The sequence below is a fragment of the Sphaerodactylus townsendi genome, linkage group LG02 (assembly GCF_021028975.2).
Source record: "Sphaerodactylus townsendi isolate TG3544 linkage group LG02, MPM_Stown_v2.3, whole genome shotgun sequence".
Classification (NCBI taxonomy): Eukaryota; Metazoa; Chordata; class Lepidosauria; order Squamata; family Sphaerodactylidae; genus Sphaerodactylus; species Sphaerodactylus townsendi.
The window spans coordinates 19,449,994-19,709,149 of NC_059426.1; the positions used below are offsets into that span (position 1 = coordinate 19,449,994).

Below are 259,156 nucleotides of genomic sequence, written 5' to 3' on the forward strand. Positions count from 1 at the left end.
CTCTCTCGGGTCATACAGGAGCAGTCTCATCTGTACTCTGGTCAGATACAGACGAAATCTGCAGCGCTTCTTGGGACCACACAATCAAGGTGTGGGATGTTGAAACGGGAGGCCTCAAGTCAACTTTGGTGAGAATATTTGTCATCTTGCTTTGCTTTTTGCCAGAGTGGTAGTTAAATAGCTTCTACAAGCAACTTCTGTTAACAGCTAAATAGAAGTTAATTCCTTCTAATTCCCTTGTTTCTTATGTAGACTGGAAGCAAAGTGTTCAATTCGGTTTCTTACTCACCTCTCTGTCGGCGTCTAGTCTCTGGAAGCACAGACCGACATATCAGGTTGTGGGATCCTCGCACCAAAGGTGAGTGAAAACAAGAGAACTTTACAACATGTGTGAAAATACATTTTGGTGGTTGGTTTTCATTAACTATTTAATACTCATGCTTTGGCATATTTTTGGATAGATTTTTCCGACCAAGATTAAGTTTTATAATCTTTATTGTTACTCTCCTCTGAGCACAGTCACTACAAATACAAGATAAAATCCAAAGCAGCAAACATTAAAATAAATGGTATTTGTGACTTCCATGCTTCTAAGCAATCTCTTCTTGCTCCTTTCAGATGGTTCGCTGGTGCTGCTTTCACTTACTTCTCATACTGGCTGGGTGACGTCAGTCAAGTGGTCACCTACACATGAACAGCAGCTTATCTCTGGTTCTCTAGACAACCTAGTTAAAATCTGGGACACAAGGAGGTAAATTTGAATGGGGGTTCAAGTAAGAATGAAGTAACAACTTCCTAGGTCAATAAGGAAACATGTGGCCTGTTATTTTTTATTTATTTATTTATTATTTCATTTTTATACCGCCCTCCCCCGAAGGGCTCAGGGCGGTGTACAACATCAACAAACCATAAAAACAAAATACAAAGTTAAATTAAGACTTAAAATGCAGCATTCAATTATCAAAACTAATTCAGATTTAAAATAGATGGCATCCAGCTATTAAAACTCTTCTTAGAAAGAGGGACAGTGGGTCTCAGAGTGTTTCTCAGAATGTTTTGGGCACCCAAATCAGCAGCTGGTCTCCGCAAAGGCCCAGTGGAATAGCTCAGTCTTACAGGCCCTGCGGAACTCATTAAGGTCCCGCAGGGCCCGGACAGCTGGAGGGAGAGCATTCCACCAGGCAGGGGCCAGGGCCGTAAAAGCCCTGGCCCTGGTGGAGGCCAGCCGCATCATAGAGGGGGCGGGGATGACCAGCAGATTGGCCTCCGCAGAGCGCAGGGACCGACGGACATATGGGGCCAGACGGTCTCGTAGGTACAAGGGTCCCAGGCCACGCAAGGCCTTAAAGGTTAAAACCAATACCTTGAAGACGATCCGGAATTATAGTAATATTTTAGTAATATTTCCTCATTGAGACAATAATGGCCTCATCCAGAGGGGGAGGGGCAAAAGGGCTTGGGGAGCGGTGTGGCCTCGCACTAGCACATTTTGCCCCCCTCTACTCCACTGGGGCAGCCTCACTAGCACAAGGAGCAAACACACTGGCATTTGGCTGCCGCTCAGCTCCACAGCGGTGAAACCTGGAAGTCCAGGCCGCTGCAGAGCAATGCTGGTATCCCTTTTGGTGATGTAAGTCCATTTAACCTTACGGAGGGCTTTCCAGCAGTAGGGATTGTTTTGGGCTTTTTCAGCCTCCCCACACCACCGGAAAGTTCTGGAACTGGCAGGGCAACACAGGATTGCTGCCATCCCTGCCCACCTCGGGCTTTGGATATGCCTTGAAGTTCAGTTGAAGAACAGTACTTTATCATCTGCACAAAACACAGAAAAAAATCCCTTTTTCTTATTAGAGTTCATCATCATTTTTTTTTAAAAAATGCAAAGGTAGTTGTACATAATTAAAGTGAGGCTACAAAGTGTTCGATCTTTGGATCTCCCCCCTCCCCACCCCGCCATAGCTGGGCGAGCTTGAGCTAGTCACTCTCTCTGTTAGGCTTGCCTGCCTCCCAGGGTTGTTGGTGGGATACAGGAGAACCAATTTTGAAGTCACTTTTGAGTCCTCATTTGGCAGGAAAAGTAGGGTATAAATACCTAAGTGAAGATAGACTGATACTGTGTAGGAAAAAAAAGAGTTAGGAGGGGAGTGGCTTGTCCATAAGCAACACATTGTCTTATATTGAATCAGACCGTCAGTGTCAGTATTATCTACGCCGACTGGCAGTGGTTCCCCAGGGACACAGGCGGAGGTCTTTCGCATCACCGCCCACCTGGGTTTTTTTTAAACTAGAAATGCCAGGGATTGAACAAAGGACCTTTTGCATTCAAAGCAGAGGTTCTACCACTGAGCCCCACTGCCTGCCCACAAACCTTTGAGCCTATATGAGTAATCGGCCTTCAAGAAAACCAAGCAATAGAACTCTGTCAGGATGTCATTGTTGGGAGTACTGGGGATCGCTTTCGCTTTTTGCAGGTGCAGCTTTATCTATTTGTTCTGGCCTTGAAGGTCTGCGGCTGGGATGGGGCTCCAGGCTGGACTCTCCTGACTGTCTTGTTTCACATGTGGGGGCGGGGACCTGCTACACCATAGTGGTCCTTTTTTGCCAGAACTGACTGTCTACGATCCTTCCATGTCTTCAATAAAATCCTTGAAACCAGCAAGTGATTTATTGCCTGATCAGGGGAACTGACACCCTTCCCATCTGTGTCTCTGCAGCTGCAAGAGTCCCCTCTATGACTTGGCTGCTCATGAAGACAAGGTTTTGTGCGTGGAGTGGACAGAGGCAGGGGTAAGAACTTTCCTCTTTGAGCACAGGTTGAGTGACCACCAAGTGTAGTTGTGATGTTTGACTTGGGGTAGATGCTTAAAACGACTCAGGTACAACACATCTATACAGAACAGCACAAAGATGGTTTGGAGTTTAAACTGTTTCATACCACTGTTTAATTTATGACTGTTTCTGTCCTGTCTCTTCCCATATAATGAGACCAGGTTTTTTCCTTTGGCATTTTTGAAGGGCTTGCATCTTGATGCTGGAGGAAAATGTGAGCTTGTGCCAAAAAAAAATATTTTTGAGTCTTCAAAACGATGGCCCTGTTTGTAACACCGATTGATGGTTTGGCATTCCATGACCAATCTCGCATCTGCAGCTGCTCCCCTTTTCCTGTCCTCCTCTTCTCCCTTTCATCACAAAGCTATCGTTTATGCCTCTCCATCCAAATCAGAATTGGAAACTATTTGTAGACAGTTTGGTGTTGCTTCTGAACCAGCTGGTTGTGAGCAATGAGCAAAGAGTAACCCGGCAGTGGCAAATTTTGCTATGTGCACTGAGGTGTGGAAGAAGAGATCTTCAGGTAGCTCCTGCATTCAGAAAGCTGATCTGTATCCCCCCAAAACTGCAATTTCCTCTCCTATCTGCATCATCCACCAACTTATCTCACTAACTCTCTCCCCTGCGGTGCAGATTTCCATATGGAGTTTTCCCTACTAAGATGGATTTTTACTTCTCATCTTGTACATATTGAGACAGCATTATGTTTGCTAGCATTTAGGATCTTTAGACTGAAAAATGACTAGCAGTGAATGATGTTTCAACTAGATTGGTTTTTTCCCCTAGTTATTGCTGAGTGGCGGAGCCGACAACAAGCTGTATTCCTACAGATGTCAAGCAAGCACCTCCGATGTTGGCGCATGAAAACATCTCTGGTTTTCTGTCAGACTACATTTTCTTCTACAGTTTTGTTTGTTTTTGTAACCTGTTTTGAAATATCCATAGAAAAAGTGCTTAGTGTTAGTTTATAACTAAGTTCTGTTTCTTTGGTTGTCTTGCCCAGGGTGTGGGTGGGAGGGGTTGACAACAGCATGTTTTTGTACTTAAAGGCAGATGAGTAAAGTAACATGCTTAACTATTATCTGAACAACTTATATACGCTGTAGTGAGAGATTTACTTTATGTAACTATACAGTTGTTGTTTTTTTAAATTAAATTATGATATCGCCCTTCTGCCAGATTTCTATTAGGTTTAGTAGGAACATCAGGTGGCTGCAGATGAACTCACTACTCATTTGAGGTTCCAGTAAAAAGCACAGGAAATTCCTTAACACAGTTATTATAATGCAGCATGCTGAACACCTCATTCAACAAACTTCAAGAGGTTTCTTTGTGCTGGGGATGTTAAAGTTGACTGTTGAACTGGAAAGACTCCCACTCCTGCAAGGAGCCATTATATTTTAATTCATTCTCAAGTTGCTGCATCCTCTGCTGAAACAATCAAGTTTATCATTCTCACTTTGGTGATATATATTCTAAAACTGGAATGATACAGAAAAGATATTCAGTTGGTACCGCAAGGTAATTTCATCCGGTCTTATACATGAAAGCGGTAGCTAAATCTTTACAAAGACTTAACCTGAAGTTCTGTTCACTGTTTTCTGGGGGAGCTGTCAGTCAGGGATGCTTTAGCTTTGGACAGAGGCAGGTGGGGAAGTTAAAATGGCAAAGGATAAAGGCAAGCTGAGCAGACACGCCCCCCCCAGTCAACACAAGAAGGTTCACTTGGCTCAGATTCCGCTAGTGCAGGGGTAGGGAACCTGCGCCTCGAGAGCCACATGCGGCTCTTCTGCCCTTGCATTGCGGCTCCACGAGCCGAGCCGCCAGCCCCATCCTTGCCCGCCCTGCAGGCAGCAGGGCGGGCGCACCAACTGCTCGTGGTTGAATGGGCCGCACCGCGGGCTTCCCCTCTCGCCCGCCCTGTTGGAGCTGGGTAGGCACTTTCCCAGCAGCCAGCGAGGCAGAGCCACCGGCTTCATCCTTGCCCTTCTCAGAATGAGCGGAGTAAAAGGTTAAAAAAACCCAATATATACAGTGTTATCTTTATTTTAAATGTCAAAAATTATTTGTGGCTCCAAGTGTTTTCTTTTCCCGTGGAAAACAGGACCAAATGGCTCTTTGAGTGTTAAAGGTTCCCTACCCCTACCCTAGTGCAACCAACCATGGCAGTTGCAGGAGGAAGCAATTGCTGATATGGCAATAATCGTGGTTGCCACTGAAAGGTCCAAACCAGGTGTAGTCTGTAGTGACAGTAAAATCCCTGGGCCCCAGTGAGAGGTTCACAATCTAGTCCGCTCAGACACTAAATTTTAAGACCTTATTATGACATGGTTGAAGAATCCTTACTAACTGCAAAGTCACAAAGGATTCTTTTGAACCCCACCCTATAAATACATGTATTTATTCTTCATTTTACATCACTGTAACATTGTTTGGTTTGCATCACTAACATCGTATGGCATGGCAATACAAACGATGACCAGCCTGTCCCAGTTCTGGATTTCCTGCATTGAACAAAGACGGCTGATCCAGTCGCATTATCACTGTGTACCAAAATATACAAAGTGTGAGTGCAATAAACATTTGTTGCAAATATGTCTGTCGGACAGAAATACTCATTTGGATTAGGATGGGACAAACTGGGATGGCCCTTGTGAAAATGGAGAATGTAAAACAACTGAAGGCAAATTCAGCATTACCAAAATTTCCTCCACTAAGCTGGTGCCAGGAGTCTTGAGGAGGGCCTTTTGAATGCCAGGAAAAGCTGGGGACACTGGGGAAAAGAAGAATGATTGAATCATAGAATAATACAGTTGGAAGAGAGCGCAAGGGCCATCAAGTCCAACCCCCTGCCATGCAGGAACACACAATCAAAGCACTCCCGACATATGCTCATCCAGCCTCTATTTAAAAACCTCCAAAGGAGGAGATTCCACCACTCTCCTAGGCAGTGAATTCCACTGTTAAATAGCCCTGATGGTCAGAAAGAAAGCTGAGCCCCGCCTTTCTGCTAAAACCATCAGCAGGGCCAGGGACAGATCTACAGAAAATGGCTCCCAGGGCAATCAGTGAAATTGGACTCCCCTCCATAATTGACCCTTTGAAAGATGGTGAGGGCTGAGAGATTGACTGTGGGGCGGGGTGTTCATTCTTGGCATTAGTCGAGTCTTCCAGCCAGGCCTGACTGCCTTCAGTGGCTGCCCCCACTGGTGTGAAACCTGAAGGTTTCCCACTGGCCAGCAGAGTCCCAATAGTGCCATAAAAACATCAGAAGAGCCCTACTGGATCAGACCCCAGACCCATCTAGTCCAGCATTCTGCGTAGGAAGTCCATGAGCAGGGAGACTAGCTGTGTTAATGAAGGAAGACACACACTGAGAAGACTGGAAAGTCACATTGTGGGAAGGAAGGACTCACACACACAAACACAATGTGGGAAGGGACAGACATGAAGAAAAAAGGCAGACAGACAGAATGGCAGAAAGCCCCATCCTGTATAACCCTTGAAGCCCTGGTAGATGGCAGAGGCCAGCGCAGGCGGGCAGAACAGGGGCTGCAGGGGTCTCAAGACAGCAGTCCCCCCTCCCCTTCCTCAAGGATGCTGGCAGGAATGGAAAGCGCTGGGAGGCTAAGCAGGCCAGAGAGCTGGGGGGAGGAGGCGGGGAGAGGGAGGGAAAAGCTGACGCTTCTCCCCCCACCCCTGGCACGCTGCTGGGAGGCTTCCCAGCTCCAGTATGGCTGTTTCCCCAAATATGTGTGTGTGTGCGTGGGAGTTGCTGCTGTTGGAGATGGAGCAGCAGTGGTGTAATGGTTAAGAGAAGGTGTACTCTAATCTGGAGGAATCGGGTTGGATTCCCTGCTCTGCCGCCTGAGCTGTGGAGGCTTATCTGGGAAATCCAGATTAGCCTGTACACTCCAACACGTGCCAGCTGTGTGACCTTGGGCTAATCACAGCTCTATGGAGCTCTGTGTCCCACCTACCTCCCAGGGTGTTTGTTATGAGGGAGGAAGGGAAAGGAGATTGTCAGCCCCTTTGAGGAGAGGCACTGCAGGAAACCAGCAAGGCCTCATCTGCTCACAGGTCTGAAAAGTCAGCAGGCACCAGAATGAGAGGATTACCCCGAAGGGCTTTAGCAGAAGAGCCACGAGACTGAGCCAGGGAAGGATCCAGGATTGGGGAAAGGGTATAGAGGGGTTGAGGATCTGGATGGTGGAGCAGGATTGGCCCACAGAGCCTTGGACCAGCACAGGGCCTGTCAGCTGTGGGAAGAGCTCCCAGGGGCATGCCAGCCTCGAGAAGCCCGGTCTGAGGACAGAGGAAAGGCATCTCCACCCCCAGGGAATGGGGTTGCAAGCAGCGCCAGGGTGCTGGGTCAACACAAAGAGGCTGCAGAAAGCTCCAAAAGGATTCCTTCAAACTGAGGATTGGACATTAAAATGGCAAACGAGATTCAACCCAAGCAAGTGTACAGGAATGAGGATAGGGGCAAAAAAACAAATCCCCATTTCAAATATGCACTGACAACAACTAAGGGATCTTGGGGTATTAGTGGATAGGAATAAAATATCCACCCGGGGTAAAGCTGTTGTGAAAAAGGCAAACTCCATGCTGATCAAAATTAGAGTTGGAATACAGAATCAGGCGTAAGGGGGAGCGTGAGGATGCTGGAGCCCCCAGCACAGTTTTAATTTGTCACATGGGGGCTTGTCACCCGCCCCCTTCCTCCTCCCCCAGCGCAGATCACTGAATCAGAGCATGTTCCTGCCAGAATAGGAAGTTTTTGCTGCCCGACTGCTTCATGGAGCCAGCTGCATGGGACCCAGATATCCAGAGCCCTTGATAGCTGCAGGGACAGCTGGCTATGAGGCTCTCAGAGGCGCCCGTCCCATGTGGTCCTCTCTCTATGCACTCTGTGCTTACATGTGGCCTCCAGCAAGGGGGCCGCCAGCTCCAAGGTGGGTAAGGGTCTGTTGCTAGTAGGGAAGGGAGGGAAGTTAGGCAGCAATGAAACAGGAAGGGATGCCCACAGTCCCTGGCCCTTAGGAGGCATCCATAGAGCAAGCCTACCCTGCTTAGCCAAGGAGGCAAGTTGGTGTTTCACCCTTCACAGCTCCTTTCTCGATGGAGGAAACCAGTCAGGGGTTCCTCCCTCTTCCAGGTGAGGTGGTTTGAGGGGAGAGGCTGGGGACGCCCACAACCAAAAACAGGAGGGGTATTTTGCAGGGGTGCGGAGCTTTTGCTCGCCTCTTCCTGTGGAGCCCTTCTTTGTCTTCCTTTTCTCCTCAGTCTTTCTCTTTTTTTCTATTCCATCCTTCCCAAACTCGTTCTTTCTGCCTGTCTGCCTTACTTCCCACAGTAAATTTGTTCTTTCTTTCTGGAAGTGAATACACCCCACCTGTGAGAGCTGTGGTTCATTTTCAGGTGCCAGCCCACAATTTAAGACATCTGGGTCTAATGATACCTTGCAATTTATTGGATTTTATAACAGAATTATTCCTTCCCCGCACAATTCCCTCCAAATTATGTTGTGCCATTGATGGGTCAGTATGTTACTCTAAGCTTTGTGTTGCTTCCAGTCAGGCAGCTGCTTCATTCCTCAATGCACCAAAGTGTGTTTCACCAGGTGTACATGCACCAAAATGCACACACAACAAAAAATATCAGTTGCCCTAAGAACTTGGTCATGAGGCAGTTTCTCCATGCTCTGTCAGAATCACAACAGAAAACAAAAGCAAGGAAAGAACCTTGAACATACATGAAAACAATGAACTGACAGTATATGGAAGCAACCCATTTGTCTACCAAGGCCAGCATCTTCTGATTTACAATGACTCTACAGGGTTTCAGTTTGAGGTCTGTCTTAATTGGAGATTCCAAGGATTGAACATGGAATATCCTGCATACAAGTAAGTTCTCCAGAACAGAGCCTTGGCTCTCCTCACCTTTATATCATGTCATTTTTGAAACGTCAGATCTAAACATGAAGTAGCATCTATGGCCACTCCAGAAAATCCTGTACTTGCAACAGTTACAGAACAAAGACCGGCTAAGTTGGCAAGCAGAAAGTTTCGGGCCAGATTGCTAAATCTCTTTCCATATTCTGAGCACTCATTTTCTTCCGTGTGGTTCGTCTGATGCTGTTGAACAGCCCCTCTGACTGAATCTCCACATTCCAAGCATATATATGGGCTCTCTCTGTATTCTTTGGTGTTATTGAAGAGCACCACTCTAATTTTCTTTTCACTCTCAGATCATTCAAAAAGTCTCTCCGTGAGGTTGTTCGATGTCGCTGAAGAGTGCCACTATCACTGAATCGCTTCCCACATTCTGGGCATTCAAAAGGTTTCTCCTTTGTGTGAATTCTCTGATGCTGTTGAAGATGGCTACTCTGACTGAATTTTTTTCCACACTCAAAACATTCAAAAGGTCTCTCATTTGTGTGAGTTCTTTGATGCCGTTGAAGAGTGCTACTCCAACTGAATCTCTTTCCACACTCTGGGCATTCAAAAGGTCTCTCATTTGTGTGAGTTCTTCGATGCTGTTGAAGAGTGCTACTCTGACTGAATCTATTTCCACACTCGAAACATTCAAAAGGTCTTTCATTTGTGTGAGTTCTTTGATGCCGTTGAAGAGTGCTACTCCAATTGAATCTCTTTCCACACTCGAAACATTCAAAAGGTCTCTCATTTGTGTGAGTTCTTCGATGCTGTTGAAGATGGCTACTCCGACTGAATCTATTTCCACACTCGAAACATTCAAAAGGTCTTTCATTTGTGTGAGTTCTTTGATGGCATTGAAGATTGCTACTCCGACTGAATCTCTTTCCACACTCTGGGCATTCAAAAGGTCTCTCATTTGTGTGAGTTCTTTGATGCTGTAGAAGAGTGCTATTCTGACTGAATCTTTTTCCACACTCTGGACATTCAAAACGTCTCTCATTTGTGTGAGTTCTTTGATGCCGATGAAGATGGCTACTTTGACGGAATCTCTTTTCACACTCTGGACATTCAAAAGATCTCTCATTTGTGTGAGTTCTCTGATGCTGTTGAAAAATGTTACTCCGATTGAATCCCTTACCACACTCTGCGCGTTCAAAAGATTTCTCATTTGTGTGAGTTCTTTGATGCCGGTGAAGATGGCTACTTTGACTGAATCTCTTTCCACACTCCGGGCATTCAAAAGGTTTCTCTCTTGTGTGGGTTCTTTGGTGCACAAGGAGCTTTGATCTACAGCTGAAGAACTTTCCACACTGATAGCATTTTTGTGCTCTCATTATACTGTGTTTTGGAATATGAACATTACTCTTTTTTCTACCAGAAAATGTCCTTTTCCTCTTTAAGCAGATTAATGTCTTCTTTCCTGAATTAGTCCTCTGGTGTTGAAAGAAATCTGATTTTTGTGAGAAGTTCTTGCCACAGCTTGAGGAACTATAAGATTTCTCTCCTTGATGTGTTCTTTGATGCCTCAGGAGCTTTGCTCTGCAAAGGAAAGTCTTGCAACACTCCAAACACTGATGGGTCTTCTTTGCACTGTGTATTTGCAAATGGATTGCATACTGGCTGTGATCTGAGAAGTTAATTCTACATTCCAAGCACTCATATGTTTCTGCTAGTGTGTGGATTACTTCATGGCAATCCTGTCCTTGGCTGGGAATGGGTTCATCCCTCTTCTCAGTCATGTGACCTCCTGTCTGCTTTTCTGGTTTGCTTTGATTCCTGATTTTTCCTTTCAAATCTCCATTCTTCACTTTCTCTGGCAATAACTCATACACTTGCTCATTGCCCTCAGTCCACTGCTCATCTCTTGCTGGAATAAAAAGAGGGATCCTGTTAGCACCCACAAAAGGAAATCTGATCTTTCCTTAAAGTTCCATTTACAGACAAAACATTTCAGCTGCTTTTTTGCTGCTGTAAATTAAAGTATTCATTAATATACAATTGAAAAGGACATGAAAACCTGCTGCATCAGAATGGCTTGGTTTGCAAACTAACAATTTATACGCTTCCTCACCTGAGTGAATTCTTAAATGTGAAGAAAGGGATGATTTCTGAATGAAGGTCTTTCCACATTTCATGCAATCGTACAGTTTCTCTCCAGAGGGAATTTGCCTCTTGGAAATAAGACTGATGTTCTTACTGAAGGTCTTTCTAAAGGCCACATTTTCATTTTGCCTAGAGAGGTTTCTCTGGTTACCATGGATGCCTTCATTCTTTTTTGTTGTGGTTGATCTCACTTCTTGGGCTGGGACTTCACAAAAGCCTCCCCCTTGGGACAGAATGGGCTTGTCCCTTCTCTGGTCTGAATGGCTTCCCTCCTGACTCTGTGGCCTGTCTCCATCCTCAGACTTTCCTTTGGAATCTTGACTGTTGGCTTTTTCCTCAGGGAATCCCTGGAATCTTCCAACTATCTCTTCTACTTGTTCTGCTGGAAGAAAGAAAAAGGTCCAATCCGCACTAGGCAAGAAGACAACCCACCCATCAGGGACTGCTCGTTAATGAATGAATGTTTCCTTTATCAGAACTTCTTTCCTCACAACAGTGCTGCTGGACACACCTGATCCCAGAGGGCAAAGTGGCAAGGAATCCTTTCTCCACCATTCACATTTGACTTGCCACACAGCACTTTTGAATCTCTGTTATTGATGATTGAAGAAGACTAGAAGATTTTTATATTCTATTTTTCTCAACCCTAATAAGACTCAAAGCAGCTTACAAATCATATTCCTTTCCCTCCCCACAAGAGGCAGCTTGTGAGGTAGGTGGGGCTGAGAGAGTTCTGAGAGAACTGGGACTGGTCCAAGCTCACCCAGCTCATGTGACGAAGTTGGGAATTAGACCTTTTTCTCCACTCTCAGACCACAGTCAATCATGCTAATCCCACATGAAGAATAAGTGTTTTCTTATGGTTGTGCACTGAGAAATTAGGATGTGGCTCCTTTCAGAGTCTTCCCAAGGCCCTCAGAGTCCCCCATTGGCCTCTGATGGCCACAACACTGTCCTCAGTTGACCTGCACAAACCAGGTGGCTTGGGTCGCTCTAATTGGCCATGATAAATATCGCTTTTGCTGCCATCTCACCAACTTGAGGCCTCCAAAAGGGAGCACGTAATAGAACAGGCCTCAACTCAATGTATTGCTGTTCAGGATTTTGATTCATGCCTCATCCCAAAGGTAGAAATGTACATCTATGAAAGCTCCTTACCCAGAGAGGCCACGCTCTCGTAGTTGTCCAGCATGACGCCCTCGTAGAGAGCTCTTTGGTCTGGATCCAGCAATGCCCATTCTGTCTCTCTGAAATATATGGCCACCTCCCCAAAGGAAACCAGAGACTGAAAGAAAAAGCAGATTCCCTCATCAGAGGTCATGTCAGGCAGAGATGGGATGCTGAAAAGGGGTACTCTGGGAGGCTGCATTATGGAGAGCTCCTATTATGTATCAGGAGTGGCATTTACAGCCTCTTTCCCCCCAACACAAACTGCAGAAAAGCTTGCCTGAGAAAGGGAGGGGGAACCAGGCTGTCCCCAGAGAAAGGGAGGGGGAACCAAGCTCTCCTACCTGGACTGGAGATGTAGCAGATGTTTTCACACCTCCACAAGCAGAAGGGATCAATGCTCTCTCTTCACTGCCTGTGAGGGAGGGGAAAATGGAAGTATTAGTTTTCACTTCCTATTCTGTTTGCTGCATGAATCATTCTTCAAGCACCTCTGTTCCCAGGGCTGTGAAACCTGGCCCTATGTACACTCAAAAAGATCTGTAAAACTTTCTGGTAAGTTGTGGGAGGAGTTCTGCTTATTCACAAGACTGAAGAGCTTGTCTGACATCTTTCTGCTTTTTGTGCGTAGCCATCTGGAGTCCCTCTAATTAAAAAAGGAGCGATGTGAATATTGTAACCCATGTGTGGAACTGCTTCCACAAATGTGTCTAACCCCCTTTTATGGGCATCACAACTGCTGAACAATTAGTGTCACATGTTATGTGAAGAAGCATTTCACTTTTTTCCTAACCAGAACTCTCTACACATCAGATTCACTGGGTGTTCCAATCCCGTCCTGGAACAATCCTTACCGCGTGAGAGGGCATTTTGGGCAAGTTCCTGGTCATGGGCATGCTGCCCTTCCTCCAATGGAGCTCTTTCCCTCTCAGAGAACATAGTTTTGATCTTCAGGGATGGACCCCACCTCTGAAGGAACAGCAAGGGAGACAGGTCAGTGACAGAATGGAAGGCACTGAGAAATGCATCCCGCCCCTCTCCCAGACTATGCACCTATCTATTAACAGACCTAGTAGGGTTTTCCTTCAATCCTGGGAAATTATTTGGAGGGATGAGGAATTCCCTAGAAGCAGCAGAAAGAAAAGCCCTCACCTGTTCTGCCTGCCTCTTCTCCTCGGCTTGACTCAGGAAGAAGCCCTCTGCCAGGGCCACCGCTTGGGAACTGGTCTCCGGACCGCACCCTCTAACCCAGGGCTGCATTTCTGGGGGAAGGATGGTAAGGAACTGCTCCAAGATCACCAGGTCCAGGATCTGCTTCTTGGAGTGCCTCTTTGGCTTCAGCCAGAGGTTGCAAAGTCCATGCAGCTGGCTGCAAACTTCTCGGGGCACATCAGCGTCATGGTAGCCGAACTGCTGGAAGCGTTGGCAAAGTACTTCCATGTTCAGGGACTCTTGATTCCAGATCTCCGGCACAGCTCTCTCCCAGAATTCAACACCTCTTCCAGCTTGGATGGGACGGGGGCCTTTCCTTGCTGTTTCAGGGTGGGGGAGAATCCACCCCAAAATAGCACCACTTTCAATGTTGTTTAAACTGGGGACCCCAGATTCTCCCTATAAGATGGATTTAAAAGGAGAATCTGGGCTCCCTAGTTTAAACACGACTGAAAATAATGCTGTCTGGGGGTGGATTCCAGCATCACTTGTTTAAACTAGGGAGCCCAGATTCTCCTTTTACATCCACCTTAAAGGGAGAATCTGGGGTCCCCAGTTTAAATAACATTGAAAGTGATGCTGTTTCCCCCAATTGGGGGGACTGAATACAACAGCATAAAATGTTTTCATAGCAGTAATAATTTTGAAATTGTTTAAAAATATTTCTGCTGTGTGGCATGGCCCATTGCTGTGTTTAGATTTGTGAGTTGGCGCATGTTCTATAATGTGATGGTGACTTTGAAACAACAAAATCACTGTTTGGTCATGGTGGGAGAGGGTGGCAGCCCATGGGGGGCATCAAACTCAGGTTTGTCCCAGGGCTCCAGGTTGCCTAGGTACGCCACTGGCAGGAGGCTGATTCCAGGAGGTGTGGCCTCACCAGCATGCTCTGCCTCTCTCTTCCTGTCACAGGGGAGTAACTTGTGCGATGATTGGTGGGCGTCTGTCATGTTTCCGTGGATACTGGTGGTGCTGCTGGGCTGTATGAACCCTGGCAACATGTTTCAGACCATTTTCTTCTCCTGTGCTGGACAGGTCTTGGACCCCAGTTCATACCCCACAAGCATCAGGGTTTAGGGTGGGGATGTGGGTGACTCTAATGCAGGAAGAAGTTCCCTTCCCCCATGCCCATTCCCCATGCATCAAAGCAAAAAAAGGCTTGCTGCTTTTTCCAGAATTCAAATGACCAACAATGGAACGCCAGTTTCTTACATAGATGTTACAGTATTCCACCTCTGAAGCTACCGTTTTCTCCAGGGGAACTGATCTCTGGAGTCTGGAAATCAGCTGTAATTCCAGGAGAACTGCAAGCCCCACGTGGAACTCAGCAACCCTCTTACTGGACTTTCTTGGGGTCACCCCCAGAGTGGCAGGCTCAGCATCTAGGCTTGGCTGACTCCTCTGCCCTCAGAAGCTTTTGTGGATAAATAAAATGACTATTTTCAGGTTGGGGGTCTAAGAAAAGGTACCTTTGAAATCATTGATTATACCTGAAGATCAGAAGGTGGCATCTCCCATGTGGTATGGGTGTGTGTGTGAGAAATTGTGTCTCACCATGTTCAGCTCAAAAACTCTAAAGTCACTCCCAACAAAATGGAACTTCCATTTAATTCAAAGAGGGTACCAAGTAAATATTTTGAATTAAAAAAACTGAGGAAGTTCACGTCTTTGTGTGATTTCACCTTGCGACATGAGCATTAATGAAAATGGCACGCAAACTTTTTGTTGTTGTTCATAAAGGGCTACAGGTATGAAGTAGGAGAATCAAGAATTGACACATACCAGTTTGGGCCTGTTTTCTTTCCTTGTTTATTGTAGCTCTCGAATATCAATGTGCAGCTTGGTAAAAAGGTGGGAGTCCTTCAGAGGTAAGCAACCAGCAGCTTCAGGCCCTCCAATCACTGAGAAGGGTCATATAACAACCAATCACAACAGTCACAATACAGATTAATAGTCAACTAATAACATAAACACAATCCTTCTTTTCAATAACCGGTATAAGAAATCCTTATACCCATACCATTAATGTAAAGTTTTATAATAAAAATCAAATCAAATGAACAAATATAAATAAGTCAAAAGCTGAAGTGCTTCTGAGGTAAGCAACTGGCAGCTTCATGGTCTCCACTCACTCGAAAAGAGTGTGCCTTTTTTTCCTTCTATGGAGTACCCCAACCCTTTAGCCATCCCCCACCCCCTGCAGTGGCTCAGGGTCACTGAAGGACAGAAAGGGTCTCTGCCCTCTTTGCTACAAAGGATCCTTGCCGGGTGTGTTGGGTCGGGGAGAGTGGGGAGCCAGTCTTTTTAGGAGGAGATCCTAAAAAAAATTAATTTGGCAGAGCTGATTTGAAGACCAAGGGCCTGGAAAAGCTCATGAAGCCCTGGATTGGGGGAGGGCAGTTAGGGTCAGGTGGTGCCCACTGTCTCCACGTCCCTCCATATTTTTTCTTTTCTCTCTTCCCCTTAAATAATGCTCCACAGACTTGTATCTTCCATAGCTCCTGGAAGGTGGAAAGCATGCTCAGGCTCTACTGCTGGGGTGGTTTGGGGGTGGGGGGAGTTCCTTTTCTTCCCGTTCCCAACTCTTCTGCATACTTACGTGCCCTCCCCTCCTCCCACAACAGACAATTTAGGAGCCCTACATATTGGACCAAAAAAAAATTTACTAAAATGCTGTACCTTGGTTGAAGTTGGGTGCGAAAAGGGACTGGGTAAAAGTTGGATGAAGACGAATTTAAAGGGATCCTCGTGAAATCATATGATTTTTACAACAGAACACCACAAAAGAAAGCCATTGCTAGACTGTAGGTCATGCCTTAGTCTACAGGCAGCACCACAAAAACCATGCTTCATGGTGCTGCAATCGTACAAAAACATAATTCCAAAGCATGGGTGTTCATGAATCCTTATGATTTCTACGTGTCAGGGGGATGCTATCTAGCTGATTGAGAGGCATTCCTAACGCAATGTAACTGCTTGGAATTATACCAATGCTGCTACAAGATATATGTAACCAGCCTGCTTTATGTTATCACTGCCATCTGGGGAATTCTTTCCTTGAGCTTTACTTTATGGCTTCACACACTTTGCAGATAACTACACTTAACCCTGACACCCTGGTCTCATACAGATACAGTGTTGTTTCCGTTGATCCGTGGGGGGAGGATTCCAGGTGGCTTTCTATCAATACCTGTTGTCGACCTTGGGGCACCTCGGCTCCGTAAACTCTTTCTTTCAAACTTCTTGGGAAAACAGGAGGGAGGACTGACAACAGGTATAAAGGGGATGGCAAAGGCCAGGTTCGCCAGAACTGGTTTTGGCAAGGTTTGGTGCTTTGAGCTTATCGATACTGGCTTAAGGTTTGAGACCTAACACTGTGTTAGGTCACACTAAATCACAGGTCATGTTCACAACCAAAGAGTGCCCTGCAAAAATCCATAGCACTTCCAAACAATGGATCCTCATGGGTTTTACATTGAATGACCCCAAATTTGCCATCAATTCAATTACTGTGCAACCTCAGTTTTCATTGCCTTTGATTTTCATTGGTTTTTTCAGTGAAAAATTTGTCTCGGTTTTCATCGATTATCAGATTTGGTTTGTGGAGAAAAATCACCTGGACAAAGCTGTTGCAGGCTGTGTCTGCAGCCTGTTTAGTGATAATGTCTTGCCCCATTTCAGACAAATCTTAAAGAGGCGTCAGAAACAGACCTCTTGGGACAGCTTTCTGGTGTGACATTGATACATTGGCTGTGAAGCTGGTCCTAGTGTTATTGTTTGTTACTGTTTTCAGCATTAAACGCTATGTTTATTCACCAAAAATGTGTGTTATGTTTTTTGGAGTGCCTAGAACGGATTAATTGGATTTACATTGATTCCTATGGAAAAGTTTGTCTTGGCTTTCATCCATTCTTTTCAGACGGATTACCAACGAAAACTGAGATTCCACTATATTATATCCATGCCTAGAAACTACACCAATAAAATCATGAATCCACTGCTCTGTGATGCCATCATGATGCTAAAATTGAATTCCAGATCATGAATCCTCAATATTTTTTCCATTGGATCACTCCTGATTTACTATCAAATTATATATCATGTCATGCCCCCAGAAAAGTTCTTACTAATTTTTTTATTAAGTTTCAGTTGTCCCTTTAGTTACAACAGGTTTAGTTCCTTTTGTATACTGTTCTATGGGAGGGAACCCTGGTTAGATGTCAGGATGCCTGGTAGAAAGGGCTTTTGGGGGCTGCTTAATGCATTCTTCTTGAATGCTGTGGGTGGGGGCTGGGGTATCTTTCCTTGCTCACTGTTCCAGGTGCTGGCCAAGGCCAGCTCAGTGGGTATTGTTCCTTACTATCTGCATAGTTCTTCAGTACTGTTCTCAGATGGGGGGGGGGGGCGGGGGAATACTGGTTCATATCATCATGCATTGCACGGGAAAAGCGAGTCTTGGCTTTTCCAAGCTGTTCTCCAGATCTCTGTTCTTTTACATGGAGTTGCTTTTGTTTTTGGGTATCTGACATTAGACCCTGTCCCTTTAAGTAGCCCCTAGAGACAACAGCCTCCTTTTATGACCCAGTAGTGCTCCTGTTGTTATAGTCTAAGGTTCCAGTGCAGCGGGAAAACTGCAATATCTCTTACGTATAAGGTGTATAAAGTGTATAAAAGTGCAAGGTGTTACAGAAAGAGAGGTCCAAATACAGGACACTGAAGGAACCAAGAGAAAGCTCAGACAAAATGGACTTTCTTGGAAGAAGTCAAGAAAGGATCAAAGTCTCAAGCTTCAAGCTGTTCCAGTCAAGTAAGTACTTTGTTTTCGTCAAACCCTGGAAGGAGTTAAGGTCTTAATTCTTCTATGCAACAAAACCTCTCTCTTTTTAACTGTTACACCATTCTGTTCTGGCCGAGTACAGGGCACCTAGAATATTTTACTTGGGGAACAGAACACATCATATCCATAGCTGCACACTAAGAGCTAACAATTGGACTGCCTGGCTCAAGGGGGCAGGTGGGAGACTCCAACCCTGAAACTGCCAACTGCAAATATTCCTTTGCATCACAGAAGATTCCTTGCACATGGAAAGCTAGCACTGCAAGGAGAAGCTGTCTCTGGTGGTATGAATCAGGTCAGAGACTGATGTCTCCGAAGTGTGCCGAGTGGCAGGCTTCAATCTTTTCTTCCATTCAGCATCTGGCACTTTTGAACCAGAAGAGATCTTTCCACTCTGGTTCATAATGTTAGAGTGACCCCCACTTCACCCACACCCAGGGGAGTAAAAAAGCAACCTACAACTCTGAGGACCTGGATTTCACCAGGGAGAAGAAAAAAGGGGATCGGAGGGGGGCTCTCCCCCATTTTCCCAAAGAGCAAAGGAGACTATTGCATTGCTCTGCATCCTAAGCTGGGAGGAAGGAAAGGCCTGCTGGGACCAGGATGCCAACAAGCAGAGGAATCAAAAGAATGAGGTGGGCTCCCTTAAATCTCCTGTCCCTCCTCAGCCTTGATTCATCAGCCGTCTCTCCAGTCTAAAGCAGCTAAAATGTCCCTTTCCTGTTCATGTCTCTTGCAGGGCTTCATTACCGGGCTCTTCTTTCTTGGGGGACCTGGCCGCTTTGTAGAAAGTGGCTCTTTCTGAATCAAAAAGGATGGGGTTAAAGTGGGGGGGAGGGAGGGAAGAAGGCTCTTCTCCCCATTCATTGCATCCCCCATTCCTTTCTCTAAGCTTTGGGCCCTGCGGGGAAGATCCTGGCCTGATCCTGGCCTTCACTGTGAGGACTGCAGCCCCAAATGGAGACACACCCCCAGCTCTTTGCTCAGGGCTTTGCCCTCCTGAATGTAGGGATGTCCTCTGCAGACTCAGCCAGTCTGAAGGCGCCTCATTTGCATATGCATTGAATGCCCCAAAGAAAAGCCAGGACGGGGCTGGGTGGGTGGGTGTGTCCCCGTGGCTAATTTCCCTTCCTGGCGGTGAGGCAAGGGATCTTGCTGGGTGGTGGGGGAAAGGGAGCCCCAAAGCAGTGGTGGCAAGGCACAGCTGCCCAGAGGCAGGGGGGTGAAGTGAGCCCAAGAGGGCTTGCTGGGGGGTGTGGGGATCAGGGGGCTTGCTGGGCGGTGGGGGTGAAGGCAAGGGGGCTTCTGGAGCCCTGAAGAAGTGGTGGCAAGGCACCACTGCTCCGAGGCGGGGGGGGGGTTAGCCTGAGAGAGCTTGCTGGTGGGTGGGGGGAGGCAAGGGGACTTCTGGAGCCCCGGAGCAGCGGCAGGTGAGGCCGAGATGGCTTGTTGGGGGGGGGGGAGGCAAGGGGTCTTTCTGGGCTGTAGGAGGTGAGGCAAGGGGGCTTCTGGAGCCTTGGAACAGCGGTGTGTGTGGGGGGGGGGAGGGGGGTGAGCCCGAGAGGGCTTGCTGGGGAGTGAGGGGAACGCAAGGTACCTTGCAGTGAGTGTTGATGAGGCACGTGGGGTTGCTGGACGGGTGGGACGAGGCAAAGGGGCTTGTGCAGACCCCGGAGCAGTGCTGGCAAGGCGCCGCCCATGTTCATTCACCTATTTAAACACTTATATCCCGCCTTTCCTCGCGGTTCAAGGCAGCTTAAAATAAAGTCCCAAATGTAGAAGGTTTGCCTTGAAGATGCTACGAGGCTCGAGTTAATGTAGATTGGTTCGCGAAATAGAAAGGAGGGACAATTTAAACACACAACAGGCCCTACAAGAAAGAAAGAAAGAAAGAAAGAAAGAAAGAAAGAAAGAAAGAAAGAAAGAAACCCTCCGCCCTTGTATTTTCTGCCTCCTTACCTGGCTGAAGAGAAAACAGGGGTTCGCATGAGTCGGGAATGCGTATACGCCCCATTGGGCTCCGCCTCCCAATGAAAGCACCTGACTGAGGAAATCCCGCCCCCTATAACGGTTCTTGAGCAGGTGAGCCGGGTAGGCGGGCCGGGAGGGAAAAGGGGGCGTGGCTTTCAAGTTAGAGGAAAGTCTGCCGCCCGTTTGGTTTTGACCGTTGATCTAACGGACAGGGGAGGTGGATGAGAAGGCGAAGGGAGGAGGTCGCGCCCTGAGCAGTTGTAGCTCGCCCCCTGCCTTTCCCCTTCGGATTGGGCTGTCATCAGGCACGACCAGTTTAGGGTGCTGGTTCCAGAAATGGGGGTGCTGGTGGTGGTGGTGGGGGGGGTGTCTTCGTTTTCAGGCTTTTCATTCTGTATTTTTCCCCCCAGATTTTCATCAGTTATTGGGTGGGTTTGTTCCTGTCATTCTCTCAGTCGCCTCTAACTAAGACAGGATCTTTATATCTTAAAAAAACCAGCTAAAAAGTGAAAAGGAAGCTGAGTGGGCTGCAATCAAGGTATGATGAGACTGATGCTGCTGGGATCTATTCTAACCCATAACCGCATGTGGTGGGTTCTTTGTTTTCAGCCTTATTTATCTATTTGGTTTTCTTCACCTAGTGGGTTGGTTTGGGTTCCTGTCATTCTCTCAGCCCCTTCTAGCTGAGACAGGAGCCTCCATATCCTTACTGGGACCAGCTAAAAAGATAAGAGTTGGCTGCAATCAAGGTATGAGACTGATGCTGCTGGCACCTATTCTAACCGACAGCTACATGTGCATTTATTTATCCATGTTGCATCCCTGTAGTACTGGTAGTTTTTTCCTGCCTCTTGGTTGCATTTGTCACAGACAAGTTACCTAGGAAAGTGAAGAGGTTTGTTTTATTTCTAACAAGTTCAATTTAAAGGAAAGGCAGAGGTTGGGACTTAATATATGAAAACCCCAATCTTTATTGCTATGAACCCGTCTCTGTTTATAGCAAAATGTAAAGTTTGATGACGGCGCTTCGAAGTGGAAGGCTTAACTACGCAGCCTTTCGCTTTTCCTACTTCTGTAATGCACACTTCCAATTACTTGGTGAAAATTGGATACATGCATTTGTCAAAGAGGGGCTGCCGCGTGGTGATAGTTGCATGTAGCTTTTTCTAAGGGTTAACCTCCCCCCACCAAAAAAAGTCAGGGATATTATTCTGAAATACCTCTTCACTAATGTGATTTGCGATAGGATCATGGTAAATAATAGCATCCCCTTGAAATATAAAACGCACCCAGTCAGGCTAAACCAAGTCTGGATATCAAATTGCTGAGCTTTGCACCTCATGGCAATCCAGAACTGCAGTTTGCAAACCGTGTGTTTCCTTTCTGCCACTCTAAAAGAATATTCCATTTATGGTATTTTAACTTTGAGAAATTTACAGAAAAGTACATAGTATCAAAAGAGTTTTTTTCAAGCCTTTATTGGCATAGACAACAGTACAACAATAGTAAAAAACTGATTAAAAACATATACAGTACAGGAAGTAAATGTTAAGTGGAAGGAAATCTACTGGCATTTAGTAATTTCCAGAAGAAAGTCTGCCACTATCATACAGAGAGAAGGATCAGGATTGTCCAGCAAGTAGTGTAATCTAAATAAATCGGGGATCAAAAGACTTGTATCTGGTAGAGCACTGTAGTTTGGTGACACTATTTACAAGGAAACTACCTATTTTTATCAAATTATATAATTTATATAATATTTTTCTGTTGGACAAAGAGCCACTTAAGTGGGGAAAAGGCTCCTTAAGCTGGAGGAAGGCTATCCTGCCTCAAAGAGTTGTTGCATGGATAAAATGTGGGACCATGCATGCTACCGCACTTCCTTTTCAGGGTAACTGTCACTGTATGATGCGGTATATACTGTGACACTATCATTTATAATGTAGTCCCAGGACATTGTAATTATTTTTTTAAAAGCTGGAAAGCACATATTTGAAGAAACAATATTAATTTTCTACATCAGTCAAAGGCAAACAAGAAAGATTAATAATCAACATAGGTTTTCTCACAAAAAACTATGCACATAAAACAATAAACGATATAAAATATTGCTAAGGAAATCATGTAGCAGCAGAATACAACTCTAAGTATACTGTCATTATTTGAATTTAAATCATGAAAAATGCTTTTAACTCTAATGAATTCGTTGTAGTATTTGCTCCCCCCATCCTTCCAAAAAGTCAGTCTAACAATATAGTCTAACAATATAGTCTAACAAAAAGTCAGTCTAACAATATAGTCTAATTTTGAAGTCAGTCTAACAATATATAGCTTTCTGTGATGGACAGCTGCATTCTAAAGAATTGTTCCAGTCGCAGAATCCTCTTGATCAGGGGTCCCCAAACTATGGCCCGGGGGCCAAATGTGGCCCCCTGAAGGCATTTATCCGGCCCGCCAGGCATGGCAGCGATGGCTCCATTCATGTGCAGTGGGGGCTCGAGGGAGAGGAGGAACTGGCCCCAACGGCCGTTGATTGCAGTTACATGATGGCACCCCCAAATCTCCATGCATTTTCTGACCCAGAGTTGGAGAAACCTTACATGTGGCAACGCCTGCTCCGCCCTTCCCTCTCGGCTACTCCATGTGTTGCTTGCTCTCAGGCTTTCTGTTCCACCTCACTCCCATTGGCATCAGCCAGGCTGGCGAATCGCTTGCTGGCTGCTAGGGAGGAAAGAACCCAGGAAGATACCTGATCCTGGGTTAGATGGAATGCTTCATTGGGAAAGTTCTGCTTTTTTTTTTTTACAGGGGAAGGTATTCCACAGCCTCCCCAACAATATTTGGAGCCCACCCAGTACTTGACATACTTTGGTCACTGTTCTAAAAATAGACCATGACAGAAAGGCTGAAAGGTGAAATCAAACATTTGTGCATAGGAATTTGTTCATAGTTTTTTTTAGTCCGGCCCTCCAACAGTCTGAGGGACAGTGAACTGGCCCCCTGTTTAAAAAGTTTGGGGACCCCTGCTCTTGATCAATAGGAAGTCTGAATAAAATTCTGAGATCGATAGAACTCCCAACAGTAAAGAATGCACAGTTGACTGAGGGAGAAAAGTTAACTGACGGAACTTGGAAACAGGAGTGTGAGCTGTTCACTGTCTGGTGGAGGATTCTCCCTGGGGTGAAAAGAAACATGTTTCAGGTTTTTGGATCAAGACAAGGTCTGTGACCAGTTATTTAGGGAAACTAGCTCTAAGGTGTATAGATTGATTCTTAAGAGTTTAATGGGAAATATCTCTTGTGAATTGAATAATCCCAGGGTGGTTTAAGAGAGAAACTGGAAAAGTGTGTTAATGTTCCTAACTCCTACAGCTAAAGAACCACTGTGAAAAACAAAGAAGCTTAAGTTTAAGAAAGTGTAATAGAAACTTAAGTTTCAGAAACAAACCATTCTCAGTCAAAAATAAAGGTTTAAACACCTAGGTGTGAACTACCTTGACACAGTTAGAAGTTCAGTATAACACTTGAACTTTAATCTGAAATATCTGAGTTCTGTTACAATCTACATTTCTTGTTATTGAAGATTTGCTAATCTGACTTTTAAATCCCACAGAAAGAGGCAAATAAAACTATTTTAAGTTGTATTTTAAAAAGCCTCTTGATTGCCAAATATTTTTGACCATCTTATTATGCAAAAAATCCTCTCCATCATAGCTTCCTCGAACATCAACCTCTTTTCAATAAATCTCCAAATAATCTTTCGTGTTTCATAAATGAAATGCTAACTTTGTCATCAGTTCTTTACCTCACACTGTCTTGCCCCATGAGTCAACTGAAAGGCTTGTTTTTCATCGCAAAGCAGGCCAGTTTTATGCCCCTCACACATTACCTCATAACAGTGATGGGCTCTCTTGCAAAGAACAAGACTACATGTGATAAACTGAAATGGGTTGGGGATGTTTCACCATCTCCTTTTCTTTAAGTACAAAAAAAGAAAATGCAAACACTGGGGTTCAGGCACCATTCAGAGTACGGTCACCCTTACACCAAGCGATTGGGGATCAACGTTCCTGAAAGATTGAACTGCCCACATGATTTATTCCTTTCTGAGATCTTCCTCAGAGATCTCTTCTGGGTGGCCTCTTTTCAAAATAAAACATGGCCACTCTGTCACTGTTAAAGAAGAAGAGTTTGGATTTATATCCCCCCTTTCTCTCCTGCAGGAGACTCAAAGGGGCTTACAATCTCCTTGCCCTTCCCCCCTCACAACAAACACCCTGTGAGGTAGGTGGGGCTGAGAGAGCTCCAAGAAGCTGTGACTAGCCCAAGGTCACCCAGCTGGCGTGTGTGGGAGTGAACAGGCTAATCTGAATTCCCCAGAGAAGCCTCCACAGCTCAGGCGGCAGAGCGGGGAATCAAACCTGGTTCCTCCAGATTAGATACACGAGCTCTTAACCTCCTACGCCACTGCTGCTCCTAAAGTATTTCAGATGTCAAAATTTCAAACTTTGATGTTGCTTTCTGTTAAAGCAAATATGCCCAAGGCTACTTACAGCATTAAAAGAGAACATAAGTGGATTTTAACTGTTTTTATATAATTGATGGACACCGCCCTGAGCCCTTCGGGGAAGGGCGGTATAGAAATTTAATAAAATAAATAAATATAATAAGTGTAAAACTACAATGGCACCATCCTTAAGCAGAGCCATACCCTTTAAAACCTATTAACTTCAATGAACTTTGAAGGACTTACCTCATCCTAGGATGGCACTGGCAGTTACTTCTTTATTGAATTTAAAGTCACCTGATTCATTTTTTAATTTACTCCCCTATTTTAGTAGCTTCACGAACACCTACAAGCAATACAATCCAGGAGACCAGTCAGTAGTTACCAAAATGCAAAAGAAATACTGGAAAACCAAGCAAGTCTTAATTAAAGTTACCGGAAAGAAAGAAGATGAACATGTGGTAGCATCTGATGCAGAGTTAGATGCCAAACTCCAGGTAACCACAAACATATTTTAAATGAGTGCTGAGACAACTGATTTGCTGATTACAGTGTCTAAGTCGCAAAGAATTCACATTAAAACAGTATTAATATCTACCTGTATGGTATATTTGTAAATGTTTTTGATGAGGCTCACATAGAATTTCAGTCAGGATGCAGAACCTTGCCAATTCTTTTGTTGCAGATAATTTTGCAACTTGCTTCTGACTCCTAGGTTCCGGATGCTCCCTTTCCAAATTAGATCAGGTGGACCTGGTAATATTGTTCCTTCGTATTCTCCAATAAGAATACCTTGAGAAACTCCTTACATTTTGACAACTGCAACATGAACTATGTTTTCTGTCAAAAAAAAGTTTCCATTACATTAGCCGAAGCTGTGAAAAAAATCATGCACTATGTCTTTAATTCCCATGTGATTCTCATAGTGGCAGTTACTTTAATTTCTGAATGGATAAGCACCCCGTGGCACAGAGTGGTAAGCTGCAGTACTGCAGTCAAAACCCTGCTCATGATCTGCATTTGATCCCAATAGAAATCTGTTTCAGGGAGATGGCTCAAGGTTGACTCAGCCTTCCATCCTTCCGAGATTGGTCAAATGGGTACCAAGCTTCCTGAGGGTGAAGTGGAGATGACTGGGGGAGGCAATGGCAAACCACTGTGTAAACATTGCCTAGTAAACATGATGCGACATTGCCTCATGGATCAGTAACGACCAGTTCTTGCACATGGGACTACTTTTAAGTGCTATAGATGTATCAGGAGTGGAAACACCTGAACAAAATAAAACAGTGGAGTTACATAGCACCATGTTTCCCCAGAAATAAAACCTACCCTGAAAATACGCCCTAGCATGATTTTTTGGGATTTTTGGAGGATGCTTGAAATATAAACCCTACTCCAAAAATAAGCCCTAGTTACAGATTCCCTGGTGCAGCTGATCTGGTCACGCGGGGGGCGCAAAATCTTGGAAAAAATAAGACATCCCCTGAAAATAAGCCCTAACACATGTTTTGGAGCAAAAATTAATATAAGACCCTGTCTTATTTTCAGGGAAACAGGGTAGGTGATTTATGTGCATGCCATCAATTGTACAGATATATAAACTACAGCTAGAACAGTTCTGCTTTTCATTTGATTTGCTCCAAGTTTTGTGTGCAGATAGTATTGTAAGCAGTTTTGCATTTGCACAGTGTCACCATTCAACATGGTGGTCATGTAATGACAACACATGTTGACTACTGTGACCAAAGTCACCATGGGATATCTCTTTTAAAAGCAGGTGAGTTAGGTTGTACGTGCTGCTTTTGGCCAGTGTGGTATAGTGGTTAAAAGGGGTGGATTCTAATTTGGAGGACCAGGTTTGATTTCCCACTCCTCCACATGGAGTCTGCTGAATGGCCTTGGGCCAGACACAGTTCTCTCAGAATTCTCTCAATCTACACAGAGCCAGGCAACGGCAAACCATCTCCAGAAGTCTCTTGCCTTGAAAACCCCACCAGGGGTCGCCACTTTCCAATACCACGAGGGGACCACGGTTGGCAATATTCCTCCTTTTACACCTTCTTCACAGCCTTTCCTTTTGAAAATTTCTGAATATCCTGAAGATATTCCACTATGACTGGAAATGGCACCTGGATTTATAGTATATTCAATGTACATTTATGGCTTAAGAGAGTTTTTGACAATTTCTTTTCAAGTTATTGCTGTCAGGGTTGCATTTCTCCAAATTGCTTTAAAGTATTTACCCATTATCAAAGATACAATTGACCAAGACTTACAGTAGCTTAGAAAGCCTTCATCAGTATCAGTAAGTTACCTAATGTATTTGACCGTTTTTCAGTTAGGAGCCTAGGTACTTGAAATTAAAGTGCCTTAAAGGCTTTCTTGGCAACTAAAAGCCATGGCCAATTTCATCTTCACCATTAAAGGTGTGGTGTGTTCCAGGCAAAACAGATATGATGAACATCATGGAATGCCATCAGTCTGTAAAAAGTAAATTATATGCATCTCCAGTTCAAATGGGGGCTGCACAGGAAGGGAAGAAGTGATTTAGTTATTTAGGTACTTCTTGTGGTCCTCGGTCCAATCTATAGCATCTCCAGTGAAAAGAATCAGAATGGTAGGCAATAAGACAGACTATCACCAGGGACCCTGGATAGCTGCTGTCAATCAGAGTAATTAACCTCAACTACTCTGCTGTCAATCAGAATATTAACCTCAATAGACAAATGGTGTGCTTAAGAATAAGGTAGCTGTGTATGTTCGTTCTTTTTGATATTCTAGTCTTGGGAAGAGTGCTAAAGATACCATCTCCACTATGACTGGAAATGGCACCTGGATTTATAGTATATTCAATCTTAAATTAGATAGTGGGCCCTTTACTGACAGAAATGCCTTTGGAAAATTACTGTTAGATGCTGTGAATATACAGAATAGAGTTGGGTATAAAATAATCTAACTGGCCTGCTTGCACAGTAGTTAGCTATTTTAAAGGGGAAAAGACTTATTTTTTTAATCCTATGTCTTTCCCTCTCTAAAATGGTAAAAACATGGTGAACTTTGAATTCTTGAACTGAAGTGGGACTTGAGGTGTTGAATCTCCCCCTTTCTCAGATAGTGTAATTTGTGGCTGCATCTGCATTTACAATATGACGGAGATCTGCGGTCTTCCCCGTGCCCATCTTGGCTTTTTGCATTTTAGTTTGAAGGACCACCACTCTGAACCCAGGAGTCTCAAATGAAACTGACATGTCTTTCTCAGCCATTAAAATCCTGTCAATGTTATTTTCAGTACAATTTCTCTTCAGTATGGGCAGTTCATGGGAGTCATCCCCACTGAACTATGAGATACAACTTTAGGCATCTGGACTTGATGTGAAATTGACAACAGCTTTCTTAGCCACAGAGGTATGCATGTTCAGGAAATATAGAAAATGGTTATGGAGAGAGGACAATAAAAGCAAAGCACTTGCAAGAATGTACATGTACAAATTACTGTGGATCATAGCTATTCACCACTGTTTTCTATTAAATGAACACTGGGTAATATAGCTGAAAGGAACAGAGAGAGAAACCTTGTGTACATTGATCCCTCACTGTGAAGTGTAAATGTTTTATGTACTCTAAGAATGTGGCCAGTAGTAGGCAGGGAGAAGGAAGAGAATGCTTGCAGGAACACATGCATGGTAAGTTTTCTTGTATCAAAAACATATGCAGTGTTAGAATACAGTTTGTCAAACATTACACTGTATGAATGGCTTCGTGTGGCCATCTTGTGAACTGAATTGCTGGGTGATCAAGGACCTCTGATTTTAAGCTTGTACTTGAGATTTGCCAGTTCAGGTCATGACAATTGTCATAATTTTATTTGTATGCACTTGACCAAATTAATATACCAATAAACCCTTTTATTTTGAAGGTTTTTCATACTATTCAGGTGACCTGCACAGAACTTCTAAAGACAATTGAAAAATACCAGCAAAGACTTAATGGTAAAATTGTCAGAAATGTACCTCATTTAGTGTCGTTGTAAATATATATTTAAGTTTGTAGTATTCATATACTATTCCTTAATACATTTTAGATTAGATGAATACAAAATGTGTTCACATGTTGCATTTTTGTCAGATATTGTTAATTCTCTCTCTCTCTCTCTCTCTCTCTCTCTCTTCTATAAACCCCCACTGCCTGTGCCACTTGGTACTTGGTACCTATAGTATGTAGAACAAAAATAAAACAATTTAAAGTTTCAGGATCTTTCTTTCGTATATTTAACAAATCTTTGTATCAGGTCAGGAGACATGCAGTAAACTCTATGCAAATGCTTACCTCGGGGCTGTTCTCTGGTCACTGGGCTCACAGAGCCCTCTCCTCACATTTCTCTGTTTATATGCAAGGAGGCAGTCCACTGCCTGCCATGCTGGTTCTTCTGATTCTCTTCACTCTGCCCACCAACAGGTTTAAAGGCACAAATCTCATCACAAGAGCTGATATTTTCTCCCCATCCCATCCCTTCCCCTCCACTCTCTCTCGTGCTGCTGCTGCAAAGAGAGGCTTGTTTATTGGGGAGGGCAGAAGCAGAGTGGAGGAGGTGGGGTCGAACCAGAAACAGACCCTGCTTGTGCTGTTCCTTTGTAAAAGTCAACTATAACAATGTATCGATACAAGCCTTTGGTTGCCTCCAAGTGTATTTCTTCCTGCTCCCAGTCAGTCCCAGCAGCCAGTCTCTTCCTCTCCCAGTAAGTTGGTGCCTTTTGTCCCCTACTTGTTGTTGCCAAACACCACAGGCACGCTGTACCAGCTCTTTTGTACGTGTGTGGGTCCATTGGGAGGGGTGCCTGCTTCCCCTCCTCTGCTCCCCCCGACCTTTGGCATTTAGAAAAGTCACAGCAGCATGAAGGAGTGGGTGGGGGCAAGATTAGGCTGGCTGGCTATGGGCAGAAGGAAGAGGTCTGGGGCAAAACTGTGCTCACTGGCAAATGTGCCCGCTCTGGCTGTGAAGCAAAAAATAAATTCATGCTAGAAGTGATCTTGCTTGCCTCAGTGAGAATAGAAAGTGAAAGCAGGGTTGGAGGAAATACATTATTTGTACAAGAAATCTTGTGGCGATTCACATTTGCCCCCATCACACTGCAGATAGATAATTTTAATTGCAATTAAAAAAACCCAACAACTTTGTTGGGTTTTTGTGCAATCCGTCTTTATGAAAGCTTTTGATTTCCTGGCAACTACTTTTTTAATCTGGGGGGACTATGAGAGATATAAAGCCACTTATTTGTCTATTCTTTCTTTCATAGCAATTTCTGAGCAAGAAAATGAGCTAGGGCTCTTCTTTAAGGTTCAAGCAGACCGAGGCGAAGTTCAAATTGGCAGAATGATTGACGCAACGGGCAAAGCCCTCTGTTCATCTTCCCAACAAAGGTTTATGGTTTTTTTCATTATTCCATTTACTCAAAATGTAATTGGGTGCTATTGCCATAAAAATAATTCTTACTTGGTACTCCAGAGCATAAGGAGGCTGTAAAGAGACAGACTGCATCAGGATATTAAAAGGTGTTCACAAAAGTAAGTGAAACCACAAGTGTTCACTTCTTCGCTGCTTTACCATCTGTCTTGAGAAGTTAATCACTCTAACAGTGTATTCCCTAGCAGTTCTCCCCTAGGGCCCCTGACTTCAATAGGCTTAGAAAAGGTATAACTTTTAGGATTTCCCAGCTGTTAATAAATAATTGATGAGTCAATTTATGTTGACTTTGATCCAGTAAATCTGAAAGGGGGCATTAATCTTTGATCCCTCAACTAATGATTCATTAGTATTTCCCATTTTAAAAATATTTATTTATTTGTTCAGTTTCTTTCTATCCTGCCCTTCAAATGCATCCAGGGCAGGCTACAACAATCTAAAAATGCTTCCCACATTACAATAGAAACCGCGTGATGTACAGATAAAAATTCCTAAAAACATACCTAAAACTGAAACATACCTGAAAACATACTAAATCATGCCCACCCCCTCCCTAACCCTCCCAGGTGCAGATGGAGGATAAGTTCCCCAAAAGGCCAATCGACAGGATAGATGGCGTCTGTCATTCAAATGCCATGGTAAAAATCACGGTCTGAACCAGGTGTCGAGAGATATATAGCGTTGGGTATTCTATTTAGGAATAATATATATACATAGAGCCTTTGCATCATTATTAGTTTTATATTATTTTTTTACTTTTTTGCACATTATTTTTTCCAACTCTTGCTTTAACTGTTCAAACTTTTAGGCTTTTTATTTAAACACTTTCACAGCCAGTGCATATAGTGAAGGTGGTTAAGAGATTAGGTGTGGGCTATTGGATCATATGCTTTCTGCCCCTCATCTGTCCCTTCTTCTTCCTCCTGAAGGAAAAGGGAGAGAAAGAACTTTGCTAACCTACAATGGGATTAGTACAGTGGTGGCGAACCTACGGCACGGGTGCCAGAGGTGGCACTCAGAGCCCTCTCTGTGGGCACGCGCAAACAGAGTCCCCCCCCCCCTCATCTAGGCTGGCCTGGGCCGTTGGGCTCAATTATTTATTTATTTCATTATTATATTATTATATTATTAGCATTAAACCTAAGACCTACTTTTGGGGAAGCAGTGTAGGTAACCCTGTTAAGTGCTGTTAAACCCCACTGATTTTCATGCGAAGAACTAAAGCACGATCCTTTACCTGGGAGTAAGTTCGGTTGCTGGCAATAGGGCTTGCTTCTGAGTAAACCCTCCTAGGGTCATGATTCACCTGTTGGAAGAGTTGCACGGTTGCTTCAAAGCAAAGCCACCGACAACCACCAAGTTTACTCCTGAGTAACGCACGCCTCAGAGCCAACGGTTTTTTTCTAAATTAAAACCTCAGTATTCAGGTTCAATTGCCGTGTTGGCATCTTGCGATAAATAAGTGGGTTTTGGGTTGCAATTTGGGCACTCGGTCTCGAGAAGGTTCGCCTTCTCCTAGCCTGCATCGCTCCAAAATCTTTGAAGCTTGCTATCATGAAAGCAAGCCTGGGAGAGCCATGCTTGTTTCATTAAAACCTGGGTTCTTTTCTCCAATAACTCCAACCAGATGAGGTCTCAACGATTTTTATTGAAAAACAGAAATAAAAGAAATAAAACTTAGATTCAGTTAAGGGATTGCTTAGGTGGTCATAATATCCCCTTGCCTTGTCCCTCCAGGAACCCATGGCCCAGAGATGCTTCGACCAGGTCTCAAGATGGAATTCCAAAACCTTTATTTCCCTTCCCAGGAAAACTCTGTCTGAAGCCACGAGGTAACTCAGGCCTTGAAGCCATCCTAGCACCTCTGCATAAGCTCTCTGTCCCTCCCTCCAGAGATCAAAAGGCAAGATGTTTTCACAGTCATATGTGACTTACAGTTCACAGTACTATTCCATCACACACTTGCTATCATGAGAAAGCAAGCCTGGGAGAGCCACGCTTGTTTCATTAAAACCTGGGTTCTTTTCTCCAATAACTCCAACCAGATGAGGTCTCAACGATTTTTATTGAAAAACAGAAATAAAAGAAATAAAACTTAGATTCAGTTAAGGGATTGCTTAGGTGGTCATATCCCTTTTGGTTCTTTGTCCCCGCTCCAGGAACCCATGGCCCAGAGATGCTTCTCTGACCAGGTCTCAGATGGAATTCAAAACCTTTGTTTCCCCCTTCCCAGGAAAACTCTGTTCAGGCCACGAGGTAACTCAGGCCTTTGAAGTTTCATCCTAGCACCTCTGCATAGTTTCCTGTCCTCCCTCCAGGAGATCAAAAGGCAAAGATGCTTTTCACAGTCATATGTGACTTTGCTAGTTTCACAGTACTATTCCATCACACTTGCCAACAAGCATTATGAAGTGTGGGGGTGGAGAAAAGCCTCTGACAAAAGATGCAGAATGAGAGGAGTTGAGGAGAGGTGTGAAGAAGGACAAAGAACAGGCTAGGAGAAGATAGGACTCTCAAAGCTTGAGGTTGCTCTGAGGAGAAAGGCCAGGAGTTTGCTTGGAAACTGCACTCCCTGTCAAGGCAGGAAGAAAACCTGAAACTGGGCGACTCCCACCCAAGAGACAGGAAGTTGAAGAAATTGTTTCTGCCTCCCTGAGCAATTGGTGGTAATCACCCATTCCAAGATTCTCTCCTCCTCAGTGAGAACTGTTGATTTTCCTCTCTATACACCTGTGACACCTTATTAACAATCAGTCTTTTGCCTTACTGCCATTGTTGTTTTGATTCAATCCAGTAATCCACTGTATTTTTGTCTTCTTTTATCTTCAGGCTGGCTCTCTGCACCCCTTTATCTCGCCTTGGAAAAGAACTTGCCACGTTTCATCAGAGGGCTGTATCTGACACCTTATTAACAATCAATCGAATGGAGCAGGCGCGCACAGAATACAGAGGGGCTTTATTGTGGATGAAGGATGCTTCCCAGGAACTGGACCCAGACACTCACAAGCAAATGGAGAAGTTCAAAAAAGTATACATTCTCATGACAAAGTTGTTCCACATCTTGTTCAGATGTCCTTTTTCCTCTAGGGTTTATATCTGAGAAGAGATCAACTTGAGAATATGGCCTTGAGAATATGAGCTGCATCTTGCACCCATTCCCAGTCATTCATCCCAACAAGAAGGAATAGCTCAGTGGAGAGATCCTACAATTATATGAGTCTGTCTTGACGCCTCCAACTTCAAATATGAAAAGCAGTGGCCAATAAAATGTGGGTTTAGTTTCAGATGTAACACAAGCCCCATAAAAACCAGAGAGCAGAGGGGAAATGCAGTAGCTCTTAAATTAGCAATATAGGAAATTTCTTATGCTCTAGAAACGTTAAGAGAGCCCGTGTGGTTAAGTGGTTAAGAGTGTTGGCTCATATCTGGCAGAGCTGGGTTCAAGTCCCCACTGTTGCCATGGAAGCTCTCTGGATGAACTTCGGCCAGTCGTGCACTCTCAGCCTAGCTTACCCCACAAGAGTAGTTGTGAGGATAAAATGAAGGAGAGGAGAAGAGTGTAAGCAGCTTTGGGTCCCCACTAAGGAGAAAGGCAGGATATACATGAATTAAATAAAATAGTTGAAAAATGTTAATGAAAGCCATTTATTTATTTATTTATTTATTTGATTTAATATACCGCCCTATCCCCAAAGGGCTCTGGGCGGTGAACAACATAAGACATCATACATAAAATAATCAGAAAAACACAAATATAAGAGGAGCAAATAAATAACTAATCAATAAATACATCTACAGTTAATACTCAAGCTCCGTGGGCTATAAAATTAATTTCATTAAAACAGCGATTATTTCATAAGGTCAGCAACCCACAAAAAACCCTTGCTTAAAACCCTCACATAAAAGAGGGGGGGAATGGCGGGCCCCAATGATGTTGAGGGACCCATATGGGGCAGAGGGGGCCCACTCAGTGACTGGTCTCTCCAAAGGCCCAGTGGAACAACTCGGTCTTACAGGCCCTGTGGAAATCACCGAGGTCCTGCAGGGCCTGGACAGCCAGAGGAAGAGTGTTCCACCAGGCCGGAGCCAGGGCCATAAAGGCCCTGGCGTGAGTGGAGGCCAGCCACAAATTGGTCCTTGTGTGTAGAAACAAGCCACTCCATCAGAAATAGTTACTTCTTCCCCTCCTGAAAAATTCCTGCAGAAATAGCACATTTTAAAGCCTATGATTTTATGAATACAGACAAGAATTAGATATATCCAGTTCTTCAGAGTGAGTGCCATAAGCTATGATGCCGTTGGTGCTGGCTTGGGGTTCAGACACTGGTACAAAGATATCCACAATGTCCTTGGCCCAGTCTTGTAGGCTGATGTACTTTTGTAAATGATTATCTGGTCAGGCAAGAAAGTAATATAAATATTTTGTAGACACAATATGCAAAAGGTAGATTTTAAAAGACTTAAGCTGTTATATAATTTTCTGGTTTTATCGTCGCAGGTTCAGATACAAGTAAGAAGCGCCAAAACTGAGTTTGATAAACTGAAGATGGATGTTTGTCAGAAGGTCGACCTTCTTGGAGCCAGCCGCTGTAATATGCTATCACACTTCCTTGCGATCTACCAGGTATCTTTTCCAGTTTTAGGTCACATTGATACCCCTATAGCAGTGATGGCGAACCTTTTCGAGTGCCCAAATTGCAACCCAAAACCCACTTATTTATCGCAAAGTGCCAACATGGCAATTTAACCAGAATACTGAGGCTGTAGTTTAGAAAAAATGGCTGGCTCCGAGGCGTGTGTTACTCAGGAGTAAGCTTGGTGGTAGTCAGTGGCTTTGCTTTGAAGCAACTCTGCAACTCTTCCAACGGGTAAATCACGACCCTAGGAGGGTTTACTCAGAACCAAGCCCCATTGCCAGCAACTGAGCTTACTCCCAGGTAAAGGATTGCGCTTTAGTTCTTTGCATGAAAATCAGTGGGATTTAACAGTGCTTAACAGGGTTACCTACACTGCTTCCCCAAAACTAGGTGTAATGGGATGATTCTATCGCTACAGCAAAGGGAAATCACATATGACACTAGGTCTTAGGTTTAATGGTAATAATTGAGCCCAGCGGCCCAGGCCAGCCTAGATGTGTGTGTGTGGGGGGGGGGGGGCGACTCTGTTTGCTCGTGCCCACAGAGAGGGCTCTGAGTGCCACCTCTGTCACCCATGCCATAGGTTCACCACCACTGCCGTATAGGATACTCCTATACTAATGCATTTCTTTATATGATCTTCCTTAATATGATTTCCACCTCTTATTTTTTTCAGAGCGAGGGCAATTAATTACGTATACTGAGCTGAAGTACTGAAGTCAAAGATTTATATACTGAATATTTTAGGTGCTGTTTTGATATTCTATTGTTTGATGTTACCATTATTGATACTTATAGCAATAAACATCAGGACAGCGCACAAAATACTCAAGATATAAGTACAACAAAATGAAACTGCATGCACTCAAATTAGTACATGAACTAAAATATTAGTAAACAAACTAGCCCATCAAAAATAGAATGAAAATCAACATGATATAGAGGAAAGAAAAGAAATATAATACATGCCACAAGGCCATTGGAATAGGTCTGCCTTGTACAGTTTTCTAAATATGCCCAAAGGAACTCTATGTACTTCCTAAGATAGGCTGTTCCATAGAGGGCCACCACTAAAAAGGCCAGTTCTGTGGCAGAGTCCAAATACACCTCCTGAAATGAGGGAATCCCCAGCAGGAACCATTGGGTGGTTGACTGGTCTTATTTAGATTGAGGCAGTCCTTCAGATATGTGGAGCCCTGGTGATGAAATACTTTAAGGGTTAAAACTAGACTTTAGATCAGACCTGGGCATTATATGGCCCGCGGGTCACAACCGGCCCGCCAGATGACCCTGACTGGCCCATATGACAGATCTGGCCCTGGCCAAAGAGGACCTGTTTAGAACCGCGCTGCTCATTCTTCCGCTAACCCTCCCCCTTTCCCCCTCACCTTGCCACTGCGCCGGAAAGGGCCTCTGAGAAAGGCCACTCCCCTCGCGCAGTGGCTTCTGGGGCGTTCCCCTCCTTTGAAAGCCCCGCAGAAGCCGGGTTGTCTTTGGCTGCCCGGCTTCATGCGGGGACTTCAAAAGCGCCTTCTAGCACTCGCCCCCTGCCTTGTTGGAAGCCCGGCGGCTTTTGAAAGCCCCGCAGAAGCCGGCAACCAAGGCAACTGGCTTCTGTGGGGCTTTCAAAAGCACCAGTCGATGAAAAAAGTAGGTCAAGGGACTTTAGTCTCCCCACTTGCTTGATTGTCACAGTGGACAACTATGTAGGTAGGTTAAGCCTGTGATTCTTTGTGCCAAATAGTGTTGTATGCAGAACTGTTGCCACTGATTCCAAGTTGATCTGTGCACCTGTCTGTCACTTATCAGCCCCTATTATGCAGAATTGAGTTTAGCCTTTTGGCCCGGCCCTCCACAATATTTTCTGTTTCTTATGCGGCCCCATGGAAAAAATAATTGCCCACCCCTGCTTTAGATGGTGCCTGCATACAAACGGGAAGCCAGTGTAACTTGCAAAGTTGAGGTAACATGCTTCTGATGTCCAGCACTGCTAGATGGTCAGCAGTTGTTTTTTTCATTCGCTGAAGTTTGAGTCAATGGGCCAAGAAGCAGCCAAGAAATGCTTAATCCTTTCCCCTGCCTGTTCCTCTGCTCTGAAATTTGCTGTCTAAGCATAGAAATTATGTGCCAGAAAAGAATAATTGCACCTTCTTGTCACTACTTTGTTATTCAGAATTTTCTCATTTACTAATCCCTCTGCAAATGATATTGGGGTTGAATTACTTGCATGGGTGTATAATATTTAGCCCCCTTTCAGGACCATTTAAAAACCTGATTTCTAGCACTAATCACGGGAGTCTCACAAAGGTCTCTGAGAGCCAAATTGCGCCCGATAATGTTTCTGGCCAGTGTAGCTTGTTCACTACAGTACAGACATGTTGTAAAATATGTCAGGTAATATTGATATTTTACTTTGTTTGCTTTAGACAGCTTTTTTGCATTTCTGTGAAAAGTCTGCTGAAAAGATGTCTGAAATTTATGGATGCTTTGCTTGTTTTCACTCAAACTATTTTGAGGCGTCTGAGGTATGTTATAAAATCTGAAAAGGAACAGCACTAGAGAGAAAAGCACACTGAGGTTTGCGGTGTAGCTTGACAGTGTCAATGTGTCTTCTCTGTTTTTTATTCACTTTATTTTAAAACAGCTTGTTATCTAAAAGTACATAGTATAGAATTGTACTATAAATTATTTTCTATATGTAACCTCAGAAAGCTGGTATGTTTTGTGAAACATGAAATGAAAGATGTTAAATACATTTAACAATGGTTGCACACAAAGGCATGAGGAAGACAGAAAAGGCATTATGGGTAGTGAATGGTCACCAAGCCTCTTTCTTTTGATTTGATCTCATTGGTGCACAATAATATGCATATAGGTAAGGGTTGATTCACACACCGCATACAGTATTGCTACTGAGAAAACTCTTAGCAGGGCACCAAAATCAGCCATGAGGCCCTGTTGAACTTAAGTACAAGCTTTATGTTTTCAAATGCAACCTTGAAACTATAACCAGATGTAGGCCCCAACAGTACATTATAGAAGAGGAGAGTGCACGTATATCTTATTGGAGAGGGGGGAAAGTTTGAAAAATCAAACATGCAGTTAATAGATTCAGTTTGTCTATTCTATGAGTTCTTCAGTGATCCATTAATTGTAAGGAAAAGGAATCCTTCTTTGTCTACCCTTAAGATACAGGCTATAGTATAGGATTAAGAAATCAGGCATAATGTCTTCAGTATTCTGGATGTATGTTCTCCATAATTTGTTATTCTGCAATAGTGGTGTTCCAATTAAAAAAGATTTTTATTCACATCACCTAGTTACACAATAAATTTAAAAATGTCCTTACCTTGTGTAGAGTCACCTGATATGTGCAGAAAAGCTAACAAAATGATTAAGACTGCTAGTGTTAAAAGATCACTCAAGAACAGGATATATGTCTTTGTAGAGCAATCCCACTGGAGACAAAATGCTTACTGTTTTTTTTCAAAAACATGTTTCTGCAGTTGCAAGCACCTAACCAATCCACTACAGAAAATAAGGAAGATGCAACTTCTGCAGACCTTGAAAAGTAAGTGCAACAGGATATTATTTACATTGCAGGTACATCATGACACTGGCAAATTGGGGCTTCATACATGCTCAGTAAGGCAAATGAATATTAATGGTCCTCCTCCTTCTCATGGGCTTTGTATCCATATGGACACAGTATTGTCATTGTGCTCTGAGCAAGAGCTGTGTCATAGGCAGAATTCCAAGTTTTGGGTTTAGGAATATTGGTTGTATTATCTAGACTCCCTTGATAGCTAGACATCAAGAAATATATACTGAAATAGGCACTGTTACTAATGGGACTTGTTTGCAAACAAATGCATCTCTAGGATAATTTTCCAAAGAAATTAACTTGAAGATTGTTACAAATTCATGCAGATCAATTTACTATCAACTGTGGCCCTAAGTAAGATTCCCTAGTCGTATTATCAAAAATGGCTTTAGATAAAGAACTAGGAGTTCCTAACTCTGGATTTTAAATCCGGAGATTAGCAGCTTCTAATTTTTACAAGAGCAAGGATGTTAACAATAGGACATTGTGGATGACATGGATAGTGTCATCATAAGTTGGAAGCAACTTGATGGCACTTAATACGCACACAACCATATTGAAATAACGAGTAAACTTGTCAGAGTATTTTAAATGAAAAGTAGACTTCAGTGCTCCTACTATATTAGCATTTCTTATGCTACCAAAATCAATAGGATTTTATTTTTAATCTCAAGGCTGGTTTTACTGAATGATGAAGATGCTTCTCTTGCTGTGTCAGGTAAGATGCTGACTTCTGTTTTATTGGAGGTTACTCTAGAGGCAGTAAAAGTAGATCACTTGATATGTTAATTTTTCTTGTCCGGAGTTTAGAATTAAGGTCGTCCCTAGCCTTTTTTAAATAGAGCAGAAGTTGCATGGTGTGTGGGTGGCCAGATGCCTGATATCTATTGCACTTAGGGATATGCAGTTGGATAGTAACAATTGAAATCTTGAAAAAATAACTGTGTTCTTTAGTGCAGTTATACCGCCACGTTTGAACTCAAAATGTAACATTAATCCTTAGAATTCTGACACCTCATTGACGCCATTTCCATTTGACAAGGCAGAGGAAAAAGGGAATAAGCAAAGGAGCAGATAGCATAACATGGACCAACTAGCAGAGTGCATACTGACTTCACCACCAGTGAGGACTGTGCTGATTGGTTTCTTTGCACTGTATTTCTGCTAATCACTGCACTGTCTTACTGATCTGGGAAGGCTCTTGGATCCCATGTAACCAGAAGAAGTGTTGCACTTTTCATGCCCTTGTGGAATACCTTCCATGAGAGCCCATGCATTTCTCTGTCACTTGGTTTGCTATTTCACATATCGCTGTATGACACAGCCATGTTGGAATCTGTCTAAGCGACACCTCTGCCCCCTGTATAATGCTTCCTACTTTTGGAAGATGCCAAATTCAAGGTCTGTGATAGCTCCAGCATACCATCTTCATCTGCCGTTCTTGGGATACTGAAATTCTCCCTGTGCTCACTCTGCCCTTTTGGTTGCTATAATGTTGACAAATATCTCCCTTTTTGAAAGTTAGAATGTTAATTATCTTTAAAATTCACTGGGAAAAGTCTTTGCATCTGAGACTTGGCAAGAGATGGGTGTAACGGGGACACTTATATTCAAGGGCGAGGGAGAGATATGATCCCACCACTAGCCACCAATTGTAACGGGATGGGTGGCCGGCAATCAAGGTTCCCACTAAACTGACCCAGGCTTTACACCCAAAAAATATCCAAGGTTAGTGTTCAGGGATCTTCTTTTTACTCTGCTGCCACCATAAAAGAGTAGGAACTAGGAGTCCCAAAACTGGCCTCTGGCTGCCAGATATAATAAAGGATCCCACCACACATTCGCTCTTGGTCTGAGGGGAATGTCCTTCAGAGTCCCATATACAAAAATGGAGGGAACTCAAAATTGGCTGGGATTCTAGACTCTCAGACAGGCACTCTTCAACCTCTCACACACAAACACAGGCTGGCTTGAGGGTAACTTGAACACAACGAATTAAATTTATTTTAAAACCAAAAGAAAGGCTTGTTAAATGGCTCAGAGAGGTACTAAAGCTTGGCGGTTACAGAGAGCCTCTTTTCACTTAAAAGTTACAGAGCTTCAGATATTACTTCGGTTTCTCAGACTTAACCCACATTCAGACACACGCAGGTGTCTCTCAGAAACGACTTGGACTTAATATACTTTACTTTTCCTCACAGACACACCCTTGACCTTATTTCTTCCACTACCCACTGTTTCACATACCCTCAGTCCTGGCCCTGTGAGCTCTTAGGCATTACACAGCCTCCCTCACTCACACACACCAAACCCGCTCTACCTAGAGGTTTGGGGCTTCCCAGACTGGTATGGTACAGGGGCTAGACAGACTCCTAGGTCTGGTCAGTGTCTACTGACAAGCCTCTGGCCGGCGCTTCGCTCTGCACCAAAAAGCCAGTGCCTTCCTTCCTCTCACAACCTTCCTTCGTTTGAGGAGAGTCACTAGAATCCTGCCAGCTATCTGAGCTGCACCAGAATTCCTTTACACCAGAGACAGAGCGGGGAGACTTCACTTCACAGACTCTGCTCTCCACTGAACACAACCTGTTCTCTTCAGAACTCTCCACCAAGAACTGTCTGACAGGCTCTCTCTGTCTTTCTGTGTATCTAGCAGCGTTTTAGCGCCCCCTTACATTGGCCAGGGGCAACAGTGCCTTCCATCGACCAATCACCTTGCTTTTATTTAAATTAGGGCCTGCTGCCTTACTTTTACTGTCACCCAGGCCTCTTTAAGCAGGCCTGCTTCACACCAGCCCTTCAGGGTGGGGCAAGTCCGTTACAATGGGCATGACAATCAGTCATCTCAAACCAGTGGGGTAGATCAAGGCCTATCTCCCGTATCCTATGAAGTCCATCTTTTGTCTGCACCCAACCATTTCCACAGTCCACAAGGGCAGCCATTACATTAACTGCCTCCAATACTCATGCATCTCTTGAAGAAATATGTGAAGGTATCGCATGGATCTCAATCTCTTATTTCCTTTGGCACTACAAGACAGGCCAACAAGCATTAGTCTTTGGCTGGCGAATGTTCCAGTAAATCTTCTCTACATAAAAGAATGTGACAGCAATTTAGGCACCTACTTAGGATGCACATACATTACCTGCATTCAACATCTTGACTTGGATTCCCTCCCCCACCAACCAAGTACAGAATATTAGCATTTACCATGGTGTAGTCAGTAGAATCCACACTCATCTGGGATAGTTTGTTCTTTGATTTCAATTTCCTCTGGCATTTGGGGGACCTGAGCGTTACTATTATTGTTTTCATTCTTATTTTTGTGGTCAAGTGTACAGTTTTCCTTACTCCACTGTACTTCACTCATACTTCTTATACCTTGGGGAAATTGTCACCCCTCTTTGGCTAACTCATTCCCCAAACTGGGAGGATACTGTTCCTATTGGGTGTTAAAGATACACAAAGAAAGTGGAAGGAGCTAAAGGTTTTAACATCATGTTACAACGAGAAATGTGGTTTGCTTTTAATTGATTATAAAATAGATCATTTCTACTATCTACTTGATATGTCACAGGCAGGGATCTATGGGTGAGAATATAAGCCTGCACTTTTCATTTCATTTGGCTGGGAAAACAAAAAGGAAACAAATACAGTGTATTTTCAACTGAACCCCCCCAAAATGTTTAAATAATAGAATAGAGGGCAAACATGTAATAACAAAAACAAATAATGGCAATAAAAGTTTGATGTACAGTTGGTCCAGAAAGCTAGGACACAAGATCTTTCCCTGATGTTTGTCTACCTAAACCAGGGGTAGGGAACCTTTAACACTCAAAGAGCCATTTGGACCCGTTTTCCACAGGAAAAGAAAACACTTGGAGCCGCAAATAATTTTTGACATTTAAAATAAAGATAACACTATATATACAGGGTTTTTTTTACATTTTACTCCGCTCATTCTGAGAAGCGCATGGATGCGGCCGCCCTGCTGCCTGCAGGGCAGGCAGTGATGAATGTGGCTTGGCCTCAGCTGGAAGCACCTGCCCTCATCTAACGGGCAGGTGAGAGGGCCATCACGCCGCCCAGCCAACCGGGTGCTGGTGTGTCACCAGCTGCTCTGCAGGCAAGGATGGGGCCGGTGGCTCGGCTCGTGGAGCCACAGTGCAAGGGCAGAAGAGCCGCATGCGGCTCTCGAGCCGCAGGTTCCCTACCCCTGACCTAAACAATGCATATAAAACTCACACAAAATACTGGGAAAATCAGTGCATACTTTGTGTTAATAGCGTCAGAAGCATGAAGCACTTCCATTAGACACAGTGAAACAATGCTATCACAAGCAGACATGTATGCTTTTAAGTCCACAGGCTTAGAAGGATGCAATCTGTTTAGGAATGCACTATAAAAACAGTCATAGTTTCATGTTTTTAGCTAAATATGTTTTTCTGACTTCTGTAACCCATATGTGACAAAAAGAGAAAAGAGAATGGGACACCCATGTAAAGATATTTGACATTGTCTGTGCCAGGAAAGACATCAGTGCAAAGATTTTCTCCAATCCAACACAGCAGAATGAATAAAAATACAAAACATGTTCTTTGAATATTATGTTCACTCTTTGCTGGGCTATTATATGATTATATAACAGAGGCCAGTTTTCAATATTGTACTTTATTTACTGGGATACTGGGACAAATTAAGTATTATTCCTGTGGACAGAGTGGTGTAGTGATTGAGAGTGGTGGACTATAATATGGAAAACTGGGTTTGATTCCCCACTCTTCCACATGAGTAGTAGACTTTTATCTGGTGAACTGGATTTCCCCCCCCACTCCTAAGTATGAAGCCTCCTGGGTGATCTTAGTCCAGCACAGTTCTCTCCAAAGTATCTCAGTTCCACCTACCACACAGAGTAATTGTTGTGGAGAGAGGAAGGGAGGGAGTTTGTAAGCTGCTTTGAGGAAAGATATGTGGGGTATACAATTCAAACTCTTTTTCTTCTGCTGCTAAATGGATTCTTTGGAGAAAAAAATTCTTTGGAATTTACTGTTCATTTCTTCTATAGATCTGTCCTATGCTACATTTTGTTCTGGTATTACCAGAACAGAAGATGCAAAAGAGGATCCCTGGCAGAGTAGTAAGTTTGGAGATACCCAAGCATGCATCCCTGAGAAAGGTGAGAATTCAACAAATCTGCATCAGATTGTTTTATGCATTCTCACTCTTTATACTTTCCCCCCAAATACATACAAAATGCATATATACCGGAATACACGAAGGGCAGGATGAATGGATTTTCCCTGACATGAGTATTTCAGATGCAACATATAGCGATTTAGTCTTTGAGCACAATCCAAGTAGAACAAATAAGCCACGTTATATGTCTCGTTGTTTTAACAATTTGCTAACTCAACCATCAGCACCTATTTGTAATTCTTTCTAGCTTCAGTTGTCAGATTTCCATCTCCAATTCATTTGATCTTTGGTTAGTTATTCTCTTAGCATGCAGGCCATCTTCTACTTTTCCTCCTCCTGCGGACATTCCTCAACAATCTGTTCTAGGTCTCGCTGTCTTTTTTACTATTTATCTCACCTAAATTTACCAATTCCCATTGTTGTCTTTGTTTTTGTTTTACATCATGTCCAGAAGAATTACTGCCAACAGAGTCTGTTGAAGAATTTTTTTTGAGAGAGTTGTCTTTTCTGGAGAACTTATCAAGCTCCTATTCTTCAAGCACTGGAAATAGAGCACAGCAAAGCCAAAAAGTGGTTGACAGCCCTTGTATGGCTCCCCCTATTGAGGTACCTGTTACAGAAGTCGAATCCTTAACAAACTCATCTGGATTCCTCCCTTCCCAACTCCTTGAGCTAGGCCTTGATGCTGCTGGGGGATTAAATAGTAAGTACCAGGCTGACTTGTTTGAAATTTTTAAAAAATTAAAAGGCAAAAGATATTTTGAAGCATGGCTGAATTCCAGCATAAGAAAGTTGGATTTTGAAAATAAATAAATAAAATAAACAATTTTGAGAGTATGTATTATTTGCATTTATACCCGTCTTTGCACGTAACATATGGGGCAAGACTGTGTTAGTTTAAGCAGTACTTCATATGTTTACAACACTTTGCACCATATCTGCAATATGGTTTTATGTAGTTGTGTATGCTTTCTCATTAGTTCTTTGCTCCCTGTACAAATATGTTCCATGGGGTGTATAAGAATAATAAATACAACACTGTAGTGTGAAGATCTGGTCTAGCTGGTGGTTAGTTTTCAGTTCATAGAAAAAAGCTCTATTGAAATGTGATGAATTATCTTAGTAGTGTGTGGAATGAATGAACATTATAGAGTTATGCCACCATTAATCCTATTAAAGGTACACCATGCACTCCAGCAGCCACGTGTTTTAGTTTGGCTGTCGGGCCAAGAAGAGTGTTTTATTTATTGTTACTATAGTAGCACAAGCATTGTGTGAGTTTAAAGGAACAACCAAACAGATCTACTCAGCAGTTTAAATATATTCAATGGGGCTTATTTCCAGTATGCACTTTTAGGATTACAATTTAAATATCTTAGTCTAGAGTGCACACATTACAGTATAACAAAACAAGAATTCACTAGCACTTTAAAGACACGCAAACTGAATTCCAGCATAAGCTTTCATGGGATAATTTTAAAGAACCCTTTAAAGTGCTTCTAGTCTCCTATTTTATTTTCTTGCTACAGATTACACAGCAAACAATCTGGAATATTCCAGTTTTAAAAAATCATTCACTTGTTCTCCATATTTAACATATGAAACAGTGCAATAAACTTGTAAGCAGAAGATGCATCTCTAATTCTTCAACATGTCTTTGACACTGAGTTTACAGTTATTCCTCCTTCTAAAATGATTTAAAATCCAGCTGAATGTATTTTGTGAAAGCAGTAATCCTCTGACTGAGTTGGAATGCTTGGTTCAAAACCCATGAAATTATTTTAAGGGATGTTATTCCACTAAGGCACCAGAAAGAAGCTAAAAATGTTATTGCTAAAATGGTTTCTTTCTTTTAAAGGGCACATTATGTCAACCAATGAAATTATTTTTGTTTACCTGTGTTGCTACAGTGGAAGCTAGTAGCCGAGACATGTCAATGTGGTTCAGTGCTCTTGTGGACTTGGATCCTCTTTCAAATCTAGATGCCATTGGACGTTCAGACGATGAACTCCTCACCGCATGATTAAGAGTAAGTGTGCACAAGTTTTCTGTCAAAAGTGGCCTTCAAGCAGAGATCCCTTAAACTGCAAATAGGTCAATTCCATGGGTATTTAGCTATCCATTGCTACTGGTGAAATAGACATCAGAATTTATGTCTGAATGAAATGATACTCGTGATTTCATTCATAACTTCACAAAACGAAAGCCATGTAAGTGCAGGGGTACAAGTTAATTTCTTCACTGTTTTACACTATATATTCATTCATTTGGCTTGATTCAGAGCCCTTTGGGGGTGGGCGGTATAAAAGTGTAATAAATAATAATAACAACAAGAATAATAACAAGAACAATAATAAAGCAATTGCTCGAGAATGTCTTTTAAATTATTCTAGAATCCAAACTCTAGATTATTCACACAGAAAAAGAATGGAATCCTCTGTAGGAAGGGAAAAAATAAACTGCTTTTATCAAAGAGTAGTAAATAACTGGTCCTGCTTACCTGCTTTGATAAACTATACAGAACTAGAAAAACACATTCTGTTAGTCATAGGCATTTCTCCAGGCTTAAAAGATCTACAACTACTAATAATTTGTTTCTGGGCAACATGCACAGTGCTGGCTATTTCTTATTGTCTGGTTCGGAACTGGGCCCTGGAGTGTGACTTTTTTTAAAAATCCACACAACCGAGTCAAGAACAGAAAAAGAGCTTTACTACAAACCTGAACAATTCTTTAACTTTGTAGAAAAATCTAACATCTTTTTTAGAAGTACTTTGGGGGAGCAAATCCCCCCAAATAAAAGAAACAGCGAGAAGAGAGCACTGAAGCTATGTTCTGAGATTTCAGTGACCATGTTGGGGGTTTCTAGGCAACCACAATATAGCTGAAGTGGACAAGGCCAAAACAGCCTTGGAAAATGTCAGCCCCCCCTCCCTTGTCATTTGTCCCAACAGATGATGACTCATAGGCCCAACAACAGCCACCAGACTCCCACTCTTCATACTAGTCAGTTGGGCCTAGCAGCAGCAACTATCATATAACTCAGAAGACTCAGGGGAAGGGGCAGATAACTAATCATATAACTCAGGAGACTCAGGGGAAGGGGCAGATAAAGGCAGGGGTGGAAAGGAGAGAAGAAATCAGGAAAAGGAGAGGTTATGGGAGGGAAGGAAGAAATAGTTGGAGAGGGGGATATAGAAGAAATAAATGCTGTGCCTGCTAGTCTTTATGGATCCCCACATGTCATCCCTTAATGAATTGGGGCCAAGTTACCCAAGGTCCCCCTGCTTTCATGAAAGCCTGTTTGCCATTTGAATCACCTTCAGATTGTTCCCTGTTTCCCTATTTCCTGAAGTAAGACTGGTAGCCACAGAGAACATCAAAAAAGTTCTTGCTAGGAAAAGCTGCTAGTATTTCCTGTTTTTACATTTACAAGGAAATGATCTCATTTCAACCTCTTGAAGAGTTTTAATTTAAGTTTTCTTTAATATCAAAATTGGGGTATGACAAGTCCCATCTGTGTTCTGACATTTCTTCTCCGTATCTTCCTGAGGGCAGATGAGAAGTGGAAGAGTTTGCAGCAATCTTGGAAGATGACCAGGCATCCGTTGAACACCTAACCAGATGGACTGAAATATGTCATCTTACATCGTTCTGTCTTTTTAGCCTCAAGCACCTGATTGTGTAAAATAGCTCTCTCGTTCCTAGGAATTAAGTTTAAGGTTATAATCAGAATACCATTTTTGTTGCATTTAGTTTAATTTCACTATCGTTCCCCACTGTCCTGTTACTAATCTTCCCATCTTTGCTGTATACACATGGGTCTTTCTCATGGAGTCCTCTCAGCTTTTGGTCCTTAATAAAAGCAGAATTTGTATAGTTGCACCTTGGTAGCCATTATTCTTTTCTTATAAACTTGATTTCTTGTACAAGACTTCGGAAATGGAGCTCTTATCAAATTGTGGGGCCTAGATCACTGCCTGAAGCAGAGCCTATCTTGGCTGCTCGCTGTTATAATTTGCCTAGTCTACCATCTTCAACTTTGTGGCATTAAAGTCACCAAGGAACAAACCTGACAGAGGCTACCATTCCATCAGGTTTTCTAACAAGGCCCGAAAGCTGTTTTTGCGAAGGATGTAAATTGAGCAGCGGGTGAATGGCTAAGAAGCTATCCTAGCTGCCACAACTGCAGAGATAATCAACAGGTATAACAGTTTTCTGATATACATTGTAAGAAAAATAAATGGTAACCAACAATGGTGGGATCTAATACCATGACATATTTGCCACATATGGAGTCGTCCTTAACAGGATCGCTAGTAGGATTGTCTCAACTGGTGGACAGAATTACATATCTGGGTGTCTGTGAATGCATGACTCGAGTCCTCATTTTTGGTCACCTTTATTTCTTCAGAGCTGCTTGAGATGGTGTTAGTGTTACTAGCTGCACTTTGAACAGGTCCTGTTTTTCAGGTGGGAGTGCCTTCTGGCAGCCTCTCTGATGGCTGAGGTCCATGCCACTGCTTCTTTGCTACATCTCACTTTAGAGGATCCTCACACACAGTCTTCAGAAAACAAAATGCCTCTTTTCATATACTGTACATCTTTTTCAATCCACATACAAGGGCCTTCTTTCGTGTCCAGCCTTCTCTTACAAACCAAATAACAGCAGTGAAACATTTTGATTGGACAACTATCAAAGAGTTGATGGCTTTTAGCAAATGCAGTTTTGGAAGAAGTAGTGCCACCATGAGCGATAGAGCCGAAGAAAGGAGAGCCGGTCACACTGGGCAGCAATTTGTCTGGTAGCTGAAAGATACCAACAGTAAACTGGCCTCAGGAATCCACACAAAACTAATTTCCTTGAGCTCTCATTATTTAGCAAGTGCAGTCCAGTTAAACACGGAGATACTCTTAACACATCCTGATATTAGTGTCAGTACCACACCACTGTAGAAGAATCCAGATCCTTGGTTATATTGTACGACTCCAGCACATTACACAAATTCACGTCATTTTTAAAGTAGAAACAGTTTGAACCCCCTCCCCGCTTTTCAATCAATATTAAAATATCTAGGGGATTTTAGGAGAAGAGCATAATCACTCTGAGGACCAACTTTGTTTTTGCGAGCTGCTTGTTTGACTTCGAATTTTAGCAATCAACTCACCTTTTCAAAACAAAGATCTAGGGAGTACTCAAAAATCATAGATGTAGAAACCAATTTCTTAGATACAACAGACTACTTTCTATTTAAATAGGGTGTAATCATTTGTTTGTCAGATCCTGTCCACACTGAGACAGCAAAAGGATTAGAGAGGATTTGAAGAATTATGGAATAGGCATGTTGTTATAGTTGACTACTCTTAGTGCTGGGTTAAGCCTTCCCTCCTCTTAATCTATGATAGCATTATAGCAAATCTCTTCCGAGCAGACAGTAAACAAGCTGGCAATATGGCATCAGTCTCGCTTCTGTTGTTTTGGTGTCTGGCTTCTTTTTCTTCTTTTCTATATAAGTGCATTCCTGCAAAAAAAGGAAAGAATTGTATCCCAACCCTATATATCTTCAATAAAACCCATTGAAAGCCGGAGGCACTTTGCTCCAGGACCTGGGTTGAATAGTAAGGTCTCAAAGGACTAACATGGCAAAACTGACTCAAAATGAAACATGGCACTGTTACAAATTGTTCCCCTTAAGCACAGAAATCCAGAACCCAAGTAAAAGCGATGCTAAACCCAGACATGATCCCGCCAACATTGCACCAAGTGATTCACACCTAAAAAATGAAACCAAGAATTACAGTGAATAATTGATGGCAGAAATAGCCGTTTGTATCTTTTTTTCCCTTTCTCAGCTGTAAAGCTAAGAAAAGAGAAATCTGGAGCAGCTTGAGGACGGGTCTCAAGAGCAGTGCTGACTGATAGCCCATGGAGTCTGCATGGGAGCTTTGTGACTTGTGATATCGAGACAACAGCGTGGGACCAAGCAGGACTGATGCAGATATCTGAACAGTACGCTCAGGAAAACCAAGGCTCTTAAGTACATGTTATATGCGGGAAGTCAGTTACTCTTACAGACCTTCAGTGCTGTTTCGAGGTTTCTGAACTCTTCACCCAGATCACTGAACAGACGGCCAGTGGTTTATACCTGCCACAATTACAATCCTCACAGCTCTCCTCTAAAGTACTTTGGGGGGGGGGGGGATGTAAAACCGACTTCCCAGCGAGTGTGTGATGTGGACACAAACTCTGGAATCACTGTTGATCACCACAGAGTCTAGCATCATATTTTATCATCCTGGTCAACAGCAAAGAACTGACACAACAAGTCTAAACTTGAAATATTTATTGAAAGTGTACGAGTCCCATAAAGGTGAGTAAAACATTTTTGTAAAAAAATTCAATAAAATTTCTTGCAGTCTTACATCTGTCGTTAAAATAAAAACAATAGAAAAACAAGAAATGCCCAAACACACTGGTGTGTATTGAGGGGGAAAAGATTTTTAAAAATCTTACATAGTCAAACATCATTGGCCTGTGCAAATACAGTTGACCAAATGAGGTACAGATTTCACCATACCTTGAACTTTAGTACTGGCAGAAAACAGGATAGTCAGTCCTGAGCAAGAGAAGGTGAACCAGGGAGGAAAAATACATCATGTGCCACTGGCAGTGAGATGCTGTGATCAAGCTACACTACAATAACCGGACAGAGTAGGAAGGAAAGATACATCTTAAGAAACGGTATTTCCCCTGGAACGGGTCAAAATAGGGCAGATAGCCACACGTGATGGTGACACAAGAAGCCAAGGAAAAGATCCATGCGTAGCAGCTTATTCTTCACCGAGAATAAGTGTGGTGAGAGCCAGCATGTAGTGGTTAAGAGCAGGTGGACTCTAATATGGAGAACCGGGTTTGTTTCCCCACTCCTCCACATGAGAGGCAGACTCTTACCTGGTAAACCAGATTTGATTCCCCACTCCTACATTCCAGCTGGATGACCTTGGGTTAGTCAGTTTGTTCAGAAGTCTCTCAGCCCCACCTACCTCACAAGGTGTCTGTTGAGGGGAGAGGAAGGGAAAGGAATCAGTAAGTCCCTTTGAATCTCCTTACATGAGAGAAGGGGGAGGGGTGTAAATCCAAACTCTTCTTCAAGAATCAATTGCATTTTTGTTACCCTCCAAGACTTTCTGATATGTACTGCTTAAGGAAATGTGATGTCCTCAACTTGGTCTTCTGATGCTTCAAAAGCCTACAGAACAGTATTGTGGAACAGATTTTAGCACACATGATAGCCAACGATATTTTAAAACTTGCCCCAGGACAATGATGGAGCCACACGAACATCAAACTAAAACCATACGGACAACCCTTGCCCCAAATGATACAACTCGATCAATAACAGCTTACATCCAACTATAGAATAGTTTAGAGAATTTTCCTCATTTCTTGGTAATCTGTAAAACAGCAGATGGAAGAATAACGCTTAAGAATTCCTGTTTTCATTCACCATTCAATTTAAAAAGTAGCAACTTCCATGGGTCTGATGATTATCCCTGTAATTATACTTCAAGGATTTCAGGCCATTTACAATACCAGTTGCCTGACTTGACCTACCATTTAAATGACTTTTCCTCTAGATACTGTCAACACTCAGAGGAGCCATGCAAGGTCAGGAGAGGCCAATGTACCAGTTTGCCCAGGTTAAAACTGTCTGGTGCCATTAGCTTTAACAAGGGACTCAAACAAAAAAACTTTTGCTATTCAAAGATCCCTTCCTTATCAGCCAACTCTGCTTCACAAGCTGATTTCTAGATGAAGATGTATGCACCTTGTTGCACATGGAGGCTGCTCACCTGCCTTATATGTGTCACACTCCTCCCAGAATGCTCGTTCTGTTAGCAGGGAAAGGGTGGGTGCTGGCAGAAGCAATCTGATTTCTTCAGTTCTCCTGGAGGCATAGGCCATCTTGGATGGGTGATTTCGCATCCCAGTCTCGGAAGGCAGGAACTAGTTAGTTTAACTTCCTGTCTGGTCGTTACCCTCCAGTTTGAGCCAGTATTTCTCCTGCCTCAGAAGGGAGTGCAAGGACCTTTAGGAGCTCCTTGACAGAGTTCAAGTTGGTTCAGTTTCCCCTGTCTGGTCTGTTTGTTTTTGTGTTGTCCTCCTGTGTTCTGTTTGTCTTAAACCCTTCCCTCTTGGCTGTAGTTTTTTTTAAGAAGGAGGGAGGTGCGTAGGAGCAGGGGTGCCTTTTGGCGCCAAAAATCGCCCTCACCTCAATGGCCGCTCAATCTTTCTTTCCCCTGAGGGAAAGTTTCTCCAAATTGGCGGCAGAGGGAACGAGGTCAGCACGGAGCTGAAACCTTACATCCCACTCAGGCAGTTGGTCGGCTAGCTCTGAGTCGGGCACCGATTCCCGCCTCCACAACCAGTTGGTTGCCGAGAGGCGAGGCGAAGAACCGAGGGGGTACAGAAAACGTGCGCATCAGGAGTCCGCTCCCAACACGCTCGCAAACCAAACGACGATGCAAGTGGCGCTACTTTCCCGCTCTGGCAGTGGGCAGACAGAAAATTATTTGGCTGCCTCACCGAGCGCGTCACCGGTTCTCCCCGCAACCAGCCTGCTACAAACGGCTCCAGTCGCCACCGCAGTGGGAGACTCCGCTCTGGCTGACGTTCCACTGTCGACGCTCCCAGAGCTCAGGCAAGATCTTTCTATCATGGGGGAAATGGAAACCCAGACCCTGAACAGGGTGCAAAGGCCCGGAGATAGCACCTTGGGAGGCTAGCAAGGTTTTTCCCTACAGGATTTTGTACAACTCTTATCTAGAACTGTGCAGGCAGCTATGGAGGGAGCCAATAGTAGAAGCAGAAATCAGAATCCCCAGACAGCCACTGGGGGCCGCTCACAATTTCCCATTGGCAGTTCAGGCAATATTAGAGCTCGCTCAGTCTCTCCAATGGTAGCCCTGCCCTCCAGTGGAAAGTTCGCTGCCAGACATCCAATTTCTTTCCCAGGAGATGAGTCTCTCAGTGAGGAAGAAATCATGGAATATCAGGAGCACTTTTCAGACGCAGAGGACTCCAAGGCAGATGATGCCGAGCAGTCCCCCAGGTTATTCATATCAGAGGACCTACCACTGCTCCTGACCAAGGCAATAGAGGCCTTGGAACTACGGGACACAGAGGACGCCCAGGAACCACCTGGGTCAGAACCCTGTTCCAGCAAGACCATCAGGGACATCCAAAAGGCAGTACGGCTTATTTTCCAGCAGAACAGGAATGTGCCTGTTGCTTTCCCATACCTGAAATGTTTGAAACTAGAATTAAGAAAGACTGGTCAAACCCCCCCTTAAGCAAAGGCTTCCCGGCCGTAGCCAAAAGACTCTATGTGGTAAACGAGTACTTCAGTAATCTCATGCTGGTCCCTCTAGTCGACGCCACCATAGTTAACTTAAGTATGGGGGAGCTGTTTCTAAGGAAGGGGAGGGTTCGCCCAGGGATGCCCTAGATAAAAGATCAGACATGGCCTTGCACCGCGCGCATGAGTGGATGGCTCACTCAGTCAAGGATTCCGTACCCTCTTCTATTATGGCACACACATCACTGGTCTGGATCAAACGCCTCATCGACATGCTCCTTCCAGAACAGCTAGGAATCAAAGGAGGACTGGAACGCCTCCTAAAGGCGAATTCCTTCATGGCCAATGCCACCTTCGACGCAATGTCCTTCGCCTCAAACTCCATGGCGGCCATGGTAGTTGCCAGATGTAATGCCTGGCTGAGACCCTGGGTAGTAGACCCACACTCCAAGGTTGTGGTAGCAGGTTTTGATTCTCATGGCACTATGCTCTTCGGGAAAGATTTAGACAGGATTCTGATCGAAGGAAAGGACAAGAAGAAGTCTCTACCCAAAAGTGTCAGGTCAACTTCTCCTCAACAGCAAAACAGAACCACCTTTCGTTCCCAGCGTACCCTTCCTAGGTTCAACAGAGACACAAGACAGACGTCTTGGAATGACAAATGACAATGGCAAAACCAGCAACCATTTCGTGGGCGCTCGTCCTTTCGCCCATAAGGCAGAGGAGGAAAGTTCTCTTCCGACAAACCCGCCAGAACCTCACTATCCAAGCATTCCAGTCGGGGGGCGCCTTCAGCACTTCAGCAGAGTATGGACACCTGACCATGCGGACGACTGGACCCATGAGGTGGTGTCTCAGGGTTACTCAATCAAGTTCAAACTATTCCCAAAGCCCCGATTCCTCTTGTCTCCTCTCTCAAAACAAGCAGAGAAAGCACACAGAACAATGGAAGAATTCAACACCACATCAACATTCAAGCCATAGAAGAGGTGCCAGAGAACGAGAGGAAGATGGGAGTTTATTCTCATTTTTTCATTTTTCCCACGAGGAATGGAGACTGGCGTGCCATCCTGAATCTGTGCTACATCAATCGCCATGTCAGATTGCGCTAATTCAGGATGGAGATGTTGAGAACGATTGAAGAGGCCCTCAGACATCAAGATTTCCTTTTGTCCCTGGATCTCACGGAGGCATACCTCCACATCCCAATCCACCCAGCACACCGGAAATTCCTCCGCTTTGCCATCAACAGTTGCCACTTCCAGTACAGGGCTTTGCCATTTGGGCTGGCAACAGCACCCCGTGTGTTTTCCTGGCACCTGTCATCCTTCTCAAGCTTATCAGGTCCAGATCCAGTGCAGAAGTATTCCAGGACATCCAGACCATTATACAGGTTTTTCAGAACCATGGGTTTGTGATAAACATGGAGAAGAGCTCTTTGACCTCAGACACCAAGATGGAACACCTAGGAGCGGTGATATCAATGTCCAACAACCACCTGTATCTCACCAATGAGAAAGTTATCAAGATTCAGAGCGTGGTGAGTGCAGTTCGTCGCAGCAGAACCTACCAGCTTCTCCAATTGACCAGCCGACTCGGTCTCATGGTAGCAACCTTCGATCTCATCCAGTGGGGGAGATTCCATGCAAGAACACCACAGCAGTTGTTGAAGCCTTATCAAGCGGACATCATCCAGAAGCACAACCACACGTTGGTCCTCCCGAGACGTCTCAAATCAGACCTATCGTGGTGGACGTCGCGTCCACACCTGATGCAAGGCAAGGCGTACATTCTGCCAGATCGCCTCCAGATATTCACGGATGCCAGCCTCTCGGGCTGGGGGGCCACCCTGGAAGGGAATTTTGTCCAAGGTCAGTGGTCATCCCAGGAGTCCAGCCTTCCCATCAATCTTCTAGAGATCAGGGCAGTGTTCCTGGCGCTTCAGAAACTTCATCCGATCATTCACCAACGTCACGTCTTAATAAGAACAGACATCACCGCTAAGGCATATATAAATCACCAGGGCAGCACCAGATCGTCAAGACTATGCAAGGAGGTCCACAAGATCTTGACCTGGGCAGAAACGAACCTTTCATCCCTACAGGCGGAACACATCCAGGGAAAACTGAATGTGATGGCAGATTGGCTGAGCCATCAGCGGGTGTCATTCGCAGAATGGAGGCTAGACACAGAAGTATTCCAGGCAGTCGTACAGAGGTTCGGCCACCCGACCATAGACCTGTTCGCCACCAAGGACAACAGACAGGTACCGAAGTTCATCTCTTGGTTCTTCGACCAACAGCCTACGACACAGATGCGCTAACAGCCCAGTGGCCTCAGGGTCTATTGTATGCCTTCCCTCCCATTCCAGTTCTACTGAGGTTCCTCAGGAAGGTCATGCTATCACGGGCAGAAGTGATCTTAATCGCACCATTCTGGCCCAAACAGCCATGGTTCTCGGTGATCCAGGAGTTGGCAACCAAGCCCCCATTTCAGCTACCGCACAGACGTGACCTACTCCTCCAAGGTCCAGTATGTCACCCACGCGTCGAGTGGTTCAGACTGACTGCAAGGCGGTTGAAAGGGAATCCCTAAGATGAAAGGGTTATTCGGACCAAGTGACAAATACCTTGTTGGCTTCAAGGCGCCCAGCGACCACCAGAATTTATAATGCCACCTGGAGGACTTTTGTAGACTGGTCCAGGTCAAAGGAAGTTGACCCAACCAATCCTCGCTTATCCTCGATACTGGAATTTCTACAGCACAGTTTCGACAAGGGTCTGAAGTGTGCTACATTGAGAAGGCAAGTGGCAGCATTGTCCACTGTGTGGCCCATCTTCGAGGGACTTCCAGCCTCAAGACATCCAGACGTGATACGTTTCTTACGCGGAGTCCGTCAAATCCAGCCCATTATGGTCCACATATTTCCGTCCTGGCGTCTCCACACTGTCTTATCCACGCTCTCCAAGACTCCTTTCAAGCCAGTTCAAACAATTCATTTAAAATGGCTACAGATGAAAACTCTTTTCCTGGTAGCTATCACCTCAGCCAGACGAGTGTCGGAGCTAAGAGCCTTATCAATCAACGCAAATCTGTGTGTCTTTCATCCCAACTGGGTAGTTCTACGTACCGACCCCACGTTTAAATCTAAAGCCAGCTCCGTCCTCCACAACAGACAGGAGATAGTCATACCTAGTTTTTACCCCAAACCATCTAGACCAACAGAAAAGCTTTGGCACAATTTGGATGCAAGAAGGGCTTTTAAAGCCTTCATAATAAGAACTGACACCATACGCCGGACAGATTCTTTGTTCATAAATATTTCCAATCCCAACCTAGATCAGCAAATGTCAGTAGCCTCTATAAGTTCCACACTGAAAGCCCGCATCATCGAAGCCCACAAGGTGCTCAGTCTACCAATCCCATCTGGGATCACGGTCCACTCAGTGAGGGGCATGGCTAATGCAGACTTTAGGAAAAGTGTCTCAGTGAAGAATATATGCAAGGCAGCTATTTGGTCCAATCCATCCACGTTTGTCAAACATTATAAATTAAGTTCGTGGATGGCTGCCGAAACAGCGTTCGGCAGGAGAGTGCTGGAACACATTTTGGATGATAATGCCTAACCCTCCCATTTGGAGGACACTGCTTTAGGAGGTCCCATCCAAGATGGCCTACGACTCCAGGAGAACGGACCAGTCCTTCTCCTGGGGGATAGTAGGCCATCTTGGCCCTCCCATGGCATATGGTCAAAAATGTGTTCCCACTCTTATGCATACAACAACTTCCAGGTAACATCTGGTTCGGAACAAAACCAGTTAGATTAAGTTAGGGCTTAGATACCCATGTCTTTTTGTTGCCTTGTTATCCTAATGTTGATTGTGGTTTACTGTTTCAAGTTCTTCTTTGTGTTATAGCATTGTTAGTCAAAATACTGGCTCAAAATGGAGGGTAACGACCAGACAGGAAGTTAAATTAACTAGTTCCTGCCTCCTGAGACTGGGGTGCGAAATCACTGATCCAAGATGGCCTACTATCCCCCAGGAGAAGGACCCTTTCCGGTAAGTATCCAATGGTCCGTTCTCACATAATTACCACCCTCCCATTCTGAACCAACTAATCCCCTGACACCATTTGCATTCTCTGCTGCCTTCTCTTGACCTCCATACCAAAAAGGAACAATAGCGGAGTCAGAAGCACCTGGCGTGGCAGAGCAGGGAAACACCTCCTGGAGGTTTGCAGACACGCAGCCATGAATTTGCTCCCTTCCCTTTCTGACCGCGGCTCAGTGACCTTCTTTTCTCGGCTCCTCAGCTCCTGGCAGGTCAGATATTGAACATAAATCCCCTCCCTCCCTAGCCCAGGAGCTTTACTGGAAGAGAAAGGAAGGTGACAAGGCATCCATTTTGTTTCTTGCACATCTCAGCTTGGAAGCTGGGAAATTAGAGAGGATTTTGTTGTTACGCATTCAAGTGCAATTTGTATCTTGGGGACTGGGGAAGTCACTGCGTTCATCCAAGAAAAATACACACTCCTATTCTAGAAGGAGGAAAGGCAATGTGTGTTTGAGGTTTTTTTTTTTTCACCCTGACCCCCAACCCTCAATTGACAACTCAGTCATACTTAGGATAGCATAAATGCTGGCAAACCCAGGGAATGAGAGGGAATACTATCCTCATTTTTTTAACTAGCTAAGCTGGCTGCATTTTCATGCTTCTGGGAGATCTCTTGAATTTTGTCCTTACTCCCTAAAAGCCTCTGTTTCAGCTGCTGCAGTGTCAGCGAGGGGCAAAGCTGAACCAGGCAGCTCAGCACAAAGACCAGCTTAAGGAATCTTATCAACCATTTAAGCGCTGCGTATTGCCATGGGCTGCTACCCCAACCTTACGGGTGCATGCTGGATGAGCGACCTCACAGCTTCAAGTGGAAATGTACCAACCAGACAACACCTGCCTGGCATTCCTCAACACTCTCAAATTATTGTAACCAAGAGGACTACATATTGCTGGTTTAGTGAAAGATGGAATGTTACCTTTCTAAGAGGCACCTGTGGGCTGGCCTGAAAGACCTTGAAGGCCATGTGGTGCCCCGTCCTTTTTCTAGTGCAGTGGTCTCCAGCATTTATTCAGACTTTGACTACTCTGGGATGAGAAACGGTAGTGAAACAGAAATGCTGCCAATCATGAAATGTTGGAAAGTTGCCAGTCAAGCGTCCTTCAAAGGAGGATCTCCCAGAAGATGCAAAGGCATTGCCTCCTAGGCTCTTCTAAAGCATCTCCTGCACCAAAGGGGAGGAAAGCCAGGATCAGCCCTTTGCTTATAGCAAGAGATCCTGTTTGGTCTCAGTTGTCAAAGAGTGGGGAGAGTTTGCTCCCTGCACAACTGCAGGGAGAGGATTCTGAGCTGAAGATTTAAGAAATGCTGCATGTATGGCCAAGTCAAGAGCACATCAGCTTGTGACGTGTGCTTCTGGAACGAGCTCACTGCTTCCCAAGTCAGCTTAGTGATCCAAAGTGCCCTGGTTTCATGCAAAACCGATTGCATTTTATTGCCAAGGTTCAAGGAGCAGGAAGGCACCAGGAAAACACGCCAGACCTATTCCTGCATAAATGAAGCCAGGGACAATGAGAAGTCAAAGTTGTTTTGCATGGAAGATGCTATACTATTTCTTGAGGTGATTAATGAAAACAATGAATCTTAGGCTTTGAAGGGTTTTCTGAGATATACGTTGTAAATATGATTAAAAATAGTACTTTGGCTGGAAGGTACTCTTATGAAAAAATCTCCGGAGAACCATCCTACAATCTGCAACCAAGAATCTGTTTATCAAAGAAGTAAAACCGGGCTTAAGCGAAATACAAGCACCCTCCTTGGACAAAAGTAGTCCATCTTTCCAGACTTCACAAAGCCAAGTACGAGAACATTAAGTTTCATTAGAAAGCTGACATGCAATCACAGAAGTTAACTACATCCGATAACCCACAACAAGGTCTACCTGGTTTTTCTTACACTGTTTTCTCATGCAGATTATATTGTACTTTAAACTGAGTGCAAATTATAAGTGGGGAACCACTACTCTTAAAGAAATCTGTCCTCACAATTTTTTTTTTTTTGCAGCAAGGGATCCTGTAATTGGATGTGCCAGCAGGTCCATCCACAGACTAGGATGATCCACCTTGCTCTCCCAAAGTTAGCACCTGAAAACAGCCCCTCCCCCTCAAAATGTTTGGGAGTGGTGTTCAACACAGCTGCTTTTCAAGAAATGAATTCCACAGGAGAGGCACATGAAAATGTTGTTTAAGATATATGCACCCTGAGAACAGAAAGGGGTGGAAAGATTTCTACATAAAGTGAAGCCAAAAGACCAACCAGACAGGAGGAAGTGGCTGGTTTGCCACAGTACTGCAAGCGTAAAGTCCAATCTGGCTGGGCATGACTCAATTCCAACCAGTGGCAAAATGATACTTCCCCGTCATTCATCATGGCTGCTAATCCAGAACATGTCACAAACTCATGTTAGCCTTTAATGCACCTCAAGGCTCTTGCTTTTTAAAGATCACTTTTTCTCTTTTAAGTGCACAGTTGGCTCCAAATAATTTTAATCAATTGATCACATATGCTTTTTACACAACTGAGCCCTTCTCACAGGGGTTGCCTACTTTGGACAGATTTCAGAAATAGCAACTGGAACTGTGCTAGTTCAGGCTGGACTACTGAAATTTAGGAAAGTACAGTTTTGCATCCAGGAAAGTTCACTGCTGTTCACAGGCCAACTCAGCAACAGAAATTCCTTCCTGTTTCTTGACTAAGACACAATAACTAAAACACATACATAAAAGAAATGAAGTGGGAAATATCTGAAGACCACAAGGTTCTTAGCTCAACACTAACAATGTTGCTAGTCCAAAAGGAGACTATGTCCACTGACGATAAACTGCTTTAACACATATCATGCCTTGCAAACTATTACCCTCATCAGACCCACAAAACAGTACTTGGACAAGCAGGAAGAAACATGCACAGCCGATTTCAAGGTCATATGACTAGAGCCTATACTGTACAGTGGCAAGACATGATGAGCTCAGGTATGGGCCAAAGGTGAGGCAAGACTTTGACAACGACACAAGGAACCAAGACATCCCAAGAGGCACTGATGTGACGGTCAATTGGCATTTTGGGGGCGAGGGGGAGAGAAGGGTGAATTGCTCTGAAACACAACACGAGGAACAACCCGGTACACCATTGGCCCAAAGTGCTCTAAAACGCTATTCCCAGATAAACAGTTCTATGGCGAGTGCCAATCCGCTTCCCTCTGTCCCACCCACCACCCCCAAATGCACATTATGCGCCAATATTGCTTTCCTTTTTTAGTCTGAAGAATATTATACTTATTTGGGAGAAGGAATAAAAACATGGACACGTGACAAGACTGCTGAAAAGTTTCAATCCTTCGGTCCCAACAGCGGGAATGATGTGGCCATAAGTGAGGGAAAGGCCTGTTCTCTGTGTGCATCAGAAAACACAAGATTTGAAAATACATTGTTTTTTGTACAAACTCGTAGAGTGTCATTTGCTTGTTATCCCTTCGATATTTCACTGGGAACAACTGGAATGTCAGACTTCTTGATTTTAATTTTTTTTAGAAAAAAAAGGAAGAGTTCAAATTGGGACACAAAGCATCAGAAAAATTGGTCCTTCCAATTGTATAGAATGACGGTGTCTTCCTTCTTCATAGTACCAAAGCAGACCATGGTTGATCTTAAGCCTTCGCAAGTCAAATGTGGCCATCTTTCTTTCTGAGAGATCAGTGATGGAGATCCAAATACTAGCATGATCTGTTTAGCAGTTTATGGAATTGCCAGCAATTATGATGCAAACAGATGCGAATAGGAAGGCTTAAACATGATTAACGTTAAAAAGGTTTTCCCCAGAAGGTAACAATGGAAGTTATCCTTCAGCTTCTTCACTATGTCCTGACGGCTGGAACACAGACATCTGTGGTATAACTTTACTGGGGCCACGAGAAAGCCGGTCTTGGTCTGCACCTGCAGACAGGGAAGCCATGGCAATTGGCTGCAGCAAAGCGGGCGTCATTGCAGATGTGACGGTCAGATTGTGACTAGCACCCTTGAGAGTGAGATCTTGGGTGGGAAGAAGGGGCTTGAGGATGCTGACAAGGCAGAAAGCAGAACCACTTTTGGGAATGAAGTTTACTTTGTTCTTGTCAGGACAATAAAAAGGCGGAATTTCGTGTAAAGGTTTTGGCCTACGAATAGAAGAAAAAGCACAAAACAAAGTCAGTGTGTAACGAATGGCAACAGCAGCCATTTGTATTTCAAGGGTTAAACATGAAGTCCTCCAAGAATTTGGTGCATTGAAAATTACATAAGCACTCACAACCACATTACGCAAGGTAGCACCACAACTTTAAGCAGTCCTTTTTCACCATTATACAGTGAGTGCCTGGCTAAGGTTAAGGCATGTGAAATTGGTACCCTCATTATCTTACTGTTGTGTCAATATTTTTATTTTACAAGATTTATAGGAACACGCCAGTTTCACAGCCAGTACCAATGATCCTTCTCTGTACTCCAGAGAAGGACAAAGAATTTAACCACAATTTCAGTGAAGCTGCTTTTAGTTAGACTTAGTTCCATCCTTAATAATCTGGCAAAGCGTCCTGTCTAGCCTGAAAACTTAAACACAAGCACAACATAAGATTGTCTAAGACTCTAAGATACAGTTTTACAATTTTCTGCAGCATGTACATAAAGCACTAAAAGGCTGGATCCCTAGGAAGATTTCTTCAGAGAAATGATTTCCATCCATGGCGCATGACTTTGTCACCTCCCCCTCCCAGAGAAGCCCAAAATACTGCTTCTGGGGGACAAGAGAATCCTGGGAAACATCAAAGGAGGTAGAGGTCTACAGGATGCAAAGAGCAGCAAAATCGTTTACTCCTCTGCCTACCGAAATCCTTCACAGGACCCCAAGTTATAACGTCAACAGCACTTTGTAATTCCAGCAGAGATCAGCAATCTTGTGAAATGAATAATTATTTCATTTTCAAATATGGAGAATCTTCTTTAGTTCATACTTGAGTCACTAAGCTAGGATTTCATTCAATTTCTCAAGCTTTCAAGGCAATCACAAGGACATCTTCTCCTTGACCATTGTCATCTTATTAATTCTGACAAAATTTTATTCAGTTTTAGTGCCAAAAGCAATTGTGCTAGGTTTGGTTTTATGTCAAAGTCGGAATTTGATGTCATTTTTTAAACAGAATTCTTACTTTTGCTTATATTGAGGACAACAGGCAGCCCGCAGGCCAAGCTGAGCCCAGCTCACAAAGAAGGTTTCATCAATTTAGACATGTTTGCCAAGGAACAAACAGGAGGCACCCAATCACGTTTGAGGAAAGGTTTCCTTTAGAGAAAAGTGTTATCCCCAGTCCAACACTGAGCTTTGGAGACACTCCAGACGCTTTCTGAAGGATGAGGGGCCGCCACAGTCTCTTTCCACTTTCCAGGGTGGAACTGGTGAGAAGAGCTGAGGCCTCATCCTACAGGTGAGGTGGACTCTGGAGGCACTGAATAGAGGAGAAATGGTCCTGTGGCTCTTTAGCCAGAAAGTCATCACTATCCTATCAACAGTATGCACTGATAAAATTCTCCCCCTGCTTTCTGTAACAGTCTCTTATAAAGAGACTGCACTTGGCTTTCAATAAATGCTGAATTATAAGTTGTCAAAGCAGCAAAACAGCATGCTGGACTGCTTATCCCAGTGGTTCTCAACCTTCTTAATGCCGCAACCCTTTAATACAGTTCCTCATGTTGGAATGACGCCCAACCCTAACATTTATCCATTTTACAGATGGAGTACACTGATGCAGAGAGTCTTAGGCGACCCCTGTGAAAGGGTCATTCGACCCCCAAAGGGGTCGCGACCCACAGGTTGAGAACCGTTGGCTTATCCAAATGTTTGTTAACACTGAGGTATTAGATTTTTAGTTCTTTGAAGTGTCGAGCTACTTACAAGCTTTCCTCAAACACTTTCACCTTCTCACAGCCTTCAGGAGGTTCACGTTTGAACATGTAGCTGTTGTTGGGTTTTGGTGATGTGGCGTATTTGGGCAGTGGGGAGTTGTTTCCATTCTCTAAAGTGAGCAGAGCATCAATCAATTAAACATACCAAAACACCACAATAAATCACTTCCCTTGCTTCTCTCAGCTTTGATTACTTTACATACAAAGCTAAAGGAAGCCTTTTAAGTATAAAGCACCATCTTACTGGCATTCTGTGAACATCGCCATGCTATGCATGCAGACAGTCTCTTGTACCAGCATGTTAGATCTGTAAAAGATCTCTAGTTTATGTGGCTTAGGAGCATACCTGCTGCAGAGAGGCCACTGATCTTTAGAGACCACCTGGGAAAGCTGTTCAAACCTTTCTCCCCTTTTAGGAGAATATTTCAGTCCTTTCCTTGTCTAGTTAAGACTCCTCTGCCTAAAAATGCACACGTGTCCCATAAATGCCACTTCCCCAATTTAAGAAGTGTCAAATCAAGACCACCCAAGGTTTCTTGGACCAAAAGGTCGTTATGGGGCAAAAGGTCGTTATGGGGCAAAACTAGAAAAAGCACTGTCCCAGGCAATACCTTTATCTCTTGAATCCACGAGCAGGTCATCGGCAGAGCACGGGCTCTCCTCACTGCCCTCATTGGAGATGGCAAGAAAAGAGCTAGGGGATACGGACTGGGACCGGCTGCTGTTGTTACTGCCCTTCTCGGCTCCACCGGGAGTCTGAGTATCGATGCTTCGGGTACTGCTGCTGCGCTGCACCAGAGGAGGTGGAGCTCGATGCCCATCTGGAATATCCTGCGGCTGTTGGAAGGGAACATGTATTATATACCCTTTGCAATGTAGGAGACTACTAATCTTGTCTGGTTAGGAATTACTTTACACGTTAATAGTCTACTTGAGGTCTCCCCTTCAATAAAGCTCTTTAGCACAAGATTAGTTACTCTTCAAACTCCAACAACAACAGAGATGGAAGCCAAACTTAAGGAGATTTGGGGTCTGGTAAGGCATTCCAAGGAAGTGCAAAATGTATCTACTTAAGAGGATTTTGAAGGGATGATCTCACTCAAAAAAAGCTACTACATTGCCTGTAAGAAGGTGCCACAAAACCCCAGTTGAAGTGTCTTAGTTTCTCCTTTAAAAACAGTTCCCAGATACTCCCACTTACATCTAGTCTTGCAAATATTTAGCACACAGCTAGGTGGATACTTTCAGAAATAATGCCTACTGACCAGTCCAGTCTTCCCAGCACAGACCCCACGTCAAAACAGTACATATAATCCTTTGCCTTCACATTGCAATACTACTTTTCTAATTTGCTTGTCAGCTTCGCTTCTGTGCTCCACAATAAGTCTGCCCAATTAGTAGTTTGAGAGCATTAAATACCACACAGATACTGTGCATTGAAGGATATATATTCAACAGCCGGAGTGTACTCACAATTAACTGTTCTTCCTTCTCTCCTGTCTCCTTTATGATTATTTCAATCTCTTGATTAAGTCCCTCTATGCTGTTGCGGAAACGAGAGCCTGTTGACTTGGCGATTGGTATCACAGGGACTAGCACACTCTTTGGGACAGGAGCCTGAAAAATCCGAACAAGGACAACCAAGTTTACATCTCTGTTGCATGAAACTGGGGAACCAGAGCATAGCTAGTTCATGTTCTATTATGATGACACATCAAACCCTTGGCCATCACTTTCAGACCCTTGGTCCGTCAGGGTTACACTCTGTCCCACTGGAAGATGCAAGCAGAATTGTGAATTTATCCGCTCCCCCGTCTTCCCCCTCCAACCCTCACCCCGCATCAAACATCAAGCTGGGGCCGGCAGGGCAGCCCCAGCCCTCCCAAGCCCCCTCCAACCTTCCACCCAGCCCAAACACCAAGCCAGATTACCTAAACTGGACTAACATGGAGAGGCTGGTGAGTGGAGGGCAGTGCTGCTGAAAGGGCTCAGAGCGCCTTTTCCTCTGTCACCACTCACACAGTTCTTAATCCGAAAAGCCTTCATGATTCAAAAGCCATGGAAGATCGTTGCCTGCCAGACCTGTGCAACATCGAGCTCAAGCTGAGGCGTAAAGTCCCTATGAGCCTTGTGTGGTCCTTACAAGGGGACGAGCTGGTAACTGGCAACAGTGAGAAGGAGCGCAAGCAACCTGGCGGAGGACCTTGTCCTGCTCCCAATGGCTTCTCCGCCTCCTTGACCCCTAGAGCCACCGCCAGACTCTATCCTGCTTTATCTTTTAGTATGATACCAGAATGTTTTTGTACATATTAAAAACAGTCACATGACCTGTGATCCCAGAATCCTTTACAGGTCAAGAAAACGCAAATGATACCTGATCCGCCATATGTATCCTTTTGTCAGACATGCAGCTTCTCTAGCCCTCAAGCTGGGTGGGGTAGGGAGATGTGCTTTGCACTCCCAATGCCGCCACAAAGTAAAATGGCCACAATTCCTGCTCATTTCTTTCTGCAAAGTTTGATACATCCTTCTTTTAAAGGACTGCCAGTGAAGCAAAGAGACAAGTGAAGATCATCAAGTCCTCTAGAACCTGTGCCAGAACCAGACCCTATACACCTTCAGTGCCAAGTCACATCTTGATCCTATACTTGATCCTATTTATTAGCTCTCAGTTAAATTCCACGCCCAGTTCAAGCAAAAGATATTGGGATTAAATCAATGAATAGAGAAAATGACCAGTGAATGATGTTAAATTTTCTACTACCCTGTTTCTCTGAAAATAAGACATAGTAGAGGTTTTGCTGAAGTGCTAAATATAAAACATCCCCAGAAAGTAAGTTGTAGCAAAGTTTTTGTTTGGAAGCATGCCCGTCGAACAGAACATCAGAGAATGCAGCTGTGGAGTGGAAAAATAAGACATCCCCTGAAAATAAGACATAGCGCATCTTTGGGAGCAAAAATTAATATAAGACACTGTCTTATTTTTGGAGAAACACGGTATTTAGATACTTTCCAAGCACAAGCAAGCATCCATTTATTGCTATGATTGTAGTCCTCTATACAATCCAATCTGTAGGAATTGCACAGCTTTAAGGGTGACAGCATAGAAATTAAAATGATTCAAGATCTTCTGTTCCTTGGCTCCATCATCAACCAAAAGGGGACTGCAACCAAGAAATCAGAAAGAGATTGAAACTGAGAAGGGCGGCCATGAAGGAGCCGGAAAGGATTCTTAAGTGTAAGGCTGTGTCACTGGCAACCAAGATTAATTCAAGTCATAGTATATTCCTCATTACTATGTATGGGTGTGAAATTTGGACAATGAAGGAAACTGACAGGAAGAAAGTTGATTTGTTTGAAATGTGGTTCTATGTAGCGCTGTCAGAACCAATGAGAGACCAGGAACTGGGGAGAGGGGAAAAGCTGATTGGTTGCTGTCTGTTTTTGTAATTAGAATAAATACTGTTTTTGTAATTAGAATAAATACTGGAACTGAGGACAAGAATCCTCAGTTCCAGCACCCTGTAGCAAGGGCGACCCAAATCAATAAAGTTCTTCTTTTTATGTTGACTTTGAGTGGTGTTCAGCCTTACACTCTCAGACTAACCTACCTCACAGGGTAGTTGTAAAGATAAAATGCAGGAGGGGAAAACCAAGGTCATTGCCTTGGGACTGGAATAAAAGTCAAATGGATTTGGGTGAAGCATCAAGAAGTCTGCTCCAACTTGAGTAGTTCAATCTCATCAGATCTCAGAAGTAAGCAGGGTCAAGTCTGGTTAGTATTTGGGTGGGAGACTACCAGGGAATACCAGGATTGTGGCATGGAGGCAGGCAATGGCAAACCACCTCTGAACATCTCTCACCTTGCAAACCCTACAGTGTTACCATAAGTCAACTGCGACTGGACAGAGCTTCCTACCACCATTATCATCTGCAAGTCAAGGCTTAGAGTTGCTGCAAGATTTCTATCATTCTCTAAGAACTTACCCACTTCCTTAAAGATACTCCAAATGATGACAATATACAAATATTGCTCTCCAAGTGGTGCAACAAATCCAATCTGCTCAGGGTGAACTGGCATTTCATTTATTTTCTTACAAATTTTACCCTGCCTCTTCCACAAAGTTGATGGCTCCTGGATCTTAACTGGTTCAATTAATGGATCTGACAGGCTGAACGGTTTCTAGGATTCATGATATTTTGGGAGGATTTTTGAACAATGGGGAAATAGATGACCACATGATCTGGGGAGAGAGAATAGAATTCTATGGTGTAGCCTGAAGTCACTATCTCCTGGGTCCAGGGGTCCACTCTGCCAGACAGCCCCCTGCAATAAAGTTCTCCTGACACAAATCCTTAAAAACTTTATGTTTTAGGGTGATCTCACCTGGCATTGGTTAATGGCTGCATGATTGCCATGGAACGGAGACTGCCGCTCTTTCTCGCGATGGTGCCTGCTGCTGTGCTTGCTCCTCTGCAGCTGTTGCCGTAGCTTGGCAATCTGATGGGACAGTTAAGCAAGCATTTTAGATTTCCCGTATTTTATAGCATCAGCATTCTCCATACCTCTCTGTCAAAATGTACATTAAGTATGCTTATCCTGCCAGAATCTTTATTTTAAAACAGCAGCCAGCTTGCTAGAAATTCAGAGGTTTGTTCTCTTGCTCCTAGAACATGCTGGCAGCGAGACCATTCACATCCCACCCCACCCCTCACAAACTCCTGGTAGTAACTTCAGTGTGCATCCATCACTACGGGGGGAGGGGGGGGAAGCCCGGCTCAGCCATCCCACTCTTGTTCTAGAATTCTTACAAAGGCAGAGCATTATCACACACTTTCTCCCTCTCTTGAACAAAGGATGGAGAGCAGCAAGCTGAGAGATTCTCCCAGCTCCATGAGAACCCATGAGAACCTACTGAACCTATGTCACCAACATGCAACTTCCCACCAACTGGCAGCTGTTCCATAGGGCCTCTTCCCATTAGGTCAGTCCAAAGGGTAAACAAAGGTTGCCCCGTTGCTCACTGCTCACTCATATCAAGAATTCTTGTGTGCAAATATCGTAAGATGATGGTAACCAAACTGAAGAAAGCAGCAACTTTGTGTACATGACGGTGCTGATAACTGTAAAACCACTAAAAAGGTTACAGTAAGAGATTTTTTGGGTCCTGCTTTCCCACATTAATGATATGCTTAGTGGACTGCTGATATCCTGTCCTCTGTCAGATCTTTCTTTTCTGTACTGCTTCCTGTTCAAGAAAATGATCTTGTTTGTTCTTTTAAACTGCATTTCTCTTTTCAACTCTTATTTACAGGTAGCAAGGCAGTCATTCTGGGCACATGAAACAGAAAGTGTCTGTGTTGGGGCAAAGCTGAATACACAGTGTATTTCCCAACCTCTTTGAGTTGATCTGTGCTGCCCCAAGATGCTGAGCGCTTATGAGAACCTTTCTTCTTTTCCAAATACTCTTCAGCCCAAGCACTCTCAGTCTACCAAAAAACAAAAACAAAAATCATAAAGACATTTTTAAAAAGAATCATCACAGCAGAATGTTGGTAAACAAAAAGCAACAATTTAAATCAGAATCAGATTAAAACACTTCAAATGTCCTGATTTTTGATACGATGGTGTTAAAGTCGAGTCACACACTCATAAAACCAAGTCCATGACCTTCTATCATCATAGTAAAACTCATCTTTCTATGCATATAATGACAGGAAATGTAAACATGGAAATATGCTAATGATACCATGGGCTGTTTTGTATTTTTATTGAATTATTTTGCTTTTAAAATGTTTTTAAATTGTTTAAATGTTTTAATATTTTATGTGCATCACCGTCAGATCCTGACCAGGTGGAAAAGAGGCATAAAAATGTTTTAAAGAAATAAACTGGTCACATAATACTGTTTTCCTATAAATTCAGTCTTCCAGCCAAAAGGAATGGTCCTTTTCTTTCGACCTCCTGCACTATTCTAACCAACAGGAGTCCTGGCTTCAGGAATATTCTCTGTTCTTGCTCAGTGCCCCTACCAGAAATCATTACAAATTCTTGCCTCGAAATCCATAACACAAATCTAAGCAGGCTACATGAGCAAAGGTTCTGTGGGTTCCATATAATGGGTCTGCTTAGCTTACAAACTGGTATGTTTTACTGGCTACAACAAATTCCTAAACGTGCTTATCAGAAGGGTAACCAAAGCTGGCATCTTTGTTTGATGCAATAACAAACACCAACTTGATCTAAATCAACCCAACCATGATTACAGTATGCCACAGGAAAGCAAACTGTTAGCCAAGACAGTTGCAAATTCCTGAATTAAACATCTTATCCAAGTTCCACCTGCATAATTTTAAACTTAATATACATGGAATTGCACTTGTGGCACCCATCGCAATATGTTCTCCACACAAACAAATTTGGTCTCACAATTGGCTCAGTCTAAGTGGAAGGAAGATGTACGAGCCAGGCATACCAGATCTACTCATGGTGGTTGCAGCTGAATTTAAGTGTCAAAAAGTGCATTGGTGGAACTTGCAACTAGATGCAGCCAATGCACACATACTTCCACTGTGCAGCCAATGAACGGATAATTCCACTGTGCAAATAGCAAACCCATCCAGATGTCCATATGAGATGCCAATACATAGAGCTAGTTGTTGTGTTAGGATAGCCCCTTTACTCCTTTCATTGCACTCAAAGCTTCCTGGCTTGATCAGGCTCCAAGATGTTCTGACATCTGGAGCCACAAACTGGGATTAAACTGAAATTTAGAATGCCCATCTGCAGGGAGTAAACAAACGTAGGTGGGTTTAGGTGCCTACATTTGGACTTCACAGCAACTTGAAGGTTGATCAGATCAGACAATTCCGAATCTCTCGGTGTGCAAACAGAGGGAGGAGCAAAGGCTATTTGGTATCTGGCTATGTACAGCAATCTGGGGAAGAAACAAGCTTTTTCACCCAAAATATACTTTGCCTGTTTATACTACATTCTTCCTTAAGCTTTGCCTCAAATGAGCAGTCAGCATTTCCACAATTATGGGTTACAACAGTACACCTGTGCTGACTCTTAGGCCATGTCTCATGCACAGAATATGCAGTTTCACTTAAATCACTAACCAAATTGATGCATAAGATTGATATGCTGTGTGTGCATTCACAGACTTGTAATTCAATACTGGCAATATAATGTTATTCCTCATTCAACTCTTCTCAGCTAGACTTTTATATTTTTTTAAATCCTGGAAACAGCAAACATTCTCATTTGTGTTTTTAAGTTTAACTTCCTCAAAGTTTGCCTTTTGGGAATCAAATGCCTCAACTGCACTAGAACTATTAAAGTTGCCTCTGACAGTAGCAACATCTCTCACAAAGTCTAAAAATTCCCTAATTATTTGTGAGCAGGACCCTTCGGGGATTGGGCGGTATATAAGACTGATAAATAAATAAATAAATAAATAAATAAATAAATAAATAAATAAATAAATAAATAAATAAATAAATAAATAAATAAATAAATAAATAAATAAGTCGTTTTCCTTGCTTGGAACTTGCCCTGCCCATTCTTCTCTGATCTAGAAGTTACTGTCCCCAAATTTATGTGTGATATATCTCAGTCCCCAAACCCCATCTGTTGCAATGATGCAAATAACCTGGATGTAGGTCAACAATTTACACACAGAAGAAAGATGGCAGAGCTAGTAGTCACAGACACCCTTTTTAGAAATTGCTCGCAGAACTGAACTTCCAAACTACACTGCAAAAGAGACAGCAGCAGAGGGACAGCAGCATGCTTCCCGACTCCAACTGTTTTGCTAGGGATTAGCAGGTGCCAGAACCTCATAACACCCAGTTCGGAGTAGTGGAAACTCAGAAAACGAGGTGCTTCTCCTTCAATTGTTTATCTCATGAATGTCCCCACTGTAACCCACTTTCCCCTTGCCTGGACAGCCATCTGCTAGTCCTATGCCTCACTTTCCCTACTCTTTCACAGTGAGTAACCCCCATCCCCTTAATGCGCAGACAGTTAGCACATATGGCCCTGGCCCTCAATATGCAGGAACACTTTCAGCAGCTGAGGCTACAACACATCATGAAGACAGAAGGAGATGAATGCTCCAACACAGCCCTTGGCTGCTCTGCCCAAATCTGTTGTTTCAGAACCCAGTTTTTAAGCCTGGAACAAATCCAGCTGCAGCATTGCCTATTCATTCACTGTAAGAAATCCAGCATAGGCCACCACTCTGCCATACTGATCCAGGAACTGAACAGTCCCAAATGTCCATGAATTTATCTACCTAGCCACAACAGCAGCTCACTTGTGGACTTGGGTGGAGTGGGGAAGGGGAGCCCTGCATGGCTGATATTTATCAGCTTTGAAATCGTATACAAACAGCTTACTTGTGTCGCTTTGTCTCTCATGCAAGGTGCCGCTTGTCCGTGATTTTCACGAGGCCATTGTCCAGCAAGGTAAGGAGCAGCTAGTATGTCTAGAGAAGGCGTGCGACGAGAAACAGTGGAAGGGCTTGATGATGGCGGCCGTTGTTTGTCAACTGAAAGGAAAATGCATCTCTGTAAGTGAACATAAAACTCACGTACATATTCAGCTCTCTCATCGTAAGCCCTTGTCTGGCTTACAACCTGACCGGTAAACCCTCAAGTGTCACTTCTGCCAGCTTCTTCTAGTATGATTACTGACTAAATCAGCATTCTGTTAGCAAAACACAGACATTGCTATTCCCCGGTCATCAACTTTTTCTCCTTCATTTAACAGACTCAAAACTACCTTTCCCCCAACCTTTGTGTTCCCTGATGGAATCTGAAGATCCAGCAGGTTTTTCTGATGCAGAAGATGTTTACTTACAAATGGTTTGACACCCATGCAAATTTTGATTTAAGGTATAAGCAGTTAGAAACTGAATACTAAACAACCACGTTCAACTACAGATAGAAATGGAACAAAATATGCTCTCATAGAGCAATTACAAAGTTATTAATGAAATCCATGAAATGAACAATTGCTTAGCTAGCTGCAAGATCCTGCCATTTAAGGAACATAAAACTAACCACCAAAAACCAAGTGTAACTAATTACATTTAAGGGCAAGAACTATCAAATGCCAACATTTCTTCAGACACACGCTTAGATTCAAAGGTGTACCTCTGTGTACCTGGGAAGTATGTCTGCTTGTAGGAGGCAGCATGCATCCCCAAGTACCTCCTCAAGCTCTTGCAGTGCATCCCACACTGCTACAATGGCTCCTCCAACCCTAACAAGGAGCAGCAGCAAAAAGAGGGGCAGGAAAGACTCAGTGAGTTGAGCTTGCAGTTAAGTTTGCTAGATTCAACCCAGAGGAGGAATATGATAGAAGCTAATAAAATTATGCACAGGGTAGAGGAAAGGTTTCTCTTCCTAGAACATAATTCAAATACTAGAACTTGGATACCCGGTGTCATGAGCCAGCCCCTGGGTACCAGGATACAGAGCTCTGATACAGAATCTGACAACACAGTGCAGCAAGAGTTGGCTGCTCCTGAGGAAAACCAGGCAGCAGAGCCAACTCACAGCCCTTCCCTGCCTGATGACATGCAGGTGGAGGAGCATGCAGATCCTCCTAGGGAACTCAGTAATGAGTCAGCTGTGCTCAAGAGGCAGAAGCAGAGGCAGCTGCTGCAGTAGCAAAGGAGGAGTGCTTATATTGTAGCAAGATATGGGAAGATAGAAGTGTCTGTCTCTGATGAGGATTAACTCCTTGCAGAATCCCAACTCCTTGGACAAGGCTCTCTATATAAGCCTTGTTGTGAGCTTGCTTCTGCCTGGGTGCAACAAGTGTGTTACCTGTCACCATGGTGCCTGGTTAATCGCTGATCCCCAGCCTGTTTATTGGTTCTCCTGTACCATGACCTGAGGATTGTTACTGGACTATGCTTTTGCTTGCTGCCTGTTTGGCCCTGCAAGGCAGGACCCGACCATGCCCTGCCTGCTGACAGCACACCCTGAAAAGCTGACAGGCAACAGACTCAGAATAGACAGATATGCACTCTATCAGGCAAGGAGTTATTAGTTTATGGAACTCACTGCCATCTGATACATTAATTTTCATGGATTTAGTTAGCTTTAAGATATGTCTAGTCATGGCAACTAGCCACAATTACTACACAGAACAGAACTGGATGGCAACTGGGAAAGGCCTTGGCTTCTGTGCCTTGCCTGCAGACCTTCTGGAGGCATTGGTTGGCCATAGCAGGAATTAGGATTTCGGACTAGATCAGCTGATCCAGCCCAGCTCTTGCATTTAACCCACAATCAGAAAGTAGCTCAAGTCGGCTTTTCGAAGACTAACTGCTTCTGAATGTACCCCTTCGAAAGAAATCAGAAGGTACCACTTAGTCTATGATCATATTTCAAAACCACAGTCACAATTAGAATTTAGTAAAGCCAAAACAAGTAGGTGAAGGCTCAGTTGCTGACGCTTTTGCCTTTAGCAGGCGTCCCTCCCTTTTGGCTTCCTCTTCCTTTTTTTTATGGAGTCACATAGCTGGCAAGAAGAATATTTGGGGGGAAATAATTACCATGACCCAAGCAGTTGTCCAAAAGGCCAATGGACATTTCCAAGAACTAAGCATTTCAAGCTTCTCAACCACTTCTACCTAAGGAGGCTAAGATTCCAGTGGCAAAAATTCAGTACACTATTAGTGGAGATCTCTCTTTCCTCTTTGTCTATAAAACTTTAGGAGCACCTGAAATAATGTCCAGTACTAATAAATCTGCCCATTAATGCAGTGCGTATTTTACTGCAGTAGTGGATATATTCTTGCCAAATCTATCTGAGGTATAATATTTTAAAATGTGTCACTGCTCAGTGGGAAGGAAGACTAGGCAATCTGCAATACAGTTTTAATCAACATCAGCTGTTCTATGCGTGGGAAAGGTTATATTAACTAGGCTTCAACTGCTGAACTAAGTGGGGGGAAGTGTAAGAGCAACCAGCTGCAGACAAACAAAAAGCAGGCCATTATGCTCAGAAGCACCATTTGTCTGGTGTTCCATCCCCAACACTCATACCTGGTTATCATTTGATTTTGCACTGATTCTAAAAGATCTCTCCAAGCAAGGCAATTGTGTTCAAACCTTCTTTGCAGAAGGAATATATATGCTAACCAGTTATTTGGCACTACTCAAGCCAACTGTGTCAGGAGCACGTGATCACAGAGACTGTTCAAAACAAGTTTTCATCATGGCTATTCGCAATGCTGCTTGGCAGAACATCACACCATTAGCACTCAAGGGATGAGAACTCTTCCAATGTGGGTTTTTAATCTCAACACACACAGCACTATATGCAACACTGTTTTAATACACTGCTGCCGATAGTTGTTGGAAGAACCCAGTTTTTTAAAGGTAGATGCAGGATTATATTACATGGGAATCAAAAAGCATGACGTGGGAAACCTGACATTGCAATTGAAAGTGGAACTGTTAATTAATTTGTTTAATCATCTTTCAGCCAATCACCTGCTATTTTCATATGCATTAACATAACACACTTTAAGATTCTGAAGTATAAGATATAAGAATTTACATTCAGAAACAAAACCACCGTCAGAATAATTTAAGGCTGTTTAAAAGAGGCATCTTCCAATCAAAAATCATTTTTAAAAATTCTGTTTGTGAGGCTATTAGTTCAACTATGTAATGAGGAATGAAAAACAAAACCATTGAAAAATGGAAACCATCACCCTGTTCCATGCTTATAAGAGCTAGAGAGCTCACTGCCTATAATCCATCCACAAAATATATTGCACACATATGTAAGATCAATCAAATGATAGACAAATAGACACAATTTATTGGACTGATGCCAAGACTCATGTGAAAAGTTCACTGTACAAGAACTGCATGTAACCATTTAACTCTATCACTATTTTCAGACAATAACGTACAATCTAAACAGGCATTCTGTTATTCCCATGCTGCTTCAGAACCTTTTAAAAAAATATTGTGTGCACCCTCAACAGACTGTGTGGTCTTTTCATTGTTATATTTCTAGTCTCATGTTGCTACGTTCCCCCCCCCCACCACCACCACCACAACTGTTCAGCTGCTAGTTTCACATGATGTGACCTACATAACAAGAGATGCATTGGCTTCAAGATAGCAGTTACAACAGCTGGGCTTCTGAACAATAGAGCTATTTCAGCAGTCCCTTAATTTTATTAGACGTAATTACATTACAGCCAATGGTTGCAATACAATTTAGTTTTCCTGTACAATTACAGGCTACTATAGAAAACAGTACTTACTTTAAGATATACAAGTGCCAGGATGAAACATTAAGGGAACACTTTAATTCCTATTATAACATATGTACATATTAGATGGTAATAAAGGAACCAGTCACATACATCAGAGTTGTACTGTCTAATAAAGATTTTCAAAACTTTTGGTTGTTTTTCAGTTGGGGCAACTTTTTCAAAGTAAACACTTATGCACAAAGATATGGACATAGAATTTCATTCAATAATTCAAAATCACATGTTGTTATCCAACTGTCATCTCTCTCTCTCTCCCTGTCCTAAGATAGGTATAAATGTGATTTGAAAATATAATAAAATCAATCTGAGGAGGCCAATGTAGACACTCTATAGAAACAGTAAAGAATGTTATTTTTTGAATCATATATACATGCCATTCAAGAAAGTTAGTGCAAGAGAAATACAATTAAAGCCAAGCTTGGCATGCACTTTTTCTGGCAGGAAAGTATTGTGTCCAGATAACCAGAAAATGTTATAAAGAAATTGTTTGGTTTTACAGCTACAAATGACTACCATTTGTAATAACAAGTACATGAACAAAGGAAGCTACTTTATACCAACTCAAATCACTTAGTGCCATGTACTTACTGGCAGAGAGTCCCCAAGACCTCAGCCAGAAGAAATGCTTTCCCACCACCTGCTACCTGAGATTTAGTCCCTGGCATCTTCAAGTGAAAGAACGTAGGACCTTTTCTCTGGAAAACGTTCTATTATTCTAATATTCTATTATTGAGCTACTATCCTGTATAGAGCAGCTACTAAATGTTTGTATATGAAAAGCTTTTGCAAATGTCCTTGTAAGGATCCGTACATACAAAGGATACATACCTCATAACATTGACTAGACCAGTGGTGGCGAACCTTTGGCACTCCAGATGTTATGGACTACAATTCCCATCAGCCCCTGTCAGCATTGCCAGATGCTGGCAGGGGCTAATGGGAATTGTAGTCCATAACATCTGGAGTGCCAAAGGTTCGCCACCATGGGACTAGACTAAGCACCTCTTTCAAAAGCCTGTCAAATAAAAATATCCATGTTGCTTCTGAAAGGCTATGAAAGAACAAGCTTGAGAAGTGTCCCTGGGACACGGAGTTGTCCAGCAAGGGTGCCAACACAAAGCTGTGCTTTATTGAGCTATATCCTACATATCAGCTGAGAGGTCTGTAATAAGATGGACTTACTTGAGTTTTGCTGCTTCTAAGGAGCACAGCTTTAGCTGCCATCTTGGGCCAGTTACTGTCTTTCAGACTAGCTTATCTCAGAGGTGATGTGAGGATAAGATGAGTAAAGTTATATCAGTAGAAGTAGAATGAGATCGAAGGATAAGATGAGTTGAGGAGAACTATATAGACCCATTTAAAATTTGTTCCATTGGAAGCTTCAAATAGCTTTAATATGGAAAGTGTTTTTATTCGGCCATAAATGATTCCAGTACTTTTGGGGGGTCCCAGAATTTTTGGACTCCATACCCCAACTAGTGGATCTCTTCCTAGGTTACCACAAGGGAGCATTCTGAAATCTACAACAACAGGCTTTTACTACTTCCCCTGGCCAGAAATGGTGATACAGAACTCAGCTAACCTTAATCCGGCAACAGGACTCCATTTTCCCCATGCATCACACCCACTAACATTTTGCAGGCAACAATTCAAAAGCGGTTTCAATGAGACAAAGCGATGCCAGCCTCAAAGGGGCTGAAGCTGAGTCCTTTTTTCCTAGCCCGAAGAATGTTTGTGCAGGATGCAATCACACACTCTCAGGCTAGACCTTGGCAAGTATTTGGATGGGAGCCCTCCAGGGAATACCAGGGGCACAGCCCAGAGGCGGGCGATGGCAAATCACCTCCAAACATCTCTTGCCTTGAAAACCCTATGGGGTCGTCGTAAGTCAGTTCTGACTGGATGGTGAAACACACAAAGGATGCAAAGGTACACCCACCCATCTTCTATCTCAGATAAAAGGATTCAAATCTCCATTTCTACCAAGGAACCTTCAACTATCAAAAGCTTAACTCTTGCTCGTGTCTAAGATGCTACTGTTCTGGACTCGAATCTAACTGTCCCAGCTAAATGGTAAACCCAAGAGGAGCATTCTAAAACAAAGAGGATCCATCATGTGGCAGATGAAGTTAAAATTCCACTTAGATCTTTTGGTGGAAAAGAGTATGGAAGACTAGTCAGACCAATTCTTTGTGTCAAGTGCGGCTTCTTAGAACAGCACAAAGCACTAACCTGCTGGTGGTAACTTTGCAAATTCATCATTCGAGATGCTATTTTAATTACTTAACAATTACTTAACAATTATCAACTATGAAGGACGAGAGTCTGATTCAGTTTTAGTCTAGGCAAAGATCACTTTAAGTGATTTGGACATTGAAAGACAGACTTTCACAGACAGGAGAAACTATTTGCATGGCTCGAGGCAACCAAACCCTATAAGGCTGCCTGGGTTGCAAAACAAAGTTTTCATAGAAGACATTTATAGCACAATCCTCTGCAGATTTACGCTTGACCAACTGCACATAAATCAATGGGATTAGCGTGGAGTAGTTCTTCACAGGATTGCTCTATAGATTTGTGTTCTTCTCCAAACCTTCCTGCTAATTTAAAAGATAAAGTTGTAAAGCCTTTAAACAGGGCCATCTGGGCTCTCCTGAGCACCATTCTGCAATGTAGCACTGGCCCCCAGTTTCAGGACAGTGGCAAGGCCTTTGCATGGTGGGACTTGTGGTTGGCAGGGAAATGGCTGCCACCAAAGGAACAGGTAGGCTGAAAGCCTGAGATGGAAGTAAATGTGATTCTTTTGCTTAGTAATTGCAATTGTGGCGCTCTGCAAGCTGTGGAGTGAGTACCGCTGGTCTTGCAATATCTTAAACAGAGACTGTGCAGGCAAAATGGCAGTATTAAGGCATAGGCAGGGGAATGATACGGAGGTGCTAAAGCCTGGAGGCAGCAGATAGATTGGACTACTTTAGCTAATACAGGAGAAGGATCAAGTGGGATCCTATTTTGGAATTCTTCCTTGTGTTAAACATTTGATGCAAACAGGAAATCACCATCAGAGAGAAAGATTCATCCTGTTGTTTGGTGTACTCTTTTTTCTGCTTACATGTGATTCTGTATACAAAGAAACATTCAAAACAGCAATCTACCACCTGCAATTGCAGTTGGGATAGTCCAGCACGGTGTAGAGAGCCAACATGGTGCAGTGGTTAAAAGCTGCGGACTCTAATTCAGAGAGGCAGATTTGATAACCTACTCTTCCAATGAGTGGTGGGCTCTAATCTGGAGAACCAAGTTTGATTCCCTACTCTTCCACAAGAAACCTGCTGGGTGACCTTGGGCCGGTCAGTTCTCTCAGAACTCTCAGCCCTTGCAAAGGCAGGCAATGGCAAACCACCCCCAAACATCTCTTGCCTTGAAAACCATACAGAGTCGCTGTATGTCGACCCTGACAGTGCACACAAACACACATATACTACCACCTCATCCATGCATAAACCTTGTCTGCATGCATAAACCATGCCTTAAGATAGGCAACATACAGCTAAGCTGTCTGCTTAGAGCAGGGGTCTTCAAACTATGGCCCTCCAGATGTTCACAGACTCCAATTTCCATGAGCCCTACCACTTGACCATGCTGGCAGGGGCTGATGGGAATTGTAGTCCATGAACATCTGGAGGGCCATAGTTTGAAGACCCCTGGCTTAGAGTCACCATCAGGTCAATTACATTTTTTAACCCCCATATACAGAGATTAATATTCTTTCCCGATTTTTCAAAAAATCAGCATGAAATAGGCAAGCAAATTAAGGGTTAGGGTTTCCCAGTTCTAAATATTAAGCTATTTAAAATGCTGGCCCTGCTTTTCACATTTAAAATTACTGTTATATATCTAATAGCCAAATATATATCCCTGTGGAGGAAGGAACATAGAATGTATTTCTGAAATCTCCAGATTTGTAGAAAAATGCATTTTTAAAAAATGGAATCTAACACACACTCCCCCTCCAAAGGACAGTGATGATTGAGTATGTGTAATGTTGTGGGGAAAACAAAAAACACTGGATTGCACATTGGGTTGCTATAGTGACCCAAAATGGTACCCAAAATAAGAAAGTATGTGGGGGAAAACAGGAGTGGATAAAATAAGAACGCAGGAGGAAAATAGGAATGAAGCCATGGGTAAATAGGAGTGGAGAGAGATTTTAAAAACCAGAAGGGTACACAGCTGCAGGCATAAAAGACCAGGCACATCAGAAAAGGGACCAGGAAGAAGGGAGCAGAGATAAAGTGGAAGTAGCATTTCTACACTACTCCGTAATAGTGACCCAAAGCTGCTAAGAGGTAGGTTAAACAGAGTGTGCATGACTGACCCAAGGTCATCCAGCAAGCTTACACAGCACAGCGTGGATTTGAACCGGAGTCTCCCAGATCCTACTCAGACAGTCTAACCCAGGGGTGTCAAACATGCAGGCCAGGGGCTAAATCTGGACCCTTGAGGGGGCTTATCAGGTCCGTGACCCACCTAAGGCAACCCCCACTCATTCCAGATTGGGAGCTGGGGGGGGGGGAGGTTACTTCAGATGGTTCACTGCCCCAATTAAGTCTTCTCAAGGCAGCCACTTCACCCTGCTGCAGGTTCCCAAGTCCAGGCCTACACCCCCAACCAGCCAAGGAAGCCACGCCCTCCCTTCCGGCCCTGGTCCAACTAAGTCACATTCATGCATATCCGGCCCCCATAACAAATGAGTCTGACACCCTTGGTCTAACCCCTATGCAAAGCTGGCTCTCCTAAGAATGCAACAGGAAGAGAGCCACCTTACATTTTAACAGTAACATATAAAGCATAGTAGTAGCACCAAGCTCTTTCTTGCTTTGAGCCCGGCTCAGTCTTTTTCTCTTGCACTTTTAGTTTAAGAGCCCATTAGCTTTAAAAGGGGCTTGGTTAGCTTTAAAAGGGGCTTGGACAGATTTATGGAGAAGTCGATTTATGGCTACCAATCTCGATCCTCTTTGATCTGAGATTGCAAATGCCTTAACAGTCCAGGTGCTCGGGAGCAACAGCCACAGAAGGCCATTGCTTTCACATCCTGCATGTGAGCTCCCAAAGGCACCTGGTGGGCCACTGCGAGTAGCAGAGAGCTGGACTAGATGGACTCTGGTCTGATCCAGCTGGCTTGTTCTTATGTTCTTATGTGGTGTACACAGTTCTCCTCTTCTCATTTAGTCTCACAAACAAGACTGTGAGATGGGTTAAACTAAGAGCCTTTCTGGTCCAAGGTAATCAAGTCAGCCTTGTGGTAATTTGAATCTGGCCAACACTAGCCATTACAACACTCTGGCTCTGGCAGTACACATCATGTTGAGGAGTATCTTTTTATCTCTACTTCCCTATGCTGCAAAGGAAAGTGAACTGGGGGGGGGGGGGGGGCTAGCATAAAAAACTCCGAGCACATTCTTAGTTTTAGGAACAAGGGGCTAGAACACATGCCATCCAGCCCCAATGCCATCAACAGAATGAACATCTAAGACAGAGCAGCAAGAGGAATAAGTTACTACTGTGTTTTTAAAATTTGTAGGCTGCTTTGAGGACCTCATGTACAAAATTCAGGCTATAAATCTAATAAAATAAACTGTGATCATTTTAACTGGAAATTGTGGGAATTGAACCTGACACCTTCGGAATGCAAGACTCTTGCATAAGAACATAAGAACATAAGAACAAGCCAGCTGGATCAGACCAGAGTCCATCTAGTCCAGCTCTCTGCTACTCGCAGTGGCCCACCAGGTGCCTTTGGGAGTTCACATGTAGGATGTGAAAGCAATGGCCTTCTGCGGCTGTTGCTCCCGAGCACCTGGACTGTTAAGGCATTTGCAATCTCAGATCAAAGAGGATCAAGATTGGTAGCCATAAATTGACTTCTCCTCCATAAATCTGTCCAAGCCCCTTTTAAAGCTATCCAGGTTAGTGGCCATCACCACCTCCTGTGGCAGCATATTCCAAACACCAATCACACGTTGCGTGAAGAAGTGTTTCCTTTTATTAGTTCTAATTCTTCCCCCCAGCATTTTCAATGAATGCCACCTGGTTCTAGTATTGTGAGAAAGAGAGAAAAATTTCTCTCTGTCAACATTTTCTACCCCATGCATAATTTTATAGACTTCAATCATATCCCCCCTCAGACGTCTCCTCTGCAAACTAAAGAGTCCCAAACGCTGCAGCCTTTCCTCATAAGGAAGGTGCTCCAGTCCCTCAATCATCCTCGTTGCCCTTCTCTGCACTTTTTCTATCTCTTCAATATCCTTTTTGAGATGTGGTGACCAGAACTGAACACAGTACTCCAAGTGTGGTCGCACCACGGCTTTATATAAGGACATGACAATCTTTGCAGTTTTATTATCAATTCCTTTCCTGATTAGCGCCAGAATAGAGTTTGCCTTTTTTCACAGCTGCCATACATTGAGTTGACATTCCCATGGAACTATCAATTAAAGGCCCAAATCCCTTTCCTGGTCTGTGACTGATAGCACTGACCCCTGTAAGCGTCTTATGTGAAGTTTGGATTTTTTGCCCCTATGTGCATCACTTTGCATTTTGCTACATTGAACTGCATTTGCCATTTCTTAGCCCACTCACCTAATTTATAAAGGTCCGCTTGGAGCTCCTCGCAATCCTTTGTGGTTCTCACCACCCTACATAATTTGGTATCATCTGCAAACTTGGCCACCACGCTACCCACCCCTACTTCCAGGTCATTTATGAATAGGTTAAAGAGCACTGGTCCCAAAACGGATCCTTGGGGGACACCACTCCCCACATCTCTCCATTGTGAGAATTTCCCATTTACACCCACTCTTTGCTTCCTGTTTCTCAACCAGTTTTTAATCCATAGGGGGACTTCCCCTCTTATTCCTTCATTGCTGAGTTTTCTCAATAGTCTCTGGTGAGGAACTTTGTCAAAAGCCTTTTGGAAATCCAAGTAGACAATGTCCACTGGTTCCCCCTTATCCACATGCCTATTTACATCCTCAAAGAACTCTAGTAAGTTTGTAAGACAGGATTTGCCTCTGCAAAAGCCATGCTGACTCTTTCTCAGCAGGTTTTGCTTTTGTACATGTTTTATAATTTTATCTTTAATGACAGATTCTACTAATTTACCAGGAACAGATGTCAAACTGACTGGCCTGTAATTTCCCGGGTCCCCCCTAGATCCTTTCTTAAAGATTGGTGTGACATTGGCCATCTTCCAGTCTTCAGGGATGGAGCCTGATTTCAGGGATAAGTTGCATATTAAAGTGAGAACATCAGCAATTTCATGCTTGAGCTCTTTAAGAACTCTTGGGTGAATGCAATCTGGGCCAGGGGATTTGGTAGCATTTAGTTTATCAATGGCTGCCAGAACTTCTTCCTTGTCTACCACTATTTTCTTTAGTTCCTCGGATTCGCCTCCTAAGAAGCTTGGTTCAGGTGCAGGAATTTTCCTCACCTCCTCTTGGGTGAAGACAGATGCAAAGAATTCATTCAGCTTTTCTGCAATCTCCCTGTCATCTTTTAGCACACCCTTTGTTCCTTTGTCATCTAACGGGCCTACCGCTTCCCTTGCTGGCTTCCTGCTTTTGATGTACTTGAAGAACTGTTTGTTGCTGGTTTTGATCTTCACAGCCATGCGTTCCTCATAATCCTTTTTTGCCTCCCTTACAGCTAACTTGCTTCTCTTTTGCCACCATTTGTGTTCTCTCTGGTATTCTTTATCAGTTAAGTTGGACTTCCATTTTCTAAAAGACATCTTTTTTTCCCTAATAATTTCCTCAACGTCCCTTGTTAACCATGGTGGCTTTCTTTTGGACTGGGCGCTGCCTTTCCTAACCTGTGGAACACATTCCAGTTGAGCTTTTAAGACTGTGTTTTTAAATAACCTCCAAGCATCTTGGACATTTTTGACTCTCTTGATTTTCCCTTTCAGCTTCCTGCGCACTATCCCCCTCATCTTTGAGAAATTTCCCTTTCTGAAGGCGAATGTAACTACATTAGTAGTTGTCACTTGTTCGCATGCACTTGTTCGTTGTCACTTGTTCGCATGGTGCACTGAGCCCTCCAAATGATGTTGCAGGGGATCTATTCCCAAGATACTCTACAGCAGGGGTGTCAAACATATAGCCCGGGGAGGGGGTGAATCCAGCCTCTTGAGAGGGATTATCAGGTCCATAAACCAGCCTGCAGCAATCCCACCCCCCACAGCACTCCTGATCTGGGCTGGTGAGCCTGCTGCATGCTTGCTAGCTGAGGCAGCCACCTCCACCAGCCCACAGTGCTGGCCATTACCCCAGTGTTGATCTGGGCTGGTGAGTCTACTGAACAAGTTACATTTGTGCCATATCTGGCCCTTGTAATAAATGAATTTTACACCCCTACTCTAGAGCTGGTTTTACAGTTAAGAACAAGAACTACATATTGACAAGCAAGGGGAAAAAAGAGATCTCTGGATTCAATCCCTTATTTTTGTTACACTATTACATAAAAAGAAGTTTCTTTTACTTAAAAACCAGATAGGCCCCTCACAAAAATAGTTTGTCTAATCACTTAAGTGCTCCCTAAATTCCCTCTCTCGGGGGCCAAGGGGAGGAAGAGAAAAGGTTACTGCACCCATTCAAGTTCTTCCTGTATTTCAAGCTCAAAGAACAGATTCTTTGTATTGCATTCACCATCAAAAGCTTTCTGTGTGGAAAATATACTTCTCTCAAAAGGGTTTAAAAATAAAATTCAAGCATGAGAAGCTATCAGTCTAAATGATCTAGCCCTCAGAGACCAGAAGTATGAAAATTTATATCCTGAAAATGGAATAAAGTGGCTTGTTAGTGATTTCAGAAACACAATCTGCAAATCACAGCACATTGTTGTAACTGCACACTGAAAACTAATCCATACGTGGTACATTCCAGTTTATCCTCTCCTTTATAATCTAGAGCCTTATATATTCTGGTTTGTCTTGTTTCTTTTCTTTCCAGGAAACTAACTGTGGCCAGTTTCAAACTTAGGAAAGGAGAAGGAATGCTATAGCAGAGAATATATACTAATGCCAGAAAAAAAATCATAATTCATAGTCTAATAAGAAAAGTCCCCATTATATTTTCATCTAACTTGTCACCCGAAAAAAGCAACTGACACAGGGCACATAATGGGCTTCCATTCAAGATTCACATTCTGCAGAAAACTGTGCCCTTAAGACTATTCTCTAAATTTGCTGAGTTAGTTTGCAATCTATGAGCCACATATACAAGATTTGCCGCGTGACAGATTCCATTCACCTTGACATAAAATAAACTTTATACCTTCAAACCTATAACTTTCACCCTTCCTTTCACCATCATATCCCAAGTCAAACAAAGGCATTCTGACAGTTGTAAATTAACCAGCCACTTTACATGGAAAATTTGCATGCCACCTGTTAGTGATAAGCTTCCACTCATGAAATTTAGTTGAGAGTGCTAGGTAGTCTAAAATTACATTCTGATTCAACACTATCAAACATACATATAATAAAAACCTTTAGACATGAACTTTCTGAACAGCGGGCTCAAGAATAATTACCCTTTTTAGTATCCTCAAGCATGTAGAAAGCATGGCTTTTGAAATTGATCACGATCAGTCAATACGACTGTGAAAATCACATCAATAGGAACAGGTAAATGGAGGAGACGGTTCAAGGCCCAAGAAATCCACACAAGAAGTTTCAACACATATTCTTAGTTTTTCTCAAATGCATAAATGGGGGGGGGGGGGGGAGCCACTACCATTTGCAGTCATAGTGGTCCCAATTAAGCATAAATATAAAATGGGATGATCCTAATGGAATTTTCTCAGTCAATATGACACTCTTCAATTCTCCTTTTATCTTTCAGTATTAGTAATCTAAGGAAGGCATTTACATGGTTTCAAAATGTATCAGTACATCCTTGTAAACAAGTCAACCTTAATAGGCAACAGTGTATTAGTCACCTGCTCACACATACCTATTTTGGATAATTGTAGACTGTCAGGAAAGGGAGGAAAATGAAAAAAAGAAAGCAGATCTTTTTAACAGCTTACAAGATATTCCTTCCCTGTAAGTACTCACTCACCACAGGTTACTGGGCAAGTGGATTATACATAAGTACTAACATGACTTTCTACATGGCTCGTTACATATAGAAAGATGAGTATTGTTTGAAATCACAAGGCCACTGAAATGTCTGTCAGGACTCTACTGAGAAATGCTGAATCCCTAAGTTATTAATTATTTCCTCCACCTTACCGTATTGGATTTGACCTCTTTCTTTCATCCCAGAATATGAGATGAATGCATAGCTCAAAAGTTACCTCTAATGTTTTATGGTACAGTGGGAATTTCAACCTAGATCTTCCCATCCCAATACTCCAACACTGTGCGTCTTTACTGGCAAAGGGAACAGTACTCCATTGTATTCCTATCTTAGACTGACTGCCTAAAGGCAACTGGGCATATTTCCTTCCTATGATTTCCCAAGATCACTGTCTGTCACTTTACACACCTAATAGAGCAAGGGCAATTATCTACTGGTCTACCATCATCCTGCTCCAAAATGGATGGCCACAAGCCTGTCCTCATCAGATCTCAGCAGCTAAGCTGGGTGGGTCTTTGTTAGCACTTAGATGGGAGACCACCAAGGAAGCCCACCATTGCTTCACAGAGGCATGCAATAACAACTACCTCTGATTGTCTCATACAGGGTTCACAGAAATCAGTGGCTACTTGACAGCACTTTCTACCACTACCACCATCATCCGAGACTGAACAGCATATGAAACTATGCAGTTGGTCCTTGTCTTCTTTCAATTTGTATCCTGTCCTTTCTCCAAGAAACTCAGGGCAACTTATGGCTCTTCCCTCATGAGACAAGTCAGGATTAGGGCATTCAGCTGGCTCAAGGACATCTAGGAAGGTCCAGGGTCAAGTGGGGATTCGAACCCAGGTGACTCCAGTCTTGTACAACACTTGAATCATGACATCATACTATTTTTGTCTATTACCGCCAGAAAGGGTTAAAAGATGCTACCCTTTAGGATATTCATAACAATATGAAATAATTTTACATTGATATCAATCCTACATATTCTGTGTATGCACCAGGTAAACCTGTAGGACTCCCAAATAGGTATATGTTGTGAATAATTTGTGAGAAAACATGTTGCTATTAAGAGGCTTAGTAGATGTAAGATACTTAGCACAGCAGCAAGGCACACTACCATAAAGCATTTCCTATGTTCCTTCCCCAGGCCACATAGTAATTTTAAGTTTTAAATTTTAAGAATAAAAAGGGAGGGGGGGTCCAAACCAAGAGTCACCAAGTCACCATTTTACACACTACTCTCTCTTCATTTTTCCAACTATGCTGACCAGAGACATTCTCTACTCCTTCGAGCCTGGCAAGTTTTATCACAGAACTGGATCAAAATCAGTCAGACATGTCTAGCCATGCCCTTTCAACGCCTGTTTCCATTTTACTCTTTTCCAGGCTATAAAGTCGGTTATTTCGCAGCCTTGCATGGCAGACTTGGCATGCGCCGTCCAACCAAAACTCTTTCAGGTAGTAAGGAGCCAACTCACAGGAGGGCACAAGGGAGAAATAAGCTATTCAACCCAAGTCACAAGAACCTGCGGAAGAGAGAAGCAAACAAACAGGATGAGGCTCTACATGGTCACACACAACCCCCCCCCCCCCAACAATAGGAGAGAGCCAGGCCAAAGAAGCACACAGCACACCAAGTGCCAAGCAAGTCCCCCTCAGCCACATGGCTGGCTCATGGGATAGCCCTCCTGGCCCTGTAGAAGGGAAACAGCCAGCACCCACGAGGCAAAACCGAAACAGGCTCCTGGTGATTCTTCCTGGGTCGAACAGCTTCCTCTGTGACCCCCCAAAGGAAACCTCACACACACACACCCCAATAAAGCCCGAATTACATACACACATATGCATGCCTTCATCGGCATAAAAAATATAAACCGTTATAATAAACTGAGACAGTTGATTAACATTAAAAATGATATAAAACAGGGTAGAAAACAAAATTGGACCAATTCATACAACATATATTGTACAACACCTAGATTAACACTTATTCCTAACAACGGGAAGGTTTATACCGCCCTGCAGGAAAATAGCCAGCATTCAAGGCAGCCTCGTGTGGCACCAGAACCCAGCCAGCCTTTCAACCATATTTTAAGCTGCAGACCACAGGAGCAGCATCCCTGCAGTCCTATTAGGTTTCATGATTCTGATTCCACTGCCAATAATAATGAGGATGACGACACTACTTTAATCACAGCCCCCCCCCCCCCCTCACCACCTGCAGGGCTCACCTTTACAGCCGGGGGAACTGGGGCTCTTCCGCTCGGGGGAGGCCCGGCCCTGCTCCGGGGACCGCCGCCTTTGGCGATGCCGGACCCTTCCCCCCGAGGAGGAGGCGGCGGCGGCGGCGGCGCAGGCGCTGCTCTCGGGCAGGGGCGGCGAGACAGGCGAGGCGCAAGGCGAAGGGGTCGACGCGGCCCCGGGCGGCGGGGGCAGCTGGTGGGGGGCTCGAGGCGGGCTGCCGCGCGTCGAAGGCGCCGAGGGTGACGACGAGGAGGAGGCCGAGGCGGTCACCCCAGCGGGCGTCTGCGTGGCTACGGCGGGGCTGCTGCCGTTGCCCAAAGGCGGGCGCGTGGGGCTGGCGGGGCGCGAGGAAGGCGGGGGCGCCGTCGCCGCCGCGCGCGGGACTCCTCCTCCGGCGCCGTTCCTGGTGGGGCTGCCGTGCTGCTTGAGCTGAAAAGGCACCGTGGCCCGCATGGGCTGGAGGCGGCCGCTGTTGCCCCCCGCCGCCGCCACGGCCGCCGCCGCCCCGCCCGGCGTCGCCGCTACCGCCGCGGCTCCCCCTCCCCCCAGGGAGGCGGCGGCCGTTGGGGAGCCGTTGCGCCTCGCGCGCGGGTGGGAAGCCATCGCCGCCTGCGCCCCGGCGACGGGTGCCCCGCGGGGGCAAGATTCCACACAAAAACACGCTCGCCCTTCTCTTCGCGACTCGCCCTCAGAGACGCTCGTGAGGCTTCTCTCCGCTCCAGCCGCCTCGTCAACAATAGTGCCCGCACCGGCCTCTCCCATTGGAGGCGCAGCCGCTCCGGTCCTTCCGCTACAGAGCTATGATTGGCTGAGGGGCGTGGCCGAGACGGCGCGGGGTGGGGAGAGAGGAGGCTTAAAGGGACAACGAGCATCTCGGTGAAGGAGGCGGGGCAAAGGTGGTGGGAGATGAACCGGGGGGGGGGGGGGGACGCTCTTTCCACACGCAATCGAGACACGTGTGTCTTTTGTACAGTCGCGGTGATCGCTATGGGAACGAGAGCATGGAACCAATCTTAAGTAATTTTTGTACCTTTCAAGGGTCGACGCATTGTCTTCGGAAGGATTGAATTCCGATTCCCATGTTATATTTCCTGGGTTACCAATCTCCAGGTGGGATATTGTATTGTATTATTCGATTTGCATACCGCTCTCCCCCGAAGGGCTCAGGGCGGTGTATAATACCAAACATCAGTAATCATAACATCAAGCAAAAAAATAAATAAATCAGATCTTCTGATGTTACATCTGATCTCCCGGTTACAGAGACCATTTCCTCTAGAGAAAATGGCCGCTTTGTAGGGTGGATTTAGGATTGCCAATCTCCAGGTGTTGTCTGGAGACTTCCCAGAATTACAACTGGTCTTCAGGTGACAGAAATCAGTTCACCTGGAAAAAAAAAAGGGCTGCCTTGGAAATGGGTTTCTATGGCATTGTACTCTGTTCCAAACTCCACCCAGCTCAGGCTCCGCCCCTAAAATTTCCAGTAATTTCCCAGTCCAGAGCTGGTAACCCCATCTGGACTCTATGGGACTAAACTCTACATAAATCCTCCCTCCACAAATTCTTCTGTCCCCAAAATTCACTCCAGGAATTTTCTAACCCAGAGTTTGCAACCCTATGTATTTCTATGGCTTTTTGGTCTCACTATTCTCAGAGACACACACATACAACAGCCCTAATCCACAACAGTTTAAGTCATAACGGATCCGTTTCATTGGCAGCATTATTCTTTGCTAACTGTCATTCTTTGATGGGAACCCCCCTGCCTCTGTCCTCTACTGGCCCCCAAAAGCTATCTGCCACCGTTGAGCAGCAAGGCCTATTCCCATCTTTTTATTTTGACGTACCTTATTTATAGCCCAAGAACTCAAGGCAGATTAAAGAGCGAGTCAATACAATCAACAAGATAGGAAATACAATAAACAGACAAATAGGATTTGGTTTATAGAACCAATCAAAAATCTAAAAAAGCAGAACTGAAGCAAAGCAAAGCATAGGTCACATAACAAAGCACATGTCACATAAAATGACGCAAGATTACATAGTAGGATCCCGCTCACAACAAACTATACACAGCAGTTTAGACACAGTCCCTAATCATTTGTCCCAAGTAACTGTTCATTATTTTGTACAGTTTTCTCCTACTCGGAAAACTCCCTTGAATAATTCAGTTTTGCATAGTTTGTGGAAAGCCAGGAGACTAGGAACCTTCCTAACCCTTCCAGGCAGGCCATTCCACAAGGTGGGAACTACAACAGAGAAGGGGTGTGTGTATGGACATTTGTTGATTTTGCCCATTTTCTGGATGGCACTTGGAGAAGGCCTTGCTCAAATAATCTGTTGTGATGGAGCATAATCTTGCAGAAATTAGGGCCCAAAGCCATGAAGGGCTTTATACATGATAGCCAATAGTTTAAATGGAGCCCAGTAACTGATGGGGAGCCAATGGAGGGAATGTAGAATTGAAGTAATATGTACACTTCATCTAACTCCTGATAATAGCCAAGCTGCAGAATTCTGCACTGGCAGAAGTTTCCAAATTGATTTTGAGGGGAGACCACAGTACTGAGCATTACAGTAGTCTAGTCTTGATATCACCATAGCATGGATCCAGGTGGCCCAATTAGAGCTATTGAATTAAGGAGACATTTTTGAGTTAGGCTGAGTTGGAAGAACACCTTTTCTGCAACTGCATTGTCTTGCTTCTCCAGCAGTAATGTTAGAAACAGTGTAACCCCGAGGTCTTTACAGAGTCGACAAGGATCAGATGAACACCATCGAATGTGGGGAACATACAATCCTTCAGTCAGCATTACTTCAGTCTGTCTGGGTTGTAGGTTGTAGCGTCAGAATCATAGAGTTGGAAGAGACCCCGAGGGCCATCAAGTCCAACCCCCTGCAATGCAGGAATACATAATCAAAGCACTCCTGACAGTTGTAGTTTCAGTCTGTTCACTCTAAGCTATTTAACCACAGCAGGCAGGCAAGTGATTTAGAACCTCTACGCCATTCCAAGGAGAGTTTGATAAGGATACATATAGCTGTCAAATGTTTTCAGAGCCGGAATCACTAGGATTTTCCAGGTTGTATGGCCATGTTCCAGTAGCATTTTCTCCTGATGTTTCGTCTGCATCTACACATAGCTGTGTATTATCTGCATGTTGATGATAGCCAACCCCAAACTGCAAATTATTTGGTCTAAGGGCTTTACATAAAAATTTAAAGGCATGGGCATAGGACTGTGCCCTGTGAAACCCCACATCCTACGCTGATGATAACTGATCTCCCCTGACATACATCATAACATGCTCAGTTCTTCCACTAAGAACAATCAGTGGGCCAGTGGGAAAGCACACGTGGGCAAATGCACTCCAGAGAGAGTTTCCTGTCCTGTAGACAAAGCCCAGAGATTTTTCATTATCATTATAAAGTGCCTATATCTTTAGATGTTTTAAAAATAAAACACTATCAGGAGAGCCTCAGCTTGATCCCTCTGCCCCACTGGATGTTCATTACATTCGTTTATAGGATTTATATTCTGCCTTTCTACCAAAATGTACCCATGATGGCATGCAGAAGAAGAGTTTGGATTTATACTCCTCCTTTCTCTCCTGTAAGGGGACTAAAGGGGCCTACAATCTCCTTTCCCTCCCCACCCACCCCACAACAAATACCTTGTGAGGTGGGTGAGGCTGAGAGAGCTCCGAAGAGCTGTGACTTGCCCAAGGTCACCCAGCTGGCATGTGTTGGAGTGCACAGGCTAATCTAGTTCCCCAGTTAAGCCTCCACAGCTCAAGTGGCAGAGCGGGGAATCAAATCTGGTTCTCCAGATTAGCATGCACTTTCTCTTAACCACTACACCACTGCTGTACATGAAATTAAAAATGGAAAACCACAACAGTTACGTTAAAGTGCCCTGACCTGGATGGCCCAAACTATCCTGATCTCATTAGATCTTGGGAGTTCAGCAGGGTCATCCCTGATTAGTATTTGGATGGGAGACCACCAAGGAAGTCCAGGGTCATCACGCAACAAAAAAATTTCATACAGGCCCATGCAAACAGGAAAACTGAGCCCCCAGCTCCCTCCTAACCTGTTTCTAAGCACCGAAGCAGCATAGCTCAGGATACTAAGTCTGCAGTCAATTACTGCTCTCTGTAGCACTATGTAAAAACCCCATAGCTCAGACAGCAGGGTGTATTGCATGGGGCCATATTGCTGTGTCATGTCATATTGCACATCCTTGTAGCACACAATGTTTTAGTCTGTGATGGCGGGACTATCTCAGAAAGGGCACTAAGCACAGCCATAAACTAAACTATATTGAATAGTTGAAAAGATCTCTAAGCTACCCTAATCAAAGTAGTAGAAGAAGAAGAGTTTGGATTTATATCCCCCCTTTCTCTCCTGCAGGAGACTCAAAGGGGCTTACAATCTCCTTGCCCTTCCCTCCTCACAACAAACACCCTGTGAGGTGGGTGGGGCTGAGAAAGCTCAGAAGAGCTGTGACTAGCCCAAGGTCACCCAGCTGGCGTGTGTGGGAGCGTACAGGCTAATCTGAATTCCCCAGATAAGCCTCCACAGCCCAGGCGGCAGAGCTGGGAATCAAACCCGGTTCCTCCAGATTAGATGAGCTCTTACATGAGCTCTTACCCTCCTACGCCACTGCTTCTCCTGTACATGCAGAAGGACTTTTGGAGAATATTCATGGGGAGATTTTGTTGTAACACCACGAAAGATAGGAACAGTGAGTCATATACCTCAATTCTTTCATGTACTCTTATGATAAGGGTGGACTTATTAAAGCTGCGTCCACAGAGAGTATTCCACTATGCCTCATTACGCAGCAATTCTCAAAACTCTTCCTGGGCTTGAGAGTAAACCCCATTGAATAAGCTGGGACTTTCACCTGAACAGACCTGTTTAGGCCTTCTCCCTCGAACTTTCAGGTTGAGGCCTTTAAGCAGCCAGGTCCTGCATATTCATTTCTCCTAGGCTTAACAGGCAGAAGGACTTTTGGAGAATATTCATGGGGAGATTTTGTTGTAACACCACGAAAGATAGGAACAGTGAGTCATATACCTCAATTCTTTCATGTACTCTTATGATAAGGGTGGACTTATTAAAGCTGCGTCCACAGAGAGTATTCCACTATGCCTCATTACGCAGCAATTCTCAAAACTCTTTCCCTGGGAAGCTTTGAGAGTAGTAAGCCCCATTGAATAAGCTGGGACTTTCTACCTGAACAGACCTTTGTTTAGGCCTTCTCCCTAGAACTTTCTTGTGGTTGAGGGGCCTTTAAGCAACCAGGTCCTGCATATTCATTTCTCCCTAAGGCTTAACGGGCAGAAGAAGGGACTTTTGGAGGGAATATTCACTTAGGGGAGATTTTGTTGTAACACCACGAAAGATAGGAACAGTGAGTCATATACCTCGAATTCTTTTCATGTTACTCTTATGGATAAGGGGTGGACTTATTAGAAGGCTAGTGATCCACAGAGAGTATTCCCACTATGCTTCTCGTGGACGCAGCAATTCTCAAAACTCTTCCTGGGCTTGAGAGTAAACCCCATTGAATAAGCTGGGACTTTCACCTGAACAGACCTGTTTAGGCCTTCTCCCTCGAACTTTCAGGTTGAGGCCTTTAAGCAGCCAGGTCCTGCATATTCATTTCTCCTAGGCTTAACAGGCTTTTCGATAAGCTGCACCAAGAATCAGGCTTTTGGATGCCTTTCCAGTTTTGCAACAGCAATGCTCTCGGAGTTCATCAGACTGACGGAAAAGCTTTGTTAGTAAATGCTCCAGCTCCTTGTGACAGCCTCTGCTCACTCCCTTCCAGTATTTACAAACACCTCACTGTTTAATGCAGGAATCCACACCTGATGACTCGAGCCAATTCTTGCCCTCTGATACCATCTGGTTCACTCCGGTTGCCAGCTCAAGAAGCAAAGGAGGTCTGAGAGTTCAACAGTTTCTGTGCAACAGGACTTGACAGTAGGTTAGAGGGCTGACGGGGGCTTGCCTCCCATTCCCTGTTTCAAATAAAGCCAGCTGCTAAGTAGAATCATGTTTGAGTGTTCCTACCTGTTATACCATCACCTTGTTCAAATCTACCTCCATTTTCTATTTTTTTGGTCTCTTCGCTCTCTGAAAGCTTGCGTTCTGGGGAATCCCCTTATTCTTTTCCTTAACTCCTATGCTGCTCTCTGTTCCAGAAGTTAAAGATAGAAAGGATCCCTTTCTGATGGTATACCAGAGCCCACCCCCAGCACCACAGACCTTTCCCACATTAAATATCTGCCTAGCGAAGAACCCTGAGGCCAAGGAAGGGGGGTGGGGCTGGGAAACATGGAAAGCATAAAACCAGCAGGTTTAAACCTGACCAAATAGCAACGCTAGTAATTTCTCACACTCAGGTGCAGACCCGCTGGATGCCTCGGCAACACCAAGAAGGTGTTCAGGGAGTTCAGAGTGACATTTTAGCCCCACTCTGGACTGACTCACAATAACCCGGCCCATGGTAAAGTTGCGTGCTCCAGGTTGGGAAATCCAGGAAATTTTGGGGGTGGAGCCTGCAGAGGGCAGGGTTTGGGGAGGAGACTTCAGTGGTTTATAATGCCGTAACATTACAACAGGAGTTCCACCAGCAGCCCGAGGCAGCCAGCTTGTTCAGCCCTGCCTGGGACAGATCGTCCCTGTTGGTTTGCCTCTCTGCCTGCCTGCCAGCCAAGCAGAAGTCCACCTGATGAGCTGCCACCTGCTGCCCATGGGAAGGAGTGAGAGTCCTTCCCAACCCACCCCATTGGAAACACCTGCAAGGTGTTTATTGACACTATGTTTATTGATTTTTTTTGTTTGATGTTGTGATTACTGATGTTTGGCATTATACTGTTGTTGTTCACCACCCTGTGCCCTTTGGGGGAGGGCGGTATACAAATCGAATAATGTAACACAATAAAATCCACTGTCCAAAGTGGCCATTTTCTCCAGGTGAACTGATCACACCATCTGGAGATCAGTTGTAACCCCAAAAAGATCTCCAAAAGACCTGGAGGTTGGCAACCCTGATTAGAGGCAGTCACACGCACACACAGAGGCCTTAGCGTTGAGTCAAGTAAATGAGGACCTGAGATATAGGGAGCTCTATCTGGCAGGCGAGAGTGCCCTCAGTCCAGTTACTGTGAGTGAAGATTCAACATTTGTTGATGGTGGCAGCATAAAAAACAGTAGTGGTGTCTGAAGGAAGAAGCTTATCTGGCAGGGAAGAACTGAGAGGAAAATGGTGGTTTTTGTGAGAAGAAACTCATAGGACCAGCTGTTGACATGGTAGAGTTTTTTCCAGGCGTAGGCAGTGGTGGGATCCAAAATGTTTAGTAACAGGTTCCCATGGTGGTGGGATTCAAACTGTGGTGTAGCGCCAATGGGGCTGGGCGGGGCACGATGGGGGCGTGGCCGGGCATTCCGGGGGCGGGGCATTAATAATTTCTCTGTTACTGTAAAAAACTCTTACTGTAAAAAAAAAAGTTCCTAATTTCCAGTTGGTATCTTTCTGTCCATAATTTAAACTCATTATAGCAAGTCCTGTCGTCTACTGCCAACAGAAACAACTACTTCTCCTCTAATTGACTGCCTGTCAAATTCGTAATACTTTCAAATACTTAATTTTGTTTCTAGAAATAAAAAAAAAGGATACTTTCCTTAAACAAGGAACTTTACCATATTTCTAAAACATGTTTTTAAAACAGCCCAACAGGGAGAATGATCCTGTTTTCTACCTTCGCTAACCAGCCACATAGGAAACAACAGGACTTTATGATTTTTGGACCTAATGGAATTTCTAACGGAAAAGCAGACCCAATTAGTAAACCCCTCTCGGCAAACACAAATAATTAGTAACCCACTCTCGGGAACTGGTGAGAACCTGCTGGATCCCACCTCTGGGCGTAGGAGTTTCTTCTTCCAGCATCTTCAGTCAACAGCCCGGACTTTCATCACTTTCATGGGCACACGAGTGACTTCAAGGTATAGAATAAACCCAGGAAAAGCCTTACCAAAAAGATTTTGGAGCAATGCCAGCAAAGCTGTTAGATTTTATTAGGCTGGGTGGGATGGGAATTCGGGATATTGTTATGTGATGTTCTCAATCAAGTATTGTGAGCTGCCTGACGTTGTGGGGGAAGGTGAGATATAAACGCTTCAATAAATAAATAAACACTCTGTAATTACTAGCTTGAGGGAGAGAAACAGAATGTGACTCTTTGGATTCTGTTGTGTGTTGGGGAGGAGGTGGCTCCTCCACTGGAACATTTGCTCCTTGGATGGGCGGAATGGGCACTCACGCCAGCGCAGGGATGTGCCAGTGTAACCTCAGCTTGTGATTCTGTGGGGCAGAACTTGGAAGGAGTTTGCAACAACTCACATTTTAAACAAATTGGTTTACTTTCTTTAACATGTGACAATGATCAAACATTAACATTTAACTTAACACTCCAAGGTTCTGTTCAAGTTTCATTCCAAGTCCTTCTAATTACAGTCTGATCATGCCAAGTCCATTCTTCCTGCTGGTGGTTGGCTCATGAAGACTCCAGAGGCTTGGAGAACTGGATTCAAGATGATGAAGGTCCCCCAAAGAACTCTCACTCATTACACACACAAAAAAACCCCCTGAAACAATAAATTCTAACATTTACAATATAGCAAAATAAACAACTCCCTTCCCACTAGTTCCCAACAACATTGCAGTTACCTTAAACAAGGTGTTAAGGGCTTATAAAAATCAATCAAGGTCCCAGCCTGGTAGCCTTGCTTCCTCCAAACTTCATGAGCTTTGCAGCCTTTTGCTGCTTTCAGTCTCCACCCCTTTCTGGGTCATCCCATTCTGAACATAGGGGTTACACCAGCTCCAGGGGAGGATCTGTCCCCCTGGATTGGGCTGTATATCCTCTAATTACTAATAAGAACAATACAATAGGGAGGGTTAGCGAAGAGGAAGAATAGGGAAGCCAGCAATGATATTGCTGCCTCAACCACAGGGCTGGTGGAACCACAGGCCTTGCAGAACTGTGCTAAATCCTGCAGAACCCGGGTCTCAGTTGACAGAGGGTTCCACAAGGTCGAGACCACAGCTGAAAAGGCCCTGGCTCTGGTTGAGACAGCTAGATGCTTCTAGGGCAGTGGTGGCGAACCAATGGCACGGGTGCCAGAGGTGGCACTCAGAGCCCTCTTTGTGGGCACACGCGCCATCGCCCCAGTGTGGGCACTCAGCAGTGACATAGTGTCAAGGGGACGAGAGTGTTCTACGCACTGGGCGCGTGCCCCTGTGGGGGCGTGGCAAGGGTGTTCCAGGAGTGTGACAGGGGTGGTTTGGGGCCTTCCAGGGCAGGGCGGGGGCAGACAGGGGTGTGGCAGGGGCGCGGGGCACACACACGTCCCGGACGCAGTTTTCCCTTGCTCCGCCCCTGGCACTCAGTCTCTAAAAGGTTCGCCATCACTGTTCTAGGGCCAGGTTTACCAGCAGATTACTTCCAACAGAGTGTAATGCGCTCTGGGGGCTGTACTGAGAAAGATGTTCTCTCAGATACGACAGTCCCAGACTTAATTCACACTTTTATATTTGTGCCTTGTATTTTACCTTCAAGGGTAAATGGAGGTGTGAAAAGAGATAACCGAGAGAAATACAGGACCCTTCTCTCCTCCTGATGGTGGTATGGCTAAGGGGTGGAGCAAGTTCAGCAATACAGTTGATGTAGTTTCACATTCCTTCTGTGGATTTGTAAGCTGCTTTGGCTGCCCTAGTTACATTCCCTACATCAACACTCAACAGCACTGAAATCACCACCATCCCTAAATATGATCCAATAGTGAATTCTTTCTTATCCAAAACAGCATCTGTCTTCCTAACTATCAGTTTCTGTCCTTCTCTTAAATCCCAGCCTTTCAGTAAAGCTTTTCCTGGATCCTTTTTGGCATGGGAAGCATCCAGTCTGATCTCCCCACCTGTCTCCCGTCGTCCGGACAGGTTGCCATTTTGTGCCTGTCTCCAGCTTGTTCTTGGCTGTTTAGACTGCATGCCTTAACATGAGGCATACACCTAAACCGTAGAGGAATGCACTTTATCAGCTTCCTACACAAATCCTGCACTGACAGCGTGGGAAGTAATCTGGATCCAGACAAATGCAGGAAATAATACAAAAAGGGAGACTGAGCAATTTTTAAGGAGTACTTTTTTGTTTTTGGCAATGCAAGTTTTAATCTCCTTAATTTCCAAATCAAAACAGCAATGGTACAACCCCATGCCTGGCCTCCAAATGCCTTGGGTTGGCAACTAAGCCATACGCCAGTGTATCCCAAGCACAGTTTGAGTGAGAAAGATGCCAGCAGCTGGCACTGGTGTGGAATGGAGTTCATCAGGGGCAAGTAGTGGCACGAATGCAGGTTCATTGACATTCAGCAGTGATTCTTCCTAATGCCGCAACCTGTGGTAGGATTCAGCAGGTTCGCACCACTTCGGCAGAACCGGTTGTTAAACTGGTGCTTGTAAACAACCAGTTGTTAAATTATTTGAATCCCACTACCGGAACCGGTTGCTAAATTATTTTAATCCCACCACTGGCCACAACCCTTTAATACAGTTCCTCATGTTGTGGTGACCCCCAACCCTAACATTTATCCATTTTACAGATGGAGAATACTGATGCAGAGAGTCTTAGGCAACCCCTGTGAAAGGGTCATTTAACACCCAAAGGGGTCCTGACCCCCAGGTTGAGAACCGCTAAGCCTCTCCAGCCCTGGATGTGCCCTTGATACCTGTGCAATGCAAGCCACCCCAATGGAACGCTGTATTTTATGGTTTTAATGATTTTATGGTCCATGGAGCCATACTATTTATTTATGATTCATAATTTTTGCTCCATTTATTGCTGTTTATTCTGATGTTCACCGCCCAAAGCCCTTCGGGGAAGGGACGGTATATAAATTTGAAGATAAATAAATAAATTTAAAAATGCCCAGTGTGTTGTTTTTTTAAAAAAATATTGCATAAGGGCCAATGCAAGTTGAAAACAACCACCACCAGCACCTACCTACCCACCCGCAAGAACCACCACTTAGGATACATCTGCAGCCAACCACAATGCTCCAAAGCACAATATAAATCCCAGCCAGCCCTTATCTCAGATGATAGAATGCACAGTGTGGAGCTGTATCTCTCTGGTCTTGTGTTCTGCACACTTGGAGTGCGCAGCAGATGTTAATATATATGAAGCTGCCTTATTGGCCCTTTCCGCACAAACCTTTTAAAACATTTTGGGGCAAGAAATAAAGTTTCCTCCGTGGATTTCCACATTGTTTTCTCCCCTTTGGTTCTGAAAACATTTTATTTCCAGCCTCAAAATGTTCTCAGTGACTCCACTTTTTAAACGATTCTTTGCTGGAAACATTTTCAAAGTGGCTTCGCTTGCTACACAATCTATTTACGACGTTTCCCACGCCTTTGTGCCATCCCCGAAATTTCTCCTCAGTACCATTTTATAATGTCGCTGGGCTCACTCCTCCCCTGTTTATTTTCATTTTTTCCTGTTTGGTTTTTATTGGGGGAGGAGCTTAATCTTCAAAGCATCGAGTCAACGAGGATGGGAGCACAAATCTGTGAAGCACTGAAACATCAATTCACCAATAACAAAAGAAGGGGGGAAACATGTAATGGTGGCCATGAATTGTTTAGGGGTTTTGAGTGGGGAGTCTGGGGAGGGGTTGAGTAATTTTAGGTAATTTGTGCAGAAAAGGTCTATATCAGACCTTTGGTCCATCAAGGTCAGTGTTGTTACCTCAGACTGGCTACAGCTCCTATGACTCACAGGCAGACGTCTTTCTCATTCACTTACCACTTGGTGCTTTTAACTGGAGATGCCAGGGATTGAACCCAAGGCCTTTTGCATCCCAAGCAGATGCTCTGCTGAAGAGCCACAGTCCCTCCCCTGGGCTTGCCGACTGTCTTACTCTAGCCTCGCTCCCACAGCACAGGAAGCTCCACAACAGACTGTTGTATGTCCAGCATAGTTGTCCCTTTGATGAGCAGGGGACAGCGCAACTTGCGGTTTGCCTGTGCAGCTAGAGCAGGACCCTTGCTGGAACAAGAATACGGGTGGTCCTATTCACCAGGCTTGCTTTCAGCCTTCCCGATGATGCTTAATAAACGTACGCATCATTCTACAGCTGTGTTTGTCTTTGATCAGGGTTACACTCTGTCTCAGAGAGAGATGTTAGTAGAGTTGTATATTCCTCCACCACAGAACTCAACATGCCGGAACTTCTTTATTGTAGAATACTCCATCTGAATCCTAGTGCCTGCCAAGTCATGCCTCCCCATCCATTTGAAAGTAAAAATCCAATGAACAATAAATGCTTTTGTACCAAAATACCATATTCAAAACTACACCAAATGATGGTTGTGACAAAGGCAGTATGTAAAAATGAATGATAATTCTCATATTAATTTGGGACTGTATTCTAATGCGGAAGCATACAATTGACCATATTAACATCTTTTTCTGAGACTGAATATAGAATGATGGAGATTGATTCCTGTCTTCTACAGGATATGGGCTGTAGGTGTCTTCAGCATGCAGTTCGCACTGGGAGGGGGCTCTAGTGTGAGCACAGGTATGCTTTTGCAAAGGGGAAAGGCCCCGAGACTGAACACTCCTCCAAACCACAGCAGGTGTCTCATAAGATATCTTGCTGGGGGAGGGGTTGGGGAGGTTAGGATAGATGGACAGCAAATCAGGCCAGACTCCCTGCTGTTTCCTTGGTCTATTGCTGACTAGAAGGTCAGATTTGCCTTCTTGTCAGTATCCCCTTTATCTGAATCCGAACCCATGGCCCCGGTTTGGCACATGGATGCCTTCACCAAGTGAACTATCAAGGAGTTGACAGGAATAGCTTTTTAAAAGGTTCGGTTGTATGTCCCCTGTGACTACCCCACTCAGAATTCTCCAGCACCGTTGGGCTGTGTCCCAACCCAAGTCCTCAAATGAAAAAATGTCTAGGCCCGTGGTGGCGAACCTTTGGCACTCCAGATGTTATGGACTACAATTCCCATCAGCCCCTGCCAGCATGGCCAATTGTAGGGGCTGATGGGAATTGTAGTCCATAACATCTGGAGTGCCAAAGGTTCGCCACCACTGGTCTAGGCTATGGTTGGAGTGACCGTGTTTCCTTCCCAATGTGTGCACCCCTGTGTCAAACCATAGAGCCAGCATGGTGTAGAGAGTCAGTGCGGTGTAGTGGTTAAGAGAGCGGTGGATGGTGAATACAGTTTGTTTCCTCACTCCTACACCTGAAGCCTGCTGGGTGACCTTGGGCTCATCTCAGTTCTCTCAAACTCTCTCAGCCCCACCTACCTAACAAGGTATCTGTTGTGAGCAGTGGTGTAGCACCAAGGGGATGAGGGAGGGGCGCGCGATGCACCAGGTGAGCGCTGGTGTGGGGGTGTGGAGGGGATGTGGAGGGGCGTGGAAGGACGGGGCAGGGGCACAGAATGCACGCATGCCCCAGGCGCATTACCCCCTTGCTCCGGCCCTGATTGTGAGGAGAGGGAAGGAGTTTGTATGCTGCTTTGAGACTTCTTACAAGAGAGAAAGGAGGGGTGTCAATCCAAACTCTTCTTCAAAAGGGACCTTGGTTTTAAAAGAGGACTCGAATCCACATTTGTAGGGATCCCTGCATATGTCTTTAATCAAAGGCTTCTTCTGGCCATGTCATGGTGCTCCTGTTAGTGGAGGACACTGTATTTCCTGTCTTGCCTCCCTTGGTGTACACAGTGTATGATCAATGATGGTCTGACATCTGGAGTGTGTGACAACATCAGCATGCCCTGGGTGACTTACCTCCATCCCCTGTCACTGGGGTTTTGGCAGCCTGCCACCCTATGATAGATGTTTTGCAACGGGGCTCTATAATGTCTGCAACTGCTATGTTCTCCGCATTTTATTGGGGAAGGGGTTCTGTGCCACGTTCCCTTCACCAAGTGGGCACAGGATACTCACTAGCAGCACCAGCCCCGCACATGGCATCAACACGGAGTTAGGATCTTATGACAGGGCTCTTCGGGACTCATTTGTTTCTGCAGATGGAGTTACTCTTTCCCACTTCACCGACCGCAACTTCGCAACACATTCGCCAGGGGTGTTTTGAGCTGTGTTGACGTTGCTATGTACCGAGGCTCGCCTAATTAAATGAGGTTAAAGTCATCTGGTTTTGTTAGGAAGAAACGCCACTTTTATGCCTTGCATTAAAAAAACCCCCAAGACAATATGAGAAGATTAATAGGAAATGTAGACCTTGGGAGGCAATAAAGCTCCTTTGCTGTTGTCAGTTTGTCAGGTTCTGACCCCTCTCTCCCCCCCCTTTCCCTTTTTCCTTTTGATTTCCCTTTCCTTGTTCTTGTCCTTTTCCCTTTTTTTCTCCTTCTCCTTCAGAAGGGATGAGTGATAGATCTGGGGGGTGGGAACGGTCTTGTATTAGGAATATACAGAGCCCTTCGGGGATGGGGCGGTATAAAAGTCCAAACAATAAATAAATAAATAAATAAATAAAATATTGTATCCCGCAGAGGGGATATATGGCGCCAGAGATCACACTGTATGGCATCATTTTTTCAGTACTCTTGTAAGCTGCCTTGAGCCCATTGGGCAAGGGTGGCCAAAAAGCTGAATCAATCAATCAAACACAACAATCAATTTAAAAGCTATAGAAGCTAGCGACCTTTATGATACTCTGTGGCAATGAATCCCATATGTTAATTATGCCTCTTGTGACTGAAGGACTTCTTTGTCCTGAATCTACAAATTTAATTGAGTGACACTGTGTGGCCAGGCGTGGTGGGAGCTGGACAACATTTCTCTTTATCCATGGCTGTATTATGCTTGGGGTGGGCCAATATGGACAGGGTGATATAAAAACCTATATTGTAAAATGCCACAACCCAAGTCATCCTTCATCAGATTCTGTCAGATCGTACCACTTACTAGATAGATTCTTAATGACAGATCTCATTCTCCTGGGATAAACTTTGATTTTAAAGCCATGCAATGGGGAAACGTTGGGGAAAATACTGGAAAAATGACCCTGTGTCATGGCCCTGCAATTCCAATTCAAAGCTGGGATTTTTGGAAGAAGCCTTCACAGTAAGGCCAAGTTACCCGCCAAACACGATCCATCAACACCCATTCCACATCAAGCCTTTATTCTTGATATTTACAGGGAGTAGCTGGGGAGCTACTCTGCCTTTAATTCATAGATCTGTTTGAGCTGGTATTGGATGTGGCAAGTGGGTGGGAAATTCACCTAAGAAGTGTTTCCCAAGTACAGTTGTTCAAGCATAACCTCTTCTTACAAAGGAACATGGGGGAAAGAAGCAATTTAACGATAGGCAATTCAGTCTACAGTTCATCTCAGATTGCCAAGATAGTTCAGTGACTGCCCCAGAGCAATAATAATCTTCACATGACATTGAGGTTGGAAGTACTTCAAAAACGTTGCTTAGGGCAGTGCGCCAATATTTCTTTGGTTTCATTTTTATATGATGAACGGGAAAGGGAAAGTCAGCATTGATCCAATGTGGTTTAGTGTTTCTTGGGGCCTAAAATCCCAGGTCAGGTTTGGCTGTTATGGAGCGAGTTCTCACAACAGCTGGGCTTTCAGTCATGGCTTTCCTCTGCTGCTCCTCTTCAACCCAGAACAGCTTTCTGTTTGTAACAAGGGGCTTTCATCCCAAGAAGCCACCAGTTTTTCACCTCAGCAGCTGTTGTCCACCACAAAAGCTGGAGTGGAGATCTGAGGCACTCTCTCCCTTGGGCTTGAGGGAGTATATCCACCAGAAAATATAAGACAAAAAGTGGTCATACTTCAATATTTTGCCTACGTGAAATTAGAGCATTTGGGGAGGGGGCAGGGTATGTCCTGTAGCACCCCCATAAGAGGGGAATTTTGATGCAGCTCAAATACAGACGTTTGGCCAGATAGTTTCAAGAAAACAGAGATGACCTCTTCATACACGTAAGGGTACACAGGCTGAGTCTGAGGCCCCACCCTCTGCCAGAGGGAACACACACTTAGTTGTGGGTTTTCTTCAGGATCCAAGCATGCAGTGCCCTATTAAGATCACAATTGTATGTGGCCAAGGGTCCTTAGCCTTTCTCGTGTCATTTTCCCAACCTGAAACAGCCCAGTTTGGGGAACCCCATGTGTTTCTTGCACTGACCTGAATAGTCCAAGCTAGCCCGATCACATCAGATCTTGGAAGATAAGTAGGGTTGGCCCTGATCAGTATTTAGATGGGAATCCAAGGTTGCTAGACAGGGACAGGCAGTGGCCAACCGCCTCTGAATGTATCTTGCCTTGAAACACTACAGGGTCACCATAAGTCGGCTGCAACTTGTCAATGTAAAAAAGAGTGTTGGAATACCCATGGGTTTCCCCAACAGACTCTATGGCAATGGGTCTGCCACAGAAGTGGGATCCAGCAGGTTCTCACAGGTTCCCGAGAGTAGGTTACTAATTACTTGTGTGTGCCGAGAGGGGGTTACTAATTGGTGATTTTGCCACATGATTTTTGCCTTAGTTACGCCCCTCCTCTCAGCAGTAGTGCACAGAACTTGAAGCAGTCTAGCAGGAGGTGCACTGGCGTGGCAGCCTGCGCCTGCGTGCATTCGTTTCCCGCCCAAGGACTGGTGCAGCAGCTGTGTCCTTGCCACAGCCCCGCCCCCGGAATGCCCGCCCCCACCCCCGTCGGGCCCCGCCCAGCCCCATTGGCACTACGCCACAGTTTGAATCCCACCACCATGGGAACCTGTTACTAAAATTTTTGGATCCCACCACTGGTCTGCCATGTATGTTTGTGTGTGTGATGAGGGAAGACTCTCTTATTTTTATCTTAAAAAATCAGAAACGGAGGACAGGACTTGTGGGTTTCGTCTGTTGAAATATAAGAAGCAAAGGGTAGGAATCAACAATTGCACTAAACTCAATATTACCAGTTGCAAAGGAGACCTGTTGCCCTGAACGTATCTGTCATCAGTGATGAATTAGGCTGTCAGTTACCCATGTCTGTTTAGTATGCCCTAACAGTGGAATTAAAATAACACATATTGTTATGAAACCCAGTGGCCCAACGGTGTTTAGAGTACAGAGTGCTAGTCTCACTGTTACCGTGCTACCCGGGTAACTTTAATGCTTTCAGTGTGATTTCAGCTCTCGGTAGCGCGGAGAAACAGAAATTGGGACCCAACACAGCGAGTATAGTAAATAAATAAAGATTCTTTATTGCGATGCTGACCTAAGGGTCAGCACCTTCGTTCCACAGCAACTGCGCTGCCTAGCAGCTTTACAAGGCATTTTAAACACTTTCTCCCGTCGGGAAAACCGGGAGACCGCGGTACAACCCACCACCATTCATTAACAAAAAGAAGAACCAATCACATTCCAGAGGGCAGTCCCTTCTTGAATTTCGCGGTGGATTCAGAGCGAGGCGCTGACGTAGGCGCGGTCAAGTCCAAGGTGGGAAAAACACCAAGGATTGACTGGTTGATGAGATCAGGAAACGAAACCTAAGGGTGCAGCACCCCTTATCTGCTGGGTGATGAGATTAAGACAGGCTGATGTCCTTCTTACGGGGTTTCCTTTGTTACAAGTCTGGTCTCTGATGGGCTTCGCATTTTAAAGGCTATCAGTGAGGAAGCTGTCTCCTGTTTCTTTCATGAAGCAGCAGCAGAGGCGGAGGGGGAGCGGGCATCATTTGGTTCTCAGTAGCAAGCTGGATAAATATCTGGAATTTTTATCCTCCTTTCCTATCCTGTCTAATTTACTTTCTTCCCCCCCGCCCCCCCTCTCTCTCTCTCTCTCTGGAGAAATGCTTAGAGAGGCTCCTCTCTCTGGTGAAGGCCAGACATGCCCCGGAGTGTGAATATATTTAGATTATAAATGAATAAAAGCTTGTATTTCTTAGGTACTGAGGCAGTTCTGCTTGAGATTGGCTGGTAGAGCAACCCAGAACCCATTTGCATTCCAGAGCACCAATTGGCTAAACGTGACAAGCAGGATACATCCCATTATCTACACCTGCTTAGACTTTCTGCCTGCTGGGAACCTCATTCTGCTCTGACTCATCTGCCAAAGCATCCAAGGATGTTGATGCTGAGTACGGTTCCAAGGTGTGCACATAGTTCACAGAAGGCAGCCAGCCTGTTCTGCTGGGCAGGCATCATCTCATGGGAACTGACAGCGTGCTCTCAGTCACATGCAATGCTCTCTTAGCAGCTGCACACAGCAAGGGAAGGTCAGTTAATGATGGGCAAACTATCTCTTTGAGAAGCTTGATTGCTGTTGCTGGCAGAGGAAGTCCTGATAAGGTTCTCACAAACAGCATGGATGGAATGTGAAAACCACTGTCCTAAATACCATGAGAGAACACATTCAGAGAAAACTGAAGTACTCCGGTCATTTCTGCACGGTCCAAATATCCCGGGCTGAGCAAGGGAAACATCCCAGTTTGGCCAAGACGTTTGCACAGTTCCCTGTCCTAAAGCGGGTTTGTCCCACGATATTTCCCTCATCCCGGGATTTTCAAAAATCGCCAATTTGGTGATTCTTTTCAAAAATCCCATGGTGAACCCACTACCATGCAAACACCACGGGAGCAGAAACAGTTTATTTTTCCCACCTAGCCACCTGATCTCCTTGCTCTGCCCCGCTCCCCCCGATCTCCCCACCTGACATCATGTCAGTTTTCAACTCTGCTGAGTCGCCGAACATTGCAGCTCTTCCTTCCTGAAACATTCCCCCAAGCACGTTTTCTGCTCATGGTATCGATCGGGTGCCAATTCACCTGGGTTAATCAGGAGTGGTGTCCCAAAATGTCCCCGTTTTCTTTTCTGTATGTGTACTGGTTGCTCGGAGCGCATAGCTAGGGAGATGACCATGGCAGCCATGAAGCGTTTTAATGGAGTCAGGTCCAGAAAAATGGGGAGGATTGAAAATGTTTTGCAAATGTTTTCAGTGACTTGTGTGGTCCTAGGCCTAGGTAAGCCTTTTAAGATAGTGTTGCTGTTACAGGTAGATTTTCGGAGCCATGATTCTTGGTTGTTGCTTTATCAGTCCTTTTATCGGATTTACTATTTTAAGAAGTTGCTTGAGGGACTTTGAAAAGTGGATAATACACTTGAAAAAAAATAATTACCACCAGGAATCTGAAACAGACCCAGATACGATTCAACTTCCAAGGAGGCTGGACAAGAGTTGTTCAAAATGGCACTCATGATAGCTTCTGGACACTCTTTAAGGGACAGTTCCATAAATATTGCTGCAAGCAGCCAATAGCCTCTGTACAGGAGTAGCTCCACAGCTGTCATATCAGAGGCAATAGGAAGAAATTGCTCCTGGGAATGACAACTGGGAATGATTTTTTTTCCTGGGAATGCTCTGGTTCCTGGACCATTTCACCTTCTTTGTCTCCAGAAGTGCCTCCAGCTTCCAAGTTTTGCCTCTCTAACATGGGCTCTCCCACCTCCACATGACAACATGAGCCAACAGCCACCGATCATTATAAGTTGCGCTCAGCATTAAACCTGAACTAGTCTCAAACACCTTTGAGGATATAATGAAGACCTGCTCATGGGGGATTCTGAATATGCTGATCACAGAAGATGGAATTGAAGGTCATCTCTAAATTGAACCCACCAAACTCCAAATTGGCAACTGCAGTAATTTCAAGAGGCTTAATGTAAATACTGAATAGTAATATAGGTGGAACAGAGGGAGGGCAGTGTGGTATAGCTTGATTTTATCAGATCTCAGAAGTTAAGCAGGGTCACGACTTGAATGAAGGCCGCCAATGAAGACTCTGCAGAAGAGGGCAATGGCAAACCACCTCTGCTTCCCGCTTGCCTCGAAATCCCCTGGCTGGGGTCTCCATAAGTCAGCTGAAACTTGATGGCACTTTACACACACACAATACAGGCGGATCAGAGGCAGGCAACAGCAAATCACTTCTGTTAATCTCTTGCCTTGAAAACCTTACGGGGTCACCATAAGCCAGCTTTCTACCAGACACAGCTTGACGGTGCTTTCCACCAAATATGGGTAACATGTACCCCTTAGATTAGCAAAAATGCTTAATGGCTCCCTTAGCTCTCTTTAGTTTAAAAAAAACATGGCCAGCATCAAATTATGGTTTTGGTTTCTTTGAAGCATGTAATCAGGGCAATGGATGGGCAGCCAGAGATGGATCTCCTGCTTCCCACCAGCTTTCATTGGAATTTACCCACAGAATGCAAATGTAAAGAGGAATACCTGTAGACTGTCTAAGAAAAAGATGCCTGAATTATAACGCTGAGATTGAGATCTCACCTTTTTGTTTTGTTTCTTTTGGGGGGGGGAATGGGCTGTCAAAGGGGTGTGGAGGGAATAACTCCTTGCCAGAAGACAAGCTCAGACTTGACTAACATTTATTTAATGGTTTCCTCTTGTTCCCTTCTTTAGGGTGTGAGCTCATCATAAAAGAAGCTATATTTATGTAAACTGTTCGGAACAATGGCATAATGATGTAATGCAATTCACAAGAACTTCATTCCTAAAAAATTAACTTTTAACGTGCTTGTCTGAACTGGGTAAGGAAAACAGCCTTGAAATCTCACTTGTGTTGTTTGATCTTTTACTCATGACAGCATTCCTTATTCTATGCCAGCATTTCTCTGCCAGCTTCTTCACATGCAAGAATCCAATTGGCATTTGTGGGAAAGAGGGGGTATCATTCTCAAGTGCCCGATTCAGTATGCACTTCAAAATCCGAAAAGATTGTTTTTATTGCACAGTTTGATGTTGTGGACTGAAATCTCACCTTAGCCATGAATTGGGGAGGTGATCTTCGGCAAGCCGTTGGCTCAACTCCAATACCATGTCCAATACGTTTCAAAAAACACAATCATGGTGCATGAACTAACAGAACCTGATTTGCAATCGTCCAGAGAGCCAGAATCAGAAACTGGAGTTTTGCAAACTATTATGTTAACTGCAATTTGACACAATCTCTGAGTTGACAACTATAGTTATTATGGTCATTAATGCATCCACATAGATTGTGAATGTCTGGTGCTGGGCACTGAGAATTCCGAAAACAAAAGCAGACAATCAGCTTTAACACATGGCTTGTTTCTTGTATATTTCAAAGGCCCGACTGGCACCTGCCAAAATATAACAGCAGATACATCCTGGAGAGTTGGGAGGCCATGTTTGTGGTACACCTTTGTCTATCACAGGGGTAGGGAACCTTTAACACTCAAAGAGTCATTTGGACCCGTTTTCCACGGGAAAAGAAAACACTTGGAGCCACAAATAATTTTTGACACTTAAAATAAAGATAACACTATATATATATATAGGGGTTTTTTTTACCTTTTACTCTGCTCATTCTGAGAAGTTATTGACGCGCTCGCCTTGCCACTGCAGGCGGCAAGGATGAAGTCGGGCGGCTCAGATTCGGCCGCTGAAAAGCACCCGCCCGGCCCAACGGGCGGGCGCGGCCGACTGTGGGCAGTTGGTGCGCCCACCCTGCTGCCTGCAGGGCAGGCAAGGATGGGGCCGGCGGCTCAACTCATGGAGCCACAGTGCAAGGGCAGAAGAGCCGCATGCGGCTCTTGAGCCGCAGGTTCCCTACCCCTGGTCTATCATGATTCAGTTGCTCTAAACAGGAGAGGTGTCAGTTCCCCGATCAGACAAGAAACCACTTGTAAGTTTTCAAGGATTTTATTGCCGACATGTAAGGAACAGAAGAAGTTCTGGTGAAAAAGGGTTCATTTGCAGCCTCAGATAGTTTTAAAAGTATCCTCTTTTGTAGTGATTATTTTGACTGAAACGTTTTAAAAACGGCTTCATTTGCCTGTGCTGTCCCGATAGGACTCCATTTTGTGAGTTCACTCCTTGCCTGCAGAAGCCCCTTGACCTGTTTTTGGAGCACTTCAGAGTTTGGGGGGGACTTAATCTGTTCACAGCATCAACTACTGAAGACTCAGGGAACAGCAGCATGAGGTTGGGAAGCACAGAAGAAGAAGAAGAGTTTGGATTTATATCCCCCCTTTCTCTCCTGCAGGAGACTCAAAGGGGCTGACAATCTCCTTGCCCTTCCTCCCTCACAACAAACACCCTGTGAAGTCGTTGGAGACTGAGAAACTTCGAGCTGTGACCCAACCCAAGGTCACCAGCTGGCGTGTGGGAGTGCACAGTGCCCGGGGAATCAAACCAGTTCCCTCCAAGATTAGATACCGCAACCTCCTAAGCCACTGCTGGGAAAACCAGAAAATGGTGGCCAGGAATCGTTTCAAGGAGGTGAGTTTGAACAAAAATGTTATTATCGGGGGAGGGGATCAAAAAGGTTTTAGGTGACTTGTGCAGAAACAGCCAATGTCTGTTTGTCAGTAAAGTGGCCTTCACTGACAGTGTCACCCCAAGTGGAGTTATAGACTTATACAACTTTTGATTTTAATGGAGGTTGCCTTGACAACTGTTGCCACTACAGCAAAAGGATCTTTGCTGTGTGACTGAAGGAAAGCTTTGCCCACCATGCTGTGTCAGAATTTCCAAGATGCTGTAATGTGATGAAAAAGGAAACAATTCATCCAGGTGCTTCCCTGCATGTGGAAGTTATCTGCTGATGTTCATCCACATACGCATTCCAAAGCAAGTGAGCCAGAATGGGTCTTCGCTGCGGCTTTGTTTGCCTGGATGACGTCATTGCACAGCTCAATCCAATATTTCACTTGCTAGGCGATTCGAAATGAGGAAAGAACAGCACTGCCAGAGGCTATTTGGCAAAAGTGCCCAAGGAGGAGTAAATGGAGGAGAACGGTGCTTTCGTGCGTCTGAGAGCGAAAATTTGGCAAAGCTGTAGTTCCCTCAAGCAGGATAAAGATGGAGAAGCAGAAAAGAAGAGAGAAATCCCCAACTTATGCCGGTCGGTTTTGAGTTCGTCACCAAATACCCACGCATCTCAGTTGACATAGCTCACCATCAAAGGTTCTGATCCTTAGCACGTTCTTGGAAACGTCCAAGAAATTATGATTGCCTTAATTTGCATTCAGGCTAGGGTTTAAAATTGCTTCATATTTCAAAGGGCAACTTTGATCATGGTAATTTGTGGCAGGATGTCGCTGGCTAGCTCAAAATACATTTATCAATTGTGGTTTGGCCCGAAATTGTTGGTTTAGAATAGATGGACAACATCTTTTCCCTCCCCAGTCCTTGAGCTGATATGTGCCGGGTTTGTGTTAACATTTTCCCAGGGGAAAAACTCCCAGCAGTTATCAGGAAGGCTGGAAAGACCAAAGCCAATTGGAAATTCTCAGGCATTCTTAAACCTACTGCCCATTTATGCTCCTCCACAAGTTTGGGGACATTTGAGGGTCAGGGACAACTGGTCACAGAAAAGGCTGGGGGTGGGCTGGCAGCAAAGCAAGGCAAGTTTCACTGGGGAATCTGGCACGACTTTTCAGAATAGGAAGTTTCTTCTCCCCGCCTTCCTCCGGCTCCAAGATGTGCCAAATAACAGCCTCTTGGCTTGGCAACTTGACACATTGCTCAGAGGACCAAGGCATTTTTATCACGGTCATAAACGGTAAGTGTGGCTTTTAACAGGCCTTGGTGCAAAGTGCCATCATGTCACAGCCTACTTATAGTGACCCCAGAGACCTTTGAAGGCAAGAAACATTCGGAGGCGGTTTGCCGTTGCCTGCTTTTGGTTAGTGACACCAGACTCCCATTCAAGTTCTAGCCAGGACCATTCAGCCAAGGCTTAACAGCACTTAATTCAGTGGTGGGATTCAGTCGATTCGCACCTATTTGGTAGAACTGGTGGCTAATTTTTTGTCTAGTTCAGAGAACTGGTTGTAATCCACCACTGAGTCCATTCGGAACCGGTTGTTAAATGATTTGAATCCTACCACTGACTTACTTCCAAGTAATTCTTGTGATTTTAGGAGTCGGGTGATTTTCACTTCAGATTCTCAAAGTCTCAATCTCATCCCTTGTTCAAGGCCCTGGGTAGAGGAGGGTGAGAGGCAGTGGTGGGATCCAAAAATTTTAATAATAGGTTCCCTTGATGGTGGGATTCAAACTGTGGCATAGTGCCAATGGGGCTGGGAGCCGCGATGGGGGGGTGTGGCGAATTCCTGGAGTGAGACATTCCACAAGGCGAAGACTGTAGCAGGGCCTTGCAGCAGCTGTGTATTGAGCAAAGAGGAAACGAATGCCGCGTGGCGGGCTGCCATGCGCCCGATTGCACCTCCTGCTAGACTGCTTCCAGTTCTGCACGCTACTGCTGAGAGGAGGGTGTAACTAAGGCAAAAATCACGTGGCAAAATCACCAATTAGTAACCCCCTCTCAGCACACACAAATAATTAGTAACCTACTCTCAGGAACCTGTGAGAACCTGCTGGATCCCACCTCTGGTGAGAGGGGTAAGAGCCCCTCTGCTCCCAGTCATTTTGGAGCAGTGGACGGGAAGCATCCCACTTTAAAGCCAAACATTTGCACTCAGACCCAAGGCTCATGGCCATGTTGCCTGATGAAAGGGGCGATAGGTGGGTAAGTGGAATCCGTGGAGAGTATCATGAATTCAGACAGCTTTCCTCAAGAGCAAGGAGTAACAACTGCTGTTCTCTTCCACCCTTCTCTGATGGGGAGGAAGAGCTTGCCTTGGACACAGCAGACTACGGTACGCAGTGACCAGCAGGACTGGGATTTTTGAAACTGCTGACTGGGCTAGTTTTATTGTGGTGGTTTTAGTATTGTTTTACTCATTTCTCCGCTGCAAGCCAATTCGAGCAGTTCCCTAGAGATGGGGTATATATATTTCCAACACAGAGGAGTTTTTTTTATACCTCACTTTTCTCAACCACAAGAAGCCTCACAAGTTACTTACAAACTCCTTTCCCTTCCTCTCCTCACAACAGACACCTAATGAGGTGGGTGGGGCTGAGAGAGTTCTGAGAGAATTGTGATTAGCCCAGCAGGCTTCGTGTGTAGGAGTGAGGAATCTAACTCGGTTCTCCAAATTAGAATACACTCCTCTTAACCACTACACCATGCTGGCAAAGTCAGCATCAGGGTAAGCTTGTGTCTGCTGCCATGAGGAGAATCTCTTCCACAACAGATGAACACAGGATTAAGAACATCAGCATACTGCATTTGTGGTCTACTTACAGCAGAAGTCCCCAACGTTTTTGAGCCTGCAGACACTGTTGAGATTCTGACACAGGACAATGGGTGTGACCACAAAATGGCTGCCGCAGAAGGTGGAGCCAAACACAAAATGGCTGCCATAGGATGTGGAGCCAGCCACTAAAATGTCAAGAAGTGAGGCTATGGGTAACTCCAGTAGTAACACTTCAGCATACCAGGCAGAATCTCTACTCAACAAGATGCCTTTTAAAATGAACATAGGGTTTGAAAACATTTTCTTACATACACAGTGTTGGAATTTCCAGCCTTGCTTTGCATGCAGCAGCAGCAGAAGCAGCAGGGAATTCTGGGAAGCTGCACAAACATTCTAAAGGTGACAGTTAAAATCCGTTGGTAGTGTTCTGTTCCCTCACACACACTCTGAGACTGCCTGACTAACAAAGGCCGTTTCTGCACTGCCCATATACGACGGCCTGGGGGCGGTAAAAACGCCGCCCCCAGGCCGCCCGCTTAAGCGCAGATAGGGCGCCGCTGTTGCAACGCCCAAGCAGCGGGCGACCTGAATGCGCCTTCCTTCAGGGCGGCCTCAGGTCGCCCTAAACAACAACCCTTTAAAGGGTTGTTGTTAGAGGGATCGTCTTCGCGGCGCTGGTGCGTAACCGCGCCGCCGGAAGACGCTGTCTTTTACGTGTCCTCCTGATGATGAGGTAGTGTCAGAGTTCGCCAGACTTCACGGTGTCCCTCCCACCTCCAGGGTCGGAGGGCAGCGTGGGCGTCGCTGCGAAATGCTTCCGCGAGGTGACGCAGAGAGGACACTGCGCCAGTACAATAAGATGGGCTGGGGAAAGCGCAGAAGCGAATGCGCAGAGGCGTTCCATGAGCCGCTTCGCCGCCTGCTGGCCTCTCCGTTTCTCCCGATTAAGCAGCATCTGCGTCATGCGACGGAAGCTTTCGCCCCCACGCCGGCGGAAATCCTGCCGGGCGTATTCTTCCTGGCCATGCAGAAACGGCCAAAGAGAAAAGATGTGCTCTGTATACTGTTGTAAACCAAATGATATAGAAATGTGCTCTGACTAGACCAGGGGTAGGGAACCTGCGGCTCGAGAGAGTCGCAGATGCAGCGCTCTTCTGCTCCTTTGCGCACTGCTGGCTCCACCCGAAGCCGAGCCGCCGGACCCCATCGCCTTGCCCGCCTCTGCACACCAATCCGCTCTCCGCTGATGCGGCTGGCCGCGGGATCGGCTTCCTTCGCCTGCCCTCGTTGGAGGCGGGCGGGTGCTTTCCTGGCGAGGTATGGGCGCAAAATGGCCGAGCCGCTGGCTTCATCCTTGCCCGCCTTGCAAGCAGCAGGGCAGGCGCATCCATGCGCTTCTCAGAATAAGCAGAGTAAAAGGTAAAAAAACCCCCAATATATAGTGTTATCTTTATTTTAAATGTCAAAAATTATTTGCGGCTCCAAGTGTTTTCTTTTCTCGTGGAAAATGGGTCCAAATGGCTCTTTGAATGTTAAAGGTTCCCTACCCCTGGACTAGACTAAAAGAAATTGTAACGCAACCAAACTGTAACAAACCATTAGCCTTGCATGTAACTATTATGTGATACTGTGTATATAATGTAAATATCTCTCTCAGTTTAAGTAAAGTTCTGCTTATGTTTTAATGAACTTCTGAGGTAAAACGGCCGGTCTTTTGACAGATAACTATTCTAATTTGACGTGCCGCACAATCCACATTTCTGCCCGCAACTCTGCTTGACAGGATTATATATACCAAATATACCTGTTGCCCTTCACACAGAACTTACCTTTAGCCTTGCAGTGAAGATCCTTGTGCTGTGGGGGCAGTTGCTGCAGAATCCATTTTTAAAAATCTGCTTAGCCAATCAGAAGCCTTGCTGGAAAAAAAACCCCTACCTAGCTCTGCCCACTTTCTAAAAACACTTGAAGATCCCAGGGAAGGTGCTGATGGGCACCACAGCACCCATGGGTGCCACGCTGCAGAACCATCACTTACAGATTTACATTCTTTGGTTGTTATGGGTTTCTACCTCCTGCTTGACACTACACTGGAGGGCCTTAGCTCCTGAGAGCATCCTTTCAGGCGACTCTTTGGCCTGGAGCAGCAGGGAAGAGGCAGGAAACTTCTGTTCCACTGGCAGACTTGCCTTCTGTCTACCTTGGCAAACAGAGGTGTCCCTGTGTTGCAGTCCAGTAATATAATCCATTAATCACAAACATCCTTTTCGGAGAAGTTGCACTCGTAACTGCCAGATGGTGACTCTCAAGCCTGGCCAAGGAAGACTACCATCGTGCCCAGATCAAAAACCTCTCTTATGTCTATGCCCTCTCCTCACAAATGCACATGAAACTGCCTTACACTAAATCAGACCATTGTTCCATCCACGTCCATACTGTCTACTTAGATTGGCATCAGCTGTCCAGGGTCTCAGACTGAAGACTTTCTCATCACCTACAACCTGATCTACAACTGGAAGGGCTGGGCGTTGAACCTGTGACCCTCTACCACTGAGCCTGATGAGGGGGTGGATCATTTGAGCCATTGTTTTGAACTCCTATTTGTTTCCAGTTCTAACACAGAAGCTAATGTTCAGCAGTGGGTCAGAGGGCAGACTGACGCTGGAGGATGAGGTGAGGGGGGGAGCGGCACCTTCGGTGCCAGGTTTCTGCACCAAGCGCCCGATGGGGAAGGGCTGGCGCTTTTCCAAAAGCACTCCCTCGAAGGAGGTGGAAAGCGGCTGCCTTCGACGCCACCTCGAGGAGCCGCAGCACAGGACCTGGGGCGCTGGGTGCTGCAGCACTGCCTGTGCGAACAGCTCCCCAGGGACCGGTGTTTTTCCGTCCCTGGGCCGCTGTTTTTGGCCCCGTGCAGAAAGGGCCTAAGAAAGGATGGGGAGATCAGGAGAAACCATCTTTGAGGACTGCTGCATGGCCTACTACAACATGGGGTTGAGAGGGTTACTGTCAGTTCTTTTGTACCAGCTTTTCTGCTCACTCTCATCTGTACCTACAGGCCAACCTGACTAATGCAAACAACCTCATTCTGGTCAAGGTTGTCAAGGAGATAATCGTCTTGCAACTGCAGGTATTCCTGGATGAAGTCAGTTATTTAGGGCCATTCATTGGGATTCAGAACAATCTTTTAGACCAGTGTTTCCCAACCTTTTCGACATCACGGTACCCTTGACCTCACTCTTCAGATCTCACGGTACCCCTGCCATCCCCCCACCTTCCCCTCCCAGTGCTCCTGCTTGCCACCCCCCTACCTTCCCCTCCCAGGGTGAAGGGAAGCACTTGTGGGGGGGGGGGGGTTGCAAGAATTGGCTGCTGACCTTGCAGCAGGCCCTGCCTCCTGGGCCAGCTCCATGTCCTTGCTGGCGCCGGCGGGAGACACCACAAAAGTGAGAGGGGCCAGTGTGTAGCCTATGTACCCCTGGGACGTGCTCACGGCACCCCAGGGTACCACGGAATCCTGGTTGGGAATCGCTGTTTTAGATCAAGGTTGCTTTGGCCACTCTGATGGAGGTCTTTGCTGGGAAAAAATAGAGATAGAACAATCCATTCTCTGATCTGGATAGCAGGAGCTAGCCCAATCTTGTCAGGTCTCAAAGGTAAGCAGGGTTGGCCATGGGAAGAATTTGGATGGGAGACCATCAAGGAAGTCCAGTTCGTTACACAGAGGTAAGTAATGGGTTTGGGTCCCCACTCTGCCACGGAAGCTTGATGGGCCAATCAGACTCTCTGCCTAGCCTGTAAGTAGCCAAACCCCTCCTCTTGCTAAGGGGTGCTACGAAGGCACAGAGACCAAAGACTGGCTTAAGAGCAAGACACTGCTCCCCACAAAATGGATGCCTCTCAGAAGGTTTTGGGATCCATCTTGCATGACAAGCCTGGGCAGGAAGGCAATTTGCCTCTGAACCTTTCCCCTGGCACTACGGTGAGCCTGGCTGGACAATGGGGCTAACAAATCTCTACTGTGTCACCTTAAGATGACCCAATTAGCTCTCTGAGCTGACCATTACTTATCCTATCTGCACCCATCCCAGCAATCAAGCAGTAGTCAAGAGAATAGCCCAGACATTCTCTTGGCTCCTGACAACGCACCAAGTCTCTGCTACCTTAATGTTGGAACCCCAGAAAAGCAATCAATTCTTTGTCTCCGGCTTTCTTGCCAACTGCCTTAGGACCCATTTTGGGGTATAAATATTGGTCCCTTGGCCTTTCACAGTTTGTGTATATTCTGGATCTGTGAGTGCACCTCCACTTGTGTATGGGATCTTCCTTTTGTGCCTGGAAATGCTGGCTGTTCCCCTCTTGTAGGGGAACAGTGGCGTAGGAGGTTAAGAGCTCGTGTATCTAATCTGGAGGAACCGGGTTTGATTCCCAGCTCTGCCGCCTGAGCTGTGGAGGCTTATCTGGGGAATCCAGATTAGCCTGTACACTCCCACACACGCCAGCTGGGTGACCTTGGGCTAGTCACAGCTTCTCGGAGCTCTCTCAGCCCCACCTACCTCACAGGGTGTTTGTTGTGAGGGGGGAAGGGCAAGGAGATTGTAAGCCCCTTTGAGTCTCCTACAGGAGAGAAAGGGGGGATATAAATCCAAACTCCTCCTCCTCCTTCTTCTTCTTCAGCACTGCTTTCCCTAGACATCCCCTCAAGACTGGTATCTTTCACCCATCCCTGAAACCCTATCCACTCCTTCCCTTTTCTCTTAGCCAGCTCTTGTATGCTTTGTGTTTGTATGCTAATTGCTTAAATATATTTATTTCTTGTATTATTTTATACTTTAATACAAGGACATAGGTAAGGGGGGAGGTTTCCCGGGTTCACCCCCCCCCCCCCATTACATGTCCGAAGCCCCTAAGCCTGTTTGTGGGTTTTTTTGCATTTTAAGTGTTTTTTCAGTTTTTGGCCTGCAGGGGGCGCAGTTTTTAGGCTAGCAGCACCAACATTTCAGGGATCTTTTGGGAGACTCTCCTGATGATACCACCCAAGTTTGGTTCAGGGGGTCCAAAGTTATGGACTCTCAAAGGGGGTGCCCCATCCCCCATTGTTTCCAATGAAAGCTAATAGGAGATGGGGGCTACACCTTTGAGGGTCCATAACTTTGGACTCCCGGAACCAAACTTCACCAAACCTGGGTGGTATCATCATGAGAGTCTCCTAAAGATACCCTGAAAGTTTGGTGCTGCTAACTTAACAATTGCATCCCTGACAGCAGGCATCCCCCAAATTTCCCCAGATTCTCCTTTTAAATCCACCCCCTTCAGCATGGATTTAAAGGGAAAATCTGAGGTCCCCAGTTTAAACATTGAAAGTGATGCTGTTTAAGGGCGGGGGAGAATCCACCCAAAACAGCATCACTTCTGCAATGTTGTTTTAATGAGGGACTCCCAGATTCTCCCCTTTAAGCGTGGATTTAAAAAGAAGAATCACAGGGACTCCCCTAGACTTCAAGCTTACCATTAGAAAGCTGATGCTGTTTTGGGGCCTGGAAGTGGATTCCACTGGAGGTGTTTTGTGAGAGATGATAGCTGATATTTTGTTTTGGTAAATGTTTTGCTGGGGGGGGTGATTTGGAAGTAGAGATTTAAATGCTTAACCACCCACTTGCACTGGCTTCTGGAGCTGTTTCTCAGAAGCTAACAAACCTGGCCACCTCACATAGGGTTGGTGTGAGGACAAAATTAGGAAAGAGAGTTGGTGGGGAGAGAGCCATGTATGTTTTGCTAGAGGTGGGAGGTTTTTTGTGAGCTGGTGCAAAAAATCATTGTTTGGTCATGGTGGGTGAGGATGGCCGCCCATACCCGGGGAGGGGGGGCATGAAACTCAGGATTTTGTCCCGAGGCTCCCTTAGTTCTGCTCTAGGTGCATGCTTCCTCTCTTCTGAGGCCTTTGCAGGATCCTCTTGTGGCCTCCCTGGAAGGGAGGGCAGAAGGGACTGCTGGCTGGGAGCCCAGCCAGTGGGGCGGGGCCAGGCAGGGGTAGGTGGCCATCAGAGGGAAGGTGGCAAAGCACAGTCTGATCTTGTCAGATCTTGAAAGCTAAGAAGAGTCAGTATTTGGAAGGGAGGCCATCAAAGAAGGAAGACTTGGCAGAGAAAGTCAATGGCAAACCCCCTTCTGCTTCTCAATTGCCTTGAAAGCCCCTGGTTGGATCACCATCCGTCAGCTGCAACTTGGTGGCACTCCATACACACACACACCACGCATGCGCACGCATTGAATCTTCAGCAGTTAAAGGAGTTCTGTCATACCCCACCCATCACTCTACTCTCAAACAGCAAGAGCTCTGCAAGACTGGCTATCCGTTACCAGTACTTTAAATGACTGTATGAGGTAACTTCCTGGATCTGACTATAGCCAATGTAGTCCAAGAGAAAACGTGCGCCAGTTGCAATGGCTACAACTATTTCACTCTGTTGGCATCATCATGAACCATCCCTTAACAAAGATTTTTTAAAAGCTTCTGGGCACTGACATTAGTCAGAAACTGTGCAACATTAAATCTAACCGCAACGGACTGTAAATATTACACTCACAGCTTTGCAAACAGGTCTGTGAGTAGCGACATCTTCTGGACAGACTTATGCAAGACCCACCGAAACAAAACAGGCACAAGCACAGTTTAATGAAGGTGATTTTTAATAAATGGATTAATGCATCATTTTACAGCAAGCCTCCCCCCCCCCAACAATCTAAAGAATAGTTTTTAATGTTCCGATCCAATCTCTTTGAGTCTATACAGTCTCTTTATATAGATTCAATATATACCAAAGCATTTTGTTACAAGGATTCATAGAAAACTCTGTAGTGGCTTTTTTTAACAATGTCAGCTTTCGTAATGTAATCCACAGATGATTTTTAAAAAAAGCAGTAAGTTTCATTCGTAGTCACACTAATCTGTAATACACAACTGAAAACAGCACAGCAAGGTACTGGGCAGCTTATACAAAAAGTAGTAAAACTGATAATTTATAAATTTAATATTTCAGCAGTAACATGAGAGAGGCTACCATATTAGCAATCGAGAGACCTCTGAAGAGACAAATGCTGCGGAGGTCTTCCTACCCCCTAGACATCTTGCCCGATCATGGGACTGGTACGTAGCTTCACTTTTTCACGATTGGAAGAGATACAAGGCATTGTATTCCACCTTCTACAAACATCAAAATCTTTTTTCTTTTAACCTAACATTTGCTTAGTGTTCTAATTCCAGCCTCCTTGGAGGGGAGAAAACCCTTTTAGCCTTAACTTGTGCATGCCAACACAATACATTTCCTCCAGTCTGAAAAAAGAAAAGACGCTCAACATTTTTTTAAGCGCCACGACGTAACACATTTGAAAAAAGGATGGAATTGCTATTTGTTTCGTCAGATACCTTTGCAATTAAACTGCAAATGCCTTAGTGGGGGAGATTTTAAGTGCCGTAGGTACTAAGATCTGGTTGAAAATCACCGACAGAGGTATAGTACATACCCGCTATTGGTGTTCAATAGCTTTTGCTGACAGAGATGAAGGCTGTAGGTTACCAAATCTGAATCAAGTGCTTTAAAATCATCCGGAAAATGTGACACTGAAGCAAAAGACAGGAATTGAAAACATTCACATCGTGATCCTTAGCAGAATTATGACCTGATAAATCCACTGAGATGAATGGGCTTAGAAAGTTGTAACTGTTTAGGATTGCACTGTTTTGACTGGATTTGGTATTCTTTTGTGGTCTTAGGGCTGGGTCCAGCTCTGTTATATTCAAGTATTGCATTCCATGAATCCTGTTTGTCTTTTAGCCTTAACCGCACAAACCGGGTTTCTCCACTGCTCAACATGGACCTATTTACATTCCCAGCTGCTTCATTCATCTCTAGTTCTAGCCTCTGAAAGCTCCTGTCACAAGACATCTGTGAGACTTTAAAGTAGCTCAGGACCATTTGCTGTGGTGCTTCAATTTATTGACTTGGAAAGCCGATTTGTAGGTGGCTTCTCAAAGTGATCCCTCAGTATCAGCTAGATTGAAAAAAAATGCAATGGGTGTGTGCCAACGGAACACTGAAGGCTGATATCTAATTTCTGTCAAACCATTTCATAAAAAAAAATATAGCTCAGACTGTATAAAACTGATCCTCTTTAATGGGGCCAACGACTGCCCCCCCTCCCCACAAATCTTCAATTTTGTTGGAAGCAGAAAATACAAGAAAGCTATTTCATATGGGTCTTTTGGAACCACTCTGCATTTTGATTAAAAGCAGAATGCACAGGGCAGAAGTCTTTCTTCAGCTACTTTTCCGCATCAATCTCTGCTTTTGACTTAAATTGCAGTTTTATGCGAAGAATTTACAATAAGCACAGGGGGACCCAGAAAAATGGTAATTAGCTTTTGGGTTTTGCCCCGGATATCCTACTGGGTTTAGGCTGAGTGCACCGGGCTAGATCTTACTCATTTTTTCACAGGCAAAAGAAAGAAGAGGAGGCCCCTTTGGACCACTTAAAAAGTTATGCTGGGGATTGTGAGATTCAAATTCACAGAAACTACATGGGACAGTGATTATGGTTAAGGAGGAGTCTTGGAGGAGACTGAGCAGAAAAGCTGGCAAGATCCCATCTGCTGACTCTACAGAACCTTTGTGTCTCACTGCAGCATGGGGATCAGGAAATCTTTCTTAAGAAAGCAAGGCCCCATTTAACTTGCCCTAGGAAGGTATTGCTCTGTAGGTGAAACAATCATTTCCCCAGTTAGTGAGAAATGTTGCTACAGGGGACAGAGGAAGGAATCATGGAGAATGGATGCCCAACCCTTCTGCTGGGCATCTTTCCTCTCAAAATGGCTATCCAAAAACACAGAGGAAAGTGACTCAGGAATCTGTACCTCTTTCAAAAGCAGGGGAAAGAAGGAACAAAGTGAACAGCCTGATTCATGGCACTTAAGTAGGTATTATGCAATTAAATGACACTAAACTCAACTTAAATTCTGGGTGACCAGTGAAAGAAATGGAAAAGTCATAGCTACTGGTTGAGGGCTAGGGTGATGTACTGGTTGTCAGACTAGGACCTGGAAAATCCAGGTTCGAAATCCCACTCTGCTGTAAAAGCTTGCTGAGGGAGGTTGGGTCAGCTACACACCTCAGCCCTGACCCTGGCAAGCATTTGGATGGGAGACCTTCAAGGAATACCAAGACCGTGACGCAGAGGCAGGCAATGGTAAACCACCTCCGAACGTCTCTCGCCTGGAAAACCCTGTGGGGTTGTCAGCTGTGACTTGATAGCAACCCCTCCCCCCCTACTGGTTATCGTATTTTATATTGGGGTCATTTTATCAGACAAAGTGTCTCAAAAAACTCAGAAATCTGAGCAATGTACTTACCGGATTGAAAAAAATCTACTGAGAGGTGGTACGTAGTGTGGCCAAAAATGTGATCCGGAAATTCTTCCTCATTAGACAAAACGATGCAATGGAGTTTTCTCAAACTTTTATATTCATGAAGTTATTACAGCTCACAGAACAAACCCAACACAGAAAGGCACCTGTCTTGGCCCTGCATTACTATAGGGTTGGAAAACAGTTTCTTTCACAGACATGGATGTGTAATTTGGTTTTCAGATTGATGTAACCTACAGCATTCAAAGTCTTAAAATGCTTTGGGGAAATGCTGGTGGGTATGCAGGCTTTTCCCCGGTGTGGCTCTTCTCCCTAGAGAAAGCAACGTGAAGAAGCATTGCCAGTGAAACAGTTTCTAGACATAAATGAGAAAGTGACAAAGGCAGCAAGAATTAATATGTTTGCAAAGTCTAACACAAAATGCATGCTTTTTACATTGACTTCGTGGATTAAAAACTTGATAACCATGGAGGTTTTGTTTTTTTAAATCCTTCGATTATTTCTACAACTTAAGCACGACTACAACAGTGCAAGTTAAAAAAACCCCCAACAACTTGTGCACCATTCCTTTTCCTCTAAATTACAGTACATGTTAACAATTTTCATTGGGAAAATCTCAGGGGGAGGTGAGGAATCTGCCACACTAGAAAAATAAATCCTCTCTGAATACCTTAGTAGTGGAGCTTTGACACAACACTGCTGTCCATTTGTTCAAATCTGCCTGCACAAAATGGCAAAAGAACGCGCCTTGGGATGGCATTTTCAGCATTCAAAATAGAAGCTCCTTTCTCTACACATACTTCTTTATATTGCTGTCAGTTTCATTTTAAGGGAGAGAGCAGACATGGGGTTTTTTTTTTTAGGGGGAGCTATGGAAGATTACTCTGCAGCTAAAGGTCAGTTTAAGAGGAGGGGAAGAGATGGTTTAACTCAGGAGTTCCCAACTCTCTGTGGGCACACCTGCAATTCTGACATGGGTGCAGTAACAAAATGGCTGCCGCAGGGGGTGGGGCCTACCGCAAAATGATCGCCGCAGCTAAACTTCAGTAACACACTGTAGATCCTTGTGCTGTAGTGGCAGCTGCTGCCAAAGCAACATAGGGAAAAAAAACTGCACACCCAATCAAATCTCCAATAGTCAATTAAAAGACTTGCTGTGCAAAAACCCTACCTGGCCCCACCCACTTCCAAAAAACACTTGGCATGCACCAGCCAAGGTGTTGGCAGGCACCTCGGCATCCATGGGGACCACACTCGGGAACCCTAGTTTAACTCACCCACTTGGGCAAAGTTTTAGACCTGATACGTCCAACTATGCAGAAGCACAGACGTCAGTGATTTGACAACCTGACCAAGGAATCATGTTCAACAGATGTCAACATGTCAAACATATCCAGAGGTCTAAAGCTGAGTCAAAAACCACACAGACATTTATCTTCTCATGCAGCAACACACACCCTCTTTTCCTCAAGCATCCTACCAACAACCCTTTACCAACAGCACTGTTATTTTTTCATCTGTGGATGCAGAATCCTCAGCTGAGGACCCAACCTCTTTGAGCAGAGCTTGTGCAGTTCCTGAGCTGGGTCAAACAGACCCAGCGAAGGATGAGACCCGGCTGAGCTGGATCTATGAGACTCAAGGGCCGATTATGCAAAGGCTGATTATGGCGCGCCGGCAAGTGAATCCCGGCGTGGCAAACTTCTTTGCACCAATGTACTGCACTTGCTCTCTGCTTTCCCCACTTCAGACGAGTGCCTGATGCTGTGGCGGGGCAGAGAGGAGGTAAGTTCCCTGTCCGTAATCGGCCAAGGAAAGTCCTGACTCAGCTAAGCTAGTTCAGGCAGCCTCCTTCCATATCTTCATGCAAGTCCTCCCACTGGGTTGTTTTTTAAATACCTGGGGCATACTGAAGGTGCCTCCTGAGTTTTGGATTAGTCAGGCTGGCCCAGTTTGGAAACCACAAAGCTCCTTCTTCAAAGACTAGATAGCACTCCCCTCCCCAGTATGTCCTTTTAGATGTCCCTGCATAGATCCTCCCCCCACCCCCAAATCATGTTCCTCTAAGCTTGCTATCAGGGATGGCAAAGATATTCTATTAGATGCCAAGGAGTTTCTCCTGCAGTTTTATCATAAGGTTTTTACTGTTCAGGACTTCTGTGCAAAGCCATGAAGTTGTGCCCCATGAAACAACCTCAACTTTGAGCATTGCGCTCTTTTGTCAAGGAACACACATTGTTGAAAGAGCAATATTTCACCTAAAAATTGAAGGCTCACAACTATTCCCTTCAGGCCCAATGGGCGGACCAGAGGGCCATGAACCCCAGTAAATGCCCAATGCACACAGATTTATCCTGAAGGACCAGAAGGAACTGCTGACCTGAAATGCTACAGCCTTAAGATAGGTGGCAGGAAATTACCGTAGTGATATATAATATAACTAGGAAGTGAGCCTGCTGCCAAACAATGTGAGCAGGAAAGTGAAAGATGGTAAAAATCATGCAAAAAATGATTACGAGGGAGGGGATTACTTGTGGGCTTTCTGCCCATGATGCAGTGGTCTAAGACCAGGAACGTTTCAACAAAAGAATAAGAGATTTATACCCCCGCCTTCCTCTCCTGTAAAGCGTCTCAAAGCAGCTTACAAACGTCTTCCCTTCCTCTCCCCACAACAGACATTTTGTGAGGTAGGTGGGGCTGAGAGAATTCTGAGAGAACTGTGAGTAGCCCAAGGTCACCCCGCAGGGGTCACAAATCCAGTTCACCAGATAAGAATCCGTCACTCCTGTGGAGGAGTGAGGAATTAAACCCAGTTCTCTAGATTAGAGTCTACCGCTCTTAACCACTAGACCATGCTGGCTCTCATAAGCATGACAGATTCTAAATTCTATCCTTATTTGCTGCGCTGGGCCCCAGGTTTCTTCTCACCTAAACCAACGCAAGGACTCAAATAGACCTGAAAGAAATCAAAGGTTGCAAATGCAGAGAGTAATGCACAAGGCTTTTTACAGTACAGAAATGTAGGCAAGAGAAGAATGAAGGGAACAACCCGATTTTGGTAAGGAGAGGAGAATAACCTTTGCAGATGTCTCAGGCTGTGACAAAACACACAGCCCAATTTCTTCTTCACGCACAGCTCAATTTCTTCTTCAGAACCACATCACCAAGACTACCTAGTTCTCTCTCGCTCTCTTTCCGTCTCTCTTTTCAAGGTCTCAACAACAGCTAAGACAAAGGGCCTCACACTAGCACAAGGGCCGGTACGCTAATATTTACTAGCTTCTGTCTATTGATTTTCAAAATGGTATTTCAATGGCAGTGGGATTTTCAGTAGCTGTGTGGTAACTGAGTCTATGTACATAGGGGTGCATGTGTCCTGAATGTCTCCCCTAGAAAATCTCGATATGTTCTTCCGATAGGCTGAAGTAGTGCTCTGAAGACACGATGAAAGGGGGGGGGGGATCTGAAGGAAGGCAGTCCTTTTCACAACACTCTCAGACCAACCAATTATAGTGCACAGAGGCCACCCAAAGCCATATAGCTCTGGACACCCACCGGTACTCAGTTTAGGCAGCAAAAAAAATAACAGAAGCACATTAACTCATCACGTGACTATCATCTCAGCGAGTTCATGTTTTAGCTCTTCTACATTAAAAAAAATTCTACCCACAGTAAATGTTTTTTTTTTTTTAAGATAACTTATATCCAGATTAGGTAAAAATGTACTTTTCAATATACACTGAAGGCGTTTTGTTAAGGAAAAAATGTACACAAATACAAACTGTGTTTAAACCATGAAAATTGCATAAAAGATAAAATGAAAATTGGTAAGCATTTTAGGACAATTTTATACGCAAAACGGTTGCAACGATCACAAGGATCTTGATTTTGTGAAAGAGCTTACTGTATGCTAGAGTTTTGATGTCGTGAACCTGCCAATTGGAGGCAAGTTTATTGATACAAAGCTTTTGGGGCAAAGTTTATTGGGCAAATCTTCTCAGGTTGTATGAACTGACCCTTGATTCATTACATTTCTTCAATGCTTTCTTAAGAGCTTTCCAGACCTGCATGATCTACTACAGAGAAAAATCAAAATTTCCCAATTTGGAAGGATGAAAGGAGAAAAAAAGTGTTCTTCGTGATTATTTTTTAAAGTCCGTTCAAGGCAGGGAGAATCATGCAATAACTGTGGCCTTAGTGTGTGCGTGCGCGCGCACACACAGACAGATACAAGCAACCGCTTCAAGCTGATTATGCTGTGCAAAGTTCACACTTGAGAACCAGCGGCTGCCGAACTGTTGGAGTTCATTAAAAAACAGTTTTCATTTGAAAAAGGAAAGAATGTCCAGAAGGGTCGGAAACACAAAGGCTACTGCAAACTACAAGACTATTGCACATTTTAACGTAATACAAGTGAAAATAAAGGTGTTCGAAAGGTAAACACGCTCTGCCATACAGAAACATACAAACTAGCTTTTGCACAGAACTCAAAACGTGAACGGCAGACACCACCGCAGCCAAACTCACCTCATTAATTGGCTTACGCATTTAGTGACCTTTAGAAACCGGTCCAAACTGATTATCAGCAATACATTTTTTTGTTTTCGTTTTTTAAAAAAAATATTTTGAGACCGCAGCATTTGATACACATATATAGAATTCCGCGGTCCGAACGGACAGATGTAGTTTCTGCAATACTAAATAAAAGTGCAAAACCAAAGTAAAAAATAAAATAAAGTTAAAATTAAAAATATGGAAGCATAAGCTAAAAATGGTCTGCATAGCTGAAATCTATTTAAAGCGAGTCCTCCGTAAAGGGGCGCTGACGGGAGAAAGCAGGTTTTTCTTTTTAAAAAAAGTCTTCTGCATATTTAACAGAATGCAAAAATGTCATTTTTTTTGTCAGCTTTTCAACAATTCACAGACAGTTCACTCCTGCATCTTTAGACACCATGGTGGTGGCAGTACCTCCTTCTACGAGATAGACAGCTGTGGTGGACTTTGAACTGGCCACCCTATCACGACCATTGTTGTTGACCTCACAGTCCAGGGGCTCGGTGGAGATGACCCACGTAGAAGGGCGCCACCGCTTCAGAGAATACGGCGTTTTCACACGTTTCTTGATCTTCTCTCCTGAGCCGGGTTTGCCATCTAGGGATGACTCGCTCACTATTGAAAAAAGATAAAGGAAGAACACACAATGCATCATGCGGAAGGGAAGACCACAACAGAACAGGCGCTGGAAGAAAAAAAGGCAAAACTTGGCTGGAAGAAAGAAGTCAGTGATGAAATGGATCTGGGGCCCCCAACCCTTCTGAGCAAGTGGGCACCTTTGGGATTATGATAACAGGGGGGTGGGTGCACTTCAAAATGTCAGGGAATTAGGTTATGCAAAAAATCTAATAGGAATTCTTCAACATGTTAGGAAGAAGCCCTAACAGGATGCCTTTTAAAATTAACAGAATTTCTTCCATACATATGGCTTCCTTTCAGTCACACAGTGAAGATCTACAACACAGCCAACCCGATCTCCCAGGGCCAATCAGAAACCATGCTGGGCAAAAGCCTCTTTCTAAAAACATGGGGTGGGCATTAGGGAAGGAGTCGGTGGGTACCATGGTGCCTCCGGGGACCGTGGCACCCACCGACTCCTTTCCTTGTGCCCATCACGTGTTTTTAGAAAGAGGACCTCAGCACTGAACTATTTCTAGTTAACTGATAATACTCAAAGAATCACAAAACAAATTAAGGCTAGCTTATTTTTCACATGCAATATCACAGTGCAATCCACTGCTGAGTTACACTAGTCCAGGGGTCTGCAACCTGCGGCTCTCCAGATGTTCATGGACTACAAATCCCAATTGGCCATGCTGGCAAGGGCTGATGGGAATTGTAGTCCATGAACATCTGGAGAGCCGCAGGTTGCAGACCCCTGCACTAGTCTAACTGCATTCAGGACTGGCAGACTGCATGAGACACAGGATCGTCACCAACGTTGCCAAGTTTTTTCCTGGTCTAGAAGACGATGTTGCTGTTTCCCTTGTAGGCAAACACACAGTGGTTACAAGGAAAGGATTCAGTTGTCTTCTCGACACTCATGCCTCTGAGGCAAAGACAGAGGGTGCAGATGAGCTGTCCTTTCCCTTCCTAGTTTGTTTGCTTGGGCACAATACCGGTAGGCAGATGCGTGCCCAAAAAATACAGAATTGAAAGGATATGCTTGACTGTACATTTAACTATAGCAATTGGTTAAATCTGCTGCGGTGGTGGGAGTCTGTGGCAATTTGGCCACTTGTCACCTAAGCCGAAACACTTAAATCCCCGTCAAATCTATTGATAAGCCCCACCAGGACTCACACTGCATACTAAAGCCGTCCAAAATATTTGTGGCCGATAGATCCAGCGAGTTTGGCCTCTGTGCTCTTCTAGTGTGGGTCTGTCCAGTGCCACGCTCTGTCGGTGCCACGCTCTGGTCGCCGAGGGCAGCTGCGCCTTGCATGGGGCACGGGTTGCTGCTGTTGTTGTTGTTGTTGGCATTCGGTCTGCCATTATCCAGGGATCGATCCCTCCTATCCACGAGGCGATCGAGGACGCCCTCGTCATGGCTCACTTGCTGCTCTCGTCTCAGCAAGGGCTCATGCTCGTCGGGGCTGGAGTTGATATTCAAGCGACTGTCCTCTCCGCTGAACTGGTTCTGCAGCATTTCCTGGGCCCGGTGCGCCCCTGAGCCAGTTCCTTGGCCGGAAGGCACTGTGCCGTTGACATACTGGGTTGGTACAGCATGAGAGTTCATGGCGTGGCCCCTCCCGGCCACTTCGTTGGTGGTAACGGTCACCACGTGGGGTTCTGCAGCATTGATAGTGTTCATCTTGGCCACTCCAGTTTCGACTTGCTTCAAGTTTGATTTGTGCTTCCCTCCAAATTTCAGCCGGGGCTCCTTGGTGGAGTTTTTGGTGTTTAAGGGCAGGCTGGTAGGCCTCTTTGGGAGGTTCTGCTGCTTGGGAAGAGGGTAGACCTGAGCAGGCTGGACATCTGGAATCAGGCAGGCTTGGCCATTTCCAGCTTGTGCGAAGTCTTGTTGCCCCGTGGCTTCTACTGCCAGTTTTATCAACGGGTACAGCAAGCTGGAGCTGGTGCTGCTAAGTGGATCTGGACCACTGAACTGCTTCAGGGAATGCTCCATCAGGTTCTCGTCAGAGCTTTCCTTTAAGTTCTTGTCCACTTCCTTTGGATCCAGCTTGTTGGTCTCCAAGTCTTCCTCTGTCAACTGCAGGCAAACGGGCGTGGGGCCAAGCGGCTGCATGGCGTTTGCGGCGCCGAGGTTTGTTTCGCCTGAGTAAGGCAATTCGGATATGGTGGTCATGCCCGTGCTTGGAGTCAGGCCCGTTGTGTTGGTGGTGGTTGTGTTGGTAGACAAGCTCGTGACGCTAGTCTCGGGGCTCGGGATACGGGTTTGTGCTTGTTGCCTCTCGTAGTTAATGGAGTTTCTGTTCTTCTCCCCGAGCGTCAGCGGCGTGGGGGTCACCGAAAGCTCGGAGGAAATATTCTTCACTATGCTGTCAGGGTGATGAACTGAGTCCTCGATGTACGACGAAGAAGAATAATCTTGATAAGGTCTGATCTTTGGCACACGTCTGTGGTGTGACAGGTTCCTTTAGAAACAGAACAAAAAAGGACAATAACGTTATGCTGGCAAAAACATTATTTCAGGGTTAAGTGTTTCACTCAAATGCAAACACGCGTGGGTTCTGCTTTATACAGTGCTGAGCCAGACTCCTGATTTACCGAAGTCAGGATTGTCTGCTCAAACTGGTAGAACTTCTCCAGGGTCTCAGACTGAGGTCTTTCATGTCACCTGCTGACTGGTCCTTTCAGTTTAAGATGCCGGGGATTGAACTTGTGACCTTCTGCATGCAGAGGCTCTACCACTGAGCCACGGCTCCCACCACAGTTCCTCAGGCAAGCATAACAAGCCCGCGTGTTCTCCTGCGAGGCAGCAGTGATGCTAGAGCAGTGGTGGCGAACCTTTGGCACTCCAGATGTTATGGACTACAATTCCCATCAGCCCCTGCCAGCATGGCCAATTGGCCGTGCTGGCAGGGGCTGATGGGAATTGTAGTCCATAACATCTGGAGTGCCAAAGGTTCGCCACCACGGTGCTAGAGGCACTGATCCCCACGTAAGATTCAAAGCCCCCCTCCCCCCCTTTCTTGTTCGGAGGTTGTTGGATCATAGGCATACTCCAATGGTTGTTTTTAATCTTGGTTATCCCATGAACAGTACTGCTAACTTCACCCCCTTTCATTGTGGGCCACAAGATACCATTAGATAAAGTTTAGTGTTAGTGCGGACCTTGGCCTGGAAAAGGCCTAAAGAAAAGCCCTACTGGCATGTGACAGCCGCAGTTATTTTGCAGTAAATTTGGGAGGGGGGAGGCATATGGCTTCACCACCGTAACCCCTTACATGTCCTTGACAAGGAAGGATCTGCATTCTGGATCATTTTTCTCCTGGAGATGGAAATTTGCAGAGCTTATTTGAAGGTGTTAAAAGTAACCTCATTGTTACCTGGGAGCAAAGCACCTTCAAACAGTATCATAACAAAGGACCCACTTTGCACCCTCCCATATAACACAAAGGAGCAATCTAACCCTAGTTTGTAGAACATCTAACCATTTCAGCAGGCTTCACGAGGAGGAGGGGACAATCAAACCCAGTTCTCTAGTGTGGTGTAGTAGATAAGAATGGTGGACCCTTAATTTGGAGAATTGCGTTTGGTTCCTCACTACCCCATATGAGTGGCAGACTCTTTCCTGGTGAACTAGATCCCCCCCCCCCCCACTTCGACATTCCTGCTGGGTGACCTTGGGCTAGTCACAGATCTCTCAGAATTCTCTCAGCCTCGCCTACCTCACAAGGAGTCTGTTGCGGGGAGAGGAAGAGGAGAGGTTTGTACGCTGCTTTGAGATTCCTTACAGGAGGAGAAGGTGTGATATAAATCCAAATACTTCCTCCTCCTCTTGGGGACAAAAGATTTTTATTCGCAGCATGCCACATAAGAACTAGCCTGCTGGATCAGACCAGTGTCCATCTAGTCCAGCTCTCTGCTACTCGCAGTGGCCCACCAGGTGCCTTTGGGAGCTCACATGTGGGGGGGCGGGGGGCGGGGAGGAAGCAATGGCCTTCTGCTGCTGCTGCCACCATGGCACTTCAGCATTTGTGTGATTCTCTTGCCAGTCCCCTTTCAGTTGTCATGCAGTGGCATTTTGTTTGCATGTGGGCTGGTGGAAAAAAAGGGCCATCATGTCCCAGCTGACCCACGGTAACCTTCATAGGGTTTTCAAGGCAAGGGACATTCAGAGTTGGTTTGCCATTGCCTCCCTCTATGTGGACTGAGAGAGTTCTGAAAGATCTGTGGCTGGTCCAAGGTCACCCAGCAGGCTTCATGTGGAGGAATGGAGAATCAAACCCAGTTCTCCAGATCAGAGTCCACTGCTCTTAACCACTGTGCCATGCTGGTTCTGTGTTCGCACACAGCACAGCAGAAAGAATGGGGGGTGGGGGCGTTTCTATTCAAAAATAACAAACCTCTCAAGTTCTTACTGCAACGGGGCAGCTGTACTGCTGCTCACCTCATTTGTCTTACTCTTGCTGCTCACACCACTGATCTTGTTCTCTGGTTAGAAGTGCAAGTGCACAGGACAGGGAGCAGGGATAGCAGAGAGCTGTGGAACAAACTAGGCCACACACAATTCTGTAGATGCAGCCACATACCACAGAACAAAGCTGGAGATGATATCTAAAGGAGGAATTGCGATACTTGCAACCGGCACGCATCTCCGGAAAAGATCAATGGGCAAAACCATGTGTGGAGTTTTGTATGGTGTAGCAGTTATGGTGTCAGACTAGGATCTGGGAGACCCAGTTTTGAATTCCCATCCTGACGCGAGAGCTTGCTGAGTGACGTTGGGCCAGGCAGCTAACCATGCTGTGGGGACACAAAGTCACTTTGGATCCTCGCTGGGAAGGAAAGTGGGATATAAATGAAATGAACAAAAGTAAGTTTGGAGGAATCAGGATGGGACTGAACCCTGTACATGTAAGGACACGGTACCGTTCATTCTGCATAGCTGTAGATGTGGGGTTCACGGTTGGGCTAACAGATTTGTTTCTCTCCCAAATCAACATGAGTTCAGCCATCCTCTCCTCAGCGCACTGGGCTGTTAGCCGAGCTTCAGCATCCTGATCCCAACAGTCTTCGATTGTCTCTTTCAGCGACCTCACAGCCTAGGAAATAAAATGACATGATGTTTCCTCCCGCTAGCAATCTGCAATGCACCTGCCAAATCTCTGTTATTGGGCTTTTAATCCTTAAGCATCCTATATTTTGTATCCTATATTCTGAAAGGCTAGGCAATGCTACATAAAGAACACTTCACTCTTTTTTCCAAAATATCATCATGAGAACTTCCATCTACAATGGACTCACTAATATGACCTGCCCCGGGTACCATGACAAGTTCTTCCAAATGCATTACTACACCAGCAGGACAGAATTATAGCATTTGTTCAATATACAATCTTATGTACACAATCTTACAAGAGAGACAAGGGACCTACAACCAGGTTATCAAAAAAGGAAACTCTTTCTGCATGTTTGCTCCTGTGACAAATGTTAATTGACTTCAAAGCCACAGAAGATCAAGGAGGATTCCACCAAACCAATTAAAAGAAAAGTAGGATGGTCAGCTGCCGTGTATTTCACTGCGTCGGGCCAATATGGGAACGAAACCTTAAAATTACAGTCCTGCCTGTTTCTCGGCATACTAATGTCTGGCTATGGTCAAACTAATTTGGGCACTGAACAAGTCACATCACTAAATACAAAATAAAACATGGTATACACTGCTTTAAAACACATGGTCCTTAGATCACTGTCGTATTTTCCAGCAAAATATCACATTTTTAACCTGGTATCAGTGATCAACCCGTAACCAATTTCTTCTCCCCTTTGGTTCCATATTGCAGAAGTTTCGATATTATCTCCAAAAGAACAGAAAGAGGGGTAGTGTATTTTCATTCTCTCACCAAGCTGTTCTCTTTCCAGGCCTCTGGGAATTTTGGTCGTTGCTTTTCTCTTGAAACTAGGACTTGCATATCTTCAAAAGTGGGATGGTTTCCAACTTCTGCTTGGAACGCTGTCTGGAAATCTGGCACGGCCTCCCCTATTCACACAGAAGGTCATTTAAATAAAACAAAGTACAAAAAACAAGACCTAATTAAATTATCAAGGGCCAGAAATGTCAAGACAGAGCACGAAGGAGGTGCATTATCGTATGTTCTCCGCTTGCATCTGAACCAAGACTTGCCCAATAATGCGAGATAGCCAATGAGGGGTTGGCAGAGAAGTTGGAGGTGTTAGTTGGTCCTGCAGCTGAGTGTCCAATGCAACGTCTGACTTATTCCTTTAAAAGAGAGAGTGGACACAGCAGCTGCATTCAGACACTGTGCTAAGATGGAACCAATCTCCCATCTGCCGTGACAGGCCCCAATGTATCTTGCTTGTTGTGCCTGCATATCCCCCTCCCGCGTCACTCAAAGTGAAAACAAATGCCATGCAAAAATGAACTCCAACTGCCTGTGATGTCTGAGGTGCTGGCATCTGGACCAACTGGATCATAATCCTAGCTCATAAGAATCCTAGCTCATAAGAAGAAAAGAAACGCTCAGGTGAACGCAACCAGATATCATGGGCAAGAGGAGTTTGTTTTTGCATTCTGCACAAGAAGGGAGGGAAAAAGAAGGGAGGGAAATGCACGGGCATAATGCGCATGCAAACCTTCCTGGCAAACTGGAGTTTTAATGAGGCTTCTGAATGCCACCAATAAATGGTTTCAAAATGCCTTCAGTTGTACAAACGCTTCTTCTGAGCTCACAACGCCACTATCTAGGGCTATGGCCTTGGAAAAGAGTCCAGTTGAAGAAAGTAAAAATGGTTTCACTTAAAGGTGACTTGGACCTTACCTAGATGGATCTATGCCTCAAAACACACACCTGTAGATAGCAATGGCATGCACAATAAATTGCAGCAGCTCAGCACAGCAGGTTAATGTGTGTCTGCAGCATGAGGCCAGGGGGTGTTGGCCAAATTTATTCCCTCTCCTGTCTGTGGAAAGGCTACCTTTTGTAAGAGGAAGACACATGATTACAGGGTGGAGATTTTTGCCTAGCCCCTAGAGAGGACGGGGTTCCTGATTTTTGCCTATCTCCTTCTTTTGTTGCCCCCCCCCCCCCGCCCCCTGTCCCCAAGGACACCAATGTCTCATCTATACAATTCACAAGGATGCCTGAAGCCTCAGGTGTCGCTTTGGGAGGAGGTCTGCAGGAAAGCCCTGTTGCACAAGTGGAACTCTACTGGAAACAGTAAGGGTCTGACGTTTCCTGCCATTTTGCTCTTCAGCACACAGGAGTTTTAACAGGCAGGTCCAAACACCAACTTTTCACACTCCTGGTTTGCCTTGGAGGCAGCCTCTAAAGCAGCAAGACACTATGCTATGTGAGATCTTGCGTGAACTGCTTCCTGTATAGGACTGTGTGGTGTAGACAGCAGTGTGGGACTAGGACTGGTGAAATCAGTGCCTGATTCCCATGAAGCTCACTGGGTTACCTGAGGCCGGTTCACCACTACCTTTCTACCAACCCCCCCCCCCCCCACAAGATTGCCACACCACACCTGAACTCCTCAGAGGAAAAGTGGGATGAAACCCATACAAGCATTTTCTCCCGTGCGGTTTTGCATAACCCACTCAGAACCTTCCACGTGCCCTTTGGAGGCTGCATTTCTGGGGATGGGATAGTCTTGCAATGGAATCACAGAGCCTCCCAGTAAGCCTCCTGTGGATATGCCCTTGGTATCCATTCAGCTGCACTGCCACTAAGCATGTAAGCTTTCCTTAATGCCTAAAGCTTATTGGCAGGATTAACTTATTATGTACAAGGCTATTGCAGCACAAGACAGACAAACTCCAATACCAGCCTCTAACACTAGATGGCACTGGGTTAACTGTGATGAGCAAACAATGGAATCGGGCTTTATCACAAGAACTGTGTTTTAAGTTTTTTTTAAAAAAATAAATCCAATAGCTAACAGCAAATGTATTTTGGGTTAGGGGAAATTCAGAAATTCTGTCCCTTACCTGGGAACAAATCAGTGCATCTCATAAAAATCTCCCAGTAGATCAAGCCTAGTGCATACATGTCAACTTGTTTCAGAGCCGATTCGCAATCCCTCAAGTTCACAGCTCCTTCTAGCACTTCAGGGGCCATGTAGCGGATCGTACCAACCTGTCACATACATTGCATCATTCTTAGGTTAGTTCAGGTCCTAACAAATCCTCAACACTCAAACCTTTCCAATGAAGTCCATACACACATTCCCCTTCCCTCCATCCTCATCATATTCACCTTTATCCTTAACTCCCAGTATTCATGAACAGAAAGCCCATTACTGGTATGCTGGTTTACTCTGTCCCTATTTAATTACATTTAGAATATACCCCCTTTTACTGTACTGTTCTTATCAGCAAAGTCTCTGGTAGCAGGTTCTAATGTTCAAATACTGCTTCTCTAAAATCACAATGAAACACAAAAAGGCCACCAGAGGAATGCTAAGCTAAAACATCTGGCATTTCATTGACCTCAGAATTAACGGCAGAGTTTCTCTTATTTCCAGCAGGTGCAGGGAGGGGGACAGCTGCAGGCGGGGGTGAGATCCATAAAGGAGTGAGTTTTTCATACTAAGGCTCATTCCGCACATGCAGAATAATGCACTTTCAAACTGCTTTCAATGCTCTTTGAAGCTGTGCGGAATGGCAAAATCCACTTGCAAACAGTTGTGAAAGTGGTTTGAAAATGCATTATTTTGCGTGTGTGGAAGGGGCCTAAGTTGGGTGACAGGATCGGATTGTTTCCTTCTTCTCTCCAACTAATAGGAAATAGCAGGGGCTTTTTCTCATCATTTTTAGATTATGGGGTCTTGCACATTATACACTATCCCTCCACCCTTTGTAAAAAGTCACGTGGTAAATCCGGTATTTTTTGGAAAAGGCCAGTTTCAAGATTACAATGGAAGCAGTTCATATTCCCACATTCTCTTGAAATAAGTATCTTCTGGGTTACTATGAAGCTACCTGGGAGTTTTCATTATCATGAACTAAAAAAAACACCAAAAAAATTTGAGATCAATTCCTCTCACAGTTTTCTCCTTTGGTCACAAATTGCAGCTTCCAAAAAACAGATGCTCTCTCCTCGCCCCTCAGGTTAAGTACACAGCAATTACTGCAAGAGCCTTCAACTTGCGGAAAGAAATAAATGGATATAGAGACCGAAGGTCAGCCTGTCATCCTGATTTTGTAAATACCACCATCATCCGAATGGGGAACTAATAAGCGATGCTCATCACAAGCGAGGGACTTTCAGAACACTGAACTCTGCTGCATCAGTGACTATGATGATTAAGACCGTGCCTACCTATTATGCCTTTCAAGCGTGAGAGTGGTACACGTGCTAACAGGAGCATGAATCCCCGAACAGATGAAGCTGCCTCCTACTGAAATCAGACCCTTGGTCCCACAAGATCAGTGCTGCTACTCAGAATGGCAGCGGCGTGCCAGTCAGGCGGAGGTCTTTCACATTACTGCCTGGTCCTTTAAACTGGGGGACTCTGCCTGGGACATTCTCCATGCCAAGTGGATGCCCTGTCACTCAGCCATGCCCTCCCCCACCGCTCCCCAGGGAAGAAACCCTTGGTACTCTCTTGGCAGGGATATAAATAAAGACCAAATCAAACGTTCCTCTCCACTGACCACTTCTCAAGCATTGATAACCCACATACAAGGGACATGTGCACTGGGTCAGGCACACAGGACATATTAAATGTTTCAAACCTGGCTTTTCTTATTCAAAACACCTGAAAGGAACAACGGAGAAAGAGTTGAAGTCCTTTCTCTGAATATTTTGGAGACTGAGCTGTGCTTGGCCCACCTGCTAGAGCTCCTGGTCCTCTTCTCAAGCAAACTCTGCTTCCAGATAGGCCAACCAAGGTAGGGCAGAGAACTCTCTGCAACGTTCTCCGCTGATTACATATTCTTAGAGGAGCCACCCAATCACCAAGGCTCCCACCGAGGTGGCAAAGGAAGCCCCTGAATGAAGGTTTTCCCTCAGTGGTGCATCGTTTAACCCTGTTCATCTTTGAAATCTCTGTCCACGCTCACCTCGCTGATTGCTGCGTTGTCCTCCTCTCCAGGGCGGACTAACCGATTTCCTGTCAGTTTCATGGACAGGCCAAAATCGCTGATGACACACGTCCCATCGTTCTTCACCAGTACATTGCGACTATTCAGATCCCGGTGGGAGATTGCGGGCTTGTAGTGGTCTGTTGGGCACATATGGAAATACTGTTGGAAGACCGCGATGCTCTCTCGCTATGTTATAAAGCATAACATGTGTCTTTAAAGATAGCAAACAAACCTTCAAGCTCATAATAAGAACTAAAGGGAATGCTTTCCAATGTCCCGCTGCAGGAATGATGTTAGCCCTTTCGAAGGGAGGGAAACGACAAAATGCTGCTCCCTATTGGGGGAGGGGTGCATTTGAGTGATCATTCTGTATTTCATTTTTCTTTTAACAAAGAGTCAAACAGGCTTCTTCCCCCACAGAAAGCCTTCTGCAACAACCACCCATTTCACCCGGCCAACTAGAGCACAAAAGGCCACTCCCATGCAAAGAGAAGCAAGCGGCATTTGGTATCGCCATCCAGAAGGGAAGCGGCACTTGGCATCCCTGTCCATAGGAAGATCTTGCTTGCCGACAGTAGGTACAAACAGGGTGCCACGTGTTGCCAGACAAACAGGCGCGGGACAAAGCTTTGCGAAGAAGAGTGCCTGCCTCACTGTCTGCTTGATTCAGGAATGGAAGCAGAGTTAGAATAGGGCAGTGGTGGCGAACCTATGGCACGGGTGCCAGAGGTGGTACTCAGAGCCCTCTCTGTGGGCACACGCAAACAGAGTGCCCCCCCATCTAGGCTGGCCTGGGCCGTTGGGCTCGATCATTAGCATTAAACTTAAGACCTAGTTTTGGGGAAGTAGTGTAGGTAACCCTGTTAAGCGCTGTTAAACCCCACTGATTTTCATGCGAAGAACTAAAGCACGATCCTTTACCTGGGAGTAAGCTCAGTTGCTGGCAATGGGGCTTGCTTCTGAGTAAACCCTCCTAGGGTCGTGACTCACCCATTGGAAGAGTTGCATGGTTGCTTCAAAGCAAAGCCATCAACTACCACCAAGCTTACTCCTGAGTAACGCACGCCTCGGAGTCAACCGTTTTTTCTAAACAAAAACCTCAGTATCCAGGTTGAATTACCGTGTTGGCACTTTACGAGAAATCAGTGGGTTTTGGGTTGCAATTTGGGCACTCGGTCTCGAAAAGGTTCGCCATCACTGGAATAAGGCATGTCCTTCAACCCCCATGGAGCAGCCCTGTGACTTTCTAGTGTTGCCACAGCTATGTGTGCATAAAATGCCATCGAGTCATAGCCAACCCTGCTTGATTTTCAAGGCAAGAGGTGGTTTGCCTAACTCTGCATAGCAACCCTGGGTAGTCTACTTCCTGGGTAGTCTCCCATTAGAGTACTAACCAGGGTTGACCCTGCTTAGCTTCTGAGGTCTGCCAAGATCAGAGTAGCCACGACCATTCAGACAGGGCACCACAGCTATAGTGCCTTTTTATTCTTTTTGAAGTCTTATCTGTCAAACGAAATTGCTTTGGAAAGGTGATACAGTTTTTAAAATGTAGTCTGTTGCAAAAAAAAAATCCATCTGTGGATTCCGAACAGACAAAACTGCCGCAGAATTCGATTATTCTAGAGACAAGAATATGACGATTTCAGATTCAATGAACCACATGAATGTTACAATAAAGAAGTCCCTATGCAAGCTCCAGAAAACTAAAATCTAATCGCTTTTTTGGATTAGAGGAGTCATAAAACACAAATCAAAATGGCACGAGAAAAAGGTTGACAAACACAGTGGGTTTTTTCCCCCCCCCCCCCCCCAAATACATAAACAAGTCAGTAACTCTATTCTGGACCCAGATTCAAGCTGTTTGGCAGCCTGACAAAAAATGTTGTTGTTTTGGTACCTGTTTACATGGTATTCCTGTACTACACTGCTTTAAGAGCATTCTATAGAACTTCAAGAAAAGAAGCACTTGAAATATTAGCAAGTTGATTCGTCAGCTTCTCAAAACATTCTTCTTGAGCTTTGTACATTTTTGACACATGAAAATTTATGCTTGGTTGGATGAAGAAGAAAAGTGCATGGAAAATGTTGACAGAATGGACTAACCCACGTACCCCTGTCGAAAACAGATTGCTGTTTGTCTCTTAAATCCTTCCCAAGGGATTGGGAGACCCTCACAAATACAAAGCACTGCAGGGACCCTAGCCTCCTCCCCCACTGGCAGAAGCTGCCGGCGGAAGGAAGAGAAAGCAGCAACTTGACCTGATCGCCTCTGGTGCTGCAGCCCCCAACTCCTGGGGCCTTTTGCTGGTGAGGCTCTCCTGACCCCACAGAAGAACTGTCAGAGTGAGCACCAGGCTGTTTGGGAGATGTAGGGGAGGGAAAGAGTTGTTCCACTCACTGGCAGAAATGCTACAGTGTACCACCTATGTATAAATACACAAACATATACCCTGCATTTCAGCCTAAAGACCTCAAAATGGTTGACAAAAAAGCAAACACACAGAAGCCCAAGGACTGGTAAGAAAACAAAAAGGATCAATAGGACAATAATAATCTTATTTACATGTTTCGAAATACATGTCTGAGAAAATGCTACATTTTACTGCCCAGAAGGCAGCCTAATATTTAAGCAAGTCTCCCCGTTGGGACCTTACCTCCGCGAGGTAACTCTGTGTGCAGGTAGGCCAGGCCCCGTGTGATGGAGTGTGATAAACGACAAGAGCTCACCCAGTCGCTGGTTTGGAGGCTCAAATATCTGCACAGAGAACCCTGGAAAGAGAAGAAGGATGTGCCCTTCATTAAGTGTAGTTGCTCAGCTTAGCTCATCCAAAGGTTTTTGGAAACAGTGGGGGGTTTGAGGTCATATTTGTGCGCCCAAACCTATGGGCTGGTTGTCGGGTCTATGGAAAAATCACACAAGGCTTGAACAATCCTTAGCAACAGATGGGAAGGAATAGGAACTATGTTTTCAGAATCTGCTTGCCCCTGCTTAAGGCAGCATGGAGGAATACCTTCCTGATGATAACCTAGTTGAGGTACCTGATCAGGGCCCGAGAGGCAGTGTGCCTCCAGACGCCGGGAAGGCAAACACGCCTCTCTGGAGAAGTATTACTACACTTTTTGCTATCAGTGCAGGATTTTCTCTCTCCAGATAGTTGCACAATAATAATGGAACAAAGTGCAGCTAAATTATAGTGGATGCTCTTTTGCATCCACTACTCAGTTCTAAACTGTCTGCTGAACACTGCAGAAAGAAAGGGACCTCGCCATTTGACTGACAGCTATCAGAAAGACCATTTCATTGTGATAACGGCTGTGCTCTGGGCTGGTATTTTTCCCTCCATGCACCCATGCTCAAATAAATGTTTCCACTTTTCAGTCAGCTAACTCCTGAATGTATCATAGCAGAAGTCACGGGGGGAAAAAACCAGAAATGGCACTAAGCAGTATTGAATTTTGGTATATGAATGCTTATACAGGAGCAGCAGTGGCGTAGGAGGTTAAGAGCTTGTGTATCTAATCTGGAGGAACTGGGTTTGATTCCTAGCTCTGCCACCTGAGCTGTGGAGGCTTATCTGGGGAATTCAGATTAGCCTGTACACTCCCACACACGCCAGCTGGGTGACCTTGGGCTAGTCACAGTTCTTCAGAGTTCTCTCAGCCCCACCTACCTCACAGGGTGTTTGTTGTGGGGGGGGGGGGGAAGGGCAAGGAGATTGTAAGCCCCTTCGAGTCTCCTTACAGGAGAGGAAGGGGGGATATAAATCCAAAACTCTTCTTCTTCTATATGCAGTACAAGAATTTTATTAGCAAGGTGGTCATTGCAAATATTGTTAAAATTCAAATTGATAACATCAATGCACATCTACTGTAGTTAAAGTGAGCCATGTGTATGGAATAGCACTGTGTACATGATGGGGGGGGGGGCGCTGCTCAGAGCACTGATATTCTCTGCTTATATATGATCCCTCCCCCAGCTCTGACTACCCATAAAAATCACATAGGACCACATCACAAGTTTCCACATCTCCCTGCGGTACTCAAGGATCAGTTTACCATGTTGACACTTGCTGGCAGTTGGTTGGACTCAGCAGCAGGGAACCCCCTACAAACCACAAGCATATGTGAATGTTTTGAATTAGGTGATTCCCGGACGACCGTGGGGTCCAGGCTAATAGATGAACAGAGGTTGGGTCTGACTTTTTGAATGTCACTGCCTATCCCTATATATGAGATCTAGGCACTGGATCAGGACTGCTAGATGTGTGGCAATATCAGCCCTGGGGTTAATGAATTCATTCTGATGCCTTCTAGCACTAAGTCCCTGTTTTACATGTGTGAGCAAAAGATCGAGAGAAGCAGCTGACTGCTGACAAAGAGTGGGACACTCAGTGGTGTGTGTGTAGAACAGGGGTAGGGAACCTGCAGCTCGAGAGCCGCATGCGGCTCTTCTGCCCTTGCACTGCGGCTCCACGAACCAAGCCACTGGCTTCATCCTTGCCCACCCTGCAGGCAGCAGGGCGGGCGCACCAACTGCCCGTGGCCAGCTGGGCCGTGCCGCAGGCTTCCCCTCTCGCCCGCCCTGTTCGAGCAGGGCGGGCGCTTTCCCGGCGGCCAGCGAGGCCGAGCCGCTGGCCCCATCCTTGCCTGCCCTGCAGGCAGCAGAGCGGACACATCCATGCGCTTCTCAGAATGAGCTCAGTAAAAGGTAAAAAAACCCCAATATATATAGTGTTATCTTTATTTTAAATGTCAAAAATTATTTGCAGCTCCAAGAGTTTTCTTTTCCCGTGGAAAACGGGTCCAAATGGCTCTTTGAGTATTAAAGGTTCCCTACCCCTGGTGTAGAAGCTTATAAGCAAGCCTCTGGATTGGGGACAAGGTAGCTTTCCTCCACTCTGCTGCATCTATCACCACATGCATCTGAATACCATGGAGGGTCCAACCCATGTACCTCTTTTCAATCTTACCCACAGGCCAAAAGCTTATATTTTTATAGGTCTGCAACCCTCTGGCGGTCGGGGCAATAGCACAGATAGAAGGCTAGAACAAACTTGCAATGGAACCTTGTATTTCATTTCCCCCACAGATCAAGCCACAGATAATCTAGCACACCGTGATATGTAAAGCCCAACTGCAGGTCTACCATTATTCAGAATGAAGAAGATATGTAAGAATATTGCTAGGCATTTTTGAAAATGCAAATATTTTACATGAACCGTGCCAAAAGACTGCTCTGTTCAGGCATCCGACACCGCGGATACAGCTCTTTCCCAACTATTACTTACATTGGGATAATATTCCATTACTAATAAATATTCCATCCGCCCTTCTGTAGTGATTCTCTCATCCCCTACAATGAAGCGGGCAATGTTGTCGTGCTCCATCAGCGGGATCCTGTAGATGTTCCTCTCATTGATAAAATTCTGGCGATTTGTGAAGGAGAAGACTTTTACAGCCACAGGACGCTCATCTAAGGAGCCTTTGTACACTGCTCCGTATCGCCCTCGACCAATCAGCTGAAAAGAAACATATCAAATAATCACTGGCTGCACTTCAAGGCAATGCGGAATATACATTTTGGCCACAACCGAAGGCAGTGTTAAGTGGATTTGGTTTCAGTGAGCTTAAACATGCATATGCCAGCTCTGAACCTTCAGTGGCCAAAGTCCAAAGAGCCGTGCATGCAAAGCAAAAGGTGCAAATGGCATTCACAGGAAGGTGGCTGATTCTTACATTGCAAGAACTCTGCTCTGAATCTTCAGGAAATGACATGTTGCTTTGTAAAGAGACAAACAAACAAAAGAAAAACAACCAAAGGAACCATCCCATGCCCTTGGCAAACTTGTGAAATATACTAACATCTGCTCTTTCTAGTTGCATGCTGCAAACATAAGCTAGCTTCTCCCTTTCAAAATATTCACCAGCATGCCTGCTGATGAACGAAGAGCTCAACAGTCAGTTGCACTGGGGCTTCATGGCCATCTGGTGGTAAGCAGATCACATGATTTACAATGTGAAGTACAGAGATCCAAAACTTCAAAAGGTGTATTTACCTCCAGCATCTTCAGATTGTCCAGGTCTAATGAGGGTTCTGATGTTGCTGCTTCCATCATGTTCATACTGTGCAGCCCCTGCTTTCGGTCCCCTGAGAAAGAAGAGCCCAACATTCCTAGTTAGTATTACACATCAAAATGGCCAGGTTGAAGCCTATCAACCATTTAGTACAAGGATTCTCGTCAGCGGCGAAGCTCCCAGGGGGCGGGGCCCTGTGACACACCGGCGCACGAATTTGGGTCACGTGGGGTGGCACAAAATCCCCCGACCCCTCCCCCTTTCCCCCGCCCCCTCGCGGCGCCCCCCCCCCCCCACTTGCTTTAGAAAACCGAGCAGGCTGGAGAACAGGCCTTCCTGTTCTGGTGGGAACTACATTTCCCAGGGATGAGAATGAAAACTTTGTTAATATCTTTAGAAACGCGTTGAAACTTACCTGCAAACATCCTGTATCCAAAGAAAAGAGCGATCACCAAAACAGCCAGTACAGATACTGATGCCAGAGCTATGACAATTGTTTCATCTCGGTGATATGAATGAGATGAATCTGAAAGAAAGAAAGAAAGCAGGCTGTGATCATCTCTTCAACTGCACAGGTTTTTCAGAAGGAATCTGATACCCACTGTGGAACAAATGGGGTGAAGCGTTATTGTAGCTATTTTTATTATGTGCTTCTAATGTATTTTTAATCTTAAAATCTATCACTTTAATTACAGGTAAAAATCTAACTACTTGCCTTACCTGTCCTACAAGTGGTCCTTTTTTGCCATTAATTTTTTATTCATTTCCAAATAACATAACACTACAAACTTACATATTAACGTTACACTTATTACTCAACATATTAAATCAGTATATTACATGCTACATCCATCATTTCATAATCTTCCACTAGTCCTTAACTGATCTTAAAAATCTGTGAATCGAACATTATTTTAAGTAGTATAGTTAATTAATGGCCCAGTGTATTTTACACTCCTCTGAAACTGGTCGGTGGGACCAGACCCAAGATCATCTTGTTTGGGCAAAACTTCAGAGTAATTGTGATCCAGTTCAAATATCTAGCACATAACATAGCCAAAGACACACAACACAAGAAACAGCAATGAAAACCATAACTGTTGAGTTATTTAATAAAAGGTGGGTCGAAGCAGACACAACTCAGCCAAAGGAACAAGCCCGGCACACAGCTTTTCACCTTTGCCGGGATGCTTGCTAACTTTAAAAAAGCAAAGCAAAACACTCTGCTCGCTCACAGTACATAGAAGGGGCAACCTGAAGCAGGTCCACACAGAAGAAACACCCATATTATCCCCAGGGCAGTGTTCTTAAGATCGCCCTGTTAGTCCGACCTACTTTTAAAAAGCTAAATGCAGTGGATTTTTGAGAATATTTTCAAGTAGTTTAAAATATTAGCCAATTCTAACAACATGATTCAGAAATGATACAAGCATTCCTGATTATCAGCTCCCAGCTTTCTTGCACTTGTAGGGAATATTTTGGGGAAGTATTTCCGCATGGTTCAAAAAGAGGGCAAATTTTCTCCTCTCCGGCACGCACAGGGGTGCCAGAGAAAGATCCCCAGTTCACTTCTGCCCCAGCCTAAGTTAGGTTTTCTAGCGAATGCAACCTCCATCTGTGAATCCCCACACAACCCGTCACTCACAAGAAGAGGCATATTTAATTCCTCCCCTCCTAACTCGAAATAAGGTCTTTCTTTCACACACACAGTCTGCATCTTCCATCTTCCTCACACAGTTGACTTTAGAACTGTTGAGCACTGAGCTATTTCCTTTTCGCCCAACTGTGAAAGAAGAAAGGGCGACTGAGGCGGAAGCACATCTTATTGCCTCCCCATCCCGCACTAGGTATAGGCAGTGGTGGGATCCAAAAATTTTAGTAATAGGTTCCCATGGTGGTGGGATTCAAATAGTGGCGTAGCGCCAATGGGGCTGGGTGGGGCATGAAAGGGGCGTGGCCGGGCATTCCAGGGGTGGGGCATTGCTGGGCTGTGGCAAAGACGCAGCCGCTGCGCCAGTCCTTGGGCGGGAAACGAATGCATGCAGGTGCAGGCTGCCACGCACGCCGGTGCACCTCCTGCTAGACCGGTTCAAGTTCTGCACGCTACTGCTGAGGAGCAGAGGAGGGGCGTAACTAAGGCAAAAATCACGTGGCAAAATCACCAATTAGTAACCCCCTCTCGGCACACACAAATAATTAGTAACCTACTCTCAGAAACCTGTGAGAACCTGCTGGATCCCACCTCTGGGTATAGGACACAGCTAGCTGTTAGGATGGTGTAGTGGTGGGCTCTAATCTGGAGAACCCGGTTTGATTCCCCACTCCTCCACATGAGTGGCAAACTCCTATCTGGTGAACCAGGTTTGCTTCTCTGCTCCTACACATGAAGCCTGATGGGTGTGACCTTGGGCTAGTCACAATTTGTTCAGAACTCTCTCAGCCCCACCTACCTCACCTACCTCACATGGTAGTTGTGGGGAGACCAAGGGAAAAGGAGTTTGTAAGCTGCCTTAAAAGGACAGAAAGGCGGGGAATAAATTCAAACTCTTCTTTTGGGTTCTTTACAGTGCACAGCTCTCACAATATCCATCAATTATATGCAGGAGGACACGATCACCCGTTTATTCAGGGAATTCTCCCCATGCTCTGTGACTGCAACTTCTATTCCTCAGGGAATTCTCCCCATGCTCTGTGACTACAACTTCTATTCCTCAGGGAAGCAACCCAAGGAGCCAAGGTCAGTAACTGAGGCGGACCAAAGGGAACAGGGAAAGCCTGGCACTGAAGAGGTACCCACTGACAAGGTACCAGAAGCAGCAAAGGCTACACGGACAGAACCTGCAAAGGAAACCTTTTCACCAGCCCCCAAAATGGTCTCCAAGCCCCCACCAGGCAGGACTCAAACCTTGGCCTGAAGCTCTCCAGGGCCCACTCCTGTTCTACAGGAATGGCAGCATAAGAAGGCCCAGGCTAAGGAGGCACAAGAAGATGAAATGCCAGACCGGCTGCATACCATCCAATTGAGGCAATAGAACAGAGCACCAATGACGGGGCTTCCTCGCAGTATCCTGGCCACAGAGCAGCCTCAGGAGTGAACCACCTGTCTGTAGGGCAACTGGGACCAACATCCTCCTGGCCTATTTAGGTTGAGGCTTAGAAAGACAATCTTGCTGGATCAGCCAATTCCGCAGGCAGAATCCCTGTGTTCCAAGCTCTGGCTCTATGCCGCGGCTCCAAGTCTCCAGCCTCAAGCTCCAGTCCATGTCCCAAGAATTGCCCACCCAGGCTTGAGAAACCTATTTTGGAAGGATCTAGACTGCAGAGTGCCCCAAAAGAAGGGACCAGTCATGGACTCTCTTCTGACTAGGTCACAGGGGTCTGCAACCTGTGGCTCTCCAGATGTTCATGGACTACAATGCCCATCAGCCCCTGCCAGCATGGTCAATTGGTTGCAGGTTGCAGGTTGCAGACCCCTGGACTAGGATAAACAACTCCTTCTTCGCCTCTCCTTCAAATGCGCTTTGCTAGCTTTTACTACAGACTTTCTAACCTGCTTCTGCCACCTTCCCCTTAGTAACAGACACCGGCAATATATATTCTGGCGTCCTTCCGTTCTTATCAGCCCCTCGTGGACGTACTTCAGCAACAACTGCAAATCTAATCTAATCAGGCTGCAGCCCTCTAACCCAATTCTCTAAACACGTAATTGTTTAATTATTCATATTTTCATTTAAAGAAGTTTAGGCTGCATTAGGCTACTTCAGGAATGAAGTCAGCATCTAACTGGCCTTTGCGTAACACACAATCTTCTATCTGATCAAGAGGGTTTGACTCCCGAAAGCTGATGGCCTCTGAGCTTTTAGAGGACTCTAATCTACATGTTTTACTGAAGACCAACAAAACTACCCTCTAAGAACAAACATCTTACAATTAGCTTCTCTACAAACAATGCATCCAGATTCAAAAGATCTATTATTATTACACTGGTATTATGAGATCCAATATTAATGAGAATCTCAAAGGGGAAAAAATAGAATACCTCCTAAGCTCTAAGAATGGTTTCTGGAAATCCGATTTCTGATTTGAAGAAGATGAAATGAAGTTTAAACTTATCCCTAATCCTGTCATTGTCTAACATTCAGAAGCATAAGCTGATTTTCTGGGTATGGCTGATTTCCCCCCCCCCCCCCACTGTGATGACTTCATGTTCAATATACAGCTAATCAACTAGCTTCAGAAAATTATAGAGGCCCTACCAGCCTTAATAACTGCTAGAGGCCCTGAGTTTAGAAGGTTTAATTCTAACTAATTTATGCTACAAAATGCCATACGTTTTGCTAACTGTGGGTTAAGAGGCTCACAAAGGCGTAAGTACTCAAGCTAAAGTCCCTAATCCAAATTTTTTCCTTCCAGTTTAGATATTCTCTAAAGCAGCCATGTTGAGAAATCTTTATTATTCAGAAGCTCCCTCTGTAGATCAAAGGATTATTCTGACTTTAATTAAATGGAAGCAGTTTCATTGTACTTGCAGCATGTCCTAGATTGCTAGTCACGATTATTAGTTTAAACACATATTCAAAAGATAGCAAGATGTAGCATTGTCATGGGTAGCAAGAGGATTGTTTTGTTCTTCCGCAGTTGTTACACCAACCCGGCAATTATTCAACGGCAGCCATTTTAGGCAGCTCTTCCCTCTGCAACAGGGATAGCTACTCGGTGATAGTAATGGGTTGTACGGAATCCACTTCACCATCTGAACCGTGGCAGAGACAGACCATCTAACACATCATGAATCTTGATTTTCTGTTACCTTGATCACTGTATTATACACTCACACTCTATTAACTTCTCCCTTTCATGGTTTTAATGGGAATATACATTTAAGTTCTGGCGCTCTCCTGACAAGCTGTATTCCTGTAGGCAAATTTCTTTCTTCTCACGCACTATCCTGTTTCCCTTTTGAGTCATTTCTATGTTCATCAGAAGCCCTGAAGAGCCACTAGCAAAGATTAACATCTCTTTGACTGTGGTTATATGAAATTACAATCTTAAAGTGAACATCACCCACCCCCAACTTTGACAATATTGTAGGCCACTCAAAGGTAGATAAAGAAGCATCTGTCTCTGAAAGAGCAGAACAAGGAGGACCAGCGGGAGGGAATAAGATGGAAGAATCTCTCACTCTACAGTACTACAAACACAAACCAATAGTGGGTGTGGTGAATCAAGGCTTTACTAGTGATAGCATTACCATAAAGCAGAATGACAGATTCCTGGGTTTACTGATCTAGAATTCTATCAAGAGTCAATTGTGGAGAGGGGGAAATTCCCAGATGCTATTCCCTTCTGACCCACTGTTTTTTTGTCTCACATGGAAGTGAGGGCCAAAGGTCCTCATCATTCTAAAATGTACTTTCATGCAATAATCATACCTTTTTCCTGCATACACAGAATTTTGCAATTGTACTGATAGTGTTCTAGACATTCATTTCCTTCTGATGTTTCAAGGAGCAATTAAATTAATTACAGCCGTCTACAAGGGTAAGCTTGAACTATTGAGAAATGTTTCCAAAATGTCAAGAAGTGAGTTAATCAGCTGGCTGAATTGCTAATGCTGCTTGTTTTATACTTATTCTATATTGTTTTTTACCTAATTTGTTCTACTCACTGTTCTACAGGTAAAAGAGCTCAGCATGTGTCTGTGAACGGGTAGATCAGGTGGCAAAACCCAAGTCTGCACCTGCCTATCTCTAAACTCCTATCCATCCCCCCTTGTTGAAGCACCTGTAGATGAGAAGCAGCAATAGCTGGACAACAATCTGTTGTACTGTGCACTGGATACTTCCACATTGTTGGATGTTTGAAAGGCTGCAGAGTAAAGCAGCCAAGTACCATCATCTTGCCAACTGTAAGTTACATATACAGCTTCACATAAGTTCCTACAACGCTGAGAAAGGCCCTGCAGGCAGCTGTCAAATGTCAACCCAAAATGTTTGATGAAGCCTGGGAAAGCAGGGTGCATCTTCAGTTTGCTTACAAACAACATGTGTAGGAGAAGTGCTACCAAGTCGCAGCCGACTTATGGCAATTTATGATAGCTTCCATGCCTCTTAGTACGACTTCCGACTTCCCTAATTTCGTGATGTTAATTTAATGTCATGTATCCTCTTAGAACAGGGATTCTAGGATGACAGTTTGTTTCCCATCCAGTTGCTTGAATTTATTTCAATCCCATCATACATTTATATTCTGACTGCGGTTCAGCTTTATCTTTTTCCATCTTCCCCTGATGTCAAGTAGAACTAGCGGCAAGTGCATGCCTCCACCTTAGCATCACAAAAACTCACTTTTCTTATCCATAAAATCATGCATTTATTAGATTTGTATTCTTGTCTTGACCCCATACAGTTTTCAAGGCAAGAGGCTAACAGAGGTGGTTTGCTGTTGCCTGACTCGGCATAGTAATCCCAAACTAACTGACCGACCCTGCTTAGGTTCTGAGATTTCTTAAGATTGGGCTAGCCCTGGCCAGTCAAGTCAGGGCAAACTATACATACTCAATCTTAGATCAGCTGGGCAAGAAAGTGGTGTGAGAAGAACTGAAAGATGAAAACCAGGAGGCAACCCTTGGTTTTGAGAGAGTTTTTGTTACGGTGGAGTGGAAGAAAAAAACAAAACCAGGATGACATTTGGTTGGACATTTTATTTCATTATTCTATAAGAGTGTGTCTGGGGGTGTATGTGAGGAAGACAGACCAAGGAGGATATTAAAATGCTGATAGCTCAGCTCAGCTCACAGGTTGACAAGAATACAAATCTAATAAATGCATGATTTTATGGATAAGAAAAGTGAGTTTTTGTGATGCTAAGGTGGAGGCATGCACTTGCTGCTAGTCCTACTTGACATCAGGGGAAGAAGGAAAAAGATAAAGCTGAGAGTATAATCGCAGTCAGAATATAAATGTATGATGGGATTGAAATAAATTCAAGCAACTGGATGGGAAACAAACTCTCATCCTAGAATCTCTGTTCTAAGAGGATACATGACGTTAAATTAACGTCACGAAATTAGGGAAGTCGGAAGTCCTACTACCGTGTTTCCCCGAATATAAGACCGTGTCTTATATTAAATTTTGCTCCCAAAGATGTGCTATGTCTTATTTTCAGGGGATGTCTTATTTTTTTCTGTGTTCTGTTCGTCGGGCATACTTCCAAACAAAAACTTTGCTATGTCTTACTTTCGGGGGATGCCTTATATTTTGCACTTCAGCAAAACCTCTACTATGTCTTATTTTTGGGGGATGTCTTATATTCGGGGAAACAGGGTAAGAGGCATGGAAGCTATCGTAAATTGCCTGGATAACCAAAATATCAAACCACAAATATCAAAATCACAAGTGTATGGAAAAAAAGACTTTCCTGGAATTGGTGTCTCTGTATGCAGGAACTGAATCGAATTTTTAATACAACATAAGTATCCTGACAAAAGAGGAGAGTTATCAGGCAGGATGCAATTGGGAGCCTCTGGAATGCCACTGAGATATTGAGCCAAAAGGGCTTGGAATATAGAAAACTTATTTCAGCAGAACAGGATGGCAAAGCAACTTAGTGGATACTTCCTCTCTTAATGGCACTAGATTACACAGAGGTTGTTGCAGGTCCTTTTAATAGAGACTCCATGAAACTTCCAATTGGTACGTACATTTATTAGATGATTGCATGATCAGATGATGATTGGGAGACCATCAAAAAAAGACTGGGGCTGCAGTGCAGAGGAAGGCAATGGCAAGCCACCTCTGAGCGTCTCTTTGCCTAGAAACCCCCATGAGTTTGGAACTTCATGGCATCACCATGAGTCATTTGCGACTCGACAGCACACTTTACAGAATCCTTTCTTAACCCGGCAATTGACATTCAGCCAAGCTTCCTCCAGCATGAGAACAGTCCCCATCTTACTGGAACTGGAGGCCTCCTTTTCAGAAACTTTTCAGCAAATCTGCAACTGCATCCTGCATCCAGTGATAGATTCAATATAGCACATGGTCTTTTAAATATTACCTAGAATGTGTACAGCACAGCATGTCTCATGTCTATGAAACCACAGGATGCAAGAACAGTTACGCAAGGTTATCCCACCTTAAAATCTCAGACTCGATTTGATGACACAGTCCATGACTCCTTATCATGGTTACTGCTCACATCTAGTATTTGTGCTTGCCCTTTCAGTCTGAAAGATAGGCCTCATAGGCCACTTCAACAGCCATATATTTTCCACAAAGAACAAATTACCATATCAGAAAACATGATGCCAGGCAATATCTAACACTGGAAGTAAACCAAAAGTACCAGTGGGATTTATTTGATTAGTGCAGTGTATGTGAAGATCCTTCTAGGCACACAACAAAGGTCAGACAGAACAAGCTGCCTTGGGAAGTTGCAGAAAGGGGCAGCATTGGATATAGACATTTACATGCTGAATACCAGTATCATACTGACTTATACCATAGAGTTTTTGCCCAAATGCAAGAGCCTCTCTGCGTCGTCAGTGACATGATGACATCACTTCTGGTGCATGCTGGAAGTGGTATCACTGCACTACCAGCCACGAAGACCTAGGCCTCCTTTTGCTGCCAGTAAGTTCCCCACTGGCTAGCTTTTTGGTGCTGGGGGTGCCTAGAGAGGGGATCCCCTGTTCCTGGGGCCTGGCAAACCTATAGATATTGAATGCAAGAGAAAAATTATGATAGGGTGTCTATTGCTTGGGACATGTGAACATCCTCCCCAACTGAGATTGAAACATCTGTGATCAGGTAGCCTGCTTTGGTTTAGAGAGTCTGATGTGGGTTGGGCTAGCATGAAGTCCAGTAGCACCTTAGAAACCAACATAAGCTTTCAAGGGGCAAAGCTCCCTTTGTCAGAGATGTGGGGTGTCCTCTATATGCTTTTGTGGACAGAGATGAGACAGCAGCAATCCCAAGAAAGAGAAACAAGCCATGCCTCTACTATCCCTTCAAGCAACTATTTTTACCCATAAACTCAACAAGTCTGTTGTAATTTTATTTCAATACATATTCCAGTCACTTTTTCAGTCCATCAGTACTGAAAGAGATGTACAAAAATAAAGTCTAGAGCAACTTGAAAACAAAGTATAAATTGAAAAAAAAACTATGAAAATAGCAGTAGATCTCATAGCTTTACACTATAAACATGATCATGTTATATATTTTTGGACATTCCCTGTTTCTAACTATTTATAGGCACAACTTAATTATAGGGGAGATAATTTTTGTGACCCAGGAAAGCCGCTACAACTGGGCCTTATAGGAATAACTTACTTTTTGCAACTCTGCAAAAATATGGTTAAACTGATTCCATTGCAGCTATTATATCATATTATATTTTACCCAACAGAGCCTCAACTAAATTATATCTTTTTGTTACTTACTGGTAGTCCCGAAAAGGTTTTCAGGTGAAGTCAAGCTGTTATAAACCAAGATGACTTCTCCCCATATTGCTTTGGTTGAAATACAATATACATAGAAAGCACTAACAACAAAATGGTTTCTTTCCAAATCATCAGAAAATTATTACACTGCCTTCTAAATGCACCTATGTTCAGGCATGACATATTTTCAATATGGCAATCACTGTCTTACAGCTGTCCCAAAGCTGTTCCAGAGATAGCTGCTCACTCTAAAGGACAGAGATACCACAATACTGTTTTGGTCCTAAGCAGCCTAATTACTTTGATAAAACTAGCTAGCCCAGGGGTCTGTAACCTGCAGCTCTCCAGATGTTCATGGACTACAATTCCCATCAGCCCCTGCTGGGAATTGTAGTCCATGAACATCTGGAGAGCCGCAGGTTGCAGACCCCTGAGATAGCCTATTTTAATTTGGAAGGCCCTGAATTTCATACAACACAACCTAATATTTTTATGTACTATGTTTTGTGATCAACATTAAAACAAAAAACCCTGAATGTCAAAATATGAAAAGGTACCAATTTTCAGGCTGTCAAATCATCACCCTATACTTATGACTCAGCTTTTTCGATGGCTAGATTATAGTTCCATTCTGGAGAACTTGGTAGAATTTCCCTTCAATTTAATAATGTAAGCTGATTTGAACTAACTTTAATTAAGTGTAGTTTATTACTAATCACATCAAGAAAAGTAGAGCCAACCTTGGTACAAGTTAAACAGAGCTGACAGGGGAAAAACCTGGCTAACTTATCAAACATAAATTCACATTACAAAATATCATCCAATTTCTTGCACTTTCAATCCAATGTGTTCCCTTAAGCAGGTGTTCCAAACGTGGCACCAGTGGGAACCTTTGTGCCCCCCCCCCACCTTTCCTGGCACCTGTTAAGTGGTTTTAGAAAGTGGGCAGGGCCCAGCAAGGATTTGATTGGCTAAGCAGATTTCTAAAAAGTGCTTTCAGCAGTTGCTACCACAGCACAAAGATCTTCAATGCGTGACTGAAGGTAGGCTGTGCGCATGTAAGAAAACAGTCTTAAACAATACATTTATCTTAAAAGACATCCTGATAAACAGAACTTCTGCCTATATGCTCAAGTGTTACTATTGGAGTTAAACATGTCCACACTTCCTGACATTTTGTCATTGGCTCCGTCTCCTGTGGAAGCCATTTTGTGTTTGGCTCTGTCTTTTGCGGCAGCCATTTTGTGGTTGTATCCACAACCCTGTGTCAAAATTCCAATTGCGCTCAGACTCAAAAAAGGATGAAAACCCTTGACAATGCATTAGTCATTGTGCCAACCTAGAAAATTCTACAGAAGTAACTACCCTACAATATTAGTCTCTATAGTCTGCAGGGCTCCATCTTACCCCCCCCCCCAATGCTGTTTAAAAGCTACATGAAACCACTGCGAGAGGTCACCAGGAGGTCTGGGCTGTGGTATCACCAATAGGCAGATGACATACAGCTCTACCTTTCTTTCCCACCTACTTCTGACAAGCCTGCTGATGTACTGAACTGGCACTTGAAGGCAGCAATGGCCTAATTGAGAATGAACAAGCTGAAACAAGCTAAATGAGAATGAACAATTCTGATAAGACAGAGGTGCTCTTGGTTAGTAGAAAGGCAGAACAGGGACTTCTGGTCTTGCCTATATTGGATGGGGTTATGCTATCCGTGAAAAGTCAGGTTCACAGAATGGAAGTTCTGCTTGTCATAATGGTCTTTGACCTAGCCACAGTGTTCCAAGTCTTAGTTATATGTATACTGGACTACTGCAATGCACTCTACTTGGGGCTACCCTTGAATAACGTTTGGAGGCTACAGCTAGTGCAGAACGCTGTAGCTAGACTGCTGGTTGGGGCCAGTTACTGTGATCATGAGATCCCAATATTATAGCAATTACACTGGCATCTGATACAATTCCCAGCTTACTTTAAGGTGTTCGATTTTGTCTGCCTCCGGTAAGCTTAACTTTAGCTTATGGAGAATATACTGAATGTAGTGGCCAAACTTGGATTATCAAAGGAATATCTAAGGAGGATTGGTTTCTTGCAGATAAATATTCAATAAAAAAAGATTGCTGGAAAGAAGTGTCCAAGTGGACATTGGATTTCTAGGTACTCTGAGAACTGCCTCTCTTTGTAAGCAGCATCCCCCCCCCCCACTCCATTTACCGTATATACTTGTGTATAAGCCAAGGCACCTAATTTTATTGCACAAACCTGGGGAAACTTATTGACTTGGGTATAAGCCGTGGTAAGCTGGGAGGCAGAGGGAGCTCCTTATTTGGGCAGTGACATCAGGGGGAGTCACTGCCCAAATAAGGAGCTCCCTCTGCCTCCTGGGGTTTGACGAAGTCCAGCCAGCCAGGGTGCCTCGGGGTTCCCCCTTCACCCTCGATGAGGGCAGCAACAAGCGGCTTCGGGGGGCAGGGAGGTTGTCCCGGCCCCACCCCCAGCCTCCTTGTGATTAATAGAAAATGGTGACTCGCGTATAAGCTGAGGGGGCTTTTCTCAGCCTTTAAACAGGGCTGAAAAACTCAGCTTATACGCGAGTATATACGGTAACTCTCCCAGCCTATTTTACTGATTTGTCAAACTGTGAGTATAGAAAGGCTTTTACTAACGCATGTTTGGATATTTCAACTGGCAGTGGTAAGAGGTCATTATAATGAGACCCCATATAATGAGTCTGCTCTTCTAACCATAAGTCCATTAAGAATCTGGCTCATGTGATTCTTTGGTGTCCAAGACTTTCAATAGACTGTGAAAGATGTCAGGGTCAAGTAACCTTTAATGGCATGTAACAAAAACGTCACACAATATGATAAAACTTCAGAATAAAACACACTTCACAGTATTACCCAGCTATTAAGTTAACATTTGAATAGGAACATTTCAGTAATTCATTCTAAACTAGAAGAATTGGCAAGAATTTGCGTGGCTTCTTCATGTGCAAGAACATTTAGTTTCATAACCATCTAAGAAGTTTGCTACTATTTCTGTCGCTATCTGGTTTCTGTCACTCAGCAAGAATTTGGCCAACTGGTCACCTTTTAGATGCGCACTATTTATTTTAACAAGATTATGTCTTAGAGGAATAAGTTGGTGCTGATATTCGTTACAATCTGTAGGTAAATGGATCAGTGTGTCTGGAACACTGCATCCATGTAGGCCAGGGGTCTGCAACCTGCGGCTCTCCAGATGTTCATGGACTACAATTCCCATCAGTCCCTACCAGCATGGCCAATCGACCATGCTGGCAGGGGCTGATGGGATTTTTTAGTCCATGAACATCTGGAAAGCCACAGGTTGCAGACCCCTGAATTGTAGGCAAAGTCTCTCACTTGCAAATATTTGCCACATGTCACATTTGATGGAAAGATATTAAAATGGGCCAACATAAATGCTCGGTGGGCAGAAAAAGTATTCAGGGAGGTGAAACATGGCATTAAAGTTTTATAAGAGGTGGATATAGAGTATTTTTGCAATGAGCATGTTTTAGGAGTGGGAAGCTCGAAGGATTGCCTCTCCTGGTTGTCTTTCTCTATTATCAATCTCAGTGTGTCCCCTTCCTCAGATCCAGCTATCATTTCAATGTCAAGAAAAAAAACTAGTCTCTCACTTTCAACCGTTAAGAGGCACTTTTATTCACAATGACATTTGATTAGTTTGAGTTCTGTTGCCTATCAGCAGTTTTAAATGACTGATTTTAAACTACTGGTTTTAGTTTATTTTATTGTCTTTATTTAAACTACTGGTTTTAATGAATTTTATTTACATTGTAACCATCTTAAGTTCCTAAAGATAGAAAGGTGGCTAATAAAGGGTCTAAATACATACATACATATCCTAAAATGATGATTTACAGCTTAGCAGCTATGGCACTATTCTCTGGGACTCATTTGCTTCTCAGTTCTTGGAGGATAAAATCCAAAGTATCTTGAACAGACCAAAAAAACCCCCAACAACTCCACAGATAGCATCTGGTCACTCCTTACCATCTGATTGATTAACAAAAGCAGTTCTGTCCTCAGTTTCGCATGGGTTCAGACTTGCTGACGTTTTTGAGCCTGGAAATTTCTCTCTAGGGCCAACCTGGGAGCAAACCTTTCCCTTTCACAGACAACTGAAACCAAAAAGCACCTTTTCCCTAAAGCAAAGGACTCTGCCCCCCAGCAACCATTTTGTGACCAGCCCTACCCGTATAGTCCTTTCTCAAAAATTCCCAAATGCCGGCAGACTCAGTGAGACTAAGGACCTATTGCCCAATGTAATGGGTGATATTAAAAAAACTCCCCTGTCTTGTTGGCCTATCCGCAGTTCTTACTCCTCACATTTGCTCATGCAAGAAGACAGTTCCAAGGTTGCATTCTCTTTCCAAAACTTTTGGAAATATATCCACAGTGTCTCACATCAATTATCTTGTCATATAGATGTTATGTATATTATGTATTTCAAGGGAAAATCAAGAGAGTCAAAAATGTCCAAGATGCTTGGAGGTTATTTAAAAACACAGTCACAAAAGCTCAGCTGGAATGTGTTCCGCAGGTTAGGAAAGGCAGCGCCCAGTCCAAAAGAAAGCCACCATGGTTAACAAGGGACGTTGAGGAAATTATTAGGAAAAAAAAAGATGTCTTTTAGAAAATGGAAGTCCAACTTAACTGATAAAGAATACCAGAGAGAACACAAATGGTGGCAAAAGAGAAGCAAGTTAGCTGTAAGGGAGGCAAAAAAGGATTATGAGGAACACATGGCTGTGAACATCAAAACCAGCAACATGTACAAAGTAGTTCCTTCAAAGTACATCAAAAAAGCAGGAAAGCCAAAGCAAAGGGAAGCGGTAGCGGGCCCAGTTAGGGATGACAAAGGAACAAAGGCTGTGCTAAAAGATGACAGGAGATTGCAGAAAAAAGCTGAATGAATTCTTTGCATCTGTCTTCACCCAAGAGGAGGTGAGGGAGAAAAATTCCTGCACCTGAACCAAGCTTCTTAGGAGGCTGAGATCCGAGGAACTAACAAAAGATAGTGGTAGATAAGGAAGAAGTTCTGGCAGCCATTGATAAACTAAATGTTACCAAATCCCTATTTGGCCCAGGGATTGTGCATCTATACCCAAGAGTTCTTAAAGGCCAGCTCAAGCATGAAATTGCTGATCTTCTCACTTTAATATGCAACTTATCCTTGAAATCAGGCTCCATCCCCTGAAGACTGGAAGATGGCCAATGTCACACCAATCTTTTAAGAAAGGATCTAGGGAGGGACCTGAGAAATTACTGGAAGCCAGCTCAGTTTGACATCCTGTTCCTGTAAATTAGGTAGAAATCTGGTCATTAAAGAATTAAAATTATAAAACATGTAGAAAAGCAAGACCTCCAAAGCTGAGAAAGAGTCAGCATGGCTTTTGCAGAGGCAAATCCTGTCTTTAAAAAACTTACTAGAGTTCTTTGCGGATGTAAACAGGCATGTGGATAAGGGGAACCAGTGGACATTGTCTACTTTGATTTCCAAAAGGCTTTTGACAAAGTTCCTCACCAGAGACTATTGAGAAAACTCAGCAATGAAGGAATAAGAGGGGAAGTCCTCCTATGGATTAAAAACTGGTTGAGAAACAGGAAGCAAAGAGTGGGTGTAAATGGGAAATTCTCACAATGGAGAGATGTAGGGAGTGGTGTCGCCCAAGGATCCGTATTGGGACCAGTGCTCTTTAACCTATTCATAAATGACCTGGGAGTAGGTGGGTAGCGTGGTGGCCAAGTTTGCAGATGATACCAAATTATGTAGGGTGGTGGAGAACCACAAAGGACTGCGAGGAGCTCCAAGCGGACCTTCATAACTTAGGCGAGTGGGCTAAGTAATGGCAAATGCAGTTCAATGTAGCAAAATGCAAAGTGATGCACATAGGGGCAAAAAATCCAAACTTCACATACATGCTACAGGGGTCAGTGCTATCAGTCACAGACCAGGAAAGGGATTTGGGCGTCTTAGTTGATAGTTCCATGGGAATGTCAACTCAATGTATGGCAGCTGTGAAAAAGGCAAACTCTATGCTGGGGATAATCAGGAAAGGAATTGAGAATAAACTGCAAAAGATTGTCATGCCCTTATATAAAGCTGTGGTGCGAACGCACTTGGAGTACTGTGTTCAGTTCTGGTCGCCACATCTCAAAAAAGGATATTGAAGAGATAGAAAAAGTGCAGAGAAGGGCAACGAGGATGATTGAGGGACTGGAGCACCTTCCCTATGAGGAGAGGCTGCAGCATTTGGGACTCTTTAGTTTGGAGAGGAGGCGGCTGAGGGGGTATGATTGAAGTCTATAAAATTATGCATGGGGTAGAAAATGTTGACAGAGAGACATTTTTCTCTCTTTCTCACAATACTAGAACCAGGGGGCATCATTGAAAATGCTGGGGGGAAGAATTAGAACTAATAAAAGGAAACACTTCTTCACGCAACGTGTGATTGGTGTTTGGAATATGCTGCCACAGGAGGTGGTGATGGCCACTAACCTGGATAGCTTTAAAAGGGCTTGGACAGATTTATGGAGGAGAAGTCGATTTATGGCTACCAATCTTGATCCTCTTTGATCTGAGATTGCAAATGCCTTAACAGTCCAGGTGCTCGGGAGCAACAGCCACAGAAGGCCATTGCTTTCACATCCTACATGTGAACTCCCAAAGGCACCTGGTGGGCCACTGCGAGTAGCAGAGAGCTGGACTAGATGGACTCTGGTCTGATCCAGCTGGCTTGTTCTTATGTTCTTATGTTCTTATGTATATGTACCCTGGATGTTGTTCTACGCTGACGACGTCATGATCGTAACCACTACTCGAGTGGAACTGCAGCACCAGATGCAGGCCTGGAACGACCATCTTAGTCAGTTCGGCTTGCGCCTTAACACTGCAAAGACTGAATATCTGGAAATGACTCCTGGTGTGGGCTTGATCCAGGTCAATGGTGACAATCTGAAGAAAACAGATGCATTTCGGTACCTTGGTTTGATCTTACAGAGTGTGGGCAGCATTGATGGTGAAAGACGGGGGAGAGTCAATGCGACGTGGCTGAGGTAGAAGGGAATCACTGGTGTTTTCTGCGATAAGAAAATGCTTAAACACCTGAAGTAAAAAATCTACAAGACCATGGTCCACCCCATAGCGCTCTATGGGACAGAGTGCTGGCCCATATCGAAAGTGGCTGAGAAACGACTCCATGTCATGGAAACGCGCATGACTCAATGGACACTGGGTGTATCCCTCCTTGACCACATCACCAATGACATGGTCCACAAACAATTTGGAATCGTGCCCACTGAGGCAAAAATGAGAGGCACCTGCACTGGTTCGGCCATGTCCGATGAGCAGCCCCGGACACGGTCACCAGCATCGCTTATCACATTGAGGTTACTGGTCAGATCCTCTGAAGATGCCAGCCACAGATGCAGGCGAAACGTCAGGAGAGAATGCTGCTAGAACACGGCCATACAGTCCAGAAACCACACAGTACCCGATAAATGGATTGACCTTAACTGAGAAAGCAGGATGCTAAATTCTTGTTCACAGATGTTTCCTGTAAAATCCATGTGAATTTTGCATTCTGACATAGTCTTACAGAGAAGGAAAGTGCTACACTGGAATCAACCCAAAAGGTTTTTGTTTCAAAATATTTTAAACAATGTTTTCTAAAATTTGGTACAGAAAGGAAAAAGAGAATCTCATCATCAAATAATCTGCAAATCGCAGGACAATTGCAAAAGGCTGCTGGGTAAGAATTCCTTATCTGAGAGGCTTTTTCCTAGCACCTCCAGGTCTGAGTGATGGAATTTCCTGCTGATGAAACTGTTGAAGTGAATAGCAGCAGAATGGTCATTGCTCCATGACCACTCAGTAAAGATTAAAATAGTTAACATTAGACAGGGTGTGTCCCAGGCCGGGTAAGGGCAAAGGAAAACAGCCTTTAAATGTGTCAAAGGCAGAAAACAAGAATTAATAGTGCATATTAAGAACACACAACTCCAGATTACAATAGCATAGCAGGAACAACTCACAAAAGCCAAGCCAAGCACAATATACACATAAGGAACATTAACATTAAAAAATAATTGACCAGTTCAAGACCCTACTGCTATGCCTCAATTTTGAATTAAGATTCATATACCCTTCTTCTTACACATAATTTCCCCAGCCTTCTTTCACAAATCCAGTTACTTTAAAGGGGTAAAACACGTTCTCATGTTCTTTTTCATTGACCCTGCTATGGGCACTTTCTTGTCCTCAATCACTGTGTTGTTCGGTATGTTATACGCCAACACTTTGTCCGTTTGGATTCAAAAGTCCCACAAGAACTAGATCTTCTCATTTTCTAAGACTTTCTCTGGACGATGTTCCCACCAGTTTTTAGCCATCTTGATGTTGTAATTCTTGCCCAAATTCCAGTGGATCATCTTGGACACTGAGTTGTGCCTCTTTTTGTACTCAGTCTGGGTGATCTTTTCACAGCAACTGAGTATGTGATCTACAGTTTCATCGGCTTCCTTGAACAATCTGCACTTTGAATTATCTGAGAATTTTTTGATTCTAGCCTTGATCATGTTTTTTTTAATTGCCTGTTCTTGAGTGAGTAAAATCAGTGATTCAGTTTCCTTTTTCAAAGTTCCAGTTGTTAACCATAGCCAAGTCTTTCCATTGTCCACCTTGTCTTTGATCTTCTCCAGAAATTGGCTGTGCAATGCTTTGTTGTGCAAGTTTTCAGTCCTTGTTCAAATCACATTTTTGTGCTCCTGTTCTTCACTTCAATCAATGCCTGTTCTTGACTTTCATTCACATAATCAGCCAGCACGTTTCTCCTCCTCCACTGTTTGCTTTACTTGCAGTAACCCTCTGCCACCAGATCTCTGGGGAAGATATACTCTATTGGTATCACTACATGGCTGTAAGGCATAGTGCTTCCGAGTTTTTCTATCCTATGCATTCAAATCATCCTGTGCCCAGTATGATTGTGGTGTGAACCTGATGTCGGGTATGGCCCAGATGTTGATGACCTTGATGGTATTCCTGCCATTTAATTTGGATTTCAAAATTTTCCTGACCCTCTGGCTATATTCTCTGCTGATCACAGTCTTCACGTGCCTGTACTTGATGTTATCCAGCTGCAAAATGCCCAGATATTCATATGCTTCCTCTTGCACTTGATTAGCTGGCCATCAGGCATTTCTATGCCATCACTCTCAGTGATCTTGCCCCTCTTTACCACCACAGTGGCGCACTTTTCAAGGCTAAACTCCATTGAAATGTCTGTGCTGAATATTCAGACTGTGTTCACTAGAGCCAGAATTTATGTCTGATTTCCTGTAGAGCTTCAAATCTTCCATGTACAGCAAATCAGTTATTATTTCCAGTTCCTGCATTTGTTTTTTACCAACACCTTACTCAAAAAATTTCGTCCACTACGGCTTCTTGTTATAATCCTTTTGGTTTCCCCACACGTCTTTCCAAAACTGAAGTGTTGAATTTTTCTATCTCTGTAAACACTTTATTTCATATAATGAACCACCTTTGAACTGCCAGTCTTTGCTCAGTGAGATTCAAATCTGGATATTGTTTCCACAGTGCGTACATTCGCTTCAAGTATTCTCTTTTTCTGGCTTTGTGTTGTAGTAACAGGCTATGATGGCACGATTTTCTTGTACACTATACTTCTTTCTTTTTGATGATTGGTTCACTTGTAGCCTACTTGTTGATGCATGCCCAGAGTCCTCAGCAGGTGACGTGACCCTAGTTAACCCACATGATTACCGATGCAGTATAGGAATCCTTTGTATTTGTTTCACCATACTGTATAGGTTGATGTACGCTCTTAGTCGGGTTTCTTGGTTGAGACATGTCTGGCTTGGGAGACCCTTCTAGTAGAATACAATATCTCCAGCATAGCTCTCAACACTATCAAAGACCACAAGCCCCTTCCCCACAACAAGGTGGCATCCATTATTATGATTATGATTACCCTTATACCCTGTCCTCCTTCAATCATGAAACTCAAGGCAATGTATTGTCAAACTCAAGGCAATGTATTGTCAAAGGGCTGGAATGGACTGGTTATTATGGGTTTTCCAGATTATGTAGCCTAGCCTGGTAGTTTTCGCACCTAATTTTTTGCCTGCATCTATAGCTGGCATCTACAGAGGTATGTCACAGTGAGATGTGTCATGGAGAGAAAAACATCTTGCTGTAACATACTTCTGAAGATGCCAGCCATAAATGTAGGTGAAACGTTAGGAGCAAAAACTACCAGATCACAGCCACACAGCTCAGAAATCCCACAACAGCCAAACTGAAGGCAACTTAAATAAGTTCCCCAGAGGTTTCCTGACCTTCTCAATTTTAAGCCAGGTTGCTGTCTCATGTGATTTCAACTTTCAAGTCACAGCTGACTTATGGGTTTTCAAGGCAACAGAGGTGGCTTGTCATTGCCTGCCTCCGCATCACCCTGATATTCCTTGGATATCTCCCAACCAAATACTAGCCAGGGTCAGAGTTGAGAATGTGTGGCTGGGCTAAGGTCACCCAGCAAACATACGTAGCACAAGTGGGGCTCAACCTGGTTTTCCCAGATCCTAATCTGACACCTTAACCACTACACCATGCTGGTTCTCTGGAATTTCAAACCCAAAGGCATATCAGGGCAAGGACTCTTTGCTCTGCTGAGATTTTGTGACTAGAATATGATCCCTATCTAGATTCCTGCCTTGCCACTATTCTGAAGAAGGCCAAGAAGTTCCAAACCCTGGGTTCCTTCCACTCATCTTCCTCCTTTCTGCTCTTCTGCCCTCTACTTCTGCCTAGTAGCTAGAGAGAAGAGGAAAACCAAGCCAAGCCAATTAACTTCTGAGAAGGCATTCCACATGAGTTGTCTTCCTTCAGTTCTTGAAACAGGGCCTACTGTGAACAATCAACTAGAGGAAAAAATTTGCAAATTGCAGACTCATCCTGATAACCCTCTTTAGATTTTTCTAACAAGGATTTATTTTCTTTATTTATACCAAACCTCTCTCCCTAGTGGCGATCCAAGATGGATTATGCAGCTAATTCAGACAGGAGACACACATATTCAAGCTTTGAATATATGTTGAAAGGCATACAATATGCAGTCCCTCTGTTTTCAAAATAGATTTGTAATGTTTAAGATTGAGATCGGCTTCGCCTGATCAAGTTAGCCGCTCTTAATCTTCATAAGAACATGCACATTTTTATAAACGGCGAGAATTTTTTGAAAAAACCCTCTCTGTTTAATCGGTCTGCCCAGCCTTTTACATTTAAGTTAACTATGCATATACATTACGCTGTGTTCCTCTAAGCAGTTAAACCTGCTCCTTTCTCTGGGATTCAGAGCTAGGCAGATCTGGCAAATTCAAACAGCTCATGTATGCTTATAGGAGACGGCAAGGCTTGTTGGAGCAGGCGCTTCCTGCATGCGGATCAGAGGGGGAGCCGCCGTCTGCCTCACTGGAGTCAGGGATGTTTCTGTTTACAAATCCTGGAGCCAGGCCGGGGCACTGACTGGAGGCGTGCCGTCTGCTTCCCTGCGACACTCGGCCTTTGTCTGGGTCTGCGTCAAAGAAAGAACCCTGCCACGCTAAGAGCGAAGGAAGGGTTGGGTACAATGCACCAGCCCAAGCTCCCTCCTCTTCTCTCTCTCTCTCTCTCTCTTCACAGCCTAGTTCAGAAAGGTAATTTAAGGATTACTGGAAAAATCACAATATATCTTTCTAAAAGAAATGGAGTGGGGGCAGCAAGAATTGGCTTCTAGTTCACAATGATTTCTCAAATGAATGCAACCGATACTTGTGTTCACATTTACATACACAGAAAGGATTCCCCCCCACCCCCACCCAATATTAAATCCTTTCCCCAATGTGCTCTGAGTGATAAAAAAGAGGAGTGCTTTCTCATAGTGGATACCAGAACTTGTTAGTTCAAAACTTTGCAGCTAGTGGATACAATACAAGCCACAATTGCATCTGAACTTTTCAATTTTTAATTAAATCCATGTTCTTAAAGAATTTTTTAAAAATTATTTCCAGTTTAACAATATCCCACCCCCATTCATGCTTTGTTCTAGAGTGCACATTTCTGCTTTATACAAAGAGATGTACTTTGTAGCCTGAACTGCATTTACACAGTGGTTTGGCAATACAGCAGTGGAGTGAAAACAGAAACAGATGTCTTCATCTCCCATAGTTGTGGCCATGGAATTCCAGAACAAAACATGTGGCTCGAAATCTAAGTGTGGCAAAGGTACACTGGTTCATCAGAACTACTAGGGTAATACCTTCCAGTTTTCGGCAACTGGTACACAGTTCAGATAGGTGGCTGAGTGCTGTGCTTCACAGAACACAAGCCATCTGTTAGCCGCTAAAGGTGCCCTAGGGCATTTTGCATTGTTTTGGGGGGAGCAGATTAATAAGGATGCTCTCTGGAATTTTATCAAACATGAATAAAAAATCCAGTCACTGTGAAATTTCTTCCACATCAGTGGCACCCTCTGCTGAACTGCCTCTGCGGTGCCCACTGACTAGCTCACAGACGGGAGCACGTTCATGCAGAATTAAATTTTTGCCAATACGCTGTAGCCTTCAAGCTGTCCTCCACATGGAACTGGATGCAATCAAGCTTAATATGCTTGCAACCATCTCTGGGCATGATTCATTTTTGGTACGCCTCTTGAGTAACACTGCTGATTCAAGCAGGAAAAAGGGTTAAGCACAAAACCCACCAAAGCCTTCAAGACACATAATTAGTGACAAATGTCTCTCCCTTTTCCTTTTAAAAAGAAGCTTGCAAGAAACTTCATCGTGTTGCTTAAACTGTTCTCAGTCATTCATTTGCACAAGGCCCCAGTTTTATGCACATGCAAAATATAAACAGATTGGCAAGATCAAGGAAGTAATTTCTGTTACTTCAGGTGGGCCCAAAAAGGCCACTGAAAGCATCTCTCTAGTTTTAGGATAAATATATTAATGTAATACAGGGTGATCAAATCAAGGGACTTCTAAGAACATCTGGTGCAAATATGCACCAATGCTACCAGCGCAATCCGAAGGGGCGGGGGAGTGTTCATGAGGCAGCATGACCTTGGCTGGCATAAGGTGCATTTGCAGTGGCGTCAAGGCACTTGTCGGGAAATGGGGTGGCAGTGTGATGCAAAGATGCCAATGTGGCTGTGGCAGTGGTACACCTCTGGCATAAGGGCTCACACTTGCACAAAAAGGGGCATTCCTGGGGGGTGGGCAGATGTTCGTCAGTTCCCTGAGCTCTTTTTCTGGTACAAAGTTACATTGGCAAAAACAGTGGTGCAACCCACAGAACTGCATTAAAGGACTGTGAAAAAGCCTCCCCCCTTGGCACAGCCTCGCCTCCGGGGCCGCAATTGGCTCTGGAAGTCAACGATGCATCTGGCTAACGGGGCAGTGGCAGAAGCCGGCCCGGCCCCCTGAGCCAATTGTGGGGTACCTTCCCCTTCGTAAACATTTTTCTGGACACACACGCCTCCTGACAGGTAAGATGTGAAGCCCCAGATGTTGTCCAATAGCTACTAGATGTTGGACTTAGCATGAACACAGGGCACTCTTACTGATGGGGCAAGAACTCTAGAACTTTGCAATGTCAGTCTGACACTCTGCACACCGGGCTTGCTCCTCACACAATGGATTGGAACTTTGGCACCACAGGGCTGACTCAGTGTATAACAGCCCTTTCAAGAGAGCAAAATCCAAACCCCCGCTGTGGCTGAGACGTCCCTCCGATTTTACTTTGTAGGTCATGCAGCCAAGCATTCTAATAATATATTTCCTAGTAACTCTCTTGCCTAGAAAAAAAAATCAGCATTAAACAAACATCAGACTTCATCACTAAGCCAGTTCTAACAGAAAACTCAGCAAGCGAAAGGGCTCATGGCCTACTAAATGTCTCAGTTACTATAGCAACTGAGCAATGTTCATTTTATTTATGTTTAAAATGTTATTTGCAGATATACAAGGAAGATACATACCCGGAAGAGCTCAGCGCAACATTAGTTATGGAGATCCCTGGGGGGCAAAATTGGTTCAGAATTGTGAAGGTTAAGCATTGAAATGCTATGGTTAATTAATGAATTCACAGGAAAAGCTGAAGTCTTGTAAGAACGACGTTGGAATCTTTTGAGATTATTATTTTTACACAATAGATTGTTTACTCTATTACTGCAGTAGCAAAAGAAGTCAAAGTAAGGCTAATCTTTGCTGCAATACTGTGTTTTCCCTACATTCATTGTTAGTAGAATCAATACGCTCTCCTCCCCATTAGCTGGCACATCAACTGCAATTGCAAAACCTGTGCTGAATATCATTGCATGCCATGGGCAGGTAGAAGGGGGAAATGCCTGTGGTGACAAGCACCAAATCCTTCCTTGAAGGCATGAAGCTGACTTAGGACCCTTCCACAAATGCCGAATAATCGAGTTTGGAGGAGTTTAGATTCATGTCCCCCCTTTCTCTCCTGTGAGGAGACTCAAAGGGGCTTACAATTTCCTTTCCCTCCCGCTCCCACTACAAACACTCTGTGGGTGGGTGGGGCTGAGAGAGCTCTGAAGAACTATGACTAGCCCAAGGTCACCCAGCTGGCATGTGTTGGAGTGCACTAGCTAATTTGAATTCACCAGATAAGCCTCCATAGCTCAAGTGGCAGAGCGGGGAATCAAACCCGGTTCTCCAGATTAGAGTGCACCTGCTCTTAACCACTTCGCTACTGCTGCTCTCCTAATGCACTAATGCACGTTCAATCCACTTCCATAATTGTTTGCAAGTGGATTTTGCTATTCCGCACAGTAAAATCCAGCTTCAAAGTGCCTTGAAAGTGGACTGAAGGTGCATTATTCTGCATGTGCGGACGGGGCCTTAGACTGAATCAGGCCATTGGTCCATCATGATCTGTACTGTACTGTCTACTCAGACTGGCCGTGCTTCTCCAGGGTCTCAGGTAAAGGTCTCGTCATATTACCTGGTGCCTGATTCTTTCCACTGGAAAATGCCAGGGGTTGAACTTGGAGCCTTCTGCATGCCAAGAAGATGCTCTCTGAATTAAGGCCCCTTCCTCAAGCCAATTATATTTTGTTACTTTTTTAATGCAATTAAGAATAAGAACATAAGAACATAAGAACTGGCCTGCTGGATCCGACCAGAGTCCATCCAGTCCAGCACTCTGCTACTCGCAGTGGCCCACAAGGTGCCTTTGGGAGCTCACATGCAGGAGGTGAAAGCAATGGCCTTCTGCGGCTGTTGCTCCCGAGCACCTGGTCTGCTAAGGCATTTGAAATCTGAGATCAAGGCAGATCAAGACTGGTAGCCATAGATCGACTTCTCCTCCATAAATCTATCCAAGCCCTTTTTAAAGCCATCCAGGTTAGTGGCCATCACTACCTCCTGTGGCAGCATATTCCAAACACCAATCACACGTTGTGTGAAGAAGTGTTTCCTTTTATTAGTCCTAATTCTTCCCCACAGCATTTTCAATGAATGCCCCCTGGTTCTAGTATTGTGAGAAAGAGAGAAAAATTTCTCTCTGTCAACATTTTCTACTCCATGCATAATTTTATAGACTTCAATCATAGAATGAATGCTACTTACACCAGGCAATTCAGCCACAGGGCTGTTCACAGCAGTGTACAATTTTTTTGCACATTTTTATTAGCACCAATGATCATCTCAAATACTGAGGAAAGCTTTCAGCATGTAGCTAAGTTCCACTGTTAACAACTAGCATACAGATGATCACGGCCATAGTGGTCAATGCAATATCCTAAAAATACAAAATTTATGTACCGTATATACTCACGTATAAGTCGATCCGCGTATAAGTCGAGGCACCTAATTTTGCCCTGAAGAACTGGGAAACCTTATTGACTCGCGTATAAGTCAAGCGTGGGAAAGGTCCATGGGGAGGTGGAGCGCTGAGCAGGCAAAGGAGCCGCAGTTGGGGAAAAGGAGCGCCCCAGAAGCCTTTGGGAGGCTTTTTAAAGAGGGGCAAGGTGGGTCTGGGGAGAGGAAATATACTAGGGGCCGTGGAGTGTGAACGGTATGGGAGGTGTTGGTGGAAAAGGCAGAGGAGAACGAGGCACAGAAAGCGGCTGAAAGGGGGTGGCAGAGAAAAAGGCGGCAGAGAAGAAGGCAGAAGCAGAGAAAGCAGTCACTAACGCACCCATTCCCCCCCCCCCCTTCCGCAGGCTGTAAGACTTGGTTTCAGAGAAGCTGCCTGTTGGGCAGCCTGCCTCTGTGGTTTTCTTAAAAGGGTAATGCTCCAAAGGTTGCTTAAGCAGTCTTTGCAGCATTGCCCCTTTAAGAAAATCATAGAGACAGAGGCTGCCCAACAGGCAGCTTCTCTGAACCAAGTCTTACAGCCGGCAGGGAAAGGAAAAAAACGGCGAGTTAGTGAGGGGGCCTGCCAGCCAAAAGCGAAACAGAAAACTAAGCACAGAGAATGGCTGAAAGAGGGGCGGCAGAGAAGGATCCATTGGATACTCACCGTGAAGGGTCTTTCTACTGTAGGTAAGTGGGGCATCTTGTGTGGGTGTGATCTCGACCAATTGCAGAGAGGCAGGAAATGATGAAATTCTTCCCTGTACTTCCTGTGAGGTCTTGGGGTCAACTTGCTTCAGTATCCCCTCCTGGCATAGTAGTATAGCACTTAACGTCACAGGAACATATAACCAAAAAATGGGAAGAAAACAACGGCTCGGCAGTAACAGTAATGACAACAATAACATCAACGACAACCCTAAACGTTGAACAGTCTGAAAACATGAATTTAGTTAATGGCTGAGAGAGTAAAATCGGGAACCAAATGAAACTAGGGAGGGCCAAGATGCCCCACTTACCTTCAGTAGAAAGACCCTTCACGGTGAGTATCCAATGGATCCTTCTACTGTAGGAGTGGGGCATCTTGTGTGGGACCTCCCCGAGCAGTGTCCCGAATTTGGGTGGGTTTCTTTATTCCCCGATGATACTCTCCAGCACCCTTTTGCCAAAGGCCGATTCTGCCGAGGCTAGGGACTGAATTTTATAGTGCCGAATGAAGGTGGAAATGGAAGACCAGGTAGCGGCCTTACAGATGTCCTCCACCGATGCATGATTTCGGAACGCCGCGTTGGTCGCTGCGTTGCGAACTGAGTGAGCGGTGACGCCCAGAGGGATCGGTAAATCTGATGCCTTGTATGCTTCGCAAATGCAAGCTTTCAGGGTACTACTGATCGCAGCCTTAGACATTTGCGTTCCCACGTTAGGCGGACTGATGTTGATGAACATACTCTCTGACTTGCGCAATTCCTCTGTCCTTATTATGTAAGCCTTTAAGGCGCGCCGTGCGTCCAGGGTGTGCCATGATTTCTCCTTGGGATGAGAGGGATTTGGCATGAAGTTTGGAATAACGATCTCCTGGCGCACGTGAAAAGGAGAATTGACCTTCGGAATGAAGGTTGGATCTGTACGAAGGCATACTCTATCCTGGTGAAAAACGCAGAATTTAGAATTTACTGAAAGGGCCAACGATCGGTTCCGCAATCCCCTTCTGGCCGATGTTATTGGCGATTAGGGAACAACGCTTTCATCTCGCACTTCCATTTGATGCGTACATGATTGTGCTGGTCTCGAACGGGATTCTAGTGAGTGCCGACAGGACAGCGTTCAGTCGCCAAGATGGAAACCTGTGGACTACCGCAGGTTGGGACAGTTTTACCCCTCTCAGGAAGTTTAAGACATCTGGATGTCTGGTGATAGGGTTGGTGCCCACACAAGGAATAACAGTAGCGAGAGCCGCTAGTTGTCTACGTAAGGTGGAACACTTGAGGCCCATTGAATAGCCTTGTTGCAGAAATTCCAGAATGACCGAAATGGATGGATTTGTGGGATCAAAACGTTTGCGGTGGCACCACCTGACATAGGCCTTCCATGAGGAGTTGTAGATGTTGACTGTGGACCTGCGTCTGGCTGTCAGGATAGTAGAAGCAACTTCTTCCGAATAACTTTTGCTTCTCAGGTTTGCCCGTTCAAGAGCCATGCGGTCAGCTTGAACCAGGCGGGATCGGGATGCATGATGGGGCCCTGCGTCAGGAACTCAGGAGTGATTGGCAGCCTCAGTGGTGCTGAGGAGGACAGTTCCAGGATGGTGGAGAACCAGGGTCTCCTGGACCATCTGGGAGCTACTAGGATTACCGTGGCGCCCTCTGATATGATCTTGTGCAGGAGGCGTAGGATTAGGGGAAAGGGAGGGAAGGCGTAGAGAAGACTCGGGGGCCATATCGCGTTTAGCGCATCTGTTGCCACTGCCTGTGGATGGTAGTGTCGGGTCATGAACTGCGGCAATTGATGGTTTTTCTGAGAGGCGAACAAGTCGACCTCCGGAGTACCGAAGGTGTCGCAAATCTGTTCGAAGACCAGCGGGTCGAGTCGCCATTCGGTTTCGCACAGATTCTGCCTGCTTAACCAGTCTGCCTCTAGGTTCTGGACCCCTCTGATGTGTAGGGCTTCTAGTGATATCAAGTTCTTGTTCTGCCCAAGTGCGAGGATTTTGGTCGCCTCCGCATTGGAGCTCTTGGTTGATCCTGGAGCCTCCCTGGTTGTTGATATACATCTTCAGCGGCCACATTGTTCGCTGTCTCTTATGGACGCACGCAGGGTTGGTGATGAATCTGTGGCCGGAAGTGTCGAAGAGCGAGAAGAATCGCTCGGGTTTCCAGAACATTGATGTGTAGCCGAGTTTCTCCCTGAGACCAGGTTCCTTGGACATAGTGATGATTGAGAGTGGCCCCCCATCCCTGGAGGCTGGCATCTGTGAAAATTTGAGCGCGGTGAGAGTGCAGGTAACGTTTCCCCCGTCTGAGGTTGGCACGGTTCGTCCACCAAAGCAGACTTTGTCGAACATTTGGGGTTATGGTCAGAGTCTTGTCTTTCTTGGCTATAATGTCCAGCTGATAAGCACGCAGAAATCGTTGGAGCGGCCTCGCGTGAAATCGTGCCCACTGGGTCTGGTCGATTACTGAGATGAAAATTCCCAGGAGACTTGCCAGTTTTAGTAGGGATGACCTTCTGTTGGCCATGACGTGTAGTGTCGTCTTTCTGATTTTTTCTACCTTCTCTTCTGGGATGAAAAGGGAGTCTTGGACCGTGTCTAGAACTGCGCCTAAGTGTTCTAGTCGTGTGGAGGGAATGAAGGAACTTTTTTCTTTGTTTATGATAAAACCATAATGCGAAAGTGTTTCCTGGACTACCTCGATGTCGGCAATGGCTTTGGGGACAGAGCGTGACCGAATTAGGAGGTCGTCTAGATATGGGTAGACGTGTATCCCCTGTTCCCTCAGCATGATGACCGGAGCCAACAGCACCTTGGAGAAGGTTCTTGGGGCCGTGGCCAGCCCGAAGGGCAACGTCTTGAATTGGTAATGTTGATCCTGTATGGCGAATCTCAAAAATTTTCTGTGAGCACTGTGAATTGAGATGTGTAAATAGGCTTCGGTCAGATCTAACGAGGTCAGCAGATCTTGGTGGCGGAGCGTTGCCGTGATTGACCGAAGGGTTTCCATCCTGAATTTGGGGATCCGAATAAATTTGTTGATGCGTTTTAGATTCAGGATTGCTCTCCAGTCCCCATTTCTTTTGGGGACTGTAAAGAAATGTGAATACGTTCCTAAGAAACGTTCCGGAGTCGGTACTGGCTCGATAGCTTGGATTTTGGCCAGGTGAGAGACCGCCTGCAGGGTTCTGTTGGCTTTGGCTGGATCGTTTGACAGTGGCGAAATGAACAAGTGGTGATGTGGGATGACATTGAACTCTATCACATAACCTGTGGAGACGACTTCCCTTGTCCACCTGTCCACATGATCCCCTTGCCAGCGATGTTGAAAGTGCTGGAGACGGCCGCCCACCGGAATGCTTCGACAGTCATTGTTTGTTCTTGTTGGAATTGAAGGGCTTGCCCGGCTTGTTGTATTGTTTGAAAGGCTTGTAGTTCCGAAAGGAATGCTGGTTCTGCCAGTGTGGTCTCTGTCCGTCGCGTTGCGTGCGGGGTAAAGCCTTGTGTGACCTGAAGGTAAATTTGTTGCTGGTAGATGACCTATCGGGGGCCCGAACGGATTTAGGCATTGTCTTCTTATTGTCCTTGGTTTGGACAAGGACTTCGTCCAACTCTTTCCCAAACAGAGCTCCCCCGAAGTATGAATATCCAGCTACTACGTGTTTTGACTGTAAGTCGGCTTGCCAGGGGCGGATCCAGGCGTTGCGCCTCGCTATCATGTTAGAGGCTAGGGATCTCGCTATCAGAGCCATGGCATCGAAGGTGGCGTCTGCTATAAAGGAATTTGCTGTGAGAACTCTTTCAATGCTTTCTCTGACACCTTTTGCTTCAACTGGGATCATCTCAAGGAGGCGTTTTAGCCACACCATGGAGGCCCTAGCTACTGTGGATGAGGGCGTGAGGGTCTTGATGGCTGCTGCCAGCCACTCGTGGGATCTACGCAGCGCTGCTTCCGATCTTCTGTCGAGCGGATCTTTGATGTTGCCCTCCCCCTCTTTGGCTACTAGCGCGCCAGAATGCAGAATGGACACAGGGGCATCTACCGGGTGATTCTGGAGAAGAACGTGAAACTGTGGAGGCATCAGATATTTCTTCTTAAAATTTGGGGGCAAACCCTTATGGGCAGTGGGATTAAGCCATTCCCTTTGGATCTTTTTAACGAAGCATTCGGGAACTGGGAAGTATTTTTCCCCCCCATTGTCATTGGGAAAATAAGAAGATGTTCCTTTGGGGTACCCCTTAATTGGCTTGTTGGAAGTAGTGATGGAAGGTTGGGGCATTTGTTCTTCCGCATCCTCTGGGTCGCGTAAATCAAGGGCGGAGATAGTCTTGGAGATTAAAGACTGAATTTCCTCTAATTTAAAGAATTGTATGGATTGTTCTGTAACTGGCTCGGGGGTCTCCTCTGTATCAGAGAATTTTTCTCCCCCTTCTCCCCCTTCAGAGCCGTCTAGGCTAGAGAATTCTTCTTCCTCCTCATTGGGTAAGGCTAAAGGGTCCCTCCTGTAAGAGCCGGAGTCCTCTCGATGGGGACTGCGGGATCTATGGGACCTAGTAGTGGAGCGGGCGGTGGCTGTCCTCTGCTCTCTGGCATCTAGTGCCTTGTCTATTTCACGACTGAGAAATTCAGCAAAAACAGCAGGGGGCGCGTTCATCCAGGACGAGGCTGGAGTCATTTGCCCTGAGTTAGAGTCTCCCTGCGCAGAAGACTGTGGGTCTTGCCTGTTGAGTTCACAGGGAAGAACCAGCTGATTAGAGGGCCCACTTAGAGGGTCGCTTGACTGCTCCAAGGCCCTGGGAAGGCTGGAGGAGTCAGCTGTGGAGTCTCCAATTAAGGGCGCGCCCTGGGAAGGCGCTAGACTCCCGGTCGTTTTAGCCTTCTTCTTTTTCTTGGCGGGCTGAGACGGTCGCGCATGCTCGGAAGCGCCCGATTTTCCCGCGCGCTGCGATGCGGCGTCTGTTTGGGCCGTTTGGAGCTTCCCCCGCTCCTTATGGCCGCCTGACTTCGCGGAGCGTGTGCGCTCCGCCGCGGACCCTGCGAAGGATTCGCGCTCTGGGGAAAAGGATCTTGCTTCCATGCCTACACATCAATTGGGGGGGAGGGGGCGGCGGGAGAGAACCGGTTGTTTTGAAGCGGCGGTTGACGCACTCTCCCTCAATCCGAGTTGGTTTTTTCCTCCCCCCTGTTTACTCACCACTCTAAGACTTCAGACAGACACAGACTGAGACAAACAGAACACGAATAGGGTTTTTTGCCAGAGCCACAAAAAACGCGTCTGCTCTCTGCAGAGGCAGGAAAATACTGAAGCAAGTTGACCCCAAGACCTCACAGGAAGTACAGGGAAGAATTTCATCATTTCCTGCCTCTCTGCAATTGGTCGAGATCACACCCACACAAGATGCCCCACTCCTACAGTAGAAGAAGGCAGATCAGAGCGAAGAAAGGACAGGGGGAACACCACACAAGAATTACCGGTAAGTGGGACCCGCGTATAAGTCGAGGGGGGCATTTTTCAGCCTTAAAAAAAGGCTGAAAACCTCGACTTATGCGCGAGTATATACGGTAATCTCTGTTATTCAGAACAACCCAAATGAGACAATGCTTTGTGACCTTTTGGTATGTACTAATAAAAGGGAGTATATGGATTTCTTTCTTGTTTTGGACTTCTATTTTAACTACCCAACAATTTTGCAAGTTACTGATTTGGAAATATAGCACAAGCACACATAATATTCTGGGGGACCTGTACCAGTGGGAAAATTCAGGTAGATCAGCAAAACCAGAATATTTGTAACATGAAGAAAAAGCAGAACCTAACCTGCTCTAATTTTAAGGGAATTGAATCCATCCTACTGATGGATTTTCCCCAGCAGCTTTGTAGGGCTTTATAGGTAAAAATGAGAACTGAATTTGGACCAGAAGTTCACTGACAGACTACGCTGCTATTCTGCAGTCAGAATGGCATGTTCTAAACAGCTCCTGAAGGCCACCAACCAGTAGAATTCTGTAACAGCTGAGGCATATTGAAAAGCCAGCGGCATATCAAAGTTCATTAAGCAGGTATGGATGACTGGAACTAGATCCCACTATTCAAGGAAAGGATTCTGTCAGCATCCCAGCCAGAGGTGGTAACAGAAACTTGTAGTTACTCTAGAACATGGGTCGGGAACCTTTTCCCCTCAAAGAGCCATTTGGCTCACCACCAAATTTGGCTCACCACCAAAGAGCCATTTGGCTCACACACTTCCACTACTCGCCGCTTCTCACCCCCGTCAACCGGGCCTCCCCGTCGAGCTTGCTTTCTGCTTGCCCTCCTCCGCTGGCTCCACCCCAGCGGGCTAGAAAGTGCCGCACCTGCTTCTTGCAGGGTGGGCAAAGAGGAGCCCGGCGGCTCGGCCATCCCGGCCGCCGGGAGAGCGCCCGCGGCGTGGGCTACAGAAGCGCAGAAATCACTGCTGCTATTTCTGCTTGTACTTTTCTCTCCCCTGTTTGTTTTCTGGCCTCTTTTCCTTCTTTTTTGTGGGGGGCCGGTTTGACTGGAGTCTCACTTTTGACCAGGAGCTCACTGCTGCTGCTGTTTCTGCTTCTTCCCCTCCCTCGTTGTTTTGGACTCCTCTTTTTTTCTGCTTCAGTTTCCTGTTGTTCCGGGCCGGTTTTCAACTTTTTTCCCTCGCCCGAGACTCGGCTGTGGATTGCTATGCGGCTGTGGTTGCTATCGTTCCCCATACTCTCTCTCCTCCTCCTTCCCCTTGTTTTGGCGTGATAATCAACAGCTGGTGCTGACTTCCGCCTTTGGCCTGCAAAACCATCCCCTGCGTTGCCAACTCCGGCGCTGTTGTTTTCGGCTGGGGATTCTTGTGGATTTTTGGGCTGACCCGGATGGTGCTGGGGCCCCAAGCTTCGCTGTGTGGGCTGTTGGGCTTGGTCTCCCCCTCCCCCCGATTTCTCTCTGCTCTCTGCGATGTTTCTTTCTGCTGGCAAAGTAGCGATGTTTCTTTCTGCAGGCAAAGAGGGAGCCTGGGGGCACAAGCCACTTCGACCGCCCGGAAGCAGCGCCAATACGGACCCTCGCCGACCCAGCAGACTACAGAAGTGCCCGCCCTGCTTCTTGCAGGGCGGGCAGGCAAAGAGGAGCCCGGCGGCTTGGCCATCCCGGCCGCCGGAAGAGCGCCCGCGGCGCGGCCTCACTGGCCGCGGGCTACAGAAGTGCCCGCCCTGCTTCTTGCAGGGCAGGCGAGGGGCCGGGCGGCTCCAGCTCATGGAGCCGCAGAACAGCGTGGAAGAGCTCGCGATGCATCTTTCCTTGAGCCGCTTGGGTTCCCGACCCCTGCTCTAGAAACAAAGCAGAATTCACTAGTATTGGTTGCTCAATCAACTGAATATGGCTTCCTCAAGTTTTTTGACTGAACTCTTAGCTTCTTAGGACAAATTTACTACAAATCCAGAAGCCTAAGCAGCTTTCCTCTCTGTTCACCAGATAATGGATTTGCAAGTCTGAATTTTGTTTTTACTGATTTTATTGTTTGCAATTCGTTAACCACTGCGTTTTTAAACTGATGTTATCTTACGACTGGATTTTACTTTTGTTGCTCTCCATCCCAGGAACTTGATGGCTAGGGAGTGGCAAGTATGTAAAAGAAATAAATATTAAACTGGATTGCCACGAGCAAAGGCACGAGAGAATACTCCCCAGACTTGTTCTCCTAATGGCTAAACCATGGTGCAGTTCAGCATGAAACATGAGACTGACTTGACATTTTTGGAATACCACAAAAATTTAAGTCTACTTTCTCTTATGCTGTCCCAAAGTTCTCTCATTAAAATGTCTCCCCCTCCATCTGATCCTAAATGTTAAGATAAAAAAAATCATATTTATTATGGCACTTTTAGATTCATTTTTGAGATATTTAAACATATGTTCTTGTATCAATATACCATACGCTTCAGGAAACAGCCAAGACTCTTTGAAACTGATGTTTAAAATTTGGGAGTCTATATCACCTTGTTACACAGAAGTGTTGCCTATTCTACCGTGGCAAATTAACCAACTGTAGAACAGCCTCTAGAGCCACTTGTAAAACTTACAACCAACAAGGCAATTCTCTGTTCTCAGTTTCAAAATAGATTTTCTGTGTAACTCATATCAAGTCTCTACATGTTACCCACAGCCTGCATAATTACAGGGCATCAAAGTGTTTTAAAACTACAAAAGGGAACCTCTTGGTGTCTGATACAATTCCATATGGATGCAGGGCTGCAATTATGATTTGTGTTCCAGTATTGTTCAAATACGACACCAGATCGATGATACATAACGTTCTTTGCTGGATAAAAAAAGTATATTACCTAACAGAATTTACTGAGTTACAGGACAGAACAGTTCTATAATTTTTTAATCTAAAAGTGCACGGCTTATAGTCTGTCTCAGGACCAACCAGTGCTTTCTCAACATTATTCTTCAACCAGCATTATCAGAAAAGTGGAGAAGGCCCGACTCACTGAAAGGCATCGCATCGGTGGGATCCGGTGGAAAGTTCTCTGTGAAGTTGACATTGCACAAGTCGGTGCTGCAGCAGCAGAATCGATATGTCCCATTCTGAACTAAAGATGGGGTGGTGGTTACGATGCACTCTTCCAAATGACAGTCGTGGGGGTCACCTAAGTGAGTCCAGCATCCTGAAAAAAAGAAGCATATGAAACAGATCAACATGAGTTGAACAACACGCCCATCACATTCAACTCAAACTTCCTCTTAGTCTTCTCCTCAAATGTGCACTCTCATCAGATTCTTTACCCCACATCCTGCAAAACAGTGAAAGACCCAGGATCTCACTGGTCTTTCTCATTGCCGAGAAAGCTAGATATTCTCTGAAATCCAGTCAAAGGGAATACATTAATCTGAAAACATTTTTGTGTACTGGGGTTCTCATTCTGCTATTTCTCGGCAGGCTGAATTACAAGCACTACTATATACGGTGGACAATGTGGAAATTTACATTGTTGAAGCCTTTCTATTCCTTGGCTCCATCATCAACCAAGAGGGAGACGGTAACTAAGCAAATAGAAGGAGACTGAGATGAGGAAGAACAGCCTTAAAGTAGCTGTGAAAGATTCTTAAGTATAAGGATGTGTCACTGGCAACCAAGATCAAGTTAATCATGCTATGGTATTCTCGATTACTATGTATGGCTGTGAAAGCTGCGCAATGAAGAAAGCTAACAGGAAGAAAGTAGATTCCTTTGAAACGTGGTGTTGGAAGAGAGTGTTATGCATACCGTGGACCACTAAAAAACCAACAAGCGGGTTCTAGATGAAATCAAGCCGGAAATGTCCCTAACAGCTGAAACCGCCCTGAGCCTATTTAGGAAGGGAGGTATAGAAGTCTCTAAATGAAATAAATGACCAAACTGAGGCTGTAGTACTTTGTTCACATAATGAGAAGACAAGAGTCACTGGAAAAGACAATAATGTCAGCAGAGATTGAAGGCAGCAGGAAAAGAGGAAGACTCAACATGATTTGGATTATGTCTACAATGCAAACCATGGTCCTCAGTTTGCAAGACCTGAGCGAGGCTATTAATGATGTGACTGTTTTGGAGGACACTGTTTCACAGAAGTCAGAAGTGGCTTGATGGCTCTTTATACACACACGTAAAAGTTGAGATCTTCCTGCCAAACAAACTGTATAACTACGACTGAACAATTAACCAAGTGGATACTGTTGAACATTACCTTGCTTCACAAGATGTATGTCTCCTTCTCGTGTCTTCTCCCAGAGACCAAAGCAGGTGCTGCCTTTCATACACAGGACTGTACCATTCTCTTGAGAAATCCGACTTTCGCTAATTCCATGATCATTTTGATATTGGTCCCTAAAAGCGCACGTTGTCTCTTCACTCTGAGCAGCTAAGCAAGAAAAAAAGAAGAAAAGACAACTATGTTAACATTTTAGACTGCAACAATTTTAAATCTAGAAATAATGACCAAGTTGGAATAGTAAATTTGAGCTTTTAGAATGTCTTGTCTTTAGAACGGATAGTCAACTACCTATTAATGACGTCTCCTCGAAGAAAGTGAAGTCTATGCGCATATAGTAATACTGTCTTCTGCAACTTCTGCTCCAGTTTTTTAAAAATCAACTTAAGAACGTAAGAAAGAGCCTGCTGGATCAGACCAGAGTCCATCTAGTCCAGCACTCTGGTACTTGCAGTGGCCCACCAGGTGCCTTTGGGAGCTCACCTGCAGGATGTGAAAGCAATGGCCTTCTTGCTGCCCAGGGATACTTCTGCTTCCCTGTCATCATACTACTCTTTTGACAGTTGCTACTCTTCTGACAGTTCTAACCAGCCACCTACTCTTCTAATCAGTTCTAATCAGCCACCTGAAATGGGGCAGTCCCCTAAAGATGTGTCACTGCACATGGGTTCAAGTAGAGCCACTCACCACTGCACATTCCTCTTGAGGGAATGAATGGGAGGTGCCACTGTGTGGAGTTAATGGAGGTGGGGTACCACAAGTTCCCTTTTCACAAGTTTACCACAAGTTCCCTTTTCAGAACAATTTGCAATCAAGTGACACAAGCCCATCATGCACAAGGTGTCCGCTGCGTGGCAGGGGCGAATGTTCGTCGCAGCAAGATTTCTTGGCTGGATGTATTTTCCCGAGCCCCACTTTCAATTCCTGTTCTCATTTAGCCAAGCGATGCCACTTTAAGCATGACTTTAATTGTCACCAGAGAGGGGGAGATTTGCCAGCAGGTACAGATTTGCCCCAGACATCTTCCCTCCACCCCGTCACACTCCGTTTCACTCCTGTGTACACCTCTCCCCTCCCCCTTTCCAGTTTTGTTATTTCAATTTTTGTTATTTACTATATATTGATATAAACAGAGAATCACTGGAAACTTGCGGTCTTTCATTGCATTTGAAAAAAACGCCAAATGGCGGATCAGTCATTTTCCTTATGCTTTCACTTCCAGAGCTGTTGCAGTTCACAACAGGCTGCCGGGGTGTGTGTGGGTGTGGGTGTGGGTGTGTGTGTCTGTAGGATGAATTAGGAATGGTGGGCTAACCATTAAATAACAAGCCTCTCACTCATCTTTCAGCAGCAGGAAGAGGGGGGAGTGTATGTGTGGGGGTGGGGGGAGGGGGGAGACCTATCAGATCTAGGATATGGTCCTTTCTTCAGCAGAGAGTGGTCTAGGTAATTGTTTTGCCTCTTTCATTCGAGGAAGTTATTTTTGGAAAGGGTTAATGTCAATATAACTGAAATTTAAAGGGCTTTAACAAAGTAATTTATCTTGCAACTACCTGGTGTGATGAGATCTGTGCCTTTGAGAGGAAGTTGATGGGTGGAGTTAAGAGAACTAGGAAAAGCAGAGGCCCACTGAACTTCAGCAAGCAAGCTGTGGGCCAAACAGTGAATGCCTCTTCATGTATAAACAAAGAACTGCGAAGAGAGCACACTACAGCCTCACTGCCCAGCTAACAGCCCCGAGAAAAGCATTCCATGCATAATGGGCCACTGAACCATACTGATGAGAAAAAAAACCCTCAAAGTGGCCTGTAGCACCTATCACAAGCTTGGTGCATTTTATTATATTCACAATGAAGGAGCTTTAAAAATTCAGTAAGCAAAACCGGATGAACCGGAACACATGAGTCCCACATCACATTATCTGTACATCTTAGATCATCATAATTAGCCTTCCAAGTGAGAATACATCTCCCCTGAGCCATAAGATCAAACTATCTTAAGATCCCAGGAATTCAAAAGAATTTCAGTACACTTCTCCCCCCCCCCCCTCTTTTTGATGCACACTAGAAATTGGGGCATACCCTATAAAAACAGCCCTTCGTAATGATTACACGGGGGGGGGGGATCCCTTTAGAAAATTACTGAACATGTGTAGAATTTAAACTGATTGAATCCACCAGAACAAGCTCCCTGTTTGGAGCATTTTCAGGTTTTTCATAGATACAGATTTTAATAATGGGTCTTGTTTGATTTCGGCACTCAGTAACATACATCAAAACAGAAAACAGATAATTTATTGTCCTGCCAAATTGTAAAACAAGAATTAAGTTTTCCAGTATATCCAAATAAGGCCACTTCCTAGTATCAAGCAGAAAATGTCTGTGCTATCAGTAAATACTAACATTCCAAGATGCTTAACATTTCCAATACCTGGTATAACTGTTCGTCCATTATGTTTCTCAATTATCCTCTTTCAACAACTTGAAACTGCTTCTTGACATTTATTAGCCCAAAGTAAACACAACAGACTGAGGTCTGAGGGAGACTTACTCCTCCACTAGCATTAGCAAAGCGATCTGCCATTTCTTATCTTCCTCTGCTCTATTTCCTCCTTTACATCTACTAGTCAAAGACAAAGGCAAGGAAACAAATGGTGAAAAGCCAAACAAATAACAATTTCTTTAACCCCAATTTACAACCTCAAATGAGGGTTATAAAAAATTATTAAAGAATTCATTTCCCTTTGCACCATTTGTTTCCTCGCCTTGATGCAGCCCCCTTCTTTTCTTTGTTAATAGTCAGAGACCTCATTTCTTAAAGCTTACCTATTTTATTCCTGGAAACTAGGTCACTTCGTAATTCTGATTTGACTCTATTATTTAATCTCTGTATCTACAATACCCAACTATCCCAAACGTTCAAGCATTAGCCAGGTTACTTGACAATGTTCAAAATGTATTTTCTGCACAATGATTTCTAAAGAGTCTTCTTTCTTACTGCTAGAGACACAGGGCCTGGGCCTGCTTCAGCAATGATAGCCTATCATACCACAATGAAAGCTTTGCTTAGATTTACAGGCTTAATATCCTGAACCAAAGTGCAGGGTGAAGTCAGAAACAGCCAGTTTGGTTATTTAGAAGAAAGGGAGAGGTTCACTAGCGGCAGCATGTACCATTCAAAAGGCAAAACCTTGTTTTAAAAAGCCAATACAATGTTTTCAAAATGGCAGAATATGGCTATGATGTGACATTCCCTTTCCTACGGGGCCTTATGAGTGCTGATATGGACAAACGTTGCTATCTGACACAATTAAAAAGATATACCAAAGTAGTATTTTAAACACTGCTGCAGGCCAATCGGCAGGGGAGAACGTTATTCCTTGTGGGCAAAACAAGCCAACAAATGCTTGTTGTTGCCCCACTAGCCACAAATGGGGCTTTTCAAACACACAGCATGCTACAAACAACTACAAAATCATTTTGCCTGGAGACCGCAGCATGGCTGTAGAAGCTCCCCAATTCATGTCTCTGAAAAGTCACAATCTCTCCTGTAGTACCGCTGGACTGACGGGCTTGAGAAGACACCCTTTGTACGGGATGTCCTGGTCAGCTCCGCAAAACAATAATCTTTGCTATGTTTCTCAAAAAGTACATTCATTGCAGAAGATGCCCTGCCCATGACATAAAGTCTTTAAGAAACAACAATGGTAACATTTGAGAGTACCGGAAATATATAATCTGCAATTTCTTCATGATACATAATCTTCTCAATTAGCTTACAAAAGATTAAATAATTCTGCAGAAGTTCTTTCTACTTCGCTGCGATTTGTGTTTAAATACTAGGGATAAATTTTCTTAGCTATTAACAGCACCTCCTTTTCCCTTTTATTCAGGCATCTCCAAAGACAAAAGGAATCATCTCAGTGTGTGCTCAACTGAACAATAATTGCAAGTTGCATATACACAATTTTATTCTCAGGAACAGATGCTTTGCGCCTGGAACGCTCAGCTGTCCTGAATTTTCTGATCTGGCACGAGACTGCCAAAGAAACAAAGAGAGGATGTTGTTTCTATCTTGAGAAACAAAGAATGATTCAGTTCCGAATCAAAAATGCAAATACTACCACTGCAAGTTTCAAAGGAGGAAAAGAATTGTACATTGCCTTAACTGCAAATTATTTGTTCCCTGAGAATCCTTGATAATTCTAAAATGGTACACAAAAAGAGTATAAGGCAGGATAAATATGCCTGATGGTAGTTTTGCTTCTATTCCTAATCCACTTGTTATTCGTATGGGTACTTCAGACATTCAAAATGTTCAGTAGGTGATATCTTCTGACCATCCTTGGGAAGACAGTTGTGTAAAAAATCTCCAGTGTGACTTGGCTCCTCCACGGAGCAGCTGCAGGCACCTGGAAACAACCTGCATAGCAGCAGAAGAACATTTTGCAGCCACTGTAATTATGGCAGCTGCTTCTGGGCAAATTTTGGAGGGAGGGACACAGCACAACATTCTTTATTTGGGCTCTGTTTCTTACCCTCTACGCCTCTCATAAATCACTGAAAAGGGATTCTGCCTGGTCTGATTCATTCAGTTCACACATGCAGCTCTGAACTTTTTATATCAAACATTTACCCGTGCTCATATGAAACTTAGTTTCGTTGCTACCAGCTCACCTCACCAGTTCATCAAGATCATGTTGAGGGTTTTTTTGCTGAGATCTGGTTTGTTTCAACAGTTTGCTCAAGCAGTGGCGTATTTGCCTAGGGACAAGGGGTACCCCTTTTCCCTGGGTGCCACTCTTCTGGTCATGTGGGGGCACAAAATCAGCACCCCATGTGACCAGGAAGCTGGCAGTAGGGGGGCGGAGCTGGGCACCCTCGACCCTGTCCATGTTGATGACACATGGGCGGGGTCAAGGGCGCTCGAAGACAAGGTAGCTGCCTCATCATCTCCGAGTGGCCTGGAGCCCACCCATGTTGCCATCGACATGGGCAGGGTCTAGGGTGCCTGACTCCTCCCCCACCCCTGCTGGCTGGGCTCCCAGCTGGCAGTCAGCAGTCCCTCCGGGCAGGCCAGAAGAGACTGCAGTCCCTGGGCTCGGAGAGTTGCTTTTATAAGCTCTGAGACCGGGGTGGGGCTTGGGGAGCAGGACTTCTGCCTTGGGGAGCAGGACTCCCCAGCTAAGCTGGTATAAGATTAGCTTGTGCACTCCAACACACACCAACTGGGTGACCTTGGGTTAGTCACAGTTCTTCGGAGATCTCTCAGACCCACCTACCTCACAGGGTGTTTGTTGGGGGGGAAGGGAAAGGAGATGGTAAGCGCCTTTGAGTCTCCTCACAGGAGGGAAAGGGGGGGATATAAATCCAAACTCTTCTTCTTCATGGTGGTGGAGTGGGGAAATGAACCCAGTTCACCAGAGTAGAATCCTCCACTCTTAACCATGCTGGCTTTATAAACTTAATAGGTCTTAAAAGGTTTAAATCCAGTCTTGTTGGGTATAATCAGCCCAGCTCTTGTGCATCTTGCTCTGCTTCGTCTTCACCGAATCTAAAACTCTAAACTTGATAAAGACAGTCCACATTCAAGGATCAATGCCATGACAACCTTCCTACAATCTATCTCACTGCATCACTCCTCCTTACTGATGGATACTTTGCTCCCACTTCATTACTCGCCTCTGATAACAGGGCCCTCAGCAGCCCAGGAAATGTAGTGCATTTTAGCAAACCCACTCCTCCATATTATCAGCTGCAGTGGATTCAGTCTTGCCTGTTCATAAGGCTAAACTACAGCATTTATTCTCCCATCTCAGGTTATCAAGTTACTATTTTACTGCTTGGAGAGCCTCTGTTTGTCAGTCAGACGAAGACTACTTTAAATAACAGAATTTTGTATAAGACTCAAATCATAAGGCTCACAAACAAAAGGAAACATAAACCCAACTTAAAAAATAAGCCAGGAACCAACGGGTTGAGAAAAGGTGAAGGAATATTAAAACCTTAGGAATATACAAAATAATGTTATTACTCTGTGCTCACAAGAATTATATTCAAAACATTCACATCCATTTAGAATTGTGGAAATTCAATGGAAATATAAATCCAGGAGTTGCATTTCCCATAATACTATAAAAATACAACACAACATAAATTGTTATAAAGATTGACCTGATCGCACATGAGCTCTTGCCCAGATTGACCTGACATGTTTCAACCCAAAGGTCTTCTTTAGAGGTGAACATTTATACACACACACAAAATTACTAATCATGAATTACAATAGTGCAAAAATAACCTCCAGTCAAACGTTGGTCTTATAATTACTGCAAATAGCAGTCTCCTGTCATTTAGGAGTTCATATTCTGTCAAAAGACTACCAATTCATTCCTTATTTAACTCAGGACTGACAAACACACTGAGAACGTTGATCCAATTTTGACAGATTGGTAGTCCTTTGTGCATACTTAAGGTTTTAATTTTTCTTCAACGTTTCTCAGCCCTTCAGTTCCTGGCTTAATCCACAAATCATGCCAACTTAGTAACATGGGGGGGAGGGGGAGTGTTAACTGAAAGTATCAAACCAGCACAGAATTTTAAAATGACACTGGGGATTTCCTTGTAGGTTCCAACCTCAAATTGAACCATTCCTAGATTCCAAGTGTGATTTTATATCCTAATTCATACCCATTTTAAGGCTTCTTCCTATAATCCTAAAAAAGAAATGTGGATGATGTAATGCAAGAAGTAGGCTAGAGTTCTTGTTAAATCCAGATATATCACTGCGTTCCAGCTTTTTAACCAGCACGAATACTCTTACAATTACTTCTTTTATTACTGTAGCATGATGGTTGTTAGTAGCACTCCAGGCACCCGCAAGTTAACTGCTCCTCTTTTGTCTATTTTTGTTCCAATATCTTCAAAGACATACAGAAAGGCTAGAAAGCTCACAATTCCTTGCATGGCTGTCCTCTCCATTTCAATGGACATTATATCCCAAAGGCCTGTAAAATTTACAAGAGCATGCCTACCATGTATTGGCGCCTGCCAGCCTTCCTATCCCATGTGAGCAGCCCAAGACAGGAAACAAGCACAGGAAGTAGCAACAAGCAAGCCCTTGTGAGTCATCATAAATGTACTCGTGGACTGTCCAATTGTCCAAGATTTCTCCATCCATTCTTCTTAGTGTTGCCAGCTCTGAGTTGGGAAATGCCTGGTGATTCACGATTACATACTACACCCAAACTACTGGCTAATGAAAAAACTAATCATAATAGGATGGATGTAAAGTACCCATTGAATAACAAGGTTTGACAATCATATATCACAGGAACAACAGATGAACAAGAAGACAGACAAATGCAAGTAAATGCATATGTATCTGCTAACCAGCCAGTAAACAGTATGAAAGTCCCCATTGGGAAAAAGTCAAACTACAAAAATATACAGTAGGTTATCAAAACGTATACTGAATCAAGCCTCAAACAAATAAACTCCAGGTAAGTGCAAAAATAACAAAAATCAATGTGAAATAACAATATGGATGGGATTTTCCAGATGACCCCTGTTTCACTATGCATAGTTTTTTCAGTATAGTTTCTTCTTGCTCAGATAGGGTTCAACAAGTCTTATCATAGGCACTACAAAAAGAACACTGTATACGAAGCATAAGTAATTATATAAATCTGGCATAAATACTATTAAAATCACATAGATATAAACATATATAGATAGTCTTTTATTCAGAGAATGTTTAAAAGACTACTAATAAATATGGGAATAAATATGATATGCCATATATTTCAAGAAAAAGCTAAAGATGACAAAAGAATTTGTTTGATTTATACAAGAGCTTATTATTACTCATATATTCACATAAAGTGCAGCTTGTACAAAAAGTTCTGAAGTACCGGTCTAAATTCAAATAAATGTCTTCTCACCAATTACATGTTACTACAATGGCTGTCTAATCACTGTTCTCTTGCTAGAAAATATATCCATGTAGTAGCTACTTGATAATGATGTATCTCAGTTGTACAGAATGGAACCTAATCAGCAATGTGTTTTGTTATTTTACAGGTTCCACCAAGACTTACAAACCCAAAGGCACAATTCAACAGGAGATGCTTTAAGGATTTGCTTATCCTATTCCGCAATGAAGAACCATATTTATAAATAACTTGAGAAATCAATTTAATTATTCACATTATTATGTGAGTATGTTAAATAATGAGCTGCTGTATAAATCAAACAAATTCTTTTGTAATCTTTTGCACGTGGCCTTTTAAGAACCCAGGGAGCTGGCCTCTATCTGAGCGCCTCACCACCCTGCCTCTGCTGCCTGACTGGGATAGCCTGCTTGCCCCAGTTCTGCTTTACCCAAGCCAGGACTGTGCATGTCAACCAGCCTCATGGACAGCGAGATTCACACTCTGGACAGTTCCGCTGCGGAATGGAAAGGGTTACCTTATACTAAAAAAACAAGACAGCACCATATAACGATGTGCATTGAAAAGGAAAAGAGGGATTCCATTTGACCACCCCAAAAGGCTATGCTGGGGATCATTGGACCTGCATGGACATCTGTGTGGGTTGTGGACTGTGATGAGAAGGACAACTGCCACAGCAACGCGTGGCCGGGCCCGCTAGTTTTGCATAATATTTATTTTAGTTAATGGACACTTCCTGAAATGGCCAGATCATCTATGGGTCACACACTAACCCTAACTTTGATTTCCTTACATTACACGGTAAATACATGCTATTACCTTGCCTACCAATCAAAAAAAAAAACATCCACAGGTACTAAACAATATGATAATAACTAGTCTGGAACAAAAACATTACAACAAACACTTGAAAAGACTGAAATGTGATCTTAAAATTCACCAAGACACGATGTAAAAAAGAGAGCTGTCCATAACCATAATGATAGTACATTTTCATTCATTTCTATCAATGGGAAACTATTTCAGATGTCATAACATGGCGACAATGACAACTATATGCTACTTCACCATGAACAGTAGCGTCTCGTATCACCCTACATTTCTTTGAAGTAAAACAATGTCTTAATAACATAATTTGACATTGAAAAAGATTTATTCCCCTACAAACAGCCTAATCCAGGTGTTGCGGTGTGTGTGTGTGTGTGGGTGTGTGTGTGTGTGTGTGTGTGAGTGAATGAGAATGAGAATGAGAATGAGAGTGTGTGAATGGTCCTGTGGAGGTGGCACAGGCAAACATGTTGGCAGGAAGCCACCACTGAAGTGGAGGCATGCTGGAGGCATTCCCGGGGGGGGGGGGGGGGGGGCCGATGTTAGATGGCTTCCACCCCAGTTCTGCAGCAGACAAGCTTCAGCCTGGGGCTCGGACTTATGCCACCTGTCCATTGAGCACTATGGAGGGCTTTCTAGCAGCAGAGAAGTTTTTCCTGTATTTTATGCTTCTCCATGTCACTAGAAGGCAGTGTCTGAAGGCAGTGGGGCATGTGGTAGCAGCACCATCGCTGGCTGCCTCAGCCTGCGTATTGCGCTATTTCCAAAGTAACAGGAAGGAAACTGAAGATAAATCATTTGTTTTCACTGCTTCACAAACCCCCTTAAGCCCATCTTTGGATCCCCCAGGCCCTAGGGGGCCAACAGACTACAGGTTAAGAATGCATTGGGGAAACAGCCACTTAAGTTGAAGGCTCTGCAGACTGCAGGAAATCTTCAAATTTTGCTCAGCAGAGCAGTGGAATAAGGACAGGATCCACCTCACTGTACAAACTAATCAAGGCCACTCCTTTAGCCTTTAAAAAGGTAAATGTGGGCTTTATGTTTCTAAGTCTTGACCAACAAAATTCTTAAATGATGGGGCAGCTATTATTTTGTTGTAATGCTTGGAATGGTAATCAAAAGGATTGTTTTTAAATGGAACTACTGCACAGAAGACAATTAGTAACACTCCAGATCTTTCATTCGCAACAGTAGGCAAACGAAAATCCCAAGCAACAGTTGGGCAGCCTAATCCAAAGCTCAAGGTAGCTGTGGACGATGCCATTACTACGCCGCCCTACTACCTCCAGGAGGCCTTCCAGCAGTGTGGGGAAACAGAAAAAAACCCACCACCACCCCCACATTGCTGGAAAACCCTCCATGGGGCTAAATGGACCTGAAAGAGTGGCGTAAGTCTGAGGCCCAGATCATGCATACCTGACTGCAAAGCCTGGGTGGAAGGGCAACCTCAGGAATGCCCCGGCCTACCACCACCCCTGGTAGCGTCTAATTGGATGCCAGCAAAACTCTGCAGCAGCCTCAACTCCTGAGCTTTGCTGAAGCAGAGCTGACAGATGGCTGGCTGACTGCTGGTGCCTCCACCAGCAGCGGGGTCCCTTGCACCAGAGGACAAGGCAAACGCACCAGCACAGCCTTGTGCCAGCTCCACTGTTCCATTAGCCCCTCCCTGATAGGACTGTGCTCTTTGAATCATAGACTCACATAGATGGGGCTACACACACCATCTAATCCAACCCTCTGCTCCAAGAAGGATCAGCCAATAACATCTTTGAGAAGTGTTCATATCCAGATGCTCCTTAAAGATGGGGAGCTTGCCACCTCCTAGGTAGCTGATTCCACTGTTCCACAACTTTTACTGTAAAACATTCTTTCCTAATATCCGGTCGGACCGTTTCTACCTGTAATTTAAACATATTATTTCAAGTCCTATCCTCTGTTACCATGAGGAACAGCTCCCTGTCCTCCTCTGATAGACTTTCCAATATTTAAACAAAGTCCCCCCTCCCAAAACCACTTCTTCTCCACATTGAAAATTCCCAGGACCCTCAGCCTTGCCTGGTGGGCCTTGGTCTCCAAGCCCCCAGTCAACCTCATCATGCTTCTCTGTACCTGTTCTCTTAAATGAACAGACTCAGAGGATTAACTACCAGTTGCTGTCATAATGATAGGACAGTCACACCCACAACAGGTTCTCCATTCATTTCCAGTAGACCGTGTCATGACAGAGCTCCTGTAGCCTCAATAGCTTTCAGATTGCTTCTCTAGTATCTCAGGGGTGCAATAATCTAGCCTCTGGCTGCACATTTCCTTTCACGTTGTTTTCCTAGTGATCAGCAGCGTTAGTAATTTTTCTTGCATCTTCGGCTTGCATTTACTAGCACTTTCAAATGCCCATCAACAATTTATATTAACCAGTATTGTGTGACTTGGCCCACTGTCTGCAGAAGTTAGGAGCAAAGAATATAATTTCCCAACTCGTCTCCCAACATCAATGTTCCTAGATAATGACAGTGGACATTTTAATAGCACCATGTGCTTGTTTCTTAAGGCAAATCTAATGCACATGTTGGGTCAATGAGAAAATATTTTTTCCTCTGTGCGTAATGATTCCATGAAATTAACGAAACAAGCATACATTAGTACCTATAGGCTAACTTGCACAGAAATAGCATGATACACAGCAGTCTCAAGGTGAGTATTGAAACTGCTTTGTTTAAACCTGCAGTGCATAATTTTTTAAAGCTGAAACAAGAAGCCACTGAATTCATCACGCGTTTGAAAATATGCCACAATACTGGCCAAACATTCAAGTAATATAAGGTCAATTTACACTGCAGTAGAGGCTGTAAGTTTTGCAAAAATCTACTCCATTTCAAATGACCATTAAAAAAATTGTCCAATGACCCTCTGACAGTCATGGACTGCAAACATCAGATGCAAAATACAAAAAGGAAAGAGAAATAATGGGACACGTTTCTCCCCATACCACCCGAGATTGGAACATGCATTTCATAAAATATTGATGTTCCAAAAACATTAGTCAGTAACTTGCATACAGTTTTTAATTTGAAATTGCTTAGATATCTCCATGCAAATATTCCCAGTTTGATGAAACTAGAACGTACCAGTTCTCAGACAGTTCCAAAAAGATTAGTCTGCCCCTTTGACAGCCTTTGTAAAAATGAACACAAACTCTTGTAGAACAAAAGATGTTGCACTCAGTATCACCAGAGGAATCCATATATTATAACAGTTAAAAGGATGACGAGACACTTGCACAAAATGAATTAACAGAAATCTTAAAGCAGATTACTCAAAAACATTCTAATTCATTAGCATGAATACTTCTCTATTCCTGCTTGTATCTGACAAAGGAAGCTTTGACTCTCGAAAACTCATATCCCAAAAATCTTGTGTCCTGGGACACCAACTGACCCTGGCTCTTGGGTGCCGCCGCCCAAGACTTGGGTGTGCTGGCCCCTGGAGAGGCCTCCCATCACTCCAGAGGAGTCTCTGTAGGCATGGATGCCGACTACGGCCACTGATGGCCATAGGAGAACGCTGCCAGGCCAGGCAACCTCTGCCCCCTTTCCCCAACTGTCAGGTGAGTCAGGAAGCAGCTTACTTCCTCCGCCCACCCCAGCTGTAAGGAGACAGAGTGGGCTGGTGGACCAGGCGGGAGGCTAGAATACAGCATCAGACCACAAGGAGTTGAGTGGCAGCCTGATGCAGAAGAGGAGCACTTTGGGCCCACGGGAGGACCAGAAAGCAGCAGCCCTGGCAACCACAGGCCCCATAATGTTGGGTTCAATGTTGGGGCAGGGGAGGAGGGAGGGACTGAGGGGAGTTAAAGAAAGGGGTAGGAGCAGGCAGAGAGGGACAGACAGGATAGCCAACGTGGCCAAAAAAAGGACAGATTAGGCCCCAACCCCGAGGCCCAGACTAGTGGAGACAGCAGAGCAGGGCAGGTGACATGGTGAAAAAGAAGGAAGGGTCAAGGAGGAAGCTGGGCCCGCAGTTCCCAAAGCTGGGGAATTGCATGGACCGGGAGGGAGAGGCAACTGGTGAATCTTCCTTCCCCACTTCTGAGACCAATGGAAGAGCCAAGGCACTGGAAGGCCCGGGGACTGAACAAGGGAGGGAAGACGCCCCAACCTGCAGGGACGCCACATCTTGTTTGTCTCTGGGTGTTGCTGAACTTGAATCTAGCTATGCTACAACTGTTAGTCTGGGTTGGATCCACCAGAAGATTTCCACAAGCAGCAATGCAAGAAAAAGGTCATGGTAGCCACTTAAGCTAAGTCAACCTTATTATATCACCACTTGCGTTTCTGTTTGCATAAGATCATGTGCAACTGACCTCTAGAGATTTGGGAGAGCATGCATGGTGTAGTGGTTGCATCCCCACTGGGGAGGGGGGGAAAAAGAAAAGGTAGTCCCCTGTGTAAGCACCGGGTCATTACTGCCCCATGAGATGGTGTCGCATCACAATGTTTACTAAGCCAGCGTGTTGTAGTGGGAGCCAGAGTGGTGTAGTGGTTAAGAGCAGGTGGAATCTAATCTGGAGAACTGGGTTTGATTCTTCACTCCTCCACCTGAGTGGCAGAGACTTATCTGGTGAACCAAATGTGTTTCCGCACTTCTGCATTCCTGCTGGGTGACCTTGGGCTAGTCACAATTCTTGCGAACTCTCTCAGCCCCACCTACCTCACAAGGTGTCTACTGTGGGGAGAGGAACAGAAAAGAGCTTGTAAGCCACCTTGAGTCTCCTTACAGGACAGAAAGGTAGGAAATAAATCCAAACTACTACTACTCCTCTTCTTCTTCTAAGCAGACTAGGAGTGGTTTGCCATGGCCTTCCCCAGTTGTCTACCCTTCACCCCCAGCAAGCTAGGTACTCAATTTACCAACCTCAGAAGGATGAAAGGCTGAGTGAGCCTTGAGCTGGCTACCTGAAACTGGCTTCCACTGGTATTAAGCAGAGCTTGGACCAAGCCAGTACTACAGCTTACCACTCTGAGGAGAAAAGTGACAGATAAATGAATAAATAAATCTCCATATACAAGTTTTCTGGTCTTCCTAGGGGTTATTTTTTAATTAATGGCAACAAGAGTTAGACCCTCATCATTCCAACAAAGCATTTAGTAAATTCCATATCAAAGTATTTTCAATTCCCGCAGTTTGAAGGAAATCTACCTCATGGCTATATTCTAATAACTATTGTTAAAAATCAACTTTCCCTTCAGTAAGCTATTTTTCTTACGTTGCTCAGTCAACTAAAAATAGACTTTATGAATATGACTGTTTATTTAGCAAAAACATCCAATAGATTTTTTTCTAGGAATAGTTCCAACTTGTGTTTTTTTAAGTACATATAAAATCCTCAATGCCTGCTTCCACAGGAATAAGGTCCTATTTTCTATTAATATTAGCTGCTTGATTGTGCTTTGGGTGGGAGGGATTGTGTGCCACTAAGTCACAGCTGACTTATGACAACCCTGTAGGGTTTCCAAGGCAAGAAACTTCAAAGGTAGGTTGCCATTGCCTGTCTCTGCATCACACACCTGGAAATCACCCATCCAAATACTACCAGGGGCAACCCTGTTTAGTTTCTGAGATCTGATGAGATCAGGCTAGCGTACACACATAACAATGGAAGTAGCTTCTAGAAATCTGTTAAATTACTGCTTTTGCTTTCTTTGCTGCAAAACAGGCAATATATTTCATTCTATGTCTATCAGTATTTTTCTGTGTTTCAAAATATTTCAAAAAACTTTCCGAGCTGCAAAGCGTCAGGATTATGTGACCAGGATAGGACGTGACAGGTCAAAAGGGCTCCAAAGGGAAAAGTGGACTGAAGCATACTCAGAGCTCTCCTATTTATAGGGATCACTCCCTTGCTTATCAAAAAACTGCGGAAATTGGTTCCTCAATCTGACTGTCTCCCTTCGCACATTGCAGCATCACCGAAGAGGTTTTCTGGGGTGAACGAATTGGCAATCTTTGCTTGCGTGGGAGGTCTAGATTGTGTTCAGTGTTTGTGGTCTCCTCTGCTTGAACCTGGGAGACCATGTGGTCTAAACAGATACAACCTCTTACACAGTCATCCCAGCCACCTCTACAAAAATTTCTGTTAAGAGAAAAGGGCTACATGGAGCAGCATGGTGCGCACTCGAACAAAATGCTCACACAGTATTCAATATATACTATACTATATCACCCACGTGACTCATAGATGCACTGTAACAGTGCTTTGTGTTTGATTTGTTCACTTTTCCAGACTCAAATGATTCTTCATGAGTCCACTACTCAAAAAATCAAATAGGATTAATTTAGCTATCTAAAAAGTGAAATGATGTCTCAAAACACAGCAAGAAAAATGAAAAGAAAAGTTATATAATAAATAATAATATATACTAATATATAAAACATATATTATATAGTAATATTATATAATAAATAATATTAACAAATGTTGCAATTTTACAAGCATTTGTAAATCTGACGTCAGTTAAGGAGGACTAAAAACTTCAAAATGCATTTGATAATTTAAGTAAGGAACAGATTGTAAAGGCTACTTGAGTAGTTAAGAATGCTGGGAATGAACCTAAGAGTTAGTACTTTTCAATTCAAACTTAGTAATCAAATCTTGTCTCAGTTAACCAGTCTGAGATAGATCTTAGTTTATATGTTCCAATGGGCACCTATGTTCTTTTAGTCTGGGATGGGGTGGGGGCTCTTATAGGATACATTAATTTATTAACATAAAAACCTGTTTTAGAGCTTGCAGCATCCCACAGCAATATACTGGAAATCATCCCTTAAAAAATAAAGAAATTTAACATCTGACATCTTTGCACCTGGCCCTGTCTCTTCCATACACAGCTATGGGTGGAGTACAATTCCTTATTACTTTTGATAATCATGCCAACAGCAGATGTAGGCGTTGTAGGGGGAGTACTCATGAAACTTTCTAAAAAAGCAGGTTGAACAGAACTGACGTCAGTTAGTTCTCTAAGCATGAATCTTCTAAATATCTAACCTGTTTTGTAACCTACCAGTCACTAGAAGACAGAGACTTTGTACATGGCTGGTACACATGCTCATTCATAGTAAAGATTACTTGGTAAAGCTTCAGCATCTCCAATTTTACTCCACTGGCTGAGACATTTTGATCAGGCCAATTAAATTCTGGATAGCTGGCAACCTCTCTGACAATGGCATGCATCACTTTGCAGCAGTGGTGTAGTGGTTAAGAGCAGGTGTACTCTAATCTGCAGAAACGGGTTTGATTCCCTGCTCTGCCACTTGAGTGTGGAGGCTTATCTGGGGAATTCAGATTAGCCTGTGCACTCCAACACACACCAGCTGGATGACCTTGGGCTAGTCACAGTTCTTCTGAGCTCTCTCAGCCCCACCTACCTCACAGGGTGATTATTGGGAAGGGGGAGGGTCTGTAAGCCCTTTTGAGTCTCCTTACAGGAGAGAACGGTCCATTGGTTACTTACCGAGAAGGGTCCTTCTACTGGGCGTTGGAAGGACGTCTTGAATGGGTGTTTCCCAACCCGTTCTCAGGGAGGCAGGATGTAGTTTTTCATCACTTCCTGTGAACTGCTTGGTCACCCAATTCTCCAGTAGATGACTGACGAGAGCAGTGAGAGCCACTAAGGCATAGTATAATAGTAACAGGAAGCGACTAAACAACGAATAAACTTATAACACGTCAACGTGACAACAGTGAAAGGACAGGCTCTGCGCTAACTTTTTGAAGAATATGTACAATGTAGGAATCCATCATCGGGGGATAATGCTGATCCAGGGAGGGCCAAGACGTCCTTCCAACGCCCAGTAGAAGGACCCTTCTCGGTAAGTAACCAATGGACCGTTCTACTGGACGTGGAAGGACGTCTTGAATGGGAACTCCCAGAGCAGTCCCAAGATGGGTGGGTCAGATCACTCCCCGATGATGTGTTCCAGCACTCACCTACCAAAGGTGGCCTCTGATGCTGCTAAGGAGTGAAGTTTGTAGTGCCTGACAAAGGTTGATACTGAAGACCAAGTGGCAGCCCTACAGATGTCTATAAGGGGAACCTGTTTCCTGAAGGCGGCGTTGGCCGCCGCACTGCGCGTGGAGTGAGCAGTGATCCCATGCGGGAGAGGATGGTTCGATGCCTTGTAAGCTTCAATGATGCAAGCTTTGATAGTTCTGCTGATGGCTGCCTTGGTCATGCGTCCCCCCCGGTTGGGGGGGGAAACATTGATGAAGAGGCTATGTGACACGCGAATGGACTCTGTCCTAACTATGAAGGCTTTTAGAGCTCTACGGACGTCCAAGTTGTGCCACAGTTTTTCAGTTGGGTGTGACGGAGTTGCACAAAAGGACGGTATGACTATTTGTTGAGACAGGTGAAACTTGGAGTTGACTTTGGGCACGAAGGTGGGGTCCGGTCTGAGGACCACCCGGTCTTTGTGAAAGATGCAGAATTCTGACTCTATGGAGAGGGCGTGAATTTCTGAAACTCTTCGGGCTGATGTAATTGCTAGAAGAAAAAGAACTTTCATTCGCACCCACTTCAGATGGATTGTCTGTATGGGCTCAAAGGGGGCTTTGGTAAGAGCCGATAGGACCAGATGCAATCGCCAAGTCGGAAACCTGTGAACAGTCGGTGGCTGAATTTGTTTAACACCTGCAAGGAATCTGATGACATCAGGATGTCTAGAGATGGGGTAGTCCTGAAAGGTTGGCAGGACCGTGTTGAGGGCCGCGATCTGGCGCCTCAAGGTTGCGCTCCGTAGGCCCTGGCTAAATCCATCCTGTAGGAACGACAAGATTTGCGGTAGGGTTGGCGCAAGGGGGTCGAAAGATTTCCTTCCGCACCATCTCACGAAGGCCTTCCACGATGAGTTGTAAATGTTCTTGGTGGAAGTCCTTCTGGATGCTAGAATGGTGCTGGAAACTAGTTCAGAGTAACCCTTACTCCTTAGGAGGTTCCTTTCAAGTGCCATGCGGTCAGCTTGTACCACTGTGGTTTGGGGTGGGCGACTGGACCCTGCGTTAGCATGTCCGGTGGTGTGGGAAGTTGAAGGCCCGGGGAGGATGCCATCTCCAGGATTGATGATAGCCAGGGACGGCGGGGCCAATTTGGGGCGACTAGTATCACGTCGGCCTGTTCTGCTGCTATTTTCCTCAAGACTTTGGGAATGACTGGAAGAGGAGGGAAGGCATATAGCAGGGTCTTTGGCCATGGTGTTAGCAGCGCGTCCACTCCTGATGCTCTGGGGTGGAAGAAGCGTGACATGAACTGGGGAGTTTGATGGTTTTCTGCTGATGCAAAGAGGTCCATTGTAGGGTAACCCAGCTCTCCCGCAATCCACTGGAAGATGGTTGGTTTCAGCTTCCATTCTGCTTCTGCGATGGATTTTCTGCTTAGCCAATCGGCCGTGACATTCAACTGGCCTCTGATGTGTTCCGCTGAGATGGATAGCAGGTGATTCTCGGCCCAGGAGAGGATCCGGGAGACTTCCCGGTGCATTTGTGTTGACCTGGACCCCCCTTGATTGTTGAGGTACGCCTTGGCCGTGGTGTTGTCCGTGCGAACTAGGACATGTTTCCCCTGAAGAGCTGTTTGGAAGTGAAGGAGTGCGTTGAAAATGGACCTTGTCTCCAGGATGTTGATGGTCAGTAGGGACTCTTCCTCTGTCCAGAGACCTTGGGCTACCTGGGTTCCCAGGGTTGCTCCCCATCCTCTGAGGCTGGCGTCGGTGATTAGTTGACTCCTGTCTGAGTGGAGATAAACTTTGCCTTTGGAGAGGTTGAGTTCGTTGGTCCACCATCTGAGCTCCTTCTTTAGCCGTGGGGGTAGCCTCACAGTTCGATCTTGCTTCATTATGATCTGGTATTGGAATGGGCGCAGAAAAATTTGCAGGGGTCTTGCGTGGAATCTGGCCCATTGGAGCATGTCGAACACGGACACCATCAATCCCATCAGGCTCGCCAAGAGAAGGAGGGAGGCTGTTCCCCTGGAGATGATGGAGGTCACGGTCTGTTGGAAGCGATGCACCTTGGTCGCTGGGATGAAGAGGGAATTTAGTGTTGTATCGATGAGAGCTCCTAAGTGCTCCATGGTTTGAGATGGAAGGATCGTGCTCTTTTCCAAGTTGACTATGAATCCGTGGTTCTGAAGAACCTGTTGAGCGGTCTGGACGTCCTGGGTCGCTTGCTGGGCCGTTCCCGAGCGAATCAGGATGTCGTCGAGATATGGGTATGCGTGGACCTTCTGTTGTCGCAGTGCTGTGATGGGGCATAGAAGGATTTTTGAGAAAACGCGGGGGGCTGTGGCTAATCCGAATGGGAGCGCCCTGAACTGGAACTGCTGCTGGCCTATCGCGAAGCGTAGGAATTTTTTGTGTGTGTGGTGGATCGGGATGTGTAGATATGCTTCGGTTAGATCCAAGGAGGTCAGGAAATCTCCGGGTCTGAGATTTTCTACTATTGATCGAAGAGTTTCCATCCTGAACCGGTGGAGTTGCAGGTGTTGATTGATGAACTTTAGGTTCAGGATTGCCCGCCAGTCTCCGTTGCGTTTGGGCACAGTGAAAAAGTGCGAGAAAACACCCGAGGATCTCTCCGATTTGGGCACTGGCTCTATCGCCCTGATGCTGAGCAGATGTTGAATAGCGCATCTCGTTCTCTGTGCTTTGACTATGCTGGCGTTGACTGGGAAGGCCCGAAAGCGTTGGGGGGGAAGGCGTGCGAATTCGATTGAGTACCCTGAGTGTATGACCTCCTGGGACCACCGATCTACGTGGTCTCCTTTCCATTGTTGTTTGAAGACCTGAAGGCGGCCTCCTACTGGGATGTGCAGGTAGTCATTCCTTGGCTGGATTATCGTTGCGGAAGGTCTTGCCCGATTTGGTATTGCTGTTGTTGTTGCGAAAGGAACTGTTGAAGTTTCCCGTGCGTTTGCGAAAACCTTGCTTGGCTTGCCAACGGTTACCTTCTCGGTTGAACCTAGGAAGCGTTTTGTGTGACCTGAAACTGGTGTGGGTTTTGGAGCTTTGACCTGAATGGTCTGGTCTGGATGGACGGGGCATGGCTTTTTTGTTGCCTTTAGTCTGGATGAGTACTTGTTCTGTATTTTGTCCCAAGCATTTTAATTAATTCTGAAAGGAACAGCCTGCCACCAGGTGGTTTAGACAGCATGTCAGCGGGCCAGGGCTCTGGGCCATGCGTGTCTTCTGGCCACTTCACGCTGTTGGCTATGATTTTGGCCGCAGGAGGAGTCCTCTCATGATTGGAGTCAGCTAACAAGATGAAGCCCGTAGAATCTCTTTCCACCCCCTCTCTGATGGCTTCGGATTCTGGGGGTAGACTCTCCAGGATTCTACGCAGCCAAACATTGAGATGCCCCAGCCATGGTGGCCGAAGCAAGGAGGAGTTTGGTTAAGGCTGCCAGGCTATCGTGGGCTTTCCTAAGAATGGCTTCAAAATGCCGGTCTAGTTGGTCTTTAATGGTGTCTACCCCGCCTTTAGAGACTAAGCCCCGGACTCAGGGCGGCGACCGGGGCTACGACCAGGGGGAACTTGAGCATGCTGCTGATATACTCTGGGACCGGGTATAATTTTTTAAATGATGAGGAGAGTTTTCGGGCCGAGGTGGGTAGCTCCACTCTCTTGGCGGAATGCCCCGGTGGAAGCAACCCTGAACTGGGCAAGAAATCCTGGGTGCGGTCCCGTTGTGGAAAAATCTCCTTCCTCCCTTTTGGGACACCCTCTTAAGGGGTTTGGTCTCGCTGGGTGTGAAGCTAGCGGGTCTACCGCACAGAGGAATCCCTGAGATCTAATGCGGCAATGGCTTTGGAGATGAGGGTTGAGATATTTTCTGCATTGAAGAATTTGGAGGGTTGCTCTGTAGCATCAGATTCTGCTTCTTCAGGTTCAGAGAAATGCTCAGATTCCCTCCTCTGACCCCTCTCCGCCAGCCGGTTCCTCATCAGTCTCCCCTGGAAACGTTATGCTCTCCTATGTTTAGATCTTGCCCTCCTGCCATTGGGCTCCATGGGGGAGGTAGAGCCATTAGAGGGGGGGGGGACAGGGAACGCCTCCTTCTTCTTGACCCATGTTCCTTCCTATGATAGGGCCCGGATTTCCTCCCCTCATGGCTTTTCTGGAAACAGATTAACCAGTTGATTTGGGGAGGCATCTTGGCTAAGAATTGGGGTTGTGGGCAGAATAGGACTCCAGGCCCCTCTCCCTTCCCTCTTTACCGCTGGTGCGCTTCTTTGCCTGGTGTGAGAAGGGCAATTTTCTCCTCTCCTTCCTCATCTCTGTGGGAATCAATAAAGCAGCGCTAGGCTGCGAGCGCCCGCCAAGGGCGGCGCTCTCTCCGCATGCCGAAGGCATTGATGTGCCTGAGGCATCCGCCTGTGGAAGAGGGAGGCTCCCCGGTCCTCTGCAAGCCTTTAACGGGCCCCCAGGGGGAAGGAGGATGCTGGCAAGGCCAGTGAAGAGACCCGCTGGAGAACTGCCCTCCGCGGAGGCGCTGGGCTCTCACCGCCGCCTGCGCCCGGCCTGACGCTGGGTCGCCCTGCTTTTTTCCGGGCCGCTGCGGCTCCTCCGTGCGCTGCTTCTTGTGTGCTGCTGCTGAGAGGTTTCTCCCCTCGGGGGGAGAGGCTGTTTTCCTTTCCCTTCTTTGTTTTTGATGCGGGAGGAAGCCCTGGCATTTTCTGCCGACGATTTTGGAGAAGATCTCCCTGGGTGGGGAGAAGCGGTCGGCCATTTTGGGCTCCCTTTTGGCGGGAAGAAGTCTGGGTAGACCAGGACTCTTCCCGGAGAAAAATGGAGAAAACGAAGGGAAAGGGGCAAGATAGGAGACAGAAAGGCTTAGGCAGATGAGACACGACAAGGACAGACACTACAGAAATCGCTATGGAAATTTCTTTTAGCAGAGCCTCAAAAAGTTGCTGCTCTCCCTGTTAGGCAGGGAATTAAACTGGAGAATTGGGTGACCAAGCCGTTCACAGGAAGTGATGAAAAACTACATCCTGCCTCCCTGAGAACGGGTTGGGAAACACCCATTCAAGACGTCCTTCCACGTCCAGTAGAAAGGGGGGGATATAAATCCCCCTCCCCTTTTTTCAAAGATACCTGTACAGGACTTTATGGAGAAGTTGGGCCATATAATGGGATAGGGTGCGAGGGAAGCCTTGAGAAAACAGCATGCCTATACAGCAAAGGATCCTCCCTTCTGCTACGGATACTAGATGTGGCAAGTGTGTTACATGCTGTTAAGTTACTTCTGACTTACAGCAATCCTATGAATGAACATCAAACTGTTCTATCATTAAGAGCCAAGCTCTATACTAGAGTCACATCTGTTCCAGTCCCTCAGGCAGAGATTCTCACCTACCTGATCTACAACAGAATTATAATACCCACCTGATTTAGTAAGGAAACAGATTGACAAAACCAGAATGATACCAAGGGATAACCTGCTATGCAATTGGCCCAAACCAAATAACAACAAAACACCATTAGTGCTCACATACAATTCTCAGCTCAAACTGGTTCAAAGATCATTGGCCCTTTCCATACAAACCAAATAAAATGTTTCCTCCATGGAGTTCCACATGGTTTTTTGGCCTAAAACATTTTACTTCCTGCCTGAAAATGTTTTATTTGCACACAGTTCCCTAGCAATCCTTTTTCGAAAAGATCTTGAAAATGTTTGCACTTGCTGTGTCATCTCTTTAAAAAGTTTCCTACATTTCTCTGCAGTCCCTGGACTAACTCATCAGTGCCATTTTCTGAGCTTGTGCCAGCCATCACGCGCTGTATTTCTGTCAGTTTCTCTTCTGGGGAGGGGGTGGGGGAGAGTCGTGTCTTCGAAACTGACACAACCCCTAGAGAATCGCAGCACGAAGCTTTGAAGCCTCACAGCATCAGATCCAAAGAGTTTTTCAAAAGAAATGAAAAAACATACAAAATGGCAGCCAGGAAGTGTTTTTGAGGGGGTGAGTGTGGGAAAAAGGGATTTTTGAAAACGTTTTCAGAGGCTTGTGTGGAAAGGGCTATTAATGACCTACAGCCTATGCTGGACAATGATACTTCTTTTTCACAGACGTTGGGAGGCAAACCTTTTCATGCCCACAGACAGCCTTTAACCTTAACCAATTTCTCACCTACAGTAATACCCTTCCAATTATGGACATGAACTCTGGGACAATGACCTCCAACAAAGCAAGACATCAGCTTGCCCTCAGATCTACTCTGACAACAGAATATGCAGAGCTAACAACACCTATCAGATGATCTCAGGTTCATTCACTTGTTCATCTTCCAACATTTCACATGCCAGCAAATGTCAGCAATGCCCTTCTGCTCTCTACGGTGGACAAACAGATCAGTCCCTATGTAAAAGAATAAATGACATAAATCCGATATTAAAAATCACCACACAAACATTTCCAAGTCATTCAATTGCTGACCTAACAGTGAAACAAAAAGCCCCATCTAAAGGGGTGGGTGGGGGAATCTACTATTGGGAGTGGTGCACTGTGGCGCTGACAGACTCGCCCCCCCTGGGGCACTTACCCCGGCAGAGGGCGGGGGAAATCTCAGTGGTGTGCAGAAGCTCCGCTCCACCAGTGCTGGAAAGTGGCACTGAACTTCATGCTGACAGCGTCATGCCAGCGGACGACTGCAAAAGTGGTGTAAATCCACTGAGACCCATACAGGCTTCTCAGGGGGGGGGGCTTTTTTGCTTTGCAAGCCTCCCCGTGCTGCCGAGAAGCATCTATGGGAGTGGCAGGGCAGCCCCACATTGGCATCGCAGCCCACCGCTTCCAGTGTGGATGGGGTGGAAAGAATTTCAAAGGAAAATCATAACAGAAGATTTCTGAACTTGAGTTAGTTCACAAGTTGAGAACATTATATCCTCCCCCACCCCAGCCCAGCCCCGGGGCTGAATAGGGACACCTCGTGACAGATGCTACTTTCCTGCCTCCAAGAATTCACCTCTGCTCTAATTAAGCTGATTACAATATTCATAGTATATCTGCCTCTTTTACAGTCTTTGCAACACCCTCCCACCTTCTGACTGGAATTTTTAAAAACCTCAGAGATCTCCATTTGTACTCCTGGCAGACATGCAAGACGACTACATGCAAGAAGACAATATTTAACTATTTGTTGCCTTACACCACAATCTCAGAGCGCTAAAGTGTACGTTAAAAATAAATGGATTTATCTTGATTTTTAAAAAATCCAAAGAACTAACCAACTACTGCCTCAACAGAAGTTCTTTCAAATGGGCTTTTGGTTAAAATGTATTTTGCTTCCCAAGCAACCTATCAGCCACAAGCAAGTTTTAAAAGAACTCGCCATCCTAAAATGAAAAAGGGTTCAGCTTCCACAAAATTGGTCTACTCCGGCCGACTTCATTAATTTTCATTAGTTTACATTACAAAGAAAATGGAAACAATAGGCCGAGCAGCTGCCCTCGGAGATCCCCGACACAATTGAATTAAGTTCACTTCCCTGAAAACAGAAAAACTCTTGTCCGGTTCCTGAATCGCTCAAGCAATCTGCCACCGGACAAAAAGCAACATTGTTGATCAACACCCACTTCTTGTAATGACAGTTTATCTTGTTCCAATAACCTTAACTAACTCAAATGAGATGGGAACCCTTCTAATTTGAACAAAGTTACTCCTCGCATCTGATCCTATGTTCATTAGCGAATTAATCTGCTGTTCAAAACACATATTACATTTTGTGGAACTCACAATGTCTCTAAATTGCTTTGGATACAACAACAATGTAAAGAAAATATAGTTCCAGAGCTGTAATAGCTGGACAGCAGAGAGGGAGGGAGCACAAATCAATTTTAAAGTGAGTAAATACAAATGGAAATTACCTGTTTTGGGTATTTATGCTTGCAACATGTGAGGTGTTTTTTTAAAGTTCCCATGTGCTCTCCAGTTAACAATCCCCAACCTAAATCTGAGAGTCTCCCACTATCCTGACTTTCTGGAGAGATAAACATTCTGAAAAAATGTTCCCTTAATATCAATTCACAACTTTTTTCAAACACCCCCCCCCCTTTCCCCAAAAAGCCACTTCTTAAAGCTTAAGGAAGATTTGGGCTGCTAATCTGCAAAACAAATCAGCTAACATAAATAAATACCATCTCTTGCAGCTGCCTAGCATCACACTGTAGCCAATTTTGCTCTCCCTCCCGCCCAGCCCTCCCCTAAGTCATTGAAAGCTTTCCAAATCAAGGGAGTAGAAGTCAGAGAGGAGAGCCAGGCAGGCGTAACCAAGTAACACACTCCTCACGGTATTCAGCCGGTTCGATGTGTTTTTTTTTTAAAGCACAGCCCCTTCCACTATTCAGTTACCTTTGGGTTGACTAGGCTTTAGCATGCAATTGTAACTCCACAGTTGTTCCATCCAGGCATTAGACAAGGAAGACAAGTTCTGAGAGTCTCTGGAAACAAATGTCCTTCTGTTAACCCGATTAGAGGGAACAGGGTAAGTTACCCAATTCAGATTTAGAGAATCAAAGAGACAGGCAAAGAAAATGCTGCCTGCTGCTATGTTTATTAAAGAGGAACGGGTTGCAATAGCACTCTGGGAGGAAAGACTGCTCAACTTTGGCTTTGGGGACCGGCCCCTTTATAGGAAAAAAGCATGTGCTAAGCTCACAAATTGCTATACATCACAGAATTCTTGACACCTTGGAATAACATACAAAAAGTTAATGTCCTTCAGTACAGACACATATAATTTTGTCAGGCTAATGATTCTTTTGACATAAAGATGTTTTCTTTTGGCTTACTCTGAGAGGGGTAAGGTCCCATAGATACCGCTTTTTTATTACATGCTTCATTAAATTCAGGCTTAATTACAGGACAACCCTAAAACAATTCTTTTCTCCACTTTATTAAGACAAATTTTCTCTCCTCAATGCTCTCTTCGTAATTCTTTTAAGTAATTCTATCTCAGTGCCCCCCCCTGCCTTCTCACCTTGCTTTTAGATGGATGGCAAAACACAGACCATAGAGAGAAGGAATGCACTGACAGAGGCAAGTGTATTCCTAACTAATAATATGTGTCCCCTTTAACTTAGTTCCCTTTCTCCCACCTTGGTTCAGTCATGAGGATTTACTAAGCTGAACGCTTTGGCTGGCGTGCCCTTAGCGGCCTTCATTTGTTATGTGTTAGCGGGGCTTGTTTTAGGCTATGTTTTACTCATGCCGTCAGGGTCTGCCGAATCAGCAGAAAGTGTAGACATCCATGTTGTCTAGCTCTCCGCCATCCAGCTCAAGTTGAGAGCTGGAGGCCTTCCCTGTCAATGAGCAACCCAAAATAGCTAAGTACAGGGGTAGGGGAACCTGCAGCTCGAGAGTCGCATGTCTCTTCTGCCCTTGCACTGCAGCTCTTTTAGCTGAGCTTCGCTGGCCCTTATCCTCTTGTCTCTTCCTCAGCTCTGCAGGCAGCAGGGCATGGATCCATGCACTTATCAGACTGAGCTGAGTAAAAGGTTAAAAAACCCAATATATACAGTGTTATCTTTATTTTAAATGTCAAAAATTATCTGCGGCTCCAAGTGTTTTCTTTTCCCATGGAAAACAGGTCCAAATGGCTCTTTGAGTGTTAAAGGTTCCCTACCCCTGAGCTAGTATATAACATAGGAATAAGCATATCATAATTATTGAATATAAGTGAGTAATAAATGCCACTAAATATGACTAAATGTGATTAAATGCGATTATACTTTCAGTGCTAACACTTTCACACCAAGATTATTTTGTCAACATAGTTGAAAGTTGACAGTTTGCACCTCTCTCTCTCACTCATCTAACAAGGACAATTCTCTGGTAGGGGGGTGGGAAAGAAAATTTTCTTATTGAACACCAAAAGACACAGATCATGGCCTCCAATACTTACATTTTACATTGCATATTGCCTCGTCAAATGCTTATTTTTAGTGGATACACAAACAAACACACACACATATACCCCTGCTGTTTTCCTAATTCAGTTGTTCCCAGCCTGGGATAACTGCACCCCCAGGGGTATGCACCAGAGCATTTGGGGGTATGTGAAAAAAATTACGTAATGAGTTTGCTAACATGCGGCTACAATTTTAGGGAAATGGGTTATCAGAAGGTACGTGAGAGCAAAAAGGTTGGGAATCACTGCTCTAATTTATTTGTTTAAAAACACATACTACATAGCTTGAACTAAATCATTTCATTTATAGTAAGCTAAGTGTGAACATTCTCATAAGAACATAAACATTATTCAGACAAGTTGTAGCAAGGCATCAAAAGCCAAAGAAGCGAACCACTGATTTTTGCAACAGTTTAATAAATAAACTGATATACACTCATAGTAACAGAGGTGTTACTTGTCTGAGTTGGTGGACAATGAAATCCAAGGTTGCTTCTAGGAACTTGGTTAAACTCAACAGGCACAGTAATTTCTTGCTTTCCCATCCCCCTTCCCACTTTTGGTTCTGAGAGAAAATGCTGAGGTTCCACCCAATGCTCTGAATATCTGGCTGGAATCCAGGAAGCACTTAATAAAGCCCTGGCAATTCCTTTACACTGCTGAGACTCCACAGAGTCACATACAGTCCTATGAAAAAGAACCACACACAAAGCGACACAGGACAGAAGCGGCCTTTTAGTTTCAATATGGGGGAGGGGGAACCCAAGAAGCTGAATATAACCAAGGACGAATTTACTCCAATGCTGTCAAGCATGATTTCAAATGCTTCTCTCCTAGCGCCACATGTCATGATGTGGAAACAATTAATACATTCAACAGCTATACAGAAACGAAGAGAACAAACCCGATCCTGTTAACTGGCAACATTTTCAGGTGCAAATGGAAATTCCGCATTGCTCAGAAGAGCTAGTTATTCATGTTTTCATCGTCATGGAGAGCAGGAGTATGGAGCCAAAACAATATCACTATTCAGATTTTGTTCAATTAGCATGAGGTGCTTTGAGATTAGAGGTAGGTGAGATGCCAGTGATTTGCGATTGGTACCTGCACACGGTGTATCATGGCAAAATGTATCTGATGTTGTATATCTCGATAAACAGCACCACCTGTGTAGTTTCCTCTTGGAAAAACTAGATAAGGATTGCAATGCAAGCTGTTTTTCATGAAGACCTCACAGGAACAAATTACCAGATTTCACTTTATCCACTAACCAGTGCCCACGCCTTTTGAAGAGTTGCACGTGAGCACAAGTTTTACTTATAATGGCCCCACTGAAGCAATTTAATGGTTTGTGTGTGTCTCTCCTCTTCAAAGGACTAGCAGAAGCAGAGCAGCCCTCATCATCCTGCAATCAGAAGAACTAAACTCAAGTCGAGTAGCACCTTAGGGACCAACAAGATTTCTGGGGTATCTGACAAAGCTCCCTTTGTATTATCGAAGACTTTCACAGCCGGAATCACTAGGGTGTTGTGGGTTTTCCAGGTTGTATGGCCGTGTTCCAGTAGTATTTTCTCCGGGCGTTTCACCTGCATCTGTGGCTGCCATCTTCAGAGGATCAGCCACAGATGCAGGCGAAACATCAGGAGAAAATACTACTGGAACACAGCCATACAACCTGGAAAACCCACAACACCCTAAAGCTCCCTTTGCTAGATACCTGCAATCAAGTAGCTAATTTTCTGCAGCATTCTGCAGTCAGTTATATATAAATGTTTCCATTTCCTTCACAAGCTGTATTAAAGAGCACCCTCTAACATGGCAGTATTCTCCAAGAACTCTCTTGTGCCACCTTTGCAGGTGTGGCACAAGAAAAAGAATACAAACGGGTTGCTCAAGGCGGCCCCGGCTGGCAATTTAAGGATTGAAGACTGAACTGCTGGTCTCAAACGACTCACAACAACTTTAACTTACATACAGACTCCAAAATATACTACACAAGTAGCCTTCACGTTGCTGAAGGGAAAAAAAAAATACACATTCTGTAAAATCTTTTATTTCACTTTTTGCTCCCAAAACTCCTCACCCATACCCTTAAAAAACTGGAGCTGCTTCTTTATTAACTACATTGCTGTGATTTATGCTATGGGAGCTTTCTCCTGCATCCATTTTCTAAAACTCCCAAGGAAAAGAGCCTCATATGTAGTAGGCATGCCAGACATGTAAAGGAGAGTCCACGGCAATCCCTAACATGGGACCAGTAGCAAATCTTTTCTCTGGCACCCACTTGCTTCCGGATTGCCCTGCTTCCATGCTCCTTCCTCGTCTCTTTTCAAGATCCTTTTTGCTTTGGGGAGTCCTGAGGTCTATTCCCAGTCTCCCCTTTCCTATGTTTTCCTTTGCCACCGTTTGCATTCCTGCTGTCCCCTTTTTCTCTCTTGAGTCTCTCTGACCTTAACCCTCACCCACACCACTCCTCTTACTGGCTCAGAGGTGTGTTAAAGGGGACAGAAGGGTTTGCAGTGAGTTCCAGCTGCCCCCTGTGAAATCTGAATGGCAGCTGCAGCCACAGCTGGATGCTGGTTTCCCTATTTGCGTGCTCTTGCTTGAAGCGACTTCGCTACCACCACCCTGTAGAAAGGAGGCAAGAGAGAAAGGGACTGTCTCCGTGAGAGAAGAAAGTAAATATGAGTAGAGCCAGAAGGGACAAGGAAAAAGAAGCAGAAAAAATGGAATGTTTCACATCTCCTGTCTCATCTAGGAAAACTCACCCCAGGCTCCAACCACCTGCTACATCCATGCAGACATCAAACAAGAAAGCTTCAGCTAGTGCCAAAGGCAGTGGCCCATTTCCTACCAGGTACAATATAGCCAGAGTGGTGTAGTGGTTAGGAGCGGCAGACTCTAATCTGGAGAGCTGGGTTTGATTCCCTTCTCCTCCACATGAAACCTGCTGGGTGACCTTGGGCCAATCACAATTCCCTCAAAGCAGAGGCAGGCAAGGGAAAACCACCTCCAAACGTCTCTTGCCTTAAAAACCCTAAGGGTCGCCATAAGTCAGGTGTGACCTGTCACCACACAATATCACCAGTGACGCAGCAGCTGTTGGAATTGACCTGTAAAGAGCAGAATCGAAAGAAGAGCACCTCACTGGCTGGCTGTTTCTACCAGGCTCGTCAAGCAGTCTGTTTCTGAACTGTACTTAATTATATCCAAAGCAGAGTGGATTTGATTTAAATCACGATTTAAATCACCAGTCGATGAGGCTAGATTTAAATCATGGCTTTCTACATAAAGACTAATTCTTGATGGTTTAATCTTGATATTTACAACAAGGTGAAAGTTTCATTTTTAGAATAATAACGTTTCTGATTAGTTTTACAGTTATATCAAAAATACTCATTTGGTTATACTATTAGAAATACATAGATAATTATGAAATTATTGTAAGGTGAACTATCTCCAGTTCCATTCCGGCTACCAGGCCTTGCATTTCTTTGTTACAGTGTTTGCATTTTGCACGCATGCATGGCTACCCCATAGGTAGATGAATTTCATTAAAATATTCCTAAACTGGCTCTCTTCTATGGCCTGCTGCCGTAATAGTTTTTCCAGGGAAAGAATAATACGATAAGCAGGCTATATACACAAAGATATTTGCAGCATTCTGCTCAAATGTTTTCACTTGCATTTTTACTGCTTGCCCCTCCCTCCTCACATTCGCTTCTTGTGCAGCTCTATTCTACTCTAAACAATTTCCTATTCATTCAGATTCTTAACAGGGAAAGGGTTGATTCTGGGTACATAGATTTGCAAAGGAACAATCAGTTTAAGAAAAGTTTATTTTGTAACATTTTTACTGTGAAGAAGCAGCATGTGATCTCTGCAGACAAAAATCCACAGTTTTGAGGACTGCAAAACCAAACAACTGTAAGAATATCTTCTAGATGGAAAGACTGCCCAGAATAATCTAACAGACTGCGAATGGATTAATACAGCATGAATATAGGCAGCCCCATTCAAACAGGAGGTAGTGGGCTGCAGTGCTACCCTGCCACTCCCATAGAGACTTCCCAGAAGCATGGGGAGGTTTGCAAAGTGCAGAAGTCTCCCCGCCACTGAGAAGACTCAATGGGCCTTAGTGGACCTATGCCTCCCAAAAGGGTGGCTCAAGTCCAATCTGCAGCCCAACGGCATAACACTGGCACAGGCCTGGAGGGAACCAACTAAGGTCAGGTCCTCCCTCGGTCACGGCCCTGGCCTGCTCCCAGTACACCGGCATCGGCAAGGCCCTGGAACACTGGTGTGGCATCCAGTGCTGTGTTCCAGGGCCAGGTGGGAAGCACCCACATGCTGATAGGATCGCCCCTCCACCGGGGTAAGTACCCTGGGGAGGGCAAATCCGCCAGTGTGGGGATGGCAGCTCACAAGAGCATATTTGCCTCCCTCCCCCCCCTTTGGATGGGGCTCACAGTCTCATGCTACATAGTTAAAAACGAATTCTTATTTAATGATGAATAACCTTTAGACTATAACAGTGATGGCGAACCTTTTTGAGACCAAGTGCCCAAATTGCAACCCAAACCCCACTTATTTATCGCAAAGTGCCAACCTGGCAATTTAACCTGAATGCTGAGGTTTTAGTTTAGAAAAAAATGGTTGGCTCCCTCTTTTTCCGCCCCACCCGCTTGAGCAGGGGCCAGCCTGCTCTAGCCTCCAGCAAGTCCTACGCGCACTGCTCTGTGCCACTCAAGCATCCCTGCCTCCTCTGCACCACCCGCCCCCCTCGGGCAACAACCACCCGGACCACAGGCATCAGGCCCGCCAGTCCAGTTCTCCCTGCTCACTGCAGTGCGTGCATGTCATGCTCAGTGCCCCAGGCCAGCCTATATATGTGTGTGTGTGTGTGTGTGTGTGGGTGATTTTCCGCCCCCACATAACAAACTCTGTGTGCGTGTGCCCACAGAGAGGGCTCCGAGTGCCACCTCTGGCACCCGTGCCATAGGTTCGCCATCACTGGACTATAATGTATCTCGAATAGAAGACTATATTTTAATAGATTTTTCCTCAAAAAACATTTTATTTTTTTAAAAAAATCCGACACAAATTTTAAAAAATCCAATTTAAATTCAAAAATCCATTAAAAAATACTGATTTTTTTCCCCACCCTGAACTAAACTGTAAATTAATGGCTTGTATTCTGCTCTGAAAGTCAGGATTCCAACCCCTGGTTTAAGCTTGATTGCGAATCCTGGTTTGGGCAGAAGAGAACAAACTGTACCTTGCAGTTTGGACCCAGTCTGGCAGAAAAGCAAAAATCTCCCATTAGCCAGCCACATGCAAAGGCAAGAAGGAAGAGAAGACTGGAAATCCGAGGATTGCTCAGGCTTGTGATTATTTCTGAATGATGCCACATTGCATTATTTTAGATGAGATAAAATCAAGAGGGCTGCTTCCATCACCGGGAAGAAGAGTCCGCCTGTCAATGCCTTAGTATGTTTGCAGCCAATAAGGCAATAGTGTATTAATTCTTTTAGCGTATTATAGAGAAGGGCTATGTAATGGTCAAGACTAGGAGTTAACAGGTTGCTACTAATAGATAAAGGCTTCATAAATATTTTAACAACATAATGGACTGTTCCCAATTTGCTGAGCAACAGATTCATACAATATTTTTATATTTATGGTTATAAGCATTAGGTCACTGCATTCTCAGACCAATTCTGTGTCACTTTTCCTTCTTGAGATCTCTTTTACTGCTCTTATAAAGAGCTTTCAAATATCTGCTACGTGTCAGACGAACAACAAAATACTAACAATAGTTAGTAAAAGAACATCTCGACATGCAAAGTCCTCAGCTATCAGAATTCAGCCACAAGCAAGGCTGGAAAAAATATTTCCCATTCCTAGGAATGAAAGCACACATTCTTGCATTCTTACACCCAATTCATTTCTTATTCGTCTAAATATGGTATGGATATTTTTCCCAAGATGCAGCCATTAAAAGCTGAATGGAGGAAGTATGGTCTTTGAACCATCAAAAACTATAGGAGCTGAAACACTGGCTTTGTCATTTTAGGGCAGTGATGGGGAACCTTTTCGAGACCAAGTGCCCAAATTGCAACTCAAAACCCACTTATTTATCCCAAAGTGCCAACGCAGCAATTTAACCTGAATAACCCCCTCGAGTAGGGGCCAGCCTGCTGCAGCCTCCAGCAAGTCCCACATGTGCCGCTCTGCGCATCTCTGCCCACCCCCACCCCTGGGCAGCAGCCACCTGGAGAACAGGCACCAGGCCCGCCAGCAGAGTCCTCCCTGCTCGCTGAGGTGCACACACATCAAGTCCAGGCCAGCCTAGAGGTGGGGGGGGGCGACTCCCCCCCCCATGATGAACTCTGTGCACGCATGCCCACAGAGAGGGCTCTGAGTGCCACCTCTGGCACCCGTGCCATAGGTTCGCCACCACTGCTTTAGGGTTTCACAAAGACTCTTACATTAAATTTACATTGACACTAGTTAGAGACCAATAATTAGACTGTTAATATGAACAAGCGGCTAAAGGTTGATTCTAGCAAAACAGATTTCTAATCCAATATCAACCATGACCATACTTAGATTTAGCAGTGTGCCAAGTAAGAAAATGGAACTTTACACAGGAAACCGTTAAGAGACCATGAGAATCAACCTCTCATTTTCCAGCAACTTAGCTGCACATTATTTAACCAACCTAAATGCTGCTCAGAGGCAGCTCAATCAAGCTTGACATATTGAATCACAATCCCAAGGACCATGAGTTCTTATCTAAAGAATTCACCATCTCTATCTCCCTTCGCATATTTAGACTTCTTTAATTCTATAATATTATTGCTTATATTTATATGCCTCCCACATTAGCAGTATAATTGAGATTAACATTTTTATTAGTGCATGGTTTTAGTGAATCCTGAAAATGTCTATTGGGGTGAGCTCAGCCGATATCTACCTATCCATCTTTCCAAAGAGCCACCATGATGAAGGTGTCAGACTAGGATCTGGGAATTCCAGGTTCGAATCCCCACTCTACTGTGGAAAACTTGCTGGGTGGCCTTGGGCCAATCACACACTCTCAGCCTCAACCTTGACTAGTATTTGGATAGGAGACCTCCGAGGAATATCAGAATTACTATGCAGAGGCAGGCAATGGTAAATGACCTCTGAATGTCTCTTGCCTTGAAAACTCTATGGGGTTGCCCTAAGTCAGTTGACTTGACAGCAAAACAACAACAACAAAAAACCCTTGCCAGTACACCTGAAATTTATCTGCAAATCACTTCCACCTCTGTCTCTGACTTCCATGTGATCCTGACCTAAGAGTCCATCCTGGGTCCCCAGACCTCGCAGCTTCTGAGCTCCACAATACCTTCCTCCCTATAACATTTTATTTTACATTTTTTTTTATTTTATTTTATGATTTTACATTTTATGTTTTCATTACTACTGATTGTTTCCTGATTGCTTACTAGACCTATATGACAATCATTAAGTGCTGTACCTTATGATTCTTGACAAATGTATTTTTCTTTTATGCACACTGAGAGCATATGCACCGGAGACAAATTCCTTGTGTGTCCAATCACACTTGGCCAATAAAGATTCTATTCTATTCTAACCTTCACCCTGATAGAAAACAGGACTAAATGGGTTGATTTCTGATGGGGAAACAGTCCTGCTTTGCAGTCTGAGGTCAAACTTGATTGCCTTTTGGCTTTCTCAATCTTTCAATTCTGTTAACTGTTTGAGGAAAACAATTTGTTTGTGCTGTTGTGTTTCAGAATACAAAAAAAAAAGTTGCAAGCTTCCAATGCAACAGCTATTTTGACAGGTACAGAGGCTTGTCAATATAAAATGCACACAACTGGAGTCCTGTTGGATCAGACCAAAAATCTGTATAACTTTATTTCAAGTAATGGTCCACAAGGGACCTCTGGGAAGCTCACAGCAAGGGCATGGAGGTCACTGTCAACCCAACACATGTTCATATTACCTTTAAACATGGAGATTCATTTAGCCATCAAATGTTTACTGGAGACAGGTGGCCCTATCGCATGTGTCAAAAATCAATGAGGGGGACTATGCAACCCTCAGAGCCCCTCGGGGATGGGGCGGTATAAAAATCTAACTAATAAATAAATAAACAAACAAACAAACAGTAGAGTATACTCAGGCTCATAGGTTTGCAAAAACAGTTCAAAAAGAGCTCAAGATGAGTTAATTGGAGTTTTAAACTCTTCCTCGCAAAGAAGACCATAGCATCTATGCCTTCACAGATGTCACAAAAAACCCAATTCAGCTGACATCTTGGAATCAAGCAACTGAGAACTTTGGGGCTACAGAGGAGAAAAAGAATGGCTGGGGAGGTTTGGCAGGGAGGAAGAAAGCAGGAACTTAGGGAAATGGTTTTTCTTCCTTCCCTGTGTCCTCTTTGGTCATCCTGCCAAGATGTTAATGCCCAAGTTCTGGACCAGTCAAGGGGCAAGATCTGAAGAACCCAACAATTCTTATGAGAACACACCACAGCACATATCTGAAAGCATGCTGTGAAAGAGTAGTTGGTGAACAGGAGCCACAGGGCACAGCTGAATGCCATGCATTATGTTATGGGGGTGGGGTCCTCAGTAAGGCAGATCATCCCACAAAGCTGGGACTGACACAGACCAGCATTAGATATGACTTCCAGGCAAGCAGTTGGGGAGGTTAGGACAAATGCTCATGATGACCAGATGCCAGGCTCAGAAAACAGTAGGGCCAGGAAGCAGGCAGGGTCAAAACAGGACAAGGCCGACTGGCAAGATTTAAAAGCCATACATTCCTCTGTTGAGAACTCCCCCTTGAAGGAGCTGAGCAAAACATTAATGAACAGGGTGGCTAGAACCTCCTCCCACCTCAGCCACAGTCACAGATCTACAGGATATGGCAGCAACCACCAGGAAGGGAGATAGTCAGTGGATATCACAGCACAATTGTAAAAACACATTTGCAATCTTCTTGTTTATGTTTGAGGGGGAGGGAAACACAAGTATGCTTTTTAAACCAATGCCCTTGCACTCTAATAATGAATAAAACCAGACTGTTTTGCTGTATAAAAGAAAGGGGTGAGAGCCAGTATGGCATAGTGGTGAAAGTGTCAAACTAGGATCTGGGTAACACAGGTTCAGATCCCCGCTTGCCCCATGAAAGCTTGCTGGGTCTATAGGGGGAACCTGAAGCATTTTAGTAATATAGTCCGGCACTGGATACAATTTTTTGAATGACGGTGACAGATTGGTTGCTGAAGTGGGGGAGACCCATTCTTTAAGGATTCCACGTTGAAAATACTCCGGTACTGGAAGAAACTCAGAGCTGTGGTCTCCTTGAGGAAAAATCTCTTTCTTTCCTTTTGGACATCCTTTGAAGGGTTTGTCTGAACTAGAGGTAGTTGCAGGGTCTACTGCATCTGCAGAGTCCTTAAGATCCAATGCAGAGATGGCCTTGCTGATTAGAAGGGAAATATTTTCAACATTTAAGAATGTTAATGGCTGTTCCTGATTATCTGAAGTAGACCCATCAGACTCTGAAAAATGCTCAGAGTCCTCCTCTAATTCACTTTCGTGAGTGTCTTCCTCCCCCAGGAATGCTAATGGATCTCTGCGTTTTGATCTACACCTCCGTGACGGGGATCTAGCTGGGGGAGTTGGAGAGGGAGAACGTCTCCTGCATCTGGAGCCATGCTCTTTCTTATGGTATGACTGAATCTCCTCTCTCATGGCTTCCCTGAACAAACTAACTAGATGTCGAGGAGAGGTGTCATGCCATCTATTGAAGCCTGGGAGTGCCACTGTATGGTGGCCATGTCCCTTCCCCTCCCTTGTAGCGCGATCTTGCCTGGTGGAAAAGGAATCACTTTCTTCAGAGTCGTCCTCTGATGCTCCATCTGACTGGGCGCCATTTTGAGCCTCCGCAGCAGCATCCTCCGATACAGGGGGCAGAGAGGCTGCCGAGATGTCTGCTGCCATGAGCGAGGCCTCTGGGTCCTTGGTGCAATCAACGGCCCCCTGAGGGGAAGGAGAGCGCCGGGTGGGAGCAGTAGAGACCCAGGGCGAGGGGGCGTCCTCCGCGTTTCCGCGGGATTAGCTGGCATGAAACTCTGAATGCCGTGTTTTTTCTCGCCGTTTCTTGTGGCGCGGCTCTTTGTTTCGTGGCTTTTTTGCCTCCGTGAGAGGGAGGAGCGAGTTGGGTCCCTTCTCCCCTGGCGGTTTTAGTCTTCCCGCGGGTTGCAGCTCTAGTACTCTCCGCCAATGACTGTACAAAGGGCTCCCTGGGAGGACAGAAACGGTCGGCCATGGTGGAAGGCTTTTTGGCGGGAAGGTTCCCTAAGCCTAGTGAAGACCTTCCATTGGGCTAGCACCCGATAGGGGAGAGGAAGGGAGGTAAGAAGAAAGGTAGGAACAACACAGGTACCGACAAACACTAAACAAACACTAAATAATGACAAATAACAATTGACTTGCAGAGACTGAAAAGGATGCTGCTCTCCCTGTCAGGCAGGAAAGTAAACTGGGTCAAAATGGGCGACCAAGCAGTTCACAGGAAGTGACAAGTTTCTACATCCTGCCTCCCTGAGAACGGGTTGGAAACCACCCATCAAGATGTCCTTCCGCCTCCAGTAGAACAGTATTTGAGCCCCCACTCAGGAGCTCAGGAGCAACAGCAACAGAAGGCCATTGCTTTCACATCCTGCATGTGAGCTCCCAATGGCACCTGGTGGGCCACTGTGAGTAGCAGAGTGCTGGACTAGATGGACTCTGGTCTGATCCAGCTGGCTTGTTTTTATGTTCTAACGTCAATAATTCTGTGAAATGTTTGAGTAAGGGAGATTACTGAAGGAGGCTCCCAATTGGCCATGCTTGGCAGGGGCTGATGGGAATTGTACTCCATAACATCTGGAGTGCCAAAGGTTCGCCACCACGGGGCTACGCTGTCTGCTGATGTCTCTGTGAAGGAGAAGGACCTGAGATGAGGAATGGTCATGGCACTTCATGCATTTTTTAAAAGGCAAGAAGGCAAGCAATCTGTAACGGCCCAATTTACCTGTAACCCTGAACCTGAGAAAAACGGGTTCTAGAGGGCGGTAGGCATTCTCTGTGAGTAAGAAAGGGGCATCACAATTACATTTTATTTTTTTTCCAGAAAGGCCGGCAAACAATTTGATTTGTAATAGCGCAATACATTTTGAAGTAAAAGAATGCTTCAGAATTTATTTATTTTTTACGTCTGCCGGATGCCATTAGTTAATTGCAGCAAAGCAAATATATTCGTTGTAACCTTGAATGTTGCCCGTTGCTGGAAGGGGTCGTGCCTTTTGTTTTTACAAGGGAAACTCAACTTTCAGTCTGAATTTCACTGCTGAATAACTGCGCAGCCGAATTTCTTTCTGCAGTCAAAACGGGCTTAATTTAGTTGAATATTTTGTGGAGTCAAGGAGCATTTCAGCTAAAATAGCCTCTGAACCTGCCCAAAGAGCTTGGCAACTTTACCTACATAAGGGCAATGAAGCAGAAAAACAACAGGATCAGCAGTAGAACAACAGAAGGAACCGTAATAAAATGTCTACCTCCCCCACAGCAGCTAGGATGGCACAACGCCAACACAACAGCCCTCAGCTGAGATATTGCATGCTCAGACTCAATCAGGAGATTCCATCTCCTTATTAGTTGAAGTGTATTACGAAATCCACTTTTAATGTAATCTTCTTGCACGGTTCTTCATCTCCTTCATAGCACAAACATAAATATAAAATGCATATATTTAAAGTTTTTTTAATGCAATTACTAAATGCGAATATCATTTAAACTGTACTGAATACCAGGCAGTAATAAACTCAGGGTACAATTCAGTCTATTTGTCATGAAGCTGTCTCTATATATCACTACTCAGAGGCAATTCAGCTCTACGGCTGTTTCAGTCCCAGCCTAATCAAGGCATGCTGGAACACAAAGCCACATTCTGAGACACTCACCACACACGCACCAAACCCATTAATTTCTGCCTGCACTCATACAAGGACTCTGGCAGGCAGACAGACAGACACACATGTGGGCAGAATCCTTTCTTTTGCTGATACCTCAGTCCTTGACACTCAGGACCACTTCAGAGTGTTACCCTTCTGCTGTTTTTTTAAACCACCTCCTCTTCCTCAGAGCTACGACAGTAGCTAATACTCATTCTGGTCGATGATGAAGTGAAGAGCTACATGTTTAGGAGTCTGCGGGAGCTAGCCAGGAAGTAGGATAGGGTCTCTCTAAACATGAAGACAGCCCCTGTAAGCACACAGATACAGGGTCAATCCAGCTCTGTTTCATTGGCAACACCCTGGGATCTTCAAGATGGACTATAATAAAAAGACATACTGGAACACAAAACACAAACAGGCATTGAATGTAACCAATCTACTCTCAACCACCGTTGTGATTATTCAAAAATGCTCAGGGTGGCATGCTTCAACAGACAACAACAATAACAACTTTGGGAAAAAAATTTCAGAAAGAGGTATATGAAATTATCCACACACCAATAATGGTTCTAGATGTGGGACTGATAAGAAAAGTTTGGCGCCACCATCTATTAAGCATGGGAACCACAGTGAAGTATAACTAATGAAAACCTATGTGGTAGAGCGGTAGTTAGACATTAGAGTGTCATACTAGAATCTGGGACACCCAGGTTCATACCAAGTATGAAAACTCGCTGGGTGACCTTGGGCCACTCATTGTCTCTCAATCTGAGCTACCTCACAGGGTAGTGGTAACAAAAATTGAAAGAAGAGGAGAATGTTGTAAGCTGCTTTGGTTTTCACTATGGAGAAAAATGGGGTAATTCTAAGCAAACAGCATTGTTACCTGATATTCTAAAGCAGCTCAGACACCGAATAGCTTAGAATACAGCCTGAAAACTGGAAGGAACCCCATGGAAATGTTCCACTAACAAAAGCAGGGATGATTTTAACAATTCCCCTCCCCCACTGACCTTGGGGATCCACTGTCTCCCAGAGAGGCGTTTTGAGAGTTATTTTAGGCTGTAGCACAGGGGACAATAAAAACCCACTCAGAGTAGATTCAATCCAATCCATCAATGGAAATGATCTACAGGATCCAAACCTTGATAAATGATGAGATGGAACAGGGTTGTTTTCTGTTGCCTCACAACTCACAGGTTGAAATTAAATCAAAGGAGTTTTCAGTTAAGCTTTTTAAGAACTTCCTGACAGTTAGAGCAGTTCCTAGGTGGAACAGGCTCTTCACCTTCAGAGGATTTTAAGCAGAGGTTTAGACGGTCATCTGACAGCAATGCTGATTCTATAAATTTAGGCAAATGGTGAGAGGCGAGGCAGGAAGGGATGAGCCAGTGCTCAGCTCTTCTGGTCCTTTCTTATATGACTAAGCAAAGCTGTCTTCTAGGCCATATTGGCCTAGGGGTCCTACAGGTTATTTGCCTACCTCTAGAGCACAGGGGCTAGACTAGACAACTCTTAGGGTCTCTTCCAGCTCGATGTTTCTATGTTACTAAGATACTAGGAAATTGGATTTTTTAAAAAAATCACAGTAACAATTTCTACATAATTTTAATGAGTGGTATTGCTCTATTTTTCTCATTTCTATTTCAGCCTGCATTGAAATCAGAGCATCTGTATAGTTGACACATTTTACAGTGCAATCCCTGAAGAGTTACACTCTTCTAAGTCTACTGAAGCCAACAGGCTTAGAAGTGATTGAACTGTTAAGCGTTCCAGCATTTTTATCCCCCATAAAATTAAGACTATTTGGTCCATCAGTACGGAACAGGGCACAGATAACCTACATGCAAATCAGCGTGAGCTGGCCACATTTCAGATCAATGGAAATGGCTTAGTTATGCAGGGTTTTAAAAATTACACCATTTTTTTCTCCCATACCCAAAAGTAACTTTGGTTTCTCTCTTCTCTGGCTTACATTCTGCCAAAAACTCATAAACTCTAGAGGTCTTGTTATCTGGTTTGCTGCAAATCCATTGCACATTCAACAGTATTATGAGGTTTCCAAGTTCCCCTATATAACATTAATGGAAGTAAAGGTAAGTTACAAGCTTGGGTGACCAACAAAGTAAGTCTCCTCCATAGAATGTACACCCTAACAAAAAGCCACTGTCTGGCTGCATGCCCAGCCAAAGAAAAAGGAGACAGCCTGAACTGATACAACGGCAGAGCCAATTTTGGGGGGAGGCAAGAAACGTGCATGCAAACACACACACACACACACACACACACACACACACACACACACACACACACACACACACACACATACATATTTCAGGCAACTTTACCTAGAAATTGTTTTTTTCCAGTGAGGGGGGTCTGTCAATTTCATTTTTTTGAAACTTAAAACTGACAACACAAAAAGGAACAGAACAAAGTAACACAATAAATATTTTGAAAGGCTGTTTTTACATTCCAGAAGACTGCAATCAAGTCCTTGTTGAACAAAATAACCAACTGAATGTGTGTGTTTTTTCAAAACCTCTAGCTTTGGCACACAAAGCTGCACTTCTGTGAACAGGCAAGGGGGGCAGAAAACTCCTGCCTCTCCCACCCTGACATAGAAGGCTCATTTTAATTCAGGTTATTTTTTCCAAAAAGCAAGGAAGTCCTTAAGTTAAAAAAAAATCCCTCCAGTTGAAAAAGGGGTGCTGAGCTGTTTACCAATTTAGTTATACTCCAAACAAACATGGCCCTTGTGAGCAGTACAAACACTGCGCGCATTGCTGTCTTCTAGCTGGGACTCCATATAGCTGCTCCCCCCACCCCCATTCTTATATGGGATGTGGGGCATTCTGCATATGGAGTTTGCATTATATAAGCGTTTAATAGGAGTTTGGTTACATGTCAAAGTTAATGACATGGAATGCCCAATGGAAAGAACAGATGTCACAGCATGGCTGATTTTTTTTCCTTTTTGTGGGCAAGCATCGTCTACAAGAGCAAGACAAACTACATGGAGCCGGAGCTGCAAGCAAGCATAAAATCTCAGACAGCACCAGGCCTTGACTGCTCACAGACGTTACGACAGCAGTCTTAGCTTATCATTTGCATTTTAAATAATCAGGAATTTATCAATGGTGCCTTCTCTTAAGCTAAATCCCCTCAATATACTGTGTGAACAGCTAATTGCAACACATCACCAAGCTTTTAAGAAATGCCTAAAATGTATAAGGGACTAGAAATAAAATGCAGAGGACCTTGTAGAAAATCTACATATGACTATTCCATACCTGCCTGAGTCTCTCTGAGAAAAGCAGCCTACAAGAAAAATACTCTTGTACTAACACAATATAGGAATTAGAACATTTAATTTTCCACAGAACACTGAATGAAATTAGGACAAAGGAAATCTGTGAAACATCATACTAACCAGCGTTTCTTCACTGTTCAGAGACCCATTTCCTCAAACTAGGATCTTAACACACTCTCTTAACACACATGCACATATAAAACACAAGTCTGCTAAGCAGCAAATCTTCAACTAATTTTCTGTCACAAAAATATAAACTGACATCATGCACAAGTATCAACTATAAGAAGAAAGTGAGCTGTTATCCAGAGATAATTGATTCAAAGTCCTCTGAACTAAAAAGACTCATTGATTCACTCAGAACATCTAGGCTGTCAATTAAAAATGATTTCCAAATATACTGAACTGTTCTATTCTGTACCACCTTCAATGGGCTTAATAGCACAAGGAAAGCAGGGAGAGGAGAAGGGGTGGGAAGGGTAGATTCCACTGTGTAGAATTTAAATTCATGCTTCAGAGATATACTTGTCAGAAACTATGAAACAGGTGCCACTCTTTAGCTGTAAAGGTAGCCCCCTATTCAAGCACCGGGTTATTACTGACCCACGGAGTGACATCTCATCATGACATTTACCAGGAAGGCTATGTTTACAGGGTGGGTTGCTATTGCCTTCGCCAGTCATGTACACTTTAACCCCTGCAAACTGGGAGCTCATTTTACTGACCTTGGAAGGATGGAAGGCTTTGTTAACCTTGAGCTGGCTACCCGAACAAGACTTCTGTCAGGATCAAACTCAGATTGTAAGCAGAGCTTTGACAACAGTACTACAAGTTACCATTCTGCGTCACAGGGCTAATCTCTTTAACTATACAAATGCTTTATTATCATTATTTTTTAATATTCTACTTTTCTTCTCGATAGGGACCTGTAATGGCTCACAAAAGTTCCTCTCTGTTTTATCTTCACAGCAACACTGTGAGGTAGGTTAAACTGAGAGTGCATGACTGGACGCAGGTCACCCAGCAAGCTTCCATGGTAGAGTGGGAATTCCAACCTGGGTCTTCCAGATCCTAGTTCAACATTCTAACCAGTACACCAGGATGGTTCTTGTGTAGCAGGTAGGACGTCCATCTTCGCCTCTGCATAACATGCAAAATGCTCTCAGGACAGGGTGTCAAAAGAATCATTGAGTGACTGGAAGTCTAAAGATGAGCCAATTCAGCATGAAAGATAGGGGAGACAGTAATACAATTCAAATCCAAGTTTATTTTCCATATTAGCCATAGGCAATAACAGAAAAAGGACAAAACAGAAAAGCTGGGCACATTAGAGGAAGCAAACCAATTGACTCGCTTTCATCACAGCAACCAGGTTAATAATGATCAACAAAAATGCCATTTTAACAAAAGCAAACTGAGCTGTCCACCACGTTAAGGCATCTAGGCTTCTGACAGGGTTGCTACTCTTTGATATTTATTAACCAACAGAAAGTGAAACTTTTGAAGGTCAGCTCAATTTTCTTTGTCCATCCCTGCCTGAGGGAGATGCGATGTATGAATGTGACATTTTGAAAAATAATGAATGAGAATCCTCTATTTCTCTAATAAAACATGAACAGAAGAAAAAAATTCAGTCTGAATCTTGCCAGCCTTGCTGACTGGAAAACTGAGAGCAGAGAGATGGCAAGAGAAAAGTCTTGAGGACCTAGTCCAGTGATGGCAAACCTTTTTGAGACCGAGTGCCCAAATTGCAACCCAAACCCCACTTATTTATCACAAAGTGCCAACCCGGCAATTTAACCTGAATGCTGATGTTTTAGTTTAGAAAAAAACAGTTGGCTCCCTCTTCCTCTGCCCCACCCACTCGAGCAGGGGCCAGCCTGCTCTAGCCTCCAGTAAGTCCCATGCACACAGCTCTGTGTCTATCTAGCATCTCTGACTCCTCTGTGCCCCCCCCCCGCTCCGGCAGCAGCCACCTGGAGCACAGGCACCAGGCCCACCAGCTGAGTCCTCCCTGCTCACCGTGGTGCGCGCACGTCATGCTCAGTGGCCCAGGCCAGCCTAGATGTGTGTGTGTGGGGGGGGGGGTGTGGGTGTGTGTGGGTGTGGGTGTGTGTGGGTGTGTGTGTGTGTGATTTTCCATCCCCCACATGACGAACTCTGTGTGCGCATGCCCACAGAGAGTGCTCCGAGTGCCACCTCTAGCACCCGTGCCATAGGTTCGCCATCACTGACCTAGTCTGAGGCGGAAATGGGACACAACAGGAACCGAGGGGGAAAATAAAACCGAGGGGGAAAGAGAGAAGAACAGCACAGAGGATGCATACTAAAGACTCAACACAAAATGCAAAAAGTCAACTGCGTAGAAAAGCCCTCCGCATGCAAACCATGGCCATTTAGGCATGGACCCCTTATCACGCCACTGTTTATTTTGCAGGGGAGTTCTGTGGTTTTTCATTTACACCGGGATTTCCCCCCTACCAAAGGATCCCCTAGCTGAGCCAATTTGCCATTTTGCCTGCCCATCAGTTCCTTGTTCTTTCCGTGCAACTTCCATCTGGGAAGATTGCCTACCAGTTCTTTTTTTTTCTTAGGAGCTGTTTTTGGTCTAGCATTATTTTGCTAGACCACGTAAATTTTGTGTCACAAAAAAGAAAGTCCTGATCATTTTGAAATAATGGCCCAAAGAGTGGGAGGAACTGCTCTAGTGTGGGTGGGGGTAGGTGGGGAGGAGCAAGGAATTCTGAGGATCTCTTTCACTTTCTCGTCACAGCGGGAGAAGTCACACTTTAACAGGTTTCAGAAACCGTGGGGACTCTCTGATCAGAGAGCTCAGTCTGTTTCGAAGAGGGGGAAATATGACTGTAACAGAGAATCAAACCCAAAGGGAATGTGTGCTCAATGCAAAGGAAACCACAAGTGAATAAATGGCTTCTATTTCTAGTAATCTGTCAACACTGCAACTCTTTTTTTTTGCCATGAAGTCACAGCAGACTTAAGATGACCCCATAAGGTTCTCAAGGCAAGAGACGTTCAGAGGTGGTTTGCCACTGCCTGTCTCAGCATCATGACCCTGGTATTCCTTGGAGGTCTCCCATCCAAATACTACCCAGGGTCAGGGCTGAGAGTGACTGGCCCAAGGTCACCCAGCAAGCTTTCATGGGGCAAGCGGGGATCTGAACCTGTGTTACCCAGATCCTAGTTTGACACTTTCACCACTATGCCATGCTGGCTCTCATTGTTAGCCACAGGTCTCATCCACCGTATTTCCTATTCATTCATTCATTCACTCACTCACTCACTCATTCATTCTTTCCTTTCTTTTGCCATGAAGTCACAGCAGACTTAAGGCAACCCCATAGGGTTTTCAAAGCAAGAGACGTTCGAAGGTGGTCTGCCACTGCTCAACATAAAATCTCCCAATAGGAAGGAACAAACAATAACTGGATTCAAAGCGGCCCTATTCAAAATGCCAATGGCAACACTACCAAACCAAAGCAGACATATCTTTTTTTCCCCAACATATTCAACATTTTGAATATTATGCCCTCATATGGGAATGTTTGCCACAAAGAAACTTCTGGATGAGGAAAGGAAACACTTGCCTTAAGAACGTAAGTGAGTGAAAAAAGCAACTGGGTTTGGCAATTTGTAACAGCAGCGATTTAGAATTTGGACAGCTGGGACTGTAAGTAGCAGGTGGCTGGCCCTTTGCAACTCTGCATTCCTGAACTTTCAGACTCGTTTTCTAGCCTTCAAAAGCAATTTTTCTGCATCACCACAACCGACTCTTCCGGATACAACTTCGGATATTTAACTTCTATTCTTCTTATATAAGCTCTTATATTAACCAGCACACTTTTGATAGAAGTTTAATAGTGCCTCTGCACTATACTGGCTCATCAGATGTTCCCAGCTTTCTGATAACCTTTGCTCTCTAAAATAAGGGTTTAGATAAAAAGATACGCTGGACAGCAACTGTGTGGAATACTGGTGGTTAAAGTGTCAGACGAGGACCTGGCAGACCCCAGTTCAAATCCCTCCCTATTTGTGCCTAACTAACAGCATTGTTGTGAAGATAAAATGGATGAGAATGGTTTGGGTCCCCATTGCGGAGAAAGGTGGGAAATAAATAAATAAATAAATAAATAAAACGAGTGAACGAACCAATGATGTGGCCAGATTTCTAATTAGCTTCTTCTGTACCTGAGTACAACATTCAATTTTTCCCAAATAAATATTTATTTATTCCTGGAGTTAGTCATCAATTATATCACTATCAAGAAAATACATTTCTTTTGATATATTACAAAGGACATGTAAAGTCGGAACACAGCTGGAAAGCTAAAGAAACCAAACAAGAACACTGCATCCACACCAAAATCACTTTATATCTCACTGTTTGCATGTCCCCAGGAAGATTTTTCTCCTTCTTCTTGGAATATGAGATTAGAATCTAAGCAATCTAGCCAGGCTAGCCTGATCCTGTCAGATCTCAGAAGCTAAGAAAGGTCAGTTCCAGATAGTACTTGGATGAAAATCCACCAAGGAACACCAGGGTTGCTATGCAGAGAAAGACAATGACAAACCACCTCTATTAGTCTCTTGCCTTAAAAACCCTACTGGATTACCATAAATTGACTGCTACTTGATGGCGTCTCACACACACAAATTCTAGTGTTTGTGATTAGCCTGAAATCGGTTTAGACTGTGCTTGCTCAAATGACAGACTCTAAAGCAGTTATGGAAGTGACAAGTAGAGATTATCCAGATTTAAGTCTATGCAAAGCCATCCCTTGGAGAGACCCAACTAGGATGACTGCTCCAGGTCCCACTTTGGGGAATGCCCTTCTTTTAAAAAGCTGCTAATGACTTGACCAGTAGGGTCTGTGAAAGACCCCCTGGATAGATGGTGGACAGTGGCCACAAACAGTTCAGTGGAGATCAGGGGAGCTCGTTTTGGGCCCTGCACCCTCTAGAGTTTTTACCCATACATTATTCTTAGCCAGACTCATTAGAGAATGAGATACTATGAAAGGAAAGAGGTACCAGATCCAGCTCTGTTAGAACCAGCATCTATCATGCTGGTAACATCACAACCACAGAATGTTTCAGTAAGTACACATTTGGATTCAGCAGTGTGGAAGTTTGTGCTGTTTTTAATTACAGGGAATGCCACAATGTAGGGAGAGAAGGGTACTGGATGCGTGTCTGGCGGTCTATATTCCCTCAACAGAATTATGTTTCCAAGAGAGGAAATACATTTTTCTGGTATTATTTTTAGATTAAAAGACAAAAACAGTATTGCAAGTCAATGGCAACCATGGAGCACCCTTCAGTTCAAGGGTAAAATTATATTCCAATCATGTACAGCACTAGGAAGTGCACTTTATAAATACACATTCAGCTAACATCTGTGTTTCCATCCAGAAAGCAATTCCATTGACCTGATATCCTCTGGCAAAAAAGAAACTGCTTCAGGGAAGGCAACAAGCTCTTCTCTTGACTCACTTCCTCATTGAACATCAGGCAAACAGTTCTTTAGTCAAGACCTATTTGCCTCTAAACCTGCCGGAGATGGGGGTTAGCTTTTGACTGCTCCCATTTCTCTCCCCATCTGCCAATCACCCATGCCAACACAAACTGCGGTTCATTGCATTGTCTCTGAGCAAGTGGATACTTGACCGGGTACAGATGAGGTTAAAAATGGCCTGGGAAAGGACAAGAACACTACATGCAGCTGAACTGGTCAGCTACAACTGAGAGAAGCTGGGAAGTCAAAAGCAAAGAACTCTCTCTCACAGGAGCGAATGTGAGAGGCCCCCCTCCCGCACATGAGAGGTGGGGGGGGGGCACCCTGCCTGCCTAGAAGTCTGTAATGAAAAGCCTTTCATTCTCACTGTCCATTCTGGCAATTAACCCATTTGCAATAGACAGAATTATGAAATTACAAGATTTTCAGGCATTACGTTCTTTCTATGGAGGATTAAAATTTGACTTCTCCAACTTTAGGCCCATGTGGCAATCAAAGGTTTCAAACTTTTAAGAACTTTCTCCTCAAGTCCTAGAATATGATCTAGCTGAAACTAAGAACTTTTATATCCCACATAAATTCAATAGCTGTAAGCTTGAATTAATGCATAACTCTTCACCATAAAATATCAACCAGTATGATTTTGCCATGTTTGAATGACGCCCCATGGTTTAAACTGCACACTTACACTAGGACTGTGTTACACAGTTCTCTCTGCCTTTCACTCTTGCCCCGCCAGTCAAGAACTGAACTGAAGAGAAGCTATGGCAATAGTTGTGGCAGATAAACACCACACACAATGTTCTTGCCCATGGATGCCAAAAGTATTTCTTCGGTCAACACACGGGCTGTAAGATATGCAGTGATGGTTACAAACTCACAAAGCCTATAAGCAGTCCTATTCTGCATGAGTTTTCTGTCAATGGCTATTAGCCACGATGGCTTTAATTAGGACCTAAACCTGTGAATATATGTATCATGACTATGATTGTGTGCATGTGCGCCATCAAATCACAACTGACTCATGAGGATCCTAGAAGGTTTTTAAGGCAAGAGAAGTTTGGAGATGGTTTGCCATCGTCTGCCTCTACATCAGAACCCTGGTTTTCCATAGAGATCACCCATCCAAGCATCACCAGGGATGACCCTGCTTACTTTCTGAAATCTGATGAGATTGGGCAAGCCTGGGGATATCCAGACCAGGGCATATGACTACTAGATGCTGGTAATAATTGGGAATGGCCTTATTTGTCAGCTATCAAGAGTACCTGACTGCCCAGACTGATAGAGAGTGGGACCATAGGTCTGATGTAGCAAGGCCTCTAACGGCCCTGCCTCAGGGGAAGTGTTTACATTTTCGAATCTCTCTGAACTGGGTAGCATTTCCCTACAACTTGTAAAGGGCTGCCTCAAGAAGCCACTCTAGACTTTCTTTTCCTATCGTGCTAATTTGAAAATCAGCTGTATCTTTGAAGGACTACTGAGCCACTGGAAAGAGATGGTTTTGGCCTGTATTTAACAACGTCCTGTATCCAACGATGTAGTTCCAAAGACTGTGCAGCAATTTCTGTTACTTTTCCCTCTCCCTGATGTTCTACTAACCCCCAGGAACAAAATGGGAGGGAGGCTCAATGAGTCAAAGTGGGAGAGGGAAATCTACTGAAAAAGCCACCGCATCTTAAGAACTCCTGAACATTTGGCACTGCATGGCTGCCTTCAATCTTTTGAATTATGACTGATCTGGCCAAATATGCCAATTTCATCCATTTGTTTGGCAGGTACAAAGATCCCTGAATACAGCAACATGCACAGAACTGCTGCTGCATAAACGTGTGTGCAGCTGCCTTTGTGTATTTTTATTGTTGTTTTTATTATTATTTTGCTTCAGATCAATGTTGTGGTAATTAAAATGACAACATAGGGTCACTTGGGTGCTTAGAAAGGAGCCTGAAAGAATGGAAACAGAAATTTAGCAGCATTTTCTGATAAAATGTTTCGCTTGCATTCGTGGCTGGCACTCTGTCAGAGGATCTCTGTATGATGCCAGCTACAGATGCAGGTTCATCAGGAGAGAATGCTGCTAGAACACGGCCATACAGCCCGGAAACCACACAGCACCCAAGTGATTCCGGCCGTGAAAGCCTTCGACAATACATTGAACATAGGAAAACTGTTGCTGATTTACCTTTTTCATTCACTTGAGTTCCAGATCTGTTTAATGGCATCTCTTTGTTGTTTGTTTTAGAAGGTTTCCACATTTCTCATGCTTTTAAACCCCGAGGAACTTCAGAGTCTGTTCTGAACTCATGTTATATGCTTCATCAGCAGCATACAATTACTTCTCAAGAATCTTTGTTTACATTTTCTAAATAAATGTGAGCAATAACTAAACTAATGTACTACTTACCGAGCAGGTTGCCAAAGAATACAGTCTGACATTTGCCCTACGGAGCACTACAAATAGGCTTTGCCTCAACAGCAACCAAATTTCCTACAAAAATCAATAGTACACGCAAGTAGCCATTCAGAATGCAAGGGCCTCTCTCGTAATTGGCTTAGAACACTAGAATTAATGTTCAAATTGTTCAAAATAAATAGAACTCCTCGTTCATTTATGACTAACCTCAGTACCTCCAGTGCTTTTGCTTCAAACTAATTAACAGGCTCATGCTGCTGCTTTGAAGATTGGGGAAGTGATGCTGGGGATGGTGGGTCAGGATGGTTAACCCTTTTTTCCCTGATGCTTCTTGATTATATTCCCTTCTCAGGCCACAGTTAGCTCTACTGGGGGGGAGGGGGGAATCTATCACATTTTTATCCCACTCTTCCTTCAAGGAACTTGGGGTGGCATTCATGGGTCTCCTCTCTTCTGTATTCCCATCACAACCACCCTACGCAGAAAGTGATTGACTCAAGATCATTTAATTGGCTTCATGTCCAATAGAGGATCTGAACCCAGGTCTTTCCCACCCAGGTCTGACAATGTGGCCTCTACATCTCACTAGCTCTTCAGCAACCACATTTTATTTGCCCAACAGGGTATTTTCCCTTAGTAGGAGTGAAGGGTCTGTCCATCAGACATGTATAAAATATGCACAAACGAGGATAAACATACACCTCCCAGTCTAAACACTCTATAACCTATATCTATATCTTCAAAGTACTTCCTATACAGGTTCAAAAGCATGTACCACTGAAGCACTGAATACACTATGCTGGGAATGTGGACTGAAAGAGGGCAAAATAGGGATGCCTAGTGAGTGGAATCCACACCTTCTGTCCACCACTGATTCTAGAGCATCTGCCAATCCTACACAGCCCACTAGGTTGCAGGCCCAGGTTAGACTCTGCCTAAAGGAAAGATAATGTCTCCACAAGGTCTAAGGTATTTTCAAAAGTGTCTTCCAGATCACATTGAGTATGTGGGTGTGTACCCATACATACCCACACACACAGCTGAACACTTAGGCTTATGATAAGTTCCAAGTTTCCTGGTAAAACAAGAAATTAATGGAAGTGGAGGGAAGACATACAGTTCTGAGTAGTTAAGGGGATGTCAAGGCATCTATCCTACTGAACATCCAATGAAGTATCTCAGCACTTTGTGATTTTTTTTCTGAGGTAGTAAAGAGATCTTTTGGAATTCCAAAGCTGACAGCAATTTGGAGAAATTTCAATAGTCTCTTGATTCAGCCAGTTGCTTAAGCATTTTGCACTACATTGAAATAGTCTTCAATTACTGATGGTTTTCTGCCCATTTCAGCAGGCTGTCTCCAACTGGAAGGACCTGGATCTAGTTCCAGTCTCACCATGACTTTGGCAAGGGGGTGTTACTTATTCTTAACAGGGCCTTTATATGACAGATCCCATGGAGAAAGATGTGCCTGATGACCCGATTGCCCATAACTCATTAGTCTACATGCCATGGTTACTTTCTTCCACTAATTGGAGGTCCCAAACCGAGACCCCTTGGAAATTAACTCCCCAGCCCAAAAGATGGACATCTGAAGTTTCCTGAACTTGGATGATGTCGAGAAATTTTCCTTGAACAAACTTTCATTATCCACCACTGCAGGTGGATATTAGCATGTTGCTGTGCTGGAGAGGCAGAAATGGGTGGGGGGGCTGGCATGAGACCTGGTCCATAGGACAATTTTCATACAAAGGAACATAGACTGAACCAAGAACATCTGATTCACCTATGGCAAGGCTGAAACCTGCCTTCAGTTTTTGCATCCTTTCCAGAAGTTAAGAGCTTCTTCTCTGTTTCATCTTTGAACTGCCTTGGGTTCTTTTCTAGGTTGAGGATTAAACCATGTTTTTTGAGATAGCAGACAGCTGTACATTTCTCAAGCCATTTTCCATAGTCAGTTAATGGGGGAGAAGGTTGTGCAGGTAGTGATGGACCATATTCTCCTGGCCCCAAACAGTCAACACTGATGCCAGATTGAAAAAAAAAATTGGCCTGATGTTTATAGTGCTTTTCCTACATGTACCAGAGATATTTCTGATGCTGGTGGTTTATTGCAATATGTAGGTATGCTTCTGTGTGATCCGAAGAAATCAGAAATTTGTTCTTTTTAAGTGCTTCTGCAACAGATATTAATATTTTCATACCGAAGCACTTCCTTAGAGCAGTTTAGTACATGAGACCAGGGTTCCCGTACTAAGAAAGCCTGAGCAGACTTTCCAGCAGGAAGATAAATGATCTACAATGATCTTGAGAGGAAACTGGAGAATCATACTGCTTCCAAACTCTGGAAGGGATCACCCATCAATCAGGATGTACTTCTTTTCGTGAGGACTCCAGAATAACATTTGTGAACTCAGAGGCTACAAAAAACAAAACAGAACAGCAGCCTGATGCTATTGTTATTACCATAATCCCACACTACAGGATCCTAACTAGTGCACTTCGAAAGAATCTTTAAATGCAGTTTTATAACATTTCAGTACGTCTCAGATCCTCCTTCCCTTTTTATCCAACTGTAATCATGGAAGTATTTCAAGTCTAAATCTAAATATATCATTATTGGTCTGCAACTTTTTAACATGTTAAGGTCTTAAAATACAAAGTACATTAGCATCTTGATAATTAGCATATGAATGAATCCCAAATAAAAAATTCTGTGCACAAACTCTACGTTACAAGTTGCCAACATGATGCCAATGGGCATCCTGGTGCCTGCCAAGTGTTTTTAGGAAGCAGGTGGGGCTAGGTAGGGCTTCTTCCCAGCAAAGCTTCCAACGCACTATTGGAGATTTTATTGCCTGTGCCACCACAGCACAAGAAACTACACTGTGCTACTGAGGTTAAGCTGTGACTGGCTCCGCTTTCTACGGCAGCCATTTTGCTGCTGTGCCCACCATGCCATGAAAAAATTCCAAATGTGCCTATTGGTTCAAAAAGGTTGGCAACTCCTACTCTATGTGGTAGTATTGGGGGAAATGCTGTGATAAAGCAAAGAAGCATGGAATAGTATGTTGGAGTTATAATGGTGCAAGAATTCAGGCACATTTGAAAAGTTGATTTATGAAGAAATAGAAGCAGGGAATTGTATGGTGGAGTTACAATGGTGTAAGAATTCAGGCACATTTGAAAAGGTGATCCAGAAAAAAATAGCATGTATGGAGATATTCTTTCTTAAAATACATGTAAAAGCTTAGGAAGAGAGAGGAAGGAATGCTAGTAAGTGGTTATAGTACGCGCAAGGTCATGCAGGAGAACTACTTTAAACCAGAATAAATTGCCTTGAATTTATAATACGTAGCAGAATATAGATGTAATATATCTGCATGTGAACTGTAGCAGCAGCTAACTACAGGTTACATCTAATAGCTGTTGACTATCATACAATATTTACTGATCAAATAAATCAGGTTTGTAAAAAGTACTCAGCAAGAGCTACTAGATAAGGAAGCTTCAGCAATAAAGGTGAACTTTTTATGCCATAAAAGTGCGATTTAGGTTTGAATAAAAAGATAAGGTAAGAATGTTGTGGGCTAGCAATGCCCTTGGACTGAAATAAATTGTGTTTTAAATTGCAAAAAGATGATAGAAGAAACCATTTGAGAACTGCACTCAGCTATTCAGATAACGCTGTAAGTAGTAAGCCTATTATAATTCAAGTATTCCAGCACATCCAATCTTGTTTCACCAGTTCCATGTATATAAAGGAGTCAAAATTTGCCGTGGCTGGCTTTAAAGCAAAAAAGCAGGGAGAGAGAAGGGTTAAGCTAGGAAACTCAAATCAGCGAAATGAAATGGTTGCTGACTGTTATATAAAATCAATAAAGCACAGCTTGAAAAATAATTAAATCAAGAACCTAAATTTGCTCTCTTGTGCATTTTTAACCATACTAATATGGACAAAACACTAAAGTCTGACACTAAATATATTTTGTTTAGACTGTCAAGAGGGATGAACATAAAGAATTGGGAGTCTGCTGTCAGAAAATAGCCTGTGCTGCTTTATGGATATTTTCTGCAGCGTGGCAGGTACGTCTCAATTATACATCACTGAGTCACTCTTCTCCTTGACCAAATATATTAAATCCTATTAGCCAAAGGCAATGAGAGAAGCTGCATCACTTGGAGGTCCAGATAATGAGAGATCAAGGTTCAGCTACATTGTCTCCAAACAGTTTCACCCTGCAAACTCTAGGGCAGTGATAGAGAACCTTTTTGAGACCGAGCCACTGTTTTTAATGTATCAACAACCCCTTCCATACAACATTTATTAAGCACCACGCAGTCAGCTACATGCAGCTTGATTTTGTGCATGTGTGAATTTGAAAAATGTTTGCATTACTCTGTTGGGGGAAAGAATTACTACATTTACAGCATATTGTCAGGGGTGCTTTTTATTTATTAACCACTGTTTAACTTGACTCAGATGTTTGCTATCCTGGCTATTGTGCAGTCCCACATTGGGACTGTGCGTGCACCTGACAACGCTTTCTAGTAGACTAGGAGCACCCCTCCTCCCTTGGGTGCTCTTCTTCCAAAACAATCACATGACCAGGAGGGGCACTACTCCCTCAATTCTCTTCATGTGGCCACTAGAGACCCCAAGAAGCTAACATTCTCAAGAATTCAAAGCAGGACAGAAAGGAATTGTGTGTGCCTGCTCAGAACAGCTCCGTCATACAGACCCCTGTTAAGTCTTGAGGTACAAAGAGGCCCCAGCTAAGTTTTATTAGTGTACTCCTGCTAACTTTCAATTTTTTTTTACCTTAGTTCAGTGGTTCTCAACCTGGGGGTCAGGACCCCCTTGGGGGTCGAACGACCCTTTCACAGGGGTCGCCTAAGACCTTTGGAAAATGGTCTTTTTATATTTTATATATACCAATTTTGTGGTTGGGGGTCACCACATCATGAGGAACTGTATTAAAGGGTTACGGCATTAGGAAGGTTGAGAACCACTGCCTTAGTTGATATTTCTTTTCTTCGCCGCATCTTAGGCTTCTTTCTTTCTTCCAGAAATTGCAGTATGTCTCTTTCAAGACTGAGGTAGATGCCCAACTATTTGGAATGCTTATATACCATAGATCCGTGGTGGCGAACCTATGGCACTCCAGATGTTCATGGACTACAATTCCCATCAGCCCCTGCCAGCATGGCCAATTGGCTCGCCACCACTGCCATAGATGGTCAGTGGCACTATTTCAAACATGTTAGGTACTGGTGCTGCTGTAATTTTCATAGTTTGACTTCCCCACAATCAATCTGGAATGAGGAAGAATGTGGAAAAGGAGGAATATTTCTCTGGTTCATTCTTAGTCAATAGTTGATAGATGGAAAAGTTAGGAGGCTACAGGACAGTGTGTCTCTCACCCTGTCCTTCAGGTCACCTTTGTCTCCTTGCATATACAAGCTCCGTGTTTCCTCAAACAATCCACAACACAGACTGAGTGTTGCATAATTTGCCCACATTCAAAGGGTCGCAAACGCTGCAGGCAGTGCAAAAACTGTAGTTGATTCATTTGCTATGAGCACGTCTGTCCGCTTGTGCAATAATTACCTTCAGGTGTTGAAAACTGGAAAAGCCTGAAAATCTGTTGCCATGTTTTGAAATGTTCTGACATCTTTTCAGAGGAGGGCAAAGAATGGTTTTCTACTTCTTGAGGGTGCAAAGGTGGGATCTGATGGGACTTTTTACAGGAGACTATATTTCCCTTGAACATTAGGAGAACCATTTAAAACAAAGTAAGAGCAGACTGACAATGAAATCAACTTTCAGGATGTGAAGCTCTCCCTCTTTCAATAGTGAACTGAGGGGGATGCTCTAGCTTGGAATTTCATGTGCTGACCAAGGGGTTGGACTAGATGGCCTTCAATAACCTTTCCAACTGTGATTTTTATGTCTAGAGCAGGGGTAGGGAACCTGCGGCTCTCCAGATGTTCAGGAACTACAATTCCCATCAGCCTCTGTCAACATGGCCAATTGGCCATGCTGGTAGGGGCTTATGGGAATTGTAGTTCCTGAACATCTGGAGAGCTGCAGGTTCCCTACCCCTGGTCCAGAGGTGTTAAAGCATGACTAGGAACCATCACAAATCATTACATACATGAGCTGAGTTCTGTATTCAGTAGATCAGCTACTTCATGAAAGAAACACAATTGTTAGTTGCTGAACGTGTACAACATGAGACACCATCACAACTGCATGTTTGCTGGACATCGTGTGCAGTGTGTGTTGTGATATGTCTTGATTTCTGTTGTCAAAATAAAATTTCATTGGATTCTGTTTGTAAACACCACTAAATGGTTCTGATGTCCATGTGCAGTCAGATAATTTTAGAATCTGTCTCATGGTCCTTTAGATGGTAACATGTTTTTAAGTTGCAAAGTTACAGCCTGCCTTTGTGGGTCCCTTCTGGGGCCATGAGCCAAGTCCTAAACTTCTGCCCCAATGCCTGTCTCTGACAGCATCACTGCCTGGGGTAGCTGACTACTTCTCAAAGGCACGGAAACACAGTTGCATAAACCTGTAACTTGTTGGTCAAATGATGTTCCACCTGGAATGTGGTTGAAGCAGCAAGTTTTACCATCTATACTTTGTTCTTCATAAAGACCTAAGTAAAACTGTAACTTCATGTGCCATTTCCTCCTGGCCACATACCCCACTCGTCACAGCATAGTCCGGCCTCCTCCTTTCCCCATTCCTTTTCTTCCCTACCCTTCTGAGTAGGCTGGCGAGTTTTTAATGTCTTAAAATTTGAATTTTTCCACCATTAGTATTCTATTTTTAACAGATACTTTTTAGATTTCTGTATGTTATTTTTATCCTTTTGTACTGTTTTATGATGGAAGCCACCCTGAGCCCACATGGGGCAGGGCATGTAATAAATAATGTAATAAATAATAGCAAAGCCAACTCAATGAGAAAATCCAGTTGTTTCCAGGGAAATTTATAACCTGGATATTTTAAAAAAAACCTTATAGGAGGGAAGGAGTTATAATTGTCATTTGGGGATATTATCTGCCACACGGCTAGCAACTATTTTCCTAATGGAAAAAAAGATAAAGTCATCAGTTTTTGAGGTTTTACAAGAAAAGTATACCCAAGTCAAAACTATGCTATTTCTTAATCAATAATAAGCCATTCTGAGCCCTTAGGGCACAATGTTTATCATCTTTAAGGTCTGATGGTTTATTTGTACAAAACAAAACAAATTCATGTTGAAAACTCCAGGAAGTCTGGCTACAGTGCTGAATGCACCCTTTCCCTTAACTATCAGAGCCAAGAGCTCCTTTGTCCAAGTTTCCAAGTGTGGTCGAATTGAAGCCTTCAAGATTTTTGCTTTAATATTTTTCCTTTAAGAAATGGTTATTGGAATGTTAACTTCCAAATCGCGGATACTTCCCCACCCCTTGCCAAAGTGGTATCCTAATGCTAAAAAAGCCAGTGATCAGGTAAGCAACTTCAGACTTTCTGAAGAGAATTAAGAGACCCAGAGAATTTGGGATTGGGGAGGGTTGTACCGAGGTTCTGACCAAAGAAATGGGACTTGATCCAACAGGCTGAGTTTATGACAGGAAGCAAGTCTAGTTCACATGTTCCAGATCACAGGTCAAAATAATTAGCTTGACATCAAGGTTAAGTCATAATATAGTATCTGCAAACAAAATCAAAAACTAGAAGAGATCCCAGACCATGCCATGCTTTTCTAAGGACTGTGATGGTGAGAGTCGGTTTCTACCATACTGTGAACCCAGTAAGGAATAGAAGTACATTTATGGTCCCAGCACTTGAGCTAATGTTTTTCAATATGTCAATATCACTGGATTTAACCTTTAACAACTGAAGGGAAAAATCCTAATACTTCAATTTACATTATAAAAACATATTTGGGTTTGAAATTATTACTGTGCTGAAAAATAAAGTATTGTTAAGGAAATACAATGTAAAAGAAATCTGATCATATCAATGTACGATGCCGAAACAGTTTTAAAGTGGCTGCTCCTGTTTTCATTTTAATCTTGTGGCTTGATAAAATATCATTTTGTGCAAAAGAAATGTTGACAGTGTCTATGTCAAGCTCCTATAACTGGCTTATCAAGGTTCTGCCCAGCCACCAAAATCCAGTTATTATTTACATTAAAGTTTCTGTAAGCTACATCAAACTGCCCAGGAACCTCCTGCGTAAATCTGATAATATGGCAAAACACTAACAAATACCAGTGATGCTACAAAATGAAAGAGCTGTTATTCAACAGTATTATTAAGGAATTCTTGCCACTTAATTAAGAAAGGAACAATTGGTATAGATACAAACAAGGGGCTGTCACAACTCAAATTGGATGGGGGTAAATGGCAGCCATTTTCCCCGTCAGCTTGCCCAGTCTTGATTGGTCCTTCCGTGAGTTGGCCCCAAGGAGCATGCAGGGTAATCTCCTGATATCTGATACACATCACCCAGTTACAACCTTACATACCAGCATGTAGTTGTCAGAGGGTTGAAATAGCTATAAAACTCCCTCAGATCAATCTCTCTCAGTTTTATCTACTTCACAGGGTGGTTGCAAACATAAACTGAAAGATGGGAGAAACATTTACAGCCCTATTTCATGGAATAAGGGGACAATGGAAGACAGAGATCTTCAGTGATATAACTATAGGTACTTCCAGATCATACTTTAGCCAAAATGGCTTGCTCTCATGGGCATTAAAACTCAGAGACCCTGACTTTAAGGACAGGAAGGCAAGACTCATTAAAGCCATTTGCTGATAGAGAAAAGCTCTCCCTATTGATTTCCCCATCATCATTTTGGCTGCAACAAGGAAGAAGGCTGTCCCCAGAGATCTTGCAGGGTTTTGTTGGGGGAAGGGAGGAAGAGACTGAGAATTTCAGCTCTACAAGAAGTATTTGCCACTTTCCCATACATCATTCCTGGAAGCCCAGCCAGTTAAGAAATCCACAAGCACAGCAGCAAAGAGCTGGTCTCTCCACCTTACCCTTGAAACAAAGACATTCCCTTACCCCAGTCACACGAGAACTGGAACTGATGACTTCTAGCACCCACGATAGCAAGTTGATCATAGCAGTAACACCACTAAAGATGAGTTAAGCAATACACAAAGGTATCTTGAAAGATCCACTTAAAAAAAACCAAACACTCTTGCTTATAGCCATTTAAGACAATTTAGTCTCCACATGACAAACATGCTATGTTTTCAACCAGGTGCCCAGAGACCAAAAGAGAGAAGAAATTTAATCTGAGCAACTCTGTGCGCAGAACCCATTTCTGAATACATATGATAATCTTATTTTCACTTCATAACACTATACTTGACAAATGATACAGTAGATGAAAGTTGCTAATCTCATCAATAAAGTCAACATCAGACCACTTCTTGTCTTGCCTTTCAGCAAGTCCTTTCAGTATCTTTATTCATTTCTGAATAAACCAAAATCCCATCACCCTCTATTCTTCTCAAGGCAAATAATTCTTTAGCAAACCTAGCCCAAATTTATATGTGCAGCCATGACTGACATAAAACATATATTCTGAAAATGGAAATGAACAGAAACAAGCAAAAATGAGATTGACAAAAAGACAGGATTCGCCTTGAGTCCCAGAGAGAATACATAAAATCCCTACTTTGTCTCACCCTGAAAACAAGAGATTGAGAAATAAAGTTAGAGCTGTTTCTTGTTCTAGATCTGCTTGCAAAAAGAAATGTGGCTGAGTTTTTAAAAACCCTCCCCAGCAGTCAATGGTGGTTACCAAGGAGAGAGCTGGTGAGAGAAGAATCATCACATTCCCGAGGTCAGCCAGAAACATCCCTGAATGCAAGATCCCACATCAGTCGCATTCTGAGTGTTTGGATTAGTCCATTCAACTTCTTTCAATATCTCAGAGAACAGATTGGATAGAGAAAGCAAATGTACCCCTCCATGGCATAAGATACAGTACTGCTACTATAATCTTCAGGACATCTCATTCTCAACATGGCCAAATCTGTGGATATGTAAATCCAGACACTGGGGTGTGAACAGATAACACATCTTCACAAACCTGAGAGAAGCCCCAAATTTCAGAAAAATATGAAATAAAAAACACAACAAAAAACAGGGGCTAAACCCCCTCAAAATATTAGAAGCGGAGCCTGTATCTATAAGAAACAAATTACTTCAGTGACCATTGCTAGGCAACCACAAGAGTACTGTCCTAGCTTTCATCAGTAAAAAGGCTTTCAAGGGTTGTTTTGGCCTTTGAAGGAGGCCTCATCAGGGCCAGGTCAGCCACTAACCGCTGGCTGATGTGATACCACATAACTTGCCTGACACACCCAGACCCAGCAGCTTATTCCTGTTCAACAGCAGTCACTCCACAAAAGCTAGTGAGTGTAATGGTTAGAGTTTCAGACTATGATCTGGGAGGATCAGGTTCAAATCCTTATTCTGCCTTGGTAGGTCACTGGGTGCCCTTGTGCCAGTCACACACTCTCAGCCTAACCTACCTCACCAGGTTGTTTTGATACAGTGGAAGTGACTGACACATTCTGCTTTGAGCCCATATTGTGGGGGAAAGCAGCATATAAATGTATTAAATAATAAATATAACTGAAGTTGGGGGCAGATAAAAAGTCGTTTTATTCAATGGGTGAGAAGGAGAAAGTGCGGATATGGAAGCTGCTAGGAATAGGGGAAGAGGGAACAGTGTGGAGAAGGGGATACATGGGAAACTGAGGTACCCCTCCCAAGTCTTTGCAGATTCTTCTCCATATAATTACGCCTGGCCTGGCGGCTGGCTCTGCACAATTCAGCCAGATTTGTCCCAGGGCAAAGCTGCCAGGGGTAGGGAAGGAAAGAAAACTGAAGAGAGGAGAGGGAAGTAGGTTGGCTGGTGAATAGGAATGACACAGGAAAAGGCAAAAAGCTGTAGGGGTTTAAAGGAACAGAAAGAAAAAAGGGCAGAGCAGGAGGAAGTGGGATATGCCCCACAAAATCCTTGCAAGAATCTTACTGAATTGGCTTTTCAGTTCAGTAAGATTCCACAAGATTTTAAGGATTTTCTCTAGCGCAAATGCTAGATCTGAGAAGAACTGGCAACAGCAATTCAGAAGGCATAGTTTCTGCTGCTCCTTACCATTCATGTTAATTTTATTTACTTAAATTATAATCAACGCATTACAGTTTGGTTCATTTCAGCACACACAAAATATACCACTCAATATTTTGCCAGATAATTAGGCCATAGAAGAAAAAAACTACATTCTTGGAAGACTACATTAGATTTTATTGTGCTCGTGAAGTTTTAGAACAGAATACTTGGAATCTCAAAGACTCTTTTTAAGAAGTTACAGCTTATGAAACGACCCAAGGGGGACATGGCAGACAACAATCAAACATCAGTGACATAGCCAAAAAGATCAGCCTGCTCCTCAACATCAATTCAATATTACTCAAAAGAAATTACTAAGTATGAGTAAACCATCAACTAGCCTTTCCACCATACCAGGAAAAGGACAGTGCAATTAATCCTAAGCATTTTTATTCAGATGAAGTACCACAATATTTTTGTGGGGTTTTTGTAATGCTATTTCATAGATTAACCACTGGTGATAATCTTGAGCATGGTATAACCTATACAGCCTATAATAATTTGGGATCTCTAGCATTTAATACTTTAAATTGGGGAAAACATTGGCTGATGGGCAATGTCTAGAGAAGGGAATCAACTGAAATTACCACCCTCTTTTCCAAAGGCGGAAGTTGCCTTAAGTCTACGGAATTGGGTTGATGGATATAAGCCAAAGTGTTCATTAAAGGATCCAAGTAATTAAGCAGGTCCCTTTAATATCATTCTTACAAAATCGCTAAAGAATTTTTTCCTTCAAAGTATTATCCATCCATTCAAGAATAATTAGACATAAGCACAGGTAATCAGCTCCCTCACTGGCATCAGAGGGAAAACAAATATTTTTAGGTTTCTAAAACTTGTGACAAAAACATGCACAAGAAAAAACATTAATGCATAATAAAGCCTCAACACTTGAGTGTTCTTGCACCTAACTCTTCCCCTAAGATAGCTTCTGCCAGTATCAAGTTTCAGCACAATGACCATAGAACACTGATATTGTCCTTTACTAAGATGTCCAAAATTGTGTTAGCAGCTCAAACAAACCACTCCTTTGAAAATAGGGAAACACATTTTTTATAGACCGCATGAATGCAAGTGTTGCACAACCAAGCATCAATATTTCTGTTTCCAGTTTGGTTCTTATTTCACTGCAAATATTGACAGTTCATTTTTTGTTTAAACCCCCCCCCCCCCCCACACACACACACAGTTTCAACCTCATTTAAAACATATTTAGTAATCATCAAGTACTGTGACCATATGGGCAGTTGTGAAGAAAGATCTCTTACCCTGCAAGGTGCTAATAAAAATGTTTTAAATTTACACATTGTCTTGTATTCCGTGTCAATTTTATGTGAAGCTGGGTTTTTTTTAAATATGAATGTTGAACATTATCATCACATAACCAAAAAGAGAGAGTAAAACTTAAGCAACGACTGTTATTTGCTTGGCAAAACATTTGAAAGGAGACCCACTCTGGTGATGATCATTTGAGAACTGAAAGAAGCCCCCAAACCAAAAGGTGCTGTTTCTCAGCTACAAACCCAAACGCTGGCCAGCCGCACCCCTTTGGTCATATTAAAATGCCTGATGCCGATGCAATCTATTGAACAGTTAAGCCAAAGTCTTTCAACTGATACTAATGCCTTTCAGAGCACTGAACGGGTTTGAAATCCAAGTCACCAGGACAAAATAGGTTTGCAGACCACTTTTTGTTACACCCACTGGCTACTTACCAGCCGCAATGCCGAGCAGCAAGGTGGCACTGGCGAAGAGCAGCACCAGCAAAAGGTGCTGCTGCAACGAGGCAGTCATATTTGGGAGGTGGGGGGGCATCAGGGCGAGGGAGGTGTATAATAATAATAAAAAAGTAACGATCCCGACAAGAAGAAATCTCCTGTCTCCAAAGCGTCTTTTCCTGTTTTAAAAAACCCTCTTGGTTTGCAGCAATCCAGTCTGAAAGGGCAAATGGCAGACGAGCGCGGCTGCCTGAGGTCTTACTCCATTACGCGAGTCCGTCTTCATATTTCAAGGCTTCGCTTTCCTCCTTCGCTTCTACAAGGGAGAGTGAAAGGAGAGTTTCTCGGTTCTCAAACCAGCAGGTCCTTCCCTTTCCCCAGGTAGGCAGTCATGGTGAGAAACACCCTCAACCCCAGACTTACTTCCCACGCGTCTTCCCAGGACCAAAGCAGCCCTCCAGTTTCACACGCATCCCTTCCAGAGGGGGGGAAAACCGATTGTCACTTTGCAGCAGCTTCCTCAAACCCCCCCCCCCCCTCCCAAAGGCAGATACCGGTTGCGGGTGTCAAAGGCCCAGGTTTCCCAGGAAGGGGCGTGGAGGGAGGAAACACCCCCCTACCCAAATAATAAACCCCTTAGGGTCACTTCACATTTAAAAATAACCAGGCGTCGCCTCTTTCGAGAGGAATGTCCAGCGGCCGTCGCCCCATGTTGGGTCTGGGAGCGGAAAATAATGGGGAGGCACGATGCGATGCTGAGGGCGGACCCACTTCGGCCTAGACGGGGGGCAGGAAAAGAAGGGGGGGGGAGAGCTTCTCAGAGTCCCCTGACGAAGCAGCATCCACCGGGGAGGCCCTTTTCCCTCTCGCAGCCGAGCCCCTCTCGCTCCCCCACGGCTGCGAAGGGGGGAGCCTCCTCTCGCCGCCCGACCTCCCTTCACGGCGCCTCGTCGGAAGGGCGCTCCGGCTCCCCCGCCTTGTGGAGCCGCCTTCCTCGCTTCGCCCTGCGGGCAAGTGTGTGGCAACAGAGGCGTCTGGGCGGGCGGGCGGGCGAGGAATGAAGGAGGGGGGGGGTTTCTCTCGCCGCCTCCCCGTCCCCGGCGCTCCCCTCCCTTTCCCCTCAGCCCAGACACAAAGGGGAGTCGCCGCTCAACCGCCAGCCTCAGCGCCCGGCCCGTCGGCGCCGCCACGCCCCGCCCACTCCTCTCGCTCGCTCCCTGCCCACCGCCCTCGCCTCAGTCAGCCGGGCCTCTGACCATAGACGCAGTCCTCCGAACGCAGGAGAGAGCGGACCCCCGTCCCGGAGACTCCCGTCTCGTTGGTGGAGGCGGAAAAAAAAGAGGGAGGAGGGTCCGCGCTGCCATGTTGGGAAGAATTATGTGTTTGCCAGATTGGGGCCTGGCGGAAAAGCCACGCGGGAGGGAAGGAGAGGAGAAGGAAAAGAGAAGGGGCGCTGCCCGTCCTTTTTCCCCTTCTCTTTCCCTCTTCTCTCTTTCTGCCGTGCCCAGGGGCGTAACGAGGCAGCCCCCCCCCCCCCCATGGGCGGCCACTCCACCATGACCAAAAATTTTTTTGCACCAGGACATTGGTGCCTGCAGGGGGTGCGTTTTTAGACATATCAGCACCAAATTTTCAACATATCTTCAGGAGACTGTCCTTATGCTACTCCCCAGGTTTGGTTCAAGGAGTCCAAAGTTATGGACTCCCAAAGGGGGTGCCCCATCCCCCATTGTTTCCAATGGGAGCTAATAGGAGATGGGGGCTACAGTTTTGAGGGTCCATAACTTTGCCCCCCCCCCCGAACCAAACTGCACCAAGCTTGGGGGGTGCCATCATCTCCAGATGATACCCTGAAATTTTGGTGCCGCTAGCCTAAAAACTGCGCCCCTGCAGGAACATCCTAGAAATTTGCCCAAGAATCTTTGTTCTGCATTGAGTTTTCTGCATTGCTGTCAATGGGGGTTGCAGGCTGTGGGGGGCACATTTCTGAAGGCACAGTCTCAAAAATTTCAGGGTCTCATCAGGAGACTGCCATAATGATACCTCCCATGTTTGTTGCAGTTTGGTTCAGGGGGGCCAAAGTTATGGACCCTCAAAACTGTAGTCCCCATCTCCTATTAGCTCCCATTGGAAACAATGGAGGATAGGGGCACCCCCTTTGGGAGTCCATAACTTTGGACTCCCTGAACCAAACCTCACCAAACTTGCGGGGTAGCATAAGGACAGTCTCCTGATGATACGCTGAAATTTTGGTACCGTTAGACTAAAATCTGCGCCCCCTGCAGGCCAAAAATGGAAAACCACTAAAATACCCCAAAACGAACCCAGCATTTTGATGCCCCCCACAAGGTGATGCCCTGGGCAGCTGCCCACCTTGCCCAATGGGCATTATGCCAGTGGCCACACCTGACTCTTTTCTTGCTCTCCCCCAGCTTGAAACTGTTCCGGGAGCTTCTCCCGACTTATTCATTCATTCATATTCATATTTTATCCCACCCTATCCCAAGGCTCAGGGCGGGTTACAACAGTTACAAATCCTGGACTGGTTTTGGTTTTATTGAGAAGAAAATCCCGCATGAATTCAGTCAAGTTCCTAAATGAAGGATGCTCACACCTAGACCTTTGGTGCTTGTTCGTTTATAGAAGTCGGAAAGGGATGGAGACAGTGGTGGGATTCAGCAGGTTCGCACCACTTCGGCAGAGCCGGTTGTTAAAATGCCTCTTGTAGACAACCAATTGTTCAATTATTTAAATCCCACCACCGGAACCAGTTGTTAAATTATTTGAATTCCACCACTGGATGGAGGCTGTTTATTTATTGTAGGAGTTTCTTGTTTTCTAATGCTTTGTTTTCTTCACTTTGTGATCCATGTTTGCCTTGAGTGTAGATTTTTGCTGTTTTTACTGTAATTGGCCTTGAGGGTCATCTAGAAAGGGGGAGTATTAAATTCACACCTTTCGTAGGCCACAGTAACTAGCCCACTTTGCAATTGTCAGCACAAGTAGAATACAACCGGGAACTAATAATTAGCAAATACATTGTAAAAGAAAGGCCGGATTTCTTTTTTCACTTGGTCGGGGAAGATCTCAAACCAGCCCCTCAAATAACCACCAGGCCTCTGTGGGGCTGGATGTGAACCCGAGCCCATCGCCCAGGGGTTGCTCTCACTCTACAGGAACAGTGGTGGAGGTAGCCCAAAGGAGGAGAAGTACTCAGCTAGTTGCCTGCAGCCCCATCCCAGAGCCAGGCAGTAAGAACAAGTCTTGGCAAGATCCTGGCCAAAGTACAGGGCAGTTAAGCACGATTACTTCCTAACTTATTGAAGCCGAAGTGTGGGAAAGCTTCCTTGCTAGGTGAAGTATTCCAGGTCCACTTGTTTGTTTGCAGTTACTTGTCTGTAGTTGCAGCTCCTGGTTGCCAACACCCATCAATGCTCCCAAGCTTTGCAATTTAGACCTTAGGGTAGTGATGGCAAACCTTTTTGAGTCCGAGTACCCAAATTGCAACCCAAACCCCACTTATTTATCGCAGAGTGCCAATCCGACAATTTAACCTGAATGTTGAGGTTTTAGTTTAGCAAAAAAATGGTTGGCTCCCTCTTCCTCCACCCCACCTGCTCAAGCAAGGGCCAGCCTGCTCTAGCCTCCAGCAAGTCCCGTGCGCACCACTCTATGCCTCTCTAGCATCTTTGCCTCCTCTGCACCCTCCCCCTTGGGCAGCAGCCACCTGGAGCACAGGCACCAGGCCCACCAGCTGAGTCCTTGCTCACCGTGGTGTGCACACATCATGCTCAGTGGCCCAGACCAGCCTAGATGTGTGTGGGGGTGATTTTCCACCCCCCACATGACAAACCCTGTGTGCGTGTGCCCACAGAGAGGGCTCCGAGTGCCACTTCTGGCACCTGTGCCATAGGTTCGCCATCACTGCCTTAGGGCACTATTCCAGAGGAGATCTGACCGCCTGGCTTGCAGAGCACAGGACAGCTGCAATCCCAGGAGCAAATCCCACTGAATAATATTGGCCTTACCTCTGAGTCAACCTGCTTCCCAAAGCTCTGCCCTGTTTTTTTCAGATTCTAAAGGATATCTGAAGCATCTGAAGCATGCACCATCTTCTGATCCAAATGCAGCGACCATCCCAATAAGGTAGATTGTTCCTGCAGATTGCCCCCTCTTTCATTACATACTCTTTGAAACCAAGGTTTTTTTCATCACATCTGCTGATTAGTATCCCTGGTTTACACAACTTGTTAACAGCTGGTATCTACATATCTTATTTATTCTATCTATCCATGCTGGAGACATCCCCCAAACCAGAGTTTTCTAATCTCAGCCTTTGTTACAGATAAAGTATTCCATTGTTCCTTTCTTTCCCACAAAGATCTTCTAATTCTTTTTGACCCCTTCAAACCCCTTTCTTTCAGATCTCTAATTGTATAATTTTTAATTTTCTTGTCATGGAATTACATAAAATAGTCAAGAAATAGATCAATATTTTTGTCACGGAAGTACACAAACTAGAAGTTGAATTCCACTTGCACAGACATAAAGGACATTTCCATTCCCATTCCATTCTGGACATTTTCTAGTTTCAGTTCAGGAATGTGTTTGTTCATGCTCTGTTTTAAATATGAAAGACATTTTAGGAATTTCTAGGACTTTGTGTGATTCTGCCTGCCAAAAAAACTGAGAGATAGCTTTCAGTTGTTGACGGAAAGATATGTATGTATACATTTTTGTTTTGTTTTGGGGGGGTGGGGGTTGAACACCAGTAACTGTGTATGATTTGTACCGGAAATATGCAGTTTGCTGTGTGGGAAAAGTCCTACTGCTTTGAGTAGCTGCTGATCAGAGTAATTGCTTAAGACGGCTCATCAGCAGTTGTGCAGCGGCTTCTTAGATGGCTTCCGCACTGTGGTGGAAAAGTTGTGATGCTTTTCTTTAAGAACATAAGATATGTAAAAGTATTAATATGACCCACCCACAAAAAAGGGAGGAGTATGCCTCAGGACCCCCAAATGCCTGGGTGAAGAAGGTGGTCTTTGCCATACAACAAAATTCCAAGAGAGTAGGCACCTGCTGGACTTCTAAAGGAAGGGCATTCTCCAGTGTAGGGGGTAATGTAGAGAGGGCCAGCCCCATCTCTGAAGGGGGCAGGACAGTTGGGCGGGCCTCCCCCTCCAATCTCAGCACCCAAGCAGGGATACATGGGCGGATGTGCTCTCTCAGGTAACCAGGACTGTCCTTCAGGGAAATGGTACACATGTACATACAGAAAGCTGCCTCGTACTGAATCCCTTGGTCCATCAATGTCAGTGCTGTCTACTCAGACTGGCAATGGCTCTCTAGGAACTCAGACAAAGAAGAAGAGTTGGATTTATATCCTCCTGTAAGGAGACTCAAAGGGGCTTACAATCTCCCTTCCCTCCCCTCCCCGCCACAACAAACACCCTGTGAGGGGGGTAGGGCTGAGAGAGTTCCGTAGAGCTGTAGCCCAAGGTCAACCAACTGGCGTTTGTTCCCCAGATAGTTCCCCAGATAAGCCTCCACAGCTCAAGTGGCAGAGCGGGGAATCAAACCCGGTTCTCCAGATTAGAGTGCACCTGCTCTTAACCACTATGCCACTGCTGCTCCCAGCAGGTCTTTCCCATCACCTTCTACCTGTGCTTTTTAACTGGAGATGCCAGGGACTGAACCCGGGACCTTCTGCATGCAAAACACAGGCTCTTCAAGTGAGCCACAGCCCCTCCCCATCATGCTGTCTGCTTCTTCCATCAGGGCAGATTCAGTGCAGCTTCCCAACCCACGTAGTTATCTTGCCATGCTAGTCCTGAGATCCCGGAATCAACTCTCCCATGGTTTGAAATAACTGCTGGGGAAGAACTACAATCCACACATCTCTGGGTGCAACCCATTGTGCTATCTTTATGCTGTGGTTGTTTATCATACCCTGACAATCAAACGAGCGATACGCAGTATATCTGCATATGTGACCTATCACCCGCGTCTGTGCATGTTTCCTTGAAACTAAGCTTAATTGTACTCCCAAGTAAGAGTGGACGAGATGACAGATTCAGCTCCCCCAGTTAATTTGTCACAGAGCCTGAGGGCTGAATTCGCACAATGTTCTCTGGAGTGATTGCTTGTCGAATGATGAGTCTGGAACAGAACCTCCTGAACGAAGCAGCAATCTCTCACTTCTGTGCCAGAAATGTTGCAATCGAGCCCAGTGACCCAAGTTTAATAAAAAATACTGTATTTTGCATAAACATGTTTGAATTTCATCGGAATCTGAGTCAAGAGGCAGACTGACAAGGGGCGTTTGAGGACAAGACAGGACACGAGTTGTGGATAAATGAAAAGAATGCAGTGGTGGCGAACCTTTGGCACTCCAGATGTTATGGACTACAATTCCCATCAGCCCCTTGGGGCTAATGGGAATTGTAGTCCATAACATCTGGAGTGCCAAAGGTTCGTCACCACGGGAATAGGGGAAGGAAGTGGAAAGCAGGAAACTGAAATTGAGAAAGTATCAGCACAGCATAAAAGTTATGTCTTATTTATTAATTTAAAACATTTATTAGCTGCCTTTCTACCTTATTTTATTTATTTATTTATTTATTTATTATTTGATTTAATATACCGTCCTATCCCCGAAGGGCTCAGGGCGGTGAACAATAAAATATAAAAGCATCCATATAAATTAAAACAGTTACAGTCTAAAACGATGTCCCACAAAACCCATATGCAACCCTCCCAGGAGTAAAGTAGTGGGTCCTGATGTTGGTAGGGACCCCTGTAGAGCGGGGGGAGGGGCGGGGGGGGGCATCCTCAGTGGCTGGTCTCTCCGAAGGCCCGGTGGAACAACTCGGTCTCACAGGTCCCGCAGGGCCCGGATAGCAGGTGGTAGACTGTTCAACCAGGCAGGGGCCAGAGCCGTAAAGGCCCTGGCCCGAGTGGAGGCCAGCCGCATCATTGAGGGGCTAGGGATCTCCAGTAAATTGGCCTCTGCTGAGTGCAGAGGTCGACCTGGGACATATGGGGTAATGCGGTCCCGAAGGAACTCAAGGAGGCTTACAATGTAAATTAAACAACCATAAGAATACACAGAAGGTCATAACTGAAAAACAATTCAGGACTGCCGATAGAAAAGTTAGTCAAATGCTGTCCTAAATAAACTGTCAGCCATTCGGAAGGAAGGGATTTGAATCCCTAACACTGCAATTCTAAGCAGAGTTGAATGCGCTTCTAAACCTATTGAAGTCGAGTCTGTTTTTGGTTTTTAATACTGTATTTTAATCATATTGTCAGCTATTTTGAGAATGAAGAAGAACTGGGATCTAATTTTTTTAAAAATAGGTCAGCAGTACCTGCTCAAAGGAAATCCTTTCCCGCCGCTTGAGTGTTTTTTCGTGCTTTAAACCAAAGGCCCCTAAAATAACCTTGGCAAGAAACAGTCACGATGTCTCCAGTGATAAAAAGAAAATTGGCAAAAAGACGATGGTGCAAATGAAGAAGAATCCTTTCTTATTCTGGTTAAAAAAAAATTCCTACACGTTTTGCAATAAAACTTTTCCTGGGGAAGAATCTGTTAGCCCTTACATATTTTACATCAAGAATGCAAGATCTGTCAACCTGGGCCACACCATTCAGAAAAACGGCCACTGCACCCATGGTTTGTACTGAAGGCGCATTTGCAAAGTCAGCATGGCTGCAAAGAAGTGTGCAGCTGGATAGAAAGGAAAGCAACCCGGAGTCTTCTGCCAGAAGGCCTCGTGACCTTGGTTTCTCTTGATAAGCGGCGGGTCCTTATCATATCTTCCTGACCTCCAAGTCAGCCGCAATGGAATCTCAGAAGTCAAACGTGTCAAAATAATCAGCTACTGTATTTTTCCACAGATAGGAGCGGTGTTGGGCTGTTTTCTAGGGCTGCGTGTGCATTATTATTTCTGTAGTCCACAGCCTTTCCTCCTTTGCTGCTTAATTGACGCTTCCTGATAGCTGTGCAAAACTGCTAGTTACAAAACTCCCCTTCAGCCTTCTGTAGGGGGAAAGAGCCTGGTTTTGTTTCTCTCTTTTTAAATGTCACCCTGGAAATGGCTTGACCATAGGAACCAGAGTTTTGGAGTTAGGCCTGGATTCAAATCCTCCTGGACCCTAAAAATATTTGAATGGCTTTTATTCCATCTGATGGGGGTGAGGGGCTAGTGTTGCCAGCTTCAGGTTGGGAAATTCTTGGAGATGGCACCCAGGGAGGGCAGGGCCCTCAATGGAGTACACTACCATAAAGCCCACCCCCCAAAGCATCCATTTTCTCAAGGGGGGCTGATTTCTGTAATATGGAGATGAGCCGTAATTCCAAGAGATCCCCAGGAACCACCTGGAATTTGGCATCTGCACAAGTACAGATAGGGAGCAGGGGAAGCGGTACTATATATAGAAGAAGAAGAGGAGTTGGATTTATATCCCCCCTTTCTCTCCTGCAGGAGACTCAAAGGGGCTTACAATCTCCTTGCCCTTCCCCCCTCACAACAAACACCCTGTGAGGTAGGTGGGGCTGAGAGAGCTCCGAGAAGCTGTGACTAGCCCAAGGTCACCCAGCTGGCGTGTGTGGGAGTGCACAGGCTAATCTGAATTCCCCAGATAAGCCTCCACAGCTCAGGCGGCAGAGCTGGGAATCAAACCTGGTTCCTCCAGATTAGATACACAAGCTCTTAACCTCCTACGCCACTGCTGGAGGTTGCAGATGCAGTGATAACAAAAAAGTTTCATTTCTGCATAAAAGTCAGTGGTATTTGTTTCACTCATGCCAGTTCTTCACAAGTGTCTTTCATTTCTGTTCCACCTTATTATTTTGTTCAGATCTTCAAAGCATTTGACAAGAATAACAATAATGGCAATTAAATCCCCCCCCCCACCCCCCGTGTAGAACTATCAAGGCACACAAACTTACAGAGGGACTTAGAAGCCAATAAAAGAAGACAGAAAAAGGAAACTGTGAACACCTTTTTCTCACCACACTTTGGTGGTTTCACAGGCAATGCTTCTCAGCCTTACCAAAATGTCAGCAAAGGAGGGCAAAATTTTCGGGGCAATTTAGTTCAGATTTTTGGTGCAAAATGCAACTGTGAGCCAGTCTGAGAAGTTACCGTGTTTCCCCGAAAATAAGACAGTGTCTTATATTAATTTTTGCTCCCAAAGATGTGCTATGTCTTATTTTCAGGGAAGGTCTTATTTTTTCTGTGTTCTGTTCGTCGGGCATGCTTCCAAACAAAAACTTTGCTACGTCTTACTTTCGGGGGATGCCTTATATTTCGCACTTCAGCAAAACCTCTACTACGTCTTATTTTCAGAGGATGTCTTATATTCGGGGAAACAGGGTAGGACAAATGAGTATGTGGTATCTGATGCCCCAGGCAAGCCTTTACATATAATACTAACTAAATAACTAGAAGAAGAGTTTGCTTTTATACTCTACTTTTATCTACCTTTAAAAAGTCTCAAAGCGACTTGCATCATTTTCCCTCCCCCCCCCCCCATACACAACAGACACCTTGTGAGGTAGGTGGGGCTGAGAGAGTTCTGAGAGATCTTTGACTAGCCCCAGGTCACTTAGCAGGCTTCATGTGGAGGAGTGGAAAAAGAAACCCCCGTTCACCAGATCTCAGTCCACTGCTCTTAACCGCTACACCATATTGGGCTCTAAAACTTTGGTGAGAAATTTATAAGCAACTGCTATGCATTAATTTCACTGGTTGCTGTCAGAATCCGAGGCTCATTCCGCAAATGCAGAATAATGCACTTTCAAACTGCTTTCAGTGCTCTTTGAAGCTGTGCGGAATAGCAAAATCCCCTTGCAAACAGTTGTGAAAGTGGTTTGAAAACGCATTATTTTGTGTGTGCGGAAGGGGCCCAAGCCTCAAAAGTGTGTTATCTTTATATTAAAGTACTCTTGGGCCCTTTCTGCACAACACAAATAAAACATTTTCAGGCAGGAAATAAAAAGTTTCCTCCGTGGAGTTCCGCATAGTTTTTAACACAAAACATTTTAATTCTGCCTGAAAACGTTTTGTTTGCACGTGATCCCTAGTGGTTCTTTCTTGAAAATGACTTGCTGTGCGATCTCTTTAAAATGTTTCCTACATCTCTCTGCAGTCAGCGCCATTTTCTGAGATGGTGCTGGCTGTCTCACACAGTATTTCTGTCATTTTGTGGGGTTGGGGGGGGGGGGTTGGGTCTACATAGTTACATAGGCATGACCCCTACAGAATCACAGCATAAGGCTCGGAAGCTTTGCAGCTACAAATCTAAGACGCTTTTAAAAAATGGGATGACCACAAAATGGCAGCCAGGAGTCGTTTTCGAGGGGGTGGGTGCAGACAACCGGGGGCGGGGAGGGGGTTGAAAACATTTGCAAAACATTTTCAGGGGCTTGTATGGAAAGTGCCTTGGTCTTTCAACAACTTTAAACTTTGTATTAATAACTAATCTCCAGAGCTCTCTCAGTCTTGACTTTCTCTCATTCTGCTCAGGCTCCAACCGAAGAGAATCAGAAAATGGGTATCACACTTTTCTTGGCTCCTCCCAGGATCTACAACATAATCAGTTTGATCCATGTTGCTACGACGAGAGAGTATTTGAATCAAGGTCACCCAGTAAAATTTATAACCATGTGGGAATGTAAATCTGGGCCTCCCCAATCTCCTCAGTCTTGACACCCAAACTGTTACCCCATTCTGACTCTTAGGAGGGTGTTAACAGTTATAGCAACTGTACTCATGACTGGAAATGGTATCTCGTCGTGTAAATGCTGAACAGGAACAGAAGCTCAACATTCATGCTGATATATTTTTTCCGAAGGCTGCAGATTTCCATGAAATACATCCAGACTCAAAACGATGACTTCTCATACTGTTTCATGATCTATTGTGAGATGGCATCTTTGGTTAGATGAACTATGTAATTGCATAACTTGCATGGGGGTGGGAGACACAGCCTGACTTCATTGGATGAAGGTCACCTTTCCTTTTCACTAAACACTAGACCAGGGGTCTGCAACCTGCGGCTCTCCAGATGTTCATGGACTACAATTCCCATCAGCCGCTGCCAATTGGCCATGCTGGCAGGAGCTGATTGGATTTGTAGTCCATGAACATCTGGAGAGCCGCAGGTTGCAGACCCCTGCACTAGACAATGTTAAAATTGAGCTGTTAGGATATAGTTACTCCTTAGAAGTGCGAGCCTCCAAGTAGGGCCTGGAGATTTGCTGGAATTTCAGTTCATCTCTAGACTGCAGAGTTCAGTTTCCTTGGAAAAATTGCCCGCCTTGGAGGGTGGACTCTATGTTGTGTCTCCAACAATGGTTCCAATGGGGTGTCATTGTGACCATCAACACCTTCCCGGGTATCCATCAAGCATTTTTAGAAAGTGGGTGGAGCTAAATGGGACTCCTGCCCTACAGGGCTTCAGATTGGCCGTTGGATATCCGATTGACTGTGCAGATTAAAATAATGTTTTTAAGCAGCAGCTGCAACCACAATGTTTTTTGGAAACACCTCAGGAGGGTTTAATTGATGACTCGTTGGAACAGTTTAAGCATCCACAACAGAATATGCATTTTAATCTGGGCTTCCCCCAGTCCACATTCATCAATCTATCTGCTACACTGCACCAACACTCTAATCATATAGCATAATAACCTCATTAAAGGATGGACGTGGTACCGTAAAAAGATGTTGAGGTTATAGCTGAGCAGCAGCAGCACGCTGGCTGGCAAGAGAATGCAAGGAATGGCTTGCATGGGGCAAAATGTAGAAGTGAGGCAAAAAGGGCAAAAAGTAGAAGTGAAAGCTATCGGCTATTTCTCACGGTTAGAGCATCTGGTTCCCTCTGGAGTAGGCAAAGAGGCTGAGGGTCTAAAGTGTTGGAAGGAAAAAACAGGCTGGGACTTGGGTCAGGGAACACGCAATAAGTCAGCAATCTCTGGTGTGTACGCTATTGAAAACAGATGCAATGCCAGGAAAAACCAGCTCCTTGCATAAAGAAGGTGGGGAGGGAAGTAACCACTAGAATGATAATGAGGCCTCTGGTTGAATGCAGACACTAACTGAGGTGGGGGAAGCAAATATTTCTTTGACCAGACAGTATTATCAGGGAGTTACATCCAATGGTATGCATGGAGCCTCTACTCATCACAAGGTTGACAGTTCCTTGTTCAGGAAGGGCTGCAAAATCAAGATGTTCTTTTAAAAAATAAAATTCACTCTAAGATTGTTAAGTCTCTGATTGAAAGAATGTACACTGGTGATGAAGAGGAACTGATTAAACAATTTCTTACAGGAAAAAAACTCCCCAATTATGGTCCAGGTTGTGCAATAATACTTAAGGCCCGACGACTATTCAGTATTTTTTATCAACGACTTGGATGATGGAATAAAAGGCATGCTAATCAAATTTGCAAATGACACCAAAATAGGAGGGGTAGCTCATATCCCAGAGGACAGAGTCAGAATTCAAAATGACCTGGACAGATTAGCGTGCTGGGCCAAAACAAACAAATAAATTTCAACAGAGATAAATGTAAGATACTACACTTAGGGAGAAAAAAAATGAAATGCACAGATATAGGATGGGTGACACCTGGCTTGACAACACTACATGCAAAAGGGTCCTGGGAGTCTTAGTAGACCACAAACTGAACATGAGTCAGCAGTGTGATGCGGCGGCAAAGAAAGCCAATGCGATTCTGGGCTGCATCAATAGGAGTGTAGTGTCTGGATCGAGGGATGTAATTGTACCTCTCTATTCTGCACTGGTTAGACCTCACCTGGAATACTGTGTGCAGTTCTGGGCACCGCAATTCAAGAAGGATATTGACAAGCTGGAGCGGGTCCAGAGGAGGGCAAACAAAATGGTCAAAAGTCTGGAATCCATGCCCTATGAGGAGAGACTTATGGAGCTGGGGATGTTTAGTTTGGTGAAGAGAAGGTTAAGAGGTGACATGACAGCCATGTTTAGATATTTGAAGGGATGTCATGTTGGTGAGGGAGCAAGCTTGTTTTCTGCTGCTCCAGAGACTAGGACCAGGAGTAATGGGTTCAAGGTGCAGGAAAAGAGATTCCACCTAAACATCAGGAAAAACTTCCTGACAGTAAGGGCTGTTTGACAGTGGAATGCACTACCTCAGAGTGTGATGGATTCTCCTTCTTTGGAGGTTTTTAAACAGAGGCTGGATGGCCATCTGTCAGGAGTGTTTTGATTATGTGTTCCTGCATTGTAGGGGAAGGGTTGGACTTGATGGCCCTTGGGGTCTCTTCCAGCTCTATGATTTTATGACTCATAGTATCCTCAAGGAATTAAAATCCTGTAAAAAATTTAATTCCTAGTTTTGCTTTTTAAAAATGTACTGTAATTTGTTTTACATGAGTAGGTTTCATTCTGTTTTTAACTGGCGGAAAGCTGCAAATAAATCAACTGGTTTCTGTGTTTCTTTTTAAAGGTAGTGGAGCACAAGAGAGAGAGAGAGAGACTGTGAAGGCACTGGAGCTGAGGTAGCCCACACACGAGGCAGTTCTAGCTGATTACATAGGAGACATTAGGGGCACCAAAAGCGAGCAGCCTAGCCACAAGGCTGGTCAGTGGTTTGGGGTGTGCCCAGGCCACTGGGAGGGGAGCAGGCCGGCCGGCCTAGGGTACCATGAACCTTTGGGCCACCCCTTCTCTGGAGCCAAGCGGATCACAGATGTGTTTTGAAGCTGATTTTATGAAAGTGTGCTGCTCCATGCCTATATTACCGTGGTGGTGAACCTTTGGCACTCCAGATGTTATGGACTACAACTCCCATCAGCCCCAGCCAGCATGGCCAATTGGGGCAGGGGCTGATGGGAATTGTAGTCCATAACATCTGGAGTGCCAAAGGTTTGCCACCACTGCTAGATGGGTTACTAATGTCTTGTCACATTTCAGTTTGACCAAGCAACAGACCTCAGGATGGAGCTAGGTGGATGAAGAGGCAGGAACTGGTAGATTGTAGAATTTGGAACGATTCTGAATTATGGGTACCACCTGAGGCATAAAGCATTGTTTAGTTGGCATTTTAATTATGCTACTTTTTCTTGTGTGAGTGAATGGCTTATAATGTTTATAATTTGGAGAGAGAACAAAAGGGCTACACTCCCAGGCTTCCCATACCCCCCCCCCAGTGCTCAACTATAGTATTAGCGGATCCAGCGTGGTATAGTGTAGTGGTTAGGAGAAGGGGCTCGAATCTGGAGAACCTAGTTTGATTCCCCACTCCTCCACATAAGCAGACTAACCTGGAGAACCAGATTTGTTTCCCTGCTCCTATGCATGAAACCTGCTGGGTGATCTTGGGCCAGTCACAGTTCTCTCCGAACTCTCTCAGCTCCATCTACCTCCCAGTGTGCCTGTTGAGGGGGAGGGGAAGGGAAGATGATTGTAATCTGCTTTGAGACTTGTAGTCTTGCCCACGAGGCCCCAAGGAAGAGACGAGACGTGGAGATTCCATCTGGTGGAGAGCGCCAGCGGCAGGAAGCGCGGGATTCCGTGATCCTGGCAACTCTGCCGTGTGCTAGGCTCTGCCTCCCTTTATTAGGGTTTACAAGAGGGGGGGCAATGTGGGCGGACCGGGAGGCAGGAGAGCGGGAGAGCGGGAGATCATCATGTGATGCATGATCTCATCGGGCTACTACGTGCAGGAGGAAGCATCCACGTCTGGGTCTAATCCACACCTGGAGGGCAAGAGCCCCTTTTGTCCCTTTGTCTGGGACATCTGGTGACCGTGAGTCAGGCATCTCATGACCTGTGACTCACGGGGGACTGGGGGATGGGGGAGCTTGTGCGCCCAGAAGGCCGTAGCCGGCACCAGCATGCCAGGCGCTCTTTCTACGGTTCTGCTGGGTTCGCGGGCTCACCCCTACAGAGACTCCCTACAGGAGAGAAAAGCAGGGTGTAAAAACCTCCTCCTCCTTCTCAGCATTGTGACAGTTGGCCAAGATCTGGCCAGCACACAAAACAACTATGTGTAAGTCCATCAAACAAGCCATAAAGTAGAAATGTGCATATTAGAACCAGAGGTCTTGATCCCGTAAACAGCTCTCCCTGCATTTCTTCATGAACTCTGACAAAGTCTCTGGCGTAGGTGATGTGCAAATTATTCCTTGGGTGTTGTCTAGATCAGAATGTTTTGAGGAAGTGGGAGTCTGAGGACAGCCAAGCATTTTGTTCTTTCGTTTCCTGCCCTTTCTATAACCGGCAAGACTAACCGGGAGCCTGGAGGAGCGGCATAAAATTGTACCAAAGAATTCCATCCTATTTTCATGCACTTCTGCCTAATAGACAAGTTGCAAAGAACAGGTTTGCGAGATAACACTCCCTTCCAATTAAGGGCCTGCACATTTACCGAAACAACTCAGTCCTAGGCAAGATTCGGTATTCTGCCTGCAAATGAAATTCACTTACCACTGTGGCTTTTTTTTCCCCAAGGAGAATACTCTTTGTTCCCGCTTTGAGGGCTATTACATCCATTAGCAGTCCCACCTAGTGCTTCATAAGCAATACACGGTCCATCTACCGTTTTTAAAAGGGATGCATATGCCTAAAATAACATATATTGCCTTAATCTAATGACTGATCTAAAGCCAAAGAAGTACACCATCAAATTTATGATATCGTACAAAGTTAGAACCTTTTCCAACGACCAAAAGGGCCACGGAACACATCTAGGACACCCATCAGGGAAATAATCAAAAATAGAAATGACTAAAGATAGATAAACGTTTCATCCGTGGCCAGAAGTGAAGAGCCCAGACTAGATTCTAAGGTTTTTAAGAGATGTTACATTCTCTGTATTCCTGGTGGCAGTGTGAGGTCTAGAATAAACCACAGTGGGAAATAATTTCCTAGCAGAGCGAGTCAGGACTACCCATGGGGCAGGAAAAACTTTGAACCAGTGGCAAATTTGGGTCAGGGATGACTATTGGGTCAGGGATGACTATTGTCCCAGGAATCAACCCTAACATTTGTGAAGTAATAATAATGGCAGGCATGCACTGGTAATTTCCCACTTTCTCCTCAAGATACAGCCTCGTTGACACTGGACTGTGAGGGACAGACCTGCAGCATCGGTTTTCCTTTCTCCAAGATCAGGGACAGAAGAAGTCACTAGTGGAGAGGATCTCAACCTGATACCCCCCTAGTACAGTGGTGGCGAACCTATGGCACGGGTGCCAGAGGTGGCACTCAGAGCCCTGTCTGTGGGCACGCACGCACAGAGTTCATCATGGGGGGCGGGGGCGGAAAATCACACCCACACCCCACATACATATCTAGGTTGGCCTGGGCATGATCCTTTACCTGGGACTAAGCTCGGTTGCTGACAATGGGGCTTGCTTCTGAGTAAACCCTCCTAGGGTCATGATTCACCCGTTGGAAGAGTTGCATGGTTGCTTCAAAGCAAAGCCACCGACTATCACCAAGCTTACTCCGAGAAACGCACGCCTCGGAGCCAACCGTTTTTCTTCACTAAAACCTCAGCATTCAGATTAAATTGCCACGTTGGCACTTTGCGATAAATAAGTGGGTTTTGGATTGCAATTTGGGCACTCGGTCTCAAAAAGGTTCACCATCACTGCCCTAGTACATGGTGTCCCTGCTGGGGTGATCCTTCCTCTGATACTTTTAAACAATTACATGCGCACCCTTGCCCAGGTAGTTCGGGGTTTCATGTGGAATGCCATCAATGTCGGCCAAACATACAGAGAATTTTAGCTAATACAATATATTTATATTT

General features: G+C 44.6%; 4 protein-coding genes across 8 annotated transcripts in view; 2 read left to right on the forward strand and 2 right to left on the reverse strand.

Moving 5' to 3' along the window:
- Positions 1-5,424, forward strand: part of WDR12 (WD repeat domain 12) — a 17,650-nt gene extending 12,226 nt beyond the window's left edge. Inside the window, exons 9-13 of the mRNA XM_048486287.1 lie at positions 1-128; positions 253-358; positions 619-751; positions 2,715-2,787; positions 3,616-5,424. The exon at positions 1-128 is cut by the window's left edge and continues 13 nt beyond it. Coding sequence (XP_048342244.1) covers positions 1-128; positions 253-358; positions 619-751; positions 2,715-2,787; positions 3,616-3,693 — 518 coding nt within the window. The 3' untranslated portion in view covers positions 3,694-5,424. The remainder of the gene's footprint in view (positions 129-252; positions 359-618; positions 752-2,714; positions 2,788-3,615) is intronic.
- Positions 5,425-19,203: 13,779 nt separating this feature from the next.
- Positions 19,204-47,378, forward strand: ICA1L (islet cell autoantigen 1 like). Of its 5 annotated transcripts, XM_048487077.1 has the most exons (15): positions 19,204-19,224; positions 20,469-20,596; positions 20,700-20,807; positions 24,896-25,061; positions 28,484-28,556; positions 29,862-29,985; positions 32,858-33,056; positions 34,527-34,652; positions 37,092-37,190; positions 38,172-38,236; positions 38,944-38,987; positions 43,333-43,443; positions 43,915-44,166; positions 45,374-45,492; positions 47,022-47,377. In XM_048487077.1, the coding sequence occupies exons 4-14, from the start codon at positions 24,954-24,956 to the stop codon at positions 45,484-45,486; spliced, it is 1,314 nt and encodes a 437-aa protein (XP_048343034.1). In that variant the 5' UTR covers positions 19,204-19,224; positions 20,469-20,596; positions 20,700-20,807; positions 24,896-24,953; the 3' UTR covers positions 45,487-45,492; positions 47,022-47,377. The 5 variants fall into 5 exon arrangements, with proteins under 5 accessions (XP_048343034.1, XP_048343033.1, XP_048343037.1 ...); XM_048487076.1 differs by lacking the exon at positions 20,700-20,807; XM_048487080.1 differs by lacking the exons at positions 19,204-19,224; positions 20,700-20,807 and adding an exon at positions 19,788-20,169 and having other exon boundaries at positions 43,918-44,166; positions 47,022-47,378.
- A 4,230-nt stretch (positions 47,379-51,608) lies between these two features.
- On the reverse strand, positions 51,609-88,301 carry FAM117B (family with sequence similarity 117 member B). The gene is made up of 8 exons (XM_048484716.1): positions 87,565-88,301; positions 71,272-71,423; positions 68,266-68,358; positions 67,256-67,369; positions 64,342-64,485; positions 63,480-63,705; positions 62,858-62,978; positions 51,609-61,088 (listed from the first exon to the last, which is right to left on the reverse strand). Exons 1-8 carry the CDS (start codon positions 88,178-88,180, stop codon positions 60,770-60,772), a joined length of 1,785 nt encoding a protein of 594 aa, XP_048340673.1. The 5' UTR covers positions 88,181-88,301; the 3' UTR covers positions 51,609-60,769.
- A 36,639-nt stretch (positions 88,302-124,940) lies between these two features.
- Positions 124,941-243,542, reverse strand: BMPR2 (bone morphogenetic protein receptor type 2). The gene is made up of 14 exons (XM_048483326.1): positions 242,770-243,542; positions 242,344-242,662; positions 179,378-179,551; positions 178,145-178,321; positions 143,983-144,093; positions 143,549-143,640; positions 142,781-143,011; positions 140,147-140,261; positions 137,469-137,629; positions 135,393-135,540; positions 133,285-133,421; positions 132,311-132,483; positions 128,555-129,849; positions 124,941-127,366 (listed from the first exon to the last, which is right to left on the reverse strand). Exons 2-14 carry the CDS (start codon positions 242,441-242,443, stop codon positions 127,116-127,118), a joined length of 3,165 nt encoding a protein of 1,054 aa, XP_048339283.1. The 5' UTR covers positions 242,444-242,662; positions 242,770-243,542; the 3' UTR covers positions 124,941-127,115.
- Positions 243,543-259,156: the final 15,614 nt, after the last annotated feature.

What these genes read in the sequence shown, in the direction of transcription:
- ICA1L (XM_048487077.1), top strand. Translation starts at nt 24,954, where the DNA reads ATGCAAAAGAAATACTGGAAAACCAAGCAAGTCTTAATTAAAGTTACC. An exon ending in ATACCAGCAAAGACTTAATG is followed by an intron (nt 28,557 to 29,861) that starts GTAAAATTGTCA and finishes TTTCTTTCATAG; the next exon opens with CAATTTCTGAGCAAGAAAAT. An exon ending in ACTTCCTTGCGATCTACCAG is followed by an intron (nt 34,653 to 37,091) that starts GTATCTTTTCCA and finishes TGTTTGCTTTAG; the next exon opens with ACAGCTTTTTTGCATTTCTG.
- FAM117B (XM_048484716.1), bottom strand. Translation starts at nt 88,180, where the DNA reads ATGGCTTCCCACCCGCGCGCGAGGCGCAACGGCTCCCCAACGGCCGCC. An exon ending in TGAGAGACAAAGCGACACAA is followed by an intron (nt 68,359 to 71,271) that starts GTAAGCTGTTTG and finishes GTTTTTTGGTAG; the next exon opens with ACTGAGAGTGCTTGGGCTGA. An exon ending in AAAGTGTTTGAGGAAAGCTT is followed by an intron (nt 61,089 to 62,857) that starts GTAAGTAGCTCG and finishes TTCTATTCGTAG; the next exon opens with GCCAAAACCTTTACACGAAA.
- BMPR2 (XM_048483326.1), bottom strand. Translation starts at nt 242,443, where the DNA reads ATGCCCCCCCACCTCCCAAATATGACTGCCTCGTTGCAGCAGCACCTT. An exon ending in ACAATCTGAAGATGCTGGAG is followed by an intron (nt 143,012 to 143,548) that starts GTAAATACACCT and finishes GTTTCTTTTCAG; the next exon opens with CTGATTGGTCGAGGGCGATA. An exon ending in CCTGGAAAGAGAACAGCTTG is followed by an intron (nt 132,484 to 133,284) that starts GTGAGAGAATGA and finishes TTTATTTCCTAG; the next exon opens with GCTGTGAGGTCGCTGAAAGA.